The sequence below is a fragment of the Balaenoptera musculus genome, chromosome 8, assembly GCF_009873245.2.
Source record: "Balaenoptera musculus isolate JJ_BM4_2016_0621 chromosome 8, mBalMus1.pri.v3, whole genome shotgun sequence".
Classification (NCBI taxonomy): domain Eukaryota; kingdom Metazoa; phylum Chordata; class Mammalia; order Artiodactyla; family Balaenopteridae; genus Balaenoptera; species Balaenoptera musculus.
In genome coordinates, this window is record NC_045792.1 from 26,072,100 (window position 1) to 26,360,457 (window position 288,358).

Consider the following 288,358-nt stretch of genomic DNA (forward strand, 5'->3'; position numbering starts at 1 on the left):
GGACTAAGACAAGGATGTCCACTCTCGCCACTATTATTCAATATAGTTTTGGAAGTCCTAGCCATGGCAATCAGAGAAGAAAAAGAAATAAAATGAATACAAATTGGAAAAGAAGAAGTAAAACTGTCACTGTTTGCAGATGACATGATACTGTACATAGAGAATCCTAAAGATGCCACTAGAAAACTACTAGAGCTAATCAATGAATTTAGTACAGTTTTAGGAGACAAAATTAATGCACAGAAATCACTTGCATTCCTGTACACTAACAACAAAGGATCAGAAAGAGAAATTAAGGAAACAATCCCATTCACCATTGCAACAAAAAGAATAAAATACCTAGGAATAAACCTACCTAAGGAGATAAAAACCTGTACTCAGAAAACTATAAGACACTGATGAAAGAAATCAAAGAGGATCCAAACAGACGGAGAGATACATCATATTCTTGGATTGGAAGAATCAATACTGTGAAAATGACTACACTACCCAAAGCAATCCACAGATTCCAAGCAATTCCTATCAAATTACCAATGGCATTTTTTACAGAACTGGAACACAATATTTTAAAATTTGTAAGCAGAAAAAAAAAGACCCTGAATAACCAAAGCAATCTTGAGGGAAAAAAACAGAGCTGGAGGAATCAGACTCCCTGACTTCATACTATACTACAAAGCTACAGTAATCAATACAATATGATACTGGCACAAAAACAGAAATATATATCAAAGGAACAGGATAGAAAGCCCAGAGATAAACCCATACACCTATGGTCAACTAATCTATGACTAAGGAGGCAAAAATATACAATGGAGATAAGACAGCCCCTTTAATAAATGGTGCTGGGAAAACTGGACAGATACATGTAAAAGAATGAAATTAGAACACTCCCTAACACCACACACAAAAATAAACTCCAAGTGGATTAAAGACCTAAATGTAAGACCGGATACTATAAAATTCATAGAGGAAAATATAGGAAGAACATTCTTTGACATAAATCACAGAAAGACCTTTTTTGACCACCTCCTAGATTAATGGAAATAAAAACAAAAATAAACAAGTGGAACCTAATGAAACTTCAAAGCTTTTGCAAAGAAAACTATAAACAAGACTAAACGACAGCCCTCAGAATGGGAGAAAATATTTGCAAACGAATCAACAGAAAAAGAATCAATTTCCAAAATATATAAACAGCTCATGCAGCTCAATTTTAAAAAAAACAAACAACCCAGTCAATAAAAGGGCAGAAGACCTAAAAAGATATTTCTCCAAGAAGACATATGTATGCTCATGAAGCACATGAAAAGCTGCTCAACATCGCTAATTATTAGAGAAATGCAAATCAAAACTACAATGAGGTATCACCTCACACTGGTTAGAATGGACATTATCAGAAAATCTACAAACAACAAATGCTGGAGAGGGAGTGGAGAAAAGGGAACCCTCTTACACTGTTGGTGGGAATGTAAATTTATACAGCCACTATGGAGAACAGTATGGAGGTCCCTTACAAACCTAAAAATAGAATTACCATATCACCAAGCAATCCCACTACTGGACATATGCCCAGAGAAAATCATAATTCAAAAAGACATATGCACCCCAATGTTCATTGCAGCACTATTTACAATTGCCAGGTCATGGAAGCAACCTAAATGCCCATCGACAGACAAATGGATAAAGAAGATGTGGTACATATATACAATGTAATATTACTCAGCCATAAAAAGGAACGAAATTGGGTCATTTGTAGAGAGGTGGATGGAACTAGAGACTGTCATACAGAGTGAAGTAAGTCAGAAAGAGAAAAACAAATATCCTACATTAACGCATATATGTGGAATCTAGAAAAATGGTATAGATGAACCAGTTTACAAGACAGAAATAGAGACACAGATGTAGGAAACAAATGTATGGACACCAAGGGGGAAAGTGGGGGAGGGGGGAGTGGTGGTGGGATGAATTGGGAGATTGGGATTGACATATATACACTAATATGTATAAAACATATAACTAATAAGAACCTGCTGCATAAAAAAAAAAAAGACCCTATCTATGGGCTGTTACTTGCTCTTCTTGACTGGCTACCCAATCACACTTCTAAATAGTGAACCTTAGGGGTAGATATGACAGATTCGGGATGCTTGAGCCTGGGCCTCCTCAGAGAGACAACCAAGAGATTAGGATATAGTCCCATGTATGGCACATTCATTTTATCTTTTTGCCTGAGGATCAGTCACATTCTAGGAACTGATTCATGCCGCCCAATTTCACAAGACTCTGCCACGAGGGTCAATATAATTTGACAGAAAGCAAACTTTATTGGTGACTGGCATACCCATGTCTACTGTGCAGGACGTAGTCCTCCCTCCACCGTGTCACCTCACCTCCAGTTGTCAAATTACCTGGGAAACTGACTTGTCACCAGGAGATTCGTGGCAAGCATACTATCTCAAACAAAGGAACCTGGGTGATGTTCTGAGTCTTTAAATATTTATTTATTTATTTGGTTGCACCGGGTCTTAGTTGCAGTAGGCAGGCTCCTTAGTTGTGGCTCTCTGGCTTCTCAGTTGTGGCACGTGGGCTCCTTAGTTGTGGCATGCAAACTCTTACTTGAGGCATGCATGTGGGATCTAATTCCCTGGCCAAGGATCAAACCCAGGCCCCCTGGATTGGAAGTGCAGAGTCTTAACCACTGCGCCACCAGGGAAGTCCTAATGTTCTGAGTCTTAGCCCTAATCCACTAGGTGGTGCAGCTTTAATGTGACTTTAAACTCACATCTGCCAGATACAGTGTCTGTGCCTCTGACAACGACAGATTAGCAATCACAAATTTTTCTCATTTACTTTTTCAGTGTTCCTTAACAGTCTCCAAAGACTTATTACAACATACCCTCAAGATACACATGTTACTATTTCCAAAATGACAGCCTGTTTTTCATTAATTACATTCTAGATTGAAGCCTTCTTTTTTTTTAGGGGAGCACCTTAGGTCCCTGGCTGGGAGAAAAGAAGCTCCCTAATCTTATCAGGAACACTCATCCAAATCGTTTCCTCCTGAAAAGATTTCCACAGATGGGCAATCTCATTCATTTGTGATGCTTTATTAATTTTAGTTTCAAAAATTGCCATTTCCTTTGTCCCCAAATAGTTGGAATGGACATGATTCTGAATCTGCAACTCAGTTCAAGTGTCTCAAGTGCACATATTCTGCTGAACACTGAAGGTGGATGCAAAAATAGCAAGTCCTTGCCTTCAATAAATGTATACTCTGGAGGTACAAAACAGCTCCAAAACCGAAGATAATTATCCAAATACCATGTAACATGGCATGTTAAAGGAGTGATACAGAGAGGGACTACTTTGAGAGTTCAGGGGAAACAACTTTAAGGGTTTGGCATTGTTAGTCCCTATAGTGGGTTGAATAGTGCCACCCCCCAACCCCTGCCCAAGATATATCCAGGCCCTGACCTCTAGAACTTGTGAATGTGACCTTATTTGGGAAAAGAGTCTTTGCAGATATAATTAAGTTTAGGATCTTGACATGAGATCATCCTGGATTACCCAGGTGGTCCCTAAATCAAATGACAAGAGTCCTTATAAGAGACAAAGAAGTGAGAAGAGAAGAAGGCAAGATGAAGACAGAGGCAGAGATTGGAATGATGTAGCCACAAGCCAAGGACCACCTGGAGCTACCAGAAGCTGAAAAAGAAAAAGGAAAGATTCTCTCCTAGAACCTTTAGAGTGAGTGTGGCCCTTCCTACAACTTGATTTCGGACTTCTGGCCTCCAGAACCATGGGACAATAAATGTCTAGTATTTAAGCCACCAAGTTTGCAGTAATTTGTTACAGCAGCTAAGGAAACTAAAACTAATACAGTCTATTTGTCTGGAACACTCCATTCCCCTAGCTCTTTAGGTTTCGGCTTTAATATAACTTCCTCAGAGAAGCATTCTCTAATGCCTAGCCTCACCTCAAAGCTAATTTAGGTCTCTTTTTTATATTTTTATAGCCAGCCCTGTACTTTTCCTTCCTAGTACTTTTTATAAAACATACTTATCCAATTTATTGAGATATTTATGTTTGTTTCTGTCTAAAAATTCGCTATAATATTCCTCAAAAAGAACTGGGCCTTGTTCTGCTTTGTTTCCTTAAAGCCTGAACCATTGAGGAGATTATATGGAGACACAGAGCAAGAAGGGAAGCAGCAGCTAGGAGAGGAGTGATTCCTTAGTAATGGGGAGAGAGGCGTGGCACACACTCTACTATCTGCCAGCACCCAAGGAGGCAGTGAAACCTCTGAGGGAACTACTGGACCTCAGGCACTGGGGTTTCCATCTTCACAAAGATTCTCAGCCCTAAGCACAGTGTGTCAGACCTTAAGGGACCATGTGGGACAGTGGTTCATCAGCAAGATGCAGTGCAATCAGTTGGCCAACTACTAGGATGAACCTTCTTAATGTTCAATGCCTCAAGAGTAAATGTAACTTCTGGCAGAGTACAGAGGGAAGTATGAGGAGGGCAGGCAAGAATTTCCGTTGCTTCTGGCCAATGTATTCTAGTGCAAAATTGTTAAAATGGAATTTTCCTGTTTTAAATCAGTTATAGCTGATGTTACAAAGCTATGAACAAAAGATATTAAATACCCACAGATTCCAGAGAGAAGCACAAATGTTTGCAAAACTTATTAAGGTGACCTCTAAATCCAGTCCAGAAAAACTTACCCCACCACCCAGGAGGGGCCTTTAATAGAACTAGAGATTAATATGAAGATTTCTTTAGAAGGGAAGTAGCTTGATTGCTATGGTATAACACCACGTCCTTGGGAAGGGATAGAGGGCTTCAGGGAATCAATAAGAGGCTGACATGTTTCTTCTGGAGTTTGGAGGAAGTAGGGACATAAGCTATTCTAAATGTGAGAATCTGGCTGGAGCAGCCTATGGTGACAAAGCGAAGAACAAGGGCGGCTTCAGGAACGGCCTGTGCTTCCAGAATTCAGCAGTACCTCCCCAGATGTAGATCTTCCAGAAAACAGGTGGGTCTTGGTCATTTTGAAAAAAATCCCAGCCCAGAGGACCATCTTGGTGGCCTGAGTGACTCCCAAAAAGGATTCTGTGCGGGATAGACTACAGAAATTCAAAGGGGGCAGTACCTGTACTGGAGAACTATGGAAAAAAGAGCTCTTAGTAATGGGGTTCTCTGAAGATCCCCCAGACCTATCTTATCAGAAAAAGATCAGCTTTGGAACACCTGATACCCCCAGAGGGACCAATACCAGGTCACAAATAAGGGTTTTTTTGTTTGTTTTTTTTTTGTTTTGCTTTGCTATTTTTCTCTCTTTTCTCTCCTGCTCCAAATGTGGTGGAGCCAGAGGCAACTTAGCAAATCAAGCAGGGGGAGGACATAATTAAAGCATCACCACTATCTCCTTTCCACTGCAGGTTTACCAGTCTGGGCAGGCTTAGCTTGTGGTGGGGAGTGGGGAGAAACTATGAATTAGATGAGAGGCTGAAGGTTATAGATTACACTGGCCTGAACTTTTAATATCTGAAAAATGGAATTATTCATTAATACCTGAAAATAACTTCATAAAGCTATGGGGTTTACTCAAGACTCCATCCGGAAGTAAAGAAAGCTGCAATAAATCTTGGTTAAAGGCAGTAGTGTGAAAGAATAAAGCTGCTTTCTCCTTGTAACTTTCTCAGTTCAACTCAAACAAAAACCAGTATAGTTCCATGGGCTTCTCCCCCACAGTGATGTCAGGTCTGAGCCTTGCACAGCTGCAGTGGGACTCATGCTTGGGTTCAAAGGTTACCCTCACAGCCATAGCCCAAGGACAAGCTAGGCCCAGTAACAATGAGCACTGTGACAGGGTCAGAGTGACCCTAATTGCAGCACCAATAATTGGAGTCATTGTCTTTCTTCCTCAGAACTAACGCATTTTCTTCAGCCACTCCAAATTCTATAAGACCTTCTTACAGCCACCTCCTAAGACAAGATGACCAACTCCTTCTAAGCATACAGAACTGAAGGACACTCTCAATGTGGTCTAGTTGGCTTAAATTTGCATAAGTAAGTTGAGGCAGCCAACTGACACTTCCTGTTTCAAGTGACTTGTAGTCTCCACCCTGGGCATTTGAAGAAACTTTTTCAATAAGCACCCTGTATGATTTCTGCCTTAATAGGCTACCTATTATGGTTCCTTTAAGCAAAAGAAAAGAATATTGTTTTTAACTGAAGGATGACAGATTGAATAAATAAGAAGAGATAGCCTAATAAAGAAAAGAGATGGGATCTAGACAGGTTAGGGGAGGAGACGGAGAAGGAAAGGTATCACATCATAGCTTTCAACCCCAGCTCCATCTGCCTAACTTTAGTTCCCCAAAATTCATAATTTTTGAAACTGTTAACTTTTTCCTATACTGAAGTTAGATGGGCAGACAAACTTTATTGGCTGTAACCCAACTACAGCCACGTTTTCCCCCATGCCTTTGCTGAATGTGCTTAAGTGTCCTGGCTCTATTCTATTTCTGCACTAGAGGAAATATAATATTTCTGTGCTACAGGAATGTGTTGCTTCATTACAGCTTTCCCAGGTTCATTAAATAAAATTAGCTTTGAATGAAGTTACATTACAAAGCACTCACATTAAATATCAACTGCTAATGAGTATCCTTTTAAAACTGTCCCCTGAAAACAGAGCTTGTCACCCATTAGCAATTGTTTTTAAAATGAGCTAGGGAAGAGTGGCTTTCCACTGAGAATCAGAGTGGCTTCCCATGGAGATGGATGCCAAATGGCGCAACAAGTTTATTGAAGAGTCTCAATTGTTGGAATAAAAAAAAAAGAAAACTTTTTTCATAACAGGTAGCACCCAATGAAACTATGTCAAACCCATTTTTCCTCTTCACTAGGTTCCATAACATTTTAGTCACTTTTGGTTTTCAAAAATGTCTTAGTTGAGACATTTCAAAAATATCTAGGAATCATCCCTATTCATTTTTTCCTTTTAATCTTTTTACTGTGCAAATATGTAATATGTACACATCTTTTAATGTGGGAGAGATTAGCTTATTCTGCATACGTATTTGTGTACTTTTAAAACTGTAATGTTATATTATTATTAATAATAATATTATTATATTATTTCCGATGTCTTTAAAGACTACTTATAACTATTTTATGAATCATAATTTATTTACTCCCCTATTGCAGAATGAAGATTTTTGTGTTGTTATATTCATTCATTTTATATTTTAGGTTTCACATATAAATGATAACATACAGTATTTGTATTCGTTTTTCTCCATCTGACTTGTTTCACTAAGTATAATACCCTCCAGGTCATTCATGTTGTTGCAAATGGCAAAATTTCATTCCTCTTAATGGCTGAGTGGCATTCCATTGTATATGTTTATACCACATCTTCTTTATCCATTCATCTGTTGATGGACACTTAGGTTGCTTCCATATCTTGGCTACTGTAAATTATGCTGCTATGAACATTGGGATGCATATATCTTTTCGAATTAGTGTTTTCTTCGGACATATACCCAGGAATGGAATGGCTGAATCATGTGTAGTTCTATTTTTAGTTTTTTAAGGAACCTCCATACTGTTTTCCATAGTGGCTGCATCAATTTACATTCCTACCAACAGTGTACAAGGGTTCCCTTTTCTCCACGTCATCACCAACATTTGTTATTTGTGGTCTTTTTGCTCATAGCCATTCTGAAGGTGTGAGGTGATGTCCCATGGTGGTTTTGGTTTTGATTTGCATTTCCCTGATAATTGGTGATGTTGAGCATCTTTTCATATGCCTGTTGGCCATCTTCATTTCCTCTTTGGAAATATGTCTATTCAGTTGTTCTCTCCATTTTAAAATTGGCTTTTTTTTGATATTGAGTTGTATGAGTTGTTTATATTTTTTGGATATTACCCAAAATATCATTTGCAAATATGTTCTCCCATTCTGTAGGTGGTCATTTTGTCAGTGGTTTCCATTGTTGTGCCAAAGCTTTTAATTAGGTCCCATTTGTTTATTTTTGCTTCTCCTTTCCCTTAGGAGACAGATTAAAAGAAAATATTGCTACAATTTATGTCAAAGAGTGTTCTGCCTATGTCTTCTTCTAGTTATTTTATGGTTTTTGGTCTTTAATCCATTTTGAGTTTATTTATGGTGTAAGAAAATGTTCTAATTTCATTGCTCCTTTTCATATCTTGAATAGACTATATTGCAAATGTCTATAAATTAATCTCCCTTTTCTTATGTCAGGTCCTTCTAAGGCATCTTCTACATGAGTGCCAAAGTGGTCTTTCTAAATAACAAATCTGCTAATCTCTGTACCCTACCTTAAAATCTTTAATGATCCCCATTACCCACAGACAAAGTCCTAAATTGTGAGTATAGATGTCCCTTTATGCCCTGACTCCTTCCCACCTCACCAGTATCAGTTCTTGGATCTCCTCCATTCTCACCTTGGGTTACAGCCATTCTAAAATCTTTGTCTTCTCCATTTGCTATATGACAACTTGGCGAATTTGCACTAGGTTGTCTCTTTTTGGAGTGTTCTCCCTTATTTTAATCCCATTTACTCTTCTAGGCTCATTTCCCACTCTTCTTCCCTGTTACAGGGTTGCTGACCTTCCTCCTGCCCCCATCTACTGATTTTGGATGCCCACAGCAGTGAGCAGTAGCTTGCAGTGAGCAGCAGCTGGAAACGAGACCTTAGTTCCCTGACCAGGATTCGAACCTTGGTCACCTGGGTGAAAACCAGGAGTCCTAACTGCTAGACCATGAAGGCCAGCAGCTAGAGCCTAAATCCCCAGTCCTTGCCTGCCTTGACAAGAAAATTCTGATGAGGAGGTGGAAGGTAAAGAGAAAAGTAAAGCATTTATTGGAAAAGCAGAGTACATGGGAAAGACAAACAGGCAAACTCACCAAGAGTCATGAGAGCCATGCCTTTGGGAAGTTTAAATCATTTATAAGGGGGCAGTTTTCTGGGTCTTTGTCTTCTCTCTCACCAACTGTCTTGCTTTGCCGCCCTGGCTAATTTGTCTCAGGACCTTCCCTTAGGTGCGAATGCACCCCTCAGCCAAGATGGATTTCAGTGCACGGTTGTCTGGGGGAGGTGGGGAATGGCAAGACTTATTATGGCCTGGTGTCCCCTACCTTTTGACCCCCGAAGAGAATTTCTGCACATGTGTAGTGTCTCCCTTGCCCTAAGGAGGGGAAATATGTGACTTCTTGATCCTTTACTCAAACAGGGTTTAGCCCCTCTCTGTCCCTGCCAGGACTGTTATCTTAAGTGTCCTCAGGAGACAAAGTCTGGCTATTTACACCCTGTTTCTGTTGTTATTTCTATTCTGAAGAGCAAACAGGAGGCTGACTGGAAATGCCTAACCTGCAGTCCACCGATCTCCTGTCTCAGGAAATGCAAACAGGAGGCTAGTTTTAAGGGTCCGGCCCGAAGCCCACCTTTTTCCTGCCCCAAGAAATGTAAACAGGAGGCCAGTTGTGAATGCCTAACCTGGAGCCCACCTATCTCCTGCCTCACTACCTCAAGTTGTTTAATTTCCTTTACCATACCTGTGCAAACTTCTGTTCTAACACATCACCCTATATTGTAGTTGTTATCTGAGCTTTTCTGAGGATAGGAATCACGTCTTGCCTGTCATTGTAGTATAACCCTATCACAGCAAGGTTTCAGTAATTCCTGGATCTGGCCCACACATTTGCTTCAAATTCTCTAGCATTTACCTGATTTCTTTGTTTTTTTCAACCTATTGTTTCCCACCTAGATTCTCCCTCTCTGCTTAGCCTTCTTGGATCAACAATCCAATTGGATGGTCTACCCAGATTTGACAGAGGTTGACCCAAGGTGGCAGCCTGTGAATTTCTCTATTCAGCTCCATACTCTGAGAGACAGTAGTGTCACCTGGTCCCAGGTTCCTGGGTGGGCAGCCCAGACCCAGTACCCTGAGCACCCAGCTGTCAGGTGTAGGAGACAAAGAAGAGAGAGGGAGAGGCTGGGAAAACTGTATTGTTATTATCTGATTATCTCATCTTCTAATAGCAATGTTTTAGAAAATAACTATGTATTAAGATAGCAGGTACTCTGTTGACAGGCATCATTGTACTGCTGAAAGGATAGAAAGCCACTGAGTGAACTGGAATAGCTGTAGAGAAAGAATAGCAAGGTACAGTTTAAGGAAAAATAAAAAGTGAACAACATTGTTCTCATCCTGCATTCCTGTGTTGTCTATTGTGATGCAATTAGAGGAATGGGGATGTCTGAAGTCACATCAATCTGTCATCTATTATTCAGTTTTGCTAGATTGTTCCTGAAAGAGAAGCAGCTAATTAAAATGCCAGAGTATTTACTGCCTATTCTTAGCTTTGAAAGACAATGAATGCTGTTATAGCAATGTGTAGACTATTTTGTTTAATGTGAAAGTCAAAAGACCAAAGATTTAGACAGCTAATCAGGAAATGTAATGGAATAAATTATAAGAACACACTCATTGCATGCTTCCAGTCAACTTAAGGTTCAATAGAAACATACTAAAAATGGTGAAATAAAGTATATAAATTAACAATCTCTGGGCGGGGAACAGACGCCCTCAGGCGACCTACACGCAGAGGCGGGTCCAAATCCAAAGCTGAACCCCAGGAGCTGTGCGAACAAAGAAGAGAAAGGGAAATTTCTCCCAGCAGCCTCAGAAGCAGCGGATTAAAACTCCACAAACAACTTGATGTGCCTGCATCTGTTGAATACCTGAATAGACAATGAATCATCCCAAATTCAGGAGGTGGACTTTGGGAGCAGGATATATTAATTTTTCCCCTTTTCCTTTTTTTGTGAGTGTATATGTGTATGCTTCTGGGTGAGATTTTGTCTGTATAGCTTTGCTTTATAATAGCTTTATTTTACTTCACTATATTATAGCCTCTTTCTTTCTTTCTTTCTTTCTATTTTTTCTCCCTTTTACTCTGAGCCGTGTGGATGAAAGGCTCTTGGTGCTCCAGCCAGGCATCAGGGCCGTGCCTCTGAGGTGGGAGAGCCAACTTCAGGACACTGGTCCACAAGAGACCTCCCAGCTCCACGTAATACCAAACGGCAAAAATCTCTCAGAGATCTCCATCTCAACATCAAGACCCAGCTTCACTCAAAGACCAGCAAGCTACAGTGCTGGACACCCTATGCCAAACAACTAGCAAGACAGGAACACAGCCCCATCCATTAGCAGGGAGGCTGCCTAAAATCATAATAAGGCCACAGACACCCCAAAATACACCACCAGATGTGGATGTGCCCACCAGAAAGACAAGATCCAGCCTCATCCACCAGAACTCAGGCACTAGTTCCCTCCACTAGGAAGCCTACACAACACACTGAACCAACCTTAGCCACTGGGGACAGACACCAAAAACAACGGGAACTACGAACCTGCAGCCTGTGAAAAGGAGACCCCAAACACAGTAAGATAAGCAAAATGAGATGACAGAAAAACACACAGCAGGTGAAGGAGCAGGGTCAAAACACACCAGACCTAACAAATGAAGAGGAAATAGGTAGTCTACCTGAAAAAGAATTCAGAATAATGATAGTAAGGATGATCCAAAATCTTGGAAATAGAATAGACAAAATGCAAGAAACATTTAACAAGGACGTAGAAGAACTAAAGAGGAACCAAGCAACGATGAAAAACACAATAAATGAAATTAAACATACTCTAGATGGGATCAATAGCAGAATAACTGAGGCAGAAGAAAGGATAAGTGACCTGGAAGATAAAATGGTGGAAAAAACTACTGCAGAGCAGGATAAAGAAAAAAGAATGAAAAGAACTGAGGACAGTCTCAGAGACCTCTGGGACAACATTAAACGCACCAACATTCGAATTATAGGGGTCCCAGAAGAAGAAGAGAAAAAGAAAGGGACTGAGAAAATATTTGAAGAGATTATAGTTGAAAACTTCCCTAATATGGGAAAGGAAATAGTTAATCAAGTCCTGGAAGCACAGAGAGTCCCATACAGGATAAACCCAAGGAGAAACATGCCAAGACACATATTAGTCAAACTGTCAAAAATTAAATATAAAGAAAACATATTAAAAGCAGCAAGGGAAAAACAACAAATAACACACAAGGGAATCCCCATAAGGTTAACAGCTGATCTTGCAGCAGAAACTCTGCAAGCCAGAAGGGAGTGGCAGGATATACTTAAAGTCATGAAGGAGAAAAATGTACAACCAAGATTACTCTACCCAGCAAGGATCTCATTCAGATGTGATGGAGAAATTAAAACCTTTACAGACAAGCAAAAGCTGAGAGAGTTCAGCACCACCAAACCAGCTTTACAACAAAAGCTAAAGGAACTTCTCTAGGCAAGAAACAAAAGAGAAGGAAAACACCTACAATAACAAACCCAAAACATTTAAGAAAATGGGAATAGGAACATACATATCGATAATTACCTTGAATGAAAATGGATTAAATGCTCCCACCAAAAGACACAGACTGGCTGAATGGATACAAAAACAAGACCCATATATATGCTGTCTACAAGAGACCCACTTCAGACCTAGAGACACATACAGACTGAAAGTGAGGGGATGGAAAAAGATATTCCATGCAAATGGAAATCAAAAGAAAGCTGGAGTAGCAATTCTCATATCAGACAAAATAGACTTTAAAATAAAGACTATTACAAGAGACAAAGAAGGACACTATATAATGATCAAGGGATCGATCCAAGAGGAAGGTATAACAATTGTAAATATTTATGCACCCAACACAGGAGCACCTCAATACATAAGGCAAATACTAACAGCCATAAAAGGGGAAATCGACAGCAACACAATCATAGTAGGGGACTTTAACACCCCACTTTCACCAATGGACAGATCATCCAAAATGAAAATAAATAAGGCAACACAAGCTTTAAATGATACATTAAACAAGATGGACTTAATTGATATTTATAGGACATTCCACCCAAAAACAACAGAATACACATTTTTCTCAAGTGCTCATGGAACATTCTGCAGGATAGATCATATCTTGGGTCACAAATCAAGCCTTGGTAAATTTAAGAAAATTGAAATCGTATCAAGTATCTTTTCCGACCACAACGCTATGAGACTAGATATCAATTACAGGAAAAGATCTGTAAAAAATACAAACACATGGAGGCTACACAATACACTACTTAATAACGAAGTGATCACTGAAGAAATCAAAGGGGAAATCAAAAAATACCTAGAAACAAATGACAATGGAGATACGACGACCCAAAACCTATGGGATGCAGCAAAAGCAGTGCTAAGAGGGAAGTTTATAGCAATACAAGCCTACCTCAAGAAACAGGAAACATCTCGAATAAACAACCTAACTTTGCACCTAAAGCAATTAGAGAAAGAAGAGCAAAAAAACCCCAAAGCTAGCAGAAGAAAAGAAATCATAAAGATCAGGTCAGAAATAAATGAAAAAGAAATGAAGGAAACAATAGCAAAAATCAATGAAACTAAAAGCTGGTTCTTTGAGAAGATAAACAAAATTGATAAACCATTAGCCAGACTCATCAAGAGAAAAAGGGAGAAGACTCAAATCAATAGAATTAGAAATGGAAAAGGAGAAGTAACCACTGACACTGCAGAAATACAAAAGATCATGAGAGATTACTACAAGCAACTCTATGCCAATAAAATGGACAACCTGGAAGAAATGGACAGATTCTTAGAAAGGCACAAACTGCCGAGACTGAACCAGGAAGAAATAGAAAATATGAACAGACCAATCACAAGCACTGAAATTGAAACTGTGATTAAAAACCTTCAAACAAACAAAAGCCCAGGACCAGATGGCTTCACAGGTGAAGTCTATTAAACATTTAGAGAAGAGCTAACACCTATCCTTCTCAAACTCTTCCAAAATATTGCAGAGGGAGGAACACTCCCAAACTCATTCTATGAGGCCACCATCACCCTGATACCAAAACCAGACAAAGATGTCACAAAGAAAGAAAACTACAGGCCAATATCACTGATGAACATAGATGCAAAAATCCTCAACAAAATACTAGCAAACAGAATCCAACAGCACAATAAAAGGATCATACACCATGATCAAGTGGGGTTTACTCCAGGAATGCAAGGATTCTTCAATATATGCAAATCAATCAATGTGATACACCATATTAACAAATTGAAGGAGAAAAACCATATGATCATCTCAATAGATGCAGAGAAAGCTTTCGACAAAATTCAACACCCATTTATGATAAAAGTCCTGCAGAAAGTAGGCATAGAGGGAACTTTCCTCAACATAATAAAGGCCATATATGACAAACCCACAGCCAACATTGTCCTCAATGGTGAAAAACTGAAACCATTTCCACTAAGATCAGGAACAAGACAAGGTTGCCCACTCTCACCACTATTATTCAACATAGTTTTGGAAGTGTTAGCCACAGCAATCAGAGAAGACAAAGAAATAAAAGGAATCCAAATCGGAAAAGAAGAAGTAAAGCTGTCACTGTTTGCAGATGACATGATACTATACATAGAGAATCCTAAAGATGCTACAAGAAAACTACTAGAGCTAATCAATGAATTTGGTAAAGTAGCAGGATACAAAATTAATGCACAGAAATCTCTTGCATTCCTATACACTAATGATGAAAAATCTGAAAGTGAAATTAAGAAAACACTCCCGTTTACCATTGCAACAAAAAGAATAAAATATCTAGGAATAAACCTAGCTAAGGAGACAGAAGACCTGTATGCAGAAAATTATAAGACACTGATGAAGGAAATTAAAGATGACACAAATAGATGGAGAGATATACCATGTTCTTGGATTGGAAGAATCAACATTGTGAAAATGACTCTAATACCCAAAGCAATCTACAGATTCAATGCAATCCCTATCAAACTACCACTGGCACTTTTCACAGAACTAGAACAAAAAATTTCACAATTTGTATGGAAACACAAAAGACCCCGAATAGGCAAAGCAATCTTGAGAACGAAAAATGGAGCTGGGGGAATCAGGCTCCCTGACTTCAGACTATATTACAAAGCTACAGTAATCAAGACAGTTTGGTACTGGCACAAAAACAGAAATATAGATGAATGGAACAGGATAGAAAGCCCAGAGATAAAGCCATGCACATATGGTCACCTTATCTTTGATAAAGGAGGCAAGCATATACAGTGGAGAAAAGACAGCCTCTTCAATAAGTGGTGCTGGGAAAATTGGACAGATACATGTAAAAGTATGAAATTAGAACACTCCCTGACACCATGCACAAAAATATACTCAAAATGGATTAAAGACCTAAGTGTAAGGCCAGACACTATCAAACTCTTAGAGGAAAACATAGGAAGAACACTCTATGACATACATCACAGCAAGATTCTTTTGACCCAGCTCCCAGAGAAATGGAAATAAGAACACAAATAAACAAATGGGACCTAATGAAACTTAAAAGCTTTTGCACAGCAAAGGAAACCATAAACAAGACCAAAAGACAACCATCAGAATGGGAGAAAATATTTGCAAATGAAGCAACTGACAAAGGATTAATCTCCAAGATTTACAAGCAGCTCATGCAGCTCAATAACAATAAAACGAACAACCCAATCCAAAAATGGGCAGAAGACCTAAATAGACATTTCTCCAAAGAAGATATACAGATTGCCAACAGACACATGAAAGAATGCTCAACATCATTAATCATTAGAGAAATGCAAATCAAAACTACAATGAGATATCATCTCACACCGGTCAGAATGGCCATCATCAAAAAATCTAGAAACAATAAATGCTGGAGAGGGTGTGGGGAAAAGGGAACACTCTTGCACTGTTGGTGGGAATGTAAATTGATACAGCCACTATGGAGAACAGTATGGAGGTTCCTTAAAAAACTAAAAAGAGAACTACCATACGACCCAGCAATCCCACTACTGGGCATATACCCTGAGAAAAACATAGTTCAAATAGAGTCATGTACCAAAATGTTCATTGCAGCTCTATTTACAATAGCCAGGACATGGAAGCAACCTAAATGTCCATCGACAGATGAATGGATAAAGAAGATGTGGCACATATATACAATGGAATATTACTCAGCCATAAAAAGAAATGAAATGGAGGTATTTGTAATGAGGTGGATGGAGTTAGAGTCTGTCATACAGAGTGAAGTAAGTCAGAAAGAGAAAAACAAATACAGTATGCTAACACATATATACGGAATCTAAGGAAAAAAAAAAAAAAGGCCATGAAGAACCTAGTGGCAAGACGGGAATAAAGACACAGACCTACTAGAGAATGGACTTGAGGATATGGGGAGGGGGTGGGGTGAGATGTGACAGGGTGAGAGAGTGTCATGGACATATATACACTACCAAATGTAAAATAGATAGCTAGTGGGAAGCAGCCGCATAACACAGGGAGATCAGCTCGGTGCTTTGTGACCACCTAGAGGGGTGGGATGGGGAGGGTGGGAGGGAGGGAGATGCAAGAGGGAAGAGATATGGGAACATATTGTATATGTATAACTGATTCACTTTGTTATAAAGCAGAAGCTAACACACCATTGTAAGGCAATTATACTTCAATAAAGATGTTTAAAAAAAAAAAGACCCTTGACTTTAGGGGCTATAATAAATGTAATTACTTTCAAAAAAAAAAAAGAATTAACAATCTCAATGTGTGTCATTGTTAAGAAACAACATGGGAGATTCTCTAGACTTTTCCCTTAATAATACTATAGAATTAAGCATAAGTCAGGTTTGTCAAGAACTCAGAATTTATTAAAGGAACTTATTATAACATTTATACCTAGATTAGCGCCCTTGTCTGGATTACAGCTTTGAAGCCTGTTATAAAATGTTTGACTACTTACTAGCTGCCTGCATCATAGAAAAATGGTGATTATTTTCACTCTCAAATCAGAAGATCCTGAGATAATACACGTTCCCTTCAGATTCCAGTTTGAGACCTGTTAACAGGAGTCACTTTTCTGTCTTCCAGTATTAAACACTATACTTGTTTCTTCCAGCTGGGCCCACAGCTCCAATTCTATTTAGCAGTCTCTGGAGTCAGAAATATATGGATGTCTGCAGTGTTAGTCTTGCATGTTATCAGCATGTGATAACTGTGCAAAGTGTGAACTGCTCAGCTCCGGGGATGCCGTCTCTTAGGCTAGGATGTGTGTCCCCTGGAGATGGGCAATGTGCTAGCCTTGGCATGCTTTGAGCTGCATATCCTCTCCATGCCTCACTTCTTTCATGTGAAGAATAGGGACATTAAACAGAGGCATTTAGAGTATCTACCTAATTTGGTATTGTGAAAATTAAGTGAGATAATGTATGAAAAATGTTTAGTATAGGACATGGACACATACAGAGTGCTCACTAAATATTAACAACTATGATGATGACAATGTCTCATTTTTCAGTAGGATTAGTCTCAAACCTGGCTTTCTAAGAAAAAACACCATTGCAGCTTTTGTATGTCTGCCAGTCATCTTAGTATTTATGTACCTACAGATATTTAAACCAGTTGTGTTGGAAACTTCCTTTGTCATAAAGTCATGTTAATAAACCTTAATAGCAATGAGGAGCAATGAAATTAGAACATTTTCTCACACCATATACAAAAATAAACTCCTCATTGCTCCTGAGGCTGCTGGGAGAAATTTCCCTTTCTCTTCTTTGTTCGCACAGCTCCTGGGGTTTAGCTTTGGATTTGGACCCGCCTCTGCATGTAGGTCGCCTGAGGGCATCTGTTCTTCGCTCAGACAGGACGGGGTTAAAGGAGCAGCTGATTAGGGGGCTCTGGCTCACTAAGGCCAGGGGGAGGGAGGGGTACGGAATGTGGGGCGAGCCTGTGATGGCCGAGGCTGATGTGATGTTGCAACAGCCTGAGGCGCACCATGTGTTCTCCCGGGGAAGTTGTCCCTGGATCATGGACCCTAGCAGTGGCAGGCTGCACAAGCTCCTGGGAGGGGAGGTAAGGATAGTGACCTGTGCTTGCACACAGGCTTCTTGGTGGCTGCAACAGCAGCCTTTGCGTTTCATGCCCGTCTCTGCTGTCTGCCCTGATAGCCGTGGCTTGCGCCCATCTCTGGAGCTCATTTAGCGGTGCTCTGAATCCCCTCTCCTCGCACACCCCGAAACAATGGTCCCTTGCCTCTTTGGCAGATCCAGACTTTTCCCCGCACTCCCTCCCGGCTAGCTGTGGTGCACTAGCCCCCTTCAGGCTGTGTTCACGCAGCCAACCCCAGTCATCTCCCTGGGATCTGACCTCCAAAGACCGAGCCTCAGCTCCCAGCCCCCACCCGCCCGGGCAGTTGAGCAGACAAGCCTCTCGGGCTGGTGAGTGCTGGTTGGCACCGATTCTCTGTGCGGGAATCTCTCCGCTTTGCCCTCTGCACCGCTGTTGCTGCGCTCTCCTCTGTGGCTCCAAAGCTTTCCCCCTCCGCCTCCTGCAGTCTCCATCCACGAAGGGGCTTCCTAGTGTGTGGAAACTTTTCCTCCTTCACAGCTCCCTCCCAGAGGTGCAGGTCCCATCCCTATTCTTTTGTCTCTGTTTTTTCTTTTTTCTTTTGCCCTACCCAGGTACGTGGGGAGTTTCTTGCCTTTTGGGAAGTCTGAGGTCTTCTGCCAGCATTCAGTAGGTGTTCTGTAGGAGTTGTTCCACATGTAGATGTATTTCTGATGTATTTGTGGAGAGTAAGGTGATCTCCACGTCTTACTCCTCCGCCATCTTGAAGGTCTCTCCTGCGTATCTTTTCTGATATATTCACTAGTTTTTTTAGATTATACATATAAGTGACATCATACAGTATTTGTCTTTCTCTGACTTATTTCACTAAGCATAATACCCTCTAAGTCCATTCATGTTGTTGCAAATGGCAAAATTTCATTCTTTTTTAAAGGCTGAGTAGTATTCCATTGCATATATATGCATCTTTTTTACCCATTCATCTGTTGATGGACACTCAGGTTGCTTCCATATTTTGGCTACTGTAAATAATGCTGCTATGAATATTGGGGTGCATGTATCTTTTTAAATTAATGTTTTCATTTTCTTCAGATATATACCCAGGAATGGAAATGCTGGGTCATATGGTAGTTCTATTTTTAGTTTTTTGAGGATCCTCCATACTGTTTTCCATAGTGGCTGCACCAATTTACATTCCTACCAACAGTGTATAAAAGTACTCCTTTCTCCACATCCTTGCCAAAATTTGTTATTTATGTTCTTTTTGATGATAGCCATTCTGACAGGTGTTAGGTGATGTCATTGTGCTTTTGGTGTTGATTTGCATTTCTCTGATGATTAGGGATGCTGAGCATCTTTTCACATGTCTGTTGGCCATCTATGTGTCTTTGAGAAAATGTCTATTCAGGTCTTCTGCCCATTTTTAAATTGGATTGTTTTTTTAAATATTGAGTTATATGAGTTGTTTATATATTTTGGATATTAATCCTTTACCAGTCATATCATTTCCAGCAAAATTTCTTAAAGATCATGTTAATAGTCCTTGGACTATTTACGTGTCATCTAGCACCTAATGACATTGTCTGAATTTTATCAAATGTTTCTTGATGTAAGTGCTTCTTTTGAATTTCCTGTTAGTTCTGATATTTCCTCTTCAATTATTTGTGTCTCTAGACACGGAATTATTTTGCAGGGAAAAGTGATGTGTAACTTGCAAAAACTTCTAGAACACTTTAACCAGTAATACTATCTTAAGTTCTTTCTGATGATGCCAGTTGTAGAGTCCTAGATCAGGAGGAGGCAAAGCAAGCCTTAGAAAACTATCATCTTATCTTTTAAATAAGTGCCAGTAAAGTGAGCCTACTGTATTTCAGGTACTGGTCCTAGGAACTTACAAAAGGGAAGAAATATAAATAAATAAATCAAATAATATCTTACAGGTGCTACATCAGAATGTTGTGCCTTTTACAACTGGGACAGAAAGAGAAAGCGATCAATTCAACACGTGTCAGTAAAACTCTCCGTTAAGAAGGTTAATATCTGGGCTGAACAATGTCCTCAAAATTAGTAGATATCCCCCAAGTGTGTATGTTGTAGAAAGGGGGTGGGAAGTAGTCCAAGTGAAACATCATGAACGAAGATAAAGAGGCTAAACCAGTATGATATGTTAGGGGAATTAAGGTTGTTCACTATGATTTTCATTGACTAGGAGAAGAAGTGAGATGAGCATGAGAAGGAAGAAGTGACAATAGAAAGGTAGGATGGACTCATATTATGAAAAAAATTTCTCCCATGCTGTGGTGTTTGGATTTTATCCTTTAGGCAAAAAAGAACCACTGAAGAGGCATGACATGATTTTTTAAAGAAATAATTCTGATATTGAAAGAAAAAAGCAAAACTGAAAGGGAAACAATAGTTAGGCTAATACAGTAATTCAGAAGAGAGATGACAGAAGTCTGAAGTGATGCCATACCAAAGGGAATAAGGAGGATATTTGAGAGATGTTAAAAAAGTATATTGTTCAGGACACAATTGGTCATTGAATGTGGAAGGCACAAAAGATGACTCAAGTTTGGGGTGTGGCTTACTTGGTTATGGTTAGATTCATTCACTGAAACTGGATCTACTGGAGAAAGAAAAAATTTGGAAATGAGTAAAGTATGTTTTATTTTGGATATATTGATTCTGAAGTACCTTATGGGATATTTAGATAAATACCCCATAGATAAAGAACTCATTTAGATAAAGAACTCATTTCAGGGGTATACAAAGAAAAAGGAACCAGAAACTATATTAATAAAAAACAAAGAGGAATAAGAAAACGGAGACAGGGCCACCAATAAAGTAAAAAGAGTATCATGTAATGTTCAACAATGTTCAGTCCTATAGAGAATGTAACTAAGATAAAGACTGAAATAGTCTTTTTGGTTAATTTGCTTTGAATTGGGCAACTGGATCAACATTACTATTGTAGCTTCCAAAAATAAACAGCTTTGGAGGCCTCATTGAGGTGGATTTAAGAGTGAACAAGAAAGAAACTCTGGGTAATAAAGAAGAATGGCAGCTACCTACATCTTTGTCTCCCCATATCCACCAGAAACAATAAAGAACAACAAGAAGAACAAATAAATTTATACAAAAATCATACCCTCAACCTGAGGAAAAGATAGGATATATCCGAACCTCAAATTACAGTTAACCCTTGAGCAACATGGAGGTTAGGGGTATGCCAACCCTCCATACAGTTGAAAATGTAAGAATATAATTTAGAGTCGGCCCTCCATATCTGTGGTTCCTCCATATCTGTGGTTCCACATCTGCAGATTCAATCAACCAAGGATTCAACCAAACTCTACCAAAACAACAATCACAGAAAACTGTAACAAAACAGAGCAAACTGAATTAAAACACTCAAATAGCATTTGGGTGTATAAAAAGCAACCTGACTTGAAAACTCAAAAAAATTAAAGAAAAACACAGAAATAGGCAAAAATAACCTGGCATAATTGAGAGATGATTAAATTCAAGAAAGAAGTGGAAGATAAGGCAAAATCATATCATAAATGAAGATTAAATTACAAGGTGCCCATAGAGAACAGACTAAATGAAAATTTAAGAGGCAAAGAAGAAATGCAAAATAACAAGCAATATGAGAAAGGAAACAGGATTATTAGAAAGAGTGAAATGGTGGACAAAGGAGAAATAACACATGTATAATTGGAGTCTCTGAAGAAGAAAATAAAAACAATGTAACAGAATTAATACTTAAAACTATAATTATAAAAACTTAATCACAAATAAAAAAGACTGAATTTACATTTTGAAAGGGATCTCAAGGTAACTGGAAAAGTAAACCTAGAATGTCAACTCTGAGACATATCCTGGTAAAACTATTTAGACTTGAAATTTAAAAAGAAATCCTCAATGATTACAGGCTACATGACCAAATAAACTGTAAGGGCAAGAGAATTAGACTGGCATCAGTCTTCTCAAAATCATATACACACACACACACACACACACACACACACATATATATATGTATATGGCAAGGCAACAATGGAACAGAATTTTCAGAAAACTGAACAAGTGTGAATCAAGGATTTTATATTCAGCTAAGTCATCCTTCAAGTATCAGTACTATAGAAAAACATATTTAAACATAAGAACTTAGATAATTGTGTACCCATGAGCCACTAATGAGGAATCTAGTAATGAATGAGCTTCATTCATGCAAGAGATGACTTGAGAAAACTTCAGCCAATAAACAAATTAAAATGATGCTGAGCATTTATCATATTTAATAGAAGCTTTATGACAAATGAGTAATAGGGATGACAATGCAAAACCAATATATAAACATTTTATGTTGTGACCAGGTAGAAATAAGATAACTAAAAAATGGAACATAAAGAAGAAAGTAGAATAAGCTCATTGATTGCTGTATGCTATATAGGCAATAGGTGTGAATTAAGGGTTTTAAAAGCCTGATAAATCAGAAAGTAAACACTTAATGACAATGAGGATAAAGTATAAGTAAAGTGGTAACCACTAGAACAAAAATTCAAACCTTCCTAAATATCAACAAAGTTTTTAATAAAATAGCAAATAATGTACATTACATGGAGAAATAAACATAGCAAATGTAATAATTATAAAATTTTGTGAAAGACTTGAGACCAAACATTCAGTCATATTAATAAATATAAATGGGTTTGACACATCTATTAAAGGAAAAGTGCTTCCAATCTGGCTCTCAAAGCAAGAACCAACAGTATGACATATATAAGAAACAAAGTTACTTAAGAAGGCTAAAAATAATGGGATGGACAATGGAATGCTAGGTAAATGAAAACAATAAGAAAGTAAGGGTACCAGGCAAAGTATAATCCAGGCCAAAAAAGGAAAACTGTGACACAGAAAGCTCTCTTTTAATGCTAAGAGCCACAATTCACAATAAAGATAATAGTTATCTTGTGCCAAATAACACTGTAACCAGAAGATGCAGGAAGACAAAGATAGAATTGCACTAATAGTAGAAGACGTTAACAAACAAAACAAAGTACAAGACAAAATAAGTGTACAAAAAATGACTATGTATATAGAAGACCTAAACAACATAACATAGACTCTATGACTATAAATCAAACTTGACATGCTGACAGTAGACTGTAAAACATCTAAAGTACATATAAACTATTCATAAAAAGTAATCATATATGAGGCCACAAAGTTCCGTAAAGTAGAAATATTAACAAAAAGTATCTGATCACAATGTAGTACTAGAAATTATTAACAAATTCCAAAAGCAAAAATGATCTTCTATTGAAATTAATAAAACTTATTTTAAATAATCCTTGGGTCAAATGAGAAATACGAACTGAAAGTAAAATTTTCTAATAATGAAAACACTTTATATCAGAATCCATGACATGTAGTTAAAAGAGTAAGCAGAAAAATATTGATCAATAAAAGAATTAAGAATAAATGAATTAAATTCATAAATTAAGGAAAACCTCAATGAGTTTACTAAGTTTTCAGAATTTTCACTAATACCCCAAATTATGAAAAGAAACAAACTCAGTCATTACCCACATCTTTTCCCTCTTATTTGCCTCCCTTTTTTCATTGAGAAAATATTGGAAAAGGCTGGAGAGAAATGGGCTAACTTATGAAAAAGTGGACAATGGAGATGACTTTTTAAAGTGAATGTTCCAGTGCTAAACACTGAGTTGGGAAATAATTTAAAACCCACATATCTTTCCCAATGGGAATGGAAAGATTTCTACTAGGCAATATGAACTATGATACACAATATTTACTATCTCAGAGAGAGACTTACAGAGCTCAGCAATTCTAACAAAACATCTCAATCACACCTCCACTCTCCACCCTTCCCCACAATTCCCTCAGGCTATGAAAAAGTAGATAGAATAGGAACTATCCAGGCCTCAAACTACAGTGCTGACTGGAAAACAAATTGGTTCAAGTTAAAAAGTATGAAGAAAGCCAAGCAATTTTATTGCTGATAGAATGTACAACACAGACCTCCAAGCAATATGAAAAGAAACATTCTGGCAACTCTGTAAACATACCATGGAAAAAAAAAAGAAAAAGGAGTAAAGAATAAATGTATAAATGAATTGAAACAACACATGCAAACTACGAAAAGCATGACTAGAAGAAAACTCACACAAAAGAAATTTCCATAAAGTGCTTCTTGAGCAACTTGATGAAAATCTAAATGCAATAAACAAAAGCTCAAAAACAAGATGATTTAAAAAATAGAATTAGGAAGACTGCTTAGCTATAAAAAATGAGAAACCAAAAAAAAAAAAAAAAAAAGAATTAGGAAGACTGCTTAGCTATAAAAAATGAGGAACAAAAAAAAAAAAAAAAACATTGCTACAGAATCAATAAATAAATTAGGAACAATAGGTACACAGGACAGACAAGGCTAAAAAAATCAAACTAACTCTATGTCCATTTACTAAGGTGACAACAAATGTGAATTTGGATCAACTAAAAGGAATGCAGAGTACTGGAAATTGCAGTACTTGAGTATATATAAGAGAATTTTTTTCCTCATTAAAAAGTTGCTTTAAAATAGTTAGGTGTTTAAAGCAAAAATAACAATGTATTCTGTAGATTCTAATAGACACAGAAATAAAATGTAGAAAAAGAAAGGGCAAGGTGGGAAAAATGAAAAGAAGAAAGTTTTAAGGTTCTTAAAATGTGAAATGGCATATTTTTGGTGGACAAACTCTTAGGGTGGCCTCCATTATGTTCCAATCCTGGTGTTCACAACCTTGTGATTGCATCCCCTTGAGTGTGGGGATCCAGGAACTGTGACATGCCTCTAACCAATAGTATATGGCAACAGATGTATGTGATTTTGCATATTATGTAAGAGTTCAGATGCCATCTTTCTGGAATCTCCCTCTCTGTTGCTGGTTGTGAGGAAGCAATAGGCCATGTTAGAGAACCACATGTGCTAAGAAACTGCTGATGCCTAGAGGAGCAGAGAGCACCTTCTGGCCAACACCCATTAAACAACTGAAGTTTTCAGTTCTAGCTGCAAGGAACTGAATGCTGCAAAGAACCATGTGAGTGTGGAAGTGAATCTTTTCTGAGTTCAGTCTCCAGGTGAAAACTCTGTTCTAGCTGACACCTTGGCCTGGTGAGATCCTAAGCAGAGAGGCCCAGTCAAGCTGTGCCTGAACTCCTGACCCACAGAAGCTGAGATATTAAAGATTTGTTGCTTTAAGCTGCTAAAGTTGTGGTAATTTGCTATATGGCAATAAAAAACGGATATTATTGATATAATGTTTAGGTTTAAATCTATCATTTTGTTGTTTTCTCTTTATCCCATCTATACTTTGTTTCCCTGTTCTTCTTTTTCTGCCTTCATTTAGATTATTATTTTATGTTTCATTTTATCTTCTTTGTTGGGTTTTTGCTATAAATCTTTATTTGCTTGTTTTTTTTAATCTTAGGATCTGCTTTAGAGTTAATTACATATCTTTATCACAGCCTACATTCAAGTTCTGTTATACTGCTTCAAATATAGTACAATATCCTGTACTTTCACTTCTCCCCTTCCCACCCTTGTGCTATTATTGTCATTTATTTTGCTTTTACATATGTTATAAACCTCATACTGTTTTTGTTTATAAAAGTAAAATATCTTTTAAAGAAATCTAGAGAATAAGAAAAAAATCTTATATATTTATCCATGTAGCTGCTTTCTTTGCATGCCTTGTAATTTTTGACTGGAGGCCAGACACTTTGAATTTTATATTGTGACTATTGGATATATTTTTATTCCTATACATACTTTTAAGCTCTGTTCCAAGACGCAGTTACTTGGAAACAGTTTGAGCCTTTTGCCTCTTGCTTTTAAGATGTCTGTCAAAACTAGATCAGTGCTAAGTGTTGGAATAATTATTCTACACTGCAATTACCATCTGTGTACTCTATCCAATTCCTAGTCAATCTTGAAATTTTCCATTCTAGCTATCAAGAAAGGTTCCCCTTAATCATCTCGGGTAGGTCAATCTTTTCCTGGCCTTGGGTAGTTTCCTCACATGCATACAATTAGTCAGTCTACAGATACTAGAAGGGGACCCTCTGAAGATCTCTAGAATTCTCTCTCTGTGTAGCAATCTCTTCTCTAGTAACCAGTCCTGTTGTCTTAGTCTCCCCAGACTCATAGTTCTACTTCCTCAACTCAGTTAGTTCAACGGGCTCTGCCTGGATTCTCCCAACTTGTACCACAAGGTGGAAACCCTCACAGCAATAAGATAGGGTAATACAGGGTTTATCTCACTTTCCCTCCATCTCTTAGGGCTCATTATACTTTCTTGCCTGATATCCCATGTCTTAAAAACCATCCTTTCATATATGTTGTCTATTTTTCAGTTGTTTTGGACAGGAAGATAATGTGGTTACTTTGTCTTAGCTGGAAGTGTAAGTCTTGAGTTATTTCTTATGAAAAACAAAGGCTGACTGAGGGTTGAACCAACAGTGCAAAGGGCAGAGCAAAGAGCCCAATGGAATCATTCTCAAGAAGCAGGACTGGGGAAAGAAAAAAAAAGGAAGCAGGACTGGGGCCCTAATCAAGCAACTGGCAACATATGCTTGCCTTAATTTTAGAATTACTAGCGAACAGTGACTAAAATGTGCCTCAAGTTTTCCATCTTTTTCAATGAATGTTTCCACTGCAGTAACTATATACTTCTCTTACTACTGTATGTTTGATTGTGTGTGTGTGTGTAAGGGGTACAGATAATTTGTCTAAGTTCACAGGTCTTCAGATTGAAGCACCTGAGTAACCTCATCTCCATCTGGGCCTGATTTAGATGGGATCCTGAATTTTGAGCCTAAGTCTAATGCCCTACTGGAATGGGACTTTCTTGGGTGGATTTGAATATGTTTTTCACATAGGAGGAGTATAAGTTTGTGGCCAGAGGGTGGACTGTGGTAGACTAAAGATGACCACAAATTATTTGACACTACACCCACTGAGAGATAGGGTTATGACCCCTCTTCTTGAATGTAGGTGGGCTCTGTGACAACTTTATCATAAAAAGAACACAGCAAAAGTTAAGCTGCACCAGACTCTAGAAGACTGGCACTTTCCACCTGTTATCTCTTGGAACTGTCTTTTGGAATGCTTGCTCTGGAGGAATCCAGAAGCCATATAGCAGGTCCAACTACCCTGAAATTACCATAGGAGAAAAGAGTATTATCAGCCCATCCCCAGCTGTTCCATTCATTCCACTATAGGCACCACACATGTGAGTAAAGGAACCATTTCCACTATTCCAGCTTCAGCATACACTGTATGAAGAACAGAGTATCCAGACATATGACCCCAGTCATCTCCAGACATTTGAGCCACCCCAGCTGAGGTCCCGGACATCCTGAAGCAGAGGCAAATCATCCAGCTGAGCCCTGACCAAACGTCTCACCTATAAAACCATGAGATATAATGAAATGGGTATTATAAATAACTAGAACAGGAGGAAAATCAGGAGTTCAGTTTAGATATGCTTACTACCGATACAGTTACAGAACAGATGTCAAGTTGGTATTTGGATATGTGATTCTGGAATTCAGTGAAGATGTCCAAAGTGAATAAAAATTTAGAAAACATCCTCCTTGTTCTCTTCTATTTTCCTTTTTCCATAGTACTTATCACCTCTGACATTTCCTAGATAATTTATTTATTGTCTAATGTGTACTATCTGTCTTCTCTGATACAATGTAAACTCCTCAAACACAGGGATTTTTGTTTTCTTCACTAATGTAACCCCTGCACACAGACCAGTGACTGGCATATAGAAGACACTCAAATATTTGTTGAGTAAATGAACCAACTTAAAAATAGTATTTAAGACCATTTTATTGAGAAAATTACCTTGGGAGAGAGTGAATACAGTAGTTACAGTTTGAGAATAGGCATTTCAACGCTTAGAAGTTGACAAGAGGAGAAACCAGCAAAGGAAATTGAGAGGATGCAGCCAGTAAGGAAAGAGGATAAATAAGAGAGAGTGTTCTAGAAGCAAAGTAAAAATAGTGTTTCAAGAAGGGGAAGTGATCAAGTATGCCAATGAAGCTGATAGAGTAAGATGAGCACTGAGAATAAATTATTTGATTTGGCAATGTGGAAGGAACTGAGGACCTTACCATAAACAAAACTAAAACTAGTAGAATGGTGAGGATGAAGTCTAACTAATGAGAACAGGAAGAAGATGGAAGGAAAGGAAAGATTTTTTTTAATGAATTTTGGTCAACTGGAGAAGAGAAATGACTAGGGGTGGCAGTATGATGCCAGGGCTTGTTGTTGATATATTATTAAAGGTTTTGTATGCTAATTGAAATAATCTTATAGAGAGGAAAAAATCTAATAATTCAGAGGGTAGAGGCATTTGAGTAGGTGAAAAAGGATGAAATCTAGTAGTACATAAATGAGTTGACTAGCTCTAGATAAGGACAACAAAATAATTTACCTATAGTTATCAAGAGGAAAAGCAGAGTACATGGGTACAGATGCAGGTATATTAATTAGATGTGGTAGAAACTTCCTTCTATTTAGTTCTATTTTCTCAGTAAAACAGGAAGCAAGATTCATCAGCTAAGAATGAAAACAGAGGAGGTATAAACAGTCCTTTAGCACTGTACTTGAATACACTTGGCACATATCTTGCATTAGAACTTATATTCTGCTGCAAATATTTTTGAACATGTCTCTTGCACCACTAAACTATGAAATGATTTAAGGTATAGGAAGTATTTTTTACTTTTGTACTACCAGTATGCAACAAAATGCCCTGCAAACAAATGTTTGTTAACTCACTGACTGAATAAATGAATGTTAAAGATTCCTCTGAGACTTTGCCGCAAGGCCAAAAGAGTCTGAAAACAGCAATAAATAAAATACTATCAAGTATCAATGCGATAATAACTTAAATCCAATTTGCAAATATTGAGAATCTGAAACCATTAAACTTCCAACTTCTATTAAAATTTTAAAACTGCAGACAGAACATAAACATTTCTCTTTTTTCAAGATACTAAAGAAATGAGATGTCAATATTAAAAATAACTACATCGAGTTAGGAGTTACTGTAGAGTACATGTCACATTGATTCTAAGTATTCAACATTTCATGACAAAATGTCAAGGTTCCGCTCCAAAAAAATCAACATCTTTGAAAAAGGGTTACTACAAAAATATCTCCCATATAAAAAATAAAGTAAGAACACTCTTAGAGACCATGGCCATATTTTATATGTATAGGGTTTTTCTCTTCACACCAAGTGTAAGAATAAAGGAAAATGAAGAACCTTAGATCAAATGGGACAACGGAATGTGTTCCTGACACTAAAAATACTCACATTACTTAAGATTTTGTAATAATCAATACAACCCCAAAATGATGATTTGGCTAAAATTTTTAACTTTCATACAAACCCCAAACAACTGTAAACTGTAATTTTTGGAACAATTACTTTTAAAATCACCAAAATTCAAAGACACTATTTAAAAATGCAGAAATAAAAACAAATCATGAACATGTTATATACCTTATTTAATTCTTAATTACTTTTGGGACATTCTTTTCTCCTTTAATAAAAAGAATAGTAGTAATATATATGCTATTGGTAGAAAATTAAGAGCTTCTATAAAATGCTGTGAAAAGAAATTTCAATTATTACTAAATATGCCAACTCTTAGTTTAAAAAATGCAGAAGCTAGTCAGCAGACTTAAACTTGAAGCAGACCCGCTTCCCTCTGAAGCAATGATTTGCTATACTTCCTAGATAATCCTTCAGAAGAGTCTTTCTATATGTTAATATAAATAGTTCAGAATACCAAGACATAGGTACAGAACAGGACAAGCACAGGTTACACAACATAACTGGTCTTGCTCCACAGTTGCTACAATGAAGTCCACAGGAGCAGGTGGGGAAGGAAACCGACACAATCCAATGATGCAGTTGTCATAAAACCAGATCATGACTCTCTTCCTATTACCTGATGGTCAGTTGTTTAGTTAGATGCAATGGAAATAAAACTGAAAGAAATCTGAAGAGGACATAAAAAAATGAAAGGTATGTCTCAACATGTTTTACTTTTGGTGAAGTCAAATGGTTTCCACCACTGAGCAAACTGCAGTACTTTCTTCCTCTGATCCTCAAAGCTTTCTCGGATCCCTTTTCTCCAAAGTCTTGGTTCTACATCCAGCATCCCACCAATGATTTCCTTTCAAAGAATGAGAAAAATACAAACACGTGCATGTATAAATACTAAAAACAGGAATGAAACTATTTCTATTTATTCTGTTACTAAATATAACATTAAGTAGTTCTCCGTGAGGATGCTCAAATTTTACATAGGTATTAGTTTCAAGTTAAAAATAAACCTTCTTTTCATTTAGTTCTAACTGTGCAAACCCTGTGATTCTAGGGGTCCTAGCTGTGTCTCCTGTCAAACAATTTGTCTATTTTGTTGCTTGTCAGCACATCTATCAGACAGCAGCAAAGGGGAGGAAGAGAAAATGAAATTTAATTAATTTGGTCCTTATTAGCTGCTCTGGTAAAAGTTTGAAGAAAAAGTTGATCAACATGTAGCAATTATTAACTTGGTTGTTCAACTACAGTTGAATCTCAGGGTAATGTTCTCTCTACTACCCAGTATAGTTAAAAGCCAGTTTCTTCTACTATTAGCTGTAGTTCTTTTTTCAGGAAACAAAATCATATTTTAGTACTAATCTAAGCAAAACAAGAATTAAAAATTATAAATCACCCTCATTTAAAAAGTCACATTCCCAAGCCCTGAAAGGAATGGATTTCTGACTGTCTGCTTATTATTCTAGATCATTTCCTTCATGATCCTCTTCCTGTGCTATCAGTTACAGAAATTAATCAAAGTTATGATAGTGAGTATCCATGTACAGAAGATATGGGGGAGATTTATAATGCTTTGAGGAAGGGAAGTATGGTAATATAGGAAAATCTTGGGCTAAGGGTTGAGTTCTGCATATTCAGTCTAGGTCTACAGGATTGTGTGGTAAGACCTTGGACATAATCACTCTAAGACATAGGTTCTTCATCTTAACAAATATACTAAAGGGACCTACTATGTAAAAGCAAGTGCCAAATATTGTAGAGGATACAGAGATAACTAAAATACATTTCTCTGTCTTCAGAAAGCTCATAACAGAATGTGGAGCTGTGGTGGGAGGCACAATAATACTCCAACTATATAAAGGACTGTCTTATAAAGCAGAATAAGGCAAATGTCAAAGCAGACTACGTGGAAACTCAAAAAGAAAGAAGATTCTAATTGTTGGATAAATCAGGAAAAGCTTCGTGGAAAAGGAAACCTCTTTTCAGTGGGAAAGGGAAATAAAGGGGTTAAGAGAGACACAGTTTAAAAAGAGGGCACATTTAGATTTAATGCAAGAGTTTCTTGGCACCAGCCAATCACTAGCAATGTAGTTTAAGAAAGCCTAGCTTATAAATTGATCTAAAACTGTCTATAAAACATCAAGTTTTGTCTCATGTGTACCATATAAGGACTGATTCTTGTTCTGTTACTGAAGCAGATGTTAATGGAAAGAAACCAACCCTTCTTGCTCTCTAAACAACTGCAGGCTGAAGGGAGTTTTGGTCTCATAGGCTGTTTCTTGGAAAGCAAATTTTGGGGAAAACTGATCAATGATGTAATGCTAACTAAAGAAGCCTTCCTTTTAACATTAAGACAGTATCATAAAAACCACAGTACATGCATAATACTTGTGGGGGGACGATCTCCCAATTAAATTTATGCAAGTTAAAAAATTGATATTTTACTTCATTTTCACTAAAATTAAGTTTTCTTTTTTTGAAAGAAATAAATGCAGAGTCATAAAGCTTTGAGTTATAAAGCTCTATTGAATAACAACAGAATTTTTCAGAGCAATGAAAACAAATTTCTTTCTAGTTAACTCTGGGAAAAGATATTCTGAAAAATTCTCAGACAAGTTTCTGTAACGTATCTCAACAGTTCATTGATGAATGTGATTTTAGGCCTCTAGTTAACCTTTAAAGATAACAGCATAAGAATTTTTGAGTCCAAACCTCTTACATGTCACTATTCTTTGTAGAAAATGATCTTACACAGGAGCTGAAAGTGGGGAGGAAGAACAGGGAACCATGGACAGAGTTCATCTAGGCTCCTCTAATTTAGAGAGAAAGGCCTGAGTTATACTAGATTGAAAGGTCACTTCTAGAGCTGTTATTGCCCAGACTTCTTTTGATTGCTTCAATGGCTACACTAATTTCATTCTAGTCCCTGATACTAACTTACATACTTCCCAGATACTCAGTAGACCTTAAATTTAAGGACTATATCCCTAGAAGGCAATCTGTAGTAACGGAAAGAATCCACTAGCAAATGAAAGATCTACACTCTAGTATCTGTCCAGAAACTATCTGTGTGAAATGAGTGACACATTCTTCTTGGACTATATGGTGCTTAATTATAAATGAAGATGTGAGATCATTTGTTCTCTAGCTCAACCATGAGCTTATGCACCCCTTGTTTCTGTCACTTATTAGCACATGACTGTGGGGAAGTTACATAGCCTTTCTGTAGCTCAGTTTTATCATCTATAAAATGAAAGTATAAAAATATCTACATAATAGAGTTATTGTGAGCATTAAATGAGTGCTCAGAACAATACCAGGCTCATTGTAAATCCTCAGTGAGTGGGTTATCATCATTATCAATTATCATCACTCTCAGCACAAGCCTGGCTGACTCCACAGGAAAACATTATAGTCACCATTGACACTGTCAACAAATGTTTGGTTACAAAGTAATATTCCTGTTATAAATATTCTGGGATATATTTATTAACAATTTCTGGGTACTCCCTCTAAAACTTGGGTGGAACAGTAATAACCAACTTCACTATATATTGTGGCCAAAGTTTTGATTTCCCTTCAAAAGAAAAGTGTTACAAAGTTGCTAAACTCTGGTATTTTACTAAATATGTGAGCATACCTTTCCAAAGTAATAAGGGAATTTGCGTTGATCTTCAATGACATGGGCAAACCCTCCCTGGAGGCCAAAATTCACAGAAAAGTAAGGTAAGCCTCTGGGTACCTAAATAAACAGATAAATCACACATGAATACAGCATGAAATCAGAAAGTTATGCTTAATCCCTCTTCCTAATTAAGCATCCCTCAACTCAAGACAAACGTATACACTAAATTTCCAGTTCTATAGGTATTTAAGCAATAACCTAACTTCTTAAGTAAAACATTTCATTTGGTACCCTTTCAGCTAGATAGTGCTTTATAATATCCAGCAATTATAATCAGAACCAATTATTTTTCTGTCTTTTGGGGAAACAGGAAAGAAAAGGCATTTTTAAAATATATAACAACCGAGTAGTTTTCCTTAGACTATGCAAATAGAGATTAAGGATATGCTTCCTTATATTTTCCTCACAATGCAGAGGTATAACATCCGTGAGATTTTACTACTATTTATTGATCAAAGATAAATTAAACATGAACAATCAGTTTTTTATTAACTGGTGAGGTGGGTATAGAAAGTTTTAGTTTTACCAACCTTGTTTCAAAATATTTCCATGATTAACTATTATCTTTCCCTCTCTTCTTTCCCTCCCTCTTTCTATACACACTCACGCACACACACACACAAACACACACACACAAACACACACACGTGTGCATGCATGAAGTATTTTAAACTCTATCTTGATTGGAAAACGCCATAATTTCTAGCTTTAAAAGTTAAGTGGAGACAGCAACAGTCAGCTCTACCTACCACCAGAGTCTCCAATCAAGCCTCTTAGACAGCCTCAACCACTAGAGGGCAGACAGCAGAAGCAAGAAAAACTACAATTCTGCAGCCTGTGGAACAAAAACCACATTCACAGAAAGACAGACAAGATGAAAAGGCAGAGGGCTATATACCAGATGAAGGAACAAGATAAAACCCAAGAAAAACAACTAAATGAAGTGGAGATAGGCAACCTTCCAGTAAAAGAATTCAGAATAATGATAGTGAAGATGATCCAGGACCTCAGAATAAGAATGGAGGCAAAGATCGAGAAGATGCAAGAAATGTTTAACAAAACCCTAGAAGAATTAAAGAACAAACAAACAGAGATGAAAAATACAATAATTGAAATGAAAACTACACTACAAGGAATCAATAGCAGAATAACTGAGGCAGAAGAACGGATAAGTGACCTGGAAGACAGAACGGTGGAATTCACTGCTGCGGAACAGACTAAAGAAAAAAGAATGAAAAGAAATGAAGACAGCCTAAGAGACCTCTGGGACAACATTAAACGCAACAACATTCGCATTATAGGGGTCCCAGAAGGAGAAGAGAGAGAGAAAGGACCAGGGAAATATGTGAAGAGATTATAGTCCTAAACTTCCCTAACATGGGAAAGGAAATAGCCACCCAAGTCCAGGAAGCGCAGAGAGTCCCATACAGGAAAAACCCAAGGAGAAACACGCCGAGAAACATATTAATCAAATTGGCAAAAATTAAAGACAAAGAAAAATTACTGAAAGCAGCAAGGGAAAAATGACAAATAACATACAAGGGAACTCCTATAAGGCTAACAGCTGATTCCTCAGCAGAAACTCTGCAAGCCAGAAGGGAGTGACATGATATACTTAAAGTGATGAAAGGGAAGAACCCACAACCAAGATTACTCTACCCGGCAAGGATCTCATTTAGATGTGATGGAGAAACCAAAAGCTTTACAGACAAGCAAAAGCTAAGAGAGTTCAGCACTACCAAATCAGCTCTACAACATATGCTAAAGGAACTTCTCTAAGTGGGAAACACAAGAGAAGAAAAGGACCTACAAACACAAACCCAAAACAATTGAGAAAATGGTCATAGGAATATACATATCAATAATTACATTAAATGTGAATGAATTAAAGGCTCCAACAAAAAGACATAGACTGGCTGAATGGACACAAAAACAAGACCCATATATATGCTGTCTACAAGAGACCCACTTCAGACCTAGGGACACATACAGACTGAAAGTGAGGGGATGGAAAAAGATATTCCATGTAAATGGAAATCAAAAGAAACCCGGAGTAGTTATACTCATATCAGATAAAATAGGCTTTAAAATAAAGAATGTTACAAGAGACAAGGAAGGACACCACATAATGATCAAGGGATTAATCCAGGAAGATGATATAACAATTATAAATATATATGCACCCAACATAGGAGCACCTCAATACATAAGGCAACTGCTAACAGCTATAAAAGAGGAAATCGACAGTAACACAAAAATAGTGGGGGACTTTAACACCTCACTTACACCAATGGACAGATCATCCAAAATTAAAATAAATAAGGAAACAGAAGCTTTAAATGACACAACAGACCAGATAGATTTAATTGATATTTATAGGACATTCCATCCAAAAACAGCAGATTACACGTTTTTCTCAAGTGCATCTGGAACAATCTCCAAGATAGATTACATCTTGGGTCACAAATCAAGCCTCACTAAATTTAAGAAAATTGAAATCATATCAAGCATCTTTTCTGACCACAACGCTATGAGATTAGAAATGAATTACAGGGAAAAAAACGTAAAAAACAAAAATACATGGAGGCTAAACAATACGTTACTAAATAACCAAGAGATCACTGAAGAAATCAAAGAGGAAATCAAAAAATACCTAGAGACAAATGACAATGAAAACACGACGATCCAAAACATATGGGATGCAGCAAAAGCAGTTCTAAGAGGGAAGTTTATACCTATACAAGCCTACCTCAAGAAACAAGAAACATCTCAAGTAAACAATCTAACCTTACAACTAAAGGAACTAGAGAAAGAAGAACAAACAAAACCCAAAGTTAGCAGAAGGAAAGAAATCATAAAGATCAGAGCGGAAATAAATGAAATAGAAACAAAGAAAACAATAGCAAAGATCAATAAAACTAAAAGCTGGTTCTTTGAGAAGATAAACAAAATTGATAAGCCATTAGCCAGACTCATCAAGAAAAAGAGGGAGAGGACTCAAATCAATAAAATCAGAAATGAAAAAGGAGAAGTTACAACAGACACTGCAGAAATACAAAGCATCCCCAGACACTACTACAAGCAACTCTATGCCAATAAAATGGACAACCTGGAAGAAATGGACACATTCTTAGAAAGGTATAACCTACCAAGACTGAACCAGGAAGAAACAGAAAATATGAACAGACCAATCACAAGTAATGAAATTGAAACTGTGATTAAATATCTTCCAACAAACAAAAGTCCAGGACCAGATGGCTTCACAGGCGAATTCTATCAAACATTTAGAGAAGAGCTAACACCCATCCTTCTCAAACTCTTCCAAAATATTGCAGAGGAAGGAACACTCCCAAACTCATTCTATGAGGCCACCATCACCCTGATACCAAAACCAGACGATACTACAAAAAAAGAAAATTACAGACCAATACCACTGATGAATATAGATGCAAAAATCCTCAACAAAATACTAGCAAACAGAATCCAACAACACATTAAAAGGATCATACACCACTATCAAGTGGGATTTATCCCAGGGATGCAAGGATTCTTCAATATAGGCAAATCAATCAATGTGATACACCATATTAACATACTGAAGAATAAAAACCATATGATCATCTCAATAGATGCAGAAAAAGCTTTTGACAAAATTCAACACCCATTTCTGATAAAAACTCTCCAGAAAGTGGGCAAAGAGGGAACCTACCTCAACATAATAAAGGCCATATACAACAAACCCAGAGCAAACATCATTCTCAACGGTGAAAAACTGAAAGCATTTCCTCTAAGATCAGGAACGAGACAAGGATGTCCACTCTCACCACTATTATTCAACATAGTTTTGGAAGTCCTAGCCACAGCAATCAGAGAAGAAAAAGAAATAAAAGGAATACAAATTGGAAAAGAAGAAGTAAAACTGTCACTGTTTGCAGATGACATGATACTATACATAGAGAATCCTAAAAATGCCACCAGAAAACTACTAGAGCTAATCAATGAATCTGGTAAAGTTGCAGGATTCAAAATTAATGCACAGAAATCTCTTTCATTCCTATACACTAATGATGAAAAATCTGAAAGAGAAATTATGGAAACACTCCCATTTACCATTGCAACAAAAAGAATAAAATACCTAGGAATAAACCTTCCTAGGGAAACAAAAGACCTGTATGCAGAAAACTATAAGACACTGTTGAAAGATATTAAAGATGATACCAACAGATGGAGAGATATACCATGTTCTTGGATTGGAAGAATCAATATTGTGAAAATGACTATATTACCGAAAGCAATCTACAGATTCAATGCAATCCCTATCAAATTACCAATGGCATTTTTTACGGAACCCGAACAAATCATCTTAAAATTTGTATGGAGACACAAAAGACCCCGAATAGCCAAAGCAGTCTTGAGGGGAAAAAACGGAGCTGGAGGAATCAGACTCCCTGACTTCAGACTATACTACAAAGCTACAGTAATCAAGACAATATGGTACTGGCACAAAAACAGAAACATATATCAATGGAACAAGATAGAAAGCCCAGAGATAAACCCATGCACCTATGCTCAACTAATCTATGACAAAGGAGGTAAAGATATACAATGGCAAAAAGACAGTCTCTTCAATAAGTGGTGCTGGGAAAACTGGACAGCTACATGTAAAAGAATGAAATTAGAATACTCCCTAACACCATACACAAAGATAAACTCAAAATGGATTCGAGACCTAAATGTAAGACCGGACACTATAAAGATCTTAGAGGAAAACATAGGAAGAACACTCTTTGACATAAATCACAGCAAGATCTTTTTTGATCCACCTCCTAGAGTAATGGAAATAAAAACAAAAATAAACAAATGGGAACTAATGAAACTTCAAAGCTTTTGCACAGCACAGGAAACCATAAACAAGACGAAAAGACAGCCCTCAGAATGGGAGAAAATATTTGCAAACGAATCAACAGACAAAGGATTAATCTCCAAAATATATAAACAGCTCATTCAGCTCAATACTAAAGAAACAAACAACCCAATCCAAAAATGGGCACAAGACCTAAATAGACATTTCTTCAAAGAAGACATACAGATGACCAAGAAGCACATGAAAAGATGCTCAACATCACTAATTATTAGAGAAATGGAAATCAAAACTGCAATGAGGCTTCACCTCACACCAGTTAGAATGGGCATCATCAGAAAATCTACAAACAACAAATGCTGGAGAGGGTGTGGAGAAAAGGGAACCCTCTTGCACTGCTGGTGGGAATGTAAATTGATACAGCCACTATGGAGAACAATATGGAGGTTTCTTAAAAAACTAAAAATAGAATTACCATATGAGCCACTGCTGGGCATATACCCAGAGAAAACCGTAATTCAAAAAGACACATGCACCCCAATGTTCATTGCAGCACTATTTACAATAGCCAGGTCATGGAAGCAACCTAAATGCCCATCGACAGACCAATGGATAAAGAAGTTGTGGTACATATATACAATGGAATATTACTCAGCCATAAAAAGGAACGAAATTGAGTCATTTGTTGAGACGTGGATGGACCTAGAGACTGTCATACAGAGTGAATTAAGTCAGAGAAAAATAAATATCGTATATTAACGCATGTATGTGGAACCTAGAAAAATGGTACAGATGAACCAGTTTGCAGGGCAGAAGTTGAGACACAGAGGTAGAGAACAAACGTATGGACACCAAGGGGGGAAAACCGCGGTGGGGTGTGGATGGTGGTGTGCTGAATTGGGCGATTGGGATTGACATGTATACACTGATGTGTATTAAAATTGATGACTGATTAAAAAAAAAAAAAGTTAAGTAGATCTTGTGTCCTTCCAAGTTTTTCCTCCAAGGCCTTATTCTGTCACTAGAAAGTATTCAAACTGGTCAATTTAAAGTAATATCTCTCCCCTCTAATCCCCTTATACAGTCAGCATTTACTAATTTTGGCAGTGAATTACATATTTTTACTTAACTATATATACTTTGTATTATGTCCTCAGGAAGGCATGACTTGGAAAGAGATAGTATGGTATGGTGGAAGAAGAGTGGTCATCTTGAAATAGTATAAAGCAATTAAAATTGGGGCTTATAAAGAGTTGTTCAGGTTATAGGAAAAGCATAAGTAAAAAATAATCAGTTTACAAAATAGTACAATACGTAAAACACAGAGAAATGGGTTACTACTTTGTGCTTTTTAAAAATATTTTCACATTTTAAAATAAAATGTGAAAACATATGACAGAGACAATTAGGAAAAAAATAAAGAGACAGACAAGGCTCTAATCACAGCTCTGATATTTATAACTATGTAACTTCAGGCAAGTTATTTAACATCTGTGAGTCTCATGAGAAATATGAAGAGCTCAGAAGTTTGCTGTGAAGATCAAATAGAAAAATGCATATAAATGCTTGGCACAGAGAATATTATTCAAATATTACTTTCATTTCCATCTATGAATAGTGCTTTGTGCAAATCTGGTAGTCAAAGAAAAAGGAATGGAAGGCTCCATTAAAAATATATATATATATTTTTAACATCTTTATTGGAGTATAATTGCTTTACAATGTTGTGTTAGTTTCTGCTTTATAACAAAATGAATCAGTGATACATACACATATATCCCCATATCGCTTCCCTCTTGCATTTCCCTCCCTCCCACCCTCGCTATCCCACCCCTCTAGGTGGTCACAAAGCACCGAGCTGTTCTCCCTGTGCTATGCAGCTGCTTCCCACTAGCTATCAGTTTTACATTTGGTAGTGTATATATGTTCATGCCACTCTCTCACTTTGTCCCAGTTTACCCTTCCCTCTCCCCGTGTCCTCAAGTCCATTCTCTAGTAGGTCTGTGTCTTTATTCCCATCCTACACCTAGGTTCTTCATGATCATTTTTTTTAATTCCATACATATGTGTTAGCATACGGTATTTGTTTTTCTCTTTCTGACTTTCTTCACTCTGTATGACAGACTCTAGGTCCACCCACCTCACTACAAATAACTCAATTTCGTTTCTTTTTATGGCTGAGTAATATTCCATTGTATATATGTGCCACATCTTCTTTATCCATTCATCTGTCGATGGACACTTAGGCTGCTTCCATGTCCTGGTTACTGTAAATAGAGCTGCAATGAACATTGTGGTACATGACTCTTTTTGAATTATGGTTTTCTCAGGGTATATACCAAGTAGTGGGATTGCTGGGTCGTATGGTAGCTCTATTTTTAGTTTTTTAAGGAACCACCATACTGTTCTCCATAGTGGCTGTATCAATTTCCATTCCCACCAACAGTGCAAGAGGATTCCCTTTTCTCCACACCCTCTCCAGCATTTACTGTTTGTAGATTTTTTTGATGATGGCCATGATGAGGCCACACCTCATCATGGTGTGAGGTGAAACCTCATTGCAGCTTTGATTTGCATTTCTCTAATGATTAATGATGTTGAGCATTCTTTCATGTGTTTGTTGGCAATCTGGATATCTTCTTTGGAGAAATGTCTATTTAGGTCTTCTACCCATTTTTGGATTGGGTTGCTTGTTTTTTTGATATTGAGCTGCATGAGCTGCTTGTAAATTTTGGAGATTAATCCTTTGTCAGTTGCTTCATTTGCAAACATTTTCTCCCATTCTGAGAGTTGTATTTTCGTCTTGTTTATGGTTTCCTTTGCTGTGCAAAAGTTTTGAGTTTCATTAGGTCCCATTTGTTTTTCTTTTTATTTGCATTTCTCTAGGAGATGGGTCAAAAAGGATCTTGCTATGATTTATGTCATAGTGTTCTGCCTATGTTTGCCTCTAAGAGTTTTATAGTGTCTGGCCTTACATTTAGGTCTTTAATCCATTTTGAGTTTATTTTTGTGTATGGTGTTAGGGAGTGTTCTAATTTCATTCTTTTACATGTAGCTGTCCAGTTTTCCCAGCACCACTTATTGAAGAGACTGTCTTTTCTCCATTGTATATTCTTGCCTCCTTTATCAAAAATAAGGTGACCATATGTGCGTGGGTTTATCTCTGGGATTTCTATCCTGTTCCATTGATCTATATTTCTGTTTTTGTTCCAGTTCCATACTGCCTTGATTACTGTAGCTTTGTAGTATAGTCTGAAGTCAGGGAGTCTGATTCCTCCAGCTCCGTTTTGCTTTCTCAAGATTGCTTTGGATATTCAGGGTCTTTTGTGTTTCCATACAAATTGTGAAATTTTTTGTTCTAGTTCTGTGAAAAATGCCAGTGGTAGTTTGATAGGGATTGCACTGAATCTGCAGATTGCTTTGGGTAGTATAGTCATTTTCGCAATGTTGATTTTCCAATCCAAGAACATGGTATATCTCTCCATCTGTTTGTATCACGTTTAATTTCTTTCATCAGTGTCATAGTTTTTTGCATACAGGTCTTTTGTCTCCTTAGGTAGGTTTATTCCTAGGTATTTTATTCTTTTTGTTGCAATGGTAAATGGGAGTGTTTCCTTAATTTCTCTTTCAGATTTTTAATCATTAGTGTACAGGAATGCAAGGGATTTCTGTGCATTAGTTTTGTATCCTGCTACTTTACCAAATTCATTGGTTAGCTCTAGTAGTTCTCTGGTAGCATCTTTAGGATTCTCTATGTATAGTATCATGTCATTTGCAAACAGTGACAGCTTTACTTTCTTTTCTGATTTGGATTTCTTTTATTTCTTTTTCTTCTCTTATTGCTGTGGCTAAAACTTCCAAAACAATGTTGAATAATAGCGGTGAGGGTGGGCAACATTGCCTTGTTCCTGATCTTAGTGGAAATGATTTCAGTTTTTCACCATTGAGGACGATGTTGGCTGTGGGTTTGTCACATATGGCCTTTATTATCATTAAAATATTTTTGCTGTCTGAAGTAGATCAACATGTGTGAGACATGAATTTGAATGGCTAAAATCATGTTGTAGACTACATCAATTAAAGAACAGTACTTCGAGGAAGAGATAACTTCAGAAAGCAATTTATGACGACAGTGCCCATGCTTTTTGTTTGTATTATACTGTGTCTGGCAGAAAAAATGGCTTTCTAAATACGTCAATGCTCCTATCCCATATTTGCCATGAATATGTTACATTATATGGCAAAAAGGACTTTCCAGATACAATTAAGTTAGGGATCTTGAAATGGGGAGATTATCCTGGGTTATATAGCATATGATAGGAGGTCAGAATCAGAGAAAGACTGGAAGATTGTATATTGGTTGACTTTGAACACAAAGGAAAGGACCACAAGCCACGGAATGCAGGTGGTTTCTAGAAACTGAAAAAGGCAAGGGAATGGATTCTCCCTGTGAGCCTCCAAAAAAAAAAAAAAAAGTAGGCCTGCTAGCACCTTGATTTAGCCCAGTGAAACCCAGTTCATATTTGTGACTTCCAGAACTATGAGATAACAAATGTGCTGTTTTTACAGCACTAAGTTTGTGGTAATTTGTATATATCAATACATACCAAAGCTCAACAACATATGGTATAACTGCCAAGTTGGCAAAACGAACACATTATTTCTAAACAAAGAACAATTGTTGCCACAAGCAACTCTCCTCTCACTGCAGGCTGCAAAAGGTACAACCTAATGTCTTGCCTGAAGAGTTGTGAGTCAGTAGGCATTGCAAAGGATCCAGTATCAAAGTATATGTACATTTAGCACTTCCCTTTTCCTGCCTTGACCAGCCAGAGGGATAGAAGTTGGAACCTTGGTACCACCCATGAAGAGTACTGACGGAATTACAGCAAAAAATTTTATTGATGATAGGAAAACAGTAGTATTTGAGCTTTCCCCTTTAATATTCCAGATTTTAATCCTGACTTCCTATAATTGTCCTCATATTTGACGGTCTTAGGGTAAACCCTAATTTTCCTTGAGGTGGACTTTGCTTAGTTTTGAAAGTCAAACCCGAGACGTCTTAGATGTTTTTCAACTGCTATAGTTATCACAAAATTACATTTAAAAAATCATATTAAAGAGTTGAGGAAGAATTCATGTGAAATCTCAATAAAATTGTCTCGTGAAAAAAGTCCACCTTCTTGACAAGTTACTGAATATTATGCAACTCCTCTGCAATGAACATTCAGATCTGTTTTTCTTGTATATTTCCATGAACTTCACACTACACTGCAAAGAAATCAAAAGACCCAGAGAAAGTAAACAAAATAGACACAAAAAGAGAAGCTTATACTCACACAAATAAAAACATAAATCAACAGAGAATCAGAATGAATTACAAATATGTGAATATCTACTAACAGCCAAGAATCCACTATGGAAAAAAAACTCACCACAACCCCAACACACACATAAAATACTTTATGAAACTACTAAGGACATAGAGTTTTTAAAAAGAAGGATAATGAGGTTTCTTCAGAATAAAAATAATGTTAAAATAAATCAAGATTGTTCACTTCATGCTCAGAAACATAATTATCATTTAAAAAAGACACTGGAAAGTTTGTTAACCTTCTAAAAAGTGACCTGTTTTGAAATTATTCTTATACTCAAGTTCTCTTCACAACTCCATCCACATAATTATTAAATCCTAAGCTAAGAGTGACCTCAAGAGGTCATCTGGTTCATTCCCCACTACTCTCAAATAGTCTCAGATAACACGCTATGTGGTGATTTAGAAAAGAAAACACTTCAAAGTTGAATATACAACAACCATTCCAAGAATCTGTATGTTTCTTACTGTCTATATTTGTTATTTTAAAATATTAAAATCCTCTAGGTACTTATTTTAGGTATATATCCAGGTTTTAAAAAACAACCTTACAATAGGTACTAGATGGCTTACCAGTAAAAATACTGCATATATAGTGGTTATCATGGAGTTCATATATGTTGATGTATATCTCTATCTATCCTTTTAAACTGATAGTCATTTAAGTTCAAACACATTCTAAAAGATCTATATTTTTTTATTCCCCCTTCATGTTTTCTATTTTTGATGTCATATTTTACATCTTTATGCCTATCCCTCACCTGTTCATTGTAGTTATATTTAATTTTAAAATCTTTGTCTTTTAACCTTTCTAATTGTTCATTTAAGTGGTTGATCCACTGCCTTTACTTGCCTTTAACAGTGGGGTTTTTCCCTTCCTGTATTTTCTTATTTCTTGTTGTGGTCCTTTCTTTTTCACTTGAAGAAGACCCCTTAACATTTTTTGTAAGGTCACTTTAGTACTGATGAACTCTTTTAGTTTTTTAGTTTTTTCCTTTTAGCACTTTAAATATATCATGCCACTCCCTTTTGGCCTGCAAAGTTTCTGCTGAAAAACCAGCAGATAGCCTTATGGAAATTCCCTTGTCATAACTGTTTTTTCTTGTTGACTTTAAAATTCTCTCTTTACCTTTATTTTTTCCCATTTTAGTTACTATATGTTTTGGTGTGGTTCTCTTTGGGTTCACCTTCTTTGGGACACTCTGTGCTTCCTATACCTGGATATCTATTTCCTTCTTCAGATTCAGGAAGTTTTCAGCCAAAATTTCATCAAATACATTTTCTATCCCTTTCTCTCTTTCTCTTTCTGTAGGGACAATGCAAATTTAGAATGCCTGATGTTGTCCCAGAGGTCCCTTAAGCTAGGCTCATTTAAAATTTTTTTCTATTTTTCCTGTTCTGATTGGGTGATTTTCACTATTCTATATTCCAGGTTGCTTATGCATTCTTCTATATCACCTAATCTGTGGTTAATTCCTTCTAGTGTATTTTTCATTTCAGTTATTACATTCTTCAGCTCTGACTGGTACTTTTTTATATTTTCTAGTTCTTTGTTAAAATTCCCACTCTGTTCATTTATTTTTTTCCCCAAGTTGAGTTAGCATTCTTATTACTATTGCTCTGAACTCCTTATCAGGTAAATTATTTATCTCTGTTTCAGTAGGGTTTTATTCATTTTTATTTCTTGTTTATTCATTTGAAACATATTCCTCTGTCTGCATGACAGTAGGTGAAAGAGTTACCTATCCTGGTCTTGAAGATATGTCCTTGTGTGGGAGCATCCCAATGCAGTCTGTGTGTGCACAGTGGTTTCAGTGGGAGCTTGATCTGAAGTAAGCCCAGGGTGCTCTGACAGCCACTGCCTTGGTGGGAGGTAGTCAGAGCCATGTTTGAGCTGGGGCTTCTCCTATGCTCAATGGCAGTCACTGCCCTACTCGGGGTGGGATCCAGGCCCAAGGAGCTGAAGCAGGAGCCCTGAGGGACCTGCACTTCTCCCAGGTGTGATGGCAGTCTCCACCTTAATTGTGAGCATGGTCAGGGACTGAGGGCTTGGGGCTGCACTTTGAAGAGGTTCCACTTTTTCCTTGGTGCACGTACTTTGGTAAGAGGCTAGATCAGGGCTGGAGGAGTTGGAGCCACACTACTGAGCTGGTTCCACTCCTTCCCAAGTGTGCGCATGGACACACACACATGAAATGGCAGTCTCCACCCTGGAGCTGATTCCTCTCCCTCCCAAGTATGTTGCTCCCATCCTAGTCAGAGGCAGGGCCAGGGTCCAACCAAGCCCTGTTCCCTCCAAGTGTGTGCACTCTTGTTGGCAATTGCAGCCTTGACCTTAGCAGGGAGCAATAGCAGAGCAGTAGTGGCTAGAGTAGGAGTCTAGTGCAAAGTTGGGGGCACACTGGGGTGGTTCTGGCAAGCCGGCCAGAGCATCATGAAGTTTTCAATCTGCTGCCTCCACCCTGGGACTGTGAGCAAGCAAGTCTGTGTGCAAGCTCCTCAAGAGCAGAGTTTCCATTTATTACATCACTCAGGTAAGCCCCACTGGTTTTCTAACCCAGACAGGCTCATCTTCCTCTTGCTGGATCACAGGGCTAGAATGCCTAATGTGTGGATTGAATGCTCCGCTCCCCAAGGAAGATCCTGAACATGTGATATCTCTCTCCTCTCTAGGTCACTCTCTAGGGGTGTCAGTCCCAACTAGATCACTTCTCCTCCCCTCCTATCAGACTCTGTGTGGTTCTTTCTTTACAGTCTAGGTTGCAAAAGAGCTGTTCTGCTAGTCTTTAGGTCACCTTTAGTGAGACTTGCTTTGTATGTAGTTGTAGTCTTGATGTGTTTGTGAGGGAGGTGGGTTCAGCATCGTGCTACTCCACCATTTTGATTCCACCCCTCCCCTAAAATATTTTCAACTGCCATTAAAATCATGTTCTAAAAGAATACTCAATGGCATTGGAAATCATGATATGAGAAGTGAAACTTAGGCACAAAAGATGTATGTGCATTAGATACCTTTTTCTATAAGATCATGAATTGGACGTTTGTGGGGGCATTGTTTTGTTTTTTTAATATACTGTCTGTCCCAATTCACCAGAGCAAGGGAAAAGAAAAAGACTATAGGCAAATTGTAAAATTATTTGTCTAGTTCTGTGAAAAATGCCATTGGTATTTTGATAGGGATTGCACTGAATCTATAGATTGCCTTAGGTGGTAGAGTCATTTTAACAAAATTGATTCTCCCAGTCCAAGAACACGGTATATCTTTCCATCTTTTCGTTTTATCTTCAATTTCTTTCATCAGTGTCTTATAGATTTCAGAGTAGATCTCTTTTGCCACCTTAGTTAGATTTATTCCTAGGTATTTCATTCTTTTTGATGTGATGGTAAATGGGATTGTTGCCATAATTTCTCTTTCTGATACTTCGTTGTTAGTGTATAGAAATGCAACAGATTTCTGTATATTAATTTTGTATTCTGCAACTTTACTGAATTCATTGATGAGATCTAGTAGTTTTCTGGTGGTGTGTTTAGGATTTTTCTATGTATAGTATCATGTCATCTGCAAACAGTGACAGTTTTACTTCTTCCTTTCCAATTTGGACTCTTTTAATTTCTTTTTCTTCTCTGATTGTTATGGCTTGGATTTCCAAAACTATGTTGAATAAAAGTGGTGACTCTGGACATTCTTGTCTTATTCCTGATCTTAGAGGAAACGTTTTCAGCTTTTCCCCATTGAGTATGATGTCAGCTGTGGGTCTGCCATATATGGCCTTTATTATGTTGAGGTATGTTCCCTCTATGCCAGCTTTCTGGAGAGTTTTTATCATAAATGGATGTTGGATTTTATCAAAAGCCTTTTCTACATCATATGGTTTTTATTCTTCAATTTGTTAATGTGGTGTGTCACAGTGATTTGTGAATACTGAAAAATCCTTGCATCCCTGGGTTAAATCTCATGTGATCATGGTGAATGATCTTTTTAATGTATTGTTGGATTCATTTTGATACTATTTGTTGAGGATTTTTGCATCTATGTTCATCAGTGATAATGACCTGTAATTTTGGTTTTGGTATCAGGGTGATGTTGGCCTCATAGAATGAGTTTGGAAGCGTTCCTTCCTCTGCAATTTTTTGGAATAGTTTCAGAAGGATAAACGGTAGAATTCACCTGTGAAGCCATCTGGTTCTAGACTTTTGTTTGTTGGGAATTTTTAAATTACTGACTCAATTTCATTACTGGTAACTGGTCTGTTCATCTTTTCTATTTCTTCTTAGTTCAGTATTGGGAGACTGTACCTTTGAAACACTCCGAATAGCCAAAATGATCTTGAGAAAGAAAAACAAACCTGGAGGAATCATGCTCCCTGACTTCAGATTATACTACAAAGCTACAGTCACCAAAACAGTATGATACTGGTATAAAAACAGACACATAGATCAATGGAATAGAACAGACAGCCCAGAAATAAACCCACACACTTAATGGTGAATTAATCTATGACAAAGGGGGCAAGAATATACAATGAAGAAAAGACAGTCTTTTCAGTAAGTAGTGCTGGAAAACCTGGATAGCTACATGTAAAAGAATGAAATTAGAACATTCTCTAATACCATACAAAAATAAAACTCAAAATGGATTAAAACCTAAATTTAAGACTGGATACTATAAAACTCCTAGAGGAAAATACAGGCAGAACACTGATTGACATGAATCACAGGAATCTATTTGGATCAGTCTCCTAGAGTAAATGAAATAAAAGCAAAAATAAACAAATAGGACCTAAGTAAATTTAACAGCTTTTGCACAGCAAAGGAAATCATCAACAAAATGAAAAGACAAACTACTAAATGAGAGAAAATTTTTGCAAATGATATGACCAATAAGGGATTAATATCCAATGTATATAAACAGCTCATACAACTCAATATCAAAAAACCAAAATACCCGATTAAAAAAAGGACAGAAGAACTGAATAGATATTTTTCCAAAGAGGAAATGAAGATGGCCAACAGGCATATGAAAAGATGCTCAACATCGCTAATCATCAGGGAAATGCAAATCAAAACCAAAACCGCAATGACATATCACCTCACACCTTCAGAATGGCTATCGTTAAAAAGAAAACAAATAACAAATGCTGGCAAGGATGTGAAGAAAACGGAACCCTCCTACACTGTTGGTGGGAATGTAAAATGGTGCAGCCACTGAGGAAAACAGTATGGAGGTTTCTCAAAAAACTACAAATAGAACTACCATATGACCCAGCAATTCCTCTCCTGAGTATATATATCAGAGAAAAAAAAACCCACTCATTTGAAAAGATATACACACCCCAATGTTCATAGCGGCATTATTTACAATAGCCAAGATATGGAAGCAACCTAAGTGTCCATTAACAGATGAATGGATAAAGATGTGGTGTATATATGTATATATGGAATACTACTCAGCCATAAAAAAGAACAAAATTTTGCCATTTGCAGCAACATGGATGGACTTGGAAGGCATTATGCTAAGTGAAATAAGTCAGACAGAGAAAGAGAAATAGTGTATGATATCACTGATATGTGGAATCTAAAGAATACAACAAACTAGTGAATAGAAGAAAAAAAGAAGCAGACACACAGATACAGAGAACAAACTACTGGCTACCAGTACCAATGGTGGGGGGCAATACAGGGGTGGGGAAGTTGGAGGTACAAACTATTGAGTGTAAGATAGGCTCAAGGATGTTTTGTACAACACGGGGAATATAGCCAATATTTTGTAATAACTGCAAATGGAAGGTAACCTTTAAAAATTGTATTACATTTTATTTTTAATTTTTAAAAAGGCTACAGACAATGGTTTTACTTTTGAATTAAAACTACCCCCAATAATACAATGAGATTTCAACCTTTTGCCTGGGATGTAATAAATAAAATAGTGACTTCTATCAGTCACGTGTATCAGGTCTGGCTTTCCAAAAGAAGAAATGGGAGAGAAATATTCTAGTGACATCTGCTAGAAGAGGAGTCAGCAAAATTTTAAAAACTTAAAAAACAATTTTAAAAACCTATAATAAAAGTAATTTAAATAAAATAATTTGGGCTTCGCAGATCATAAAATTTCTATTGCAACTCTCAACTCTGTCCTTGTAGCATGAAAGCAGCCAAAAACAGTACCTCTGAAACTTAAAAGCTTTTGCACAGCAAAGGAAACCATAAACGAGATGAAAAGACGACCCTCAGAATGGGAGAAAATATTTGCAAATGAAGCAACTGACAAAGGACTAACCTCCAAAATTTACAAGCAGCTCATGCAGCTCAATATCAAAAAAACAAACAACCCAATTCAAAACTGCACAGAAGATCTAAATAGATATTTCTCCAAAGATATACAGATTGCCAACAAACAGATGAAAGAATGCTCAACATCACTAACATTAGAGAAATGCAAATCAAAACTAAAATGAGGTATCATCTCACACCAGTCAGAATGGCCATCATCAAAAAATCTACAAACAATAAACGCTGGAGAGGGTGTGGAGAAAAGGGAACCCTCTTGCACTGTTGGTGGGAATGTAAATTGATACAGCCACTATGGAGAATAGTATGGAGGTTCCTTAAAAAACTAAAAATAGAACTACCATTCGACCCAGCAATCCCACTACTGGGCATATACCCTGAGAGAGCCACAATTCAAACAGAGTCATGTACCACAATGTTCATTGCAGCTCTATTTACAATAGCCAGGACATGGAAGCAACCTAAATGTCCATCAACTGATGAATGGATAAAGAAGATGTGGCACATATATACAATGGAATATTACTCAGCCACAAAAAGAAACGAAATTGAGTTATTTGTAATGAGTTGGATGGACCTACAGTCTGTCATACAGAGTGAAATAAGTCAGAAAGAGAAAAACAAATACCGTATGCTAACACATAGGTATGGAATCTAAAAAAATGGTTATGAAGAACCTAGAGGCAGGACAGGAATAAAGACACAGACGTAGAGAATGGACTTGGGGACACGAGGGGGGGGAGGGTAAGCTGGGAAGAAGTGAGAAAGTGGCATGGACTTATATATACTACCAAATGTAAAATAGATAGCTAGTGGGAAGCAGCCGCGTAGCATAGGGAGATTAGCTCAGTGCTTTGTGACCACTTAGAGGGGCGGGATAGGGAGGTTGGGAGGGAGATGCAAGAGGGAGGAGATATGGGGATATATGTATATGTATAGCTGATTCACTTTGTTATAAAGCAGAAACTAACACACCACTGTAAAGCAATTATACTCCAATAAAGATGTTAAGAAAAAAAAAAGGGATTTAGCTGTATTACTATAAAACTTCATTTACACAAACAGACTGCAGGCTGGATTTAGCACACAGAGTGCAGTTCCCAACTCCTGCACTAGAATATAAGCTACATAAAGCCTTTGTTTTGTCCCATTATGTATAAAAAGGATCTAGAACAGTGCCTGGTAAATAGCAGGCACTCAATAAACATTCATATAATACTCTCTGAATAGAAAAAGGAATCCACAGTTCTATTATATATCTATTCCATTTAATGTGTATTTCTAGAAAAGAGGGAGGTCATTACAGAAGTACTCAACTTAAGGGTAACTTGTATCTAAAATTTGATCTGCAAATCAAGATTAAACTATGAAGTATGGTTAGTAAAGTCTCTAAAAGAATAATGTACCCATCATCTAACTCAACTACTGTTTTAAAGGACCGTAACAGTGAACCTTTGTATAAGTAAGAAAAAAAAAAAAAAAAAAAGGAGAGAGAGTTCCTTGTTCAAAATAGAGCCTTTAGGAAAATGTTTTTCTCATTATAATTTCAGTAACAGGAAGGCATCTCTCCTCACTTGTCCCAGAGGCTGAGAATCCCATTAAGAGGAACTTTCATGGCAGAGCCTTATGGTTATCATAAACAATCATAGGGACTACAGTGGCAGAGCGCCAAAAGATCAGGAATAAACATTCAAATAAGCAATTAAAGAAATAAGGATTTGCTAGACCAGGTAGGATGACAATAATTTCTTCCTTATTTATGGAATTATATTTACTTCACCTTTGATCACTCAGCCAAAGGGTCTCTTTCTCAAATAAGATATGGAAATTACAAAGATCCTAACCAGTAGGGTTATTTCTTATATTAAAAAAAATAATACTTACAGACTTTCTGATATCTTTTGAAGAGAGATCAATCAATTTCTTGTTCATAGACCATTCTTCATCAGTTTCCATTATGGCTTTCTAAGAAATAGCCATTTGTCAATTAAAAAATAATACACAAGTAAATACAAAGAGTTTAAAAGTAAAGTAATATGGTGAATTAATTATAGGGTATAATATACATGTTAGGTTATTATTTTGAATGAATTAAGCCTTTAATTTCTGTTATTTAAAATTGGAATTTCTTGATTTCATACAAGTCTTATCTTTAGCCAAAATAATACTATTTTACTCATTCTTAACTCTTGTACTAACTTTAGCTCACCTTTACATGACAAAAACAATCCTTAGTAAGACCAAGCAATTTAATATTGAATGTAATTTGTGAACATAAAGTTCACAAATTCCTTACTCCATTCATAGACATCTACTCAAATAAATTCATTTTGTTTTATTGTTCTTCTTCCGTATATACGAACAGTAATTTATGTGGCTTTCTGGCAACCAAATACTCGAACTATTTCTGGCCATAGAAAAAAGGAGTAAGAATGCATGGGAAAAAATACATAGACATGGAATTATAAGACTTTCTAAGCTAATCAATATGACCAGTATTTATGGTAAAGAAATATTTAATAGAAAGAAAAGCCATGGTGATAATTATAAAATAATCTCATTTTTATATATCATTATTAATGAAGCAAATTTTAAAGGTGAAATTAACATTCAAATAAGCATAGTTTAAATACATCAGGTATACTGCTGCTCCCTATTTAAAAGACATGGATTGCTTGTGTTGACATTATAATGTAGCACATTCAATATAAAATTGAAGCTAAATCAAATAAGTACATCTTTAATGATCATATAAAAGATACAATATAAAAGAGGAAAGTGGCATACCATTCGGCTAAGAGATGACATTTCTGTCACCCACCATGAGCAACAGTAGCTGCTCTATGTTGTGCCCTATGTACTTCAATACCTATAGTCACAATCTCCTAGGGCTCACTGAGGAAGTACAAGAGAAAAAAAAAAACTGAAGAAAAGCATAATAATCTCTTTCTCAATTGATTCTGTTTAATGCAGGACTGACATGGGTTTGGGAATTATCTGGCTTGTTTTCCTATACTTTAATAGCATGACTTCAAAGCAAATAATCAGATTGTTTTAAAAAATTTCTATAGGAAAAGTTGATTTTCACCACCTCATCAACCTTAACAGGTTTAATAATCCTTTCTTAAAATAATTGTTTTTATTGGGATTTACAGTCCATATTAATTAAAATTTACCGTCCTATATTGTCTAAATGTTGCATTTGCAAGTTTCTATACCACCTCACAAAACATTATCTTCTTCTTTAATTGTACTCGTTACTATTTCATATATGGTTCTACATTTACAAATTTATATTAGTCTATAAATTACACTGCACTCAGGTCAGTATCAAACAAACGCTATTTAGTTAAACCTGCTTGAATATTATAATGACACAATTGCTTAAGAACTCTAATCATTTATTACAATGTCCAAAGATGTATGTCAAGGTTAGATTTTAGTTTCTTTTTACAAAGAGAATGATGAGGTATTAAATACTAAAACTTGCAGCAATAACTTGTCTCTGCAATTGTTATTATTTTTTTTTTTTTAGCAATTGTAATTTGTACTGTTTGCATGTAACTATCTTTGGCTCTAAGGAATTTAAATTGTAAGTTTTCTAGAGTTATGACTACAATTTTGACTTGAAAGTACTTCAAGGTAGAACCTGATTTTTCATTTGAGAAATGAGAAATTAAAATAGAAATTATAAATTACCATTTGAAAGTATATTCATACTTACAAATAAGCATGCTTTTTAAAGGTCAAAGTCCCAAATTTCTTCTACAGAAATTTATATAGCAGAATTTTTTGTGCTTTACTTCATTTCTTTATATGATATAAAATTTGATAAGTACATAGGAGAAAAAATATCAGAATAAAGATAACTATTCATAAAACCATAATATAGCAAAAAATAAGTATGTCTGTAAAGACTATCCATAAATACCTTAAAATAGATGGGAGCCATATCACCCACTTCCTTTGGGAGAGGAATGCATTCATAAACCATATGATACTGTTTCTTCATGCTCATATTTGTTTCTAAAAAGATACAGTCCAATCCTTTATCTTCAAACATCTTTACCAATGATTTTCTAAACATCTGAAGAGAGGAAAATGGCTAGGTAAATAACGCACTGAGAGGAGATTCAAAATATAAGAACAATAAAAAGTATAATAAATTCTTTTAAAATAAAAATAAATAGTAAACAATGTTTGAACTCTACAATGTTACCTTATAGTTACTTTACTTGCTAAATCTACCACATAATTTCACATAGTTAAGCAACATTTTTTTTTAACTGAAACGCACTCTGCTCAGTATTATGTATATATTGGAAACAGTGCCAGTTAACTAAAATAAGAAAAGGAAGAGATAAAAATCAAACTTAGGTGGTAAAATATATAGAACTGACAGTAAAATCATAGGAAAACATCCAAAAACCAAAATAGGTACTCTGAGCAGGTAGGCATCCTTAAATTCAGTAACAGAAATGCAGAATTCACTTCCAATTGTTTTTCTATTCTCAAAGTAACTTCATTTGCTGGTTCCCTTCATATGTCTTCTGATCCTTCACTTGCAAATTTTCACTCAGCATAATTCCCTAGAGATTCAACCAGGCTGTTGTTGAGACCCTGCCTAGTTACTACCATGTGTAGACAGAAGTTCAGGTTTTCCATTCAAGCCTCTGTTGACACCCAAAAAGAAGAAAGGCTACAAATTACTGCTGGGCAGGGGCTGGGAGTTCTGGGTTCTGACCAGGTCTCCTCTGATCACTTATTATTGATCACTCATCACTATTCTATTTTCCACTCATTTTATAAAATAAGAGCAAGTAGGAAAAAAAATCGAATAATTATAATTTGAGGTAAACTAAAAAGGTACCTAGTAAGCAACAGATACAGGATTCACTCTACATTTCTAACCACAGCTATATATATAAGTTCAGCATTTTTTAAAATAAAGAAATAGTAAACAATGTTTAAATTCTACAATGTTACCTTACAGTTACTTTACTTTCTAAATCTACCACATAATTTCACATAGTTAAGCAACATATTTTTTTTTAACTGAAACTCACTCTGCTCAACATTATGTATATATTGGAAACAGTTCCAGTAAACTAAAATAAGAAAAGGAAGAGATAAAATCACATTTAGGTGGTAAAATTTAGGTTTAACTGTTGGATGACTGTTCTAGAGTCTATCTGGACAATAGCGAAGAAGACAGACTTAAGATGTCATGGATTATAAATGAAAACTCAAAAGTACAAAATTAGTAGTGATGCAAGAATAGTTCAATATTATAAAATATATAAACATCATACTTATAGCCTCAAGGAGGACACATACACACTTTTAAGTACTTCATATATATATATATATATAAAATACTTTCATTTAAAAATATGAGTTTAATGGTATAATTTGAGGTTATCAACTCCATTAAAGCAGGATTTCTGCAAGTTCAATACAACAAATACAGTATACATTGTTAAATAATATGCATTCTTTAAAATTTATATGAAAACTAAACAATGAAGGAAGTGTTTTAGTTCATTATCATAAGATACCAAAACTATTTTATGCTTCACAGAGATGTAGAGATCTCATGTTACGGGGGCAAAATAAAATTCCCGTACTACCAGTAGAAAACACTTCATCCTTCAGGTAATCACTATTTTCCATGTTTCTAAACTATGATTACTCACCTAATTGCAATTCCTCATTTAGTTAACACATCTGGACTTATATTCCTTACAATATATTTAAGTAATCTATACTAGAGTGTTATAATTCTTACACATTACAGATCACATTACAAAAAACTCAGATAAACACGAGTAAAGGAATTTAAAATAAATATTAAAGTATTTTCATTAAGGATACCAAAGCTATTTAGGGCTGATGATATAATATTAATACTATAATTTATTCAAATTTTCTAAATAGAACATGTCTAAAGATAAGATTATCCAAAGATAAATGTAATGCGACAGTACAGAACATATACATTTAATTCTACACCCTTCATGAAATGACCCCTCAAAAATGACATTAAGATAATTTTCAAAACAGCATAAAGCTATTAGAACAAAGAAAATGAGAGAAAATACGCTAAAAATCAGATCACCCCATAATATCTGACTTAAACACTAGAAAGCTGGTTCATATTTGGGTGATATAGGAGGAGGGGGTTTAGCAGGGATGGTAAAGAAGAAACCCAAGCTACACTGCAGAATCCTCAAAACGCTCAGGAATTGGCAGCACCAAGGAATTATGGAACTAGAGGTGAAGATGTAATGAAAAACAGATGGCACAGACCAAAGTCTTTTGAAAAAAATAACTAACACACCAGATCCCCTCCTCCACACCAGCAGAACACTATAGGATAACCTTCTGGAGAAGGCAAACAATAAAGTTGCTGGGCTAGGAAAACCAGACACAGTTGAGAGTATACAGTCTGCAAACAGGGGCATCATAAAAAATGTTACTTAGTGTTCTTAAATGTTTGACATTCTGCCACACCAGCCTTCTTTCCCAACTCAGCTCCCAGAACACTGAAAAGCAGACATAGATGCTCTAGGCAAGAGACTGAAAGAGTCTTTTCTGGAGAGTCTGACTAGCCCCAAGAAAAAGACCTAATTGTACTAACACTGGAAGTTTTCCACTGAAATGGCCCCACAGTGAAGCTCACTGTAGATAAGCATCAACGACCCCACCACCATACCGCTAATTTGAGATATTTAAAAAATGGACCTACAGTGTCTGACTATAACATATGTTCAAGCTCATTTGTCAAACTGATTAAGAATAAACTTAAAGGGGAACAAGTTTCACTATATATTTAATAAAACTAAAAATTCAGATATTATCATTAGAAATCTGTGATTATTCCCACATGCTCTGCTGAATATCTTTGTATATTCTATTAAATACAAGGTCTAAAATTAAATTTAAAAGAGGATGGTGATAAAAATCACTTGAAGAAAGTGGCCCCTGAATTTGCAAACATAATTTTTTGCTAAGTCAAGTCATTTTTAACATATATTCTCTAAAAGAGGTGAATGACCATAAGGGTATTAACCAGGGCATAATTAATTTGAGTTTTTGTATATATTTGAAAGTAAAAACAAAAATCGAAAAAAGTACATTTCTTTAAATAAGCTAGAATTCAGATATTTTTTTCATTCACTATCGTAGATTAATTTACACCTAACAACTTCTTTCTTTTATCACAAAAGAGAGCTATAATGCCATTATTTACATAAAACAATTTGGCTTTTCCTCCCTCACTCAATTTTCTATAATGCATCTGGCTTACAAAATCTGCTAAACCATAATGTAACCTATATTAGTATATACCACACCTTTGGGCAGAATTAATGAGTGATTTTATCTCCGCATTTCTCACAACACCTGCATTATCTTACACTTATGCACTCAGTATCTATTGAACTGAATAAATTTCTTCTTTTCCCAACTCAGTGTTTTTCATCAAGTAACTTAATTTCTTACAGAAACATATAACATACAGACTAGATTCCTGTATAACTTAAAATCTTTTTGGCACTTTATTTTTGCTCTAAGTTAAATCAGTTTTGCATGTATACATTTTTAAAAAGCATTCCAGAAAAGTCCCCAAATAATTCTGAAAACCAAATCTGCAACACTTTCCACTTTAAATTATTTACTGAACTGGCATCCACTATTAGAAAAAGAAAATTTTTTTTCACATCAAATACACTTATCCACACTCTTACCCTTGTTGGGCCATAGATGCATTAAAACAGTCTGCCCTTTAACTTTCACAGAATAAACTAAAAGATTTCAGGGAGTTAAGACGGAATTTCATGAAATACAGTCAAAATATTGCCTCTCTTGGTATCTTTATCAGCATGATACAAAGACTAGTATTAGTCTCTTTAGAAGTCTTAAAATTTTCGTGTTTTCTAACTAGGGGTTCCTATAACCCCTATTCACTTGTCAGTCATTAGAAAAACAGGACCTCCCTCCCTTCCGTTTGTCCTCTCTCTCTCTCTTTCTCCCTTCCTTCCTTCCTCCCTCCCTCCCTTCCTTCTGTCCTCTCTCTCTCTCTCTTTTTCTCCCTTCCTTCCTTCCTCCCTCCCTCTCTTTCTCTCTCTCTCTCTCTTCTGGTCATTATAAGGTCTTGCAATTCAGCAGCAATTTCACCCACGTTGTGCCTTTCAACTTCTTGAAGAATCAGACACAGACACACACACACACACACACACACACACAATCCCTGAATCCAAAAGGCTATAAGGGAAAAGTATGGAAATTAAGGCTGGTAACAAAATCATGACAAAAACATAGCAGCAGAAAAGGTCAATGTCATTATAGGAAAATATGACAATTGCTAAATGTAAACCACTAAATTCCAAAAATTATTTTTTATTATCTGAAAACATCTTTCCTTTGGGCTGTAATTTATTAGCTTACTGTGGTAAGAATGATTATTTCATGTTCCATGAAAGCAAATATTAGAAATCTTACATTGATATCTTTTAAAGTAAAAATAATTATTACTTGATCATAGTTTATTTAGTAGACAAAAGCTTTCAGTTGTATACCTGGAACTAATATATTATATGACAATTATACCTCAATAAAAATTTTTTATTTAAAGCTTTCAATAAAGTAAAAAGGTAGTGAGTGGTGAAAACATCATGACCCACAGATATACACAACTATGGAAATGTATACTTGTTTAAATTCAGAAAATAAAATCACTGAATGAAGGCATAAAACTTGTTAGAATTTATCACAATAGTATGTAAAAACTGCTCTTGATCATTACAATGATCATGAGCATTATCATGCTGACCTGAATTTCCTCCCAGATGTCTTCATCCAATAAGGTAGCTGCTCTATAGTGCTGCAAAGGGACTATCAAGCAGTGCCCTTCAGTAAGAGATCGTAAGTTGGGTAAACATAAATAAACCTATGGGAAAAAAGATGCAAAGGTGAAATGTTATTGCTATTTATTCTCAGTTCTGAAAGATGAGCCCCTCGTAGGTTAACATGGCTAACAGTTAATAAAATAAACCTGCTCATAAGTAATATATTATAGTTTAATATTTTAAAGACATTCACTATTTAAAATTTTAAAATCCATGAAGATATCTTTCAATAACCAGAAACTTATTGCCTAAGTCTCAGTTTTGACTGCTATACCTCAAAGATTAAGCTTACCAAAGGGTAGAATGAATGACACTTTATCCTTCACCTGAGAAAGCTATATGCCTTCAAAGCCCTTGAAACAGCACAAATTTTGCAAGAATAAAAGAAATACATGACCTGGTAATGATACGGAAGTTAAACTGATGCCTATTAATCAGGTCTTCCTTCTCTCATTGGCTGAGAAAAGAGAAATAACCTCTGTATGGCTTTACAGCACTGGATAAGTTCTATTTATTTACATACATGTATTACCTACAAGCTGGTACTATTTTTTCATTTTACACAAACTGTCTAAAAACAAAAAAGGTCAATTAGTATATATGTAGAGAGGAAAAGGTGTTCATAAGAACCATAAATATTCTTCAACAAGGCTTGATCCTATTTTCTATAATTTTTTGCTAGGTTTTAGCTAGAAAAATTTTATGTAAGAGAATTAATTAATGAATTAATAAATTTATTTATTAATTGCTTTACAAAATTATGCAGATTTTTAAAACTTCGCTGTAAGAGGAAAAACTTGGAGTGTATGTGGATATGGCTATCTACTTAAATTTACAGTTAAATCCCAAAAATATTCACAATTAAAAACAATATCAGGAATAAGCACTGAAGAGGTGGCTAAGACGTTGGACTAGGAAGACCCTGAGCTCACCTCCTCCCACAGGCACAACAAAATTACAACTAATTACAGAGCAGCTACCTGTAAGAACAACCTGAAGACCAGCAGAAAAGATACTCCACAACTAAAGACATAAAGAAGGAACCACAATGAGACAGGCAACAGGGCTGGAGATGCACTTTAGTCAGGACCTACACCCCCAGGTCAGCAACCCACAAACCAGAGGAATATTACAATTATAGAGGTCCTCCACAAGGAGCAAGGAGTCTGAACCCCACACTGGGCTCCCAGGCAGGGGACTTACACCATAAAGATGAGCTCCCAGAATGTCTGGCTTTGAAGGCCTGCAAGGTTTGCATATGGGAGAGATCCCAAGGGCAATAGGAAATAGGGACTCCATTCTTAAAGGTTGTCTGCAAAATCTCACATGCTCTGAGTCCTAGCACAGAGGCACTAGTTTGAAAGGAGCCTGTTTCAGACCCACTTGCTGCTCTTGGAGAGCCTCCGAGACAGGCAGGAAGCAATTGGGACTCCCCCTGGGGACAGAAAAGCTGGCAGCAGCCATTTTTGGCAGCTCATTCTACCTCAATAACACCAGCACTGGCAAGCACCATTTCAGAATCCTCCCTCTAGCTTATTAGTGCCAAGGACCAGGCCTGTCCTCCAGCAAGCTGGCATCAGCCCTGAGCCCTGCTGGGCATGCAATGAACCACTTGAGAAGCCTACCCCACCTACCAGCAGATGGCAGCAGCCCCACATCCCACAGGCTGAAACAGACAACCAAGAGAAAAGCCTACCCCGGCACTCCAGCAGGCCTGCAAGTCGTGCCAAGAGGCACCACAGCCAACTAAGCTGGGGTTCAGCCCCACATACCAGCTCCCCAATGGAAGTTGACCCTACTGCAACAGAAGGGTACATGCAGCCCATATAGGGGGCACCCCTAGGAATAGGGCTCTGGTGACCAAAGGGGTGCATGCTGCCAGGCCCCACAGGATGTCTCTTATATAAGGCTACTTCTGAAGATGGGGAGAAGTAACTGACATACTTAACACCGACTAAAAAAACACAGAATTAGGTAAAATGAGGAGATGAAGGAAATGTTCCAAGTGAAGGAACAAGACATAACCTCAGGAAAAAAAGAAAAGAAAAGCAACTAAACAAAGATAAGCAATTGACCCAATAAAGAGTTCAAGATAATGATCATAAATATGTTAACTGAACTTGGGAGAAGAAGGGATGAACACTGACAATTTCAAAAAAGAGTTAGAAAGTACAAAGAAGAACCAAAGAGAACTAAAGAATACAAGAACTAAAAGAAAAATATATACTACAACGAATCAATAGTAGATTGATTCAGAAGAACTGATACAGAGGAACTGATCAGAGATCTGGAAGATCTGGAAGACAGAGTAGTGGAAATCACTCAAGCTGAACAACAACAACAAAAAAAGGGTTTTAAAAATGAGGATAGATTGAGAAAGACCTCTGAGACAACATCAAGCATACTAATATTCACATTATAGGGGTCCCAGAAGGAGCAGAGAAAGAAAAAGGGGTAGAAAATGTATTCAACGAAATTATGGCTGAAAACTTCCCTAACCTTAAGAAGGAAACAGATATAGGTATAGGAAGCATGGAGACTTCCAAACAAGATGAACCCAATGTGTCTACACCATGACACATTATAATTAAAATTGCAAAAATTAAAGATGAAGAGAGAATCTTAAGAGCAGCAAAAGAAAAGCAACTAGTTACATATAAGGTAACTCCCATAAGGCTATCAGCTGACTTTTCAGCAGAAATTGCAGGCCAGAAGGGAATGGCATGATATCTTTAAAGTGATGAAAAGAAAAAACCTACAACCAACAATACTCTACTTGGCGATGTCATCATTCAGGTTTGAAGGAGAGTTAAAGCATTTTAAAGATAAGCAAAAGCTGAAAGAGTTCAGCACTACTAAACTGGCTTTACAAGAAATGATAAAAAGACTTCTCTAAGGAGAAAAGAAAAGGCCATAACTAGAAGTAAGAAAATTATGAAAAGAAAAGTCTCACTGGGAAAGGCAAACATACATTAAAGGTAGTAGATCAACCACTTACAAAGCTAGTAGGAAGGTTAAGAGATAAAAGTAAAAAAATTATCCATATCTGCAATAAGTAGTTAAGGGATACACAAAACAGAAAGATGTAAAATATGACAACAAAAACATTAAATGTTGGGGGGAGGGCAGTAAAATGTAGTGTGGTTAGAATGAGTATAAACTTAACAGATCGTTAATTTAAAATAAAGATTATATATATATGTATATATATGTAAATATATATGTTGTTACATATGAACATCATGGTCACTAAAAAATCAAAAACCAGTAATAGATACACAAAAAAGAAAAAGAAATCCAAATGTAACACTAAAGACAGTCATCAAATCAGGAGGAAAGAGAGCAAAAGGAGAAGAAAGGAATGAAGAAGAACTATAAAAACAACAGGAAAACAATTAACAAAATAGCAACAAAGACACAGAGCAACTAATTTGGTAAAAAAAACAAGAATGATACATATGCTGCCTCCAAGAGATTCACTTCAGATCTAAAGACATACACACCGAAAGTGAGGAAACAAAAAATTGTATTTGATGCAACACAATACACCACATAAAAAAAACTGAAGAGTATAAATCATATGATCATCTCCATAAATGCAGAAAAGGCTTTAGACAAAATTCAAGACCCATTTAAAACAAAAACTCAACAAAGTGGGTATACAGAGAACATACACCAATATAATACAGCCATACATGAAAAACTCACAGCCAACATTATACTCAACAGTGAAAAGCTGAAAGCATTTCCTCTAAGATCAGGAATAAAAAGGATGCCCACTCTCACCATCTGTGTTTAGCCACAGCAAACAGAGAAGAAAAAGACCAAAAAAAGACTGCAAATTAAAAAGAAGTAAAACTGTCACTGTTTGCAGATGACATGATACTATACATATCAAATCCTAAAGATGCTACAAAAAACTACTATAACAAATAAATGAATTCAGTAAAGTTGCAGGATAAAAGATTAATATACAGAAATCTATTGTTTTTCTATACATTAATAATAAATTATCAGAAAAAGCAAGAAATCAAATTCCATATAAGATTGCATCAAAAAGAAGAAAATACCTAGAAATAAACTTAATTATGTGAAAGACCTATACCCTGAAAACTATAAGACACTAATGAAGGGAACTGATGATACAAAGAAATGGAGAGATATACTGTGTTCATGGATTGGAAGAAATAACATGGTTAAAATGTCCATATTACTCAAAGCAATCTACAAGTTTAATGCAACCCATATTAAAATAACCATGATATTTTTCACAGAATAAAAGACCCTGAATAGCTAAAGCAATCTTGAGAAAAAAAGAACAAAACTGTAGGTATCATGCTCCCTGAGTTCAGTTGATACTACAAAGCTACAGTAAAATCACAACAGTATGGTACTGGCACAAAAACAGATACAGAGATCAATGAAGTAGAATAGAAAGCCCAGGAATAAACCCATGAACCTATGGTCGATTAATCTATGGCAAAGGAGGCAAGAATATACAAAGAAAAAGACAGTCTCCTCAATAAGGGGTGCTGGGAAAACTGAAGAGCTACATGTAAAAGAATGAAATTAGAACAGTTTCTCACACCATATGCAAAAATTAACTCATAAAACTCCTAGAAGAACACTATAGGCAGAACACTGTGACAAAAATTATGGTGGTATGTTTTCGGATCAGTCTCCTAAGGTAAAAGAAACAAAGGCAAAAATAAACAAATGGAACCTAATTAAACTTAAAAGCTTTTGCACAGCAAAAGACACCATCCACAAAATGAAAAGACAACCTACTGAATGGGAGAAAATATTTGCAAATCATATGACCAATAAGGGGTTAACATCCAAAATATATAAACAGCTCATAAAATTCAATATCAAAAAAACAAATAACCCAATTGAAAAATGGGCAGAAAACCAGAATAGACATTTTTCCAAGGAAGATATACAGATGGCTAATAGGCACATGAAAAGTTGCTCAACATTTCTAATCATCAGAGAAATGCAAATCAAAGCCATAAAGATACCACCTCACATCTGTGAGAATGGCTATCATCAAAAAGTCTATAAATAACAAATGTTGACAAGGATGTGGAGAAAAGGAAACCCTGTACACTGCTGTTGGGAATGTAAATTGGAAGTCACTACAGAAGACAGTATGGAGGTTCCTCAAAAAACTAAATATAGAACTATCATACAATCCAGCAGTTCCCCTCCCAGGTATATATCCGAAGAAAATGAAAACAATAATTGAAAAGACACATCACCCCAATGTTCACAGCAGTTATTATTTACAATAGCCATGATATGGACGCAACCTAAGTGTCCATCAACAGATGAACAGATAAAGAAGATGTAATATATATATATATATATATATATACATACATACACACACACACACACACACAATGGAATGTTACTCAGCCATAGTAAAAGAATGAATTCTGCCAATTGTAACAATGTGGATGGATCTAAGAGGTATAATGCTTAGTGAAATAAGTCAGACAAAGAAATACAAATACTGTATGTTGTCACTTATATGTGGAATCTAAAAAAAATAAAATAAGCAAATGAATAAAATAAAACAAATACAGAGAACAAGCTAGTGGTTACCAGTGGAGAGAGGGGTGGGGGAGGGGAAAATAGGGATAGGGGTTTAAGAGATACAAACTTCTATGTATAAAATAAATAAGCAACAAGGCTATATTGTACAGCACAGGGACATATAGCCATTATTTTGTAATAATTTTAAAAGGAGTATAATCTATATAAATACTGAATTACTATGTTATAAACCTGAAACTAACATAATATTGTAAATCAACTATATTTCAATTAAAAAATAACAAATAAATAAAATAAAAAGAAAAGGAAGCCAACTCTTGCCACTTGTATTTAGCCACAGCAATCAGACAAGTAAAAGAAATAAAAGGAATCTAAACTGGAAAGGAAGAATTAAAACTCACTGTTTGCAGATGACATGATACTATATATAGAAAGTCCTCAAGATGCTACCAAAAATACTATTAGAACTAATAAATGAATTCAGTAAAGTTGCAGGATACAAAATTAATACACAGAAATGTGGCATTTTTATACACTAATAACAATCAGAAAGAAAAAATTAAGAAAACAGTCTCATTCACAGTTGCATCAAAAAGAACAAAATACCTATAAATAAATCTTACCAAGGAGGTAAACAAGTTGTACTCTGAAAAATATAAGACATCGATGAAAGAAAATGAAGATGACAAAAATAAATGGAAAGAAATTCTGTGTTCATAGTCTGGAAGAAGTAATATCGTTTAAAATGACCATACTACCCAAGGCAACCTGGAGATTCAATGCAATCCCTATCAAAATACCAATGGCATATATCACAGAACTAGAACAAATAATTCTAAAATTTGTATAAAAATACAAAAGACCCTGAACAGACAAAACAATCTTGAGAAAGAAGAACAAAGTTGGAGGTATCACACTTCCTGATTTCCAATTATACTACAAAGCTACAGTAATCAAAACAGAATGGTACTGGCATTAAAAACAGAGACATAGATCAATGAAACAGAATAGAGAGCCCAGAAATAAACCCATGCTTACATGTTCAATTAATCTACAACAAAAGAAGCAAGAATATACAAAAGGGAAAAGATAGCCTCTTCAATAAATGGTGCTGGGAAAACTGGACAGGTACATGCAAAAGAATCAATCTAGACTACTTTCTCACACCATATTAAAAAAAATTCAAAATGGTTTAAAGATTGAAATACAAGACCTGAAACCAGAAAACTTCTAGAGAAAACTATAGGTAGTACACTCTTTGAAATTGATCTTAGTAACATTTTTTTGCATATGTCTCCTTAAGTAAGGGAAACAGAAGCAAAAATAAATAAATGGGATTACGTCAAACTAAAAAGCTTTTACGTAGTGAAAGAAATCATCAACAAAATGAAAAGGCAGCCTACTGAATGGGAGAAAATACTTGCAAATGATAGATAAGGGGTTAATATCCAAAATATACAAAAGAAGTCATATAAGTCAAGACCAAAAAAACAACTGATTAAAAAATGGGCAGAGGACCAAACAGAAATTTTTCCAAAGAAGATATACAGATGGCCAACAGACACATGAAAAGATGCTCAATATCACTAACAATGAAGGAGGTGCAAATCAAAACCACAATGAGATGCCACCTCATACCTGTCAGAATGGCTATCATCAAAAAAACAAATAACAAGTATTGGTGAGGATGTGGACAAGAGGTGACCCTGCTACACTGTTGGTGGGAATATAAATTGGTGCAGGCACTATGGAACACAGTGTGGAACTTCCTCAAAATATTAAAAATAAAACTGCCATATGGGGCTTCCCTGGTGGCGCAGTGGTTGAGAATCTGCCTGCCAATGCAGGGGACACGGGTTCGAGCCCTGGTCCGGGAGGATCCCACATGCCGTGGAGCAACTAGGCCCGTGAGCCACAATTACTGAGCCTGCGCGTCTGGAGCCTGTGCTCCGCAACAAGAGAGGCCGCGATAGTGAGAGGCCCACGCACCGCGATGAAGAGTGGCCCCCACTTGCCGCAACTAGAGAAAGCCCTCGCACAGAAACGAAGACCCAACACAGCCGTAAATATAAATACATAAATAAAAAAAATAAAAAAAAAAACTGCCATATGATCCAGCAATTTCACTTCTGAGTATTTACCTTAAAAAAACAAAACACTAATTCAAAAAGATATATGCATATCAATGTTCATTGCAGCATTATTCACAATAGCCAAGATACAGAAGAAACCTAAGTGTTCTTCAATAGACAAATGGATAAAGGAGATATGGTATATATGTATGTGTGTATATATATGTGTGTGTGTGTATATATACATATATATATGTACCATATATACAATGAAATATAACTCAGCCATAATGAAAACGAAATCTTGGCATTTGCAACACTATGGATTGAAATGCTAAGTGAAATAAGTTAGACAGAGAAAGATAAATACCATATCATCTCACATATACGTGAAATCAAAAAAACAAAACAAATGAACAAACATAATGAAACAAAAACAGACTCATAGATACAGAGAACAAATGGGTTGTTGGCAGAGGGGAGTGTTTGGGGATGGAGGTGTGAAATAGGTGAAGGGGATGAAAAGGTATTAAAACTCCAGTTACAAAATAAATAAGTCATGGGGGTGCAATATACAGCATAAGGAATATGGTCAGTAATATTGTAATAACTTTGTATGGGGACTGATGGTTACTAGACTTTTCATGGTGATCATTTCATAATGTATGCAAATGTCAAATCATTACGTAGTATACCTGAAATTAACATAATATTGTATATCAACTATATTAAGCAAAACAAACAAAAAACAGTACTGATTCATCAGATGTAACAATTTTACTATACTAATGTTAAGATGGAAATAATAGAGGAAACTGGGCACAGGGTATATGGAACTCTGTACTGCCTTATAATTTTTCTGTAAATATAAAACTGTTCTAAAAATCAAAGTACTTTTTTTTTTTTAAGTAAAGGAGAGTGTTAAGACAAGAAGGGGAGAAATAACTTCTATTTTTAAAAAAGAGGGAGGAGGCAGGGACAATTCATGATCAGAAACTTACATAACTGACTCTAATGAGTACTCACATAGCTTCATTAATACATTTGGATTTATGACATTAACTTTAAGTATTAGAAATTCAAGCTGAGTGAGAATTGCTGAACTGCTTTAGAATACTGTTAATTACTACTGCCTAATGCAAAGTAATTCCTTAGACACTCATAATCATATATAATTAACTTAGGTAACAACTAAAAGGAATAATTTCTTACTGTTTATTCAGATTAATAAAATAACCTATTAGCTATAATAGATGGGATAAGCAGTCAGATATTGTAGCAAACAGATGAAATTCCTTCAAACCAATATTTCAAACATTTCTATATTAAAATATTCACAGATGAAAGGCTGAAGCTAGATAGCAGTTTTTAAAACTAAGATAGCATAATAAAGCACAGACCAAGAAAGGAGATTCAAATGGTATTAAAATGAAACCAGAATGAAACAACTAGTCCAAGAGGAAAGAAACAGATCAGCCAATGCTCAGTAAGTTAAAGGCAAAAGAAGATTTAATACCTTTAGAAATCTCTAATTGGAAAATGTGGATTACCTCACAGCAGAAGAGGAGAATTGAGATGAACAGGAAAAGGAATGTATGAAATATAAATATATGAGTTGAAGAAATAGAAAATGTCTCTTTACTGGCCAACAGTTTCCTTTCACTAGTTAATTGAGAAATGCCTACTTTGGGACACCGCCTATAAAGCAGGAGGCTAACAAAAGGTTTGTACACTTCACACCTCTGGGCCTCCCCTGGACCTGGCCTGTCTGCAGTGCATTAGGGAAAATGAAGTCATTGAGAAAAACCCAAACTTCTTGTAAAGAATTATTGAAAACTTTGTGTTACTTTATGTTTAATTTATTCTTACATTTTTTAAAGGTAGGGACTAGACTAAAGGGGAATGAAATATTTATATATAATGTTATAATTAAGAAAATGCAAATGTTTATGTAACAATCTAGAAAAGAACATGGAAAAATTAATACAAGTAAGTGATTAAGGTGGGGTTTTTGATTGATTAAATTTTGAATGGAATTTTTTACTTTTACTTTTTGATAAAGTCTAGAGGAAAAGAAAGAAAAAGAAAAGGAAGGGTAAGGAAATAAAGAAACCAAAATCCAAACTGATAAATTGACTGTCTTAATGACCTAAAGATATTAAAGACTAGAATTGGAATGGAAAAGTCAATGCCAGTTCTTTGGCTACACAGGTGCTTGTGTGTGTGTGTAAGTATGTACATACAACAAACAAATTAATTAATATGTATATGTATATTCCCCAAACTATTAGTTCCTGAAACTAGCATTCATTAAACTTCCTCTCCTACCATTTTTTCACACTCACTCTACTCCAGCTACACTGATCTTTTTTCTGTTCCATAAATGCCTGCCTTATTTCCTCCTCAAGGCTTTTCACTCACTGATACCTCTTTCTGAAACATTATTCATTCATATCTTCATGTTGCTTGCTTCTTCTCATCTTTCATACCTTTACTAAAATACCTCCTCAGAGAAGCCTTCTAGACCACCTTCTCAAAAAATACTCTCCCATTATTTTATCACATTTCCTCTCTATATCTGCTTCATAACAACACTTTCTTAAATCAGGGCAATCATTACATTTTTTATTCTCTGCTCTATTTCACTAGAATACAAGCTCCACAAATATATCTGATTTTCTACTTTTCCCCAGTGACTACTTAGGTTCTGGCATACATCAGGTACACAATAATTATTTACTTAATATAAGAATTAAACTGCCAAATACTGAAATAAGTGACTATTATTAGTGACTATTAAATAAGTGATTATTAACATTTATTGAAAGAAGTGACTATAAACATACATGCTTGGTATATAATGGGATACATGTGTGGTATACAATGATGAGTAAAAGTTATCTATGCCCTCAGAGCACTTACAGACTACTGGGGGAGACACTCAACAAGTAAAACAAAATACAGTTGACCCTTGAACAACATGGGTTTGAACTGCATGGGTGTAATTATACATGGACCTTTTTCAATAAATACTGTGGTACTATATGATCCAGGGTTGGTTGAATCCACAGAGGTGGAATTGCAGATGGAGGGGTGACTATGGGACTTGAGCATCTGTGGATTTTGGTATAGAGAGACTGCTGGAACCAATCCCCCGTGGATACCAAGCAACAACTGTACAATAAACTTCTCCAAATTATGAGATATTCTATAAAGAAACAAAAAGGTTCTATGAGAAAGTAAGGGAAGAAGCAGAAGCTACTTTAGACTAAGTAGCTCTGAAGTGATTTTAATACTGAGAATCAAGTGCCAATCATGAAAATAAGATCACATAGATGGTAAATAGCAGAGCAAGAATCTGAATCCAGGTGGTCTGGTTCCAAAGTCTAGGGCCTGAGCACTACTCAATGTTGCCTCTCTATAGAGAAGAATTGCACAAAACGGGAGCTTCGTATCATTTAAATATTTATACTCGCTCTAAAGAAGATTCTAAGAATCATGGGAACTTAGAAAAGAAAATATTTGAAACAGAATGAGACAAGACAGATTTCTTAGAATCTTATAAGAATATGAAGAAAGAGGCAAATTTACATATACTACTGAATCGTTTCCTTAGGGCAATAAACGTTATATTTCTTACCTTAACACCTATTGCAACAATAAGGTGCTTGGGAAATTGAGAGCTGTCAAAACAATACAGACATTTTTCCATTAGTGCAGCAAGACTCCGGTGCTCAGCAATAGCTTTTTTCCTCTGATTCTCCTCCTCTTCACCAAAACATTCTCTCTCAGCTGCTCTGGAGACAAACATGTCATCCAGAGTGTAATAGTCTCCATCTGTTTTTCCCATAAACTGAAAAAACAAAATAATAGTAGTGGGGAGAAGGTAGTAGTTAATTCAGTTTATTGTACTGTGGCATACTGAAGTCATATCTGTAAGTCCTGTGATAAAATTCTTACATTAAAAGAAAAAAGAAAACATGATTAAAATTTAAGCTTGACCTGCAAGGATCAATTTATTATCATCATCACAGCTAAAGTTTACTGAGTATTTACTATGTGCAGTTCTATGCAATTTGATTGTTTTATACTCCTATGATGAGGGAACCATTATCATTTCTATTTAATAGATGAGGAACTTGAACCACAGAGAGGTTAAGAACAACCTTCACTTTAAAATTAGCATACACTCTATTAAACTTAACAGCCAATTTGCTAATATGTATATTGAGAGCATTGAGAGCAATGTTCCCCTTTCTCTTTTAAAAATAATTTTCTTTTTTATTTGTTTTTATTGAGGTAACAATGATTTATAAAACTATGTAAGTTTCATGTGTACAAAACCAAATTCTTTAATAAGTCTTTTCTAACACCCTCTTACTGAGATACTGAGCAATTCAACACAGTGTGCATTCTGCCTTGCTGCAGTAAGTAATAAACCCAACTTGTTTAATTTAACTCTGTGTGCCCCTGGTGGTCTTTGGCTAACAACCACTGACAGTATCAAGAAATACTGTTAATTTGGGTGTGTGTGATAATGGTGTTGTGATAATGCTAAAAACTTCTGTTAAAAGTTTATTTATTTATTTATCTTATTGAAGTGTGGTTGGTTTGCAATGTTGTGTTGGTTTTGGGTGTGCAGCAGGGTGATTCAGTTATATATATGTGTATATAAATATGTATGTGTATGTGTATGTGTGTGCGTGTGTTCTTTTTCAGATTCTTTTCCATTATAGGTTATTGCAGGATGTTGAGTGTAGTTCCCTGTGCTAATCAGTAGGTCCTTGGTTTGTCTGTTTTGTATATAGTAGTGTGTATCTGTTAAACCCAAACTCCTAATTTATTTAAATTAGGAATTAAAAGTTTATTTTTATTAAAAAAATAAATCCCAGAACCTCATCTATGAAAAAAAATAAAAATAAAAAAAATAAAATTAGCATACACTCCACATAGAACATAAAGCATTTTTCAACTGTATCTCAAGGCACCTTCTCTATACCTCCCCCAACATAAACTGTAGCCAGGGTGATGTTTTTAAAACAAAAATTTTATTTACTTTTTTTCTTTATGTCCCTACTTAAAATCCTCAAAGAGCTCTACATTGTGAACAGGATCAAGTTCAAACTGTTGTTTGGCCTACTAAGTCACAGACACAGAACGGTATAATGGTTAAGAGCTTGGGTTCTATAGTCAGAATAACCATGGTAAAATTCTATCTCCTGTCTGTATAATCTTGGGCAGTTATTTAATCTCCCTGCACTCTCTCTATGTTTTATTTCCTTATTTTACAATGGCTATAACAATATTATCCATCTAACAGGGTTATCTTTCTTAATCCTTACAACACATGCCTGGCACACAATAAGGACTCATAAATGTGAGTCACCTCAGTCACATGTGATCACATCCCTACTCAAACTCTACACTTTGCCACTCTATTTTAGTCCCCAAAAGTACTGTTACCTTCAGGCTTTGCACATATTGCTCTCCGACCAATTCTGCCCTCAATTTTGCCATTCCTACCCCTACTCATTTTTTAATCTGAGGTTTAGATTTAGTTGTCACCTGCATGAAACAACTTTTCTAGATTGTCCAAGCTCCTTCAGTACTATACTCACATCAGTTTCATGAGGAGCACACTGTATCAAAACAGCTCATTAACTTATGTTTTTCTTCCATTAGACTAAGTTCTACTTAGTCTACTAAATACCAAAAAGAAAATGACTTTTTGGATCTTACCAGATATTTAAATAGATATGAAGAAAGCCAGAGTGCCTGTACTCCTGTCAGAGAAAGTAGATTTCAAAGTAAAGAATATTATGAAGGATAAAGAAGGTCATTTCATAATAATAAAAGACTTATACCATCAAGAGGACAAAACAATCTTAAAGTTTATGCACCTAATAATAGTTTCAAAATATATGAAGCAAAAACTTGACAGAACTGTAGGAGAAATAGACAAACCCACAACTGTAGTCAGAAATTTAAATGCCACTCTCTCTATAATTGATAAAACAAATAGAAAATCAATAGGCACATAGAAGACTTGAACAAACTATCAACCAATTTGACATAACCAACATTGACAGAAATTGTATCCAACATCAGCAGAATAAACATTCTTCTCAAGTGCACAGAGAACATTTACCAAGACAGATGGCATTCTCAGACTTAAACTCTCAATAAATTTAAAAGGATTCAAGTAACATAGAGTATGTGCACTGAAAACAATGGGATTAGACTAGAAATTCCAACAGAAAGATATATGGAAAATAGTCAAGTATGCGAAAATTAAATAGTGTACTTCCAAATAACCCACGGATCATCAGAAAAATAAAAAATAAAATTAGAAAGTTTTTTGAACTACAATAAAACAAAAACAGGACATGTGAGAATTTGTGGTGTACTGTGAAACCAGTACCTAGAGGGACAATTACAGAACTAAGCACTTATATTAGAAAACAAGAGAGGCCTTAAATCAATGATGTCATCTTCCAACTTAACTAGAAAAAGAAGAGAAGTAAAACTAAATGTAAACAGAAGAAAATTTCTAAAATGTCATTATTGATAGACTCAGGTAAAAAGATTATTATCAGTAAGGTATTTCTCAGAGCACATTAGCTTCAGGAATTAATTTTATCTTCTACTTTTTCTCTTTATTAATCCTTGATTATCTCTCTATTCTTTCAGGTTTGTCTATTTATATGTAGTCTCCTGACTTACAAATTATTATTTTAACTTCAGACCTTTAACTCAACCATAATATATCAAATTTTGAAAAATGTCCAAACTGGTCACTAAAATTTTCATGAAAATAGTGACTAACTATATGCTAGATATTAATAGAAACTTTAAGTATCCTCTCAGCCAAATACCTCTACAACATAGGAATTGTCATTCTCACTTGACATTAAAAAACTGAGGCTAAGAGAGACTAAATAACTTAATCAAAATCACATAATTATTAAGAGACAGAGCCAGGAATCAAACACAGTTTGATTGTAAAGCTGAGAGTGCCCGGCATATAGTGAGCCTCTCTCACTTAAGAAACCCATCTTTAAAACATAGAAAGGGAATATTGTGAATATAGTCTATGAAGCAGAATAAAGAATTAGAAGAAACCTTAAATTTCATCCAGAATAAACATACCCAATCAAGTTAAGGTACTTACTAAAAGAGAATACAGATATCTGATGGGTATTTGTCTTTTCTAAAATACATTAGTGAGCAGAATATGTACTTCTACATGTAACTTTACTTTCATATGATATATTGTTAAAAATACTGTTATTAAAAATCAGTTCATAACTTGTCAGGGAATATATTCAATTCAAATAAAATCAGTTGAAGAAGATAGTATTTCTATTTTTTAAATCTATGTTCCATGAATGCTGCTGAACTCCTCTGATCTATTCATAGTTTTTGACTTAAATAGGGGACAGTCTTGCAAATTAAGTCTGAATGATTCTTCAACACAACTGAAATACGATACGCATCTATCCCAGAACAATAATTCCCTCCTCTTACATCCTCTAATTATTTGCATTTTCCCATTATCTTCTCTTTGGGGTTTGACACAAAATGTTTTTACCTTTATCAGTCACGTACACATCTATGACCTTACCCCCAACCAAAAATTTTTAATGGACAGACTGTTAACAGATAGCGGAGAATATAAGACCAAGAAGGGGAAAAGTGAAAATATTTGCTGGAGGAAAGGAGGTGAAGAAAACAAGAGGGGCATGAAAATATGCCTCTTTTTCATTTAGATAGAGTCCTAAAGAAAATTGATGAGATGGTACAAGATCAAGATAGTATGTCATAAATTTTAGAACTTTGAGAATCTCTTTTCTAAATAAATAGGAAAAATGTGATAAAATAGTTATAACATTAAAATGAATAAGATAAAAGAAAGAGGAGTAGATGTCAATACTACCCAAAGTGATCTACAATGCATGCAACATCTATCAAAATCTCAATGATGTTTTTTGCAGAAATAGAAAAATCCATCTTAAAATTCATATGGAATCTCAAGGGACTACAAATAAACAAACTATCTTTAAAAAGAACAAAGTTGGAGGTCTCACACGTCCTGATTTTAAAACGTACTACAAATCTACAGTAATCAAAATAATGTGATACTGGCATAAAGAAAGATATATAGACCAATGGAATAGAATGGAGATCCCAGAAATAAACAAACTCATATATGGTCAAATGATTTTCAGTAAGGGTGCCAAGACCACTGAATAGGGAAATGACAGTCTTTTAAACAAACGGTGTTGGGAAAACTGGATATTCACATGCAAAAAAAGATGAAGTTGGACCCTTACCTCACACCATATAAAAAAATTAACTCAAAATGCATCACAGACCTAACTTAAAAGCTAAAACTTTAAAACTCTTAGAAGAAATCATAGGGGAAAAGCTTCGTGACATTGAATTTGGCAATGATTTCTTGGCTATGACAACAAAAGCACAAGCAATAAAGAAAAAATAGATAAGTTGGATTTCATCAAACTTAAAACTTTTGTGAAGCAAAGGACACTCTCAACAGAGTGATAAGGCAGCCCACAGAATGGGAGAAAATATTTGTAAATCACTTATTTGATAAGGGACTTACAACCAGAATACATAAAGAACTCCTACAACTCAACAACAAAAAACAAGCAACCTGATTTTAAAATGGGCAAAGGATCTAAACAGACATTTCTCCAAGGAAGATATACAAATGGCCAATAAATACAGGGAAATGTAAATGAAAACTACAATGAAGTTACCACTTGATGCTCACTAGAATCAAATAGTCAGATAATAACAAGTGTTGTCAAGGATGTGGAGAAACTGATACCCTCAGACACTACTGGTGGGAGTGTAAAGTCATGGCGCTGCTTTGGAAAACAGTCTGGTAGTTCCTCAAACAATTCAATATAGATTAATTAATAAATAATTAAACATATGGGCTACCATACGACCTAACAATTCCACTTCCAGGTATATACCCAGGAGAAATGAAAACATATGCCTAACAAAAACTTGTATATGAATCTTTACAGCAGCATTATTCATAACAGTCAAAACTTGTACACAGTCCAAATGCCCATGAATTGATGAGCAGATCAACAAAACATATAAAATCTGTACAATAGAGTGAGTATATTTGGCTATAAAAAAGAAATGAAATACTGATACCCCCTACAATGCAGATGAACTCTGAAAACAAGCTAAGTGAAAGAAGTCAGTCACAAAAAATCACTATCATATACATGAAATGTCCAGATCAGCAAAATCTATACAGACAGAAAATAGACTCATGGCTGCTTAAGGCTGGGGATGGAGGAGGACTAAGAGGGTTAGGGGGTGACAGCTAAAGGTTACAGGGTTTATTCTTGAGGCGATAAAAATGTTGTAAAATTGACTGGTGGTGATAGTTACATATATTCGTGAAGATACTAAAAACCACTGAATTGTACACTTTAAATGGGTGAATTTGTATGGCATGTGAATCATATCTCAATAAACCTGTGTTTTAAAAAATTAACTGTACCCAAATAGAGGTCTGGCCTTTGTCTTCTGTCTCTGGAAGGTAATCTTTAAGCACTTGCAATGTCCTGCCTAAAAGAGTGGTTTTGTTTATCTGAGGGTCTTGGGCCACACGAGCCATCTATGTTAACAATGTGATTTATGCTGGGAACTTTGGGCCACACAGTATCAGCTCCACCTCAGGAAAGGCTGGAAACTGTCATCTTCACAGGCAATCAACTATGTCTATGTGACCAAATCCTAACAAAAACTGCACACCAATGCTTGGGGGAGCTTCCCTAGTTGGCAATACCCTGTGTATTTCACACATTATTGCTGGGAGAAGTTAGTGCTGTCCATGACTCACTGGGAAAGGGGACAAATGGAAGCTTCATGCTTGAAATTCTCCTGGATTCAGCTCCATGAGCCGCTTCCCTTGACTAATTTTCCATCTGTATTCTTTCACTGTAATAAACCTTAACTGTTCATTTAACAGCTTTTAGGGAATTCTGTGAGTCCTTGTAGTAAAGTATCAAAGCTGAAGGTGGGCTTGGGGATCCCTGAACTTGTAGCTGGTGTCAAAAGTGAGGATGGTCTTAGGGACTCTCACATTGAGGAGATATAATAAACACAGTGCACAAACACTGATCAGATCCTGAATCTCAAAAAAAAAAAAAAAGCTTTAAAAATTTAAATATAGGTTCATCTATATCAACATTTAAAAAAATAAATACATGGTTCTGCATGATACACAGGCACCACCCAAAGTGGACAGCTGCAGCACTACAGTCCCACTCTGGAATGGCCATAAAGGGAAATTATCTCAGTAAGAAGAACTTTGAGCAGTGAGTTCACTTTGCCTGGGAAGAGAGATGGCCATAGATACAGGTCTACACTGATTCAAGTACTATGGCAAATGGTTTGGCTGGATGGCCAGGGGACCTGGATAGAACACAAGTAGAGATTACCAACAAGGAAGTCTGGGGAAGAGGTATACGGACAGACCTCTCCAAATGAATACGGAGTACAAAGATATTTGTGACTCATGTGAAAATATTTATGTCACTAGCCACTCCTACCATTGTTCCAATGAGCTTGTGAACAAAGTGGCCATGCAGGTATGGAAACTATTCAAGGGCTCAGCAACATCAAAGCTGATCTGGCTATAGCCACTGCTGAATACCCAATCTGCCAACAGAGATCAACACTGAGCCTCTGATACGAGCACCAGTCCTTTGGGAGATAACACTGAGCCTCTGATACATACGAGCACCACTCCTTTGGGGGATCAGGCAGCTATCTGGTGGCAAGTTGGGTACATTGGACTGCTTCCATCATGGAAGGAGCAGCACTTTGTTCTTACTGGAATAGACACTTACTCTGGACATTGACTTGCCTCCACTGCATACAGTCATTCTGCCAAAACTACCATCTCTGGACTTGTATCATTGTGGTATCACACATATGCTTCTGACCAAGGAAATAATTTCACAGCAGATGAAATGTGTCTATGCCCATTGCAGTCACCATGCAACAATGATGACTACCAAGCAGCACTGCTCACTAATTCACCATGTTCCCCACCATCTGAAGTAGCTGGCTGGATAGAACAGTGAACTGGCCTTTTTAAGATTTAATTACAAGTGCTGGATAGGTGATGTCTTGTAAACTAAGGCTATGTCTCCCCGAATGAAGTAAGCGCTCTAAATCAGCACCCAAACTATGATGGTATCTTTCCCACAGCCAGAATTCACAGGTATGGGAATCTAGGGGGAAAAAAATAGGAGTGACCTATCTCACTACTGCCCCTTTTGATACACTAGCAAAATTTCTGCTTCCCAACTCTGTGATCTTAGGCTCTACTAGTCTAGAGGTCTTAGTTCTAAAGAGAGGAATACATCTATCAAGGGACACAATGATTCATTGAACTTGAAGTTCTGACAGCCACCTGGCCACTCTGGCTCCTCATTCCACTGAATCAAAAGGCAAAGAGGGGAGTTACTGTACTTTCTAGAGTGACTGATTCTGACTATAAAGGGAAAATTGTGCTGGTACAACATAATGGAGGTAAGAGGAAGTATAGCTTGAATATAGGTTACCTTTTAGGGCACCTCTTGGTATTCTCACGGCCTATGATTAAAGTCAATGATAAAATACAACTCAGTTAAGGCAGGACGGCTAATAAATGGCCCAGACCTTCTGAATGAAGGATTGGATCACCCCACAAGGCAAGGGGCCATAACCAGCTAAGATGTTGCTGAGGACAAAAGGAATACAGAATGGGTAGTAGAGGAAAGCAGGTATAAATACTAGATGAAACTCCATAACCAGTTTCAGAAATTAATATTGTAATAGTTATGATATCCTTTCAATATTTTGATATGAATTTATATGTGTGAATATACACCTAAATATTAACAAAAATTCTTTCTTTTCTTCCCCTTTCTCATCCCCTTACCATCTAACATAATAGTAGCTTTGCACTCTATTCCGGGGAAAGAGCCTGTTTTTGGTTGTATGTAGGACAGTTCTATCATTTGGACAGAAGCATGATCTTGTTTTCTTTATTTGGAGATTAAATATAGTTTAAAGAGAGGAGCCAAGGTAACATGCTTGTGGTCACTGGGTCAATTTGACTAGTCTGACAGACACTTACCAAAATTCCCTTTTCAGTGTATTTCTGGTTACGATGGGTAACAAGAGATTTTCATAGAAGACCTGAAGAGTAGAAATAAGGCAGCAGCCATTTTATAGCTTGCATACATTGTCACTTAACTGCTGGTTCACCTCCTTATACAAGGCAGCATCTGAGTCTGCAACTGCCCCACCTTTCCCACCATCCTCCTTCAGCTTCTCTGACTTCTAGGCCAGATGTGTGTATTTAGCTCCTAGCCTAATCTACAGAATATCCACACCACCAAGGTCAGAGGCAACATAAACTGACATGTATATCTGTCCATCCTCGAGAATTCCAGCTCATGCCTGTGGGTTCTAGCTTGTTCTTGCTCTTAAGTCTCCCCCGCTTTACATTCATTTTTCCTTCCCAAGAGCCTGCCCTCTGGACTTAAAGCTCCAAATTCAGATGCAACCACAACAGCCTTAAAAAGACTGCTTAACCAGCTTCCACAATGGCATAAGGTCAAATCCCTGTAAAGAAACCTATGTCTGTATGTCTTTTAATAGTTCTGTTTCTCTGATAAGTGACTGATAAAGATATAACCCTCTATACAATAACAAACTGCTTCTGTTCAGAGGCTCTGCTTGTATAACATTTTTTCAAGAACATTCCAAGAATAATATTATTCTAAATATCATTAACCATAATGTAAGTGAAATTCAGACATTTCAAATGCCAACTGTATAATATAATGGGAGAAAATTAATATAATAATAAAATAAAACCACTTCTGCTTCAGTCCACTTTCCTTAAAAACCAAATACAATTATACTATTTGAGTATAGTCTAATCTGAATGTAGTCAATCATCTCCCTTTTCTGGTCCTCTGCAATGCTTGCCATGGTATTATAGAAAAGTTATTATATTTTATAAATGGTTCCATTATAAGCTCATAAGCTGACTGCCACTTCAACATAATAAGAAAAACCTCCCATTTTCCACAGTGGCAATTTTAGATGATCACCATCAAACCCTGGACACTCCATCAACTCCTCTCTCACTTTCAGTAGATGACCTCAAAGAAAAAATTAAAATCAGACAAGAATTTCCTGATCCTCCTACCACTAAACCTAAAACCATCCACAAACACACAGCTTATACTTCTTCTCTCCTGAGATAATGGAAGGGTACATGTGTTCCTGTTTAAATCCTGTCATCCATGCAGTAGACCCTAACCCCTCTTCATATACTCTGGATAGGACTGACTCTCTGCAGTCTGCTCAGATGTGCCACTCATAACTTCTTCTCCTTTATCATTGGCCTTTTTTCCCTTGCCAACAACTCTTCCTAACTAGAATTTAAGTATTTAAGCATGCCAAACATTCTTCTATTTTAAACAGTTCCTTTGGAATACATACCACCTTTTATCACAGTAAAAGTTAAACCTCTTGAATGAATTGTCAAGGGAAAAGAAGAAGTCAGGATTTTATTAAACAGTGAAAATTGGGGGAGATGTCAAAATATGACTGGTGTTTAGAATACAACCATTACTGTAAACCAGTTGAATAAGTCTTCCTGAACAGCCGAATTTCCAAATAGTTAAGGGTTTACCATTTAAGAAAAGAAACATTAATTATTATAGTCATTTTGAATACAAATGTTCCCAGTGTTATAAACTGTCCTACCTTTTAAAACATAATTAACACAATTTAGTCTTATCCTGATAATAGGGTGATTAATGGGACAATTATTAAAATGTGTCATAATTCATTAATGGCCCTCTCAAGGGCTAGTGGGTTCTATGCTAGCTATGTCAACCAAGACGTTTATGATTTTTCAATTCTTTACCTGCATTTTTCCATCTCATTCTTTGCTCTGTATTAAGTCAGCTGTTGGTTCTCATTGTTATAAGCACTTCTTGTGGTACTCTTGTGTCCCCACTTCTAATTTGCTACTTTTATTATACTTCTGGTCTAAAATTCAATAGCCAAGTATATTAGAATTATATATAATATAAAAGTACAGCTTGGAGGCACCTTCTCCAGGTAATCAGTAAATAGTTGATAAATTTAGAGGAAAGACAAAAAAGCTACCCTACAGTCTATAAATACTAGATTAGCATCAAGAGAAAAGACTTAAAAAAAAAAAACCTTTTTAAAATGATGACAGTAGAAGGACCTTCAAGATGGCAGAGGAGTAAGACATGGAGATCACCTTCGTCCCCACAAATACATCAGAAATACATCTACATGTGGAACAACTCCTACAGAACACCTACTGAATGCTGGCAGAAGACCTCAGACTTCCCAAAAGGCAAGAAAATCCCCACGTACCTGAGCAGGGCAAAAGAAAAAAGAAAAAACAGAGACAAAAGAATAGGGATGGGACCTGCACCACTGGGAGGGAGCTGGGAAGGAGGAAAAGTTTCCTCATACTAGGAAACTAGGCAGAGACTTGGGTGGCAGAGGGGGAAGCTTCAGAGCCACGGAGGAGAGTGCAGCAACAAGGGTGCAGAGGGCAAAGCAGAGAGATTCCCGCACAGAGGATCAGTGATGACCAGCACTCACCAGCCTGAGAGGCTTGTCTGCTCACCCAGCAGGGCGGGTGGGTGCTGGGAGCTGAGGCTGGGGCTTCAGGGGTCAGATCCCAAGGAGAGGACTGGGGTTGGCTGCGTGAACACACAGCCTGAAGGGGTCTAGTGTGCCACAGCTAACCGGGAGAGAGTCCAGGAAAAAGTCTGGAACTGCCTAAGACTCAAGAGACCATTGTTTCGGGGTGCGCAAGGGGAGGAGATTCAGAGCACCATCAAAATGAGCTTCAGAGACAGGCGCAAGCTGTGCCTATCAGCGCAGACACCAGAGACAGGCATGAAACTCTAACGCTGCTGCTGCAGCCACCAAGAATCCTGTGTGCAAGCACAGGTCACTATCCACACCTCCCCTCCCAGGAGCCTGTGCAGCCCACCACTGCCAGGGTCCTGTGATCCAGAGACAACTTCCCCAGGAGAACACATGGCACGCCTCAGGCTGTTGCAACGTCACACCGACGTCTGCTGCCACAGGCTCGCCCTGCATTCCGTACCCCACCCACCCCCCAGCCTGAGTGAACCAGAGCCCCGTAATCAGCCACTCCTTTAACCCCCTCCAGTCTGGGTGAAAAAAAGATACCAGAGGGCGACCTACATGCAGAGGTGGGGCCAAAACCAAAGCTAAACCCCAGGAGCTTTGCGAACAAAGAAAAGAAAGGGAAATTTATCCATGCAGCCTCAGGAGCAGCGGACTAAATCTCCACAGTCAACTTGATGTACCCTGCATCTGTGAAATACCTGAAAAATGAATCATCCCAAAATTGAGGCAGTGGACTTTGAGAACAACTGTAGACTTGGGGTTTGTTGTATGCAACTGACTAGTTGCTGATTTTTATGTTTATCTTAGTTTAGTTTTTAGTGCTTATTATCATTGGTGGATTTGTTTATTGGTTTGGTTGCTCTCTTCTTTTCTTTATTACTTTTTAAAATTTTTTTACTTTAATAATATTTTTAAGATTTATTTTAATAACTTTATTTTATTTTATTTGTCTTTCTTTTTTTTCTCTCTTTTCTTCTGAGCTGTATGGCTGACAGTGTTTTGGCTCTCAGGCCGGGTATCAGGCCTGAGCCTCTGAGATGGCAGAGCCGAGTTTAGGACATTGGTCCACCAGACACCTCCTGGCCCCATGCAATATCAACCAGCGAGAGTTCTCCCAGAGATCTCCGTCTCAATGCTAAGACCCAGATCCACTCAAAGACCAGCAAGCTCCAGTGCTGGACACCCCATGCCAAACAACTAGCAAGACAGGAACACAACTCCATCCATTAGCACAGAGGCTGCCTAAAATCATAAGTTCATAGACACCCCAAAACACACTACCAGATGCAGTCCTGCCCACCAGAAAGACAAGACCCAGCCTCATCCACCAGACAACAGGCACCAGTCCCCACCAGCAGGAAGCCTATACAAGCCACTGAACCATCCTTACCCACTGGGGGCAGACACCAAAAACAACAGGAACTACTAACCTGCAGCCTGCAAAAAGGAGACCCCAAACACAGTAAGTTAAGCAAAATGAGAAGACAAAGAAATAAGCAGCAGATGAAGGAGCAAGGTAAAAACCCACCAGACCGAACAAATGAAGAGGAAATAGGCAGTCTACCTGAAAAAGAGTTCAGAATAATGATAGTAAAGATGATCCAAACTCTTGGAAATAGAATGAAGAAAACACAAGAAACGTTTAGCAAGGACCTAGAAGAACTAAAGGGCAAACAAACAATGATGAACAACACAATAAATGAAATTAAAAATTCTCTAGAAGGAATCAGTAGCAGAATAACTGAGGCAGAAGAACGGATAAGTGATCTGGAAGATAAAACAGTGGAAATAACTACCACAGAGCAGAATAAAGAAAAAAGAATGAAAAGAATTAATAACAGTCTCAGAGACCGCTGGGTCAACATTGAACGTACCAACATTCAAATTATAGGGGTCCCAGAAGAAGAAGAGAAACAGAAATGGACTGAGAAAATATTTGAAGAGATTATAGTTGAAAACTTACCTATTACGGGAAAGGAAATAGCCACCCAAGTCTAGGAAGCTCAGAGTGTCCAATACACGATAGGTCCAAGGAGAAACATGCCAAGACACATATCAATCAAACTATCAAAAATTAAATACAAAGAAAAAATATTAAAAGCAGCAAGGGAAAAGCAACAAATAACATACAAGGGAATCCCCATAAGGTTAACAGCTGATCTTTTAGCAGAAACTCTGCAAGCCAGAAGGGAGTGGCAGGACATAATTAAAGTGATGAAAGGTAAAAACCTACAACCAAGATTACTCTACCAAGCAAGGATCAGACTGAAATTTGATGGAGAAATTAAAACCTTTACAGACAAGCAAAAGCTAAGAGAATTCAACAACACCAAACCAGCTTTACAACAAATGCTAAAGGAACGTCTCTAGGCAGGAAACACAAGAGAAGGAAAAGACCTACAATAACAAACCCAAAACAATTAAGAAAATGGTAACAGGAACATACATATCAATAATACCTTAAATGTAAACAGATTAAATTCTCCAACCAAAAGACACAGACTGGCTGAATGGAGACAAAAACAAGACCCATATATATGATGTCTACAGGAGACCCACTTCAGACCTAGGGACACAAACATACTGAAACTGAGGGGATATAAAAAGATATTCCATGCAAATGGAAATCAAAATGTAGTTGGGGTAGCAATTTTCATATCAGACAAAATAGACTTTAAAATAAAGAGTACTACAAGAGATAAAGAAAGACACTACATAATGATCAAGGGATCAATCCAAGAAGAAGATATAACAATTCTAAATATTTATGCATCCAATATTCAAGCACCTCAGTACATAAGGCAAATGCTAACAGCCATAAAAGGGGAAATTGACAGTAACACAATCATAGTAGGGGACTTTAACACCCCACTTTCACTATGGACAGATCAAGCAAAATGAAAACTAATAAGGAAACACAAGCTTTAAATGACACTTTAAACAACATGGACTTAATTGATATACAGAGGAAATTCCATCCAAAAACAACAGAACACACTTTCTTCTCAAGTGTTCATGGCACATTCTCCAGGATAGATCATACCTTGGGTCACAAATCAAGCCTTGGTAAATTTAAGAAAACTGAAATCGTATCAAGTATCTTTTCTGACCACAACGCTATGAGATGAGATACCAATTACAGGCAAAAAACTGTAAAAAATACAAACACATGGAGGCTAAACAATACGTTACTAAATAACCAAAAGAATACTGAAGAAATCAAAGAGGAAATCAAAAAATAGCTAGAAACAAATGACAATGACAAACGACAACCCAAAACCTATGGGATGCAGTAACAGCAAATCTAAGAGGGAAGTTTATAGCAATGCAATCCTACCTCAAGAAACAAGAAAAATCTCAAACAAACAACCTAAAGCAATTAAAGAAAGAAGAATAAAATAACCCTCAAAGTTTGCAGAAAGAAAGAAATCATAAACATCAGATCAGAAATAAATGAAAATGAAGGAAATGATAGCAGAGATCAACAGAAATAAAAGCTAGTTCTTTGAGAAGATAAACAAAATTGATAAACCATTAGGCAGACTCATCAAGAAAAAAAGGGAGAAGACTCAAATCAACACAATTAGAAATGAAAAAGAAGTAACAACTGACACTGCAGAAATACAAAGGATCATGAGAGATTACTACAAGCAACTATATGTCAATAAAATGGACAACCTGGAAGAAATGGACAAATTCTTAGAAAAGCACAACCTGCTGAGACTGAACCAGGAAGAAATAGAAAATATAAACAAACCAATCACAAGCACTAAAATTGAAACTGTGATTAAAAATCTTCCAACAAACAAAAGCCCAGGGTCAGATGACTTCACAGGTGAATTCTATTAAACATTTACAGAAAAGCTAACACCTACCCTTCTCAAACTCTTACAAAATATAGCAGAAGAAGGAATAGTCCCAAACTCATTCTATGAGTTCTATGAGTCCACCAACACCCTGATACCAAAACCAGACAAAGATGTCACTAAGAAAGAAAACTACAGGCCAATATCACTGATGAACATAGATGCAAAAATCCTCAACAAAACAGTAGTAAACAGAATCCAACAGCACATTAAAAGGATCACACACCATGATCAAGTCAATGACCCTTTTAAGGGTCAAATATCACTAATAATTTTTTTCTAGTTTTATTGAGATGATAATTGACATCTAACACTGTAAATTTAAGGTGTACAATGTGGTGATTTGATACTTACAAATTGCAAAATGTATTTATCACAATAAAGTGAGTTAACACATCCGTCACCATAACATAATTACCGTTTTGTTATTGTTGTTAAAGTGAGAACATTAAAGCTCTACTCTCATAGCAACTTTCAAGAATACAGTACAGTATTGTTAACCAAAGACACCATGCTGTACATTAGATTCCCAGACCTTATTCATCTTATAACTGAAAGATTTTACCTTTGACCAACATTTTCCTCCACCCCTCATCCCTTGGCAACCACCATTCTACTTTTTATTTCTAGGAGTTTGATGTTTTTAGATTCCACACGCATGTGAGATCACACTAATTGTCTTTCTCTGTCTGACTTATTTCAGTTAGCATAATGCCTTCAAGGTTCACCCACACTGGTGCAAATGGCAGGATCTCCTCTTCTTTTTTCTTTTTTTAATGTCTAATATTCTTCTCTCTCTCTGTGTGTGTGTGTGTGTGTGTGTGTGTGTGTGTGTGTGTGTGTGTATATATCTCACATTTTCTTTATCCGTTCATCCATCAATGGACACTTAGCATGTTTCTATGTCATGGTTTTGGTGAATAATGCTGCAATGAACATGGGGGTGCAAGTGTCTTTAAGATAGTGACTTCATCTTCTTTGGCTATATACCCAGAAGTGGAATTGCTGAATCATATGGTAGTTCTATTTTTAATTTTTTGAGGACCATCCATACTATTTTCCACAATGGCTGTACCAATTTACATTCACACTAACAATGCACCAGTGTTCCTTTTTTTTTCTCCACATCCTCATCAGCATTTGTTGTTTCTTCACTTTTTGATAACATGATTCAAACAAGTGTAAGATATCTCATTGCAGTTTTGATTTGCATTTCACTGAAGATTAGTAACATTGAGCATCTTTACATGTATTTGTTGGACATCTGCATGTCCTCTTTAGAAAACTTTGCCTGTTAAAGTCTTCTGTCCATTTGAAATCAGATTTTTTTTTTGCTATTGAGTTATATATGAGTTATATTGAGGGTTTTTTTTTTTTTTTGCTATTGAGTATTTTGGACATTAACCCCTTATCAGAGAAATGGTTTGCAAATATTTTCTCCCATTCTGTAGGTTGCCTTTTCATATGCTTTTCAGTTTGATGTAGTCCCACTTGTCAATTTTTGGTTTTGTTCCTTGTGTTTTTGGTGTCATATCCAAAAAAAATCATTGCCCAGACCAATGTCATGGCATTTTTCCCCCTATGTTTTCTCCTAAGAATTTTACAGTTTTAGGTCTTACATTTAAGTCTTTAATCCATTTTAAGTTAATTTTTGTGAGAAGTGTAAGAAAGATGTTCAATTTCATTATTTTGCATGTGAATATACAGTTTTCCAAACACCCTTTATTGAAAAGATTATCCTTTCCCCATTAAGTATTCTTGGCTCCATTGTCAAATACTAGTTGACCATACATACATGCAGAGGTTTATTTCTAGGTGCTCAATTCTGTTCCAATGGTCTATGTGTCTGTTTTTATGCCAGTACCATATTGTTTTGATTACTACAGCTTTGTAATATAGTTTGAAATCAGGAAGTGTAATGCCTCTAAGCTTTCTTCTTTCTCAAGATTTCTTTGGCTATTTGGGATCTTTTGCAGTTCCATACAAACTTTAGAATTCTTTCTACTTTTTCTGTAAAAAATGACAATGGAATTTTGATAGAGACTGAACTGAATGTATAGATGGTTTTGGTTAGTATGGAAATGTTTATAGTATTAACTCTTCTGTCCATGTACACAGGATATCTTTTCATTTATTTCTGTCTTCAATTTCTTTCCTCAATGTCTTATAGCTTTCAGTATACAGATCTTTCACCTCCTTGATTAAATTTATTCCTAAGTATTTTATTGTTCTTCATGCTACTGTAATGGGATTGTTTTCTTTATTTCTTTTTCAGATAGGTCATTCATAGTGTATACAAATGTAATTGACTTTGGTGTGTTGATTTTGTATCCTGAGATTTTACTGGATCATTTATTAGTTCTAACAGTTTTTGGTAGATTCTTTAAGATTTTCTATATAGAAAATCATATCAGCAAAGAAAATTTTATTTCTTCCTTCTCAATGTGGATTCCTTTTATTTCTTTTTCTTGCCTAACTGTTCTGGCTAGCACATCCACTACTATCCTGAATAGGAGTGGTGAGAGTGGATACCCTTGTCTCATTTCTAATCTTAGAGTGAATGCTTCCAACTTTTCACTGTTAAGTATTTTGTTAGCTGTGGATTTCACATATATGATCTTTATTGTGTTGAAGTATGTTCTATCTATATCCAATTTCTTGAAAGTTTTTATCATGAAAGGATGTTGAATTTTTAAAATCTTTTTTTCTGATAGCTTGTTATTAGTGTACAGAAGTGCAACTAATTTTTGTATATTGATTTTGTATCCTGAAACTTTACTGAATTCATTGATTAGTTCTAATGGTTTTTTGATGGAATAAAAAAAATCAGTTTTCTATATATAATATCATGTCACTTGCAAACAGAGACAGTCTTACCTCTCCCTTTCCCTTTTGGTCCTTGGCTTTTCTTTGGTGGGAAGTTTCTGATTATTGAAAAAAAATTTCCTTACTTATTACTGATCTGTTCAGATTTTCTTTTTCTTCATGATTCAGACACGGTAGGTTGTATCTTTCTAGGAATTAATCCATAACACCTAAGTTGTCCAATTTGTTAGCATATAATTGTTCATAGTAGTCTCTTATGATCTTTGTATTTCTGTGGTATCAGTTGTAATATCTCCTCTTTCATTTATAATTTTATTTCAGTCCTCTCTTTTTTTCTTTGTAAGTCTAGCTAAAGGTTTGTCAATTTTATCTTTTCAAAAACCCAGCTCTTAGTTTTGTTGATCTTTTCTGTTGTGCTTATATTTCCTAGTTCATTTATTTCTGTTCTAATCTTTGTTATCTTCTTCCTTCTGCTAACTTTAGGCTTACCTTATTCTTTTTTTTTTTTTTTAGCTCCTTAAGGTATAAAGTTAGGTTGTTTATTTGTTACCTTGTTTTCTTCTAAATGTAGGTGTTTACCATTATAAACTTAGCGTCTTAGCACTGCTTTGTTGCATTCCATAAGTTTTGGTATGTTGTATTTCGATTTTCATTTTTTAATATATTTTTTATTTCCCTTTTGATTTCATCTTTGGCCTATTGTTTGTTCAGGAGTGTGTTATTTAATTAAGGCTTATTTTGTGACCTAACATATGATCTATCCTGGAGAATGTTCCATGTGAACTTGAGAAGAAATGTCCTTATATAATAATAAAGGAGTCAACTCATCAAGAGGAAATGCTAATTGTTAATATATGTGCACCCAACTTCCTAGTACCTAAATATTGGGTTGGCCAAAAAGTTCGTTTGGGTTTTTCTGTACCAGCTTACGGAAAAACCTGAACAAACTTTTTGGCCAACCCAATATATTAACCAAATACTAACAGATCTGGAAAGAGTGATAGATAACAACACAGTAATACTAGAAGACTTCAATATCCCGCTTTCATCAATGGTCAGATCATCTAAATAGAAAGGCAATAAAGAAACACTGGGCTAGAACTAAACTTCAGGCCAGATGGACCTAACAGATATGTACAGAGCATTTCACCCAACAGCAACACAGAATTCTTTTTCTTTGACTTTAGAGTTTTATTATATTGTTATCTTGGAGAAGACTGTTTCAGATTGAAATTTTGGGGTGACCTATTAGCTTCATGAACTTGGATGTTTAACTCTCTCCCTAAGTTTGGGAAGTTCTCAGCCATTATTTCTTTAATTAAGCTTTCTACCTCTTTCTCTCTCTCTTCTCCTTTGGGACTTCAATGATGCATAGATTGTTTTTGTTAGTGGTGTACCATAAGACCCACTGGCTTTCTTCATTCCTTTTCATTCTTTTTCTTTTTGCTTCTCTGACTGGATAATTTCAAATGATCTGTCTTCAAGCTCACTGATTCTTTCTTCCGCTTGGTCTAGTCGGTTGTTGAAGATCTCTATTGAATTATTTGGTTCAGTCACTGTATTCTTCAGCTGCAAAATTTGCTCGGTTCTTTTTTGTTTTCTATTTCTTAGTTGAACTTTCTATTTTGTTCTTGTATTGTTTTCCTGATATTGTTAAATTGCTTATCCAGTTCTCTTACAGCTCTCTGAGCATCTTTAGAGAAATTATTTTGAATTCTTTGCCAGATAATTCCTGTGTCTCCTTTTTGGGGAAGCCACTTACTGGAGATTTACTATATTCCTTTGGTGGAGTCTCTTTCACTGATTCTTCATGATCACTGTAGCCTTGTGCAGATATCTGAGCAACTGAAGAAGCAGGTACCTCTTCCAGACTTTATGGAATGACTTTACTAAGGGAAAATGTTCACCTGTGGGTGGGGTGAGGGCATGTGGTGGCACTGGGTTCAGGGGAGTACAGTGGCTTGTCAGCTCAAGTCACTGGGGTCTGAAGCATCAAAAACTGTGTGGTCCTTGGTAGGTACTGCAGGGGGTCCACAGATGCTGCAAGGGCTGTTGCGGTCTTCAGCAGCTAGGGACCAGGGCAAGTAGCAGTAGTGGCTGAAGCCAGAGGTGTAAACACACTCAGATGCAGGAGCCAGCTGCAGGTGCTTGTATAGTGAATGGCAGAGGCTGGTTGCAATCACACATGTAGTGGTGGGGGCCAGGGTAGGCAGCAAAGGCCAGAGTATACTATGCGTGTGCTGACAGCTGTAGGAGTCCCAACCATCAGCATTCACTACCATGGCTATTGGGTCTTGCCACAGGCACATGGAAGTAGATCCCAGTGATGGGGATCGGGGTGGAGGTGTGCTAGTGCACAGCTAGTGGGGCTAGCTGCAGGTGAGCACAGTGATACAGGCCAGTGACAGAAAAGAGAGACTGATCCAGGCCCAGAAGCACCTGCAGGGACCCTAGATGTTGGCATGCCCTTCTGTAGCTACACAGTCTCCCCCAGGGCATGCACATGGCAGTGGAGGCTGGGGAAAGGTGTCAGGTTGGCAGTGTGCAAGTACACATCTGGAAGGGCTAGCCCTGAGCACATACATGGTGGTGGGGGTCAGCCATAGGGGTCTAGGCTGGCATGTTGTACTCCTGCAGCTGCAGAGGCCTGGGCTGGCTGCAAGGGCAGTTCTCAGGCTCCAGGAGGTGGGTAGGGAACAGGAAGGGACTCGGTCAGCTAGCATCAGCAAATGAAAATACCTATGTGGTGAAAGCTGGTGAAATCTGCAAGTGTTTCACAGCAGCTGTGCTGGCCATTAGTTTCTTCAGTGGCAAATGTTTTGATTGTCTACAGAGTAGATCACTGGGAAACATGATCACTCCTGCCTAGTATACTCTGATTTTCTTCCTTGTTCCTAGCTTCTCTATATATCTCAGCTTTTCTGATCTCTAGGCAGGGTGAAACTGAAGTGGTACCTTCATGTGGTGCCACAAAACACTGGGGAGCTGGTCACTCACCCACTCTTCTTTTCCCTGCGAGGGGAACTCTTTTCACCTAGGGAAATCTCTCTTGGCATTGAGCAATACCAGCTTGGGCAATAGGATGATCCAGGCAAAGAGAAGCGGTCTTCCTTCCCTTTTTGTGCAGCCATTCCCAAGTTTTTTGTTCCACTACGTTGCTGAAGTTTCTTAAGTAGACTCTAGAGCTCTCCCAGACCTGTTTTTACTCATGGATAGCTACCTAACCATTGATCTTTCAGGGGTGACAGAGGGTGGGGTCTCTTACTCAGCCATTTTGGTGACATCCCACTGTATCTTTTATAATGTTCTAGCTTAGTAAACTTAAATTTTAAAAAGTTAAAGACTCAAGATGTTCCCAGAAACCGATCAAATATCTTCAATCACAATTACTGCCAAATCAATTAATAAGTAAAAAAAATCCTTTACAATAAAATATTAAAAGACCTCATAATATACAAATGAAACAAAAGAAAAAATACTATAAATTTGTATTCTTAAAGCAATAAACAATAGTGGTGAAATATGCAAAACACATAACAAGTCATGATTATTATCTCATAATTCAATAAAACTAAGCCTCTTGAAACATGGTATAAGGAAAATACACAAACACCCTGACATGTTTTATTTTAAATTTATAACCATAAACCTCAGATGGACCTTCGGCACTGCCTGAGAATCCTACTTTATTTCACTCACTGGTTTTCTCAAAAACCATTTCACACTTTCTTCTCAAACCTCTAACACCCCTTCTTCACCGTCACTCTCAGCTGATACCTGAGTCCTTTCACTAAACTAACAGAGGCAATAAGAGGAAAACTAGGTCATTTTTCTACTACCACATTTACAAACCTACCTGTATCTGTGCCTCTCCTACTGATGGACAGTAACCAGCTCCTTTCTAAACATACCTCTTCACTAACTATTCTCACATTCACTCTTGAACACATTATAATCAGGCTTTTCCTTGGGAGACCAAGGAAACCACACTTATGAAAGTCACCAGGGGAATTCCCTGGTGGTCCAGTGGTTAGGACTTGGGGCTTTCACTGCTGGGGATCAGGTTCAATCCCTGGTTGGGGAACAGATCTCACAAGCTGCATGGCACAGCCAAAAAAAAAAAAAAAAAAAGTCAATGGTCACTTTTCCATCTTTGAAGATCTTACTCTATCTCTCAGAAACAGTTCACACAGTTATTCACAACCTCCTTCTTGTCCTCTCTGGTTTCTGAAACACTACACCCTAAGTTTTCCTTCTGGCTTTTCCTCGCTGGCTGTACTTTCTCAATCTCATTTGTTGGATCTATTTTGTCCTCTTCCAGACAGTGCTCAGCTCAGTCTTCAGACTCTCCTCATTAATAATTTCTTAACTCCCATGGCTTTAAGTACATTTAAATGTTAACAGCATCTAAGTCTATATGGGAGAACCAACATATACCCAGAAATCCATGGGCAGTCACTCCACACCACCACGTGAATGGCTAATGGGCATACTTCACGTGTCCATAAACAGTATTCTTCATTTCCCACCTCCTGAAAAATTGTCCCCCTGCAAAGTTTTTCTACTTCAATAAATGGCACCAGCATTGCCCCAAATCTTAATACTTCTCACCAGTTTACCACCCTAACCCAAGGCACTATCTGAATTAATTAAATACTCTCCTAAATATTCTCCCTGCTTCCACTCTTGCCTATCTACATTACCTTCTCAAAAGAGCCACCAGAAAAGTCTTTTAAAACATAAACCAGCAGTTTCCAGACTGGCATTTCAGGGGCTGAGAAGTTGCCACCCTATCACATCAACAAGTACAAAGCTGAACAAACTGAAAAATCGACAACTCTTTTTAGATCCATCATGAAAGTGATTGCCCCCAAAATTGGAGAGACAGTCAGGTGGATACAAAGAATCATAATTTATCTGTGCAGAAACCAGTGGTTCTGTGAGAACTAGTGCCAGGGTAGGAAAACCTAAACTGTAATTGATAAGTTGCAGGAGGCTCAATGTGGACAAATTTAAGAGTTAAAAATCCTAGGGGAATCCAGTCATAATGGGGCCTCTCAAACTTTTGTGAATTTTACCTCTTGGAGCTCTACCAGGGACTCAGAGTAAAGATCAGGAAAAAAATCCCCTATGACTTTCAACAGGGGGAAGGGAAAAGGAAACATTTTGAAATATACCAGGGCATTCTGTTTTACTTAAAAAGGCCTGCCCCTTAGTAGAAACTATTGTGCCAGAGTTTAACCTGCTGGGGTTTTGTCAGAGCCTAACCTACCTGAAGGAAGGGAAACATCCAACTCCAGCCCCTTCTAGCCATTCTATCCCAACTAAGTGGAAAAAGAACTGAGAAGTACTAGTGAAATTCACAGTCCAGGGGCATAGGCTCACAAAGAACAGATGGATAATGTAAGCAGAGAGATGAAACTTCTAAGAAATGACGGAAAAGAAATGCTAGAGATCAAAATCACTATAACAGAAATGACAAATGCCTTTGATGGATTTATTAGTGACTGGACAAGGCTGAGGAAAAAATCTCTGAGCTTGAGGATATGACAACAGAAACTTCCACAACTGAAAAGCAGAGAGAACAAAGACCAAAAAACAAATAAAAAAACAAACAGAAGAGAATATACAAGAGCTATGAGACAACTACCAAACACAAATGAGGTCATGACACTGTCCTACTAAAAACTTTCAAATGGTTTCTCATCATTTAAAACAAAAACAAAAGCTCTACACCATGGCGTGAAAGACCCGACATGATCTGACCATTTCTTCTTCTGCATGTCTTTCCATTTCTCCCTCTATTCACAGTCACGTGTCATCTTGCTGTCTTTTAATGCTTGTCAAGTTTGTCTCTTCTTCAGATCCTCTGCATTTGTTGTTTCTTCTGCATGAATAGTCTTCTCCCAGATATTCACAGACCACTCCCTCACTTTGTTCAGAAGCCTGCTGAAACATCATCTCCAGAGAGAGGCCGTCCTTCAGCATACTACTGAATAACATCCTATTTTCTTCTATTTTGTTTTACTCCCTACAAAAACATTTTCTATTTTGTGATATAATATTAATGTTATGTAATTTTTATATCATGTATTTGTCCACTTTCTGTCTCATCCACTAGAAATATAAGCTCCTCAAGAGGGCGAACTTTATTACTTTGCTACACCCAGCACCTAAAATAGTATCTAGCATAAATTAGGTGCCCGATAAACAACTTTTTAATTGATATATTATTTATTTATTTTTATATTAATTAAAAAATTAATTAGTTTTTAATGAGGTTTTTAAATCTTGTGTATAAACATGAATGGATTATGATAAAATAATTAAAACTATATTTAATTCAGACTTCCAAATACAATGATCTGCCCCATTTCATTTTTTTTTAAACATCTTTATTGGAGTATAATTGCTTTACAATGGTGTGTTAGTTTCTGCTGTATAACGAAGTGAGTCAGCTAAACGTATACATATATCCCCATATCCCCTCCCTCTTGCGTCTCCCTCCCACCCTCCCTATCCCACCCCTCTAGGTGGTCACAAAGCACTGAGCAGATCTCCCTGTGCTATGCGGTTGCTTCCCACTAGCTACCTATTTTACATTTGGTAGTGTATATATGTCCATGCCACTCTCTCACTTTGTCCCAGCTTACACTTCCTCCTCCTCGTGTCCTCAAGTCCATTCTCTACATCTGCGTCTTTATTCCTATCCTGCCCCTGTTTTTCTTCAGAAACTTTTTTTTTTTTAGATTCCATAGATATGTGTTAGCATATGGTATTTGTTTTTCTCTTTCTGACTTACTTCACTCTGTAAGACAGTCTCTAGGTCCATCCACCTCACTACAAATAACTCAATTTCGTTTCTTTTTATGGCTGAGTAACATTCCATTGTATATATGTGCCACATCTTCTTTATCCATTAATCTGTCGATGGACACTTAGGTTGCTTCCATGTCCTGCCTATTTTAAATAGAGTTGCAATGAACATTGTGGTACGTGACTCTTTTTGAATTATGGTTTTCTCAGGGTATATGCCCAGTAGCGGGATTGCTGGGTCATATGGTAGGTCTATTTTTAGTTTTTTAAGGAACCTCCATACTGTTCTCCATAGTGGCTATATCAATTTAGATTCCCACCAACAGTGCAAGAGGGTTCCCTTTTCTCCACACCTTCTACTGCATTTACTGTTTGTAGATTTTTTGTTGATGGCTATTCTGACTGGTGTGAGGTGATACCTCATTGTACTTTTCATTTGCATTTCTCTAATGATTAGAGATGCTGAGCATCCTTGCATGTGTTTGTTGGCAATCTGTATATCTTCTTTTGGAGAAATGTCTATTTAGGTCTTCTGCCCATTTTTGGATTGGGTTGTTTGTTTTTTTGATATTGAGCTGCATGAGCTGCTTGCATATTTTGGAGATTAGTCCTTTGTCAGTTGCTTCATTTGCAAATATTTTCTCCCATTCTGAGGGTTGTCTTTTCGTCTTGTTTATGGTTTCCCTTGCTGTGCAAAAGCTTTTAAGTTTCATTAGGTCCCACTGCCCCATTTCTTTTTTTTTTTTTTTTAAATTAATTAATTTATTTATTTTTGGCTGTGTTGGGTCTTCGTTTCTGTGCGAGGGCTTTCTCCAGTTGCAGCAAGCGGGGGCCACTCTTCATCGCGGTGCGCGGGCCTCTCACTGTCGCGGCCTCTCTTGTTGCGGAGCACAGGCTCCAGACGCGCAGGCTCAGTAATTGTGGCTCACGGGCCTAGTTGCTCCGCGGCATGTGGGATCTTCCCAGACCAGGGCTCGAACCCGTGTGCCCTGCATTGGCAGGCAGATTCTCAACCACTGCGCCACCAGGGAAGCCCTGCCCCATTTCTGAGAAGGAAATTTTCATAAAAATATGTCCTTCTTTCTGCAGTGAATTTCCAGACCCTAGAATATTTCTAGTATTTCCCCCAAAATAAAGAGAAGTAAAATTATCCTAATGGGCTACAGTTAAGATCCCATACAATTTTTTAATCATTTCTGTTTAACCCAAGTTTGTTTTACTCTCTGTGATATACACATACACACACTTGACACCTTGGTTACCTGTATTCTAGTTTTCATTAAGTTAATTTTTTTCACCAGGTAATATATTCACATAGTTAAAAGAAAAAGTCTAATAAGGTATACAGTAAAAAGGCTCCCTCCTGTCCCTCAGATCCCTAGGTTCAAATTCCCATCACCAATGCTGTCATAAGCAAGGAAGGGTAATTTGTTCTGTCAACTGCCAGACAGTAAATATTTTCAGTTCTGTGGGCTGTACAGTCTCTGTCTCAACTATTCTCAGCTCAGCTGTTATAAAGCGAAAACAGCCTTAGACTACATGTAAACAAAGGTGCATAGCGGTATTCCAATAAAACTTTATTTGTAAATATAGGCAGTGAGCTGAATCTTTCCAGTGGGGTCAACCTCTAACTTTACATATGTCTCTTTGACAAAAAGTGTTAATGGTAATGTTTGAAGAGACTGCAATGGAAGGGTTTGCAAAAAAGAATGCTATTTTGAAATAAAAAAATTCATCCTACTACCCATGAAACATTGATATACATTTAAAAACATACAAAATTTTCATATAAACAGACTTAAGATTATTCCAAGATGCCTTCTTTATGATATATATTACTCCAAATATATATACCTTGTGGCATAATTATGAAGAACTAGTGTAACATCAAGATAAAACAGACTGGTCACCTAACTAGCAGCACACTGTCAACATTAAAGTCTGGCCCCAAACGTTCCCTTAAATGGTAGATCAAATATATAGTTAACATTTTCATGGAATACATTACAAAGTTAACCCAGAGTTCTTATTTTAAAATAAGAATTTTAAAGAATAAAAAAAAGTGAATACCAAAAGTATACTCCCCACTCAAATCAATTCTAAAATGCACATTTCCAATATGTCTTACAAAGGATTTAATTTAATAAAACAAATCACGATTATAAAGAACTAGCTGTCTCTGAAAATTAGATCATTGTAGACTGAGTAATCAGCTTCTCAAAATTCAAAGGTATCCTAGGAATATATCTTACCTTAGATGTCATTTTCATAAAATGTTTGTTTTGATTTTCTGCTGTTCCCATCTTTTCGTTCTTGACTAAATCATTTAGGCTTAGAATATCATCATCATGAAAGTATCTGACCCTTTCTTTTTCCTCATAGGTTGAAGCCTATGACAAAATGAACATTATTAGTTTAGTGAAAACATAAGTCTCTGAAGTATTTTAATGAATTATCTATAAATCTGATATTAAAAGTAAAAATCCCACTTTGTATCATAATCTTTCTTTCCAGTATATCCCTATTCTGTCTGCATCCACGTGGAAAAATTTCCATTAGAATAACACTCCCTACCTCTTCTGTCCCTTTACTTTTCCCTCTTCCCCAAGGATGGAAGTATGATAGTATCTGATTTCTGAGTTTTAAGGAAAGGACAGAATTGTTTTATGCCTTCTTCTCTCCTCTATGCTCTTCCCCTCCTTGTAGTAAAAATTCCCTACCACTGTGAAGGGAAGTCAGCAGTTACCCAGAGATCAAGTAAGCATATCAAGAACAAAAGTGAAGTATTAGCAAACCTACTTTAAACAGCTCTATCAGAAAAAAAGCTGATATTCTGATTCTCATCTAAATCAATTCTGGGTTTTCCTGTCAGTTGATTCCATACCTACACGTGGAAAAGAAAAGTGCTATGTACTGCCTACCAAATCAAATCTCTTCAACGCTGTTCTCACATTCCCTTATCCAAATAAAACCTGCTCTTCAATTTCTTTAGAACCATGTTCCCAATATTTTTTTCCCACATTACTACCCCTGTCTTCACAAGCTTAAATCTCACATTCCATGACTTCAATTACTCTCTGGATCCAAACCCCCTTCTGGTCCTCTTATCCTTTCACTATACTCAGAAAACAAATCTCAATCCTGAATGAATGTGTCTATCTTCTTTACTCTTATACCTAGACTACTCAGTAGTAAGCAATTCAAAAGAGTATTCTATGCCATCTGGCAATGCATCTATGAATCCCTAGCCAGTTCTGTCATTTCATACAATTCAAACCTTTACTATTCTTCTCCCACATCTCCCTTCCAAACCCCTAATACGTCCCATTTCTTTAGGAGAGGTATCCATCCCATTTTTATTTTCTGAACAAATCAATTACTAGTTCTAGCAGCACAGGCACTCAACAGGCAGATAATAAACATTTGATAGAATTCTAAATGAACAAATCTTCTGTGGACCCAATTACCACTTATAAGATCTTTCAAATTTAAAACAAAAAATCTAACTTGGGAAAACTGAATATGTTGTTTTTGCCATTTTAAGAGCCTCAAGGTAGTGCTAAAAATTAACTGCTGCAGCTAGAAGATGGAAAAGAAAATTAAGGTTTACAAAGGATCTAACACAGGTCTACAGCACCAAGGTTTTCCCTAAGAGTTATGATAAGTATGTAAAAAGAAGCTAGAAACAATGTCAAAGAAATATACACTAAAATTAAAACTGCCTTAAGGGCTTCCCTGGTGGCACAGTGGTTGAGAATCTGCCTGCTAATGCAGGGGACACGGGTTGGAGCCCTGGTCTGGGAAGATCCCACATGCCACGGAGCAACTAGGCCCGTGAGCCACAACTACTGAGCCTGCGCGTCTGGAGCCTGTGCTCCGCAACAAGAGAGGCTGCGATAGTGAGAGGCCCATGCACTGCGATGAAGAGTGGCCCCCACTTGCCACAACTAGAGAAAGCCCTCACACAGAAACGAAGACCCAACATAGCCAAAAATAAATAAATTAATTAATTAATTAAAAAAGGTAACTTACCATTAAAAAAAAAAACTGCCTTAAAAATTCAATGTTCACAATTATTTGAAAACTGTTGTTGAATTAGAATTCACTTTGTAAAAGGCAGAGGATTATAACTAAAATAAAAGTAAGAACATGATTTACTACCTTCTAATGTTTGCATTATTAAGCAACATTTCAGAAAATATTTTGAACTAGAGTTGACCCTTGAACAATGCAAAGGTTAGGGGCAGTGACCCCCATGGAGTTGAAAATCTGACTGTAACTTTAGAGTCGGTCCTCGATATCTATAGTTCCATATTCACAGATTCAAACCACCACAGACTGTGCAGTACTATAGTATGTAATTTATTGAAAAAGTTCTGTGTATAAGTAGACCTTTGCAGTTCAAACCCATGTCGTTAAAGGATCAACAACTAGTCTGATACAAAGGGAAAAAATGAATTCTGAATTAATAAACAAAAGACATATGTTAAACATACAATCAGTCTCTTCCTTCTTCCTCCTTTAGATTCCAGATGTTTTCGTGGTGTGTTCACAGGCCAGACTCTTCCAGAATGATCTGTTCTGACAAGGATCACTTCTTCCTGATCTTCATTCTGTGGAAAGATTTAGAGATAACAATTGTAACTATTGAGAAGAGTCTTGAAACATTATGTTTAATAGCCAAAAGAGCATAAAAATGATTCTAGTTTTCACATAATATTATGGATTACCTTAAGCCTCACGGACTTTCATTATCTACTATAATGTAAAGTGACCATAATCTTTTCATGGAAAAGGTGAGGAAAAATATCTAAGCTTATTTAATTTTTTAAAACAATTACAGAAGTAAACTTCAAATATAGTTTTCCTTTAGACAATATTAAAAGATGACAAAGCACCAATATTCAAACAGGCATTCTATGAGAATGCCCATCACCTATGGAGCAGATGTCATATTTAATGAATGTTTCTTCAATTTAAAGATCCTGGCTTGCCTGAAAGATGGCGGAGTAGAAGGATGTAGGCTCAACCCTTATTACAGAAACACCAAAATCACAAGTAACTGAACAACCATCAACAAAAACACTGCTGAAACCTACCAAAAAAAACAAAGAAGAAGCCACAAAGATATGGTAGGAGGTGCGTAATCGTGATAAAATCAAATCCCATAACTGCCGGGTGGGCAACCCACAAGCTGGAAAATAATTATACCACCAAATTTCTCCCACAGGAGTGAAAGTCCTTAGCCACACATCAGGCTTCCCAGCCTGCAGATCTGGCAACAGGAGGAGGAGCCCCCAGAGAATCTGGCTTTGAAGGCCAGAGGGGTTTGATCAGAGGAATTCCACAGTACTGGGGGAAATAGAAACTCCACTCTTAAAGGGCAGAGACAGGGTCTCATGTGCAATGTAAAAAAACAGCGAGCTCATAGAGACTGGGTCAGACTTACCTGTTAGTACTGGAGGGTCTCCTGCGAAGGCAGGGGACGGCTGTGGCACACTGTGGGGACAGAGACACTGACAGGGGTAGCTCTGGCAAGTACTCATTAGTGTGAGCCCCCATGGAGGCTGCCATGTCATCCCCCTCCCCCACAGACATAACCCCATCCAAAAGCCTGTATGATCCAGTGCTGGGACGCCTCAGGCCAAACAACCAGCTGGGCGGAAACACAGCCCCACCCATCAGAAGACAGGCTGCTTAAAGTCTTCCTGAGCATGACCCAGCACAGCAGATGGACAAGACCCAGCTCTACCCACCATCAGGTAGGAAAAAGGCACTCCTAGCAGGAGGTGTATATAAGCCTCTAAGACAAACTCATCCAGCAGAGGTCAGACAGCAGAAGCAAGAAGAATTACGGTGCTACAGCCTGTAGAATGGGAACCACAAACACAGAAAGTTAGACAAGATGAGACAACAGAAGAATATGTCGCAGATGAAGGAATAAGATAAAACCCCAGAAGAAAAACTAAGTGAAGGGAGACAGGCAATCTACTGGAAAAAGAATTCAGAGAAATGATACTGAGGATGCTCCAAGATCTCAGAAAACCAATGAAGGCACAGAGTGAGAAAATACAAGAAATTTTTTTAAAAGACCTGGAAAAACTAAAGAGCAAACAGAGATGAACAATATAATAACTGAAATGAAGAATACACTAGAAGGAATCAACAGCAGAATAAATGAGGCAGAAAAACAAGTGACCTGGAAGACAGAATGGTGGAAATCACTGCCAGGGAACAGAATAAAAAAAAAAAAAATTAAAAGAAATGATGACAGTCTGAGAGACCTCTAGGGTAACATTAGATGCAGCAATATTCTTATTATAGGGGTCCCAGAAGGAGAAAAGAGGGAGATAGGACCTGAGAAAATATTTGAAGATATGATAGATGAAAACTTCCCTAACATGGGAAAGGAAACAGTAACCCAAGTCCAGGAGATGCAGAGAGTCCCAGACAAGATAAAGCCAAGGAGGAACACATAATAATCACACTAACAAAAATTAAATACAAAGAAAAAAACATTAAAAGCAACAAGGGAAAAGCAATAATTAACATACAAAGGAATGCCCAAAAGGTTATCAGCTGGTTTCTCAGCAGAAACTGCAGGCCAGAGAGAACTGGCACTATATATTTAAAGTGATGAAAGAGAAGAACCTACAAACAAAAATACGCTACCCAGCAAGTCTCTCTTTCAGCTTCAGCAAAAAAATCAAAAGCATTACAGACAAGCAAAAGCTAAGAGAATTCAGCACCACCAGAATACCTTTGAACAAATGCTAAAGGAAATTCTCTAAGCAGAAAAGGTCACTAATAGAAACAAGAGAATTATGAATGAAAAAGCTCACCAGTAAAGGCAAACATAAAGTAAAGGTAGGAAATCATCTGCACACAAATATGATATCAAAACCAGTAACTGTGAGAAGAGGACAGCACAAATGGAGGATACTGTAAATGCATTTGAAATTAAAAGACCAGCAACATAAAACAATCTTGTTATATACAGACTGCTATATCAGATCCTCATGGTAACTGCAAAATGAAAATCTACAATAGATATACTCACAAAAAAGAAAAAGGAATCCAAAAACAACAATAAAGTTACTCAGTAAATGACAAGAGAAGAAAACAAAAGAGGAATGGTTAAAAAAAAAAAGACCGACAAAAACAAATCCAAATCAATTAAGAAAATGGCAATAGGAACACACATATCAATGATTACCTTAAATGTTAACGGATTAAATGCTCCAGCCAAAAAACACAGACTGGCTGAATGGATACAAAAACAAGACCCATATGCATGCTGCCTACAAGAGACCCACTTCAGATCTAGGGACATATACAGATTGAAACTAAGAGGATGGAAAAAGGTATTCCATGCAAATGGAAATCAAAATAAAGTTGGAGTAGCAATACTCATATCAGACAAAATAGATTAAAATAAAGACTGTTAAAGAAGACAAAAAACACTACATAATGATCAAGGGATCATTCCAGGAAGATATAACAACTGTAAGTATATATGCACCTAACACAGGAGCACCCCAATATATAAGGCAAATACTTGCAACCATAAAAGGAAAAACTGATATTAACTCAACAACAGTGGGGGACTGTAACACCCCACTTACATCAATGAACAGATCATCCAGACAGCAGACCAATAAAGAAACACAAGCCTTACATGACACATTAGACCAGATACACTTAATTGATATTTAGAGAGCATTCCATCCAAAAGCAGCAGAATACACTTTCTTCTCAAGAGCACATGAAGCATTCTCCAGGATTGACAATATGCTAGGTCACAAAGTGAGCCTTGGTAAATTTATGAAACCTGAAATCATATCAAGCATCTTTTCTGACTACAATGCTATGAGATTAGAAATCAACTACAAGAAAAAAACTGTAAAAAGCACAAACACATGGAGGCTAAACAATATGCTATTAAACAACCAATGGACCACTGAAGAAACCAAAGAGGAAATCAAAAAATACCTAGAGATAAATGAAAATGATTGCACGACGATCCAAAATCTATGGGATTCAGCAAAACCAGTTCTAACAGGGAGGTTTATAGCAAAACAATGTTACCTCAGGAAACAAGAAAACTCACAAATAAACAACCTAACCTTATACCTAAAGCAACTAGAGAAAGAAGAACAAACAAAACACAAAGTTAGTAGAAAAAAAGAAACTGTAAAGATCAGAGCAGAAATAAATGAAATAGAAATGAAGAAAACAATAGAAAATATCAATGAAACTAAAAGCTGGTTCTCTGAAAGGATAAACAAAATTGATAAACCTTTAGTCAGACTCATCAAGAAAAAAAGGAAGAGGGCTCAAATCAATAAAATTAGAAATGAAAAAGGAGAAGTTACAACAGAACACAGAAATACAAAGTGTCATAAGAGACTACCTCAAGCAACTATCTGCCAATAAAATGGACAACCTAGAAGAAATAGACAAATTCTTAGAAAGTTACAATCTCCCAAGACTGAACCAGGAAGAAACAGGAAATATGAACAGACAAATCACAAGTACTGAAATTTAAATTATGATGAAAAAATCTTCCAAAGAAGTCCAGGACCACTTCACAGGAGAATTCTATCAAATATTTAGAGAAGAGTTAACATCTATCCTTCTCAAACTATTCCAAAAAATTGCACAAGAAATAGTCCCAAACTAATTCTATGAGACCACCATAACCCTGATACCAAAATGAGACCAAGACACCACAAATAAGAAAATTGCAGGCCAATATCGCTGATGAACAAAGGCACAAAAATCCTCAAAGTAATAGCAAACCGAATCCAATAATGCAGTAAAAGGATCATATACCATGATCAGTGTTGCAAGAATTTTTCAATATTTGCAAATCAAAGTGTGATACATCACATTGGCAAATTAAATAAAAAACGTATGATCATCTCAATAGATGCATGAAAAGGTTTTGGCAAAATTCAACACCCATTTATGATAACAATTCTCTAGCAAGTGGTTACAGAGGTAACATACCTCAACATAATAAAAGCAATTTATGACAAACCTACAGCCAACATCATACTGAAGAGTGAAAAGCTGAAAGCATTTCCTCTAAGATCAGGAACAAGACAAGGATGTCCACTTTCACCCCTTTTATTCAACATAGCTTTGGAAATCCTAGCCATGGCATTCTGAGAAGAAAAAGAAATAAAGGGAATATAAATTGGAAAAGATGAAGTAAAACTGTCACTGTTTGCAGATGACATGATACTATAGATAGAAAATCCAACAGATAATACCGGAAAACTACTAGAGCTCATCAATGAATTCAGTAAAGTTGCTGGATAAAAAAATAATACACAGAAATTTTTGTATCTCTATACACTAACAATGAAAGATCAGAAAAACAAATTAAAGAATCAATGTCATTTACCATCATATCAAAAAGAATAAAATACCTAAAAATAAACCTATCTAATGAGAAAAAAGACCAGTACTTTGAAAACTATAAGACAATGATGAAAGAAAATTGAAGATGACACAAACAGATGGAAAGATATACCATGTTCCTGGATTGTAAGAATCAATACTGTCAAAATGACAATACTACCCAAGGCCATCTACAGATTGAATGCAATTCCTATCAAATTACCAATGGCTTTTTTTTAGAACTAAAACAAAACAAATTTTAATTTGGATAGAGACAAAAATGACCCCGAATAGCCAAAGCAATCTTAGGAAGGAAAAACAGAGCTGGCGGAATCAAGCTCCCTGACTTCAGACTACACTATAAAGCTACAGTCATCAAAACAATATGGTAATGCCACAAAAAACAGAAATATAGATCAACGGAAGAGGATAGAAAGCCCAGAATAAACCCACATACCTATGGTCAATTAATCTGACAAAGGAGGCACAACTATACAATGAAGGAAAGACAATCTCTTCAATAAATGTTGCTGAAAAAACTGGACAGCTACTATTGAAAAAAAAAATCAAAATGCTTTAAAGACATACATATAAAACCAGATACTATAAAACTCTTAGAGGAAAACACAGGCAGAACATTCTTTGACATAAATCAAGGTACTATCTTTTCGAGGCTGTTTCCTAGAACAATGGAAATACAAACAAAAATAAACAAATGAGATCAAATTAAACTTAAAAGCTTTTAAACAGCAGCAAAGGAAACCATAAACAAAACGAAAAGAAAACCCACAAAATGGGAGAAAATATTTGCAATCAGTGAGACCAACAAGGGAATAGTCTCCAAAATTTACAAACAGCCATGCGGTTCAATATCAAAAAAACAAACAACCCAATCAAAAAATGGACAGGAGACCTAAATAGACATTGCTCCAAAAAAGACATACAGATGGCTGAGAGGCACATGAAAAGATGCTCAACATCACTAATTATTAGAGAAATGCAAATCAAAATTACAATGAGAAATAACCTCATATCAGTCAGAATGGCCATCATCAAAAAATCTACAAACACGAAACGCTGGAGAGGATGTGAAGAAAAGGGAACCCTCCTACACTGTTGGTGGGAATGTAAATTGGTGCAGCCACTATGGAAAACAGTAGGCAGGTTCCTTAAATAACTAAAAATAGAACTACCATATGACCCAGCAATCCCACTCCTGGGCATATACCCAAAGAAAACCATAATTCAAAAAGATACATGCACCCCAATGTTCATTGCAGCACTATTTATGGTAGCCAACACATAGAAGCAACCTGAATGTCCATCAACAGAGGAACGGATAAAGAAGATGTGGTACATATATATATTGGAATATTACTCAACCATTAAAAAGAATGAAATAATGCCATTTGCAGCAACATGGATGGTCCTGGAGACTACCATACTTAAGTGAAGTAATTGAGACAGAGAAAGACAAATATCATATGATATCATTTATATGTGGAATCTATAATAAAAAATGATACAAATGAACTTACTTACAAAACAGAAACAGACTCACAGACTTAGAGAACAAACTTAGCTTACCAGAGGCGATGGGCAGGGATAGATTGGGAGTTTGTGATTGACATGTACACAATACTATATTGACATGTACACACTACTATATTTAAAACAGATAACCACCAAGAACCTACTGTATAGCATTTGGGACTCTTCTAAATATAATGTAATAACCTAACAGGGAAATTAATTTGAAAAGAAAAGATACATGTATATGTATAACTGAATCACTTTGCTGTACACATGAAACTAACTCAACAGTTTTAATTAACTATGCTGCAATAAAAATTAAAAATAAAAGAAAATAAAGAATGCCAATTCTGACTTAGCAGGAAGGGGCTGAGATTCCACATTCCATCCCCTTCATACCTTTAGTGATATATACTGATATATAAAATTGTATATGGTTAAAGTGTAAAAAAAATAAAGATCCTACTAAACTTGAAAGCAATTAGATGGCAAAATGAACTTGTTAAATTAGCTACTACAATGATATTCCACACAACTTCCATTTGTTCCATTAAGAGCCCTCAAATGCTTTTCACTTCTCTGACTCTTCAGAAGAAGTTATATCCCACTTACTTTCAATACATAATCTTTTTCCTATGAACTTTTAGTCAAATAGACAACTGGTACTGTATAGAAAACAGAAAACTGTATTCTATAATGAAAACAGAATTTTATTGAAAACATTTTAATAAAGAATCACATAAAGAATATTAGATAACTACTTCATTAAAAATCGATCTGAAACAAGACCAAGCAAATTATTCACATTTCAGGTTACTTCTCCAATGAGAATTAATAATTTAAAATGCATTTCAATTCCACTTAATAGAGGTTTAGTTCCTCTGTTGAAATGAAATTTAAAAAATACATACAAATTACTGAACTTACATTCACACACAATACTAAGTGAATATTATCAGTACTTTTCTTTTTCAATTAATCAATTAGCATTAATTAATAAAGTCATATTTTAAAGGGTATCTACTTATTCTCTTATATTGCAGATGAAGGAGCAAGATAAAAACCTACAAGAACAACTAAATTAAAAGGAGGTAAGCAATCTACCTGAAACACATTTTTGAGTAATGATACTAAAGATGACCCAAGATCTCAGAAAAAGAATAGAGACATGGATTGAGAAGATACAAGAAAAGTTTAACAAAAACCTACAAGAAATAAAGAACAAACAGATGAAAAAGACAATAACTGAAATGAAAAATACATTTGAAGGAATCAAAAGCCAAATAAATGAGGCAAAAGAAAGGATAAGTGACCTGGAAGACAAAATGGTGGAAATCACTGCCTTAGAAGAGAATAAAAAAAAAAAATGAAATGAGGTCAGTCTCAGAGACTTCTGCGAAAACATTAAATGCAACAACATTCGAATTATAAGGATTCCAAAAGAATAAGAAAAACAGAAAGGGCCTGAGAAAATATTTGAAGAGATCATAGTCAAAAACTTCCCTCCATGGGAAAGGAAATACTCATCCAAGTCCAGGAAACGCAGAGTCCCATACAGGATAAACCAAAGGAGGAACAGGCTGAGACACATATTAACCAAACTAACAAAAATTAAATACAAAGAAAAAATATTAAAAGCAGCAATGAAAAAGCAACAAATAACATACAGGGGAATTGCCCATAAGGTTATCAGCTGGTTTTTCAGCAGAAACTCTGCAGGACACGAGGGAGTAGCAGGATATATTGAAAATGATGAAAGGGAACAACAAAGACTACTCTACACAGCAAGGATCTCATTCAGATTTGATGGAGAAATCAAAAGCTTTACAGACAAGCAAAAACTAAGAGAATTCAGCACCACCAAAGCAGCTTTACAACACATGTTAAAGGAACAACAAATGCTATTCTAGGCAAGAAACAAAAGGGAAGAGAACAAAAGAGGAAGGGAAAAAAAGATCTACAAAAACAAACCCAAAACAATTAACAAAATGGTAATAATAACATAAATATTGATAATTAACTTAAATGTAAATGTAAATGCTCCAACTAAAAGACACAGACTGGTTGAATGGATACAAAAACATGACCCTTATATATGCTGTCTACAAGAGACCCACTTCAGCCCTAGGGACAGATTCAGAGTGAAAGTGAGGGGATGAAAAAAGATATTCCATGCAAATGGAAATCAAAAGAAAGCTGGAGTAGCAATACTCATATCAGACAAAACAGACTTCAAAATAAAGACTGTTACAAGAGACAAGGAAGGAAACTACATAATGATCAAGGGATCAATCCAAGAAGAATATATAACAACTGTAAACTTTTATGCACCCAACACAGGAGAACCTCAATACATAAGCAAAATGTTAATGACCATAAAAGGGGAAATCAACAGTAACAACAATAATAGTGGGGGCCTCTAATGCTCCACTGACACCAATGGACAGAACATCCAGACAGAAAACTAATAAGGAAACACAACCCTTAAATGACACATTTGACCAGATAAACTTAATTGATACTTATAGGACATTCCATTCGAAAGCAGCAGAATACACTTTCTTCTCAAGTGCACGTGGAACATAATCCAGAATAGATCACATCTTGGGTCACAAATCAAGCCATGGTAAATTTAAGAAAATTGGAATCATATCAAGCACGTTTTCCTCCCATAACACTAAGAGATAAGAAATCAATTACATGAAAAAACTATAAAAAGCACAAACACATGGAGGCTAAACAGTATGCTACTAAATAACCAATAAATCACTGAAGAAATCAAAGAGGAAATCAAAAAATACCTAGAAACATATGACAATGAAAACACAATGACCCAAAACCTATGGGATACAGCAAAAGCAGTTGTTAACAGGGAAGCTTATAGCAATACAATCTTACCTCAAGAAACAAGAAAAATCACAAATAAACAACTGAACCTTATATCCAAAGCAACTAGAGAAAGAAACACAAACAAAACACGAAGTTAGTAGAAGGAAAGAAGCTATAAAATCAGAGCAGAAATAAATGAAATAGAAATGAAGAAAACAATACCAAAGATCAATAAAACTAAAAGCTGGTTCTTTGAGAAGATAAAAAAAATTGATAAACCTTTAGGCAGTCTCTTCAATAAAGAACAGGAGAGGACTCAAATCAATAAAATTAGAAATGAAAAAGGAGAAGTAACAACTGACACCACAGAAATACAAAGGATGGTAAGAGACTACAAGAAGCAACTATACACCAATAAAATAAAATGGACAACCTGGAATAAATGGACAAATTCTTAGAAAGCACAACTTTACAGACTAAACCAGGAGGAAATAGAAAATATAAACAGACCAATGACAAGTGATAGGATTGAAACTGTGATTAAAAATCATCCAACAAAGGTCCAGGACCGAATGGCTTCACAGGAGAATTCTACCAAATATTTGGAGAAGAGCTGACACCTATCCTTCTCAAACTCTTCCAAAAAACTGCAGAGGAAGGAACACTCCAAAACTCATTCTAAGAGGCTACCATCACCCTGATACCAAAATCAGACAAAGATATCACAAAATAAGCAAATTAAAGACCAATATCACTGATGAATATAGACACAAAAAACTACCAAAGAGAATCCAACAACACATTAAAAGGATCATACACAAATCAAGTAGGATTTGTCCCAAGGATGCAAGGATTCTTCAGTATATGCAAATCAATCAATGTGATACAACACCATATTAACAAATTGAAGAATAAAAGCCATGTTATTATCTCAATAGATGCAGGAATAGCTTTTGAGAAAATTCAACATCCATTTATAAAAACTATCCAGAAAGTGGGCATAGAGGGAACCTACCTCAACATAATAAAGGCCATATACAACAAACCCACAGCAAACATCATTCTCAATGATGAAAAACTAAAAGCATTTCCTCTAAGATTACGAAAAAGACAAGGATGTCAACTCTTGCCACTTTTGTTCAACATAGTTTTGGAAGTACTAGCCATGGCAATCAGAGAAGTTAAAGAAATAAACGGAATCCAAATTGGAAAAGAAGAAGTAAAACTGTCACTGTTTGCAGATGACGTGGTACTCTACATACAAAATCCTAAAGATGCTACCAGAAAACTACTGGAGCTCATCAATGAATTTGGTAAAGTTGCAGAATACAAACTCTTGCATTCCTATACGCTAACAATGAAAGATCAAAAAGAGAAATTAAAGAAACAATCCCATATCCCACTGCATCAAAATGAATAAAATACCTAGGAATAAACCTACCTAAGGAGGCAAAAGACCTGTACTCAGAAAACTATAAGATACTGATGAAAGAAATCAAAGATGACACAAACAGATGGAGAGATATACGATGTTCTTGGATTGGAAGAATCAATATTGTCAAAATGACTGTACGGCCCAAAGTAATCTACACGTTCAATGCAATCCCTATCAAATTACCAACAGCATTTTTCACAGAATTAGAACAAAAAATTTTACAATTTGTATGGAAACACAAAAGGCCCCAAATAGCCAAAGCAATCTTGACAAAGACAAATGGAGCTGGAGGAATCAGGCTCCCTGACTTCAGACTATTATACAAAGGCACATTAATCAAGACAGTATAGCACTGGCACAAAAACAGAAATACCGTTCAGTGGAACAGGATAGAAAGCCCAGAGATAAACCCACGCACCTATGGACACCTAAACTATGACAAAGGAGGCAACAATACACAATGGAAAAAAGACAGTCTCTTCAATAAGTGGTGCTGGGAAAACTGGACAACTACATGTAAAAGAATGAAATTACAACATTCTCTACCACCATACACAAGAATAAACTCAAAATGGATTAAAGACATAAATGTAATAAGGCCAGACACTACAAAACTCTTTGAGGAAAACATAGGAAAAACACTCTTTGACATAAATCGCAGCAATATTTTTTTTGATCCACCTCCTAGACTAATGCAATAAAAACTAAATTAAACAAATGGGATCTAATTAAACTTGAAAGCCTTTGCACAGCAAAAGAAACCATAAACAAGACGAAAAGATAACCCTCAGAATGGGACAAAATATTTGCAAACAACGATTAATCTCCAAAATATACAAATAGCTCATGCAGCTCAATATCAGAAAAACAAATAACCCAATCAAAAAATGGGCAGAATATCTAAATAGACATTTCCCCAAAGAAGACATACAGATGGTCAAAAAGCACATGAAAACATGCTCAACATCACTATTATTCGAGAAATGCAAATCAAAACTCCAATGAGGTATCACCTCACACTGGTCAGATGGCCATCATCAAAAAATCTACAAACAATAAATGCTGCAGAGTCTGTGGAGAAAAGGGAATCCTCCTACACTGTTGGTGAGAATGTAAACTGGTGCAGCCACTATGGAAAACAGTATGGAGGTTCCTTAAAAAACTAAAAATAGAACTACCATATGACCCAGCAATCCCACTCCTGGGCATATACCCAAAGAAAACCATAATTCAAAAAGATACATGCACCCCAATGTTCACTGCAGCAGCATTTACAGTTGCCAGACATGGAAGCAACCTAAATGTCCATCAACAGAGGAATGGATAAAGAACATGTGGGTACATATATACAATGGAGTATTATTCAGCAATAAAAACAACAAAATAATGCCATTTGCAGCAAAATGGATGGACCTAGAGTTTGTCACACTGAGTGAAGTCAGACACAACCATACAATATCACTTATTTGTGAAATCTAAAAAAAAAAAAAAAGGTACAAATGAACTTATTTACAAAACAGAAGTAGAGTCAGTATGTAGAAAACAAACCTATGATTACCAAAGGGGAAAGGTGGGGAGGGAGGAATAAATTAGCAGATTGGAATTAACATATACACAGTATTATATATAAAATAGATAACTCATAAGAACCTGCTGTATAGCACAGGGAACTCTATTCAATACTGTGTAATGGCCAATAGAGGAAAGGAATCTAAAAAAAAAAAAAAAAGTGGATATATGTGTATGTATAACTGAATCACTTTGCTGTACACCTGAAACTAACACAACATTGTAAATCGATATACTCCAATAAAAATTAAAAGAAAAATAAAATAGTCTGGCATACACATAGTCTGACAATTACCGCATTACATAATAGTGAACTCACAATAAGAATCAGATTGACAGTGTTAAAAGTCAATAATCAATAATAGTGAAAATGCTATTTGAAATACTTTAAATCACCAGTCAAGTACCTAGCTTTATGTACAAAATGCCATTAACTAATTAACTATTAATGTTTCTCTATGGCCTTCTAAGGCCCTCAGTTAATTCCTCAATTTCTTTCCAGAGAATGACTATGCAACTCTCCCCACTCAAGTGCCCAGGGAGTATAATAATGTACTTCCCTTCTTTGCCAGCAATGCAAACAAAACTTAAAAGATACTGCATCATTACAGAGAGGCTATTTAATTGTTTACTGCAAATGAGCTGAATTTCCTGCACTATTAAAAAGAAAAAAAGTATAGGGCTGAATTCCATTAGGTTTAATGACCCATGATGTAACTCCATTGAAGGATTATTAACAAGGTAGAAATTACAGAAGGGCAGATCAGGATCTAATACATTAAAGAATTAGGACTAGATTTGTCCTGATATAGAACTGCAATCTTCCAAAACTCAATGGCTCTCATCACTCAGAGTCCATGCACAAGTTAGATGGAAATACTATATAGCTGAGTTATTGTTTAAATAAGGAATCTACAGCACTGGAAAGGCCAGTCTAGAGGATTTCAAAGTTCATGGGCCATTTTTAAGATTTACAATAGAAAACTATGGGGAGGGCTCCAATCAAGATGGTGGAATAAAGGACATGGAGCTCATCTACTCCCACTAATAAATCAAAAATACATCCACATGTGGAACAATTCACACAGTGTACCTGCTGAAAGCTGGCAGAAGATCTCAGACATCCAAAATTGCAAGAAAGATTATCACATAACTGAGTAGGATGAAAGAAATAAGAAAAGGAATCTGGACGGGACCTGTGCCCCGGGAGGGAGCTATGAAACAGGAAAGGTTTCTGCACCCTGGAAAGCCCCTTCACAGGTAGGGCGATCAGCCAGGACAGAAAGGGAGCTTCAGAGGCTCGGAGGAGAGTGAAGCAGCTGGTCTGTGGAAGGCAGAACAGAGAGAGATGAACCAGCACAGATGGTCCATGCCACCTCACTGCATTGCCCAGCCTGAGACACGCCTTTGCTAGTGCATGCAGGGGCAGGGTGCTGAAACTCAGGCTTCAGAGGACACACCAGGGGAGAGGACTAAGGTTGGCTGAACAAAGACAGCCTAAAGGGACTGAAGCATGGTATGGGCTTCAACTGGGGGGTTATATGTGGAAGAAGCCTGGGCCCACCATAGAAGCGAAGTGCCACTGTTAATGGATTTGTGAAGAGAGGGGCAGGGCCCACCATAGAAGCCTCTTTCTTGGCATATTCAAAGCAGTCCTGGCACCTCCACTAGAAGCTCTGGGAATGCACAAGCTCCAGCAGGTTGCCCACATGCAGAGGCAGGGCTGAAATCAGAGCTCATACCCAGGGGCCACACAATCTAGGAAACAGGGCTGAAAGCTGAGCCCTCTCCTCGCTGCTGTGTGATCTGCAGATTTACAATGCAGCCACTGGGCCCTTTGCAAACTCAGTGCCTGCCAGACATCCGAGTGGACGATGGGTGTTCATGTCTGGTGTTAGCATCTGTGGGTTTTGCAGGTGAATGCACAAGGAGGCAGGACTGGAGTCTGGGCTGCTTCCATAGCTCCCATAGCAGGTCCAGGTGCACCGCTACTGCAGTTCTAGTACCTGACTTCAGCAGATCTGTGCCTACGGACCTGTGCTGTTGGCTTTGTGAACACAGCACCTGAGGGACACCAGTGCTGATTGCATGCATTCCTACAGCTGAGGCAGGGCCAAGGGCAGTGCCAACAACAGTGTGCTTTGTGAGCCCGCACAATGGGCCACAGGTGACACCACAGAACCCACTCCTGAGTGGACAGCTCCGGTGAAGGAATACTCAGTGGCTACTTTCCCAGAAGGAATGCTACAGTCCTGCCTACCTCACAGTGCACTTAAGAAATGGACCTGGGGGCTTCTACTCTAACATTTGGAGAGCAAAGACCCTGCTCCTGACAGGGCTGTGACAACCACAGAGGAAAGAGGAGGACCTGAAAATATCTACTGCAGGCTCTCTCTGATCACCACAACAGCAGTCACACCTGCTAACAAGGGGCTAATGGCCAGCACACACTGAGGAAATAAGTGACAAGCATCCATACTAAAAACAGACCTTGCACCAAAAATATTAAACTCACACAGACTACACAGGAATGCTACCACATAAAAATAGTCCTCAAAGACCACACTACATAACTGTTTCTCCTAAACTCATAGAGTAAGAGAAATATAAGTAAAATGAAGAAGCAGAAGAACCAATCCCGATTAAAAGATCAAGAGAATTCCCCTGAAAGAACAAACAATGAAACATACCACTCAAATATAATAGACTCTGAGTTCAAAAAGGAGATAATAAAAATACTGAAGGAATTAAGAAAAGCCATCAATAGAAATGCAGGTTACTGTAAAAAGGAACTAGGAACTATAAAGAGGAACCAAAAAAAATTAGAAAATTCATTTGCCAAGATGAAAGCTGAACTAAAGGCAATAAACAGCAAATTGAATGATGCAGAAGAATGAATAAGGGATCTGGAAGATGGAATAATGGAAATCACCCAATCAGAACAGCAAATAGAAAGACACTGAAAAAAAAAAAAAATGAAAGCAATATATGAGACCTATGGGATAATATAAAGTGTTCCTATCTTCACACAATAGGGATCCCAGAAGGAGAAGAAAGAGAAAAGAGGATCAAAAATGCATCTGAAGAAATTATGGCTGAAAACATCCCAAACCTAAATAAGGAAACAGATATCCAGGTAGAGAAGCACAGAGGGTCCCAAATAAGAGGAACCCAAACAGATCTACAACAAGACATATTTTATAATTAAAATGGCAAAAGATAAAGATAAAGAGAGAATTCTAAAAGTAGCAAGAGAAAAACAAAGAGTTAATTACAAGGGAACCCCCCTAAGGCTATCAGCTGATTTCTCTACAGAAATGTTGCAGGCCAGAAGGGAGTGGCAAGATATATTCAAAGTCCTGAAACGGAAACACCTGCAACTTAGGATACTCTACCCAGCAAGATTATCATTTAGAATAGAAGGAGAGATAAAGAATTTCTCAGGGACTTCCCTGGTGGCGCAGTGGTTAAGACTCTGTGCTCCCAACGCAGGGGGCCTGGGTTTGATCTCTGGCCAGGGAACTAGATCCCACATGCATGCCACAACCAAGAGTTTGCATGCCACAACTAAGGAGCCTGCATGCCACAGAGACAGCAAGCCGCAACTAAGGAGCCCGTGAGCTACAACTAAGGAGCCTGCCTGCCGCAACTAAAGGAGCCCACATGCTGCAACTAAGGAGCCAGTGAGCCACAACTAAGCAGCCCACAAGCCGCAACTAAGGAGCCCACCTGCCACAACTAAGACCCAGCACAACAAAATAAAAAAAAAAAAAAAATTTCTCAGGCAAGCAAAAACGGAAAGAATAGCAATACTAAACCTATTCTAAAAATAAGAAACACTGAAAGGTCTTCTCTAACTACAAAAAAGCTAGAATCTACAGGAAAGAGAAAAATGATAATTAGAAAGTAAATCACTTAAATAAGCCAGTACACAGATTTTTTAAAAAATCAAAAATTTTGTAAAAGCAGTTAACTACAATGAACAGCAAAAGGATAATCGTTAAGATGTAAAAGAGGACATTAAAATCATAAACTGTGGAAGAGGAGAGTAAGAAAATATAGTTTTTTGGGTTTTTTTTAAGAACGTGTTTCAGCCTATATGACTACCAGTCTAAAGCAAGTAGATATAGAAATTGGTTAACATACTTGAAAAACAGGGCAGCCACAAATCAAAAACATAATAGATTCAGCAAAACCGAAAAGAAGAGAACTTAAGTACAATATAAAAGGAAACCACTAAATCACAGAAAAAAACCAAAAAGATAAAGAAAAGGACAAAGAAGAAATATAAAATCAACAGGAGAACAAGGTTGAAAAGAGCAATAAATACATACCTATAAATAATTATCTAAAATGTCCATGGACTAAATGCTCCAATCAAAAGACACAGAATGGCTGACTGGGTAATGAAACAAGAGCCTACAATAAACTGCCTACAAGAAACCAACTTTAGGGCAAAGGACACACATAGACTGAATGTGATAGGATGGAGACAGATATTTCATGCAAACATAATGGCAGGAAACCGGAGGTAGCAATAATTTTTTCAGACAAAATCAACTTTAAAACAATGGCCATAAAGAGACATAAAGAAAGACACTACATAATGATAAAAGGATCAGTACAAGAAGAGGACATTACACTCGTTAATATATATGCACTCAATACAAGAGAACCCGAAGACATAAATACTAACAGACATAAAGGGAGAAACAGACAGGAATACAAAAATAGCATTAGAATTTAATATCCAACTCATATCACTGGACAGATCTTCCAGATAGAAATTCAATAAGGCAACAGAGATCCTAAATGATACAACAGAACAGCTAAACCTAATTTATATTTTCAGGACATTATATCCAAAAAACAAAAAAATTCTTTTCAACTGTGCATGGACCATTCTCTAGAATTGACGATCAACTAGGTCACAAAAGAAGCCTCAACAAATTAAAGAGGACAGAAATTACTTCAAGCACCTTTTCTGACAACAATGGCATGAAACTTGAAATCAAACACAGAATGAGAAATGGGAAAAAAAGAATTACATGGAGACTAAACAACATACTACTTAAAAACCAATGGGTCAATGACGAAATCAAGAGGAAATTAAAAAACACCTTAAGATAAATGACAATAAAAACACAACCACAGAAAATCAATGGGATGCAGCAAAAGCATTTCTTAGAGAGAAGTTCATAGCAATAAAGGCCTTCCTCAAAAAACAAGAAAAATCTTAAATAAACAACCTAACTTATCACCTAGTAGAATCAGACAACAAACAAACAATACCCAAAGTCAGCAGAAGGAAGGAAATAATAAAGGTCAGAGAGGAAATAAATAAAATAGAGATTTTTTTAAAAAGTAGAAAAAAATCAATAAAACCAAGAGCTGCTTCTTTGAAAGGATAAACAAAATCAACAAATCTCTGGCCAGCATCTTTAAGAAAAGAGAGAGGACACAAAAAAGCAAATAATAAATAAATAAAAGAGGAGAAATAACAACTGATATCGCAGAAATACAAAAAAAAAGTAAGGAAATACTATGAACAATTATATGCCAACAAATTGGACAACCTAGAGGAAATGGACAAGTTTCTAGAAACAAGGGGCCCAACAAAAATGAATCAAGAAGAAATAGATAATTTGAACAGACTGATGGAATTCTACCAGATATACAAATAAGAATTTATATACTGATTCTTCTCATATTCTTCCAAAAGACTGAAGGGAAGAAACACTCCCAAAGTCATTCTATGAAGCCACGATCACCCTAATAACCAAAATCAGACAAAGACACTACCAAAAAAGAAAATTACAGGCCAATATCTTTGATGAATACAGATGCAAAAATTCTCAACAAAATACTAGCAAACCAAATCCAACAACACATAAAAAAGATCATACACCACAACCAAGCTGGATTCACCCCAGGGTAACAAGAATGGTTCAACATACACAAATCAATCAATGTGACAGACCACCACAACAAAAAAAGACAAGAACCACATAATCATCTTAATAGATGCAAAAGAAGCATCTGATAAAATTCAACATCCATTCATGACAAAAACTCTTACAAAAGTGGGAATAGAGGGAACATATCTCAACATAATAAAAGCTATTTATGAAAAACTCACCAGCAATAATACTCAAAGGTGAAAAGATGAAAGCGCTGCCACTAAAATCTGGAACAACACAAGGATGCCCACTCTCACCACTTCTATACAACATAGTATTGGAAGTCCTAGCCACAGCTATCACACAAGAAAAAGAAATGAAAGGCATACAAATTGGAAGGGAAGAGGTAAAACTGTCACTATATGAAGAAGGTACTATATATAGAAAACTCAAAAGACTACACACAAAAACTGCTAGAAATGATAAATGAATTCAACAAGGTAGCAGGATACAAAATTAATATGCAGAAATCTGTTGTATTTCATTACACTAACAATAAAATAAAGGGAAATTTTAAAAAATTTCCTCAGGCTTCCCTGGTGGCACAGTGGTTGAGAATCTGCCTGCCAATGCAGGGGACACGGGTTCGAGCCCTGGTCTGGGAAGATCCCACATGCCGCGGAGCAACTGGGCCCGTGAGCCACAATTACTAAGCCTGCGCGTCTGGAGCCCGTGCTCCGCAATAAGAGATGCCGCGATAGTGAGAAGCCCGCGCACTGCGATGAAGAGTGGCCCCCGCTTGCCACAACTAGAGAAAGCCCTCGCACAGAAACGAAGACCCAACACAGTCATAAATAAATAAAATTAAAAAAAAAAATTTCCTCTTAAAAATCACATAAAAAAAAAAAAGACTTAGGAATAAACCTGATCAAGGATATGAAAAGATTTATATGCTAAGAACTTTAAAAAATTACTAAAGGAAATTGAAGATGATTCAAAGAAGTGGAAAGACATCCCATACTCTTGGATTGGAAGAATTAATACTGGTAAAATGGCCACACTAAATAAAGCAGTCTACATATTTAATGTGATCCCTATCAAATTACACATGAAAGTTCTCAGAGAACAAGAACAAATAATCCTAAAATTGATATGGAAACATAAAAGCCCCAAAACTGTCAAAGTATTCCTGAGGAGAAAGAACAAAACAAGATGCATAACCCTCCCAGACTTCAGAAAATACTACAAAGCTACAGTAATCAAAACAGCATTGTATGGGCACAAAAACAGACATACGGAACAATGGAACAGAATAGAGAGCCCAGAAATAAACCCATACACCTATGGCCAATGAATCTTCAAAAAAGTAGGCAAGAATATACAGTGGAGAAAAGACAGTCTCTTCATCAAGTAGCATTGGGAAAGCAGGACAGCTGCATGTAAATCAACAAAGGTAGACCACACCCTCACACTATACACAAAAATAAACTCAAAATGGCTCAAAGACTTAAATACATGACATGACAGCATAAAACTCCTAGAAGAAAACATAGGCAAAACATTCTCTGACATATATCATACAAATGTTTTCTTAGGTCACTCTCCCAAGGCAACAGAAATAAAAGCAAAAATAAACAAATGGGACCTAATCATACTTACAAGTTTTTGCGCAGCAAAGGAAACCATAAACAAAATAAAAAGGCAACCTACAGAATGGGAGAAAATAAGTGCAAGTGATGCAACAGACAAGGGCTTAATTTCCAAAATACAGAAATAGCAAATAAAACTCAATAACAAAAAAACAAAAAACCCAATCAAAAAGTGGACAGAAGACCTAAATAGACATTTCTCCAAAGAAGATATACACCCCATCAAGCCTCTTATATAGCCTCATCCACCAGAGGGCAGGCAGCAGAAGCAAGAAGAACTACAATCCTGCAGCCTGTGGAACAAAAACCACATTCACAGAAAGATAGACAAGATGAAAAGGCAGAGGGCTATATACCAGATGAAGGAACAAGATAAAACCCAAGAAAAACAACTAAATGAAGTGGAGATAGGCAACATTCCAGAAAAAGAATTCAGAATAATGAGAGTGAAGATGATCCAGGACCTCGGAAAAACAATGCAGGCAAAGATTGAGAAGATGCAAGAAATGTTTAACAAAGACCTAGAAGAATTAAAGCACAAACAAACAGAGATGAACAATACAATAACTGAAATGAAAACTACACTAGAAGGAATCAACAGCAGAATAACTGAGGCAGAAGAAAGGGTAAGTGACCTGGAAGACAGAATGGTGGAATTCACTGCTGTGGAACAGAATAAAAAAAAAAAAGAATGAAAAGAAATGAAGACAGCCTAAGAGACCTCTGGGACAACATTAAACACAACAACATTCACATTATAAGGGTCCCAGAAGGAGAAGAGAGAGAGAAAGGACCAGAGAAAATATTTCAAGAGATCATAGTTGAAAACTTCCCTAACATGGGAAAGGAAATAGACACCCAAGTCCAGGAGGCAAAGCGAGTCCCATACAGGATAAACCCAAGGAAAAACACGCTGAGACACATAGTAATCAAACTGGCAAAAATTAAAGACAAAGAAAAATTATTGAAAGCAGCAAGGGAAAAACTACAAATCAGATACAAGGGAACTCCCATAACGTTAACAGCTGATTTCTCAGCAGAAACTTTACAAGCCAGAAGGGAGTGGCATGATATACTTAAAGTGATGAAAGGGAAGAACCTAAAACTAAGATTACTCTACCCAGCAAGGATCTCATTCAGATTAGATGGAGAAATCAAAAGCTTTACAGACAAGCAAAAGCTACGAGAATTCAGCACCACCAAACCAGCTCTACAACAAATGCTAAAGGAACTTCTCTAAGTGGGAAACACAAGAGAAGAAAAGGACCTATAAAAACAAACCCAAAACAATTAAGAAAACGGTCAAAGGAACATACATATCAATAATTACCTTAAACATGAATGGATTAAATGCTCCAACCAAAAGACACAGGCTTGCTGAATGGATACAAAAACAAGACCCATATATATGATGTCTACAAGAGACGCACTTCAGACCTAGGGACACGTACAGACTGAAAGTGAGGGGATAGAAAAAGATATCCCATGCAAATGGAAATCAAAAGAAATCTGCAGTACATTTACTCGTATCAGATAAAATAGACTTTAAAATAAAGAATGTTACAAGAGAGAAGGAAGGACACCACATAATGATCAAGGGATTAATCCAAGAAGAAGATATAACAATTATAAACATATATGTACCCAACATAGGAGCATCTCAATACATAAGACAACTGCTAACAGCTATAAAAGAGGAAATCGACAGTAACACAAAAATAGTGGGGGACTTTAACAACTCACTTACACCAATGGACAGATCATCCAAAATTAAAATAAATAAGGAAACAGAAGCTTTAAATGACACAATAGACCAGATAGATTTAATTTATATTTATAGGACATTCCATCCAAAAACAGCAGATTACACTTTCTTCTCAAGTGCGCACAGAACATCCTCCAGGATAGATCACATCTTGGGTCACAAATCAAGCCTCAGTAAATTTAAAAAAATTGAAATCCTATCAAGCATCTTTTCTGACCACAACACTATGAGATTAGAAATGAATTACAGGGAAAAAAACGTAAAAAACACAAACATGGAGGCTAAACAATACGTAACTAAATAACCAAGAGATCACTGAAGAAAGCAAAGAGGAAATCAAAAAATACCTAGAGACAAATGACAATGAAAACACGATGATCCAAAACCTATGGGATGCAGCAAAAGCAGTTCTAAGAGGGAAGTTTATACCTATACAAGCCTACCTCAAGAAACAAGAAAAATCTCAAGTAAACAATCTAACCTTACAACTAAAGGAACTAGAGAAAGAAGAACAAACAAAACCCAAAGTTAGCAGAAGGAAAGAAATCATAAAGATCAGAGCGGAAATAAATGAAATAGAAACAAAGAAAACAATAGCAAAAGTCAATAAAACTAAAAGCTGGTTCTTTGAGAAGACACACAAAATTGATAAACCATTAGCCAGCCTCATCAAGAAAAAGAGGGAGAGGACTCAAATCAATTAAATTAGAAATGAAAAAGGAGAAGTTACAAAAGACACCGCAGAAATACAAAGCATCCAAAGAGACTACTACCAGAAACTCTATGCCAATAAAATGGACAACCTGGAAGAAATGGACAAATTCTTAGAAAGGTATAAACGTTAAAGACTGAACCAGGAAAAAATAGAACATATGAACAGACCAATCACAAGTAATGAAATTGAAACTGTGATTAAAAATCTTCCAACAAACAAAAGTCCAGAACCAGATGGCTTCACAGGTGAATTCTATCAAACATTTAGAGAAGAGCTAACACCTATCCTTCTCAAACTCTTCCAAAAAATTGCAGAGGAAGGAACACTCCCAAACTCATTCTATGAGGCCACCATCACCCTGATACCAAAACCAGACAAACACACTACAAAAAAAGAAAATTACAGACCTATATCACTGATGAATATAGATGCAAAAATCCTCAACAAAATACTAGCAAACAGAATCCAACAACACATTAAAAGGATCATACACCACAATCAAGTGGGATTTATCCCATGGAAGCAAGGATTCTTCAATATACGCAAATCAATCAATGTGATGCACCATATTAACAAATTGAGGAATAAAAACCATATGGTCATCTCAATAGATGCAGAAAAAGCTTTTGACAAAATTCAACACCCATTTATGATAAAAGCTCTCCAAAAAGTGGGCATAGAGGGAACCTACCTCAACATAATAAAGGCCATATACGACAAACCCACAGCAAACATCATTCTCAATGGTGAAAAACTGAAAGCATTTCCTCTAAGATCCGGAACGAGACAAGGATGTCCACTCTCACTACTATTATTCAACATAGTTTTGGAAATCCTAGCCACGGCAATCAAACAAGAAAAAGAAATAAAAGAAATACAAATTGGAAAAGAAGAAGTAAAACTGTCACTGTTTGCAGATGACATGATACTATACATAGAAAATCCTAAAAATGCCACTAGAAAACTACTAGAGCTAATCAATGAATTTGGTAAAGTTGCAGGATACAAAATTAATGCACAGAAATCTCTTGCATTCCTATACACTAATGATGAAAAATCTGAAAGAGAAATTATGGAAACACTCCCATTTACCACTGCAACAAGAAGAATAAAATACCTAGGAATAAACCTTCCTAGGGAGACAAAAGACCTGTATGCAGAAAACTATAAGACACTGTTGAAAGATATTAAAGATGATACCAACAGATGGAGAGATATACCATGTTCTTGGATTGGAAGAATCAATATTGTGAAAATGACTATACTACCCAAAGGAATCTACAGATTCAAGGCAATCCCTATCAAATTACCAATGGCATTTTTTACGGAACTAGAACAAATCATCTTAAAACTTGTATGGAGACACAAAAGACCCCGAATAGCCAAAGCAGTCTTGAGGGAAAAAAATGGAGCTGGAGGAATCAGACTCCCTGACTTCAGACTATACTACAAAGCTACAGTAATCAAGACAATATAGTACTGGCACAAAAACAGAAACGTAGATCAATGGAACAAGATAGAAAGCCCAGAGATAACCCCACGCACCTATGGTCAACTAATCTATGACAAAGGAGGCAAGAATATACAATGGAGAAAAGACAGTCTCTTCAATAAGTGGTGCTGGGAAAACTGGACAGCTACATGTAAAAGAATGAAATTAGAACACTCCTTAACACCATACACAAATATAAACTCAAAATGGATTCGAGACCTAAATTTAAGACCAGACACTATAAAACTCTTAGAGGAAAACAGCAAGAACACTCTTTGACATAAATCACAGGAAGATCTTTTCTGATCCAACTCCTAGATTAATGGAAATAAAAACAAAAATAAACAAATGGGAACTAATGAAACTTAAAAGCTTTTGCACAGCAAAGGAAGCCATAAAGAAGATGAAAAGACAACCCTCAGAATGGGAGAAAATATTTGCAAACGAATCAACGGACAAAGGATTAATCTCCAAAATATATAAACAGCTCATGCAACTCAATATTAAAGAAACAAACAACCCAATGCAAAAATGGGCAGAAGACCTAAATAGACATTTCTCCAAAGAAGAGATACAGATGGCCAAGAAGCACATGAAAAGCTGTTCAACATCACTAATTATCAGAGAAATGCCAATCAAAACTACAGTGAGGTATCACTTCACACCAGTTAGAATGGGCATCATCAGAAAATCTACAAACAACAAATGCTGCAGAGGGTGTGGAGAAAAGGGAACCCTCTTTCACTGTTGGTGGGAATGTAAACTGATACAGCCACTATGGATAACAGTATGGAGGTTCCTTAAAAAACTATAAATAGAATTACCATATGATCCAGCAATCCCACTATTGGGCATATACCCCGAGAAAACCGTAATTCAAAAAGACACATGCACCCCAATGTTCATTGCAGCACTATTTACAATAGCCGGGTCATGGAAGCAACCTATATGCCCAATGACAGACAAATGGATAAAGAAGTTGTGGTACATATATACAATGGAATATTACTCAGCCATAAAAAGGAACGAAATTGAGTTATTTGTTGAGACATGGATGGATCTAGAGACTGTCATACAGAGTGAAGTAAGTCAGAAAGAGAAAAACAATTATCGTATATTAACACATGTACGTGCAACCTAGAAAAATGGTACAGATGAACCGGTTTGCAGGTCAGAAGTTGAGACACAGATGTAGAGATCAAACGTATGGACACCAAGGGGGCAAAACCGCGGTGGGGTGGGGATGGTGGTGTGCTGAATTGGGCGGTGGGGATTGACATGTATATACTGATGTGTATAAAACTGATGACTAATTAGAACCTGCAGTATAAACAAACAAACAAACAAAAAACAACTAATACTAAACTTTCTTTGGGTTATTTGTATGGAAATATGTTAACATGTTTCAGACATTACATGAAATTTCTAAAAATCTTATATATTCTGGTATAATGTTATAAGTCATAATTCTAGTTGTTACTTTAAAATGTATATCTCAGAAATAAGAAAAAAAAAGAAGACATACAGATGGCCAATAGGCACAGGAAAAGATACTCAATGTTGCTAATTATTAGAGAAATGCAAATCAAGAGTACAATGAGGTACCACCTCACACCAGTCAGAATGGTCATCACTGAAAAATCTACAAATAAAAAATGCTGGACAGGGTGTGGAGAAATGGGAACCCTCCTACACTGTTAATGAGAATGTAAATTGGTGCAGCCACTACGGAAAACAGTATGGAGGTTCCTCACAAAACTGAAAATAGAGTTGCCATATGATCCAGCAATCCCAGTCCTGGGCATGTATCTGGACAAAACTGTAATTTGAAATGATACATGCACCCCTATGTTCATAGCAGCACTATTTACAATAGCCAAGACACGGAAGCAACCTAACTGGTTCATTGAGAGATGAATGGATAAAGAAGATGTAGTATATTTATACAATGGAATACTACTTAGCCATAAGAGAATGAAATAAAGCCATTTGCAGCAACATGGATGCACCCAGAGATTATCATACTAAGTGAAGCAAGTCAAAATGAGAATGACAAACATCATATATCACTTATATGTGGAATCTAAAATATGACACAAATGAACTTATTTATGAAACAGAAAGAGACTCATAGACATGGAGAACAGACTTGTCATTGCCAAGGGGGAGGGGGTATTGGGGAGGGATAGATGGGGAATTTGAGATTAGCAGATCCAAACTATTATATATAGAATGGATAAACAACAAGGTCCTACTTACTGTACAGCACCGGGACCTATATTCAATATCCTATAATAAACCATAAAGGAAAATAATATGAAAAAGAAAACTATGGGGAACAAAATAAATCAGGGACATTCATAAAAGAAATATTTCAATTATTTTCTGATTGCTTACAATATGCCAATCATTACCCTAGACACTATATATATGAACTGAAATAGCCCTTGTCCTAAACACTAAAAAGTTCAACTTCTAAAGGGTGAGAGAAATAAGCAAACCAACAATTACAAGTGCTGATGGTTTTTCACTAAATCCAAAAAGATATTCATAGATCACTGAATCAGGAGATTTACCCTATTCACACAATCTAACATTTCTAACAAATAAGCTAAGAAATGAAAGAACAATGTTTAATGCTCTATGAATGGGATTTTCTTTTCTCTGAAAGGGCAAAATTTCTATCAGAAGTATTTCAGGATTTTCCTCTAAAATATCAGCACATTTCTTTGTTGTAGTAAACAATTTTGTACTTTCATTTTTTAACAAACTACTTTGAAAGGTAGATAAACCAAGGCGCTGACCCTGATAGAATAAATGACTTTAATGGCATTCTTTGAATTCTCTGAAAGAGAATTCTTTCAGAATTGTTGGCAAAGGTTTGTTTTACATATATGCCTAGTAAAGCTTTAACTAAATGTGCAAGTGCCCTATCTCTGCAGAGAAGAATGAAATTTTCTTTTCTGGTCAAAGAATCCTCAGGATATAAGAACTTACTGTATAGCACAGGGAACTCTACTCAGTATTCTGTAATGGCCTATATGGGAAAAGAATCTAAAAAAAAAAAAAAGAGTGGATATATGTATATGTATAACTGATTCACATTGCTGTACGCCTGAAACTAACACAACATTGTAAATCAACTCTACTCCAAATAAATAAATAAATAAATAAATAATACTTGTAACCAAAAAAATAAATAAAAAGCGATAACCTACCGGTATAGTTTCAGAAATTGCAGAAAGATACCCTTCCCTGGCCACCCTGTATAGCTGTCTATCCCACGTTACATCCACACACCACCATCCCCAAAAGAAAAACACTGCTGATACCTGAAATTCCTATAATTATCACTCCATTCGTTTGTATGAATTTAATAGGTGCTTTTTCACAGTTAAACTGTGAACATCCTAAGGGTGGGGGAATTGGAGGAAGGTGGTCAAAATGTACAAACCTCCAGTTACAAGAAAAATAAGTACTAGACATGTAATGCACAACATGATGACTATAGTTAACACGCTGTATGATATATGGGAAAACTGTTATGAAAGTAGATCCTAAGAGTTCTCATCACACTGATTTTTTCTTTTCTTTTTATTATATCTATATGAGATGATGGATGTTAACTAAACCTGTTGTGATAACCATTTCACAACATATGTAAATCAAATCACCATGCTGTACACTGTAAGCAGTGATGTATGTCAATTATTTCTCAATAAAACTAGGAAAAAATGTTAAAAAAAAAAGAATCCATAGAATAAAAACCTTTATATTTGAAGCTTCAAAGGGTTATACAGTTTCCAAAAGAGACTCACAAATAGAAATTCTACTTTGAATACAACTTTGAATTCTACTTCCCTGAGTTATGAGATACAATGCTCAAAAGCTAGGAGGAGCTGAAAGACATAAAGAAATCAGTAATGTTATAGAGATATATGCACAAGGGATGAGATATAGTCTGTCAATACTCTACGATATCCTTAGAACAGTAGAAGAAATGTTATTTAATAGAAGATCTGCTTCAATTTTTTCAGATGAACTTTCAATTTCAAGAATCCCCTGAAATTCAGCCACAGTTTTAGAACCCTCTCATATAAAGTGACAAGTATCAAAAAAGAGAGAAGTATAACAAGAATACAAATATATATAATTTGAAAAGACAAATTCCGTAGAGAATATTTTAAAAGTCTTTAAGTTTCAAGAGAGTAAAAGGTTATAACTGTTCAAAAGGATGAGAAAAAAAGACTTCATAATGGAGTAAAGACAAAATGAAAAGTGGATAGCCTCAAGAGGGTGATATCCAGCACAGATAATTAATAGCATATGTAAATGTCAAAGAAACATGTAGGTTACGTATAAAAAAGCTTTGGAGGTAAGGCTGGGAAATGGGGTTATACTTTGAAAGGATATACTGCAGGAAGATCTAGTACTTAATATAGTTAGCACTAAGAAACCACATAAAATTTCAGAATACAAAAGTATTATGACCACAAAGACACTTGAAAAAATAAATCTGGCAAAAGTGTACACAGTATAACTAGTTTTAGCTATACTCTTTTAGTCCCTACTTTTTAATCCTACTTATAGTTTCCCATTCTCAATTCCTTAATCTGTACAAGAAACTCCAAGTTATCCACTTTTTAAAAACATGACTAGCACAACTTAGTAAAAACAGCCTATTTCAAAAACATATTCTCTGTACTATTATCTAAGTCATTAATAATTGAAGCTTGAAAAAATTCTATGAAACCTGACTTCATAGATTCTCACCTCCTCTCACACTACCATTAAATTATATAAATTAATCTTTGAGAACAGTCCTTTAAAATCAGTTATAAACCACTCTATAAACCTCTCAACACTGTAATGCAACCAAACCAATCCTTTGCCTTTTTCTATCTCCATTTACTCCTGTGGAGATTTCATGCAGTATCGTGAATTTAAACACCATTTATATGTTAATAATGCCCCAATTTCTATTTCCAGTTCAGGTTTCTCTCAACTCCCAACTATATCCATCTGCCTACTTGATAGCTCTACTTGTTTCACATCTAAAAGACATACAAGCTCAATATACCCAAAACAGAACTTCCAATCTTAGCTCCAAACCTACTCTTTCTCCCACATCTCAAATAATGGCCATTCTATTCTTCTAGCTGCTCAGGTAAATATCTCTGGAGTCTACTTTTCCTCTTCTCTTTAATCCATATTCCCCTCCCATCTAAACCATCATAAAAATCCTGTCTGCTCTCCTTCAAAATATACACAGAAAACATTTGTGCATATAAAAAATTTAATCACTTCTAACCATCTCTTCAGCTACTATCTTGGTCAAGTCCACTATCGTTTCTTGTATGTATTACGGCAAAAGCTTAACTAGACCCTGTGTCTGACCTTATTCTCCTCCAATCTACTCTTAACAAAGAAGCCAGGATGGTCCTGTCAAAATACATTTTCTGCTCAAAAATCTTAAATAGCTTTACCTCTCACCCAGAATAAAAACCTATTGGGTTGGTCAAAAAGTTCATTCAGATTTTTCCATAAGATGGTACGAAAACCCAAACAAACTTCTTGGCCAACCCAATACTTCCTTACTATGACTTTCAAGCTTAACATGATCTGGCCTCCCACAATCTCTCTAATCTGGATCTTCTACTTTCCTCTCTTTCATTCATTCCACTCCAACAACACTGGTCTCCTTGCTGTTCTTCCTACACATTGGACACATGTCCAATCTTTGGAACTTTAAATTCTCTGTTCCTTATGTCCACAGTGCTCTTCACTCAGATCCACAAAGATCACTGTTTAACTTCAAGTCCTTGTATCAATGTCACTTTTTCAATGAGAATTAGCCTGTGCATCCCAAGACATACACATACACATAAACACACAGCATACCTGGCATTCAAGATCCCTACTACCCTGCCTAAAATATATAACTTTTTAAAAATTTTTATTATTTATTATCTCTTTCTTACTACCCAAATAAAACTCCATGCAGACAGGTGTTTTCATCTGTTTTACTGACCAACAGATAGGTGAATGAATCCTAGAACAAAATATTTTACATGAAATGGATACCAAATTCAAGTCTCTCATTCTGGAGTAGGAGATAATGACCTTGACTTGTGCAAGGTCAGTCAGTAAATGGCAGAGCCCAGAAAAAAACCAGGTCTCCTTGGCCCTAGGCCTAGCTGTAGGCCTAGGCTTTTTTCCACCAGGACACAATGGTGGAACATAAGAGAATACATATGCAAATAAATTTTAAAAACAAGCAAACAAGCATAAATACATACAAGCACACCGACACAGATATAGACACATTTAACATTAAAATATTACCACTGTCAAGTAGAAGTATTATACATGGTAACTGGCTACCTATAAACAAACTTTTATTACTTACCTCTACCCCAGATTTTTTTGATGATATCTGCATTATGTTGTCTTCGAATTTATTTGCCTTGTCAAGTTGGGCTTTAAGTTGTTCAGCTAATTCCTTCAAATAGAAAGACAAGAAAAATAGGTGTGATAACATAGCTTCTTCATTTGTAGAGTATTTCAAATTCACGTAACAATAGGGAAAACAGCATAGCAAACATCCAAGTAGCTCTCACCTAAATCTAGTTACCAACTCACAGCCTAGTATATTACTTTTTTTTTTTTTTTTTTTTTTAATTTTATTTATTTATTTATTATTTATTTTTGGCTGTGTTGGGTCTTCATTTCTGTGCGAGGGCTTTCTCCAGTTGCGGTGAGCGGGGGCCACTCTTCATCGCGGTGCGCGGGCCTCTCACTATCGCGGCCTCTCTTGTTGCGGAGCACAGGCTCCAGATGCGCAGGCTCAGCAATTGTGGCTCACGGGCCCAGTTGCTCCGCGGCATGTGGGATCTTCCCAGACCAGGGCTCGAACCCGTGTCCCCTGCATTGGCAGGCGGATTCCCAACCACTGCGCCACCAGGGAAGCCCTAGTATATTACTTTTTAATGAACTCATCTGGGTAACAAATTCTCAAATACCTGTAGAAATTGTTTATGCTTTGAAGGTTAATAATTACAAGGACATATATTTTAGGGAAGATAGGGAAATGAAAGAAATACATAACCTTAAGAATGGCATTTTTATAATTCCTTAGATATTATAAACTTCCAATACTCAAAATTTCAGTTATTTGTAAAAAGAAAGCCATCACAAGATTTAAAATATTACCTTCTTTATTGTTAAGTAATTTAGATAAAAATTCTGTATGTATTTCATTTTTACTCTAGGAAATCTATAAAAATTTATATTAAAAAACTGACATATAAAGCAATAAATCACAATGAAATAAATTAAATAAACAGAATTACATGACAAGCAAAGACAGTATTCTCCACTGCAGTGGTTCCATGAACACAGAACATTTCTTTTAACATATGTTAACCTCTTAACTTGGTGACCTCTCTTTCACTATTTTAACTAATTTCATTGTGCTTTCAAAACTCATATGTTATTTTCTTGCTGTTGTTGTTGGTGGTGGTCTGTCTTGCTTACTAATTTCTGGGTTGAGCTTAAGCTCAGTGTTACCAAGAACCAGATTCAAAGAGAGAGAGCAGTAAATGCAAGATATGACTTTTATTACAGATATAAACTAATAAAAACAGAAGTTATCATGTTTGGCTACTTTTTGTTCTACTAAAGAGTGTCATACTGATGGTACACCAAAACAGAACACTACTCAAGATCACTTATATTTGGATCTGAGATGCATACATACATATGACCATGAGGGAATCAATTTTGTCAAGACATGGAAAGCTGCCTGACTTTGTTATTCTGCCATGTGCAATGTAACAGTATTTGTATAATATAAATGTGACAATATAATAGATAGATGCCACTCTTACCAAATAATTCTGATTTCTATTCAATTGTGAGTTAAGTAAGTTTCAAATCACAACATTATTATGGGAATAAAGTGAGCTAATCTACACAAAGCATTTAACACATTGTCAGGCACAAATATGTTGCCTTAAGATTTGAAAAAATGAGTTAACCATCCTTTTTATTAGCTCATTTTTAAAGTTCCTAAGTAAGGGAATTTAAGAAAGTAATACACATTCTTAACAAAATATGACTAAAAAAGGGAAAGACAGTGACATCTTTATCTCCCTCAAATACGGTCAATAAGTTGTAAATACAATAATAAAGCAAATATCCAAGTTAAAAAGAAAATTAAAAAGCATTTAGTTCCCTAGAATCTTAAATTTCAGAAATTTGACAAATTACATAATTTACTTAGAAGTAGACAGTACTGTTCTTAGAAGTGTTCAAGAATTTCTTCAAAGAATCAATAAGCAGCAGTTATTTTCAAAGAGTGCTACATCCACATAGCTAAGGAACTTCCAAAATTACTTGTAAGAAGTTAAATATTTAGCAATTATTCTCCAAAAGAACAACATATAAGTCTTACCATATTTCCCATCATCTCTGCCTTGATAATCCTGGCTCCCAACTTGTTCTTCTCATCAACACTCAAGATGTGGATAGAGTCATCCACTGGACTACTCCTGTTTGAACAGGACAGATTAAGAGCATATGAAATACAGGTACATATTAATAACAAGTAAGTTGTTGCAAGTAACATCACCAATATTCAAATGTTACTTTAATTGACCTTAACAAAGCATTCAGCACAAATAGATCATGATTCTAGTACATTAAATAAATAAATAACCCTCAATGCTCCACCATAAATCAGTACTTAAAGATTCTATGTTACAATGCCATGATGGCCTATGGCAGTTATAATATCTGACCAAATATCCAGTAGCAATGAGAAAAATAATATAAGTCAGCTATTCTTCATTACTTAATATTCCCATACTCATTCTAAAAAAGAAACAAACAAAAATTAAAACACTAGAATCAGGCCATAACTCTACACAGCTAGGGAAACTCTTCTCATTCAATGTGATAAATTACTGATAATCTAAGAAACTATAATCAGTAAATTACATTTAACTGCATTTAAAGAATAAAAACAGTGACCATGTGCTCTTGCAAAGTCAACCCAGAATTAGACAACATAAACTAATTTACAACTATATCATGTGTGAAACCTATACTATGGAAGCCTCACAGAAGAAAAGAGAAATTTCCAGCCAAGGTCAGATTCCTGGCATATACAAAGTGGTCCCAACTTACTGCCTTAAGAAAGATTTGAGACTACAGTGCTGGGAGGGTGAACCCAGGCAGAGCATGAAGGACTCCTTAATGAGAGAGACATAGCTAAGAGTCCAAGGCAGCTAGAGAGGGGAGAGCTACACAGTGAAAGAATCCCAGAGAAGTGCAGAGAGTTCCCGTTGAGTATTCAGCAAGACACTACCTGGAGTCAGGGAAAGAACGATCCCAAAGAGTTAAAGGAAGAGTATTCAGCACTCCTGGAAATAGTGCCCGGTCCTACAAGTCAGACTAGGAAAATTCATAATTCTGAAAGCACTGGGTAGAATATTAAGGGTCTTGCTTCATTAGTGGGAAATAAGTCCTAGACTAAATGCTGCTCTCAGCCCACCTAACAAATATAAAAAGCAGAAGTCAAAAGGACCAAACAGTCTCCAATTAAGTTAACTGTGTCCCAAAATAAAGCTCAAGAATACTTACAGGAATGCAAAAATACCCAGCACTCAACAAAGTAAAATTCATAATATCTAGTATCCAATTAAAGATTATCAGACATGCAAAGATGTAGAAAAGTAAAACCCATAATGAGGATAGAAAGTTATCAATCAAACCCAGAACTGACACAGATGTAAGAAACAGCAGACAAGGGCATTAAAAGTTATTATTATAAATTTATTCTATATGTTCAAAAAGTTAGAGACAACTAAGATAAAAAATAGATAAGAATTTAGTTTCTACAAGGGAAATTACAATGTCTGAGATAAAAAAATACACTGAAAAGGATTAATGTAAGATTAGACTGCAAAAGAAAAATCAGTTAACTTGAAGCATTAGAAACTATGCAAAATGAAACACACAGAGAAAAAGAATTTTAAAAACAGAAAAGAACAACCAAGAGCTATGGGACAACCTTAAATACCCTACTATTCATGCCACTGGAGTCCCTGAAAGAAATGGGAGACAGAAGAAGCAAAGGCGAAAATTTACCAAATATGTTGAAAACTAAAAAACTTTCATATCCAAGAAGCTCACAGAATCCCAAGTACAAGAACAAGACAAACAAAAATATGACCTGAAAAAAAACCACAGCAAGGCACATCATAATAAAATTGCTCAAAACTAGTGATAAAGAGAACATTTCAGAGCAGCCATAGGAGGAAAAAAAAAGACAGTAATGCACATAGAAACAAAGGAAAGTATGACAACAGATTTCTCACCAGAAAAAATGTAAGCAAGAAGAGAGTAGCAATATCTTTAAAGTACTTTAAAATGCCAACCTAGAATTCTATATCAAGTGAAAATATCTTTTAAAAAAAAGTGAAATGAAGAGTTTTACAGACATAAAAAGCTGAAAGAATATTAAAGAAAAGCCTTCAGGCAGAAGAAAAATTATACCAGACTGAAATATGGATAAACCCAAAGGAAGGAAGAGCAACAGAAATGACGACTACAAGGGTAAATATTTAACACTTGCTTCTTATTACTTAAATCTCTTTAAGATAACTATTTAAACAAAAATAACAACAGTGGTTTATAACCAGTATAAGTAAACTGTATGACAACACTAACAAAAAGGACAGGATGGGGAGAAACGTAAATAAACTATTGTAAAGTTCTTATACAGGAGTGGCATAATATCACTTGAAGGTAGATAAATTAAAGATGTATGCTGTCAAAGCTAAAGAAATCATTAAAATAACGAAAAGTATACAACTAAAGAAATGAAATGGAATCATAAAAATACTCAATCCAAAAGAAGTCAGATAAAGAAGAAAAAGAGAATAGGACTTCCCTGGTGGTCCAGTGGTTAAGACTCCACGCTCCCAATGAAGGGGGCCAGGGATCAATGCCTAGTCAGGGAATTAGATCCTGCATGCTGCAACTAAAAGCCCGCATGCCACAACTAAAAGATCCTGCACGCCACAACTGAAGATCCCACGTGAGGCAACGAAGACCCAGCGCAAAGGAAGGAAGGAAGGGAAGGAAGGGAAGGAGGGACAGAGGAAGGAAGGAAGGAAGGAAATATTTTTTAAAAAGAAGAAGGGGGGCTTCCCTGGTGGCACAGTGGTTGACAGTCCGCCTGCCGGTGCGGGGGACACGGGTTCGAGCCCTGGTCTGGGAAGATCCCACATGCCGCGGAGCAACTAGGCCCGTGAGCCACAATTACTGAGCCTGCGCATCTGGAGCCTGTGCTCCACAACAAGAGAGGCCGCGATAGTGAGAGGCCCGTGCACCACGATGAAGAGTGGCCCCCACTTGCCGCAACTAGAGAAAGCCCTCGCGCAGAAACGAGGACCCAACACAGCCATAAATAAATAAACAAATAAAATTTTTAAAAAAATTTTTAAAAAAGAATAAAAAACAGATAAGACAAAGAGAAACCAAACAGGAAAATTACAGATTTGAACCTAATTATATCACAATATACATAAATGGTCTAAACACCTGAATTTAAAAGGCAGAAATCATCAGATGGATATAAAAGCAAAACTCAACTACAAGAAATGCACTATAAAGACATAAATGTTAAATATAACATGATGGAAGAAGATGTAACATGTTTTAACACTAATCAAAAGAAAGCTGAAGAGGTTTACTAAATATCAAATTAGATTACAGAGCAAAAAATATTGCCAGGGACCAAGAAAGTAATTTCATATGAAAAAGAAGTCAATCCATCAAGAGTACAGAAGAATCTGTAAATATTTATGCACCTAATAACACAGCAACAAAATACATAAAGCAAAAACTGACAGAATTCCAGAGAAGTAGACAAATCTACAATTATAGTTGCTGATTTCAAGAACCCACTCTCAATACTTGATAGAATAAGTAAAGACAAAATCAGCAAGGATATGGAAGACCTGAATAACACTAGCAATTAATATGACCTAATCAACATTCACAGAATACTCCACCCAACAACAGAATACACATTCTTTCCAAGTGCATATAAAACATTTACCAAATAGACGATATCCTGAGCCATAAAACAAGTTTCAGTAAATATAAAGGGATTCAAGCCATACAAAGTAAGTTCTCTGACCACAGTGAAATTAAATGAGAAATTACCAAAGACATCTGCAAAAATCCTGAATTATTTGGAAACTAACTAAAACTAATTTAGCACACATGTAAATAACCCATGTGTCAAGAACAGGATCAAAGAGAAATTTAAAAGTATTTTCAACTGAATAAAAATATAAACACAACATATCAGAATTTGTGGGATGCTGCTAAAGCATTACTTACAAAGAAATTTATAACACTAAATATTTGTATTAGAAAAGAAGATCTCGAGATAGCCTCAACCACCAGAGGGCAGACAGCAGAAGCAAGAAAAACTACAATCCTGCAGCCCGTGGACCAAAAACCACAGTTACAGAAAGATAGAGAAGATGAAAAGGCAGAGGGCTATGTACCAGATGAAGGAACGAGAAAAAACCCCAGAAAAACAACTAAATGAAGTGGAGATAGGCAACCTTCCAGAAAAAGAATTCAGAATAATGATAGTGAAGATGATCCAGGACCTCGGAATAAGAATGGAGGCAAAGATTGAGAAGATGCAAGAAATAATTAACAAAGACCTAGAAGAATTAAAGAACAAACAAACAGAGATGACCAATACAATAACTGAAATAAAAACTACTCTAGAAGGAATCAATAGCAGAATAACTGAGGCAGAAGAACGGATAAGTGACCTGGAAGACAGAATGGTGGAATTCACTGCTGCAGAACAGAATAAAAAAAAAAGAATGAAAAGAAATGAAGACAGCCTAAGAGACCTCTGGGACAACATTAAGCGCAACAACATTCGCATTATAGGGGTCCCAGAAGGTGAAGAGAGAGAGAAAGGACCAGAGAAAATATTTGAAGAGATTATAGTCGAAAACTTCCCTAACATGGGAAAGGAAATAGCCACCCAAGTCCAGGAAGTGAAGAGAGTCCCATACAGGATAAACCCAAGGAGAAACACGCCGAGACACATAGTAATCAAAGTGGCAAAAATTAAAGACAAAGAAAAATTATTGAAAGCAGCAAGGGAAAAACGACAAATAACATACAAGGGAACTCCCATAAGGTTAACAGCTGATTTCTCAGCAGAAACTCTGCAAGCCAGAAGGGAGTGGCATGATATACTTAAAGTGATGAAAGGGAAGAACCTACAACCAAGATTACTCTACCCGGCAAGGATCTCATTTAGATTTGATGGAGAAATCAAAAGCTTTACAGACAAGCAAAAGCTAAGAGAATTCAGCACCACCAAAGCAGCTCTACAACAAATGCTAAAGGAACTTCTCTAAGTGGGAAACACAAGAGAAGAAAAGGACCTACAAAAACAAACCCAAAACAATTAAGAAAAGGGTCATAGGAACATACATATTGATAATTACCTTAAACATGAATGGATTAAATGCCCCAACCAAAAGACATAGACTGGCTGAATGGATACAAAAACAAGACCCATATATATGCTGTCTACAAGAGACGCACTTTAGACCTAGGGACACATACAGACTGAAAGTGAGGGGATGGAAAAAGTTATTCCATGCAAATGGAAATCTAAAGAAAGCTGGAGTAGCTATACTCATATCAGATAAAATAGACTTTAAAATAAAGAATGTTACAAGAGACAAGGAAGGACATACATAATGATCCAGGGATCAATCCAAGAAGATATAACAATTATAAATATATATGCACCCAACATAGGAGCACCTCAATACATAAGGCAACTGCTAACAGCTATAAAAGAGGAAATTGACAGTAACACAATCATAGTGGGGGACTTTAACACCTCACTTACACCAATGGACAGATCATCCAAAATTAAAATAAATAAGGAAACAGAAGCTTTAAATGACACAATAGACCAGATAGATTTAACTGATATATATAGGACATTCCATCCAAAAACAGCAGATTACACGTTCTTCTCAAGTGTGCACGGAACATTCTCCAGGATAGATCACATCTTGGGTCACAAATCAAGCCTCACTAAATTTAAGAAAATTGAAATCATATCAAGCATCTTTTCTGACCACAACGCTATGAGATTAGAAATCAATTACAGGGAAAAAAACGTAAAAAAGACAAACACATGGAGGCTAAACAATACGTTACTAAATAACCAAGAGATCACTGAAGAAATCAAAGAGGAAATCAAAAAATACACAGAGACAAATGACAATGAAAACACGACGACCCAAAACCTATGGGATGCAGCAAAAGCAGTTCTAAGAGGGAAGTTTAGAGCTATACAAGCCTACCTAAAGAAACAAGAAAAATCTCAAGCAAACAATCTAACCTTACACCTAAAGAAACTAGAGAAAGAAGAACAAACAAAACCCAAAGCTAGCAGAAGGAAAGAAATCATAAAGATCAGAGCAGAAATAAATGAAATAGAAACAAAGAAAACAATAGCAAAGATCAATAAAGTTGGTTCTTTGAGAAGATAAACAAAATTGATAAACCATTAGCCAGACTCATCAAGAAAAAGAGGGAGAGGACTCAAATCAATAAAATCAGAAATGAAAAAGGAGAAGTTACAACAGACACCGCAGAAATACAAAGCATCCTAAGAGACGACTACAAGCAACTTTATGCCAATAAAATGGACAACCTGGAAGAAATGGACAAATTCTTAGAAAGGTATAACCTTCCAAGACTGAACCAGGAAGAAACAGAAAATATGAACAGACCAATCACAAGTAATGAAATTGAAACTGTGATTAAATATCTTCCAACAAACAAAAGTCCAGGACCAGATGGCTTCACCGGTGAATTCTATCAAACATTTAGAGAAGAGCTAACACCCATCCTTCTCAAACTCTTCCAAAAAATTGCAGAGGAAGGAACACTCCCAAACTCATTCTATGAGGCCACCATCACCCTGATACCAAAACCAGACAAAGACACTACAAAAAAAGAAAATTACAGACCAATATCACTGATGAATATAGATGCAAAAATCCTCAACAAAATACTAGCAAACAGAATCCAACAACACATTAAAAGGATCATACATAGTATGAGTGTGTTTCATGTTTGGTAATTGCAATCATTGTTGCTTTTGTTCTGGTCATCCATGTACAATGCTTGGTGTCAGTCTATTTATGTCTTGTAAAAATAAAATACAGTGTGTGTGTGTGTGAATAAAAAAAAAAATAAAATAAAATAAAAAAATAAAATAAAAAAAAATAAAAAAAAATAAAAAAAAAAAGGATCATACACCACGACCAAGTGGGATTTATCCCAGTGACGCAAGGATTCTTCAATATACGCAAATCAATCAATGTGATACACCATATTAACAAATTGAAGAATAAAAACCATATGATCATCTCAATAGATGCAGAAAAAGCTTTTGACAAAATTCAACACCCATTTCTGATAAAAACTCTCCAGAAAGTGGGCATAGAGGGAACCTACCTCAACATAATAAAGGCCATATATGACAAACCCACAGCAAACATCATTCTCAATGGTGAAAAACTGAAAGCATTTCCTCTAAGATCAGGAACGAGACAAGGATGTCCACTCTCACCACTATTATTCAACATAGTTTCGGAAGTCCTAGCCACAGCAATCAGAGAAGAAAAAGAAATAAAAGGAATACAAATTGGAAAAGAAGAAGTAAAACTGTCACTGTTTGCAGATGACATGATACTATACATAGAGAATCCTAAAACTGCCACCAGAAAACTGCTAGAGCTAATCAATGAATATGGTAAAGTTGCAGGATACAAAATTAATGCACAGAAATCTCTTGCATTCCTATACACTGATGATGAAAAATCTGAAAGAGAAATTAAGGAAACACTCCCATTTACCATTGCAACAAAAAGAATAAAATACCTAGGAATAAACCTACCTAGGGAGACAACAGACCTGTATGCAGAAAACTGTAAGACACTGATGAAAGAAATTAAAGATGATACCAACAGATGGAGAGATATACCATGTTCTTGGATTGGAAGAGTCAACATTGTGAAAATGAGTATACTACCCAAAGCAATCTACAGATTCAATGCAATCCCTATCAAATTACCAATGGCATTTTTTACGGAGCTAGAACAAATCATCTTAAAATTTGTATGGAGACACAAAAGACCCCGAATAGCCAAAGCCGTCTTGAGGGAAAAAAAGGGAGCTGGAGGAATCAGACTCCCTGACTTCAGACTATACTACAAAGCTACAGTAATCAAGACAATATGGTACTGGCACAAAAACAGAAACATAGATCAATGGAACAAGATAGAAAGCCCAGAGATTAACCCACGCACCTATGGTCAACTAATCTATGACAAAGGAGGCAAAGATATACAATGGAGAAAAGACAGTCTCTTCAATAAGTGGTGCTGGGAAAACTGGACAGCTACATGTAAAAGAATGAAATTAGAATATTCCCTAACACCATACACAAAAATAAACTCAAAATGGATTAGAGACCTAAATATAAGACTGGACACTATAAAACTCTTAGAGGAAAACATAGGAAGAACACTCTTTGACATAAATCACAGCAAGATCTTTTTTGATCCACCTCCTAGAGTAATGGAAATAAAAACAAAAATAAACAAGTGGGACCTAATGAAACTTCAAAGCTTTTGCACAGCAAAGGAAACCATAAACAAGACGAAAAGACAACCCTCAGAATGGGAGAAAATATTTGCAAACGAATCAACGGACAAAGGATTAATCTCCAAAATATATAAACAGCTCATTCAGCTCAATATTAAAGAAACAAACACCCCAATCCAAAAATGGGCAGAAGACCTAAATAGACGTTTCTCCAAAGAAGACATACAGACGGCCATGAAGCACATGAAAAGATGCTCAACATCACTAATTATTAGAGAAATGCAAATCAAAACTACAATGAGGTATCACCTCACTCCTGTTAGAATGGGCATCATCAGAAAATCTACAAACAACAAATACTGGAGAGGGTGTGGAGAAAAGGGAAACCTCTTGCACTGTTGGTGGGAATGTAAATTGATACAGCCACTATGGAGAACAATATGGAGGTTCCTTAAAAAACTAAAAATAGAATTACCATATGACCCAGCAATCCCACTACTGGGCATATACCCAGAGAAAACCGTAATTCAAAAAGACACATGCACCCGAATGTTCATTGCAGCACTATTTACAATAGCCAGGTCATGGAAGCAACCTAAATGCCCATCAACAGACGAATGGATAAAGAAGTTGTGGTACATATATACAATGGAATATTACTCAGCCATAAAAAGGAACGAAATTGAGTCATTTGTTGAGACGTGGATGGATCTAGAGACTGTCATACAGAGTGAAGTAAGTCAGAAAGAGAAAAACAAATATCGTATATTAATGCATGTATGTGGAACCTAGAAAAATAGTACATATGAGCCAGTTTGCAGGGCAGAAGTTGAGACACAGATGTAGAGAATGGACATATGGACACCAAGGGGGGAAAACTGCGGTGGGGTGGGGTTGGTGGTGTGCTGAATTGGGCGATTGGGATTGACATGTATACACTGATGTGTATAAAATTGATGCCTAATAAGAACCTGCAGTATAAAAAAACAAACAAAACAACTAATACTAAACTTTCATTGGGTTATTTGTATGGAAATATGTTAATATAAATGTTTCAGACATTACATGAAATTTCTAAAAATCTTATATTTGTATGTGTATGGAAATATGTATGGAAATATGTTAATATAAATGTTTCAGACATTACATGAAATTTCTAAAAATCTTACATGTTCTGGTATAATGTTATAAGTAATAATCCTAGTTATTACTTTAAAATGTATATCTCAGAAATAAAAAAAAAAAAAGAAAAGAAGATCTCAAATCAATGATATCAGCTTACAACTGAAGAAAGCAGAAAAAGAACAAATTAAATCTAAAGTAAGCAGAATATAAGAAGTAATAAAAATCAAAGTGGAAATAAATAAAAAACAGAAACAGTAAAGAAATTCAATGAAACTAAAAACTGGTTAAGACAATCAGTAAAATTGATAAACTTCTAGGCTGAATGATCAGGAAAAAAAAAAGATACAAATTACCAATAAAGAAATGATAGAAGCAAAACGAACACACATTCTAAGCACTTTACGAAAAGCTATCTGGAAGGCAAATAAGCACCTGAAGAGATGTTCAACATCAACAGTCATTAGGGGAACACAAAACCATGAGATACTGCTACACATCCTCTACAACAGTGAAAATTAAAAAGACTGACTATTCCAAGTTCCTGCAAGAAGGTAGAGGAACTGGAAGTCTAACACTGCTGGTGGTAGTGTAAAATGATACAACCACTTGGTAAAACACTTTGGCAGTTTCTTAAAATTTAAATATATAGTTATCATATGATCTAGCCATTCTTCTCCTAGGTATTTACTCAAGAGAAAAGAAAGTGTACGTTCATACTAAGACTTGTACATGAATGTTCAAAGAAGCTTTATTTATAGCAGCCAAAAACTAAAAACATTCTAAATGTCCACCAGCAGGTGAATGGAAAAACAAATTGTGGTACAATATATCTGCTAATGGCATGCTATCCATCAACAAAAAGGAACAAACTATCGTTATATGCAACAACATGGATGAAATTCAAAATAATCATGCAGAATGAAAGAAGCCAGCCAGAGCAAAAAAAAAAAGTGTATAAGGTATGAGGTATGATCTCATTTATATAAAACTCTAGAAAATACAAACCAGTCTATAATTAAAAAAAAAAAAAGATGAGTAGTTGTCTAGGGGGGTTGCTAGGGTGTGTGGAGAGGCAGGAGGGATGATTATGAAAGGGCACCAGGAAACTTTTGGGGGTGATGGTTTTATTAGAATATACACATTTCAAAAACTTATCAAATTGTACACTTTATATACATATGCAATTTGTACATATGCAGTTTTATATAGATTATACTTCAATAAATTGTTATTTTTAAAAACCCTCAAAGGGAGTGATAAAAAAATTTAAAGCAGAAAAAAATCAGTCATAATCACAAATATCTATGATATTACTAGTTTTCTTCCATATCTAGATTTTATCATACTCTACTGAAATGAACCTGAGTTTTCAACATATATTCTGAGCAAGTAATAGCAAAACACACAAAGAGCTCAAAATCAAAACTTTAACCATATGTGGAAATTATATTTAAATACTGAATTCCTTTTGGGCAAAAAAAAAGAAATCTGTTAGAGGGTTTTTTTTTTTTAAAGACATTAATCTCTGTAGGAAATCCAAAAAAAACCCATTTCTACTCATATTGGTGAAAGGAAAGGCAATACTATGGTGCTTAGACTAAGAAATGTAAAATATTTCAGGTAAAGCACCATTAGAAAAAACATATTTTTATTCCCTGTCAAGTTCCTTCAGTCTACATTTTTAAAACCAATGCAGTGGGGACCCTGCAGTCGTGTAAGCAGGAGAACGTTACTCGTTTTTACATGCTTTAATAAAAGATATTGCTTGTATCATTAGTTGTACGTTTTTTGTATGGAAAATATTTTTCAGTAACTTTTTTCAAATTAAATTCTGAGGTATACATCATTTTTCTTGTATTGTAAATGTAATTTATTTGAATTTCAGGCAACCCAATAATATTTCCACAAAAATGTCAATAAACATGAGATGAATACCAGAAGGAATTTGTTAAAGTCATATGATTTAAGTTCCAAGGAATATCTCTGATACAAAAACAACCTCTCTTGTTACTTCATTCTTTGTCACACAAGACCAGATAATTTTTTTCAAATTTGAATGAGTAAAAGAAACAGTCTATTTCTCTCACTTTCAGTTTCTAAGGATGACTTAAAGGAAACATGTGCACATGGAATAATTTTAAGGTGATTTTATTCCAAAGGTTCATTAATATATTTTTGTAAAAAATAAAATAAAAATTTTTTTTCTTAATAAATTTTTTAATAATTTTTTTATTTTTCACTATAAAAAATTAATAAATCTATTTTTAAAAAAGAAAAAAAAATTTTTTTCCTGAATACATTTATTCTTCATAATTTTTTTCTTATTTTTTATTATAATAGCTTTATTTTATTTTCTTTTATCCTCTTTCTTTCTTTCTTTCTATTTTTTTCTCCCTTTTATTCTGAGCCATGTGGATGAAAGGCTCTTGGTGCTCCAGCCAGACATCAGGGCTGTGCCTCTGAGGTGGGAGAGCCAACTTCAGGTCACTGGTCCACAAGAGACCTCCCAGCTCCACGTAATACCAAACGGCGAAAATCTCTCAGAGATCTCCATCTCAACATCAAGACCCAGCTTCACTCAATGACCAGCAAGCTACAGTGCTGGACACCCTATGCCAAACAACTAGCAAGACAGGAACACAGCCCCATCCATTAGCAGAGAGGCTGCCTAAAATCATAATAAGGCCACAGACACCCCAAAACACACCACCAGACGTGGACGTGCCCACCAGAAAGACAAGATCCAGCCTCATCCACCAGAACACAGGCACTTGTCCCCTCCACCAGGAAGCCTACACAACCCACTGAACCAACCTTAGCCACTGGGGACAGACACCAAAAACAACGGGAACTACGAACCTGCAGCCTGTGAAAAGGAGACCCCAAACACAGTAAGATAAGCAAAATGAGAAGACAAAAAAACACACAGCAGGTGAACGAGCAGGGTCAAAACACACCAGACCTAACAAATGAAGAGGAAATAGTCAGTCTACCTGAAAAAGAATTCAGAATCATGAGAGTAAAGATGATCCAAAATCTTGGAAATACAATAGACAAAATGCAAGAAACATTTAACAAGGATGTACAAGAACTAAAGAGGAACCAATCACCGATGAAAAACACAATAAATGAAATTAAAAATACTCTAGACGGGATCAATAGCAGAATAACTGAGGCAGAAGAACGGATAAGTGACCTGGAAGACAGAATGGTGGAATTCACTGCTGCGGAACAGAATAAAGGAAAAAGAATGAAAAGAACTGAGGACAGTCTCAGAGACCTCTGGGACAACATTAAACGCACCAACATTCGAATTATAGGGGTCCCAGAAGAAGAAAAGAAAAAGAAAGGGACTGAGAAAATATTTGAAGAGATTATAGTTGAAAACTTCCCTAATATGGGAAAGGAAATAATTAATCAAGTCCTGGAAGCACAGAGAGTCCCATACAAGATAAATCCAAGGAGAAACACGCCAAGACACATATTAATAAAACTATCAAAAATTAAATATAAAGAAAACATATTAAAAGCAGCAAGGGAAAAACAATAAATAACACACAAAGGAATCCCCATAAGGTTAACAGCTGATCTTTCAGCAGAAACTCTGCAAGCCAGAAGGGAGTGGCAGGATAAACTTAAAGTGATGAAGGAGAAAAACCTACAACCAAGGTTACTCTACCCAGCAAGGATCTCATTCAGATGTGATGGAGAAATTAAAACCTTTACAGACAAGCAAAAGCTGAGAGAGTTCAGCACCACCAAACCAGCTTTACAACAAATGCTAAAGGAACTTCTCTAGGCAGGAAACACAAGAGAAGGAAAACACCTACAATAACAAACACAAAATATTTAACAAAAAGGGAATAGGAACATACATATCGATAATTACCTTAAATGCAAATGGATTAAATGCTCCCACCAAAAGACACAGACTGGCTGAATGGATACAAAAGCAAGACTCATACATATGCTGTCTACAAGAGACCCACTACAGACCCAGAGACACATACAGACTGAAAGTGAGGGGATGGAAAAAGATCTTCCATGCAAATGGAAATCAAAAGAAAGCTGGAGTAGCAATTCTCATATCAGACAAAATAGACTTTAAAATAAAGACTATTACAAGAGACAAAGAAGGACACTATATAATGATCAAGGGATCGATCCAAGAGGAAGGTATAACAATTGTAAATATTTATGCACCCAACATAGGAGCACCTCAATATATAAGGCAAATATTAACAGCCATAAAAGGGGAAATCGACAGTAACACAATCATAGTACGGGACTTTAACACCCCACTTTCACCAATGGACAGATCATCCAAAATGAAAATAAATAAGGCAACACAAGCTTTAAATGATACATTAAACAAGATGGAATTAATTGATATTTATAGGACATTCCACCCAAAGACAACAGAATACACATTTTTCTCAAGTGCTCATGGAACATTCTCCAGGATAGATCATATCTTGGGTCACAAATCAAGCCTTGGTAAATTTAAGAAAATTGAAATCATATCAAGCATCTTTTTTGACCACAGTGCTATGAGACTAGATATCAATTACAGGAAAACATCTGTAAAAAATACAAACACATGGAGGCTACACAATACACTACTTGATAACGAAGTGATCACTGAAGAAATCTAAGGGGAAATCAAAAAATACCTAGAAACAAATGACAATGGAGATAAGACGACCCAAAACCTATGGGATGCAGCAAAAGCAGTGCTAAGAGGGAAGTTTATAGCAATACAAGCCTACCTCAAGAAACAGGAAACATCTCGAATAAACAACCTAACCTTGCACCTAAAGCAATTAGAGAAAGAAGAGCAAAAAAACCCCAAAGCTAGCAGAAGGAAAGAAATCATAAAGATCAGATCAGAAATAAATGAAAAAGAAATGAAGGAAACAATAGCAAAAATCAATGAAACTAAAAGCTGGTTCTTCGAGAAGTTAAACAAAATTGATAAACCATTAGCCAGACTCATCAAGAGAAAAAGGAAGAAGACTCAAATCAATAGAATTAGAAATGAAAAAGGAGAAGTAACCACTGACACTGCAGAAATACAAACGATCATGAGAGATTACTACAAGCAATTCTATGCCAATAAAATGGACAACCTGGGAGAAATGGACAGATTCTTAGAAATGCACAACCTACCGAGACTGAACCAGGAAGAAATAGAAAATATGAACAGACCAATCACAAGCACTGAAATTGAAACTGTGATTAAAAATCTTCCAACAAACAAAAGCCCAGGACCAGATGGCTTCACAGGCGCATTCTATCAAACATTTAGAGAAGAGCTAACACCTGTCCTTCTCAAACTCTTCCAAAATATTGCAGAGGGAGGAACACTCCCAAACTCATTCTTCGAGGCCACCATCACCCTGATACCAAAACCAAACAAAGATGTCACAAAGAAGGAAAACTACAGGGCAATATCACTGATGAACACAGATGCAAAAATCCTCAACAAAATACTAGCAAACAGAATCCAACAGCACATTAAAGGGATTATACACCATGATCAAGTGGGGTTTATTCCAGGAATGCAAGGATTCTTCAATATATGCAAATCAATCAACGTGATACCTCATATTAACAAATTGAAGGAGAAAAACCATATGATCATCTCAATAGATGCAGAGAAAGCTTTCAACAAAACTCAATACCCATTTATGATAAAAGCCCTGCAGAAAGTAGGCATAGAGGGAACTTTCCTCAACATAATAAAGGCCATATATGACAAACCCACAGCCAACATTGTCCTCAATGGTGAAAAACTGAAACCATTTCCACTAAGATCAGGAACAAGACAAGGTTGCCCACTCTCACCACTATTATTCAACATAGTTTTGGAAGTGTTAGCCACAGCAATCAGAGAAGAAAAAGAAATAAAAGGAATCCAAATCGGAAAAGAAGAAGTAAAGCTGTCACTGTTTGCAGATGACATGATACTATACATAGAGAATCCTAAAACTGCCACCAGAAAACTACTAGAGCTAATCAATGAATTTGGTAAAGTAGCAGGATACAAAATTAATGCACAGAAATCTCTTGCATTCCTATATACTAATGATGAAAAATCTGAAAGTGAAATTAAGAAAACACTCCCGTTTACCATTGCAACAAAAAGAATAAAATATCTAGGAATAAACCTACCTAAGGAGACAAAAGACCTGTATGCAGAAAATTATAGGACACTGATGAAAGAAATTAAAGATGATACAAATAGATGGAGAGATATACCATGTTCTTGGATTGGAAGAATCAACATTGTGAAAATGACTCTACTACCCAAAGCAATCTACAGATTCAATGCAATCCCTATCAAACTACCACTGGCATTTTTCACAGAACTAGAACAAAAAATTTCACAATTTGTATGGAGACACAAAAGACCCCGAATAGCCAAAGCAATCTTGAGAACGAAAAATGGAGCTGGAGGAATCAGGCTCCCTGACTTCAGACTATATTACAAAGCTACAGTAATCAAGACAGTTTGGTACTGGCACAAAAATAGAAATATAGATCAATAGAACAGGATAGAAAGCCCAGAGATAAACCCACACACATATGGTCACCTTATCTTTGATAAAGGAGGCAAGCATTTACAGTGGAGAAAAGACAGCCTCTTCAATAAGTGGTGCTGGGAAAATTGGACAGGTACATGTAAAAGTATGAAATTAGAACACTCCCTGACACCATACACAAAAATAAACTCAAAATGGATTAAAGACCTAAGTGTAAAGCCAGACACTATCAAACTCTTAGAGGAAAACATAGGCAGAACACTCTATGACATACATCACAGCAAGATTCTTTTTGACCCAGCTCCTAGAGAAATGGAAATAAAAACAAAAATACACAAATGGGACCTAATGAAACTTAAAAGCTTTTGCACAGCAAAGGAAACTATAAACAAGACGAAAAGACAACCCTCAGAATGGGAGAAATTATTTGCAAATGAAGCAACTGACAAAGGATTAATCTCTAAGATTTACAAGCAGCTCATGCAGCTCAATAACAAAAAAACAAACAACCCAATCCAAAAATGGGCAGAAGACCTAAATAGACATTTCTCTAAAGAAGATATACAGATGGCCAACAGACACATGAAAGAATGCTCAACATCCTTAACCATTAGAGAAATGCAAATCAAAACTACAATGAGGTATCATCTCACACCCATCAGAATGGCCATCATCAAAAAATCTAGAAACAATAAATGCTGGAGAGGGTGTGGAGAAAAGGGAACACTCTTGCACTGTTGGTGGGAATGTAAATTGATACAGCCACTATGGAGAACAGTATGGAGGTTCCTTAAAAAACTAAAAAGAGAACTACCATACGACCCAGCAATCCCACTACTGGGCATATACCCTGAGAAAACCATAATTCAAAAAGAGTCATGTACCAAAATGTTCATTGCAGCTCTATTTACAATAGCCAGGACATGGAAGCAACCTAAGTGTCCATCATCGGATGAATGGATAAAGAAGATGTGGCACATATATACAATGGAATATTACTCAGCCATAAAAAGAAATGAAATGGAGGTATTTGTAATGAGGTGTATGGAATTAGAGTTTGTCATACAGAGTGAAGTAAGTCAGAAAGAGAAAAACAAATACAGTATGCTAACACATATATATGGAATCTAAGGAAAGAAAAAAAAAAAGGTCATGAAGAACCTAGTGGCAAGATGGGAATAAAGACACAGACCTACTGAAGAATGGACTTGAGGATGGGGGAGGGGGAGGGGCGAGATGTGACAGGGTGAGAGAGTGGCATGGACATATATACACTACCAAATGTAAAATAGATAGCTAGTGGGAAGCAGCCACATAGCACAGGGAGATCAGCTCGGTGCTTTGTGACCGCCTGGGGTGTTGGGATGGGGAGGGTGGGAGGGAGGGAGATGCGGGAGGGAGGAGATATGGGAACGTGTGTATATGTGTAGCTGATTCACTTTGTTATAAAGCAGAAACTAACACACCATTGTGAAGCAATTATACTTCAATAAAGATGTTTAAAAAAAAAAAAAGATGGTATGCTGACGTCCAACCAAAGCTCACAAGTTTCAAGAAGATAACTGTAATCTCAAGAGACCTTTAAAGAGGCAATTTTCATGGTCATGAAATTTATACTCCACACATGTTTTTTTGTTTTGTTTTGACCGAGCTTGGGGGGGGGTGTATTTTCTAATAGGAATTGTTTATTAGTATATGGAACGTAGATCAGGATAAATGAGATGATACAGAAGAATTGTGAACATCTCTGATATTTTCAGTATTAACAGATACGTCAACACACTTAATATTGATAGAACAGTAATAGGTATCAAATAAAGACATTAAAATTAAAGTTCTTGGGCATCAATGACTGAAGAACACATTATTGTTAATACCATAGCAAAGACACTGCTCTGCAACAAACAGCACAGACTCTTCCATTTATAATGGAAGACTCTAAGCATTTATAATGACGAGCAGATGCTCTGAAAGAAACATCACCATGACATCTGCAATTATCCTATAAGAATAAAAATGTACAAGCTCTTCTCATTTTCCCGGATTACTGCTATATTTCAAAAGCCCTCTTCACAATTATTTTCTAAAAAGCAAATCCAATTTTCCCACTAAAACAGACTCTCTTTACAACACACACGCAACACAGACACACACACACAACACAACTCTGGCTGAAAACTTTTGAGGAAAAAATAATTTAAAAAGCTCCAGCTCAATGACATTTCAGAAACCTTGAGTATATTGCAATTATTCTTTGCCTGCTGACAGTATTCAAAGATCTTGTCCCTTTAATTCTTCTTTTCTTACCACTTGTTCTCAAACTTTCTTCCCTAAGGATCTCATTACTAAACTCAAACCCTTCAGAACCTGGTATCCTTCTCTTGTCCTCCTAGGCTATCATAGCAAACTCTGCCAAGGTTTTTAACCTTTTTAACCTTATATAATATTTTATATTATATAAAATGAGTTAGTTCCTGATATCAACTTAGATAAAATCTAAATTAAGGACATCACATTAGTTTTTGTTCATATTACATACTCTCCTAGGTTTCAAACTCTTGAATATATATAGCTAATATATTTTCCAATAAAGCAAAATTATATACAAACACATTTTGTTTCTAAGAATAAAAAGCTTAAAATTCTTAATCACATGGGCCACTATTAGAGGATGTCTTCCAGCTACTTAAGGGCCTAAAAAGCACAAAGGAAAAGAATGATAAATCAGATCACAATAAGAATGAATGAAAAAATAGATGAAAAAAGAAAAGTAAAAACACACAAAGAGGAAATCTAAAGATGATGAAAAATTATATATATCACATGACAACTATAGAAGTGCTCACAAAAAAAAAAAAAACCTCAAGAACTAGGTAAAATATATGACTGGTTAATAAAATAAAACTAAAATTAATAACATTTATAAAAATATGCCAAACTTCACCCATACTTACATAAATGCAAACCAAAGAAAACTTCTGTTCCTCAACTATATATCTATGGCAAAGATTAAAAACCTCAATAATACTATCAGCAAGGAAAAGTCATTCTCATACGTGACTGGTAAGAGTGTAAATTGGTTAGTAAAACAAAATATATAAATATAATTCCACTCCTTGGAATTTATTTTATAGCTATATTTAAGTAGTATGCAAAAATACACATACAAAACTATTCACTGCAGTATTATTTAGAGCAACAAACTAGAAATTACCTTAAAGTCCATCAATAGGAAACTGATGAGAAATACTAGCTTATCTCTAAGCTTTACAACATAATATCAGAGACTTCAAAATGAAAAAAAGCACATACATATGGGCTAGTGTGAAAAGGTCTTTAAGATAATACTGATTGGAAAAAATAAGATTCAGAATAGTACAGTTATCTGTTGGTATATTCCAGGACCCAATGCAGATACCAAAATCTACAGATGTTCAAGTCCCTTATATAAAATGGCAGTCAGCCCTTCAGTATCCATGGGATCCCCATCCTTAGATTCAACCAACCAGGAATTGAAAATATTTAGAAAAAAACTTTAAGAAAGTTCCAAAAAACAAAACTTAAATTTGCCGAGAGTTGGCAACTATTTACATAGCATTTACACTGTATATACAACTATTTACATTGTACTGGGTATTATAAGTAATCTACAGATGATTTAAAGTATATGAGAGAGGGGACTTCCCTGGCGGTCCAGTGGTTAGGACCTCGCCTTCCAATGCAGGGGGTTTGGGTTCAATCCCTGGTCAGGGAGCTAAGATCCCACAGGCCTCGCAGCCAAAAAACCAAAAATATAAAACAGAAGCAATATTGTAACAAATTCAATAAAGACTTTAAAAATGGTCCAAATCAAAAAAATAGAAAGAAAGAAAGAAAGAAGGGAGGGAGGGAGGGAGGAAAGAAGGAAAGGAAGGAAAGAAGGAAGGAAGGAAGGAAGGAAGGAAGGAAGGAAGGAAGGAAGGAAGGAAGGAAGGAAGGAAGGAAGGAAGGAAGAATATGGGAGAATGTGCGTAGGTTATACATAAAAATACTACTACACCTTTTTATATAACGTACTTGAGCATCCCCAGATGTGGGTATCTGCTGGGGTCCTGGAACCAATCCCCTGGTGGATACCCAGAGATGATTATAATTATGTTATCTCTTGTAAAAAGGTCACAGACTCAAGAAATGGCCAAGTGCTATGTACAGTTGCCAAATAAAACACATGACACCCAGTTAAATTTGAATTTCAGGTAAAAAATAATTTTTTTTTTTTAGTTTAAGTATGTCCAAACATTTTTATTTGCTAAATCTGGCAACCCCAGTTACATCGCACTGTGCAAGTCACCATCTCAGTTGCCTCAGTCTCTGCATCTGGAAAATGCCCAGGTCAGTCTATAATTTCTTCTAGATCTAAAATCAGTTCTATGATTTTTTTTCTAGTTCTAAAATTCATTGGTTCTAAAGCTCCCTAAAATTCTGGTATTTTATAAAGAATTCAACGTATACCCAGGATAATGTTCAGACAAATTAACAGCTTCTAACAATCCTTCACTGAATCTTTCCATTCCCTGAAAACAGGCATTCTTCAAGGTCCCACTCTTGGTTTCTCACTTTATACCACTCTACATGCTCAGGAATTCTTTTTTGTTTTACATATATGTGGAATATTCCTAGACTGTCCTTTCCCTCTCCAGCCAATCATGGAATTCATGGAAAGCCTCAAAACGTCTGTAACATCAAAATTAACACAGCTAACAAAGAATACTGTCTTCAGACCAAAACATAAAGCTTTTAATGAGTTCCTGTATTACAGTATATCTATCAGAAGTTTACAACATATAAACATGAAGCAATTATAGAACCAGAAGGAATACTAACAATGTAAGCTTGCTTACATATTCTGCTTAGCTGCAGTCACAGAAGTAAACACCTACAGATCACCCAAATGTTAAGCCAACCCTAATGATATCAGGAAATAAGAGCCTCATCCCACTAGCAACTGGTGACTGGAAATAGTCTACCTTCCACAGTACCTGGAGTGAAGCCTGGACAATTATATATGTATACAGCCTTAGACATTCTCTAATCCCTACCATGTTTATCCAGTCAATACAACTGGATTTCTCCTTTCGTTTCCTGGGAACAAAGCCCTGACGTGAACCAGAGCCCATGTGACTGGGCTTCCCATCATTCAGTCCAGATTTTGCCAGCTTCCCTGTCTCCCTCCTACTGAAAGCTACACACTGTGCTCTATAATCCACAGCTTCAGATGGAGTCACTAACAAAAGTGATTTACCAGACTCATGACCCCAAAACACAATGCTTATACCTACTACTGCCACCAATGAATTCTATTATTTCCTAAAACCTCTTCCTTCAGTGTCCCATTCATTTGGTGGTATTTTAAAACGTATTTTAATGATCATTCAAGTATAAGTTAGTTATTATCCTTTGGATACTCATTTTCTATTTATGGCTATTTCAAATAGTGCCAGCCCTATGGCTAAACCAAGTTTTCCTAGGTTTGATCCCATTCAACCTGGGTTTCCTGATCGACTGACTCAGCCCTATATATAAGTGCTACAGGTACAAGAATAATAAAACCAATAAGTGCTGCCTATTTTCCTAATCATTATGGGTACAACCACTATCCTATCTATATTTTGCTTTCAGAAGTCTAACATTAGGGGACTTCCCTGGTGGTCCAGTGGGTAAGACTCTGTGCTCCCACTGCAGGGGGTCTGGGTGCGATCCCTGGTCAGGGAACTAGATCCTGCATGCATGCCGCAACTAAGGAGCCCTTATGCCGCAACTAAAGATCCCGCATGTCACAACTAAGAGCCAGCGCAGCCTAAATAATTTTTTTTTAAAAGATGTGTGTATTACAAAAAAAAAACTCTAACATTAGCTTTAAAACCTGTCAACTATCAAAGTGGATTTCTTTATCTGCAAAACCACCACCAAAATTCATGCTTCCCTCTGCAGGATCTTTCACATAGCTTTTTCACTTTATATTTGGGCTATGGCAGCATATTTTCCTTCAGTCTCCCAGACCTCCAGTAGGCATGCAATATTTACAATTATGATTATACTTTAAAATGCAGCAATTTCCTTTGGAAGTAATATGGCAGTACTAACAAAATCTACCAAAATATTTCTTGTAGCATATCCATTTAAAAGAATTACTAAACTCATTTAGTTTTTTAGATTGCAAAAAAGCAATAAATTTTGAGGAAATATATAGCTACTGAATTCATCTTCCAGCTCTTTTTGTTAAATATGTTGTGAAATGAAATACAATCCACAAAATGGAACTACTGAATTGTTAAAAGTGCATATCCTATCTCTTCCATCGAATTTAAGAAATAGAAAATCATAACTCATATCTAATTAGTAACTGATGCTCTAAAAATACAGTTCAGTTCCCTGAATCCTCTGGACCTTAATATTCATTTATCAGTTTAAAAAACAAATGAAAAAATACCCAGCAAGCGAAGACTTTGTATCCTGTAGGTGTTCTTTTTTCAGAGAGTTCTCTCTCAAGCTTTCACCCTGTGATTTTTCTCTCACGTCTTCTGAAACTTGTCCACGGTCAACACTGTGACTGGTTTCTAATGGTTTTCGATTTGAATGTTTCCTGTCTCCTTCTCTCCCATCAGATCGACTCCACCATGATAAACTTTCTTCACTGTTCTCTGTGGATTTTCGAAAACCACAATGTACAGAACCCTGAGAGACCAGTGCTGAAGATGAACTAGATGGTTCAAAATTTCTGTTCTTGCTATGAAATGACAGTTCATCAGAGGGTCTTAAGAATTTAGGTCTCAAATTTATATGAGAAGAAAACTCTTGATTTTGTTTTGGACTGGATTCTTTTCTACATGCTTCTAAAGACCCAGATCTACTATCTTTTTCATCACCACTAAACTTATCTTTATTGATATTCTTTGCAATATCTGTCGTATTATATCTTTCTCTTGAACTTTTATTATATTTTACCAAGTCTGATTTTCTACTTTCCTGACTACTTTGTGCTCTATCTGAGTATGCTGGTTTCCTCCACCGTTCTCGTCTACAGTCTTCTTTCATAAATGCAGTTTTCTCAGCTTCTTTTAATTTCAACTGGAAGATTTCCATTGACTAGAAAGAAGGAAAAATTAAGATATTTAAAAATAAAAATGGCTCAATGACTTGTACCCCACATGCCACTGTGTCACGATACATTGTCATGTAGCACAACGAAAGAAAAACTCAACAAAGGGTAATAAAAGATGCATACAATCATCCTACGTGACATGGCCTGAAATATGTCCCCCCCACATTTATATGTTGAACCCCTAACCCCTAGTACCACCAAATATGACCACATTTGTAGACAGGATCTTTAAAGAGGTGATTAAGTTAAAATGAGGTCATTGGGTTAGGCCCTAATCCAGTGTGACTGATGTCCTTGTAAGAAGAAGAAATTTGGACACACAAAGAGACATGAGGAATGTGCACACACAGATAAAAGATCATGTGAGGACAGAGCAAGAAGGCAGTCATTTATGAATCAAGAAGAGAAGCCTCAGAAGAAACCAAACCCTCTAACATCTTGATCTTGGACTTCCATTCTCCTGAGCTGTAAGAAAATAAATTTCTGTTGTTTAAGCCACCCAGCCTGTGGAGCTGTGTTATGGCAGCCCTAGCAAGGAAACACACTACCATAAAATGAATACTTAAAAAAAAATATGAATAACCAATGAAAAATTACCAAATAATGAAAAAATCCTGGGAGCTCAAAAGGAGCCCTTTGACCAAATGACCAGCACTAAAACAAAATTTAATTCAGAAAACAATAAAAACGTAATTTTTTAAAAAATAATTCCTACGGTCAGTGAGAGTCAAGATGTTACTACAATGCTAAAACAAAATAGATTCTCATAAAAAAAGAGCAGTTCAAGAATAATAAAGACTTATAATTAAACTATGTTCAAAAATATGCATGTAGTGAGTAGAAGAATAGAAAGTGTTGAATCCAAATTTGTGAATTCAACACTAGCCTGGGAATTCGCTATACTTAGGGAAAAATGGTAAATTGATGTAAGTTATAGAGAAAAGACACATGGACAATTAATTCTACAGAATCTAATATGCATATACTAGTACTTGCAAAAAGAAAAAGGAAAGATAATAGGAGCATTAACAAAAAAAAGAGAGAGAAAATTTCCTCATCTAAGTTTCTAGATCCAAAGGGCTCACCGAACAGCCTTAGGGGAGGGGAGAAAGTGAAGCATACAAAGACTGATACATAAAAGATCCTAATTCCTGAGTCTCAAAATTCATTCAGAAAAAAAATTCTTCACAAAGATTGGATCAGGGGAGAAGGGAGTGTGAGCATGTAAACAAATGCGAGTTAGGTAAATAACACATTGCCTACAAAGGAAAGAAAGTCAGACTGTTATCAACTATTCGCTTACAATACTAAATGATAGAAGATAGTGGAATAAAGATCAAATTTTTATAAAAAATTATAAGGCAATAATTCTATATACAGAATTCAACTCAGTCAAATTATCTTTCCTTGACATGGACAAAAGAAAGTCATTTTCCAAAATGAAAGGAATCAAAAAGTAAATCACTTACTAATTCTGGGGGGGAAATTACTCAGGATCATTAAGCCAAACCATAAATGAATTAGGGCAAAGATCTCTGAAAAAAGGAGTGCATGCTATAAACCAAATGGCAAATGCAATGGTTAAGTCTAAGTAACTGTTCTTGTAGTAGTGAAGAATATAACTGTCAAGAATAACATCCATATTTTTTAAATTTATAGTAAAGTGTAATTAAAATTTCAAATTATTTCAATAAAATATGAGAGTTGAGATGGAAAGTTATCATCTTAGTCTAGGCAGAGATAATCCATTATATTTCATTTTTTCAAAATTCAGGTTTAACATGTTTCTTAAATTTAATGACAACATCAATAGAGTGAAACTGATGGCAGTGGGGGGGAATATTTTCATAATTTAAGCATTGCCTCATAGGCAAATTTTTTTTTTTCTTGGTGATACAAAAATTGATGATATATCTACAATTAGTGGCTTCTTAGATTAAATCAAATATGGTAATAATAAAAACAAAAACAGCAGTTACCACAATTTATCCAATGCTTATTTTACTACATCTTTTGTATCATTTAAGTGGGCTCTACAAACAATGCCTAGGTTCAAATTTACTCATGAGCTACATAATCTTGGTTATTTAAACTCTGTCTGCCTCAGTTTCCTCATTTACCAAACAAGAATAATAGTACAATTATGGGTATTAAATAAGTTTAATTATACATGAAATATTTTAACAGTGCCTGGAAGATGAAAAGCATTCAAATTATTATTAATGTTCACAACAATTCTATGATACTGATACTAACAGCCGTGTTTTTAAAATGAAAAATAAAAATGAAGCTAAGGTCACATAGCAAGAGTAACAAACACTGTATTGAAATTCAGGACTATTTGACTACAAAGCCAATGTTTTTAACTACTATGTCAAAATGCCTCACTCTGTGATTCTTAACTGTTCTAGAGCATTAAGAAATTACATAAAGGACTTTCCTGATGGTCCAGTGGTTAAGACTTCACCTTCCAATGCAAGGGGTGAGGGCTCAATCCCTGGTTGGGGAGCTAGGATCCCACATGCCTCAGGCCAAAAAACCAAAACATAAAACAGAAGCAATACTGTAACAAATTCAATAAAGACTTTAAAAATGTTCCACATCAAAAAAAAATCTAAAAAACAAAGGTTTAAAAAAAAAATTATATAAAAGTTCACAATTCAAAACATAAACTCATAATAACCCCTAAAAAAACATAAAAAGAAAACTAAAGGCCATGTTATGTATAAATAAAGATATATTTTCAAAATAAAATATTAACAAATTTAATGTAGTGGTATATTAAAGGAAATGCCATAATCAAATAGGAGTCAAAGAATGCAAGAATGGTCCAATGTTACGAAATGTATTCAGGCAATTCATCTCATTAACGGAAGAAAAAAAAAATCACAGTATCTCAAAGGATACCAAAAAAGTTATTTCATAAAAATTAGATACCCATTCCTAATTTAAAAGCAAAAGCAAATTAACAAAAAAACTTTTGCATAAACTTTGAATGCAAAGATACTTTCTAAAGAAGACAATCTTCATCTTAAATGCAAGAAGTTATCACTTAAACACAGAAAGAAAAGTGTTATTAATCAAAGTTCTGAAATTCTACTTCAAGAATATAAGAAAGTTTAAATATTGTAATACTGAGTAGCAAAAGCAAAAGTAATCACCATTTACATATAACTATTTTCCCATATAACCCAATTAAAAAAAAAAACCCACTATAGATTTAATGACAAGAGTTTAAATAAATGGGCAGACTAGCACCAGGCAACTCAGAAAACATAAGAGAACAAAGATTCAGCATACAACTGAAAAAAATAAAAATATCTTAAGGATACATGCATAACAACTGAATGGAGAAATGTATTGAAGAGCATAAATAAAAACTTGAATTGACTGTGGTGACCTCAATGGGAAAGAAATCCGAAAAAGAGGGGTTATATTTACAGGTATAGCTGATTCACTTTGCTGTACAGTAGAAACTAATGCAACATTGTAAAACAACTCTACTCCAATAAAAATACTTTAAAATTTTGAATTGAGAAATAACCAGTATTTTAGGATGAGATTACTCAACATTACAAAGATATTAATTGTCCGTGATTTATCTACACACTTAATTAAATTTAAATCAAAATTCCAAAATGAGTTGTAAATTTATAATGTATTTTGGAAAACTGTTTCTTTTGAGCTTGAACTTAACAAAATTGATTCTAAATTTAACAACAAATAAAAGCACACATAAGAATATAAAGTTACTTTTTAGTGACTAATAAAAGAAGACTTACCCTGTCACATAGTGTTCACTAATTATTTGCTATCTGAATGAGTTACTGAAAACCACAGTAATTAAAATAGTATGATACTAATTCCAGGAAACAAAAAAATCAATAAAATAATTTCAGAGTAAAGAAATAGACTGATTTTATAAAAAATGATGTAATATATAATAAATGTGTCATTTCTAATTAATGGGAAAAAAATAATTCATTCAATATATTATAAATGACTAAAGACTTAAAGAAAGTTAAATGCTTATTTTAAACTATACACAAATATGTATTTCAAAAATATCAAAGCTATCCATAAAAATAAAACTGAACAAGTTCTCAAAAGAAATATAGGAGTGCATTTTTATGATCTTGGGGGTGGAGAAGGCCTGTCAATGAATTATACCAAGAATATTAAGTTATAAAAGAAAAACCTGATAGGTTTTGTTAGGTAAAAATATTTAAAATATATTCATAGCAAATATAAACAAAGTAAAAAAATAAACATGAAACTAACAGGAAGAAATTTGAACAGACTTATTAAACGGTCTTAAATAAATATACCAGAGGAGGGGGGCAAGATGGCGGAAGAGTAAGACGCAGAGATCATCTTCCTTCCCACAGATACATTAGAATTACATCTACACGTGGAACTGCTCCTATAGAACACCCACTGAACGCTGGCAGAAGACGTCAGACCTCCCAAAAGGCAAGAAACTCCCCACGTACTTGGGTAGGGCAAAAGAAAAAAGAAAATTCAGAGACAAAAGAATAGGGACAGGACCTGCACCAGTGGGAGGGAGCTGTGAAGGAGGAAAGGTTTCCACACTCTAGGAAGCCCCTTCACGGGCGGAGACTGTGGGTGGCAGAGGGGGAAGCTTCGGAGCCACGGAGGAGAGCGCAGCCACAGGGGTGTGGAGGGCAAAGCGGACAGATTCCCACATGGAGGATTGGTGCCGAGCAGCACTCACCAGCCCGAGAGGCTTGTCTGCTCACCCGCTGGGGCGGGCGGGGCTGGGAGCTGAGGCTAGGGCTTCAGTCAGATTGCAGGGAGAAGACTGGGGTTGGCGGCGTGAACACAGCCTGAAGGGGTTAGCGCACCACACCTAGCCGGGAGGGAGTCCAGGAAAAAGTCTGCAGCTGCCGAAGAGGCAAGAGACTTTTTCTTGCCACTTTGTTTTACGGCGCGCAAGGAGAGGGGATTCAGAGTGCCCCCTAAACGAACTCCAGAGATGGGCGCGAGCCGCGGCTATCAACGCGGACCCCAGAGACGGGCATGAGACGCTAAGGCTGCTGCTACCGCCACCAAAAAGCCTGTGCGCGAGCACAGGTCACTCTCCACACCGCCCCTCCCGGGAGCCGGTGCAGCCCGCCACGGCCAGGTTCCCGTGATCCGTGATCCGGGGACAACTTCCCCGGGAGAACGCACGGCACGCCTCGGGCTGGTGCAACGTCAGGCTGGCCTCTGCCGCCGCAGGCTCGCCCCGCATCCATACCCTTCCTTCCCCCCCGCCTGCGTGAGCCAGAGCCCACAAAGCAGCTGCTCCTTTAACCCCATTCTGTCTGGGCAGGGAACAGACGCCCTCAGATTACCTACACGCAGAGGCGGGTCCAAATCCAAAGCTGAACCCCGGGGCCTGTGCGAACAAAGAAGAGGAAGGGAAATCTCTCCCAGCAGCCTCAGAAGCAGCAGATTAAAGCTCCACAAACAACTTGATGTGCCTGCATCTGTTGAATACCTGAATAGACAATGAATCATCCCAAACTCAAGAGGTGGATTTTGGGAGCAGGATATATTAATTTTTCCCCTTTTCCTTTTTTTGTGAGTGTGTATGTGTATGCTTCTGGGTGAGATTTTGTCTGTATAGCTTTGCTTTCACCATTTGTCCTAGGGTTCGGTCCGTCCGTTTTTTTTGGTTTTTTTGTTTTTTTAACTTAAAAATTTTTGTTTCTTAATAAATGTTTTCTTAATTTTTTCCTTATTTATTATTTTTAAAAATTAAAAAAATTTTTTCTCTTAATAAGTTTTTTCATATTTTATATTTTAAAAAAATTAAATTTTTTCTTAATAAATTTTTTTCTTAATTTTTTTCTTATTTTTTATTATACAAAATTAATAAACTTATTTTTAAAAATTAGGGCTTCCCTGGTGGCGCAGTGGTTGAGAATCTGCCTGCCAATGCAGTGGACACGGGTTCGAGCCCTGGTCTGGGAAGATCCCACATGCCGCGGAGCAACTGGGCCCGTGAGCCACAACTACTGAGCCTGCGCGTCTGGAGCCTGTGGTCCGCAACAAGAGAGGCCGCAATAGTGAGAGGCCCACGCACCGCGATGAAGAGTGGCCCCCACTTGCCGCAGCTAGAGAAAGCCCTCGCACAGAAACGAAGACCCAACACAGTCATAAATAAATAAATAAATAAATAAATAAAAATTAAAAAAAAATTTTTTTCCCAATAAATTTTTTCTTACTAATTTTTTTTCTTATTTTTATTATAATAGCTTTATTTTATTTTATTTTATTTCATTTTATTCTCTTTCTTTCTTTCTATTTTTTCTCCCTTTTATTCTGAGCCATGTGGACAAAAGGCTCTTGGTGCTCCAGCCAGGCATCAGGGCTGTGCCTCTGAGGTGGGAGAGCCAACTTCAGGACACTGGTCAACAAGAGACATCCCAGCTCCACGTAATATCAAACGGAGAAAATCTCTCAGAGATCTCCATCTCAACATCAAGACCCAGCTTCACTCAACGACCAGCAAGATACAGTGCTGGAAACCCTATGCCAAACAACTAGCAAGACAGGAACACAGGCCCATCCATTAGCAGAGAGGCTGCCTAAAATCATAATAAGGCCACAGACACCCCAAAACACACCACCAGACGTGGACGTGCCCGCCAAAAAGACAAGATCCAGCCTCATCCACCAGAACACAGGCACTAGTCCCCTCCACCAGGAAGCCTACACAACCCACTGAACCAATCTTATCCACGGGGGACAGATACTAAAAACAACGGGAACTACGAACCTGAAGCCTGTGAAAAGGAGACCCAACACAGTAAGATAAGCAAAATGAGAAGACAGAAAAACACACAGCAGATGAAGTAGCAAGGTAAAAACACACCAGAACTAACAAATGAAGAGGAAATAGGTAGCCTACATGAAAAAGAATTCAGTATCATGATAGTAAACATGATCCAAAATCTGGAAATAGAATACACAAAATGCAAGAAACATTTCACAAAGACGTAGAAGAACTGAAGAGGAACCAAGCAATGATGAAAAACACAATAAATGAAATTAAAAATACTCTAGATGGGATCAATAGCAGAATAACTGAGGCAGAAGAACGGATAAGTGACCTGGAAGACAGAATGGTGGAATTCACTGCTGCGGAACAGAATAAAGGAAAAAGAATGAAAAGAACTGAGGACAGTCTCAGAGACCTCTGGGACAACATTAAACGCACCAACATTCGAATTATAGGGGTCCCAGAAGAAGAGAAAAAGAAAAGGACTGAGAAAATATTTGAAGAGATTATCATTGAAAATGTCCCTAACATGGGAAAGGAAATAGTTAATCAAGTCCTGGAAGTACAGAGAGTCCCATACAGGATAAATCCAAGGAGAAACACGCCAAGACACATATTAATATAAATATCAAAAAGGAAATATAAAGAAAACATATTAAAAGCAGCAAGGGAAAAACAATAAATAACACACAAGGGAATCCCCATAAGGTTAACAGCTGATCCTTCAGCAGAAACTCTGCAAGCCAGAAGGGAGTGGCAGGATATACTTAAAGTGATGAAGGAGAAAAACCTACAACCAAGGTTACTCTACCCAGCAAGGATCTCATTCAGATGTGATGGAGAAATTAAAACCTTTACAGACAAGCAAAAGCTGAGAGAGTTCAGCACCACCAAACCAGCTTTACAACAAATGCTAAAGGAACTTCTCTAGGCAGGAAACACAAGAGAAGGAAAACACCTACAATAACAAACCCAAAACATTTAAGAAAATGGGAATAGGAACATACATCGATAATTATCTTAAATGTAAATGGATTAAATGCTCCCACCAGAAGACACAGACTGTCTGAACCGATACAAAAACAAGACCCATATATATGCTGTCTACAAGAGACCCACCTCAGACATAGAGACACATACAGACTGAAAGTGAGGGATGGAAAAAGATATTCCATGCAAATGGAAATCAAAAGAAAGCTGGAGGAGCAATTCTCCTATCAGACAAAACAGACTTTAAAATAAAGACTATTACAAGAGACAAAGAAGGACACTATATAATGATCAAGGGATCGATCCAAGAGGAAGGTATAACAATTGTAAATATTTATGCACCCAACATAGGAGCACCTCAATAAAACTAAAAGCTGGTTCTTTGAGAAGATAAACAAAATTGATAAAACATTAGCCAGACTCATCAAGAGAAAAAGGGAGAAGACTCAAATCAATAGAATTAGAAATGAAAAAGGAGAAGTAACCACTGACACTGCAGAAATACAAACGATCATGAGAGATTACTACAAGCAACTCTATGCCAATAAAATGGACAACCTGGAAGAAATGGACAGATTCTTAGAAATGCACAACCTGCCGAGATTGAACCAGGAAGAAACAGAAAATATGAACAGACCAATCACAAGCACTGCAGTTGAAACTGTGATTAAAAATCTTCCAACAAACAAAAGCCCAGGACCAGATGGCTTCACAGGTGAATTCGATCAAACATTTAGAGAACAGCTAACACCTATCCTTCTCAAACTCTTCCAAAATATTGCAGAGGGAGGAACACTCCCCAACTCATTCTACAAGGCCACCATCACCCTGATACCAAAACCAAACAAAGATGTCACAAAAGAAAGAAAACTACAGGCCAATATCACTGATGAACATAGATGCAAAAATCCTCAACAAAATACTAACAAACAGAATCCAACAGCACATTAAAAGGATCATTCACCATGATAAAGTGGGGTTTATTCCAAGAATGCAAGGATTCTTCAATATACGCAAATCAATCAACGTGATACATCATATTATCAAACTGAAGGAGAAAAACCATATGATCATCTCAATAGATGCAGAGAAAGCTTTCGACAAAATTCAACACCCATTTATGATAAAAGCCCTGCAGAAAGTAGGCATAGAGGGAACTTTCCTCAACATAATAAAGGCCATATATGACAAACCCACAGCCAACATTGTCCTTAATGGTGAAAAACTGAAACCATTTCCACTAAGATCAGGAACAAGACAAGGTTGCCCACTCTCACCACTACTATTCAACATAGTTTTGGAAGTGTTAGCCACAGCAATCAGAGAAGAAAAAGAAATAAAAGGAATCCAAATCGGAAAAGAAGAAGTAAAGCTGTCACTGTTTGCAGATGACATGATACTATACATAGAGAATCCTAAAGATGCTACCAGAAAACTACTAGAGCTAATCAATGAATTTGGTAAAGAAGCAGGATAGAAAATTAATGCACAGAAATCTCTTGCATTCCTATACAATAATGATGAAAAATCTGAAAGTGAAATTAAGCAAACACTCCCGTTTACCATTGTAACAAAAAGAATAAAATATCTAGGAATAAACCTACCTAAGGAGACAAAAGACCAGTATGCAGAAAATTATAAGACACTGATGAAAGAAATTAAAGATGATACAAATAGATGGAGAGATATACCATGCTCTTGGATTGGAAGAATCAACATTGTGAGAATGATTCTACTACGCAAAGCAATCTACAGATTCAATGCAATCCCTCTCGCACTACCACTGGCATTTTTCACAGAACTAGAACAAAAAATTTCACAATTTGTATTGAAACAGCCCAAGCAATCTTAAGAACAAAAAATGGAGCTGGAGGAATCAGGCTCCCTGACTTCAGACTATACTACAAAGCTACAGTAATCAAGACAGTTTGGTACTGGCACAAACACAGAAATATAGATCAATGGAACAGGATAGAAAGCCCAGAGATAAACCCACGCACATATGGTCACCTTATCTTTGATAAAGGAGGCAAGCATTTACAGTGGAGAAAAGACAGCCTCTTCAATAAGTGGTGCTGGGAAAATTGGACAGGTGCATATAAAAGTATGAAATTAGAACACTCCCTGACACCATACACAAAGATAAACTCAAAATGGATTAAAGACCTAAGTGTAAGGCCAGACACTATCAAACTCTTAGAGGAAAACATAGGCAGAACACTCTATGACATAAATCACAGCAAGATCCTTTTTGACCCAGCTCCTAGAGAAATGGAAATAAAAACACAAATAAACAAATGGGACCTAATGAAACTTAAAAGCTTTTGCACAGCAAAGGAAACCATAAACAAGACCAAAAGACAACCCTCAGAATGGGAGAAAATATTTGCAAATGAAGCAACTTACAAAGGATTAATCTCCAAGATTTACAAAGCAGCTCCTGCAGCTCAATAACAAAGAAACAAACAACCCAATCCAAAAATGGGCAGAAGACCTAAATAGACATTTCTCCAAAGAAGATATACAGATTGCCAACAGACACATGAACGAATGCTCAACATCATTAATCGTTAGAGAATTGTAAATCAAAACTACAATGAGATATCATCTCACACCAGTCAGAATGGCCATCATCAAAAAATCTAGAAATAATAAATGCTGGAGAGGGTGTGGAGAAAAGGGAACCCTCTTGCACTGTTGGTTGGAATGTAAATTGATACAGCCACTATGGAGAACAGTATGGAGGTTCCTTAAAAAACTAAAAAGAGAACTACCATACGACCCAGCAATCCCACTACTGGGCATATACCCTGAGAAAACCATAATTCAAAAAGAGTCATGTACCAAAATGTTCATTGCAGCTCTATTTACAATAGCCAGGACATGGAAGCAACCTAAGTGTCCATCATCGGATGAATGGATAAAGAAGATGTGGCACATATATACAATGGAATATTACTCAGCCATAAAAAGAAATGAAATGGAGGTATTTGTAATGAGGTGGATGGAGTTAGAGTCTGTCATACAGAGTGAAGTAAGTCAGAAAGAGAAAAACAAATACGGTATGCTAACACATATATATGGAATCTAAGGAAAAAAAAAAAAAAAAAAAGGCCATGAAGAACCTAGTGGCAAGACGGGAATAAAGACCCAGACGTAGTAGAGAATGGACTTGAGGATACGGGGAGGGGGAAGGGTAAGCTGGGACAACGTGAGAGAATGGCATGGACATATATACACTACCAAACATAAAATAGATAGCTAGTGGGAAGCAGCCACATAGCACAGGGAGATCAGCTTGGTGGTTTGTGACCACCTAGAGAGGTGGGATAGGGAGAGTGGGAGGGAGCGAGACACAAGGGAAGAGATATGGGGACACAAGTATATGTATAACAGATTCACTTTGTTATAAAGCAGAAACTAACACACCATTGTAAAGCAATTAAACTCCAATAAAGATGTTTAAAAAAAAATAAAAAACAAAAAATAAAAATAAAATGAGATAAAATATTAAAAAATTTTAAAAAAAATAAATAAATACACCAAAATGGATAAATACTATCAATAATCAATCAAATGGCCAAAACAATATGAAAAAATATCCCACTTTGCTAGTAAACAAATGTATAAAAATAAAAGCAAAGAAAAAGTCTGCTTACCAATCACAGTAGCACTGACTATAAAGAATGATAGTACTAGTATTGAAAATCATGTAATAAAAGTCATTTTACTGAGAGTATAATTTCTTCAATATTTCTATACAGAAATTTTGCAATACATATCTCACTTTAAGTGTCTATATCCTCTAAATTGACAATTTCCCTTTTAGTAATTCATGTAAGAAAATAACAAGGTAAGTAAGCAAAATGCATCGGAAAAGATGATCAGCACAGTGTTGTTTCACAGGGGAGAAACTAAAAATATATAAATGTCCCTCCACTGAAATTAAATAAATAACAGTTAAATCATATAAATATATATGTAAATATTAAGAGGTCATTAAAATATACACATTTACTGGCATCCAACTATGTCTGTTTGTGTAAGTGACAGAAGCAGGATGTATTCTATGAGCCTACTTTTATAAAACTGTTTATTTTAAAAGTATATAATAACTAGAAAAAAATCTAAAAAAAAAATCAAAATATTAACAAAGATTCTCTTAAAACAAAGGATAATTTTTCTCTCTCACTTTTTTTTTGTTTGCCTATTCCTTCCTAAACCTTCTTTCTTCTGAAATTAAAAAAGAAAAACAGGACATCAATAGCTACTGAAACAGAAAGATTATTCACCCATGGTAAATGGGGGAGCTGCTTCTAAAATATAGTGCTGCATGATTCCATTGTTTTATACATACACATACACACACACACACACACACACACACACTTGGTAATCATGTCATGATGTATGTAAGTGAAATCATTATGCTGCACATCTTAAGCTTATATAGTGCTGTATGCCAAGTATATTTCAATAAAACTGGAAGAAAAAATAAATATCACTTTTTAAAAGCAAAAAAAAAAAGTACACATGCACACTCTCTAAACGACAACAGAAAAACTGTTACAATCTGAAACTCTGGAATACAACAAAAGCTCTGAAATAAACTAAAATCTCTGAAATATACAAAATTTTTAACAGTGGTTATGTCCAGAGGTATACTATGGAGGCTTTCTTATATTATTTAAATTTCCTCACAAGAAGAAAATGTTGCTTTTACATTAAACACATGCATACTTAAATTTTACATACTTTAATTTTATATTCATTGAGTTTTATATTCAAATATGCTACATAGGTTTACATAAAAATGAAAAGCAAAAAATGGCTATAGCAATATACACATTTGAAATTTAGTATCAAGTCAATTCAAAAGTGTTTCCTGGCACAAAACACTGACAAAGTTAATTTCTCATATAACTCTGAAAATAATATGTATCTCCTTAATACTCACCCCATATCTTTCAGCTACAATGTCTTCAAAATTTCTATTTTGTTTCTCAGCTTGTTCCTTCATTCTTTGGTAAGACTTCCTTAGCCAGCTTAAACCACCATCTTCTACTACTGAAATTAAATTCCAATATTAAATGTCAGTTATACTTTTCACATGGTTATGCAGAATACTTATTGGTACTACAATGATTTCTAACTATAAAATTATATATTATTCCTTGAATATATAAAAATCATAAATACATTTAAAATTCAACATATACTTGAGTGCCTATATATGCAAGGTACAGTTCTACAATTACAAGAAAGGAAAAAATAAAACTACCCTCAAAAACACTGCCACCTAAGAGAATGAGAATAAAAGGACATAAATAATTATAACAAAAATAATATTTGATAAATATTATAAAGAGCTATAAAGTTATACAAAAATGAAAATAAAGGAAGAATTGCCTCTAAATGTGAGGTCAGGGAAAATTTCACAAACCAGGCTGAAAAAATGAGTTGGATTTCTATAATCAAAGGTAAGAGTAGGAAGGGCATTCCTAAAAATAAATAAGGAATAAAGGTATACACATGGGGTGGAAAAGCTATTTCAGATACAACACAAAGAACAAATAAGGAGCTGAGAGCAGTCAAGAGGGTGGAATAGGAGGACCTGGGGTTCACTTCTCCCCATAAGTACATCAAGAATATATCTACAAGTGGAACAATTCGCATAGAGCACCTGCTGAACACTAGCAGAGGGTCCTGGACACCTAAAAGGACAAGAGAAGATCCCTGCGTAACCAGGTAGGATGAAGGAGAGAAAGGGAAGAAAAGGACAAGAGGAAACGGGATGGGATCCACACTCCTGGATCCTGGGGAGGAGCTGAAGGAGAGGAGAGATTACCACACCCATGGAGGCCCCCTTACCAGTGGCAAAATATGCTGAAATAGAGGGGTGGATTCAGGGGCTATTGGAAGAAAGTGCAGTGGCTGATCTGTGGCAGTCAGGAGAGAACGAGACTTCCATGGACAGTCTGTATCACAGCCCTGCGCACCTCAGCCTGAGACAGGTGTCCACTAATGTGGGCAGGGGCTGGGTGCTGATGCGAGATGTTAGGAGAGCAGACCCAGGGAGAGGACTGCTGTTAGCTGTGTGGTACAGCCTGAAGGGACGAGAGTGAGGAGCTCAGCTGCACAGAGACAGCCTGTGGGGACAGGATTGAGGAGCTCTGCAGCTGGGAATGCTCCTGGAAGAAGTAGGACTACCTTAGAAGCAAGGCGCCATTGTTGAGTGGCACACAATGGGCGGGTCCACCATCACAGCCTCTCTCCCCACACGCCAGCCCCGGCCTCCATGGCCACTGGGAGGGATTCCCAACAGAGTGCCCATGCCCCAGTCATTGCAACCTTGTCCCCCTCACACCTGAGCGAGTGCGCATGCCCCAGTCGTAGGCACCTTATTCCCTCCTGCCTGAGCAAGCATGCATGCCCCAATCGATCACCACCTCTGGCCAATCCCACCTAAGCGAGTAAGAATCTCCCACTCAGTTGCTGCCTTCGCCCCCTCTCACCTGGGTGGAGAGCAGATGCTTGAGGTTGGCCCACACACCGAGATGGGACCGAAACCAAAGCTGAGCCCCCATGGCTGTACGACTAAGGAAGAGGAATTAAAATCTCTCCGTACAGCTGCACAAGCCGCAGATTTAACCCCCACGATCAGCCTGGTATATCCAACACCTGCAGAACAACTGAATAGATGAGTGCTCCCAGAACTGAGATGGGTCTAGCTTTGGCAGCTGTGGACTTTGGGGACATGTGCACATGGGAGTTGGGGCAGGTCAGAGTCTGTGTTGCAACCACACTGCCCACAGCAGGTCCACAGACTTACCTGAAAGGTCTTTGAGGGCCTCCTGGGGAGGTGGTGGAGGTTGGCTATGGCTCACCGTGGGGGCAAAGACACTGATAGCAGAGCCCCTAGGGAATTATTTTGTTCTGTTTTGTTTTGTTGTTTTAATTAATTTTATTCATTTAAAATTTTAAATGTATTTTTTATTGGTCTATTGGGGTTTTTTGTTTGTTTTGTCTTTTTTGTTTCTTTTTGTCTTTTTTTTTCTTTTTTGTTTTGGAGTTTTTTTTCTCTTTTTCTGTTTGTTTCCTTTTGTTTTCTTGTCATTTTGTGTGTTTATTTTTTGTCATCTTTGCTTTTTGTATTGTTTTTGTAAGTTATGTTTCTACTGTTTGTTTTCATTTTGAGGTATTTTTGTTTGGTTGGTGGTTGTCTACTTTGTTTTCTTTGTGGGGTTTTTTTTGGATCTTTTTGGTTTTGTTTGCTTCCTTTTGGTTTTCTGTTTCTCTTGGTTTTTGTCTCTTTTCTGTTTTTTTTCTTGTTTTTCTGTTTGTTTGTTGTTGGCCTCACCATGTGGCTTGCAAGTTCTTCCTTGGTTCCCCAGCTGGGGGTTGAACCTGAGCCCCGCGGTGGAAGCACAAAGTCCTGGCCACTGGACCTCCAGAGAATTCCTGGACCCAGGGAATATTAATCAGAGTGAGCTCTCCCAGAGGTCCTCATCTCAGCAACAAGACCTGGCTCCCCCCAACAGCCTGCAAGCTCCAGTGCTGGATGTCTCAGGCCAAACAACCAGCAAGACAGGTACACAACCCCAACCATCAGCAGACAGGCTGCCAAAAGTCATCCTATGCTCGAGACACCCCAAAATACAGCTCTCGCCACGGTCCTGCCTACCCAGCTCCAACCACCGGAGCACAGGCACCAGTCCCTCCAACCAGGAAGCCTACACAAGCCCCTGGACCAACATCACCCACAACAGGGCAGACACCAGAAGCAAGAGGAACTACAACCCTGCAGCCTGCGGAAAAGTGAGGACGAACATAGTAAGTTACACAAAATAAAAGAACAGAGGAATATGCTGCAGACAAAGGCGTAAGATAGAAACATAAAAGATCAAGTAAATGAAAAGGAACTAGGCAATCTACCCAAAAAGAATTCAGAGTAATGATAGTAAAGATGACGCAAGATATCAGAAACAGAACGGAGGCACGGATCGAAAATATACAAGAAATGATTAACAAAAACCTAGAGGAACCTAAGAACAAACAGTGATGAACAATACAATAATGAAATGAAAACTACTCTAGAAGGAATCAGTAGCAGAATAATTGAAGCAGAAGAATGGTAAGTGAGCTGTAAGACAGAATGGGGGAAATCACTGCAGTGGAACAGAATAAAGAAAAGAAAGAAAAGAAATTAGGACAGTCTCAGAGACCTCTGGGACAACATTAAAGGAACCAATATTCGAATTATAGGGGTCCCAGAAAAAGAAGAGAAAGAGAAAGAGTCTGCGAAAATATTTGAAGGGATTATAGTTGAAAAGTTCCCTAACATGGGAAAGGAAATAGTTGCCCAAGTCTAGGAAGCACAGAGAGTCCCATACAGGATAAACCCAAGGAGAAACATGTTGAGACACATATGAATCAAACAAACAAAAATTAAATACAAAGAAAAAATATTAAAAGCAACAAGGGAAAAGCAACAAATAACATACAAGGGAATCCCCATAAGGTTATCAGCTGATATCTCAGCAGAAACTCTGCAAGCCAGAATGGAGTGGCAGGATAAATTTAAAGTACTAAAAGGGAAAAACCTACAACCAAGATTAATCTGCCCAGCAAGGCTGCCATTCAGAATCAACTGAGAAATCAAAAGCATTACCGACAAACAAAAGCTAAGAGGAAATTCAGCACCACCAAACTACCTTTACAACAAATGCTAAATGAACTTCTCTAGGCAAGAAACAGAGAAGAAAAAGACCTACAAAAACAAACTGAAAACAATTAAAAAAATAACAATAGCAACATACATATCAATAATTACCTTAAATGCAAATAGATCAAATTCTCTAGCCAAAGGTACAGACTGGCTGAATGGATACAAAAACAAGACATGTATATATATACTGTCTACAAGAGACCCACTTCAGCTCTAGGGACACATACAGACAGAAAGTGAGGGAATGGAAAAAATATATTCCATGCAAATGGAAATCAAGAGAAGGCTGGAGTAGCAATTCTCATCTCACACAAAATAGACTTTAAAATACAGACTGTTACAAGAGACAAGGAAGAACACTACATAATGATCAAAGAATCAGTCCATGAAGAAGACATAACAATTGTAAATATATGCACCCTACATAGGAGCACCTCAACATAAGGCAAATGCTAACAGCCAAAAAAGGGGAAATTGACAGTAACACAATAATCGTGGAGGATATCAAGATCCCACTTAAACCAACGGATACATCATCCAGACAGAAAGTTAAGGAAAACACAAGCCTTAAATGACACATTAGACCAAATACACTTAATTGATATTTATAGGACATTATATCCAAAAGCAGCAGAAAACACTTTCTTCTCAAGTGCACATGGAACATTCTCCAGAATAGGTCACATCTTGGGTCAAAAATCAAGCCTTGAAAAAGTTAAGAAAATTGAAATCATATCAAGCATCTTTTCTGACCACAACACTATGAGGTTAGAAATCAATTACAGGGAAAAAAAACTGTAAAAAACACAAACAAATGGAAGCTAAACAATATGTTATTAAATAATCAATGGATCACTGAAGAAATCAAAGAGGAAATCAAAAAATACCTAGAGACAAACGACTCCAAATACATGACACTGCAAAATGTATGGGACACAGCAAAAGTAGTTCTAAAAGGAAAGTTTATAGCAATACAAGCTTACCTCAAAAAACAAGAAAAATCTCAAGTAAACAACCTATCCTTACATCTAAAGCAACTAGAAAAAGAAAAACAAACAAAACCCAAAGTTAGTAGAAGGAAAGAAATCATAAACATCAGAGCAGAATAAATGAAATAGACATGAAGAAAACAATAGCAAAGATCAATAAAACTAAAAGCTGGTTCTTTGAGAAGATAAACAAAATTGATAAACCTTCAGCCAGACTCATCAAGAAAAAAAGGGAGAGGATTCAAAGCAATAAAATTACAAATAAAAAAACAAACGTTACAATGGACACCACAGAAACAGAAAGGATCATAAGAAATTAGTACAGGCAACTCTATACCAATAAAATGAACAACGTAGAAGAAATGGACAAATTCGTAGAAAGAAAGAAACTTACAAGACTGAACCAGGAAGACACAGAAAATATGAACAAACCAATCAGAAGCACTGAAATTGAAACTGTGATTACAAATCTTCCAACAAACAAAAGTCCAGGACCAGATGGTTTCACAGGCAAATTCTATCCAACATTTAGAGAAGAGATAACACCTACCATTCTGAAACTCTTCCCAAAAACTGCAGAGAAAGGAGCACTCCCAAACTCATTCTATGAGGCTACCATCACCCTGATACCAAAACCAGACAAAGATACCACAAAAAAAGAAAATTTATAGGTCAATATCACTAATGAATATAGACACAAAAATCCTCAACAAACTACTAGCAAACCGAATCCAACAGCACATTAAAAGGATAATACACTCTGATCAAGTGGGATTTATCCTAGGGTTGCAAGGATTCTTCAATATACACAAATCAAACAACGTGATACACCACATTAACAAACTGAAGAATAAAATCCATATGATCATCTCAATAGACGCAGAAAAAACTATAACAAAGTTCAACACCCATTTACGACAAAAAAAAAACCTCCAGAAAGTGGCCTAAGAGGGAACCTACCTCAACATAAAAGAGTCCATATACAATAAAACCTACAGCTAACAATTAGTCAATGGTGAAAAGCTGAAAGCATTTCCTGTAAGATCAAGAACAAAGCAAGGATGACCACTCTCGCCACTACTACTCAACATAGTTTTGCAAGTCCTAGCCACAGCAATCAGAGAAGAAAAAGAAATAAAAGGAATCCAAATTGGAAAAGAAGAAGTAAAACTGCCACTGTTTGCAAATGACATGACACTATGCATAGAAAATCCTAAAGATGCTATGAGAAAACTACTAGTACTCATAAATGAATTTGGTACAGATGCTGTATACAAAATTAATACACAGAAATCTCTTGCATTCTTACACACTAACAACAAAAAATCAGAAAGAGAACTTAAGGAAACAATCCCATTTACCACTGCATCAAAACGAATAAAATACCTAGGAATACACCTACCTAAGGAAACAAAAGACCAGTACTCAGAAAACTATAAAATACTGATGAAAAAAGTAAAAGATGACACAAACAGATGGAGAGATACGTTATTGGACCGGAAGAATCAACACTGTGAAAATGACTATACTACTCAAAGCAATCTACAGATTCAATGCAATCCCTATCAAACTACCACTGGCATTTTTCACAGAGCTAGAACAAAAAATTTCACAATTTGTATGGAGACACAAAAGACCCCAAATAGCCACAGCAATCTTGAGAACGAAAAATGGAGCTGGAGGAATCAGGCTCCCTGACTTCAGACTATATTACAAAGCTACAGTAATCAAGACAGTGTGGTACTGGCACAAAAACAAAAATATAGATCAATGGAACAGGATAGAAAGCCCAGAGATATACCCATGCACGCATGGTCACCTTATCTTTGATAAAGGAGGCAAGCATATACAGTGGAGAAAAGACAGCCTCTTCAATAAGTGGTGTTGGGAAAACTGGACAGGTACATGTAAAAGTATGAAATTAGAACACTCCCTGACACCATACACAAAAATAAACTCAAAATGGATTAAAGACCTAAATGTAAGGCCAGACACTATCAAACTCTTAGAGGAAAACATAGGAAGAACACTCTATGACATAAATCACAGCAAGATCCTTTTAGACCCAGCTCCTACAGAAATGGAAATAAAAACACAAATAAACAAATGGGACCTAATGAAACTTAAAAGCTTTCGCACAGCAAAGGAAACCATAAACAAGACGAAAAGACAACCCTCAGAATGGGAGAAAATATTTGCAAATGAAGCAACTGACAAAGGATTAATCTCCAAAATTTACAAGCAGCTCATGCAGCTCAATAACAAAAAAACAAACAACCCAATCCAAAAATGGGCAGAAGACCTAAATAGACATTTCTCCAAAGAAGATATACAGATTGCCAACAGACACATGAACGAATGCTCAACATCATTAATCGTTAGAGAATTGTAAATCAAAACTACAATGAGATATCATCTCACACCTGTCAGAATGGCCATCATCAAAAAATCTAGAAACAATAAATGCTGGAGAGGGTGTGGAGAAAAGGGAACCCTCTTGCACTGTTGGTGGGAATGTAAATTGATACAGCCACTATGGAGAACAGTATGGAGGTTCCTTAAAAAACTAAAAAGAGAACTACCATACGACCCAGCAATCCCACTACTGGGCATATACCCTGAGAAAACCATAATTCAAAAAGAGTCATGTACCAAAATGTTCATTGCAGCTCTATTTACAATAGCCAGGACATGGAAGCAACCTAAGTGTCCATCATCGGATGAATGGATAAAGAAGATGTGGCACATATATACAATGGAATATTACTCAGCCATAAAAAGAAATGAAATGGAGGTATTTGTAGTGAGGTGGATGGACTTAGAGTGTGTCATACAGAGTGAAGTAAGTCAGAAAGAGAAAATCAAATACAGTATGCTAACACATATATATGGAATCTACGGGGAAAAAAAAAAGGTCATGAAGAACCTAGTGGTAAGACGGGAATAAAGACACAGACCTACTAGAGAATGGACTTGAGGATATGGGGAGGGGGAAGGGTAAGCTGTGACAAAGTGAGAGAGTGGCATGGACATATATACACTACCAAACATAAAATAGATAGCTAGTGGGAAGCAACCGCATAGCACAGGGAGATCAGCTCAGTGCTTTGTGACCACCTAGAGGGGTGGGACAGGGAGGTTGGGAGGGAGGGAGATGCAAGAGGGAAGAGATATGGGAACATATGTATATGTATAACTGATTCACTTTGTTATAAAGCAGAAACTAACACACCATTGTAAAGCAATTATACTCCAATAAAGATGTTAAAAAAAAAACAATATGCCAATGAAAAATAAAATAAAATAAAAGTAAAAAAAAATAGCAATAAACTAAATATCAGGAGACCTAGATTTTAGTGTTGCTGTTGTTATTAAATAGTTGTAAGACCTCAAGCAAGTCATTAACTCCTTTAAATTTTGCTTCTTTGTCTGCAAAATAAGGCAGTTGATTTAAACCACCTTTGAAACAACTTCTCAAAAGATTCTGTAAGAGAAAGCCAAAAAATAAAGAGGGAAAAAAATCTATATGGATGAACAAAAATAGAGTTTTTAAGCAAGAATATCTACTAACTACATGGTAACAGAGTCTTCTAATGAAAACCTAGAGTAACTAACCCTAGACTAAAATCAGAAGACCTGGGTTCTAGTACTACTCACATGACTATAGGCAAATAACTTGACCAATTTCAGCCTTAGTTTTCTGAACATTAGGTATTAGCTTCGTATTCAATTGGTACATCTAGTTTGCTACCCTCACATGGCTGCTATTGAAAATAAACTGATACAAAAACGTGTTATTTTGTAAACTTAAAAATTGTACAAATATTTCCATTACTAAAATGTGATTTAAGATAATTTTGTATGGACGCTGAAAATTTATTTATTTTTCTACTTAATTTTCTCTAAGGAAAAAAATATCAAGAGTAACCAATTAGTTATTGTGTATATGGCACCTCAATCATTACCAAAAAATCTGTTGATAAAATCTTCCCAAAACATTTCATAATAAGGACAAATATTTGACAACGTCATTATTAAGTATTTACTATATTCCAGATTCTGTGATAAATCCTCACAATAACCATGTAAGACAGGTAATGCCATTATTCCCTACTACAATGTTTAAACTGGGCTCAGAGAGGTCAGGAAACAGTCCCCAAATCACAGAACTAATGAGTGGAAATGCCAAAATTCTAATCCCAAGAAGTCAAACTCCAAAGTCTAAGTCCTTAAATATAAACACTATAGCACCTCTACATACCTCTTAATACTACTGTTATAACACTTTTAGGTGCCTCACAGTTTCAACTCTACCACTAGTCTAAAGAGAATGACTACACTATCTGCATATGCAGAAAAACCTACAAATCATTTCTTAAAGCTTAATTTCAACTCTGGGATCTGAACCTCTGACAGACATTCAGAGCTTTCTGTCATTCTTTCTCCTTCTAATTAAATATGAGAAAGGGAAATGGTGAAAGCATTATATGAAAGGGAAGGGAGAAAGGCTCTCTAAAACCTTTATGTAAGGTCATTTTTCTCCTAGTGCCTTTGATTCTACTGGTTCAGCGAGCTGAAAGATACTACCTAGGTAGAACTTTGGGTCTTCTCCAATCAGTGAAGTTAAGAACCTGCTGACTACATATACTCAAAGACAGGATTTGCTAATTCTAAGTCTTCCCCATAGATGAACTTACTAACTGTCCTCTGACAACAAGGATGGTAAAAGCTGGATCAGCCCTACATAATAATGGTTCACTGAGAAAACTTATGATTCCCAAACTCTTACATTTCTAAACATCAGTATTCCAGAGAGACCCTTATATGAGTACAGTTATTATTATATAGCCCAGCAGAGACATTTCTTTATTGCCCAAGCTGAAAGGCAATAAAGAAAATGTTATAATTACTGATAACTTCAGTAAAACTAATAAATATAAATTAAAAAGGAACCTATAAGGTGGCTCCAGGGACATCTCTCATAAAATACAAAAGAATATAAAAAATGGACAAAATAAAAATAAATTATGTATAAAAAGCAGGAAAACATTCTGCTGAGAAATGACTAAGATGAAAAGATAATTTATAATACTACTATGTGTATACTGGGTTAATTGTAACTAATCAAACTTTTCATTGAGTTGTCAATGTAACACTTAATTGGCATATAAGTATTTTTTTTAATTATGGTGAAAGGTATGAATACGTGACACAAGTATTTTGTCTCCATCTGCTGGAAAGTAACAGCACTATCCTAACATCAATAAAATTTGTAAATGCTGGCAAAGTAAGAATTTCTGAAGATATGAAATCACATCTTTAATATTTATACATCATTTTCATGAAACTTCAGAGCTTTAATACTTTTTACATTTTGTTATAGCATGTAACAAACCAAAGAATAATTATATCCTTACAGAACCATGCTTTTCATTAATCCATTCAAAATATAAACTCAAATATAAAAACATTACCAAGTATAAAAATATTTAACCAATTTGCTAACATATTATAGTTAAAATAATCTTCCCAAGTACTAGTAATTTAAATGAGGCCTTAAAAGACTGCAAATGTTTTATCATTGCTTTCCTATATGTAAACTGAACCTTTAGTAACAATCCATAGATGCTCATAATATAAAACCATACAAATTTCACATCAGATAATCAATATACATCATTGTTTTGCAAATACATAAACAGACACAGATATTTGCAGAATTGATCAAATTACAGCATCAAGCAGAAATACTTAAATAATAACTAGTGATAAAATTTAGATTTAATACATCTCAAAATCTGATTTGGATTATTATTCATTTTTGGAATTCATAATACATCTTGCCAATCTACTAGCAGACTCAGTTCATTCCCTTAGGAATACCAAGTTATAAGAAATGCCTGTGTGGCTACAATCAAAATATGAAGATACCTTTAGTAACTGATGACACATTACAGTCTTCTGGTGGAAGACCTGTCCCACCATCCTTCCAGTATGGATTCAATTCTCTTTCCAGCAGTCTGAACTGGAACAAAACATTTTCAGAGGTCACAATTTTAAAATAACCCCACCATAAAATATATTAATAAATTCAAAATCTGAGACTCAGTTAACAATTGTAACCTTAGGGAAATACTTTAAAAACTCTTAAGACACGCTCTTTTCCAACTTGCAGGAAATAATGTCTAAATTAACATTCATTCAATGCTTTTATTGAATGCCTACCATGAATCAGAACTGTGCTAGATGCAGAAGATGTAATAGTCAATATGCCTAACACAGTCCTTGCTAGCTTATGAGATAGTGAGGAATACAGACAATATACAAGTAACTGACAAGTGCTTTGAAGAAAGAAGTACGGAGTGTTAAAGCCATACACAATTCAAACTCCTCTCATGCTGACAAATCAAAGACTTCCTAAAGGAAGTAATATGAGTACTATTAGACCTATGAGCAAGAATTAGCCAGTTTCTTCTGTGGGAAAAGAGAGAATTAAGAGGTTCCAAGTATAGGAATAAAAGCATGTTCATAAAACCCAAGAGGAAAGAAAAAGCACTGCACCTTTAGGGAACAAAGTAATTCAGACTGGCTAAAACTTGAGAAGCATGAATGAATAGCAATAAGAGATTAGGTTGTAGAATAATCAGGGACTAGGCCACAGGAACCACTTTAAACTGCTATTGGAGCTTTCTGCTGGGGCAATGGTGAGTCAAAAACATGATCAGCTTTGTGTTACACAAAGAGCAAACTGGTTTCAGAGTGGAGAGAAGACTGGAGAAAAGCAACCTTATAGGTAGAAAACCAGTAAGAAGACTGTGGCAGTAATCAGGAAAAAGATGACAGTAGCCTAGTCACAATGCAAGTGTCTACTGTGTTCCAAGCACTATGCCAGGTACTGGGGCTATAATTAATAAGCCAGGCATAGTCCTCACCATCAAAGAAATTATGGCCTTGAGAAAGGAGAAAGACAAGCAATATTAACATAGAAGAGTGCTATGAAAGTAAAGACTGATACAGAAACATATACTAGGGGTATCCAATTTGACTTAGGGGGTCAGAAAATGCTTCTTGGAACTAATAATGGCAATTATTAGAAATAATAATGGCAATTAGATAGAGAAGAATGGAAAGAGTTAAACGTTAGCTTCCAGAACCAACCTTTGAAAACAAAAATGTTGGATAAAAAATTTTTAAAAAGCATTTAAAATGTATTCATGAGTTGACAAAAAAGTACAGAATCTCCAAAGAACAAAATTTAAGTTAGGAATTTCCTGGCGGGCCAGTGGTTAAGACGCCGTGCTTCCACTGCAGGGGGCGCAGGTCCGATCCCTGGTCTGGGAACTAAGATCCCACATGTCACATGGTGTGGCCAAAAAATAGAAAAAAACAAAAAACAAACAAAACAATTTTTAAGTTAAAGGTTAACTTAGAGGGATAAGCGAAGTAGTAAGGATTTGACTTCTTATAATGTACACACAAAAAGACTGCCACCTCCCTTTTTAGCCTACTGTAAAATCTCACAGTATCTACCATTTCTTCCAGTGGTCTTATTTGGACACTCAAAAGAGATACACATCAGATACTCAACAGGATAACAAAGACTAAAATTACAAACTGAGGAGGACAATTGACAACTGGTAAGACGAATTATGAGACACTATCTGAAAGTACACAAAAGACACAAGACTGAGTATATAAAGAACTACCATCAGTAAGAAAAAGATAAACAACAAAAAACATAAACAAGCAGTTCATACTATAAGAAATCTAAATGATAAAAAAAAAGAAAAGATCTCTCCTAGTAATCAGAGGAATGCATTTTAATACATGAAATACCATTTCTCACACATTAATCAGCATGACATAATTTTAAAGTTTGACAATACAGATACTAAGTATGGTTAAGAAACATACATTGTTGGGGCACAATAAATTGATATAATCTCTTTGCAAGTGTTTGTAAAAGAAAGTAGATGCATACTTAATAACTTAGCAATTCCACTTCTAAATATGCACTATGGAGAAATTTAGCACTGCTTGTAATAGTTTGTAAGAGTGAAAAACAAAATATCCATTCCAAGAGGAATGGATATTTACAGAATGGCAGAGTTAGATTATGAAAGACTATACAGTGATTGAAAGGAATAAAATAGAAATAAAATATATCAACATGAATCAATCTCTAAAACATGCTCAGACCTTCTAGTCAAGAGATTTATTAAAGTTCAATTCATGTTGCCATGTTTGTCTCTGCTCAGGACAAACCGAAAAGATATACAAAATATAAAACACTGCTAAGTTCAAAACAAGATAAACCTCTCTCTGTGGACCAGAAACAGAAGAGAAATGCAAAGCAGTAAGCATAACTGAAGCCACATGACTACTGGGCTCTATGTGCAAGCAGAAAATGTTAGTCCTTAGTTCAATTTCTAAAAGATAATAGATACTAAAGGTGCTCCAGCATATACAGGGGAATGGAAACAAAGCCAAGGACTGGAGTGGGGAGATGTCCTGCTTATGAAAAAAGGTTGAAAAATTGGTATGCATCTCTATATGCTATAGACTGGTTTTATAGATATGTGCCATAGATCTGTAGCTTACAGCACAATGTGGGCACAAGAAGCCAAGAAGACACAAAGACTTGAGCACTGGCTTTCAAGCTTTTCTGTGACTTTGACCCATAGAGAGATTTTCTGTGTGTATGTGTATCCAAAACAAAGGTTTTAGGAAACAAAACGTATATTTGTTACATGTAATACATGCTGATAGTTTATATTTTTAAATGATGACTGCAATAAATTTGACTCACAATATGAAAAACATTAGCATAAAGCACAAAAGAAATGATATCCTCAATATAAAGAAGACATATGAAATCAACATGCTTCACACTGAAACTTTAGTTAAGGACCATCATTTTAGTCTTCTTCCTATGATCTTCATTTATTTTCACTCCCATTATAAGAATTATCATTTGATTCTAAGGCAAGGGCCGTATTTTCCTCAAAATAAACCAAATATTTATGTGTTAAGAATATGATGATGTAGGAAGGAGAGATCAAGATGGTGGAGTAGGAGGATGTGGAGCTCACTTCCCTCCAAGAACACAGCAAAAATACATCTACATGTGGAACAATTCTCACTGAAAACCAACAGGAGACTGGTAGAAAGACTCATACAACAAAGGCTGTAAGAAAAATCTGCACAGATTCAGGTAGGAAGAGAAGAGAAGCAGTCAAGTCAGGAATTGTGACCCTGGGAGGGCACACAGAAAAGGAAGGAGATTACATGGACTCAGAGATCCTCCCTGGGGGGTGAGCAATTCAAGCCACACATTGGGTTCCCTAGCCCTGGGGTCCAACGCCAAGAAGACAAGTCCCCTTAGCTGATTTGAAAACCAGTGGGACTAACAAGGGGACTGTAAGAAACCTAGACTCTCCTCATGAAGAGCACACACAAATTTGATTACTCTCGAAACAAGGCAGCAGAAGCAGACTTAAACTGCCCCAGGACTCTGGCCAGTTTCCTGCAACACCCCCAGCCCATGCTCCAACCTAAGCCAAGTGCCTGCTACAGAACCACTTGCTCCATGGTACAGTTCCACACTGGGGCAAGGGATGCTGCACCCAAGAAGAGTACACAGTTGTGAGAAATGAACCCTGCTCAAATCTGGAACTGCATCTGAATGGAGTGACAGCAACCACTGAAGGTGCTTGGTGAGGCAGTGCATCAGGAGCAGTCTGTAACTGTGACTGGGCTGGGACCACCACAGCCCACTCCCTGACCAAAGCCAAGTGCCCATTCCAGCCCCTCTTGCTATGTCATGCAGCTCCAAACTGGGGCAAGGGCTGCAGGACTGAGGGGAGTATGCTGTTTTGATGGACAGATCTAACCTGACCCAGAATGGCATCTGACGGGGGTCGGGGGAGGCAGCAGTCACTGCAGCTGATTATGGAAGCAGCTCATTGGGTGAGGTCCAAAACTCAGACTGGGGTCCAGACCACCACAGCCCACACCTGACCTTTGCCGAGCACCCACTCTGGCCCCTCTTGCTCCAATACTGGTCCCCTCTGGGGCAAAGTACTGGTGCTAGGAACGAAAAGAGTACACACTTAAAGGGAATGGAGCCAGCTCACTCCCAAATCACAGGGCTTCTGCTCCAGGAACTTGGGGCCCTACCCCACCTCCAGTAAGGTGGTGTTGGTCACTGAGCAGAGAAGAACCCCAGGCTCACACCGGGCTCTGACTCTAGTCCCTCCATCTCAGTCTCACCTCCTACAAAGGTGACAGCTGCCAGCACACCCTGTGGAAAGATGTGACTCATGCTCAGGTCAGATCCAGTTCTCCCATCAAAGCCACTGGACACATGGAGACTGCATAGAAATGCTCCCACACAAGGACACTCCTTCAAGATCAGAGTAGGTAAATGTTTCACCTAATATCACAGACACAGAGAAAGTTAAGCAAAATGAAAAGAAAGAAGACTGTTTCAACTGAAAGAACAAGAGAAAAACCCTAAAGAAAACAACTAACAAAACAGCAATGAACAACTTAATATACAAAGAGTTCAAAGCATTAGTAATAGGAATACTGACTAAATTAGAAGAAAGAATAGAAGAACAGAGTGAGAATTTTAAAAAAGAACTAAAAAACATTTTTAAAAGACAGAACTGAAGAACACACTAACTGAAATGCAAAACAAATTAAAAGGAATCAACAGCAGACAAAGTAATACAGAAGAAGATGAAATAAAAATTAACTCAATCTGAACAGAAAAAGAAAAATGAGGTTTAAAAATAATGAGAACACTTAAGGGATCTCTAAGACAACAACCAGCATACCACCATTCACACTATAGGGGTCCTAGAAGGAGAAGAGAGAGAGAGGCAGGGCAAAAATGTGTTTGATGAAATTATGGACTGCCAGAACCTGAAGAAGGAAACAGAAATCCAGGTACAGGAAGCACAGAGGGTACTAACCCAACCCTAAAAAAATGTTAAAGCATTTTCTCTAAGTGGAAAAGAAAAAGCTACAACAAGTAAGAATCTATAGGAAAGGGAAAATCCCACTAGTAAAGGCAAATATATAGTAAAGCCTATGGCTCAATCACTTAAATAGGCTCTTACTAAGATTAAGACAAAAAACTGTGAAATCAACTATAACTACAATGAACAGTTAAGGAAAAACGTGAATATGTAAAATATATCATTAAAAACACAAAATGTGGTGAAGGGGATTAGAAAAATGTAAATCGTTTAGAATGTATTTGAACTTAAATGACTACCAGTTTAAAACACGTAAATATAGTTATAGGTCAACATATATGAACCATAAGGTAACTGCAAATCTAAAACCTGTAATACATACAAAGAAATCTAAAGAAAAAGGAACACAGGCATACCACTAAAGAAAATCATCAAACCCCAAGGGAAGGAACTAAAAGAAGAAAAGAACAAAGACAAACTGAAAAAACAACCAGTAAACAAGTAACAAAATGGGAATAAGGACACACCTATCAATAATCACTTCAAATGTAAATGGACTAAATGATCCAATCAAAAGACACAGAGCAGCTGATTGGATAAAAAGAAAAACAAGACCCATCTAAATGCTTCTTATAAGAAACTCACTTCAAACATAAAGACAAACACAGAAACTGAAAGTGATGGGATAGAAAAAAATAATTCATGCAAATGGAAATGACAAGAAAGCAGGGGTAGAGGTACTCATTTCAGACAAATTTTTAAAATAAAGTCAATAAAAAAAGATAAAGAAGGGCATTATTAAAGAAAAGGATTTCAATGCAAGAAGAGGAGGTAACACTCATTAACATGTATGCACCTAATATAGGAGCACCTAAATATATATATACAGCAAATATTAACAGACATAAAGGGAGAAATTGACAATAACAAATAATAGCAGAGGATTTTATCACCCCACTTACATCAATGAACAAATCATCCAGACAGGAAAACAATAAGAAAACAGTAATCTTAAATGATACTTTGGACCAGATGGACTTAGTAGATATCTACAGGACACTCCAACCAAAAACAGTAGAATACACATTCTTTTCAAGTGCATGTGGAACATTTTCCAGAATAGATCACATAGGAGGCCAAAAAACAAGTCTCAACTAATTTAAGAAGATAGAAATTATATCAAGCAGTTTTTCCAACCACAAGGCATAAAACTAGAAATCAGTAACAGGAAGAAAAATGGAAAAAACACAAAATGTGGAGACTCAACAATATGCTACTAAAAGAAAAACCAATGGGTCAATGAAATCAAAGAGGAAATCAAACAAAACCTCTAGACAAATGAAAATAAAAACACAACTTTCTAAAATCTGTGCTACACAGCAAAAGTAGTTCTAAAGGTAAGTTTACAGCAGTAAAAGGCCAACCTCAAGAAACAAGAAAAATCTCATAAACAACCTAACCTACCATCTAACGGAATTAGAAAAAGAAGAACAAACAAAAGCAGAAAGAAGAAAGCAATTAAGATCAGAGGGGAAATAAATAAAACAAAGAACAAAAAAGAAAAAAAAATAGAAAAGACCAATGAAACCAAGAGTTGATTTTTTGAAAAGATAAACAAAACTGATAAGCCTTTAGGCAGATTCATCAAGAAAAAAAGAGGACCCAAATAAACAAAATAAGAACTGAAAGAGGAAATATAACAACTGCTATCACAGAGATACAAAAATATCATAACAGAATACTATGAACAGTTAAAATGCCAACAAATTGGACAACCTAGAAGAAATCAACAAACTTCTGGAAACATAAAAACTTACAAGACTGAATCAGGACAAAATAGACCATATGAACAGAAAGATCACTAGTAGTAAAATTGAATTTGTACTTTAAAAAACTCTCAACAAACAAAAATTCAGGAACAAATCCATTCCTGGGAGAAGTCTACCAAACATATATAAAAGAACTAATATCTATACCTTCTCAAACACCTCCAAAAAACTGAGGAAGAGGGAACATTCCCAAATTAATTCTATGAGGCCATTGCTAATTACCCCGATACTAAAATAAGACAAAGACACTACCAAAAAAAAAAAAAATTACAGGTGAATATCTCCGATGAATAAAGATCCAAATATCCTCAAGAAAATATTAGCAAACCAAATTCAACAATATATAAAAAGGATCATACATAATGATCAAGTGAGATTTATTCCAGGGATGCAGGGATGGTTCAATATTTGCAAACCAATCAATAATGATACACCACATTAACAAAAGGAGGGAAAAAATCACATGATCATCTCAACAGACACACAAAAAGCATTTGACAAAATTCAACGTCCTTTGGTGACAAAAACTCTCATCAAAGTTGGTATAGAGGGAAAATATCTCAACATAATAAAGACCATTTGTGACAAATCCACAGCTAACCTCATACTTGATGATGAAAAGCTGAAAGCTTTTCCTCTAAAATCAGGAACAAAGGGGTTCCAAGACAGCAGAGGAGTAGGAGGATGTGGAGTTCCTCTCTCTCCATGGATGCATCAGGAATACATTTACAGATGCAACAATTCTCACAGAACACCAGCTATACACTAGCAGAAGACCTTGGACACCAGAAAGGACTATAAAGATCCCTGCATAACTGGGTAGGAAGAAAGAAAGGAGAAGGAGGAGGAGAGGAAGTGGGACAGCACCTGCATGCCAGTGGTGGGAGCTGAAGCAGGGGAGAAATTCCCTCATCCGGGGAAGCCCCCTCACCAATGAGGAAATCAGTTGGGAGAGAAGGGAAGCATTTGAGGCTGTCAGTGGAGGATGAAGCGACCGACCTGTGGCAGATGGGACAGAGTGAAAACTACAAAGACAGACCGTACCATGGCCCTAAGTGCCCCAGACTGGGATATGTGTCCAACAGTGCACATGGGGGCTGGGAGTTGGAGCATGGGGATTGGAGAGCAAACCCGGGGCAAGAACTGCTGTTGGCTGTGGGGAGATGGCCTGAGGGAACAGGAGGGAGGAAATGGCAACACAGAATGCCTATGGAGGAAAACCGGAATGCCATGGAAGCAAGGCGCTACTGCTGAGTCACAGGCAGGGGGTGGAGCAACCACTGTAGCCAGTCTCTCTCCACATGCCAGCGCCTAGCACCAGGCAATACAAAAGGCCCTGCCACGGCTGGCCCTCATGCGCCTGTCGCTGGGCACTACAAAAAACCCAGACAGGGCTAGCCCTTGCGCACCTGCCGCCAGGCGCTAAAAAAAGACTGGCCAGGGCTGGCCCTCACACGCATGCCACTGGGCACTAGAAAAAGGTTCCCACTAGGACCATATCTCTTGCGCCCATGGCTGCCAGCTTCCCCACGCACCTGGCGCCGCTGGGGCTTCCACTATCCAAGTAGCCGCGCCACCTCTGCACCCTGTCCTCACCAGGACAGACCCAACTGCTCCAGGGAAGCCTCGGGAGCAGACTCCTGTGGGTGGCCCACACACATAGATGGGGGTAAAAACACAGCTGAGCCCCAGGGGTGGGGCAACTAAAAAAGAGGAACGAAAATCTTTCCATCAGTTGCACAAGCGGCAAATTAAATCCCCGTAATCAGCTAAGTAGACCCTGTGCCTATGGAATATCTGAAAGGACAATGAGTATTCCCACAAATGAAAATGGTCTAGCACTGGCAGCTGTGGACTTTGGGGACAAGCACACACACGAGTGGGGCCAGATCAGAGTCTCAGCTGTCCCCACAGGGCCCACAGCAGGTCCAGAGACCAGCATAGAGGTATTGGACAGTCTCCTGAGGAGGCAGAGGTGGGCTGCAGCTCACGGCAAGGACAATAACAGCTGAGACCCCAGGAAAACATTATTATTACTATTAATTTTACTCAGTTTTGATTCATTCTGTTGTTAAATCTGTTGTTTTGGGTTTTTTTTTTCTTTTTCTTTGTTGTTGTTGCTGTTGGTTTTTTGGGTTTTTTTAAATTTTTACTTTTATTTAGTCTTGAGTTTTTTTTAACATACTTTCGATCTTTTTATGTTTCTATTTTTACTTTGCTTTTCTGTTGTTCTGTGCTTTTTCATTGGTTTTTAATATATTTTAAAAATTTTTTTGTATTTCCATTTTCCCTTTGCTATCCTGTCCTCTGGGTTTTGTACCCATTTCTTTTTTGTTTTTGAATCATTTTTGTCTGTTTTGTTTTCTTTGTTTTATTCTTCAGTTGGCACTCTGCTTTGATTTTTTTTGTTTTGTGTTTTTGTTAGTTTTGTTTTTAATTGTTCAATTTCGTTTTGGGATTCTTTGGCTGTTCTCTTGATTTTTGTTTTCTTTGGTTGTGTTTTTGTTTCTTCTGTGTGTGTTTGTGTGTGTGTGTGTTTCTTTGTTTTTGCTCATTTGATTTTGCTTTTACCATTTGGGGTTTTGTTTGTCTCTTTTTTTTCTTTAATCCGTGACAAGCTGCTTGTAGGATCTTGGCTCCCCGACCAAAAGTTGGGCCTGAGCCTCTGGGGGAGGAGAACAGAGTCCAGGATACTGGACTGCCGGAGAATTCCCAGTCCCAGAAAATATTAATCAGCAAAAGCTCTCACGGAGGTCTCTATCTGAATCCAAGACCCAGATCCACCCAACTGCCTGCAGCCCCCAGCGCTAGTTGCCTCACACCAAACAACAAGCAAAACAGGAACACATACTCACCCATCAGCAGACAGGCTGCCTAAAGTCATACTAAGCTCACAGACACCCCAAACACACCACATGACATGGCCCTTCCCAATAGATGGAAAGTACTCAACTCCACCCACCAGAATGCAGGCACCAGCCCTCCCACCAGGAAGCCTACACAAGCCACTGGACAAACCTCACCCACTGGGGGCAGAGACCAGAAGAAAGAGGAACTACGACCCTGCAGCCTGGGGAAAGGAGACCTCAAACACAGTAAGTTAAACAAAATAAGAAAACAGAGAAATATCTTGCAGATGAAGGAGCAAGGTAAAAACCCACAAGACCAAATAAATGAAGAGGAAATAGGCAATCTATCTGAAAAGAATTCAGAGTAATGATAGTAAAGCTGATCCAAAATCTCGGAAATAGAAAGGATCGAGAAGATGCAAGAAATGTTTAACAAGGACCTAGAAGAACTAAAAAACAAACAATCAGTGATGAACAACACAATAACTGAAATTAAAAATACACTAGAAGGAATCAATAGCAGAATAACTGAGGCAGAAGAATGGATAAGTGAGCTGAAAGACAGAATGGTGGAAATACAGCAAAAACTAACACACCATTGCAAAGCAATTATACTCCAATAAACATGCTAAAAACAAAAAAAAAATGGCGGAAATAACTGCCGCAAAGCAGAATAAAGAAAGAACAATGAAAAGAACGGAGGACAGTCTCAGAGACCACTGGGACAACACTTAGCACACCAGCACTCGAATTATAGGGGTCCCAGAATTAGAAGAGAAAGAGAAATGGTCTGAGAAAATATTTGAAGACATTATAGACAAAAACCTAACATGGGAAAGCAAACAGTCAATCAACTCCAGGAAACGCAAAGTCCCATACAAGATAAATCCAAGGAGAAACATGCCGAGTCACATATTAATCAAACTAACAAAAATTAACACAACGAAAAAATATTAAAAGCAGCAAGGGAAAAGGAACAAAAAATATACAAGGGAATTCCCATAAGGTTAACAGCTAATCTTTCAGCATAAACTCTGCAGGCCAGAAGGGAGAGGCAAGATATATTTAAATTGATGAAAGGGAAAAACAGACAACCAGTATTACTCTATCCAGTAAGGATCTAATTCAGATGCAACGGAGAAATCAAAATCCTTACAGACAAGCAAAAGTTAAGAGAATTCAGCACCACCAAACAAGCTTTATGACAAATGCTAAAGGAACTGCTCTAGGCAGGAAACACAAGAGAAGGAAAATATCTACAAAAACAAAGCCAAAACAATTAAAAATATGGTAATAAGAACATACATATTACTTTAAATGTAAATGGATTAAATCCACCAACCAAAAGACACTGACTGCCTGAATGGATACAAAAACAAGACCCTTATACATGTTGTCTACAAGAGACCCACTTCAGACATAAGGACACGTGCAGACTGAAAGTGAGGGGATAGAAAAAGATATTCCATGCAAATGGAAATCAAAAGAAAGCTGGAGTACCAATACTCATATCAAATAAAATAGACTTTAAAATAAAACTATTACAAGAGGTAAAGAAGGACACTACATAGTGATTCAGTGATCAAACCAAGAGGAAGACATAACAATTCTAACTATTTATGCACCCAACATAGAAGCACCTCAATATGTAATGCAAAGGCTAACAGCCATAAAACGGGAAATCAACAGTAACACAATAATAGTGGGGGACTTTACACTTACACCAATGGACAAATCATCCAGAAAGAAAATTAACAAGGACACACAAGCCTTAAATGACACATTAGACCAGATGGACTTAGTTGATATCTGCAGAACATTCGATCCAAAAGCAGAATAACGTTATTCTTAAGTGCACACGGAACATTCTCCAGGATATATCACATCTTGGGTCACATATCAAGCCTCAATAAATTTTAGAAAATTGAAATCATATCAAGCATCTTTTTGGACAACAATATGAGACTAGCTATCAATTACAGGGAAAAAAACTGTAAAAAACACAAACACACGGAAACTATACAATGTGCTACTAAATAACCAAGAGATCACTGAAAAAAATCAGAGGAAATCAAAAAATACCTTGAATCAAATGACAATGAAAGCACAAGGACATAAAATCTATGGGGTGCAGCAAAAGCAGCTCTAAGAGGGAAGTTTATAGCAATACAATCCTACCTCAAGAAACAAGAAAAATCTCAAATAAACAAACTAATCTTACACATAAATCAACTAGAAAAAGAAGAACAAGCAAAGCCCTAGGTTAATAGAAGGAAAGAAATCATAAAAAGCAGAGCAGAAATAAATGAAATAGAACAATGAAAACAACAGCAAAAATCAATGAAACTAAAAGCTGGTTCTTTGAGAAGATAAACAAAATTGATAAACCATTAGCCAAACTCATCAAGAAAAAAAGAGACAGGACTCAAATCAATAAAATTAGAAACGAAAAAGAGGTTACAACTATCACCACAGAAATACAAAATATTGTTAAGAGACTACTACAAGCAACTATATGCCAAAAAATGGACAACCTGGAAATAACAGACAAATTCTTAGAAAGGTACACCCTTCCAAAACTGAACCAGGAAGAAACAGAAAATATAAACAGACCAATCACAAGTACTGAAATTGAAACTGTGATTTAAAAACTCCCAAAAAACAAAAGATCAGGGCCAAATGGCTGCACAGGCGAATTCTAACAAAGATTTAGAGAAGAGCTAACACCTATCCTTTTGAAACTCTTCCAAAAAATTGCAGAGGGAAGAACACTCCCAAACTCATTCTACGAGGCCACCATCACCCTGATACCAAAACCAGACAAAGATATCACACAAAAAAGAAAATTACCGTTCAATACCACTGATGAACATAGATGTAAAAATCCTCAAAAAACTACTAGCAAACAGAATCCAGGAAGACATTAAAAGGATCATACACCATGATCAAGTGAGATTTATCCCAGGGATGCAAGGATTCTTCAATATACGCAAATCAATCACTGTGATACACCATGTTAACAAACTGAAGGATAAAAACCATATGATAATCTCAACAGATGCAGAAAAAACTTTAGACAAAATTCAACACGCATTTATGATAAAAACTCTCCAGAAAGTGGGATTAGAGAGAACCTACCTCAACATAATGAAGGCCATATATGACAAACCCACAGCAAACATTATTCTCAATGGTGAAAAACTGAAAGCATTTCCTCTAACATCAGTAACAAGAGTGCCCACTCTGACCACTATTATTCAACATAGTTTTGGAATTCCTAGCCACAGCAATCAGAGAAGAAAAAGAAATAAAAGGAATACAAACTGGAAATGAAGAAGTACAACTGTCATTGTTTGCAGATGACAGGATACTATACTTGGAAAATCCTAAAGATACCACCAGAAAACTGCTAGAGTTAATCAATGAAATTAGTAAAGGCAAAGAACACAAAATTAATATAGAAATCTCTTGCATTACTATATACTAACACTGAAAAATCAGAAAGAGAAATTAAGGAAAAAATCCCATTTACCACTGCAACAAAAAGAATAAAATACCTAGGAATAAACCTACCTGAGGTGGCAAAAGACCTGTATGCAGTAAAATATAGGACACTGATGAAAGAAATCAGAAATGACACAAACAAATGGAGAGATCCATGTTCTTGGACTGGAAGAGTCAACACTGTGAAAATAACTATACTACCCAGAGCAATCTACAGATTCAATGCAATTCCTATCAAATTACCAATGGCATTTTGAACAGAATTAGAGGAAAAATTTTACAATTTGTATGGAAACACAAAAGACCCCAAATAGCCAAAACAATCTTCAGAAAGAAAATGGAGCTGGAGGAATCAGGATCCCTGACTTCAGACTATACTACAAAGCTACAGTAATTAAGACAGTATGGTACTAGCACAAAAACAGAAATATAGATCAATGGAACAGAAAAGAAAGCCCAGAGATAAATCCACACACTTACGGCCACCTGATCTTTGACAAAGGAGACAAGAATATACAATGGAGAAAAGACAGTCTCTTCAATAAATGGTGCAGGGGAAACTGGACAGCAACATGTAAAAGAATGAAATTAGAACACTCCCTAACACCATACACAAAAATAAACTCAAAATGGATTAAAGACCTAAATGTAAGGCTAGACACTATAAAACTCTTAGAAGAAAACATAGGAAGAACACTTTTTGACATAAATCACAACAAGATCCTTTTTGACTCATCTCCTAGAGTAATGAAAATAAAAACAAAAATAAATAAATGGGACCTCATGAAACTTAAAAGCTTCTGCACAGCACGTGAAGCCATAAACAAGACGAAAAGACAACCCTCAGAATGGAGAAAATATTTGCAAACGAAGCAAGTGACAAAGGACTAATCTCCACAATATGCACACAGCTCATACGGCTAAATATCAAAAAAACAACCCAGTCCAAAACTGGGTCAAAGACCTAAATAGACATTTCTCCAAAGAAGACATACAGCTGGCCAACAAACACATGAAAAGATGCTCAACATCACTAATTATTAGAAAAATGCAAATCAAAACTACTATGAGGTATCACCTCACACCAGTCAGAATGGCCATTATCAAGAAATCTACAAACAATAAATGCTGGAGAGGGTGTGGAGAAAAGAGAACCCTCTTGCACTGTTGGTGAGAACATAAATTGATACAGCCACTTTGGAGAACAGTATGGAGGTTCCTTAAAAAACTAAAAATAAAACTACCATATGACCTGGCAATCCAACTACTGGACATATACCCTGAGAAAACCATAATTCAAAAGATATATGAACCACAATGTTCACTGCAGCACTATTAACAATAGCCAGGACATGGAAGCAACTTAAATGTCCATCGACAGATGAATGGATAAAGAAGATGTGGTGCATATATACTATGGAATATTACTCAGCCATAAAAAGGAACAAAATTGGGTCATTTTTATTAATGAGGATGATCCTAGAGTCTGTCATACAGAGTGAAGTAAGTCAGAAAAAGAAAAACAAATACTGTACATTAAGGCATATATATGGAATCTAGAAAAATGGTACTAAAGAACCTATTTCCAGGGCAGGAAAAGAAACATAGATGTAGAGAATGGACTTCTGGACATGTGGGGGAAGGGGAGAGTGGGACGAATTGAGAGTGGCACTGACCTATATACACTACCATGTGTAAAATAAATAGCTAGTGGGAAGCTGCTGTATAGCACAGGGAGCTCAGCTCGGTGCTCTGTGACGAACTAGATGAGTGGGATGGGGCGGGGGTTGGAAGGAGGCTCAAGAGGGAGGGAATGTATGTATACATATAGCTGATTCACTTTGTTCTGCAGCAGAAACTAACACAACATTGCAAAGCAATTATACTCCAATAAAAAAATTTTTCATTAAATCAAGTATAAAAAAATAAAATAGGGCTTCCCTGGTGGCACAGTGGTTGAGAATCTGCCTGCCAATGCAGGGGACACGGGTTCAAGCCCTGGTCTGGGAAGATCCCACATGCCGCGGAGCAACTGGGCCCGTCAGCCACAACTACTGAGCCTGCGCGTCTGCAGCCTGTGCTCCACAACAAGAGAGGCCACGATAGTGAGAGGCCCACACACTGCGATGAAGAGTGGCCCCCACTTGCCGCAACTAGAGAAAGCCCTCGCACAGAAACGAAGACCCAACACAGCTAAAAATAAATAAATAAATAAATAAATAAATAAATAAATAAATTTTTTAAAAACTTTAAAAAAAAAAGAATCCTGTTTTAAAAAAATAAATAATAAAATAAAATAAAATCAGGAACAAGACAATGTTGCCCACTCTCTCCACTTTCATTCAACACAGTATTGGAAGACCTACCCACATCAATCAGACAAGATTAAGAAATAAAAGGTGTCAAAATTGGAAAGGAAGAAGTAAAACTGACACTATTTGCCCATGACATGATACTATATATAGAAAAGCCTAAAGTCTTCACCAGAAAACTATTAAAACTAAGAAATAAGTTTTATAAAAGTTCAGAATACAGATTAGCATACCGAAATCTGTTGCTTTTCTATATACTAATGATGAATTATCAGAAAGAGAAGTCAAGAAAAAAAATCCCATTTACAATTGAATCAAAAAAGAATAAAATACCTCGGAATAAACTTAACCAAGGAGGTAAAGGACCTATACTCTGAAAATATAGGACAAAGATGAAGGAAATTAAAGATGATAAAAGAAATAGAAAGATATACCATGTTCACAAATTATTAGAATGCTATTATAATATCCATACTACCCAAAGCAATCCCTATCAAAATACCCAAGACATTTTTCAAAGATTTAGAATAAATAATCCTAAAATTTATATGGAACAACAAAAGACCCCAAATAGCCAAGACAATCTTGAGAAAAAAGAAAAAAGCTGGAGGTAAAACACTCCCTCACTTTAGACATTACTACAAAGCTATAGTAATCCAAACAGTATGGTACTGGCACAAAAACACACACATAGATCAATAGAACAGAATAGGCAGCTAAGAAATGAACGCACACACCAGTGGTTCAATTGATCTATGACAAAGGAGACAAGAATATACAACAGAGAAAAACAGTCTCTGCAGTAAGTGGTGCTAGGACAATGTACAACTATAGGTAAAAGAATGAAATTAGAACATTCTCTAATACCATATACAAAGAATAAACTCAAAATGGATTGACGACCTAAATGTAAGAACAGAAACCAGAAATCTCGAAGAAAACACAGGCAAAACACTCTTTCCAATAAATTGTAGCAGTATTTTTCTGGATCTATCACCTCAGGTAAAGGAAAAAAACCCAGAATAAACAAATGGAACCTAATTAAACTTAAAAGCTTTGACACTGCAAAGGAAACCATCAACAAAAGGAAAGACAACCTACTGAATGGGAGAAAATATTTGCAAATGATATTTCTGATAAGGGGTTAATATTCAAAATATATAAACAGCTCAAAGAACTCACTATCAAAAAAACAACCCAATTAAAAAAATGAGCAGAGACCTGAATAGACATTTTTCCAAAGAAAACATACATATGGCCAACAGGCACATAAAAAGATTCTCAACATCACTAATCATCAAGGAATTGCAAATCAAAACCACAATGAGGTACCACCTCACACCTGTCAGAATGGCCATCATCAAAAAGACCACAAATAACATGTTGGTGACATGGAGAAAAGAGAATCCTAGTACATTTCTAGTAGGAATGTAAATTGGTACAGCCACTATGGAAAACAATAAGAACTTTCCTCAAAAAACTAAAAATAGAACTACCATATGATCCAAAAATTCCACTCCTGAGGTACATATTCAAAGAAAATGAAAAGACTAATTCAAAAAGATATATGCACCCAATGTTCATAGCAGAATTATTCACAACAGCCAAGATATGGAAGCAACCTAAGTATCCACCAATAGATGAATGAATAAACAAGTTGTGATACACACACACACACACACACACACACACACACACAGAGGACTATTTCTCAACGATAAAAATAAATGAAATTCTGCCATTTGCAACAATATGGACGGACCTACAGGATTTTATGCTTAGTGAAATAAGCCAAATACTGTAGTTATTACTTATATGTGGAATAAAATGAATATATAAGAAAACAGACTCACAGATAGAACTAGTGGTCACCAGTGAGGAAAGGTAAGGTCAAGGGGATCAATAGAGGTAGGGGATTAAGATGTACAAACTACTATGTATAAAGTAAATAAAAATAAAAACTGTAACCATCATTTGAAGAAAGAAAATATGTGGATGTTTGAAAACTGGCTTGTCTCACTCATTAATCTAGATGATTTACTTCTGTACACAATAATCTGAATTCTTACCTAAGCAAAAACCAAAAATTACTACAGGTTATCATACATCAGGACTAAATCCAGGCATTTACAGAGCAAAATAAATTCATGGGTAAAAGAATAATACTGTACAATTTCAAATATACAAAAAAAAAAGAAGCACCTACAGTTTCCCAAGAAGTTTATAATCTCATAAGGGAAACAGGATAAGACTATTAAATTACAGTGCTTTATAGAAAACTACAAGTACTATATAGTAAAGGAACAAATAAAGTGCTATAGGAACATAAAGGAAGCAGAGATTTATTTCAATCAAGCAAAATAATAAGAATTTCATCATATATATCAAGTTAGGCCTTGAAGGATAAACAGGATGCAGTCATACAGGAATAGAGGGCATGTACTTAGAAAAATCCAGATGAACAAAAATTCAGAGACAGGAATTTGCAGAGAAATACAACAGAAATTAATTAAACTATTTTGGTTGAGATGCAGATCACCCAAAGGAAAGAGTCCAATCTAATATGTTTGGACTCTATTTGCAGGCAGCATTTTGTGGTCTTTAAAAAAGAGTAATAAATATAGCACCTTTCTTTTCAATCTAGGCTCTGAGCAAGTTAAGAAACATAAAAAAAGCATAAGAAATAAAAGACAAAAATTACCTTTATTGCTAATGAAGGCTAAATTGGAATTTTTCTTTCCGTGAACACCAAATGCATCTGTTAACTGAACCCCACAATGAGGCAGATTTTCCCAGGTGTAGAATGCACTGAACCAACCCCCCACTTCATATCATTCCCCACACAATCTCTGCAAGCAGTCTGTTCCATAAGCAGGAAAGGCAGGGTTAAGTCAAGTATGCCCAGTTTATCCTTTGCAAATTTTCTAATAGAAAATGTACTTCATATCCTCAAGGACAGAATGAGAAAGAAGGGTGGCATGAAACACCACTAGCAGAGCTTCATCCACGGAAAAGGAAATACTACAAACAGCAAAGACACATTCCCCTTAACTTCAATCACTGAAGATTTCTAAACAGAATAATACCATGACAAAAGCTGTACTTTGAAAAAGTTAGTCTGACATCAGTCGTAGGATGCTGAAAAACAAAAACGTTATTGCAACTGCCCAGGCAAGAGTAAATTAGGGCCTGAACCATAATAATATTTAATGTTAACCAGTTCTTAGTTCCAGGGGCTGTCTTCAGTTCACTTCATATATTAACTCAGCTCCAGTAAAGATGATATAAATGAGACAAAGAGGTGAAGACATACAACTAACAAATGGCATTTAAACTAGGAGTAGCAGCAGGAATGGAAAAGATGATATAGGTGCAAAAAAAAAGACAAAAACTACATAAGCAAATGAGCAAATCAACAGACACTGACTTACTTGAATCAGAGAAGTTTATATAAGAATTTGTAAGAAAATATTATATTAATTAGAAAAGCTGTAATTCAATGCTGGAAAGTTGGTAAGATAAGCATGACAAAGTACTATAGCTTCTTAGGAAAGGAAAGGTGGTTTTCTGTAACAGTATTTCTAAGAAAAACTAATCACTATCTCAATGTATTAAAGATACTCAAGAGTTTACTACATTCTGTTGTTTGATACAGAGAACAGACGAATCTGTGCAAAACCTAAGATCATAAGCCAGGGATACCCGAACATACCAGACCATTCATGCCCACAAACAGCAGAGCATGATTTCAGAAGCAAGCATGTAATCACAATGGGTAAAATCAACTTTCTGACTTCATGCAGCTCCTCCTTCTTGCTCTACTACCCACTGGTTACACCCCTTTGGTACTTTCCCCCTAACTTCCTCAGGTCTAACTCAGAGACAAAACAGAACTTAGTAAAGATATTCCAAAAACCTCCGGCCCCAAAGTTCCAAATGGGCAGCTACTTAACTATAAAGTCAATACAGTTTACCACACCAACATTTTCAGAATTAAAATCAAACTGGGGAAGAAACAAAAACACAAAACATTGATCATAGGACTTCATGATCACTCTTTCATATTTTTCATTTATTTGTGCCTCTGTGTTGCATTCAAATTCTTGAATTTGATAGTCTAAATTCTTAAAGACTATCTTCTTGTTCACTAATTCTGTCTTCAGCTGTATTGTTGTTTCACCATTTTACAAGTTTCTAATTTCAACTCTAATATTTTTCATTTCTAATATTGGCTCTTTCTCAAATCCACCTTCTTATTAATCTTTCAACCGTTATTCACATTTTTGATACCTACTATTACTATATAAGCTATTAAATATTCCAAAAGATAAAGGTTTTATGAGTCTGATTCTGTTGTTTATTGTTTCAGATGACTCTCATTCATGGACTATCATTACATTTTCATGTATAGTATGATTTTAGATTATGACCTTAAATGCCATAGAACTTGCTTCTGGGAGACCTGTGAGGCCTAAATTGACAGTGTCATCCTTTAGAAAGGACTGGTAGTTATTTCTGCCAATCATTTCAAGGCACTACCAACTCAAGAATGCTTTAAATTCTCACCTTGAAGATTTTCAGGTGTAAACCAAATTCTGTACTCAACCATATATGCCCTAGATTTATAAATATAATATAAATTTAAACTCATTTCCTACAAAAAAAATTTAAAAGAATATATCACATTTCATAGTTGTTCCCACTGATTTATTAAATACCACAAAAAATAATATCTTACAAGTAAAACTGCATTTACATAAATGTGTATCAGTTAAAGGCAAATCAAAAAGTTAAAGCATTTTAAATGTTCTTACCTGTTCAAGTGCTTGGGTTTTCTCTTGCTCTATTTTCCTTATAGTTTCCTTTTCAGCTTTGAGTGATAATGATGACACAGTTTTAACAGACATAAAATCAACAGTCATCCATTCATCCCTCTGTTAAGAAAAAGAAGTCACTTCAATCTAAATTGATTAGAACAACACTAAACACTTAGCAATAAATTAGAGATTCTGGAGGCACTCAAACCTGGATTAAATCCCACATGGCTGTATAACTTAAAGAAAGTTTCTTAGTCTCTCTAAGCCTTCTTCTCTCCCCTGTAAAAATGGGTTAAAATACCTACCTTTCAGGAATGTTTTAAGGAGTTAACAAGAAAACTGACTTAAGGCATCTAGCCCAATGCCAGATATACAACAGGCACTCAAACATAGTTCTTTTCACCTTTCTTTCCTCACTGTTGCTAACAGTGTAAATATAGCACTCTTCCTCAGGCATATGAACTATAACCCAAAATTTGTGAACTATTCAACTATAAGCATTGCTAAGAAAATTATGGCATGAAATGAAGGGAAAGAAAAACTGTGACTGAACTCTACTCGCTGTAGAAAAGTCAGATAGATGTAACAATACAAGACTTCAAGTACATAAGGGGAAAAGTGCCACTTCCTTATCAACAACCAGAAGTAGGAAACCCTCTGAGGGACTAAAATAGGGATAAATGCTAACTTTCCCACAGGAGAAGAAGGGGAGCCCAAAGGATCAGCAAACAGCATTATTGCTAAAATTACTCATAAAAGTATACTGTTTACAAAGTCTAGTTTTTCTTCTGAATAAATTACAATCATCTTTCATTTTACCATTCATCTACTCTTGTAAGTTGACGCTTCTTTGTTTAAAATCAGGCAGCTTACCTGAATAACTTGGTTGTCTTCTTTTTCTGACTTTTCATCTTTCACCTTCCAGGCCTTTTCCTTGCCAGTAGTATGGGAGGGAACAGCCTCAACCCACTCATCTTCAGAGCTCTAAGAATATTTAGCATATAATTAGAATTCTCAAATTTACATACTTCCACATAAAAACTCTGTGTGGTTCCACTCTTCCTCCTTTTCTCAACCCTTAAGTATCAACTTTGTTTGGGTTTCCAGTCTTTGCCAATTATACTTTTTAATCTCTAGACATTCCCCTTGGGACATTAAATCCTCTCTCATGACTTAAACTACCACAATTATACTGATATCTTTCTAATTTATCCACCCAAAGTTTCCGTGATTTAAACAACTGCCTACAATATTTAAATGCCATGCTGAACACAGTAAGAACAAAAAGTGAACCCAGCATCTACTTCCACAATACTTGATCCTTCTTCTATATATTTGAATTGAGCTACCTGGCATCACAAACCACCCACTTACTCGAGTCAGAAATCTCAGGATCATCTTACCCCTCCCATCTAAACCTACGACTGTCATTTCCAAAAGATTTCTCAACTACAGTGAACACCAAATGATTATCATGGGAGTTCACCTCCATCCCTGGCCACAGCTGACTGTTTCAGAGGTAGGCACCTGAACCAATTAATTTCAATCATAGTCACTCTCCAGGAATTTGAAATCAAGGCTAAATGGTTTACTCTATAACAAAGGAGAACTTGAAAGGCATTGGCAGAGACCATTTCTGTCATGAGGCACAGAATTCAGGAAAAATTTATCTATATAAAGAAAAGCAAAAATAGAACTTAGAGGGGAAAAAAAGGAAGATGGTAAGAAGATTCATAAAAGCATTCATGACTCTAGTTCGAGCTATTCCTAAACCCCAGGTGCATTCCTTTATGTCCTATCAGACTTTTGTGTTCTAATAATAAATCACTCCCTTTTTTGGTGCGGGGGGGGGGGGGGGGGGGGGGGGGGGGTGGTTAAACCAATTTAAGTTTCGTTTCTGCTACCTACAACCAAGAGTCACAACTAATATATATTCAGATCTGTTTATCTCTCACTTAGACAACTGGAAAAACCAAATTAGTCTCCAAAACCCCAGTCTTTCCTGCTCACTTTCATTCTCCAACCCCCACCCTAAATACCTTTAGAGTATTATAAAAGGCATATCCGACCACAGTACTCCTCTTCTTTGACTCCCTGTCATAAAGACTACTGTTATGCCTTTTTTTTCCTACCAATAGAACCCAATTTTATTTGGAGATGTAATGTGCCTCCCTTGCTGGAGAGTGAAACCTTAATCAAGTCTCCAATAAGGTGGAAATGAAAGTACTATGTAGGACTTTCTGGAAGTTACAAAAAAGAGAGCATCCTCATTCCTGTTATCTAGACTAAGAGGTACTTTTTAAAGACAATGGAGGAACAAAACTAGAAGATTTGGTCCCAGAGGACCACACTAAATTGCCTACTTGATTTCTTCCATATGAAAGAAAACTTAGAGATTGGTTCAAGATGGCAGAGTAGAAGGACGTGCGCTCACTCCCTCCTGCGAGAGCACCGGAATCACAACAGCTCAACAATCACTGACAGAACACTGGAACTCACCAAAAAAGATACCCCACATCCAAAGACAAAGAAGAAGGTGCAATGACATGGTAAGAGGGGCACGATCACAATAAAATCAAACCCCATAACCGCTAGGTGGGTGACTCAAAACTGGAGAACAATTATACCACAGAAGTCCACCGACTGGAGTGAAGGTCCTGAGCCCCACGTCAGGCTTCCCAACCCGGGGGTACGGCAACAGGAGGAATTCCCAGAGAATCAGACTTTGAAGGCTAGCGGGATTTGATTGCAGGACTTCAACAGGACTGAGGGAAATAGAGATTCCACTCTTGGAGGGCACACACAAAGTACTGTGTGCATAATGACCCATGGGGAAGGAGCATCGGTCTAGACTGAACTAGACCTACCCGCTAGTGTTGGAGGGTCTCCTGCAGAGGCAGGGGGCAGCTGTGGCTCACTGCAGGAACAAGGACACTGGCAGTAGAAGTTCTGGGAAGTACTCCTTGGCATGAGCCCTCCCAGATTCCAACATTAGCCCCACCAAAGAGCCTGTACTGCAGGGTTGGGTCACCTCAGGCCAAACAACCAACGGGGAGGGAACTCAGCCCCACCCATCAGCAGAAAAGAGGATTAAAGTTTTACTGAGCTCTGCCTACCAGAGCAACACCCAGATCTACCCACCACCAGTCCCTCCCATCAGGAAACGCACAAGCCTCTTAGACTCACCCACCAGAGGGCAGACCGCAGAAGAAGAACCACAATCCTGCAGCCTGTGGAATGAAAACCACATTCACAGAAAGATGGACAAAATAAAAAGGCAGAGGACTATGTACCAAATGAAGGAACAAGATAAAACCCCAGAAAAACAACTAAATGAAGTGGAGATAGGCAACCTTCCAGAAAAAGAATTCACAATAATGATAGTGAAGATGATCCAGGACCTCAGAAAAAGAATGGAGGCAAAGATCGAGAAGATGCAAAAAATGTTTAACAAAGACCTAGAAGAATTAAAGAAAAAACATCTAGAAGAATTAAAAAACAAACACAGATATGAACAATACAATGACTGAAATGAAAAATACACTAGAAGGAATCAACAGCAGAATAACTGAGGCAGAAGAACAGAAAAGTGACCTGGAAGACAGAATGGTGGAATTCACTGCCGCAGAACAAAATAAAGAAAAAAGAATGAAAAGAAATGAAGAGAGCCTAAGAGACCTCTGGGACAACATTAAACAAACCAACATTCGCATTATAGGGGTCCCAGAAGGAGAGGAGAGAAAGGACCCGAGAAAATATTTGAAGAGATTATAGTCGAAAACTTCCCTAACACAGGAAAGAAAATAGCCACCCAAGTCCAGGAAGCGCAGAAAGTCCTAGGCAGGAGAAACCCAAGGAGAAACTCGCCGAGACACATGGTAATCAAACTGACAAAACTTAAAGACAAAGTAAACTTATTAAAAGCAAGAAGACAAAAATGACAAACAACATACAAGGGAACTCCCATAAGGTTAACAGCTGATTTCTCAACAGAAACTACAAGGCAGAGGGGAGTGGCACGATATATTTAAAGTGATGAAAGGGAACAACCTACAAGCAACATTACCCAGCAACGATCTCATTCATATTCGACAGAGAAATCAAAAGCTTTACAGACAAGCAAAAGCTAACAGAATTCAGCACCACCAAACTAGCTCTACAACAAATGCTAAAGGAACTTCTCTAAGGGGGAAACACAACAGAAGAAAAGGACCTACAAAAACAAACCGAAAACAATTAAGAAAATGGTCATAGGAACATACATATCGATAATTACCTTAAACATGAATGAATTAAATGCTCCGGCCAAAAGACACAGGCTCACTGAATGGATACAAAAACAAGACCCATACATATGCTGTCTACAAGAGACCCACTTCAGAACTAGAGACACATACAGACTGAAAGTGAGGGGATGGAAAAAGATATTCCATGCAAATGAAAATCAAAAGAAAACTGGAGTAGCAATACTCAAATCAGATAAACTAGACTTTAAAATAAAAAATGTTACAAGAGACAAGGAAGGACACTACAAAATGATCAAGGGATCAATCCAAGAAGATATAACAATTATAAACATATATGCACCCACCATAAGAGTACCTCAATACATACGGCAAATGCTAACAGCTATAAAAGAGGAAATCGACAGTAACATAATAATAGTGGGGGATTTTAACACCTCACTTACACCAATGGACAGAACACCCAGACAGAGTATTAATAAGGAAATACAAACTTTAAATGGCAAAATAGACCAGTTCGATTTAATTAATATTTATAGGACATTCCATCCGAAAAAAGATTACACTTTCTTCTCAACTGCACATGGAACATTCCCGAGGATAGATCACATCTCGGGTCACAAATCAAGCCTCAGTAAATTTAAGAAAATTGAAACCATATCAAGCATCTTTTCCAACCACAATGCTATGAGATTAGAAATAAATTACAGGGAAAAAAACATAAAAAACACAAACACGTGCAGGCTAAACAATACATTATTAAATAACGAAGAGATCACTGAAGAAATCAAAGAGGAAATCAAAAAATACCTAGAGACAAATGACAATGAAAACACGACGATCCAAAACCTATGGGATGCAGCAAAAGCAGTTCTAAGAGGGAAGTTTATACCTATACAAGCCTACCTCAAGAAACAAGAAAAATCTCAAATAAACAATCTAACCTTACACCTAAAGGAACTAGAGAAAGAAGAACAAACAAAACCCAAAGTTAGCAGAAGGAGAGAAGTCATAAAGATCAGAGCCAAGATAAAAGAAATAAAAACAAAGAAAACAATAGCAAAGATCAATAAAACTAAAAGCTGGTTCTTTGAGAAGATAAACAAAATTGATCAACCGTTAGCCAGACTCATCAAGAAAAAGAGGGAGAGGACTCAAATCAATAATATTAGAAATGAAAAAGGAGAAGTTACAACAGACACCGCAGAAATACTAAGCATGCTAAGAGACTACTACAAGCAACCCTATGCCAATAAAACGGACAACCTGGAAGAAACGGACAAATTCTTAGAGAGGTATAACCTTCCAAGACTGAACCAGGAAGAAACAGAAAATATGAACAATCACAAGTAATGAAATTGAAACTGTGATTAAAAATCTTCCAACACACAGAAGTCCAGGACCAGATGGCTTCACAGGTGAATTCTATCAAACATTTAGAGACGAGCTAACACCCATCCTTCTCAAACTCTTCCAAAAAATTGCAGAGGAACGAACACTCCCAAACTCACTCTACGAGACCACCATCACCCTGATACCAAAACTAAAGATACTACAAAAAAAGAAAATTACAGACCAATATCACTGATGCAAATGCAAAAACGCTTAAAAAAATGCTAGCAAATAGAATCCAACAACACATTAAAAGGATCATACACCATGATTAATTGGGATTTATCACAGGGATGCAAAGATTCTTCAATATATGCAAATCAATCATTGTGATACACCATACTAACAAATTGAAGAATAAAAACCCTATGATCATCTCAATAGATGCAGAAAAAGCTTTTGACAAAACTCAACACCCATTTATGATAAAAACTCTCCAAAAAGTGGGCATAGAGGAAAACTACCTCAACATAATAAAGGCCATATATGACAAACCCACAGCAAACGTCATTCTCAATGGTGAAAAACTGAAAGCATTTCCTCTAAGATCAGGACCAAGACAAGGATGTCCACTCTCGCCACACTTATTCAACATAGTTTTGGAAGTCCTAGCCACGGCAATCAGAGAAGAAAAAGAAATAAAAGGAATACAAAGTGGAAAAGAAGAAGTAAAACTGTCACTGTTTACAGATGACATGATACTATACATAGAAAATCCTAAAGATGCCACCAGAAAACTACTAGAACTCATCAATAAATTTGGTAAAGTTGCAGGATACAAAATTAATGCACAGAAATCTCTTGCATTCCTATACACTAATAACGAAAGATCAGAAAGAGAAATTGAGGAAGCAATCCCATTCACCACTGCAACAAAAAGAATAAAATACCTAGGAATAAACCTACTTAAGGAGGTAAGAGACCTGTCCTCAGAAAACTATAAGACACTGATGAAAGAAATCAAAGATGACACAGACAGAGAGATATACCATGTTCTTGGACTGGAAAAATCAATACTGTGAAAATGACTATACTACCCAAAGCAATCCAGATTCCGTGCAATCCTATCAAATTACCAATGGCATTTTTTACAGAACTAGAACAAAAAAAATCTTAAAATTTGTATGGAGACACAAAAGACCCCAAATAGCAAAAGCAATCTCGAGGTAAAAAAAGGGAGCTGGAGGAATCAGACTCCCTGACTTCAGACTACACTACAAAGCTACAGTAATCAAGACAATATGGTACTGGCACAAAAACAGAAATTTAGATCAATGGAACAAGATAGAAAGCCCAGAGATAAACCCATGCACCTATGGTCAACTAACCTATGACAAAAGAGGCAAAGATATACAATGGAGAAAAGACAGTCTCTTCAATAAGTGGTGCTGGGAAAACTGGACAGCTACATGTAAAAGAACGAAATTAGAACACTCCCTAACACCATACACAAAAATAAACTCCAAATGGATTAAAGACCTAAATGTAAGACTGGATACTATAAAACTCTTACAGGAAAACATAAGAAGAACACTCTTTGACATAAATCACAGCAAGATCTTTTCTAACCCACCTCCTAGAATAATGAAAATAAAAACAAAAATAAACAAATGGGACCTAATTAAACTTACAATCTTTTGCACAGCTAAGGAAACCATAAACCAGAGGAAAAGGCAACAATCAGAATGGGAGAAGTATTTGCAAATGAAGCAACTGACAAAGGATTAATCTCCAAAATATGAAAACAACTCATGCAGCTCAATACTAAAAAAACAAGCCAATCAAAAAATGCGCAGAAGACCTAAATAGACATTTTTCCAAAGACATACAGATGGCCAAGAGGCACATGAAAATCTGCTCAACATCACTAATTATTAGAGAAATGCAAATTAAAACTACAATGAGGTATCATCTCACACCAGTTAGAATAGGCATCATCAGAAAATCTACAAACAACAAATGCTGGAGAGGGTGTGGAGAAAAGGGAATGCTCTTGCACTGTTGGTGGGAAGGTAAAATGATACAGCCACTATGGAGAACAGTATGGAGGTTCCTTAAAAAACTAAAAATAGAATTACCATATGACCCAGCAATCCCACTACTGGGCATATACCCGGAGAAAACCATAATTCAAAAAGACACATGCACCCCAATGTTCACTGCAGCACTATTTACAATAGCCAGGTTATGGAAGCAACCTAAATGCCCATCGACAGACGAACAGATAGAGAAGATGTGGTACATATCTACAATGGAATGGAATATTACTCAGCCATAAAAAGGAATGAAATTGGGTCATCTGTAGAGACATGGATGGACCTAGAGACTGTCATACAAAGTGAAGTAAGTCAGAAAGAGAAAAACAAATATTCTATATTTATGCATATATTTAGAACCTATAGAAATGGTACAGATGAACAGGTTTCCAAGGCAGAAATAAAGACACAGATGTAGAGAACAAATGTATGGATACCAAATGGGGGGGCATGGGGGATAAATTGGGAGATTGGGATTGACATATATACACTAATATGTATAAAATAGATAACTAATAAGAACCTGCTGTATAAAAAAATAAAAATAAAATTCAGAAAAAGAAAAAAGAAAAGTTAACTATTTTAATATTCTATGTATTTTATATTAACCAATGGCTATTCTGGGGTTCTCTAATAACACAAATGAACCTAATTTGATGATATACTCCCTACTGAATAATTCAAACTTCTTGGTTTACAAAGTCCTATCAACTCTTACAATTTCATCTCCATTCACTCTCCTCTTGTTTTATAATCTAATATTAAGTTGCTTATAGCTGTATTTACCTACGTATATACATAAACACACACACACACACACACAGACACTTTTATATCATGTTATCTCCTACTTCCACGCCTTGCTCTCACAATTCCTTGTGCACACACACCTCTATATGCCAGGGTGATTCTTACTCATCCTTTAAGTCTCAACTCAAGCATCATTTCCTCAAAACCTGCATATGAAATCCTCCTTCCCTTAATACCTTGAAGTGCCTTGGCATCATGAGATTACATACTGGAAGTATGTGTCTGTTTAACTATAAAATGAGTTCCCCAAAAGTCTGAACTCTATATATTTGTATTCCCCATGTATATAAAAATGTCTGGCAAAGAGTTGGCATTCAATAAATGTGCATTAAAATTAACTCAATCCACCCTTGCAAAAGCCCAAGTCAGAAACTTTAAGCAGCAGCCTGCATTAAATACTAGGTAATGAATGAAAGAAGCATATGTGATACAGCTGGTACTCATTATTCATTTACTCAACGTCAACTGGACCATTCTGTACAACTCTCCTGCCTCCATTCCCTTTCTATTAATTTTGTTGCTAATTTTCACTATTATTCACTCACCTCACCACTTCAGCATGACTTATGTTCCCCTCTCCCCATACTATGACCTAAGTTCTCCTGCTGTTTCAATCCTCCATCCTACCTTGAAGAACTCATAAACCATCAACGTGCCTCTTGACCTAAGACAGCTCCCAGGACTCTTCTTCTCATGTGAAGCCATCATAATTAACCACACTCCTAATCCCATCTAACAGTCAAAACCTAAATACAGAACCAAGACAGAAAAGTGCCACCAATAAAAACATATGTAAATGTACATATTTTATATATATATATGAAATATTACATACGTATATATAAAATACATATACTTATATTTGCATAATACACATAAAACGTATACACTTTATATTTAAAATATAAAGTACCTACATAAATACATATATTTCTCAAAGATACTTGAAGACTTCTGCACTGGCCATGAAAAAATAAATGCTACATCAGACTAGAAAAATATACAGAAATGGAAATAAAATAAAAAATATAAGAAACAACTGTTTTTAGACATTGAATCTCAGTTGTGCAGGACTATGATCCCTGAGAAAAGGCAAACAAATGAGGTGAGCGCTACAATTACACTCTACTGCTTTTTGCCTAGTGGCACTTTCTAGACCATGGCACAAGGCAGGGTAACTCAAGCCCAATATGACAATCTCACTGAGACAGGAAAACAGAATTTTTACTTTGTGATGGCTGAGATACAGCATCCATGAAAAGGGAGCTACACAGAGAAAGAACTCCAGAAAACTATACAAGAGACCCCTGTAGTCTTTAACTGAATACCAAACTGAACATTCTTAGGATGCAAGTCCACAAGGATAGACAAAGAATAATTACCATGGAAGGAACAATTATTAGGTGCTATGAGCGGAGAAATCCCCAGAGCTCACAAAGGGCTAGAAGACATTCTAGTTCCCACCAACCAGAATAGAGAAATCTCCTTGAATGCCGAGGGCAATCAGCAGAGAAACCACAAAGGGCACGCCTTAGCATATCTTAGTAGTAATGGCTACTCTAGATGCACACAAACATAACTTAAACACCAGCCTTTGAAAAGTATTAAGCTAATACACAAGTAACCTACTCCCCACCAAAAGAAAACTCAAGATCCTTTAAAGGAAGACAACAAATCCAGTAGTCACAATATAACTTTCACAAGGTTCAGCATCTAATTAGAAATTACTAGACATTCAAAGCAGGAAAATGTGACCCAAAGACAAGAAAAGAAATCAGTTAATCAAAACAGAACAAGAAATAAAGAGATAATGACATAGCAAACTAGGATTTTGACACCGCTATTATAAATATGCCCAAGGAAAGGAAAGCATGAACAAATAGGAGTCACAATGAAGATATAAAAAAGACCCAAATGAAATGTCTAATGATGAAAAATAACTGAAATGAAAACTTTAATGACTGGGGATAACAGCCAACTAGATGCTACAAAAGAAAAGCATTTGAACCTAAAATGCATTTGAACCTAAAATGCATTTGAACCTAAAATGCAGCAGTAAAATCTATCCAAACTAAAGAACAGAAAAGGCTAGAACAAAAGTAAATAAAGGCTCAGTGACTTGTGGGACAGAATTAAAGATACTAGCAGAATAAGAGGGGACACAAAAAACATTTCACGAAATAATGGCCAGAAAGTTTCAAATTTGATGGCAACTATGAACTCATAAATCAGAAAAGCACAATGAACCCAAGGCAGGATAAAGACAAAGAAAACAATATCAAACATATCATAATTGATTTGCTAAAAAAAGTGGTAAAGAAAAAATTTTAAAAGCATTCAGAGCAGAAGGAAATATCATATATAGAGAGAAAGGGATAAACATGACTGCAAATTTCTCTCATTAGGAACAATGTAGGGCAAAAGACAATGGAATGACATCTTAAAGTACAGGGAAAGAACTATAAACTTAAAATTACCTGTCTAGGAAAAAAACTTTAAAAATGAAGACTAAACAAAACAAATTTTCAGACAAACAATAACTTAGAGAAATGTCACAAAATAAGCCCCAGTAAAATTAAGAAAACTGCAACCATATCAAGCATCTTTGCCAATGCTGTGAGACTAGAAACCAAGTACAAGAAAAAAACTGCAAAAATACACAAACATATGGAGGCTAAAGAATTTGCTACTAAAAACCCAATGGATCACTGAAGAAATCAAAGAGGAAATAATACATAGAGACAAATAACACTGAAAACATGATGATCCAAAACATGTGGGATGAGAAAAAGCAGTTAACAGGGAACTTTACAGTGATACAAGCTTATGTCAGGAAGCAAGAAAAAACTCAAATAAAGAACCTAACTTACCCCTGAAGAAACAAGCAAAAGAAGAAACAAAACTCAAAGTTAGTAGAAGGAAAGAAACCATCAAAATCAGAGCAGAAATAAATGAAACAGAGACTAAAAGAACAACAGAAAAGATCAATGAAACTAAAAGCTTGTTCTCTGAAAAGATAAACAAAACCAATAAACCTTTAGCCAGATTCATCAGAGAAAAAGAGAAATGGTCCAATGAGAAATGAAAAAGTATAAGTCACAACACCACAGAAATACAAAAGATCAAAAGAGACTACTAAGAACATACTATATGCCAATAAAATGAAAAACCTAGAAGAAATAGACAAATTCTTGGAAAGATACAATCTCCCAAGATTGAACCAAGAAGAAAGAGAAAAGTATGAATACATCAATTATCAGTAATGAAACTGAATCAGTAATTAAAAAAAAAAAAACTCCAAACAGACAAAAGTCCAGGACCAGATGGCTTCACAAGTGAATTCTATCAAACGTTTAGAGAAGAGTTAACAGCTATCCTTCTCAAACTATTCCAAAAAAATTGCAGAGGAAGGAACATTTCCAAACTCATTCTCTGAGGCCAGAACCACCCTGATACTAAAACCAGACAAACATACCGAGAAAAAAAAATTACCGGCCAATATCACTGCTGAAGATAGATGCAAAAATCCTCAACAGGATATAAGCAAATTGAATCCAACAATACATTAAAAGGATCATTCACCTTTGTCAAGTAGGATTTATCCCAGGGATGCCAGGATTTTTCATTACTCACAAATCAATCAATGTGATACACCACATTAACAAATTGAAGAATTAAAACCATATAACCATCTCAATAGATGCAGAAAAACCTTACATTAAAGTTCAACATCCATTTATGATAAAAACTCTCCAGAAAGTGGGCATAATAAAGGCCATACATGACAAATCCACAGCTAACATCATGCTCAATTTCCTCTAAGATCAGGAACAAAACAAGGATGTCCACTCTTGCCACTTTTATTCAACATAGTTTTAGAAGTCCTAGCCACAATTGGACAAGAAAAAGAAATAAAAGGAGTCCTAATTGGAACAGAAAAAGTAAAACTGTCATTATCTAGAAATGACATGACACTATACATAGAAAATCCTAAAAGCACTACCAGAAAACTACTAGAGCTTATCTATGAATTCAGTAAAGTTGCAGGATACAATATTAATATACAGAAATTTGTTGCATCTCTATACACTAACAGTGAACTATCAGAAAGAGAATGTAAGAAACAATCCCATTTACCACCACATCAAAAAGAATAAAATATCTAGGAATAAGCCTACCTAACAAGGTAAAAGACCTGTACTCGGAAAAATATAAGACACTGATGAAAGAAACTGAAGAAGACACAAACAGAAAGATATACCTGTGTTCTTGGATTGAAAGAATTAACATTGTTTTAATGACCATACTACCCAAGGCAATCTACAGATTCACTGCAATCCCTATCAAATTACCAATGGCGTTTTTCACAGAACTAGAACAAATAATTTTAAAACTTGTATGGAAACACAAAAGGCACTGAATAGCTAAAGCTATCTTGAAAAAGAAGAACAGAGCTGGAGGAATCATGCTCCCATACTTCAGATTATACTACAAAGCTACAGTAAGTAATCAAAACAGTATGGTACTGGCACCAAAAAAAAAAGATACATAGGTCAATGGAACAGGATAGAGAGCCCAGAAATAAACCCACACACCTATGGTCAATTAATCTAAGACAAAGGAGGCAAAAATATACAATGGAGAAAAGACAGTCCCTTCAATAAGTGGTGCTAGGAAAACTGGACAGCTACATGTAAAAGAATGAAATTAGAACATCCTCTAACACCATATACAAAAATAAACTCAAAATGGATTAAAGACCTAAATGTAAGACCTATACTATAAAACTCCTAAAAGAAAACATAGGCAGAACACTCTCTGACATATATCACAGCAATATATTTTTGGATCCGTCTCTTAAAGCAAAGGAAACAGAAGCAAAAGTAAATAAATGGGACCTAATTAAACTTAAAATCTTTGGCACAGCAAAGGAAACAACTGACAAAACGAAAAGACAACCTACTGAATGGGAGAAAATATTTGCAAATGATATGACTGATAAGGGGTTAATACCCCACATATATAAACAGCTCATACAACTCATAATCAAGAAAACAAATAACCCATTTAAAAAATAGGCAGAAGAACTGAACAGACATTTTTCCAAAGAGGAAATGAAGATGGCTGATGGGCGAAAAGACACTCAACATCGTTAATCGTCAGGGAAATGCAAATCAAAACCACAATGAGATATCACCTCACACCTGTCAGAATGGCTATCATCAAAAAGAATGCAAATGACAAATGACAAGGATGTGAAGAAAGGGAACCATGCTACACTGTTGGTGAGAATGTAAACTGGTGCAGCCACTGTGGAAAACAGTATGGAGGTTTCTCAAAAAACTAAAAATACAACCACCATATGATCTAGCAATTCCACTCCCAAGTATATACTCCCAAAAAACAAAAACACTAATTCAAAAAGATACATGAACCCTAATGTTCAGGGCAGCATTATTTACAATCGCCAAGGTATGGAAGCAACCTAAATGTCCACCAACAGATGAATGGATAAAGATATGGCATATATATACAATAGAACAGAATACTACTCAGCCATAAAAAAAAAATGAAGTTTTGCCATTTGCAGCAACATGGACAGACCTGGAGGGCATTATGCTAAGTGAAGTAGTAAGTGAGACAAAGAAAAACAAATACTACAAAGTATCACTTATATGTGGTATCTATAAATAAAACAAACTAGTGAATAAAACAAAAAGGAAGCAGACTCACAGATATAGAGGGTAAACTAGTGGTTACCAGTGGGGAGAGAGAAGGGGAAAGGGGCAATATAGGCACAGGGGATTAAAATTAAAGGTTATTATGGGATTATATTAAATCATGTCTGTGAAACTTTTGAAAAGTATAAGGCACTACAGAATTTTTAAAATCTTTCATTAAACTAAAAAAAAAATAGAATGAATCAATGAATGAATAAACAAATAAGAACACTAAAATAAAACCAATTAATCCAAATGAAGCTAGGAAAAAGAAGAGAAAAAATAATAAAAAATAAATGGGACAAATAGAAAACGGAAAGCAAGATGGCAGACAAACTCAAACATACCTGTAATTACATTAAACATAAATAATCTAAACCAGCACTATCTAATAGGATCTTTCTATACCTACACCGCCCAATATGGTAGCCACTAACCTAGCCATATGTGTCTACAAACACTTTAAAAATTTGGCTAGTGAGACTGAAGAAGTGAACTTTCAACCTGATATAACTTCAGTAAATTTTAACCAAAAATGTTAAAGTCAATATGGCTGTCATATTATATAGTGGAGAAAATCCTCTAATTTAAAAGGAAGAAACTGATAAGCTAGATAAAAAAGCAAGCCCCAAACACAGACTGTCCACAAGAAATACACTTTCAATATAAAATAAACAGATACTTTAAAACCAAAAGAATAAAAAAAAATACACCATGAAAACAAAAAGTCAGAAAACTGAAAAGGCTTTATTACTATGAGACAAAAGTAGACCTTAAAGAAGAATATTACCAGAGATAAAGAGGAACATTTCATGATATAATCATCAATTCATCAAGGAGATACAAAAATCCTAAATGTGTATGTATCTAACAAGACTTCAAAATACATGTGGCAAAAACTGACAAAACTGAAAGAAAAAGACAAATCCACAACACAGAGATTTTACTGCTGCTCTCTCAGTAACTGACAGAAGAGGAAAATAGAAAATCAGTAAGAATACAGATGACTTAACACTATAAATAAGCTTTCCCATGTTGACATTCATAGAACACTACAACTAACAACAGCTGAATATACATTCATTTCAATTATATAAGGAATTTTCACCAAGATAGAGCATAGGCTAGGCCATAAAATTAGTCTCTATGATTTTTTTTTAAACTAAATTATACAGAGTATGTTTTATGACAACAACAGAATTAAATTTGAAGTCAAAAACAAAACTAGTTAAATCCACAAATACCTGGAAAATTTTAAACCCATATATAGTCTGTAAGTTTAAAAAAAGTAACAAAATCAATTAGAAAATATTTTGAAAAGATGACAATGAAAACATAACACATCAAAATTAGTTAGATGGAGATACAACAGTACTAGGAGAAAAAATTGTAGATTAAATACTCATTAGAAAATAAGAAATATTTAGAATCAAAGACCTACACACCCGCTTCAGGAAGCTAGAAAAAGAAGAGCAAATTAAATACAAAATAGATAATAGGAAAGAAACAGTAAAACGACAGTGGAAATCAATAAAATAGAAAATACACAACTAGAAAATTAATGAAACTAAAAGGCAATTCTTTGAAAAGATTAATAAAATTGATAAACCTAAAACTATTCTAACCAAGGAAACAAAGAGAAAATAGAAATAGCCAAAATCAGGAATGAAAGAAGGGACATAACTACAGACTCGACAGACATTAAAAGGACAATAAAGGAATATTATAATACTATGACAATAAATTCAACAATTTAGATGAAATAAACAAATTCCTTGCAAACCTTAATTCCAAAACTAACTCAGGAATAAACAGAAAACATTTAAAACAGATATTAAAGAAATTAAATTTGTGCTTTAAGCATCCCACAAAGAAAACTCCAGGCCCAAACAGTTTGACTAGTGAGTTTTAACAATCCATTAAGGAAGAAATCACACCAATCCTGCACAAACTCTTCTACAAATGGAAGAACAGGGAATATTTCCTAATTCATACGTGAGGCCAGCATTACCCTTACAACAAAACCCAATACCCCTCATAAACACAGATGCAAAAATTCTCAACTAATTGTGAGCAAATTACATCAGAAAAAATATATATAAAATAAAATGCACTTGTAAGTATATATAAATAAAATATTTTATAATTAAATAAACAAAAATAACCAAATAGAGTGTATCCCAGAAATTCAGGTTGCTGTAACATTCAAAAATCAACCAATGTAATTCTCCATATTAACGGAATAAAAGAGAAAAATCATATAATTACATAAATAGATGCAGAAAAAGTATCTGACAAAATCCAATGCTTATTCAAGACACCAACTCTCAGAAAAAAATAAAAATAGAGGAGAATTTACTCAGTCTAAAAGGGCATACATGAAAAGCCCACAGCTAACATCATGCTTAAAGGTGAAAGATAAATGCTTTCCACTTAAGATAAAGAACAGGTAAGGATGTCCACTCTCACCACTTCTATTCAACACTATATTGAAGTCCTAGCTAGTGAAATAAAATAACAAAAAATTAACAAATGGGATAAAACGCCTAGAGATCGGAAAGAAAAAAGTGTCTTTATTCACACATAACATAATCATGTACTGAGAAATCAACCAAAAAAAGCTAACGCTAGTACTTGTGAATTTAGCAAGGTGACAAGATACAGGTAAATATACAAAAATCCACTGTAAATGTATATGCTAGCTGCAAACACACAAAAATTAAAATTTATTTTTTTAATTCCATTTCCAACAGCACCCCAAGAAAATAAAATATAAAAAATATAACAAAAGATGATAGTAAGACCTCTACACTGAAAATTCCAGAACACTGTGAGAGAAATTAAAGAAGACTTAAAGAGATGGAGAGATATACCACATGCATGATGGGTTGGAAGACTCTCTATTTTAAGATATTAATTCCCCCAAAATTGATCTATTGATGCAAAACAATTCCAATCAAAATATCAGTAGATATTTTTGTTGAAAGTGATAGGCTGATTCTAAATTTTATTTTAAAAATGCAAAGAACTTAGAGTAGCAAACAATTTTCAAAAAGGACAAAATCATAGAACTTACACTACCTTATTCCAAGACTGACCCTAAAATTGCAGTAATTACAACAGTTTATTTACTGGTCAAGGAGAGACATGCAAGCCAAGGGAACAGAACAGAGTCTAGAAATTAACCCACAAATATATATGCTCAATTGTATTTAAAACAAAGGAGCCTAAGTAATTCAACAGAGAAAGGTTAGCCTTCTCAACAAATTATGCTGGAACAAGTGGAAATCCACATGGAAAAACTGAACTTTGACACTTACTACATACCATAAGCAAAAATTAACTCAAAGTGAATCGCTGATAAACAAAAAAGCCAAAGCTACAAAACTTCTTGAAAAAAACACAGGAGAAAATCTTCACAACCTTGAGATGTGCAAAAATTAGGACACCAAAAGCAGTAACTAAGAAAAATTAATGATAAAAGAAAATAATTAATAAATTGGACTTCATAAAAGAAAACAGAATGGCCAATAAAGACTTCAAGTAATGCTCTACATCACTGGTGTTCAGGGAAATATCACATGAAATATTACTACACAAAGTAGGATGGCCAAAAAAGTACAAAGCCTGAAAATTCCAAGTGCTTGCAAAGATGTAGAATAACTGGAATTCTCAAATACTGCTGGTAGGAGTGTAAAATGGTCCAAACACTTTGGAAAACGATGGCATTTTTCCAAGAGAAAAACATGTCCACCAAATGACTTGTACACAAACATTCACAGTAGCTTTATTCATACTAGCGCAAACTAAAAAACCACCCAAATGACTTTGAACAGATAAGACAGATAAGCAAATTATGGTACATTCATACACTGGAATATAGCAATAAAGAGAAAGGAAATACTGCTACATGCAATTACGTGACTTGCAAAAACATTACGTAAAGCCAAAGAAGCCCGACACAAAAAGGATCATATTACAGTTGACCCTTGAACAATGTGGGGGTTAGGGGTGCTGATCCTCTGTGCAGTGGAAAATCCACATGTAACTTTACAGTTGGCCATCCATATCTATGGTTCCACATCCACAGATCCAACCAACCAACCATAGATTGTGTAGAACTAGTACATATTTCTCGAAAAAGATCCATGTACAAATGGACCTGTGCAGTCCAAACCCGTGTTGTTCAAGGGTCAACCATATATGAATATTCATATGAAATTCTAGAACAGCGAAAATTAATCTATAGTGTGCTAAAGCAGATCTATGGCTGTCCAATCCCAGAGTGCAGGCAGAGGGAGGGTGAGGAGGAATTGATTGCAAAGAGCCACGAAGAACTTTATGGGGAATGGAAATGCTATCTTAACTGACAGAGTTAAAAAGGGATATTCATTAAATAGTACAATTAATATAGGATTATTTTATTATATGTAAATTATACCTCAGTAAAGCTCATTTTAAAAGTTAAAAGAAAAAAAAATAGAGACCTTGACAGTCAAGATATGCTTTCCAGCCTCACATGGATCCTCAATGGTTCCCAGCAATTCATTTCCTTCTTTTATTACCTAAGCAAAGTTGTTTCAAATCTATACTATTTCCTCAATCCCTCCATCCTACTTCTACTCCCAAGTTGTCATCTCAGATGATGATTTTACCTTCTACTTCACAAAGGAAACAGAGAACATCAAGCAGAAACACCATCAATAATCTGCTCTCCTTCTTATTTATCTGCTACCTCCTCCTTATTTATCTGTATTTGTATACATCTTTACTACTTCCCTTCTAGCTCAGAAGAAAAGGTGATCCTACTTCCCAACTAAGCTTACCCCCTCCCCTGGAAGCTTGCTCACCCAAACCTAGCATTCTCCTCAGTAATATTTATCCCTCTCTTCCTAAAAACATTTTCTCAAAAAGACCTCCCAACCAACCTGATTCCCCTAGCTATCATTCTGTCTTTCCTACCCTTCACTGTCAGTATAAGTTTCTCTGCTCTTCTTCAGTCAACCTCAATGTGATGTGGGCACTGAGCATTCATTCAAACTACTCTCTCTAAGGTATATGTTATACAACTTAATAGGTATGTATAAATGTACATGCTATATGTTGCAACAAAAAGACTTACGTATGTTGCAGAGAAGAACAGCAATAGCAACAAGAACAACAAAGAACAGGACAGTGTGTCTCTAATAAAGGGAAGCAAGTGCCCTTAATCAAATAACATAAATGTTTAGTTGTCCTGGCAGATATATCCCCATGGGATGAGGATTCTTAAGCTGTGATCCTTATGTAAACTCCTGGGAGTTTTACAAACTCCCCTGAAATAAACAATTTTGTATATAAATTTCTTTTTGAAGAAAAGATCACTTTTATCAGATTCTCAATGGGGTCAGCAACTCAATCCCACAATTGTGGAAAAAGTGCCTCTATCTTCTTTTCACATTAAGATTTTCTAACTCCCTTTACGCTGAGTTGTATTCCAAAAAAATTTTTTTTCTATATAATATTCCTACCATTACAAAATATGCTGGAGAGTCAATAAAACTATCCAGGTGTATTTCTCACTATGAATTAAGATACTGCATTCTCAAATAAGATAGGCTTTCATGAGCCAATTATCATCTCAGGGTATACTGCCAAAAATTTAATTTCTGAAACTACAAGAAGGCCAGATTGTCAAACATGATGATTCAACTGAGAGTATAACCCTCTGAAGATCATACCTATGAGTCCAATTATCCCTAAACATCTCTAGCTCATCACTCACTAAGCACAACATACCTTTCTCTTCCTGAAAATAAGCATGAGGGTTTGGCCTGCTTTCCTATCCTCTGTGAGTCCTCTCATCCCAGACCTGGCTAGAGACACAGCAGACCCAGCATTCTATTCCTTTTTGTCCCAAAGATAAATATATAAATACAACCTATTTTAAAGACTTAAATGTTAATTTCTATGAAAAGCAAACAGAGGTAACAGACTCTGAAATATCTTGGCACTCTTTTCCCTTATTTTACAGTACTACTTTTTCCTGCTTCTCCTTCTAATTTTCCAACTACTTCTACTTAATATCCTTTACTTTCTGTCTGGCTCCTCAGTATTGGTATTCTTCTTTCTTTTCAATTACCCTAGGCAATTCATACATTCTAATGGCTTCAATGAGCAATGATTCTCAAAATGTATCTCCATCCTCTTACCTTTATCTATAACCTAAGATCTGTATTTCTACCATTTCTTAGATATCTCCAAATAGATGTCTCCCAGGCATTTTCATATCCTAACTAATAATATTATCTAAGTTCTCATATATATTTTAGGTTCCCATATGTTGTTCCTGTAAATAAAATTTTCTCAAGTAGCTGCTTTGGTTAGTTTTAGTACATACTTACTGATGAACTGTCAGTTGACTCATTGTTTTTTTCACACTTTTGTTTCTTGCTCTTTTTTTTCTTCTCTTTTTTTACTTTTCTTGAATGCTTGTCTTTTTTCTTCTTTTTCTTCACACAGTGTTCCTAAAAATAATCATGTTAAAGAGGTAAGAATTTAGTTTAGCTTACTTTAAAAGGAAGTATTTTGAGGGAAAGAAAGCTCTATATTCTAAAAACCTTTAAATCTTTCATGAAAGGAGACAAGGAATATGACTAAATAAATAATTTCTTCTAAGAAACTTTGCCATACTTCTATAATATACGCATTACTAATAAATCATATAGCTAAAATTTCTTAGAAAAATATAAGGGAATTTTTATTTGTAGATACACTGACAGACAAATATAATCAAATAAACACATACATGCACAGACATACGTGTGTGTGTATCTCCTTCAATGGGCCCAAAAGAATTTATAGAAGATTACTAGCCACATAACATATAACAAGATAGCATAAACTGTGGGAAGAGAAAACAAGGATTGAGACAACCCTCCTAAAAAAAAAGAAAAAGAAACAAAAGCATGACATTAAGCTTAAAACACATAACTTTTTAGATCCATAAACTTGCCACAAGTGGGCTAGAAATTTGAAGCTAAGCTTTCTACCAGCCAACTCAACTAACAAAATCTTTCCAATGTCATAATGTCCAAAATATTAAAATATATTACTTTGGCCAGAGAGAGAAAATATTCAGTAATGCCAACTATGTGATATTCATTCTGTAACTTGCAAAAATAGTCTATAAAGTTACTCCTCCAATATTAACTTGAATAAGTACAAAAAGAAAAAAAAAAGACAGATAAGCTTACATCAGGTAAGCCTGTTAGTATTCACCTGTGAGATCTGTTCAACTCGCTTATTCACATCAGGTAGCATCCATGTTTCCTTCTCCCGAAGTCGTTTAAGTTCTTTATGCCTTTCTTCCTTTTCAAAATTGGCTTTAGCCTAAAACAGTGAAAAAAGAAAAATTAACAATTGATCCACTTGCCTTTCACAAAAAAGCAAAACAAAAACTTCTCCCACTTTCATATAAGGCTTACCAGGAATTTGCTTCCACCAAAGTGTAAGAAAGACTTAAACAAACAAACTCTCCTTCCACATTACCAATTGCATTACCAATTACCAGTCTCTAGTGAAATGAGCCACCAATCAAAGACAGAATCCAAGGACCTACTGTAGACCCTTCCCTCTCCCTAAGCTCCCTACCTCAAATATGACTTGAATCTCTTTTCCCTTCACTATCCCACTGATACTGCCTGATACTTTTGTTACTGTTTGGGGACTGACCTCCACACCTTCAGTCTGCAGTCCCCATACCCCTCTACCCACACCCCCAAAATGCTTCAGGAAGAATCACCTTTCTAAAAACAAATGATTATATTGCTAATTTTTATTCATCTTTCAACAACAGTCAAATAAAGTAAGATCTTTCTAGGAAGTTGTTCCTGCCTTTTCATTCTCCCCCCAAATTTCAAAGCTGGGGTTGGTCCTTCTCAAACCTCCGTACGTAGCTCTACTATACAATTTATCACAAACCCTACTCTCTCCAAAAACTGCCTGAAATATCAGAGACAAGGATGAAGGATATTTATTATACACATATATTACATATGCTGAAATCAGGGAACAATACCAACCTTTCACCTAAGACTTATTGCCCTCTCTTCCCCTGTAAATCTGGCTGTAGTCGTTACACCTTCTCCTTCCTGTCTGCTATATCGGCTCTTTCTCATCTGCATTTAAACTCGTTTTAAACTGTCCCAGCTTAAAACAAAAACCATCACTTGTTTCATCTTACATTGCTCTCCAACATACAACTTTTCCCCTTCATTGCCACACTTCTTACATCTTGTCAGATAATTCAATAGTACAGTTTACTTCCTGCATTCTTTATGTTACCTCTACCCCATCTCAATCTTAATGAGAAATAGAATGCTTCTCAACCTTTTTCGAAGGGCTGAATTCTCTGGGTCTCTTGTCTCAATCCTTATTTGCATCAGTAAGGGTTTACAATAAGCCAATAACTGATATAAATAGTTTAAAAGGAGAATGAAATGGTCTACTCTGACAAGGCTTACATGTGTTCCTGAGAACGGAAAATTTCATTTCAGATATAGCAAGAGCGAGAACTGAGGCTATAAAAAACGCATAGAGAGTCGTTGTAAGTGGCAGAGTTCTTCGAAAGTGCGCAGCTCAGGTGATCAGGTGATAGAAATGTCAAGAATGGATGATTTAAAAGATAAGGAAATTCAGAGGAAATAAACAAGTCTTACTGAAAAGAATATGAGCAACTGGAGCCTGCCAGAGCATCTAGGAGGCAGAAGATACCCAAGAATTTGCGGGCATTCCAAAGGGAGGCATCTACCCCCACACAACCAGGTAAGGTGAGATACTAAGGCTGCGGGGAGGCAGGAGAACCAGAGGCCTGGCTCCCTGAAAGCCTCCACTCTCTCAATTCTAGATGGTTCCCGAAACCCCCAAACTGAGGTACCTGTCGCAACACCTCGGTCCTGGCAATCCGGGTCTGTTCTTTACGCTCGTCGACGCTCCTCGCACTTTCAAAGCCACCACCGGCAGCCGCCATAGTGGTTGTCGTAAAGTTGGGAAGCCGTCACAAAAATCTCAGTTTACGACTGTCGTAATTTACTAAACAAACCGGGACTTCCGACTAGGAGGAGGAGGGGCGCTGTCCACCAACAGAGCATGCGCAGATTTGACTGTCGCTTGCTATTCGGGTGAATTGTCTAACCCGTGGTTTTACAGGAAGCAGGAAGATTTAGCTGGGGAGTTGCCCTCTTTCGTATATTGAGATTGCGCTGAGCAGGACTGGTGTCAGTGTACATGTGTTACGCGTTTTGCAAGGTTCTGACGGCATTTTCAGCTATCTCCTCTTAAAATCCCCGCAGTAAGTTAGACGCTCAGGGAGGTTAAATCCGCACCTCTCCAAGATTTCCACCAAAGCGCCCTTCCCGCCAAAGAGGTTTCCCCGTGCCGGAGGAATGGAACGAAGGAAGGCTGGCCAGAAAGGCAATGCAAGGTAGCAGGAGGGCAAAATTGCTTTGAAGAGTCAGTATTTTGCTTCGGTGGACTTTTTTTAAGTACAGTATAGGAAAAAGTCATGTGAATTTTGCATTGCACTTCATAATTTATACGTGCTTATTTAAAGTGTAACGTTTTTTCTGACTGACATATTATTTGTTCATACTTACTCAAGCATTTTTCATTACAGTGTGCAATTACCTATTTATTTGTGTGATTTGTTCTTGTTTTATGTTTGTGTCTGTGCTACAATAAAAATAGGAGTGAGGGGTTTTCTTCCCTCTCCTGAGAACAAGGAAAATAAAGGGAACAGTGAACAGACTAGAGAAGAAACATAACCTGGCCTGAAAGAGTTAATCACCCCTTATTTTATTTTAACTGTTACTAATCTGTAGTGTGTAACTAGATTTGTACTTCACAAAGCTAACCTATCACTCCCTAACTTTGTGTAAATTACATCCTCCTCCTGGTGTTTACCTCTTCTGTGCTCCCTTGTAACAAATCACCCCCTGTAGCTTTTGCGCTTCAGAAAGAAGGTCGCCGGCCTATAAACCAGAGACAAAAGGACCCAATTACCAGGCTGCCTAATGCCAGCTATGACTGTTTTGAAAAAATGCAAGGAGAAAAAGAATGCAAGGGGGGCACAGTTCTTGAGGAGCTAACCTGCCATGTCTTCCCTTCTGCCTGGCAGAGGAATAAAGCCATCTCTCTTATACTCCAAAATCTCTGTCTCTGTATTCTGTTCAGCATCTGTGCACAGAGAGCCAAGGTTTTTTGGCAACATCTCCCAAACATAAAACTTTAAGTTCCATGAAGAATAAGATATTCTAAAGTATTAATCAAGTGCTTTGAGACTATAAAACACCGAGCTTATATATAATCACAAAGATAAAGAAGAAAGTTGGAGAATAATAACAAACTAGATACTTTAAAAACATTAAAAATAGTTAACATAAACCAGATTGAAGTATGTCGACTAAAAATTATTCACAGCCTAAAAGTTGAGAGTTATGTTTTATTCGGCGGGAATTTTTAGGACTTAAAGCCTAGGAGGCAGCATCTCAAGTAACCCGGAGAGAACTGCTCCGAGGAGGCGAAGGGGGAGCCCGGATATATAGGAGTTTTGCAACAAGGGGCAGGTAGTCTGAAAGTCAAAAGATTATTAATTAAAGAAAACCGCATATGTCAAGTTAAGGAATTTAATGCTTTTCTATACATGGGAAGATGCAAGAGTCTGGGCTCACTGAAATCGTTCCTTTGATATGCACCTCAGCTATCTGGGGCCCATATCTTGTGTTTTCATATCCTGTTTCCTCAGGGCTCTCTGTGGGGAGTGGCTATAGTTTGATGGCTGCTAGATAGCAGGTATTCTTTTCCTTCCTGAGTTCCCTCAGGATTCAGCAGCTCACCATAGGCTGTGGCTGTAATCACTGATGACTGTGACATCCTTTTTTACTGATATGGCAGGCAATATTCCATTTATCAGGTAAATATGCTTCGTTTTCAGGTTTCATAAAACTGAATTTGTGTTTCCAAGAAGCTTTCCCAGGAGTTTCTATTTCACCTATCTGTGAAAATCTTAACTTCAAACATGTGGTGTTTACTTGTTTGATATTCAAAATAGATGTATTCATTGTATTTTTGTTACAGAAAAGTGAATTTTAATTTATGAATTGACCTTGAAATATTTAACCCACTGTGACTTTGAGACAGGCTAGGACCTGGGACACTTTGCTGCAGTGTTTGCGCCTGGACAAACGTCTCCTCCAGCAACAGAATACAAAGAAACTACATGGGACTGAAAATAACTGTGTGCATGCACAGTTGGGGCAAATTATGGACAACGAGATACAAAAAGACTAAAAACCCAACTGCCACTTCTGAAGAGCCAGGAACAAAAACAGGAGGCAAAAGTAGAGTACCAGTAGCAAAAAGTAGGGTACCAGTAGCAAAAGCAGGGTAATGAGCATGACCCCTGCACACAACACCACCAAAAGGGTGGGCAAACCACCTAAGCCACCCCTTGGGCCCGACCCCTGGACCCACCCCTACCCTCACCCCATAGATGGAAACAGCTCGCCCCCGACTCAGCAAGCAAACATGGGAACCTGTTACTTCTTTTTGCCCCCTCCTGCTGCAGGAGCCCCAATAAAGCCTTGCCTGAATTTGTCTGGCCTTTTATCAATTTCTATTAATTAAAGAAGGCCAAGAACCCTGGTCAGTAACAGACTTTGTGGCACCCAGTGTGGGGCAGTTGTCCCCTTCCTGGGAGAGAATCTGGGCACCTCTGGGGCCACTGAATGCAGCTTTCCCGTGGGTGTCAAGCGGCCACCTGAACCTCTTGTTTGGGTGTCACCAAGTTTGGTAAGTCTGCCTTCCTGGCCCCTGAAGACCTCAGTACCCTGATTCAGGCAGTGCTTTCCCTCTCCCTTTTATCCCTTTCCCTCTCCTGGTATCTCTCTACTTCTCCTTTCTCTGTCCTCTCCTACTTCTCTGTCCTATCAATCCAAGAGAGTGGACGTCAGGCAGCTACAGCATCATTCCTCTTGGAAATGAGACAGGCTGGGACCTGGGACCTGGGACACTTTGCTGCAGTGCTTGCACCTGGACAAACACCTCCTCAAGCAACAAAATAAACAAAAGGGTGGGCAAACCACCCAAGCCACCTCTCCAGCCCAACCCCTGGACCCACCCCTACCCTCACCCCACATGAGGAACCAGCTTGCCTCCCTCCTCAGTGAGCAAGCAAGAGAAACTGTTACTTGTTTTTTGCCCCCTCATGCTGGAGCAGGAGCCCCCAAAAATCCTTGTCTGAATTTCTTGTCTAGCCTCATCAATATCTATTGATTAAGGAAGGCCAAGAACCCTCGTTGGTAACAACTTGACTGATTTTTGTCATAATTAACCCAAATATCACTCCACTCTTTCAGATTCTCTTGGGATTCAGAAAAGCATCTGTTTACCCCTTGCATCAGTTGTGGGGTCAAAAAATTGGTGATAATAGCAGAAAAATGCAAAATTATATAACAAGAAACTTTTAAATGCTATTTAAGGCACAGAAGAGACTAGAACAAATGAAGAGGCATACCATGTACTTGAAGAAGCCTCAACATCATAAATCAATTGTCCATAAATTACTTTGTGAATACAATAACCAATAAAATTACCAACAAAAAATGCTGGCATCAGGGAGGGGAACTAGACAGGTTGATAAAGAAAAATAAGGTAAAGCAAGTTGTTTTTACTAGTTTGCATTTGGCCACATCAATAGAAATCCATGGTTTAATCAAACAAAGGGTAATGTAATAAGGAGCCTAAAGGTAGCTGGTCCAGGAACCATGTTGTTTCTCCTTTTCTGATTTGTAACACTTAGTCTGTAACTTATGTCTTTATAGTCACAAGGAGTGTGTTCCATTCTTTCACATCTGTACATTGCATCTATTAAAACATAGGAATAAGGGGGAAGAATAAAGGGTAAGAACTGTATGACACCTAAGCCTACCCCATTTTTATTAGAAAAATTATGACTTTCCTAAAGCCTAGTCCATTTTCTTCTGTTTAAATCTTATGAACCAGAAGTAGGTTACATGACCACAACTAACCGTGGAAGAGTCAAGATTCCAGAACAGTTTTGTTATAGAATGACACTCAGATTTGTCTGAGGTTTCTTTGTGGTTAGACTTAGGTTAGGCATCTTGGACAGAACTATCACAGAAGTATGACTGTGTTCTCATTGTATCCTATCAGGTAACACACAATTTCCATTTGTTCTATTACTAGTGATGTTAACCCTGATCATTTAAATAAAGTGACTTCTGCCAAACTTCTCTACTATAAAGTTACTCCTTTTCCCTTTGTAATTAATAAGTATTTTTCAGACAGTTCTTTGAAACTACATGATCAGGTCACCCCAAATGGCTGTTTTCTTGCTCTCTGTACGTCCCCTGTTCAACCAGTCCCTGCCTCACCTACACCCTACTCACCCTACTTCCCTCTTAATCTTAGATCCTAATCATTAAATGCCTACATACTTACCCGCACCCTAGCTAGTGATTATTCTAATCTTTAGATCAGAACTATTTCCACTATGATAGTTTATCAAAGGGGTGGTGAGGGGTGTGCTCCTCTTCTGGTTTCCCTGGTAATCAATGAGCCAAGCTGAGGTCAATTCCCCCTATAACTGATAACTCCTTCTTCCCCAGGTAGCAAAGTTTGCTGCCATATACTGTCTGCCATCTGCCATCCAAGACGCTTTTGCTTTTGTAAGATCCTCTATCCGTTAAACCATTGATGTCTTTGTCACTGACTTCAGGCTCTTTCTTTGGTCTTGAGGCTGGGCAATTACAAGACTTGCAGGCCTGCAGGGGGCAGCCCAATAGAAACTATGCTAATTTATTATCAAACTTCCAAATTATGCATTTTTATTAGTATAGACTCATGATTTCTATCTCTATTCAGTAGATTCATATTTTTATTCAGTGGGATAATAATACATTATTATCAGAATTTATTTTGATGCCCCAGTTTGGCCAGTGAGAGCCCCAAGCTGGTTTTTGTGACCTTTCCACATACCTCCATTTTCTTTGAGTGTTTCCTTACTTTCTAGTATAAGAAGATGACCTAGGCTCATCATGTCCTTTCTCTGCCTACGCCTTGAAATCAGCCAATTCTCCAAGAATCCCTTGTATATTTTAAAGTGATATTTAGATACTATCAAATTTTTAAAATCCAGATTTAGGTAAGGAAAGACTTTATTCACAAAGACTACTACAATGTAGGAAGGGGGGCCATAGCAGCAGTAAGAACATTCTGAAACTACAATCTATAAGGGTCTTGAAGATCAGGCAGAAAGGGTTTTTCTTTCATAAAGAGGAATCAAGAAGGTTAGAATGAACTGGGTTTAGGGGAGTGGAGTGAGCAGGTGGCACAACAGACAGTTGATAAGAGAATGTTTTTCCCTGAGGTCCACCTATACTCATGGGGTCTTTAAGGCTCCCTAGCAACCCCTAAGGGGTTGTTCCATGTTCCAGTGCTTGCTGAAGGGTGGCTAAAAATCCAGGAGCCTGTGGAGAAGGGAGAAGCCTAACTGAAATTTAGTCAAGTCAATTTAGTGGATATTTTGTCCAGATGATAAGTGGGAACAAACAGTTCAGCTAATTATTTTTGTTTTTCAAAGAATCTTTGTTGGGCCTTGTCATGGTAAACAAGGAGGCAATCAGCAAGTTTTATCTAAGTCATATGGGGAGAGGTGATTCTTTACAGCAAGCCATTTCCCAGAGCACAAAAGGACAGGGAAATTCCTACCCTTGACTGTTAAAAACAACAGACATTGTTTTCAGGGGCACAAGGATCAAGTAAAGTTCAAAATTTTCAAAGCCAAGATCTAGACACTAGGTATGCTCATTAACATTGGGGTGTTGCAGCTCGCAGGTTCTCTCAATAGAGGGAGACAGATATATCAATACAAAGATACAGATACACATAAATGCCTATATTTCTCTATCTATATCTATTGAAAACATGAGTTCATACAGATACCTCCAATTCCAAATTAACACCACACAGTTCATTCTAGTTTTCTTCATTTCCATATTCATAACTCCATTCTCCAACAGAGATAAACCTAATTCCCATTATCCTTACTATATTAACTTATTTGATCAATTATCCAGCATGTAACCAATATCTGTGGCTGTAACCACCTCCCTGCCTCACTCCACTGAAGGCCTGACATCCAGTGCTGGGTTACGCATTCTGGTTCTAACACCCTAAACCAGGCCACCTTCCCACATAGATAGACTCCTCACCCTGTTTGGGTCCATGTTCCAGGTGCCTCTTGTGCCACATGAGCACGCTTCTCAACCCATCTGGGCTCCACCCCATTCACCCAGACAGATGCATACCTTGTTTAGCCTGCCAAGTGACTTTGGGACTAAACTCATCAGAAAGGGAATAAAAAGGAAAGGAATGGGAAGAGGAAGATGACCTAATTCTCTTTTAATCTTTAAAAATTCTCACTCAACCCACCTTTTATTTTCATACTGTTTATTATTTAGAGAAACTGGGCACTTTTTCTTTTTTTTCTTTTTTCTTTTTATTGAAGTATAGTTTATTTACAATGTTATGCCAATCTCTGCTGTACAGCAAAGTGACTCAGTTATACACATATATACATTATTTTTTTAAATTCTTTTCCATTATGGTTTATCACAGAATATTGAATATAGTTCCCTGTGCTATACATTAGGACCTTGTTGTTTATCCATTCTAAATGTAATAGTTTGCATCTACCAATCCCAAACTCCCAGTCCATCCCTCTCCCTCCCCCCTCCCCTTTGGCAACCACAAGTCTGTTCTCTATGTCTATGATTCTGTTTCTCTTTTGTAGACAAGTTCATTTGTGCTGTTTTAGATTCCACATATAAGTGATATCATATGGTATTTGTCTTTCTCTTTGGGACTTACTTTACTTAGTATGATAATCTCTAGTTTCATCCATGTTGCTGCAAATAGCATTATTTTGTTCCTTTTTATAGCTGAGTAGTATTCCATTGTATATGTGTAACATATCTTCTTTATCCATTCATCTGTCAATGGGCATTTAGTTTGTTTCCATGTTTTGGCTATTGTGAACGGTGCTGATATGAACATAGGGGTGGATGTATCTTTTTGAATTACAGTTTTGTCCAGTTTTATTCCCAGGAGTGGGATTGCTGGATCATATGTTAATTCTATTTTTAGTTTTCTGGGGAAGCTTCATACTGTTTTCCACAGTGGCTGCACTGATTTACATTCCCACTAACAGTGTAAAAGGGTTCCCTTTTCTCCACATCCTTGCCAACATTTGTTATTTGTAGATTTTTTTAATGATAGCCATTCTGACCAGTGTGAGGTGGTACCTCATTGTAGTTTTGATTTGTATTGCTCTAATAATTAGTGATGTTGAGCATCTTTTCATGTGCCTACTGGTCATCTGTATGTCTTTGGAGAAATGTCCACTAAGGTCTTCTGCCCATTTTTCGACTGCATTGTTTGTTTTTTTGTTGCTGAGTTGTATGAGTTGTTTGTATATTTTGGAGATTAAGCCCTTGTCTGTCACATCATTTGCGAATATAGTCTCCCATTCCATAGGTTGTCTTTTCATTTTTTTGTGGTTTCCTTTGCTGTGCAAAAGCTTGTAAGCTTAATTAGGTCACATTTGTTTGGTTTTTTTTTTTCATTTCTATTGCCTTGGGAGATTGACCTAAGAAAACGTTGGTACAATTTATGTCAGAGAATGTTTTGCCTATGCTCTCCTCTAGGAGTTTTATGGTGTCATGTCTTATGTTTAAGTCTTCAAGCCATTTTGCGTTTATTTTTGTGCATGGTGTGAGGGTGTGTTCTAACTTCATTGGCTTACATGCAGCTGTCCAACTTTCCCAGCACGACTTGCTGAAGAGACTCTCTTTTTCCCATTTTATATCGTTGCCTCCTTTGTCAAAGATTAATTGACCATAAGAGTGTGGGTTTATTTCTGGGCTCTCTATTCTGTTCCATTGATCCATATGCCTTTTTTGAACCAATACTACACTGTCATGATTACTGTAGCTTTGTAGTATTGTCTAAAGTCTGGGAGAGTTATGCCTCCTGCTTTTTTTGTTTTTCCTCAGGATTGTTCTAGCAATTCTGGGTCTTTTATGGTTCCATATAATTTTTGGATTATTTGTTCTAGTTCTGTGAAAAATGTCACGGGTAATTTGATAGGAATCACATTAAATCTGTAGATTGATTTGGGTAGTATTGCCATTTTAATAATATTAATTCTTCCAATCCAAGAGCATGGAATATCTTTCTATTTCTTTGAGTCCTCTTTTATTTCCTTTACTAATGTTTTATAGTTCTCAGTGTATAAGTCTTTCACCTCCTTGGTCAGGTTTATTCCTAGGTTTTCTTTCTTTTTTTTTTTTTTTTTGGTGCGATCTTAAAAGGTATTGATTTTTACATTCCCGTTCTGATATTTCATTGTTAATGTAAATGAATGCAACCAATTTCTGAATGTTAATCTTGTATCCTGCTACTTTGCTGAATTCATTTATTAAATCTAGTAGTTTTTGTGTGGACTCCTTAGGGTTTTCTATATATAGTATCATGTCACCTGCATATAATGATAATTTTACCTCTTCCCTTCCAATTTGGATAACTTTTATTTCTTTTTCTTGTCTGACTGATGTAGATAGGACTTCCAATACTATGTTGAAGAGAAGTGGTGAGAGTGGGCATTCTTGTCTTGTTCCAAATTTTATTGGAAAGGCTTTCAGATTTTTACCATTGAGTATTACACTGGCTGTGAGTTTGTCATAAATGGCTTCTTTTATGTTGAGATATGTTCCCTCCATTCCCACTTTGGTAAGAGTTTTTATTGTGACTGGATGTTGAATTTTGTCAAATGTTTTTTCTGCGTTTATTGAGATGATCGTGTGGTTTTTGTCTTTTCTTTTGTTAATGTGGTGTATTACATTGATTGAGTTTTGTATGTTGAACCATCCTTGTGAAACTGGGTTGAATCCTACTTGGTCATGGTGTATGATCTTTTTTATGTGTCGTTGGATTCGGTTTGCTAGTATTTTGTTGAGAATTTTTGCATCTATATTCATCAAATATATTGGCCTGTAATTTTCTTTTTTGTTAATGTCTTTGTCTGGTTTTGGTATCAGGGTGAATGTGGCTTCATAGAATGACTATGGGAGTCTTCCCTCCTCTTCAATCTTTTGGAAGAGTTTGAGAAGAATCGCTATAAGTTCTTCTTTGTATGTTTGGTAGAATTCGCCTGTGAAGCCATCTGGTCATGGACTTTTGTTTGGAGGAAGTTTTTTTTTTTTTAATAGATTCTATTTCACTTCTAGTGATCAGTCTGTTCAAATTACCTATTTCTTCTTGATTCAATTTTGGTGGGCTGTATGTTTCTAGAAAGTTGTCCATCTCTTCTAGGTTGTCAAATTTGTTGGCATATAATTGTTCATAGTATTCTCCTATGGTTCTTTTTGTATTTCTGCAGTATCAGTTGAGATTTCTCCTTTTTCATTTCTTATTTTGTTTATTTGGATTCTCTCTCTTTTCTTCTTGGTGAGCCTGGACAGAGGTTTATCAATTTTGTTTACCCTTTCAAAGAATCAGCTCTTGGCTTTGTTGATTTTTTTCTATTGTTTTTTAAATTTCTATTTTATTTATTTCCTCTCTGATCTTTATTATGTCCTTCCTTCTGCTGACTTCAGGTTTTGTTTGTTCTTTTTCTAATTGTTTAGGTGGTAGGTTAGGTTGTTTAGTTGAAATTTTTCTTGTTTTTTGATGAAAGCCTGTATTGCTATGAACTTCCCTCTAAAAACTGCTTTTGTTGTGTTCCATAGATTTTGTATGGTTGCGTTTTCATTGTCATTTGTCTCAAGGTATTTTTAAATTTCCGTTTTGATTTCCACATTGACCCATTGGTTTTTCTGTAGCATGTTATTTAGTCTCCATGTAATCGTTTTTTTCTCATTTCTTTTCCTGTGGTTGATTTCTAGGTTCATGCCATTGTGGTCAGAGAAGATGCTTGAAATAATTTCTATACTCTTAAATTTGTTGAGGTTAGTTTTGTGCCCTAGGATGTGGTCAGTCCTAGAGAATGTTCCATGTACACTTGAAAAGAATGTATATTATGGCGTGTTTTTTTTTTGGATGTAGTGTCCTGAAAGTATCAATTAAGTCTAACTGTTCTATTGTATCATTTAGAACCTCTGTTGCCTTATTGACTCTCTGTCTGGAAGATCTGTCCATTCATGTGAGTGGGGTGTTAAAGTCTCCTACTATTATTGTATTCCTATTGATTTCTCCCTTTTGTCTGTTAGTATTTGTTTTTATGTATTTGGGTGCTCCTATATTAGGTGCACATATGTTGATGAGTGTAAAATCCTCTTCTTGTATTGATCCTTTTATCATTATATAGTGTCCTTCTTTATCTTTCTTTATAGACTTTGCTTTAAAGTCTATTTTGTCTGATGTGAGTATTGCAACTCCCACTTTCTTGTCATTTCTGTTTGCATGAAATATCTTTTTCCATCCCCTCACTTTCAATCTATGTGTGTCCTTTGCCTTAAGGTGGGTCTCTTGTAGGCAGCATATTGTAGGCTCTTGTTTTTTTTTATCCAGTCTGCCACTCTATGTCTTTTGATTGGAGCATTAAGTCCATTGACATTTAAGGTAATTATTGACTCATATGTATTTATTGTCATTTCAAACTGTGTTTCCCAGTTGATTCTTTTTTTCTTCTTAGTTCCTTTCTTTTTCTTTCTGTTTTTCTTTTTGTGGTTTAATGATTTCCTGTTAAAAAGAAGAATGTTCTCTTCTTTTAGGTTTTTGTGAATCTACTGTATGCTTTCGATTTATGGTTGCCCTGTTTTTCAAGTATGTTAACCTCTTCCTATATCTGCTTGCTTTAGACTGATAGTCATATAATCTCAAACATATTCTTAAAAAAAAGAGAAAGAATATGCATTTTCTTACTCGCCTTCCCCACATTTTATGATTTTGATGTCCCTTTTTACATCTTCATATTTATCCTTTTGCTGTTGCTTGTGTTTATCATTGCTTTCACAAATAGTTTTTTTTTCATTTTTGATCTGTATACTGGCTAATTTAAGTGATTTGCTTTCCAATTGTTATTTCCTCCTTCCTATTTTTTCTTGCTTCTTTTCTATTTAGAAATGACTTTTCAATATTTCTTTTAGGATAGATGTAATATTGCTGTATTCTTTTAGTTTTTCTTGTCTGAGAAATTCTTTATTTCTCCTCCTATTCTAAATGATAATCTTCTGGATAGAGTATTCTAGGTTGCAGATTTTTCTCTTTCAAGACTTTGAATACATTTTGCCACTCCCTTCTGGCCTGCAGTGTTTTGGTAGAGAAATTAGCTGGTAGCCTTATGGGGGTTCCCTTGTAAAGAACTCTTTGTTTTTCTCTTGCTGCCTTTAGAACCCTCTCTTTATCAACTTTTGCCACTTTTATTATAATATGTCTTGGTGTATATTCTCTTTGGGTTCATCTTGTTTGGGACTCTCTGTGCTTCCTGTATCTGAATATCTGTTTCCTTCTTTAGGTTTAGGGAAATTTTCAGCCATAATTTCTTCAAATACATTTTCAATCCCCTTTTCTCTTTCTTCTCCTTCAGCAAACCCTATTATGAGTAGATTGGCTCATTTTATATTATCCCATAGGTCTTATATTGCTTTCATTTTTTAATTTTGCTTTCTGTCTGCTTTTCTGATTGCTTTCATTGCTTTCATTTTTTTATTTTGCTTTCTGTCTGCTTATATTGCTTTCATTTTTTTATTTTGCTTTCTGTCTGCTTTTCTGATTGGGTAATTTCCATTATTCTACCTTCCAGATTACTTATTCTTTCTCCTTCATTATTCATTCTGCTATTCATTGCCTTTAACTCAGCTTTTGTCTTGACAAATGAATTTTCTAATTTTTCTTGGCTCCTCCTTATAGTTTCTAGTTCCTTTTTACAGTAATCTGCATTTCTGTTCACAGATTTTCTTAATTCCTTCAGTATTTTCATTACCTCCTTTTTGAACTCAATGTCTGTTAAACTGAAGAGGTCTGTTTCATTTTTTGTTCCTTCAGGGGAATTTTCTTGATCTTTTAACTGAGTGTGGTTCCTCTGCTTCTTTGTTTTGCTTATATTTCCCTTAGTCTGGTGTTTAGGAGAAACAGTTATCTATTATAGTTTTGGAGAGCTATTTATAAGCAGGAGCATCCCTGTGTAGCTTGTGTGGGTTTAATATATTTTTGGTGTAAGGGCTGTTTTTGGTTTGGATGTTTGCTGTCTCTTTCCTCAGTGTGTGCTGGCTCTTGTCCCCTTGATAGGGGCTGTGCAGGTGTGCAGGTGCACAGGTGCATGACTCATGCAGGGTCCTAGGCATCCAGGGACAGAGGTTAGCTCCAGGTCACAGGTCCCTCCACAGCAGCAGCAGCAGGTCATGCCCCCCTGGGGAAGTTGGCCCCAGATCACAGTACCCTAGGTGGCAGCAGCAGCGGTGGCCAGTTTTGTGCCCCAGGGGAGATGGGGCAGTGGTTGGCACTGGGTTGTAGGGCCCTCAGTAGCAGCAATGGTCCATGCACGCTCCTGGGGATGTTAGCCCCTGATCACGGGACCCTAAGCAGTGGTGGGCTGCACAGACTCCAGGTAAGGTGGGGGCAATGACATACACCCACAGGATCCTCAGTGGTGGCAGCAGCTGCAGAGGTCCACACCCGCCTTTGGAGTCCAAGATGGCAGCCGTGGCTTGTGCCTGCCCCTGGAGCTCATGTAGGTGGTGCCCTGTTACCTGTGAGCACAGGGAGAAACAAGATCCTATGACATGGGCCCTTTTTATTTTAAAATACCGCACATTCTGTGTTTAGCTTATTGCATATTATTTTAAAATTTATTTTAAGATGATTCCTTAAACTAGTGGTTAGATTTAGAGATTTGATTAGATTCAAGATCAAGTTTGTTTTTTTACAAAAATACTTGTCTCTACTTCCTATAGTATCACATCTTGAAGCACATTATAGTTGTTTCACTTTTCATAGAGGTAAGATTGATAAGTGGACTCAAGTATTGTCACCATGAATTCATCCATTACCAGGGTCCCCGTCTATTTAACAGTTTTAGTATCTGCTGATGATCATTGTCAAGACTTATTATTTTACTAGTGCTTATAAAAAGGTGATGTCAAATATTATTATTCCTGTACAATCAGTAGATGAAGTTCTTTTATAAAGAAATTTCCCTCATGACAAAGATGGCAGAGTAGGAAGACCTTGAGCTTATGTCCTCCCACAGGCAAAACAGAGTTACAATTATTTACAGAGCAACTATTGATGAGAAAGACCAAATTTGGCAAAAACTATCTTCTACTACTTAAGATACAAAGAAGGAACAACAATGAGATGGGTAGGAGGGCTGAAGTGCAGTATAGTCAAGACTCATATCTGTGGGTGGCTGGCATATTAATGGAAAGATAAATACAATTGCAGAGATTTTCTCCAAAGAATGAGGGCTCTGAGTCCCACACTGGACTACCCAGCTGTGGGTACTGCACCAGTAAGATGAGCTCCCAGAACATTTAGCTTTGAAGGCCAGTGGAGCTTCCTTTCCAGAGAAGCAGAGGGGTGGGGGAAATAGAGACTCTACTCTTAAAGGGTGCACACAAAATCTCACATGCTCCAGGACCCAGGGCAGAAGGAGTAATTTGAAAGGAGCCTGGGACAGATCCACCTGCTGGTCTCAGAGAGCCTCCCAGAGAGACAGTAGGCAACTGGAGTTCACCGTGGAGACAAAGACACTGGTGGCAACCATTTTGGGAAGCTCGTTCTACCACGTGGACACTGGTGCTTGCAGGTGCCATTTTGGAAACTTTCTTCTAGCTTATTAGTGTCAGTACCCAGCCCTGCCCACCAGCCTGTTGGCACCAGTACTGAGATGCCTCAAGTCAAGCCAAGCAGCTAGCTGGGCAGGGAAATAACCCCACCCATCACCAGGCCAACTGCCTTAAAACACACACACATCATAGCTGCCCCAGGATATATCCCTGTCCACCAGAATGCCCAGGACCCAACCCTGCACACCAATGCCCAGACAATAAACCTGGGACCCACAGAGCACTGCATCCAGAGGCCGCCAGACCAGCTTGGCCCACCAGAAGGTCAACACCAGTTCCAGGAACCCCAAGATCCACAGCCAGAGACTGTGACACTTGGTTCCACCCAACAGTGGGCCAGCACTAACCCCAGGAGCAGCATAACACACCAGTAAGCAGGCATCATCACCAGGACCCCACAGGCTCTAGCCCCACCTACAAACAAGATGACACCAGCTCCAGGACTACCAGGCCCTGGAGACAAACACCCCAGGACCCAGCCTCACTCACTATTGGGCAGACACCAACCCAAGTACCACAGTAGCACCACTACCTACCATATCAAGACACATCTCACCAACCAGCAGGCCAGCACAAGCGACTGAACACCCAGGGCCATGGTCTCACTCACCAACATACCAGTACCAGCTACTGACCACCAGGTCCTGCAGATAGAAACTCTAAGACCCAGTACCACCCACCTGTGGACTGGCACTAGCCTCAGGGCCCAGCCTCACTCACCACTGGGTGACACCAGCCCCAAGACAAACACAACCCTGCAGCCTGCAGTGCCAGGACCCAGCTCACCAAACCAGTAGGCCAGCACCAGTCTCTATGTTCTCTGGGCCCCAGCTACACTCACCAGAAGGTTGAAGCCAGATTTGGGACATCCTAAGACCCCAACCAGCTGTGTAGGGAACCAGTCCAGCCCATCAGCAGGTAGACAATAGATTCAGAACCCAAGCCCATGAACCTCCCACCCAGAACTAGGTTCTGCCCAACAGTGGCCCAGCAGTAGCACCAGGAGCCCCCTGCACTCTGCAGCCATCAACCTCATGACCCAGCCCCACCCATGAGCATCTGAAAGCCTCCACACAACGCAGGTCCTAACAACCAACTGAATGAGGGCCAGTCACATCTACGAGACCACCCACAGTAGTCATCCCACCACAACTGAAGAACCTATACAGCCCACATAGGAGGTACCCCTAAAGTATATAGCTTTAGTGACCAGAAAAGAGTGTGCTGCTGGTATGTATAGGGTGTCTCCTACAAAAGGTCAATTCTCGAATGTTGAGAAATAAAACCATCATCAAATACATAAAAATGAAGAAAACAAATTAGGAAAAATAAGGTGACAGAAAATTATGTTCCAAATGAAGAAACAAGATAAAATCCCAGAAGAATAACTAAGTGAAGTGAAGATAAGAAATCTACTCAATAAAGAATTCAAGGGATTGATCATAAAGATGTTCAAAGAACTCAGGAGTAGATTAGGTGAGCAGAGTGAAAAGTTGTAAGTTTTTTAAAAGATTTAGAAAATACAAAGAAAAAGTAAACAGATGAATAATACAATAACTGAAATGAAAAATATACTAGGAAGGCTCAACAGTAGATTAAATGATCAGAGGAACAGATCAGCAAGCTAGAAGACAGAGTAGTGGAAATCAGTGAAGATAAATAGAAAAAGGAAAAAGAATAAAAAGAAATGAGGATGATCTAAGAGACTTCTGAGACAACATCAAGAGTACTAACATTTGCATTACATGGATCCCAGAATGAGAAGAAAGAGAGAAAGTGGTGGAGAACATGTTTGAAGACATAAGAGCTGAAAAATTCCTTAACCTGGGAAAGAAAACAAACATCCAGGTCCAGGAATCACAGAGAATCACAGACATGATCACACCAAGACACATTGTAATTAAATGGGAAAAATTAAAGATAAAAAGAGAATATTAAAAACAACAAAGGAAAAGCAACAAGTTACATACAAGAGAATTCCCATAAGGCTTTTCAGCAAAAATCATAAAAGCCAGAAGGAAGTAGCACTATATATGTAAAGTGATGAAAGGGAAAAACCTACAGCCAAGATTCTCTACCTGGCAAGGCTTTCACATTTGACTGAAAGATCAAAAGTTTTACAGACAAGCAAAAGGAAAAGAGTTCAACACCACAAAACAAGCTTTGCAAGAAATGTTAAAGAGACTTCTCTAAGTGAAAAAGAAAGAGCCACAACTAGAAACATGAAAATTATGAAAGGAAAAATCTCATAGATAAAGGCAGACATACAGTAAAGGTAGTAAATCAACCACGTGTAAACCTAGTAGGAAGGTTAAAAGACAAAAGGAGTAAAACCATCTATATCCACAGTATTTAAGGGATACACAAAACAAACACATGTAAAATATAATGTCAAAAACAATAATTGGAAGAGGAAGGGAGTAGACATGCAGAGGTTTTTAAATGCATGTGAAATTGGACTTCCCTGGTGGCACAGTTAAGAATCCACTGCCAATGCAGAAGACATGGGTTCAAGCCCTGGTCTGGGAAGATCCCACATGCCACAGAGCAACTAAGCCCATGTGCCACAACTACTGAGCCTGTGCTCTTAGCCTGTGAGCCACAACTACTGGGCCTGCATGCCACAACTACTGAAGCCCAAGCGCATAGAGCCTATGCTCCACAACAAGAGGAGCAATTGCAGTGAGAAGCCCATGCATTGCAACAATGAGTAGCTCCTGCTCGCAACCAAGCCCGTGCACTACAACTACTGAGTCTGCGCTCTAGAGCCCAGGAGCCACAATTACTGAGTCTGCATGTCACAATTACTGAAGCCCGTGCACCTAGAGCCAATGCTCTGCAACTAGAGAAGCCACCACAATGAGATGCTTACACACCGCAACAAAGAGTAGCCCCTGCTAGCGGCAACTAGAGAAAGCCCAAGCACAGCAATGAAGACCGAACGCAGCCAAAATTTTAAAAAAGATAAATAAGTAAATAAATAAATAAATTTATAAAATGCATGTGAAATTAAGATAAGCAAATTAAAGTAATCATGTTTAGATATAGATTGCTATATATAAACCTCATGGTAGCCACAAACCAAAAATCTATACTAGATACACACAAAAAAGAGAAAAGAATACAAACATAACACTAAAGATAGTCATCAAATGACATGGGAAGAGAAACAAAAAAAGAAAAAGAAAAAAAACCCCACAAAAACAACCCAGATACAATGAACAAAATGGCAATATATACGTACCTTTCAATAATTACTTCAAATGTAAATGGAAGTGCTCAAATCAAAAGACATAGAGAAGCTGAATAAATACAAAAACAAGACCCATATATATGATTCCTACAAGAAACTCACTTCAGATCTAAAGACACACACAAATTGAAAGTGAAGGGATGGAGAAAGGTATTCCATGCAAATGGAAATCAAAAGAAAGCCAGGGTAGCAATTCTTATATCAGAAAAAAATACACTTTCTAACAAAGAACTTTGTAAAAAGAAAGAAAGAAGGTCATTACATAATGATCAAGGGATCAGTCCAAGAAGAAGGTATAACTATTGTAAATATGTATGCAACCAACATAGGAGCACCTAAATACATAAAGCAAATCTTAACGGACATAATGGGAGAAATTGATGGTAAGGCAATAATTGTAGGGTATTCTCACTTGCCACTTACATTAATGGACAGATCATCCAGACAGAAAATGAATCAATGAGGATACACTGCCTTAAATGACAGATTAAACCAAATGGACTTCATATATATATATATATATATATTCTGTCCAAAAGCTGCAGAATAAACATTTTTTCAAGTGCACATGGAACATTCTCCAGGATAGATCACATGCTAGGCCACAAAACAAGCCTTGGTAAATTTAGGAAGACTGGAATCATATAAAGTATCTTTTCTGACAACAACTCTATGAGACTAGAAATCAACCAAGAGAAAAAAACTGCAAAAAACACAGACATGTGGAGGTTAAACAATATGCTACTAAACAACAAACATGTCACTGAAGAAATCAAAAAGGAGATATAAAATAACTAAAGATGAATAAAAACAAAAACACAACAATACAAAACATATGGGAGAGGGGCGCCCTTAAGATGGTGGAGGAGTAAGACGTGGAGATCACTTTCCTCCAAACAAATACATGAAAACTACATCTATATATGGAATAAATCCTATGGAACACCTATTGAACGCTGGCAGAAGACCTCAGACTTCCCAAAATGGTCTTGATGCTCTGGCTGGGTGTCAGGCCTGAGCCACTGAGGTGGGACAGCCAAGTTCATGACATTGGTCCACCAGACCTCCTGGCCCCACATAATATCAAATGGTGAAAGCTCTCCCAGAGACCTCCATCTGAACACTAAAACCCAACTCCACTCTACGACCAGCAAGCTACAGTGCTGGACACCCTATGCCAAACAACTAGCAAGACAGGAACACAAACCCACCCAATAACGGAGAGGCTGCCTAAAATGATAAGTTCACAGACACTCCCAAACACACCACCAGATTCGGTCTTGCCTACCAGAAACACAAAATCCAGTCCCATCCACCAGAACAGAGGCATCAGTCCCCTCCACCAGCAAACCCACACAACCCACTGAACCAACATTAACCACTGGGAGCAGGCACCCAAAACAACGGGAATTATGAACCTGCAGCCGGTGAAATGGAGACCCCAAACATAGTAAGTTAAGCAAAACGAGAAGACAGAGAAATACACAGTAGATGAAAGAGCAAGGTAAAAACCCACCAGATCAAACAAATGAAGAGGAAACAGGCAGTCTACATGAAAAACAATTTAGAGTAATGACAGTAAGGATGATCCAAAATCTTGGAAATAGAATGGAGAAAATACAAGAAACATTCAACAAGGACCTAGCAGAACTAAAGAGCAAACAAACAATGATGAACAACACAATAAATGAAATTAAAAATTCTCTGGAAGGAATCAATAGCAGAATAACTGAGGCAGAAAAACGGATAAGTGGCCTGGAAGATAAAACAGTAGAAATACCTACCGGAGAGCAGAAAAAAAAAAAAAAAAAGAATGAAAACATTTGAGGACAGTCTCAGAGATTTCTGGGACAACATTAAACACACCAACATTCAAATTATAGGGGTCCCAGAAGAAGAAGAGAAAAAGAAAGGGACTGAGAAAGTATTTGCAGAGATTATACTTGCAAACATCCCTAATATGGGAAAGGAAATAGTCAAGTCCAGGAAGCTCAGAGAGTCCCATACAGGATAAATCGAAGGCGAAACATGCTGAGAAACATATTAAGCAAACTATCAAAAATTAAATACAAAGAAAAAATATTAAAAGCAACAAGGGAAAAATAACAAATAGCATACAAAAGAATCCCCATAAGGTTAACAGCTGACCTTTCAACAGAAACTCTTCAAGCCAGAAGGGAGTGGCAAGACATATTTAAAATGATGAAAGGGAAAAACCTACAACCAAGATTACTCTACCCAACAAGGATGTCATTCAGGTTCGATGAAGAAATTAAAACGTTTACAGATAAGCAAAACTAAGAGAATTCAGCACCACCAAACGAGCTCTACAACAAATGCTAAAGAAACTTGTCTAGTCAGGAAACATAAGAGAAGGAAAAGACTTAAAATAAAATCCCAAATCAATTAAGAAAATGGTAATAGGAACATACATAACAATAACTACCTTAAATGTAAATGTATTAAATGCTCCAACCAAAAGACATAGACTGGCTGAATGGATACAAAAACAAGACCCATACATATGCTGTCTACAATAGACCCACTTCAGACCTAGGGACACACACAGACTGAAAGTGAGGGGATGGAAAAAGATATTCCATGGAAATGGGAATCTAAAGAAAGCTGGAGTAGCAATTCTTATATAAGACAAAATCGACTTTAAAATAAAGAATTTTATAAGAGACAAAGAAGGACACTACATAATGATCAAGGAATCAATCCAAGAAGAAGATATGACAATTGTAAATACTAATGCACCAAACATAGGAGCACCTCTATACATGAGGCAAATTCTAACAGCCATAAAAGGCGAAATCGACAGCAACACAATCATAGTAGGGGACTTTAACACCCCACTTTCACCAATGGACACATCATCCAAAATGAAAATAAATAAGGAAACACAAGCTTTAAATGATACATTAAACAAGATGGAATTAATTGATATTTATTGGACATTCCATACAAAAACAGGAGATTACACTCTTCTCAAGTGCTCATGGAACATTCTCCAGGATAGATCATACCTTGGGTCACAAATCAAGACTTGGTAAATTTAAGAAAATTGAAATCATATCAAATATCTTTTCTGACCACAACACTATGAGACTAGATATCAATTACATGAACAGACCAATCACAAGCTCTGAAATTGAAACTGTTATAAAAGTCTTCCAAGAAACAAAAGCCCAGGACCAGATGGCTTCACAGGCGAATTCTATCAAACATTTAGAGAAGATCTAACACCTAGCCTTTTAAAACTCTTCCAAAATATAGCAGAGGGAGGAACACTCCTAAACTCGTTCTACGAGACCACCATCACCCTGATACCAAAACCAGCCAAAGATGCCACAAAAAAAGAAAACTACAGGCCAATATCACTGATGAAAATAGATGCAAAAATCCTCAACAAAATACTAGCAAACAGAATCCAACAGCACATTAAAAGGATCACACACCATGATCAAGTGGGGATTAGCCCAGGAATGCAAGGATTCTTCAATATATGCAAATCAATCAATGTGACACATCACATTAAAATTGAAGGGGAGAAACCATATGATCATTTCAATAGATGCAGAAAAAGCTTTTGACAAAATTCAACACCCATTTATATTAAAAACCCTCCAGAAATTAGTCATAGAGGGAACTTACCTCAACATAATAAAGGCCATATATGACAAACCCACAGCCAACATCGTTCTCAATGGTGCAAAACTGAAACCATTTCCACTAAGATCAGAAACAACACAAGGTTGCCCACTCTCACCACTATTATTCAACATAGTTTTGGAAGTTTTAGCCACAGCTATCAGAGAAGAAAAAGAAATAAAAGGAATTCAGATCAGAAAAGAAGAAGTAAAGCTGTCACTGTTTGCAGATGACATGATACTATACATAGAGAATCCTAAAGATGCTACCAGAAAACTCCTAGAGCTAATCAATGAATTTGGTAAAGTAGCAGGATACAAAATTAATGCACAGAAATCTCTGGCATTCCTATACACTAATGATGAAAAATCTGAAAGAGAAATTAAGGAAACACTCCCATTTATCACTGCAACAAAAAGAATAAAATATCTAGGAATAAACCTACCTAAGGAGACAAAAGACCTGTATGCAGAAAACTATAAGACACTGATGAAAGAAATTAAAGATGTTACAAGCAGGTGGAGAGATATACCATGTTCTTGGATTGGAAGAATCAACATTGTCAAAATGACTATACTACCCAAAGCAATCTACAGGTTCAATGCAATCCCTATCAAACCACCAATGGCATTTTTCAGAGAACTAGAACAAAATATTTCACAATTTGTATGGAAACACAAAAGACCCTGAATAGCCAAAGCAATCTTGAGAAAGGAAAACGGAGTTGGAGGAATCAGGGTCCCTGACTTCAGACTAAACTACAAAGCTACAGTAATCAAGACAGTATGGTACTGGCACAAAAAGAGAAATATAGATGAATGGAATGGGATAGAAAGCCCAGAAGTAAACCCATCCACATATGGTCACCTTATCTTTCATAAAGGAGGCAAGAATATACAATGGAGAAAAGACAGCCTCTTCAGTAAGTGGTTTTCAGAAAACTGGACAGCTACATGTGAAAGAATGAAATTAGAACACTCCTTAACACCATACATAAAAGTAAACACAAAATGGATTAAAGACCTAAATGTAAGGCCAGATACTATAAAACTCTTAGAGGAAATCATAGGCAGAACACTCTATGGCATAAATCACAGCAAGATCCTTTTTGACCCCTCTCCTAGAGAAATGGAAATAAAAACAAAACTAAACAAATGGGACCTAATGAAACTTAAAAGCTTTTGCATAGCAAAGGAACCCATAAACAGGAAAAGAAGAGGACCCTCAAAACAGGGGAAAATATTTGCAAATGAAGCAACTGACAAAGGATTAATCTCCAAAATTTACAAGCAGCTCATGCAGCTCAATATCAAAACAACAAGCAACCCAATCTAAAAATGGGCAGAAGACCTAAATAGACATTTCTTCAAAGAAGATATACAGATTTCCAACAAACACATGAAAGGATACTCACACCACTAATCATTAGAGAAATGCAAATCAAAACCACAATGAGGTATCACCTCACACTGGTCAGAATGGCCATCAACAAAATATCTACAAACAATAAATGCTGGAGAGGGTGTGGAGAAAAGGGAACCCTTTTGCACTGTTGGTGGGAATGTAAATTGATACAGCCACTATGGAGAACAGTATGGAGGGTCCTCAAAAAAGTAAAAATAGAACTACCATACGACCCAGCAATCCCACTACTGGGTATTTACCCTGATAAACCATAATTCAAAAAGAGTCATGTACCACAATGTTCATTGCAGCTCTATTTACAATAGGCAGGACGTGGAAGCAACCTAAGTGTCCATTGACAGGTCAATGGATAAAGAAGATGTGGCACATATATACAATGGAATATTTCTCAGTCATAAAAGAAACGAAATTGAGTTATTTGTAGTGAGGTGGATAGACATAGAGACTGTCATACAGAGTGAAGTAAGTCAGAAAGAGAAAAACAAATACCATATGCTAACACATGTATATGGAATGTAAAAAGAAATGGTTCTGAAGAACCTAGGGGCAGGACAGGAATAAAGACACAGACGTAGGGAATGGACTTGAGAACATGTGGTGGGGTGGGGGGAAGGGTAAGCTGGGATGAAGTGAGAGAGTGACATGGACATATATACACTATGAAATGTAAAATAGATAGCTAGTGGGAAGCAGCTGCATAGCACAGGGAGATCAGCTCGGTGCTTTGTGTCCACCTAGGGGGTGGAATAGGGAGGTTGGGAGGGAGACGGAAGAGGGAGGAGATATGGGGATGTATGTGTATGTATAGCTGATTCACTTTGTTATACAGCAGAACCTAACACACCATTGTAAAGCAATTATACTCCAATAAAGATGTTAAAAATAAATCATATGGAATGCAGCAAAAGGGGTTCTAAGAGGGAAGTTTGTAGTGATACAAGCTTGTCTCAAGAAGCAAGAAAAATCACAAATAAAAAATCTAACTTTATAAGTAAAGGAACTAGAAAAAGGAAAACAAACAGCACCCTAAGTTAGTAGAAAGAAAGAAATCATAAATATTTGACCAGAAATAAAAGAAATAGAGACTAAAAAATCAATAGAAAAGATTAATACAATTAAGAGCTCTTTTTTGAACAGAGAAACAAAATTGATAAGCTTTTATCCAGACTCATTAAGAAAAGAAGTGAAATGGCCTGAATCAATAAAATGTAAATGAAAAACAAGTTACAACCAACAGCACAGAAATACAAAGGAGCATACGAGACCACTACAAACAACTATCCAATAAAAGGGACAAACTAGAAGAAATGGACAGTTTCTTAGAAAGGTACAACCTTCCAAGATTGAACCAGGAAGAAATAGAAAATGTGAAAAAACCAATTACCAGTAATGAAATAGAATCAGTGATTTAAACAAAACAAAACAAACAAACAAACAAAACTCCTAACAAACAAAAGCCCTGCACCAGATGGCTTCACAGGTGAATTCTACAAAACATTTAGAGAAGAGTTGACACCTATCCTGCTTAAACAGTTCCAGAAAAATTACAGAGGGAAGAATGCTTGAGAACCCATTCTACAAGGCCAGCATCACCCTGATACCAAAACCAGACAAAGATACCACAAAAAAGAAAATTACATGCCAGTATCATTGATGAACATAAATGCAAACATTCTCAACAAAATATTAGCAAACCAAGTCCAAAAAATATGCTCCAAGGACCATACACCATGCCCAAATGGGACTTATCTCAAGGACGCAAGAATTGCTCCATATCAGCAAGTCAATCAATGTGATATACTATATTAACAGATTGAAGAATGAAAAAACATATGATCTCGATAAATGAAGAAAAAGCTTTGACACAATTAAAAATCCATTTATGATAAAAAACTCTCCAGAAAGCAGTTATAGAGGGAACAAACCTTAACACAGTAAAGGTCCTATATGACAAGCCCACAGTTAACATCACAGCCAAGGGTGAAAAGCTGAAAACATTTCCTCTAAGATCTGGTACAAGACAAGGATGCCCACTCTTGCCACTTTTATTCAATATAATATTGGTAGTTCTAGCCACAACAGACAAGAAAATGATATAAAAAGCATTCAAATCAGAAATGAAAGAACAGCAGTCACTATTTGCAGATGACATGATATTATATACAGAAAATTCTAAAGACACCACTAAAAAACTAGTAGACCTCATCAATGAATTTGGTAAATTTTCAGGATTCATAATTAATATATAAAAATTGGTTGCATTTCTATACATTAACAATGAACCATCAGAAAGAGAAATTAAGGAAACAAATCCCATTTACAATCACATCATAAAGAATAAAATACCAAATATTTTAACCTACCTAAGGAGGTAAAAAAAAAAAAAAACCTACACTTGAACAGTTATAAGACCTTGATGAAGGAAATTAAAGATGAAACAAACAGAAAGATATACCATATTCATGGATTGCAAGAATTAAGATTGTTAAAATGACCATACTATGCAAGGAAATCTACAAATTCAATGCAATCCATAAGAAAATCCTAATGTCATTTTTCACAGAACTAGAACAAATAATTCTAAAAGTGTAGGAAACAACAAAAGACCATGAATAGCCAGAATAATTTTGAGAAGGAAAAACAGACCTAGAATATCACACTCCCTGACATCAAACTATACCACAAAACTATAGTAATCAAAACAGTATGGTATTGGCACAAAAATAGAAATATAGATTAATGGAACAGAATAGAAAGCACAGATTAAAACCCACACACTTACTGTCAATTATTCTATGAAAAAGGGGCAAGAATACACAATGGAGAAAAGACAGGCTCTTCAATGAGTGGTGGTGGGAAAACTGGACACCCATGTGTAAAAGAATGAAATTAAAACATTTAATCAAAACATATACAAAAATACACTCAAAATGGATTAAAGACCTAAATGTAAGACTGCAAACCACAAAACTCCTAGGGGAAAATATAGGCAGAACACTCTTTGAAATAAATCACAGCAATGATCATTTGGTCTCCTAAGTCAAAGGAAATAAAACCAAAAATGAACAAATGGGACCTAAATACACTTTGTGAAACTACACGTTCTAAAGTTTACTCTAAAGCTATGTTAAGCTCTCTGCTCTATAGGCCAGTAAGAGTGAAAGACTTTCAGACTGCATAGAAAGCCTTGTTTCCCATATAGGAAATGAATGGGTCTTTTACAAGCTAAATGAAAAAAATGATTTATGCCCAGTGTTCTTTCAAGTATATGGAGCTTAAGCAAAATGACCAAAGCCGGTAAGTTATTATTCCATACATTGCAAAACTAGTGTTACTAAAGGCTACTTTGTCTTTCTTCAATACACGTTTATAACTCAGAATAAAAGCAAAGCCTTGGGAGGAGCTTCAAGATGGCGGAAGAGTAAGACATGGAGATCACCTTCCTCTCCACAAATACATCAGAAATACATCTACATGTGGAACAGTTCCTACAGGACACCTACTGAACGCTGGGAGGAGACCTCAGACCTCCCAAAAGGCAAGAAACTCCCCACGTACCTGGGTAGGGCAAAAGAAAAACGAAAAAACAGAGACAAAAGAATAGGGACGGGCCCTGCACCAGTGGGAGGGAGCTGTGAAGGAGGAAAGGTTTCCACACACTAGGAAGCCCCTTCATGGGCGGAGACTGCGGGTGGTGGAGGGGGGGAGCTTCAGAGCCATGATGGAGAGTGCAGCAACAGGGGTGTGGAGGGCAAAGCGGAGAGATTCCGGCAGAGAGGAACAGTGCCGACCAGCACTCACCAGCCCGAGAGGCTTGTTTGCTCACCCACCGGGGCGGGCGGGGGCTGGGAGCTGAGGCTCAGGCTTTGGTTGGATCCCAGGGAGAGGAATGGGGTTGGCAGCTTGAACACAGCCTGAAGGGACTAGTGCACCACAGCTAGCCGGGAGAGAGTCCGGGAAAATGCCTGGACCTGCTGAAGAGGCAAGAGACTTTTTCTTCCCTCTTTGTTTCCTGGTGCGCAAGGAGAGGGGATTAAGAGCGACACTTAAAGGAGCTCCAGAGATGAGCGCGAGCTGCGGCTATCAGCACAGACCCCAGAGACGGGCATGAGACACTAAGGCTGCTGCTGCAGCCACCAAGAAGCCTGTGTGCAAGCACAGGTCACTCTCCACACCTCCTCTTCCGGGAGCCTGTGCAGTCTGCCACAGCCAGGGTCCCAGGATCCAGGGACAACTTCCCCGGAAGAACACACGGCACGCCTCAGGCTGGTGCAACGTCACACCGGCCTCTGCTGCCACAGGATCACCCCGCATCCGTACCCCTCCCTCCCCGCGGCCTGAGTGAGCCAGAGCCCCCGAATCAGCTGCTCCTTTAACCCCGTCCTGTCTGAGCGAAGAACAGATGCCCTCAGGTGACCTACATGCGGAGGCGGGTCCAAATCCAAAGCTGAACCCCAGAAGCTGTATGAACAAAGAAGAGAAAGGGAAATTTCTCCCAGCAGCCTCAGGAGCAGCAGATTAAATCTCCACAATCAACTTGATATACCCTGCATCTGTGGAATACCTGAATAAACAACGAATCATCCTAAATTGAGGAGGTGGACTTTGGGAGCAAAGATATATATATTTTTCTCTTTCTGTGAGTGTGTATGTGTATGCTTCTGTGTGTGATTTTGTCTGTATAGTTTGCTTTTACCGTTTGTCCTAGGGTTCTGTCCATCTGGGTTTTTTGTTTTGTTTTTGTTTTTTTACTTAAAAATTTTTTTTTCTTAATAATTATTTTTTATTTTAATAACTTTATTTTATTTTACTTTATTTTTTATTTTATTTTATCTTCTTTCTTTCTTTCTTTCTTTCTTTCTTTCTTTCTTTCTTTCTTTCTTTCTTTCTTTCTTTCTTTATAGTTTTTCTCCCTTATATTCTGAGCCGTGTGGACGAAAGTCTCCTGGTGCTCCAGCCAGGCATCAGGGCTGTGCCTCTGAGGTGGGAGAACCAACTTCAGGACGGGTCCACAAGAGACCTCTCAGCTCCACATAATATCAAACAGTGAAAATCTCCCAGAGATCTCCATCTCAACACCAAGAGGCAGCTTCATTCAATGACCAGCAAGCTACAGTGCTGGACACCCTGTGCCAAACAACTAGCAAGACAGGAACACAACCCCATCCATTAGCAGAGAGGCTGCCTAAAATCATAATAAGGCCACAGACACCCCAAAACACACCACCAGACGTGGACCTGTCCACCAGAAAGACAAGATCCAGCCTCATCCACCAGAACACAGGCACTAGTCCCCTCCACCAGGAAGTCTACACAACCCACTGAACCAACCTTAGCCACTGGGGACAGACACAAAAAACAACGAGAACTACGAACCTGCAGCCTGGGAAAAGGACACCCCAAACACAGTAAGTTAAGCAAAATGAGAAGACAGAAAAACACACAGCAGATGAAGGAGCAAGCTAAAAACCCACCAGACCTAACAAATGAAGAGGAAATAGCAAGTCTACCAGAATAATGATAGTAAAGATGATACAAAATCTTGGAAATAGAATGGAGAAAATACAAGAAACGTTTAACAAGGACCTAGAAGAACTAAAGAGCAAACAAACAACGATGAACAACACAATAAATGGAATTAAAAATTCTCTAGAAGGGATCAATAGCAGAATAACTGAGGCAGAAGAACAGATACGTGACCTGGAAGATAAAATACTGAAAATAACTACTGAAGAGCAGAATAAAGAAAAAAGAATGAAAAGAACTGAGGACAGTCTCAGAGACCTCTGGGACAACTTTAAATGCACAAACATTCGAATTATAGGGGTCCCAGAAGAAGAAGAGAAAAAGAAAGGGACTGAGAAAATATTTGAAGAGATTATAGTTGAAAATTTCCCTAATATGGGAAAGGAAATAGTTAATCAAGTCCTGGAAGCACAGAGAGTCCCATACATGATAAATCCAAGGAGAAACACGCCAAGACACATATTAATCAAACTATCAAAAATTAAATACAAAGAAAACATATTAAAAGCAGCAAGGGAAAAACAACAAATAACACACAAGGGAATCCCCATAAGGTTAACAGCTGATCTTTCAGCAGAAACTCTGCAAGCCAGAAGGGAGTGTCAGGACATATTTAAAGTGATGAAGGAGAAAAGCCTACAACTAAGATTACTCTACCCAGCAAGGATCTCAATCAGATTTGATGGAGAAATTAAAAGCTTTACAGACAAGCAAAACTAAGAGAATTCAGCACCACCAAACCAGCTTTACAACAAATGCTAAAGGAACTTCTCTAGGCAGGAAAAACAAGAGAAGGAAAAGACCTACAATAACAAACGCAAAACAATTAAGAAAATGGGAATAGGAACATACATATCGAAAATTACCTTAAATGTAAGTGGATTAAATGCTCCCACCAAAAGACAGAGACTGGCTGAATGGATACAAAAACAAGACCCGTATATATGCTGTCTACAAGAGACCCACTTCAGACCTAGGGACACACACAGACTGAAATTGAGGGGATGGAAAAAAAATTCCATGCAAATGGAAATCAAAAGAAAGGTGAAGTAGCAATTCTCATATTGGACAAAATAGACTTTAAAATAAAGACTATTACAAGAGACAAAGAAGGACACTACATAATGATCAAAAGATGGATCCAAGAAGAAGATATAACAATTGTAAATATTTATGCACCCAACATTGGAGCACCTCAATACATAAGGCAAATACTAACAGCCATAAAAGGGGAAATCGAGAGTAACACAATCATAGTAGGGGACTTTAACACCCCACTCTCACCAACGGACAGATCTTCCAAAATGAAAATAAATAAGGAAACACAAGCTTTAAATGATACATTAAACAAGATGGACTTAATTAATATTTATAGGACATTCCATCCAAAATCAACAGAATACACATTCTTCTCAAGTGCTCATGGAACATTCTCCAGGATAGATCATATCTTGGGTCACAAATCAAGCCTTGGTAAAGTTAAGAAAATTGAAATCATATCAAGTATCTTTTCCGACAACAATGTTATGAGACTAGACATCAATTACACGAAAAAATCTGTAAAAAATACAAGCACATGGAGGCTAAACAATACACTACTTAATAACCAAGAGATCCCTGAAGAAATCAAAGGGGAAATCAAAAAATACCTAGAAACAAATGACAATGAAAACAAGATGACCCAAGACCTAAGGGATGCAGCAAAAGCAGTTCTAAGAGAGAAGTTTATAGCAATACAATCCTACCTCAAGAAACAAGAAACATCTCAAATAAGTAACCTAACCTGACTCCTAAAGCAATTAGAGAAAGAAGAACAAAAAACCCCAAAGTTAGCAGAAGGAAAGAAATCATAAAGATCAGTTCAGAAATAAATGAAAAAGAAATCAAGGAAACGATAGCAAAGATCAATGAAAATAAAAGCTGGTTCTTTGAGAAAATAAACAAAATTGATAAACCATTAGCCGGGCTTATCAAGAAAAAAGGGGAGAAGACTCAAATCAATAGAATGAGAAATGAAAAAGGAGAAGTAAGAACTGACACTGCAGAAATACAAAGGATCGTGACAGATTGCTACAAACAACTCTATGCCAATAAAATGGACAACCTGGAAGAAATGGACAAATTCTTAGAAAAGCACAACCTGCCGAGACTGAACCAGGAAGGAATAGAAAATATGAACAGCCAATCACAAGCACTGAAATTGAAACTGTGATTAAAAATCTTCCAACAAACAAAAGCCCAGGACCAGATGGCTTCATAGGTGAATTCTACCAAACATTTAGAGAAGAGATAACACCTATCCTTCTCAAACTCTTCCAAAATATTGCAGAGGGAGGAACACTCCCCAATTCATTCTATGAGGCCACCATCACCCTGATACCAAAACCAGACAAAGATGTCCCAAAGAAAGAAAACTACAGGTGAATATCACTGATGAACATAGATGCAAAAATCTTCAACAAAATACTAGCAAACAGAATCCAACAGCACGTTAAAAGGATCATACACCATGATCAAGTGGGGTTTATTCCAGGAATGCAAGGATTCTTCAATATATGCAAATCAATCAACGTGATACACCATATTAACAAATTGAAGGAGAAAAACCATATGATCATTTCAATAGATGCAGAGAAAGCTTTCGACAAAATTCAACACCCATTTATGATAAAAGCCCTGAAGAAAGTAGGTGTAGAGGGAACTTTCCTCAACATAATAAAGGCCATATATGACAAACCCACAGCCAACATCGTCCTCAATGGTGAAAAACTGAAACCATTTCCACTAAGATCAGGAACAAGACAAGGTTGCCCACTCTCACCACTATTATTCAACATAGTTTTGGAAGTTTTAGCGAAAGCAATCAGGAAAGAAAAAGAAATAAAAGGAATCCAAATCGGAAAAGAAGAAGTAAAGCTGTCACTGTTTGCAGATGACATGATACTATACATAGAGAATCCTAAAGATGCTACCAGAAAACTACTAGAGCTAATCAATGAATTTGGTAAAGTAGCAGGATACAAAATTAATGCACAGAAATCTCTTGCATTTCTATACACTAATGACGAAAAATCTGAAAGTGAAATTAAGAAAACACTCCCATTTACCATTGCAACAAAAAGAATTAAATATCTAGGAATAAACCTACCTAAGGAGAAAAGAGACCTGTATGCAGAAAATTATGTCACTGATGAAAGAAATTAAAGATGACACAAATAGATGGAGAGATATACCATGTTCTTGGATTGGAAGAATCAACATTGTCAAAATGACTCTACTACCCATAGCAATCTACAGATTCAATGCAAGCCCTATCAAACTACCCCTGGCATTTTTCACAGAACTAGAACAAAAAATTTCACAATTTGTATGGAGACACAAAAGACCCCGAATAGCGAAAGCAATCTTGAGAACGAAAAATAGAGCTGGAGGAATCAGGCTCCCTGACTTCAGACTATACTACAAAGCTACAGTAATCAAGACAGTATGGTACTGGCACAAAAACAGAAATATAGATCAATAGAACAGGATAGAAAGCCCAGAGATATACCCATGCACGTATGGTCACCTTATCTTTGGTAAAGGAAGCAAGCATATAGAGTGGAGAAAAGACAGCCTCTTCAATAAGTGGTGCTGCGAAAACTGGACAGTTACATGTAAAAGTATGAAATTAGAACACTCCCTAACACCATACACAAAAACAAACTTAAAGTGGATTAAAGATCTAAATGTAAGGCCAGACACTATCAAACTCTTAGAGGAAAACATAGGCAGAACACTCTGTGACATAAATCACAGCAAGATGCTTTTTGACCCAGCTCCTAGAGAAATGGAAATATAAACAAAAATAAACAAATGGGACCTAATGAAACTTAAAAGCTTTTGCACAGCAAAGGAAACCATAAACAAGACAAAAAGACAACCCTCAGAATGGGAGAAATTATTTGCAAATGAAGCAACTGACAAAGGATTAATCTCCAAAATTTACAAGCAGCTCATTCAGCTCAATAACAAAAAAACAAACAACCCAATCCAAAAATGGGTAGAAGACCTAAATAGACATTTCTCCAAAGAAGATATACAGATTGCCAACAAACACATGAAAGAATGCTCAACATCATTAATCATTAAAGAAATGCAAATCAAAACTACAATGAGATATCATCTCACACCGGTGAGAATGGCCATCATCAAAAAATCTAGAAACAATAAATGCTGGAGAGGGTGTGGAGAAAAGTGAACACTCTTGCACTGTTGGTGGGAATGTAAATTGATACAGCCACTATGGAGAACAGTATGGAGGTTCCTTAAGAAACTAAAAATAGAACTACCATACGACCCAGCAATCCCCCTACTGGGCATATACCCTGAGAAAACCATAATTCAAAAAGAGTCATGTACCAAAATGTTCATTGCAGCTCTATTTACAATAGCCAGGACGTGGAAGCAACTGAAGTGTCCATCATCAGATGATTGGATAAAGAAGATGTGGCACATATATACAATGGAATATTACTCAGCCATAAAAAGAAACGAAATTGAGTTATTTGTAGTGAGGTGGATGGACCTAGAGTGTGTCATACAGAGTGAAGTAAGTCAGAAAGAGAAAAACAAATACAGTATGCTAACACATATATATGGAATGTAAGCGGAAAAAAAAAAGGTCATGAAGAACCTAGTTGCAAGATGGGATTATAGATACAGACCTACTAGAGAATGGACTTGAGGATATGGGGAGGGGGAAGGGTAAGCTGTGACAAAGTGAGAGAGTGGCATAGACATATATACACTACCAAACGTAAAATAGATAGCTAGTGGGAAGCAACTGCATAGCACAGGGAGATCAGCTCTGTGCTTTGTGACCACCTAGAGGGGTGGGATAGGGAGGGTGGGAGGGAGGGAGACACAAGAAGGAAGATATATGGGAACATATGTATATGTATAACTGATTCACTTTGTTATAAAGCAGAAACTAACACACCATTGTAAAGCAATTATACTCCAATAAAGATTTTTTTAAATAAACAAAAAACAACAAAAAATAAAATAAAAATAGAAAAATTAAAAAATATTAAAAAATAAAAACAGAAATATAAGTAAAACAATAAAACAAAACACACACACACACACACACACACAAAATTCCCTGCGTCCTCCACTATCAGTGTCCTTGCCCCCATGGTGAGCCACGGACAACCCCCACCTCCCCAGGAGGCCCTTCAAGACCTCTAGGTAGGTCTCTGGACCTGCTGTGTCAGCCCCACTTCTGCGTGTGTTCCTCCCACCAGCGTCTGCTCCTGAATCTTCCCTGAACCACACATGCCTGCAGAGGCCAGCAAGGGTGCAGGTGTTGATGGGTGTGGCTGTCAGGGCCTGCGCAGCTGGAGGAGGCTTTGGAGGGCTGGTGCTTGGGCCAACTGGGACGCACATGGCCAGAGGGGGCTTTGCCAGGGGTGGTGCTCAGACCCGTCAGGGTCCACAGGGCTGGAGGGGGCTTTGGTTTGCATGGTGCTAGGGCCCACTGGGGCCTGCACAATTCGGGGAGGCTTTGGCTTGAGGGGCAGGTGAGCCTACTCGGGCATGCACCCCAGCTACTTCTCATGGAGGCGGGGGACAACGGGTGGGGAAGGGCATTGCAATGGCAGCCCCACCCCTTGCATACCTTGCTTCTATTGTGGCCCAGGCTTCCTCCGCAAACATCCTGACTGTGAAGCTCCCATTCCCTCAGGCTGTCTCCTCATCATCAACATCCGACCCCTCCTGGGTTCACTCTCCAAACCCCACCTCCCAGCACCCAGCCCTCCTTGGCACCAAGAGACACGACTCAGGTTGGGGTGTACAGCACGGACCTTGTGCATAGGTCTTACTCTGCCCTGCCTTCCAAAGACTGGCTGCTGCATTCCCCTTCGATCTCCCAGTCCCCCAAGGGTCCCTCTCTGTCCCAGCTGATTCCCTGGCCATAGGGGGCTTTCCTGAGTGTGGGAACCCCTCCTCTCCTTCAGCTCCCTCCCAGGGGTGCTGGTCCCGTCCCACTTCCTCTTTCCTTTTTTTTTTTCTTTCATCCTACCCAGTTGCCTGGGGATTTTTCTCGTCCTTTTAGATGCCTGAGGTCCTCTGCTAGTGTTCAGTAGGTGCTCTGTGAGAACTGTTCCATTTGTAGATGTATTCTTGATCTACCTGTGAATATAGGCGAACTCCATGTACTCCTATTCTGCCATCTTGACTCCTCAATCTAGCATTTATGTTTCTTATGTCAAGTCTCACTTAAAACTAAGTGGCCTCAAAGGGATTGGGAGGAAAAGCCTTTCAGACAGCACAGTTATGAATGAGACTCATATAAGAAAAGTCAGCCAGTTGTTTCTTATCATAAGAAGAAAGTACTGAGCAGTGTTCTTTCATTGAGTGTAAAATACACTCGAAGTATAGATGCATGAAATATACTGGTTGAGAGATCTGTTGTACTGCTTTTTCTATAGGTACCTGACAAAGCTGCACAAAGCTCTGTGCTGTCAAAACAAACAGGAGTGAAGACCTTTCACACCAAAGGAAAACACTTGTTTCCTATGTAGAAAATGGATGCGTCACTGACACGCTAGGTGAACTAAGTTTTATGCAGATTGTTCTTGTAGGGTATGGAACTTGGACCCAGGATTTGGAGTAGCTGGTGAAATGTTTGCGAGACCTGCAAAACTACTTTTCCCATGTGTCCTTGAAAGCTGCAGTGGAGCTGGCCAAATAAGCAGTGGGGAGGTGGGGGTGTGTGGGGGCGGGGAGGCTTTCAGACTCTACAGAGAGGAGTCAGTAAATATTTCTCACAAGCTAGATGAAAGAACTTTTATGCACAGGGGATGGAACTCCACCCAGGTGGCTAAAGCAGGTAGCATTTGATTTCATAGACTTGTAACTTGTGATCCTAAAGGCTACAATGTGTCTTCCTCTAAAGGCAAGTAAGAGCACGGCTCCTTTAACCTACGTTCCCCATAGTAACCAGAAGAACTTATTAGAAAGATACTAGCACAAAGTTTTTTTGTTTTTGTTTTTGTCTTTTTTAAATAGATCTTTATTGGAATATAATTGCTTCACAATACTGTGTTAGTTTCTGTTGTACACCAAAGTGAATCAGCCATATGCATAACTATGTCCCCATATCCCCTCCCTCTTGAGCCTCCCTCCCATCCTCCCTATCCCACCCCTCTAGGTCATTGCAAAGCACCAAGTTGATCTCCCTGTGCTATGCTGCTGCTTCCCACTAGTCATCCATTTTACGTTCGGTAGTGTATATATGTCAGTGCTACTCTCACTTCGCCCCAGCTTCCCCCTCCCACCCCATGTCCTCATGTCCATTCTCTATGTCTACATCTTTACTCCTGCCCTGCAACTAGGTTCATCAATACCATTTTTTTTTAGACTCCATATATATGCATTAGCATATGGTATTTGTTTTTCTCTTTCTGACTTACTTCACTCTGTTTTTCTAACAGATTTTCTAACAGTTTTCTACTCCTGTTGAAGGAAGTTATACCCTGTGCATTATGTATGTGTGCAGGGATTGCTTCCATAACGTTGTATATGTAGAATTTATCATTCTTAAGTGACGTTGAGCTCCCCTCAGTGTGTCCAATACAATTGAAAAGAAAAGCCTTTCACGGAGCATAGGTAAATGTGATTTTTCATATAAGGAGAAGGAACCCAATTGTTTCTTACCATAAAGACAAAACTCTTGTGCTTTCATGGAGGGTACAATATAGGTGAAGTGGGACACATGTAGTATATTCCTGAAGAGATCTGTATTGCTGCTTTGGGTAGGGGTTCTTTGAATGCTGTGCCAAGCTCTGTGCTCTAAAAAGGAATAGGAGTCCAAGCCTGGCAGACTGCAGGAAAAGACTTCTTTCCCACAGAGAAAATGTACGTGTTCCTTATGAGCTAGATGAGTGAAGTTTTACAGACCATGGTTCCTTGACCAAATGGACCTTATAGCTGGGACCTGGAGCAGTGGGTGAAATGACTGAGAGACTTGCAAACCTACCTTTCTAAACTTCCACTGGAAGCTGCATGGAGCTCTGTGTTCAATGGCCTAGTAGGAATGCTAACCTCTTAGATGACAGGGAAAGGCTTGTTTCCCTCTTTTCATAAGGGTATGTTATGGTATGTCTCATGAGCTAGAGTGAAAGAACTTTTACAAACACTGTTCTTTGAGAGTTCAGAACTTAACCCAAGCGGCTGAGGAAGGTAGTGTTTCAGTTCACAGATGAGTAATACGAATGTTCCTCTAGGCTACCTGATGTCTTCCCTCAAAAAGGTGCCTCACTGAGCCTACAGGTATGGGCCTGTTCAACCCGCATGCAAGGAAGGGTTTCCCATATTAACCGGAAGATCTTCTTACCAAACTCCCAGCACCACGTTTTTCTAAAAATGTTTTTTTTGTGAAGGGATGTGATTGATCGCTTGTGTGGAATATACATAGCGATGTGTTCCAAAAACTTGTAACTCTGGTCTCTGTCATTCTCATGTGATGTTGAGCTCAACTAAAAGTGCACTCAATGCAATTGGAAGGAAAGCGCCTCTCAGACAGCATACAGGCTTCTCATAGAAGGATATTGGAGCCAATCCTACCTGGAACTAATGTTCTTGCCTTGCATGGAAGCGATATGCGTGATGTGAGATCTGTTGCAGTATCTCGTTGCAGAGCGCTGTGAAACGGCTTTTGTTAGAGGTACTTGAAACCTGCACAAAGCCCTGTGCTTAAAGGGAAATAGGAGGCAAGGCCTTTCTCAGTGCAGGAAAAGACTTGTTCCCCTTCAAGAAAATGGGTGCGTTTCTTACACGCTAGATGGACGAATTTTTGAGCAGGTTGCTTCTTCAGAGTATGGATTCAGACTGGCCAGTGAAATGTTTGGGAGAGCTGCATACCTCATCTGCCTTCTCTCACGTTTCCCTTGAAAGCTGCGTGGAGCTCTGTGTCCATTGGCCAAATAAGTGTGATGGCCTTTTAGACAGACTTGGAAAGGCTTATTTCCCAGATAGTAAATGTATGTGTTTCTCACACGCTAGCTGAAAGAAGTATTATGCACAGGGCTGGCTTGGCGCATGGAGCTTTGGGGGCAAAGCTTTTCAGGGGCAACCGGAAGCAAGACCTTCCCCACTGCTGGATAAGACTTCTTGTTTCCCGTAGAAAAAATGGATGCGTTTCTTATAAGTTAGATGAACGAAGTTGTATATATACAGATTGTCCTTTCCATGTGTGGAACCTGTGCTCAGGATTTGCAGGAGCTAGTGGAAAGTCCAGAGGCCTGCAAAACACCTTTTCCAACATTTCATCGAAAGCTGCGTGAAGTTTCGTGTCCAACGGCCAAGTAAGGATGAATGCCTCTTAGACTGCATGGAAAGGCTTGGTTCCCATGCAGTAAATTATGTGTTTCTCACAACCTGGATGAAAGAAAGAACTTTTATGCACAGTGTTCTTTCAGTGGATGGAACTTAACCCAGGTGGCAAAAGAAAGTAGTGCTTCCTTTCAAAGACACGTAACACCGGTGTTTCTGTAGGCTATCTTGAGTCGTTTCTCAAAACAGGAACCTAAATGAAAATATAAGCAAAGACCTCTTCACTCCGCATACAACGTAGTCTCCCATAGTCCCCAGAAGCTTTTTTTTTTTTTTAACGAAGCAAACAGCAGAATTTTTTTGTGGATGTGACCGTGTTCTTTCTCAAGGGAAATCATTTTTTTCTGTGTTTAATATATACGTTTGTTTCAAAAACTTGTAAATCTAGTCTTTGTGTCTCTTACATCATGTCATACTTAAGCTACCCGGTCTCAACAGGATTCAAAGGAAAAGCCTTTCAGACGGCATAGTAATGCACGAGTCTCGTGTAGGAAATGTCGTCTACTCGATGGGTGGATGCATGAAGTATACTGGTTAAGAGATCCATCATACTGCCTTTGCTATAGGTACCCTAGAAAGCTGCACAAATCTCTGTGCTCTCAAAACAAATGGGAGTGAAGGGGCGGGGAGGCTTTCAGACTCTATGGAGAGGCTTGTTTCCCATTTAGTAAATATATGTGTTTCTCACAAGCTAGATGAAAGAACTTTTATGCTCAGTGTTTTTTTAGTGGCTACAACTCAACCCAGTAGTTTGAAGCAGGTACTGTTTTATTTCTTAAACTTGTAACTCTCGTAATTCTACAGGCTACATTGAGTCTTCTCAAACAAGTAACTCACTGAGAATGCAAACAAGACTTCATCCCACATAAAAGGGAAGCTATGCCCAAAATAACCAGAAGAACTTCTTACCAAGCAGCTAGCACAAAGTTTTTTTTTCTAACAGTATTATTTTTCTCATCGGATGATTTACCTTATGTGTTATATATGAAATAATTTCCTCCATAAAAATGAAAAGCCATTCACACTGCAGGAAAAGACATCTATCCCATATAGATACTGTATGTTATTCTGCCAGGCTAGATGAACAAAGTTTTACACAGATTGTTCTTTCCATCTGCCAAACTTGTTCCTGGGATATGGAGTAGCTACTGAAATGCATGAGAGACCTGTGAAACATATACTGAGTAAAGTTCCTTAAAAGCTGCCTGAAGACGGCAGTCAAATGCCCAAAACGTGTGATAGCCTCTCAGGCTGCATGGATATGGCTTATTTCCCAACAGTAAATGTATGTGTTCCTTGCAAGCCAGATGGAAGACGTATTATGCATAGCGTTCTTTTGGGGTGTGGAAGTTAATGAAAGTGGCTAAAGCAGGTAGTGTTTTTTTCAACTGACTCAGATCACCCATGTTCCTAGAGGGAACCTTATGGCTTTCTTCAAAAGAAGTTTCTAACTGAGCACATAAGCAAAGACCTCTTCAACCCACGTCCAAAGAAGAGTTTGCCATATTAACCCAACAGCCTCTTTTACCAAGCTACCCACACAAAGGTCTTGGAACAGTGCTCCTTTAGTGAAAAAACTATTGACAACTAGTGTGCAATATATGACATGATGTTTTCAATGTATTTGTAGTCTAGCGTTGGTTATTCTGGTGACATGGAGCTAGACTACGTGTGCCCACATTTGACCAGAAGCGGAAAAGGTTCAGAGGGCATACTAAACCACTTTCTCATAAGCAATGTTGTAACCACTTGTTTCTTATGCTAAGAAAGAGCTACTGTGCACTCTGTTTTTCACTGAGTGGAAGATAAATTTGAAATCTGGTGTTTCAGTGATCCATAAAACTGCTCTTTCTAGCATTCATGGAAAGCTGTGCAAAGCTCTGCGTTCAAAAAGCCAATAGGAATCCAGGCCTAAATTTTACACTAGGGGAATACACTTGTTTCCCTGACCGAAAACACATGGGTACCTCCTTCAATGCTAGATAAATGATTTTTGACACAGATTGGCCTTTAGATTTATGGAACAGGTTCCTAGATTTGCAGAAGCTAGATTACTTGCATGAGAGACCTGCAAAGCTACACTTGGCACAGTTGCATTGCAAGCTGCGTGAAGCTCTGTCTTCAAAGCCCACATAAGGGAGCAAGACTTTTACATGGCATAGAATAGCTTGTTTGCCAGTTAGTAAAACTGCTTGTGTTTCTCACATGCTGGATGAAAGAGAACTTTTGTGCCCAGTGTTTTTTCATTGTATGGAACTTAAGCTCAGTGGCAGAATCAGGCAGTATTTCAAGTCACAGACCTGAAACATCAGTCTTTCTCTAGGCTACCTTAAGATTTTGCTCACAACTGGTACCAACCTGGGTATATAAGCAAGGACTCCTTCACTTGCATACAGGGAAGTGTTGACCATACTAACAAAGAAGACCTTTATACTGAGCTACCTGCACAAACTTTTTCTAACAGTACTCATTCCGTGAAGTGTAATGTATGCAGTGAGGCTTCCAAAATCTTGTAACATCTGGCATTTCTCATTCCTAGGTGATGTGGTGACAATGTGTGCTCCATGCAATTAGAAGGGAACTCATTTTAGGGGATGTACTTAAACAAGATTCTCATACAGGGAATGTAGCCACTGGTTCCTGGCCTTGTGGTAGAACTACTGAGCACTATGTTTTGCATTGATTGGAAGTTATATTTGACATGCGATATATGTATATTTCTCTTTCTCTGTCTGGCTTACTTCACTTAGTATGACTATCTCTAGGTCTATCGATGTTACTGCAAATGACATTATTTCATTCCTTTATATGGCTGAGTAACAGTCTGTTGTATATGTATATGCATATGTATTCTACATGTCATTTATCCATTCATCTGTTGATGGACATTTAAGTTCCTTCCATGTCTTGACTATTGTAAATAGTGATGCAATGAAATTTGGGGTGCATGTATCTCTTCGAATTATGGTTTTCTCAATATATGCCCAGGAATTGGATTGCTGGATCATATGGTACCTCTCTTTTTAGTTTTATAAGGAACCTCTATACTGTTCTCCATAGGGCCTGTACCAATTTACAGTCCCAGCAACAGTGTAGGAGGGTTCTCTTTTCTCCACACCCTCTCCAGCATTTATTATTTGTAGACTGTTTCATGAAGGCCATTCTGACTGGTTGTGAGGTGATACATCATTATTGTTTTCATTTGCATTTCCCTAATAATTAGCAATGTTGAGCACCTTTTCATGTGCCTGTTGGCCCTCTGTATGTCTTCTTTGGAGAACTATCTATTTAGATTTTACCCATTTCTTGATTGGGTTTTTTGTTTTTTCCAGTATTGAGCTCTATGAGCTGTTTATATATCTTGGAGATTAGTCCTTTGTCTGTGGCGTTGTTTGCAAATATAGTTTGCATTCTATAGTTTGCCTTTTAGTTGTTTTTTTTTTTTAACATCTTTATTGGAGTATAATTGCTTTACAGTGTTGTGTTAGTTTCTGCTGTATAACAAAGTGAATCAGCTATCATAAATAACTCAATTTCGTTTCTTTTTCTGGCTGAGTAATGTTCCATTGTATATATGTATATATGTGCCACATCTTTATCCATTCATCTGTAGATGGACATTTAGGTTTCTTCCATCCCCTGGCTATTGTAAATAGTGCAGCAGTGAACATTGTGGTACATGTATCTTTTTGAATTATGGTTTTCTCAGGGTATATGCCCAGTAGTGGGTTTGCTGGGTCATAAGGTAGTTCTATTTTTTAGCTTTCTAAGGAACCTCCATACTGTTCTCCACAGTGTCTGTATCAATTTACATTCCCACCAGCAGTGCAAGAGGGTTCCCTTTTCTCCACACCCTGTCCAACATTTATTGTTTGTAGATTTTCTAATGATGCCCATTCTAACTGGTGTGAGGTGATACCTCATTGTAGTTTTGATTTGCATTTCTCTAATAATTAATGATGTTGAGCAGCTTATCATGTGTTTTTTGGCCATCTGTTTGTCTTCTTTGCAGAAATGTCTATTTAGGTCTTCTGCCCATTTTTGGATTGGGTTGTTTGTTTTTTAGTTATTCAGCTGCATGAGCTGCTTGTATATTTTGGAGATTAATCCTTTGTCCATTGCTTTGTTTGCAAATATTTTCTCCCATTCTGAGGGTTGTCTTTTCATTTGTATAGGGTTTCCTTTGCTGTGCAAAAGCTTTTAAGTTTAGTTAGGTCCCATTTCTTTGTGTTTTTATTTCCATTACTCTAAAAGATGAATCCAAAAAGATATTGCTGCGATTTATGTCAATGTGTGCCCTGCCTATGTTTTCCTGTAGAATTTTTACATTATCCAGTCTTACACTTTTTGTGTATGGTGTTAGAGAATGTTCTAATTTCATTCCTTTATATGTATCTGTCCAGTTTTCCCAGCACCACTTATTGAAGAGACTGTCTTTTCCCATTGTATATTCTTGCCTCCTTTGTCATAGATTAATTGACCATAGGTACATGTGTTATTTCAGGGCTTTTTATCTTGTTCCATTTCTGTTTTTGTTCCAGTACCATACTGTTTTGATTACTGTAGCTTTTTTGTGTAGTCTGAAGTCAGAGATCCTGATTCTTCCAGCTCTGTTTTTCTTTCTCAAGATTGCTTTGGCTATTCAGGGTCTTTTGTGTTTCTACACAAATTAAAAATTTTTTGTTCTAGTTGTGTGGAAAATGACCCTGGTAATTTGACAATTATTGCATTGAATCTGTAGATTGACATTTGAATATATCCATTCTTCCAATCAAAAGCACTGTACATCTTTCCATCTGTGTCATCTTCAATTTCTTTCATCAGTGTCTAATAGTTTTTGGAGTCCAGGTCTTTTCCTTCCTTAGGTAGGTTTATTCTTAGGAATTTTATACTTTTTGATGAGATTATAAATGGGATTGTTTCCTTAACTTCTCATTCTGATCCTTCCTTGTTAATGTATAAAAATGCAACAGATTTCTGTGTATTAATTTTCTATCCTGCAACTTTACTGAATTCATTGATGAGCTCTAGTAGTTTTCTGCTAGCATCTTTAGGATTTTCTATGAATAGTATCATGTCATCTGCAAACAGTGACAGCTTTACTTCTATGTCAATTTTGATTCCTTTTATTTCTTTTTCTTCTCTGATTTCTGTGGCTAGGACTTCCAAAACTATGTTGAATAAAAGTAGTGAAAATGGACATCCTTGTCTTTTTTCCTTATCTTAGAGGAAATGTTTTCAGCTTTCACAGTTGTATATGAGTTTGTGAGTTTGTCATATACGGCCTGTGAGTTTGTCATATATGGCCTTTATTATGTTGAGGTAGGTTCCCTCTATGCCCACTTTCTGGAGAGTTTTTATCATAAATGGATGTTGAATTTTATCAAAAATTCTGCATCTTTTGAGATAATCATATGGTTTTTATTCTTCAATTTATTAATGTGATGTATAACACTGATTGATTTGCAGATATGGAAAAATCTTTGCATCCACAGAATAAATCCCACTTGGTTATGGTGTATGATCCTTTTAATGTATTGTTGGATTTGTTTTGCTATTATTTTGTTGAGGATTTTTTCATCTAATTTCATCACTGATACTGGCCTGTAATTTTCTTTTTTTGTAGTATCTTTTTCTGGTTTTGGTTTCAGGCTGATAGTGGCCTCAGAAAATGAGTTTGAAAGTTCCCCTGCAATTTTTTTGGAATTATTTCAGAAGGATAAGTGTTAACTCTTCCATAATGTTTGATAGAATTCACCGTGAAGCCATCTGGTCCTGGACATTTTTTTGTTGGGAATTTTTTAAACACAGTTTCAATTTCAGTACTTGTAATCAGTCTGTTCATATTTCCTATTTCTTCCTGGTTCAGTCTTGGGAGATTGTACCTTTCTAAGAATTTGTCCATTTCTTTGAGGTTGTCCATTTTATTGGCATAAAGCTGCTTTTAGAAGTCTCTCATGGTCCTTTATATTTCTGTGATGTCGGTTGTAACTTCTCCTTTTGATTTCTGATTTTATTGATTTGGGCCCTCTCCCATTTTTTTCTTGATGAGTCTGGCTAAAAGTTTATCAATGTTGTTTTTCTTTTCAAGGAAACAGCTTTTAGTTTCATTGATATTTTCTATTGTTGTTATCACCTCTATTTCATTTATTTCTGCTCTGATTTTTAGATTTTTTTCTTCTACTAACTTTGGGTGTTATTTGTTCTTCTTTCTCTAGTTGCTTTAGGTGTAAGATTAGGTTGTTTATTTGGGACTTTTCTTGTTTCCTAAGGTAAGTCTTTTGTGTTGGGTGCATATATATTTACAACTGTTATATCTTCTTTTGGATTGATCCTTTGATCATTATGTAGTGTCTTTCTTTGACTCTTGCCACAGTCTTTATTTTATGTCTATGTTGTCTAAGTATTGCTACTTTGCTTTCTTTCAGTTTCCCTTTGTGTGGAATAATTTTTTCCAAGTCCCTCACTTTCAGTGTGTATGTGTCTCTAGGTCTGAAGTGAGTCTTGTAGACTCACTACAAGTTGAAAACTCACTCTGAGTTGTCTTGTAGACAACATATATATGGGTCTTGTTTTTTTTAATTTATTCTGCCAGTCTATGTCTTTTGTTTGCAGCATTTAATCTGTCTACATTTAAGGTAATTATCTATATGTATGTCCTTATTGCCATTTTGTTAATTGTTTTGGATTCATCCTTGTAGGTCTTTTTTCTTCCTTTCTTATTTTAGTTCTCTTCTCCTGTGATTTGATGACTCTTTAGTGTTGTGTTTGGGTTCCTTTTTCTTTTTTGTGTGTATATCTATTATAGATTTTTCATTTGTGGTGACCATGAGGTTTTGATATAGCAGTCTATATATATACACAGTTGTTTTAATTTGCTGGTCTCTTAATTTCAAATGAATTTCAAATATCCTGCACATGTACTCTCCTCCTCTCATGTTTAGTAGTTTTGATATTACATTTGTGTGTAGATGATCTCCTATTTTTACGGTATGTTTGCCTTTACTGGTGAGCTTACCCATTTCCGAATTTTCTTGTTTCTAATTGTGACCTTTTGTTTTCCACTTAGAGAAGTTCATTTAGCATTTGTTGTAAAGCTGGTTTGATGGTGTTGAATTCTTTTAGCTTTTGCTTGTCTGTAAAGCTTTTGATTTCTCCATCAAATATACATGAGAGCCTTGCTGGGTAGAGTATTCTTGGTTGTAGATTTTTCCCTTTAAATATATCGAGCCACTCCCTTCTGTCCTGTAGATTTTCTACTGAAAAATCAGCTGATTGTCTTATGGGGATTTCCTTGTATGTTATTTGTTTCTTTTCCCTTGTTGCTTCTAATATTTTCTCTTTGTCTTTAATTTTTGTCAGATTACTGTCTTGGCGTGTTCCTCCTTGGGTTTTCCTGTATGAGACTTTCTGTGCTTCCAGGAGTTGGGTGACTGTTTCCTTTCTCATGTTAGAGAAGGTTTCAGCTATTACCTCTTCAAATATTTTCTTAAGCCCTTTCTCTCCCTCTTATTCTTCTGGCAAATATTGTGTTTGACATTGTCCTAGAGGTCTTTTAAGGCATCCTCATTTCTTTTTATCCTTTTTTCTTTGTTCTGCAGCAAAGATTTCCACCACTCTGTCTTCCAGATCACTGATTTGTTCTTCTGCCTCATTTATTCTGCTATTGATTCCTTCCAGTGTGTTTTTCATTTCAGCTCTTGTATTCTTCAACTCTGGGTTTTCTTTACATTTTCTAACTCTTTACTATGAACTTCTTGTAACTTTTCATTCTGTGCATCCATTCTTTTCCCAGGTTCTTGGATCATCTTTGTGATCATTACTCTGAACTCTTTCTTAGGTAGATTGGTTATCTCCACTTCACTTATTTGTTCTTCTGGGGTTTTATCTTGTTTTTTCATCTGAAATATATACCTTTGCCATCTCCTTTTGTTTAAATTTCTATTTGTATTTTTATGTGTGTAGTAGCTTAACTATCTTTCTTGACCTTGGAGAAGTGTCTCTCTGTAGGGGATATCCTAAGTGTCCCAGCAGTACACTTCCCTCTTGTCACCCAAGGTCCCAGAGTATGTTCTGACCTGTGTTTGTGGACTTATTTGTGCAGGTTGCAGGATCTCAGTTTCCTTGCTTCTGTTGTCTGCTCCCTGGTAGATGAGGCTGGTCTAGAGTTTTGTGCAGGCTTCTTGGTGGGAGGGGCTTGTGACTGCCCACTGGTGGGTGGAAGAGGGTCTTGGCCCTCTGGTGGGCAGGGTTGTGTCAAGAGGTGTGTCTAGAGGTGGTTGTGTGTTCAACAAGATTTTAGGCAGCCTTTCTACTGATGGGTGGGGCTGTGTTCCCTCCCTGTTGGCTGCTTGGCCTGAGGTGTCCTAGCACTGGGGCTTACAGGCTGTTGCGTGGGGCCACGTCTCTGTGCCAAGGACCTAAAATGTCTGCCTCCAGTCAGGGTTTATGTAGGTCCCCACTTTGTACACTGCCAGATTTTATGACCCTGGAGGGAGCCACAGCTCCTCCCCACCTCCCAGAAGATTCTCCAAGACCAGCAGGTAGGTCTGGCCCAGGCTCTTATGGTGTCACTACTTTTGCCCTGGGACCTGGTGTGTGAGGGACCTTGTGTTCACCCTCCAAGAGTGGAGTCTCTTTTTCCCCCAGTCCTGTGGAACTCCTGCAATCAAGCTCCACAGGCTTTCAAAGCCAAATACTCTGGGGGCTTCTCCTCCTGATGTTGGACCTCTAGGCTGGGGAGCCTGGTGTGGACCTCAGAGCTCTCACTCCTGTGGGAGAACTCCTGTGATATAATTATTTTCCAATTAGTAGGTTGCCCACCCAGGGTGTGTGGGATTTGATTATCTTGCAAGTGCACCCCTCTTACCATCTTGTGGGTTCTTCTTTATATCTTTAGATGAAGAATATCTTTTTTTTTGGTAGATTCCAGTCTTTTTTATCGATGGTTTTTCAGCAGTTAGTTGTGATTTTGCTGTGCTTGTGAAAGGAAGTGTGCTCAAGGTCCTCCTACTCTGCCATCTTGTCTAGGAACCTAATTTTTTATTTTTAAATATAGATATATTTCCAACTCTGTTCCCTGAAAAAGCCTGGAAACTCTGACAACCAAACTCTGTGTCCCTTTAATGCCCAGTCTGTAGTTTCTAAATTCCATTTTCTACTAAAAGGAACCAGAGCTTCTTGTAACGACTGACTGTTAGATTAGACTATAAGATGAACAAGAGGCGCTTGAAGTATCCTGTTTACCAAAAAGCAGGGTTAAAGAAACTAGTGAGATGTGGGTGCCTCTGAGATGTTCTGTATCTTGATCTGTGTGTTGATTATATGAGAATGTTAAGTTTGTGAAAATTCATTGTGATTCACTTTTCTTTTGTGTATGTATATAAAGGAGCCAATCTGAAGAGGTTCCCAAGGAACAAAGAAGGTTTTATTTGAGAATCCATTAAAAAAAAAGTCACTACAACTAATCAAAAACGTAAAAAAATTTTTTACATCTTTATTGGAGTATAATTGCTTTACAATGTTGTGTTAGTTTCTGCTGTACAACAAAGTGAATCAGCTATACGTATACATATATCCCCATATCCCTTCCTTCTTGAGCCTCCCTCCCACCCTCCCTATCCCACCCCTCTAAGTTGTCACAAAACACAGAGCTGATCTCCCTGTGCTATGCAGCTGCTTCCCACTAGCTATCTATTTTACATTTGGTAGTGTACATATGTCAATGCTACTCTCTCACTTCATCCCAGCCTCCTCTTCCCCCCCAAGAAATATTTTTAAAATCCATGAATTTACAATAATCTTCAGGAAAAAAGGAATACTCCCATTCAGATATTCGAAATCTTCATATAACAGGAAGGGATGTGTCCAAACTGAGAAGACCAAACTCACCGGACCTTGGGAGTCAAAGTCTTCCAGGTCAGCATTAAGGTAAAAGCTGTTTGAAGCAGTTTATCCTCAGGTGCCAGCAGCTTTTTTTCTGGGAACTTGGTCTGTCTATTAAGCTTGCTGGGGTAATTTGGTAAATTATAGGAGTGACTCCTTGATTTCCTTCTCTTGCTCTTTTGCAGGGAGGAGCAAAAGCTGGAAGGTGAGCAGAGGTGTTGCTGATCTTGCTGCAGCAGTGTCAGGAGGTGGGAGACAGTCCCGGTGGATGGACAGGCAAGCAGGCTGGCCAGGGAGCAAAGGCGTGGGGGCCCCTGGGTGGAGAAGCTGTCTCTGGCACTGACAGCGGCGGTTAGCCAATTGTTTCTTAACCTAAGGAAGAACTACTGTGCACTGTTTTTCATTGAGTGGAGAAGATATATTTTCAGTGTGTTGCATTTAGCACATTGTTTAACAGATCTGTAACACTGCTCTTTCTAACGTTAATATAAAGCGGTTCAAAGCTCTGTGTTCTAAATGCAAATAGGAGTCAAGGCCTTTAACATTATAGGAAAAAACTGGTTTCCTAGAAGAAAATGTATGTGTTTCTTCCAAACTAGGTGAAGGAAATTTTGTAGACATTGATCTTTCCATGTATATAATTTGGTGTACCTAGGACTTTGAGTAGCTAGTGAAAAGTTTGAAAGACATGCAAAACTACCTTTGCCTGCATTTCATTTAAAGGTACATGAAGTCTGTGTTCAAAGGCCAAATAAGAGTGATAGACTTTTAGTCTGCATGGAAAGGATTATTCCCCAATAGAAAACGTATGTGTATCTTGCAATCTAGGTGAAGGACTATTTCACAGACTTATAACACCAGTGTTTCTTTACTTTTTCCTCAAAAGAGGACCCTAACTGAGCAAATAAGAAAAGGCCTCTTCAACCCACATAGAAGGAAGAGTTTACCATACTAAAAATAAGAGCTTTTTACCAAACTAATACCACAAAGTTTTTGGAACAGTGCTCATTCTGGGAAAAGAAATTATAACTAGTGTGTATATATAGCATGATGTGGTCCATAACCTTGTAAATCTAGCATTTCTCATTCTTATGTGATGTTGAGCTACTAAGTGGGTTCAATGTGATTGGAAGGGAAAGCATTTCAGAGGGCATGCTTAAGGTACTTATATAAGGAAGGTAGCCAATTGTTTCTTAACCTAAGGAATAGCTACTGTGCACTATGTTTTTCATTGAGTGGGGAAGATATATTTCAGTGTGATGCATTTAGTAACTTGTTTAAGAAATCTGTAATACTGTTCTTTCTAGCATTAATGTAAAACTGTGCAAATCTCTGTGTTCTAAAGGAAAATAGGAGTCAAAGCCTTTAAGACTATAGGAAAAAACTAGTTTTCCCAGAAGAAAAGGTATGTGCTCCTTCTAAGCTAGGTGAATGAAGTTTTATACACATGGTTCTTTCTGTGTATGAAACTTGCCTTGGACTTGGTGTAACTAGTGAAATGTTTGAGATATCTGCAAAACTACCCTTTCCTATATTTCACTGAAAGGTGTCAGAAGTTCTGCATTCAAAGGCCAGAAAAGAGTGATAGCCTTTTAGAAGGCATGAAAGGGATTATTTCCCAACAGTAAATGGATGTGTTCCTTGCAAGCTAGATGAAAGAACTTTTATGCACAGTGTTCTTTCAGTGTATGGAACCTCTCCCAAGTGGCTAAAGCAGGTAGTGCTTCAGTTCACAGACTTGTAACCTGAGTGTTTCAATCGACTACCTTAAGTCTTTCTTCAAAGCAGGTACCTAATTGAGAATAATAGCCAAGGCTTCTTCAACCCGCATACAAGGAAGAGTTTACCACAGTAACAAGAGACCCTTTTCCAAGCTACGTGCACAAAGTTTTTCGAACAGTGCTCATTCTGTGAAGGGAAATATTAACTTGTGTGTAATATATGTAGTGATGTGTTTCATTAAACTTGTAAATCTAGCATTTGTCATTCTTATGTGATATTAAGCTAACTTATGTCTGCTCAAAGCTATTGGAAGCATAAACATTTCAAAAGGCATACTTAAACAAGATTTTCATATAAGGAAGGTAGCCAATTGTTTCTTAACCTAAGGAAAAACTAATGTGCACCATGTTTTTCATTGAGTGGACGATATATTTGACATGTGGTGTATGTCGTATTATGTTTAACGTATCTGTAATGCTGCCCTTCCCAGAGGTACTTTAAAGCTGCGCAAAGCTCTGTCTTCTAAAGTTGAATTAGATAGAAGACTTTTCACACTGTAGGCAAAGTCCTGCTTCCTTATAGAAAATGCATGTGTTTCTGTCAAGTTAGGTGAATGAAATTTTATACACGTTGTTCTTTCAGTGTATGGACTTGTATCCAGGACTTAGAGTAGCTAGTGAAATGATTTAGAGATCCACAAAACTACCCCTTCTAACATTTCACTGAAAGCTGAGTGAAGCTCTATGTTCAATGTCTAAATAATTCATAGCCTTTTATTTAATAGACTGCATGTAAAGCTTATTTCCCAATAGTAAATGTATGTGTTTCTGACAAACTTAATGAAAGAACTTTTTTTGCACAGTGTTATTTCAGTGTATGGAACTTAACCCAAGTGGCTAAAGCAGTTATTGTTTCCTTTCACAAACTTGTAAAAATAGTGTTGCTATAGGATCCCTTGAGTCTTTCCTCAAAACAGGTACCTAAGTGAGAATATATCCAGGCCTCTTCAATCTACATGCAAGAAGTCATTTCCCCATATTAACCAGAAGACATATTTACCAAGCTTTCAGAGCAAAGATTTTATAACAGTGTTTTCTGTGAATGGAAGTTATAACTTGTATGTAATATATGTAGAGATTTGTTCCAGAAACTTATAAATCTAGCATTTGTAATGCTTAATTGATGTTTGGCTAAACTAAATGTGCTCAATGGAATTGGAATGGAAAGTCTTTAGATGGCATAGGTAAACATGATTCTCATATAAGGAATGTAGCCAATTATTTCTTAACCTAAGGAAGAACTACTGTGCACTATATGTTTCATTGAATGTAAGATATATTTGAAGTGTGCTGCATTTAGTATATTGTTTAAGTGATCTGTAATACTGCTCTTTCTAGAGGTGCTGTTAAGCTCTTTATCCTAAAGGTAAGAGTCAAGGCTTTACAGACAAATACCATATGATATCACTTATATGTGGAATCTAAAATATGATACAAATGAACCTATCTATTAAACAGAAATAGAATCAGGGACATAGAGAATAGGCTGGTGGTTGCCAAGGGAGTGGGTGGTGGGAGAGGGTTGGATTGGGAGTTTGGGATTAGCAGATGTAAACTGGTATATATAGAATGGATAAACAACAAGGTCCTACTGTATAGCACAGGGAACTATATTCAATATCTTGTAATAAACCATAATGGAAAAGAATATGAAAAAGAATGTATATATACAATATATATGTACAACTGAGTCACTTTGCTGTACAGCAATAAGTAACACAACATTGTAATTCAACTATACTTCAATTAAAGAAAAAAAAAAGAGTCAAGGTCTTTCACTCTGCAGGAAAAGACTTGTTTCTCAGATAGAAAATGTGCACGTATTTCTTCCAAGCTAGATGAACCAGGTTTTACACAGACTGTTCTTTCACTGCAGGGAATTTGTACCCAGGATTTGGAGTAGCTAGTGAAACATTTGAGAGACCTGCAAACCTACACTTGGAAAGATGCATTGAAACCTGTATGAGGCTCTGTGTTCAAAGGCCAAATAAGAGTGAAAGCCTTACAGACTACATGGAAAGACTTACTTCCCATTTATTAAATGTATGTGTTTCTTATGACCTAGGCGAAAGAACTTTTATGCACAGCATTCTTTCAGTGTATGGAACCTAACCCAAGTGGTTAAAGCAGGTAGTGTTTCATTTCAGAGACTTGTAATACTAGTGTTTCTATAGGCCACCTTAAGTCTTTCCTTAAAATAAGTACCTAACTGAGGATATAAGCAAAGGCCTCTTCAACCTGCCTATAAGGAAGAGTTTACCATAGTAACCAAAAGACCTTTTTAACAAACTACCAGCACAAAGTTTTGCTAACAGTGCTCATTCTGTGAAGGGAAATTATAACTTGTGTGTAATATATGTAGTGATATGTTCCATAAACTTGTAAATACAGCATTTGTCATTTTTATGTGACATTGAGACTACATGTGCTCAATACAATTGGAAGGAAAAACATTTCAGAGGGCATACTTAAACAAGATTCTCATATAAGGAATGTAGCCAATTGTTTCTTAACATAAGGAGGAACTAATGTACACTACGTTTTTCATTGAGTGGAAGATATGGTTGGAGTGTGATGTATGTAGTATATTGTTTAAGGGATCTGTAGTTCTGCCTTTTCTTGAGGTACTTTAAAACTTCACAAAGCTCTGTCTTCTAAAGTTGAATAAGAATTAAGGCCTTTCACACTGTAGGAAAAGTCTTGTTTCCCATTAGAAAAAGTATGTGTTTCTTTTAAGCTAGGTCAATGAAGTTTTATGCAGAATGTTCTTTTCAGTGTATGGAACTTGTACTCAGGATTTGGAGTAACTAGTGAAATGTTTCGGAGACATCTGCAAACCTACACTTTCTAATATATCAATACCCTGGAAAAACAATAACAAATAAGATATTATAAACAAATATACGCTAATAAATATAGGTGAAAAGAAAGTAGTCCTGGAAATGTATAAAATACAAAATTGGTGCAAGAAAGAGAACTCAATAGAGTAGTGTGTTAAAGGAATTGAAATGGTGATCAAGACTATTCTAGCCCCAACCCACTCTATCTTGGCTTTACAGGAGAATTCTACCAAATTTCCAAGGAATAATTTTTTACTGTCTTTTATAAATTATTTTTGAAATGTAGGAAAAGTCCCTGGCTCTTAGGCTAGTTTAATCTTGATTCTAATGTCAGATAAGAATACTTCAAGAAAAGAAAATTATAGATTTATTTCATTTATATATGCACATGAAGTTATTGCTAAATAATATGTTAGCTTAGTTAAATCTAAAAGTGCCTTCCAAAAATAATAATACTTATCTGCACAGGGTTTATCCAAGTAATATAAGAATGGTTCACATATAAAATGTTAAATTCCTCATGTCAATAGACTAAATGAGAAAAAATCATAATTATCTCAATTTATGCCCAAAAGACTGATCAGATTTAACATGTGCTTATAAGTTTATTTTTTTAAAAAAACAAGCTATTCTACTCTAACAACTAGGGAGCAAACCCTGCCCCTGACAGGGCAGTGACAACCACAGAGCAAAGAGGAGGCCCTGCGCAACATCCAGTTCAGGCTCTGGTCACCACAACACCAGTCACCCCTCCTATCAAGGGGATAATGGCCAGCATACACTGAGGAAAGAAGTGGCAGACATCCATACTGAAAACAGCCCTCACACCAAAAATATTAAACCCACACAGGCTACACAAGGACACTCCCACATAAAAATAGCCCTCTAAGACCACAGTAGATAACAGTTTCTCTTAAACTCATAGAGCAAGAGAAATATAAGTAAAATGAAGATGCAGAGGAACCACTCCCAATTAAAAGATCAAGAGAATTCCTCTGAAAGAGCAAATAAGGAAACAGACCTCTTCAGTCTAATGGACACCAAGTTCAAAAAGGAGATAATGAAAATGCTGAAGGAATTAAGAAAGGCTATCCACAGAAATGCAGATTACTGTAAAAAGGAACTAGAAACTATAAGGAGGAACCAATAAAACTAGAAAATTCATTTGCAGAGACAAAAGCTGAACTAAAATCAATGAATAGCAGAACAAATAATGTAGAAAAAAAAATAAGTGATGTGGAAGATAGAATAATGTATATAACCCAATCAGAACAGCAGACAGAAAGCCAAATGAAAAAAAAAAAAAGAAGAAAGCAATATAAGAGACCTATGGGATACTATAAAGAGTGCTAATCTTATGTATAATAAGGATTCCAGAAGGAGAAGAAAGAAAAAAAGGTATTGAAAATGTATTTGAAGAAGTTATGGCTGAAAACTTCCCAAACCTAAAAAAGGAATCAGATATCCAGGTACAGGAAGCACAGAGGGTGCCAAACAAGATAAACCCAAACAGACCTACACCAAGACATATTATAATAAAAATGGCTAAAGTTAAAGAGAGAATTCTAAAGGCAGCAAGACAACAACAAAGAGTTAATTACAAGGGAACCCACATAAGCCTATCAGCTGATTTCTCTACAGAAACATTGCAGAAGGGAATGGTAAGATATATTCAAAGTCCTGAAAGGGAAAAATCTGCAACCTAGGATACTCTACCTAGCAAGATTATCATTTAGAATAAAAGGAGGGATAAAGATTTTTTCAGACAAGCAAAAACTAAAAGAATACAGCAATACTAAACCTATCCTAATTGAAATATTGAAAGGTCTTCTCTAAATAGAAAAGAAGTAAGAATCTATAGGAAAAAGAAAATCAGAATTGGAAAGTAAATCACTTACGTAAGCCAGTACTCAGATTTTTTTAAAAATCAAAAAATTTCTGTGAAAGCAATGATAACCACAATGAACAGAAAAATGATGAATGTGAAGATGTAAAAGAGAGCATCAAAATCATAAAATGTGGGGAAGAGAGTAAAAAAATGTAGATTATTTTTTCTAGAATGTGTTTGATCCTATATGACTACCAGTCTAAGGCAAATAGTTATAGGAAGGGGTTAATATACCTGAAAAATAGGGTAACCACAAATCAAAAATATACAGTAGATTCACAAACCAAAAAGAAAAGAACATACACATAATACAAAAGAAAATCATGAAACCACAAAAGGAAAAAAAAAGAATAAGAAAGGCACTAAGAAGAAATATAAAATCAATAGGAAAACAAAGTTTAAAATGGCAATAAATACGTAACAAATAATAATTACCTTAAATGTCAGTGGACTAAATGCTCCAATGAAAAGACACAGAGTCTTGGCTTCCCTGGTGGCGCAGTGGTTGAGAATCTGCCTGCTAATGCAGGGGACACGGTTTTGAGCCCTGGTCTGGGAGGATCCCACATGACGTGGAGCAACTGGGCCCGTGAGCCACAGCTACTGAGCCTGCGCGTCTGGAGCCTGTGCTCCGCAACAAGAGAGGCTGCGATAGTGAGAGGTCCGTGCACCACAATGAAGAGCGGCCCCCGCTTGCCACAACTAGAGAAAGCCCTCACACAGAAACAAAGACCCAACACAGCCAAAAAAATAAAAATAAATTAAAAAAAAATGTTAAAAAAAAATAGACACAGAGTCTTTAGATTAGTCTTTAGTCGTTAGAGACACAGATTGGATTAAAAAAACAAAAGCCTACAAGATATGTTGCCTACAAGAGACCTACTTTAGGGCAAAGGACACACATAGATTGAAAATGAGGGGTGGAAAAAGATATTTCACACAAACGGAAATGACAAGAAAGTGGGGCTTGCAATACTCATATCAGACAAAATAGACTTTAAAACTAAGACTATAAAGAAAGATAAAGGACACTATATAATGATAAAAGGATCAATACAAGGAGAGGATCTTACACTCGTCAACGTATATGTACCCAATACAAGAACATCCAAATACATAAAAAAAATACTAACAGACATAAAGGGAGAAATTTGCAGGATAACAATAATATTAGGAAAATATAACACCCCATTCACATCAATGGACAGAAGTTTGAGACAGAATATCAATAAGGCAACAGAGATGCTAAATGATACAATAGGACAGTTAGACTTAATTGATATTTTCAGGACACTGCATCCACAAAAAGCAGAATAAACATTCTTTTCAAGTGTACAGGGAACATTCTCTAAGACTGATCACATACTAGGGCACAAAACAAACCTCAACAAATTTCAGAGTACAGAAATTATTTCAAGCATCTTTTCTGACCAAAACAGCATGAAACTAGAAATTAACCTCAGAAAAAGAAACAAGAAAAAGCAGTGACATAGAGACTAAACAACATGCTACTAAAAAACCAATGGGTCAAGGGTAGGGGCAAGATGGCGGAAGAGTAAGACATGGAGATCACCTTCCTTCCCACAGATACAGTAGAAATACATCTACACGTGGAACTGCTCCTAGAGAACACCCACTGAACGCTGGCAGAAGACCTCAGACCTCCCAAAGGCAAGAAACTCCCCACATACTTGGGTAGGGCAAAAGAAAAAAGAAATAACAGAGACAAAAGAATAGGGAAGGGACCTGCACCAGTGGGAGGGAGGTGTGAAGGAGGAAAGGTTTCCACAAACTAGGAAGCCCCTTCGTGGGCAGAGACTGCGGGTGGTGGAGGGGGGAAGCTTTGGAGCCACGGAGGAGAGTGCAGCAACAGGGGTGCGGAGGGCAAAGCAGAGAGATTCCCACACGGAGGATCGGTGCTAAGTAGAACTCACCAGCCAGAGAGGCTTGTCTGCTCAGCCACTGGGGCGGGCGGGGGCTGGGAGCTGAGGCTCAGGCTTTGGTGCTAGCTGGGAGGGAGTCCGGGGAAAAAGTCTGCAGCTGCCGAAGAGGCAAGAGACTTTTTCTTGCCTCTTTGTTTCGCGGCGCGCAAGGAGAGGGGATTCAGAGCGCCACCTAAAAGAACTCCAGAGACGGGCGCGAGCCGCGGCTATCAGCGCGGACCCCAGAGGCGGGTGCGAGCCGTGGCTAACAGCGCGGACCCCAGAGACAGGCGCTAGCCGTGTTTATCAGCACGGACCCCAGAGACGGGCAGGAGACGCTAAGGCTGCTGCTGCCGCCACCAAGAAGCCTGTGTGAGAGCACAGGTCACTCTCCACACCGCCCCTCCCGGGAGCCGGTGCAGCTCGCCACTGCCAGGCTCCCGTGATCCGGGGACAACTTCCTTGGGAGAACGCACGGCGCGCCTCAGGCTGCTGCAAGGTCACACCGGCCTCTGCCGCCACAGGCTCATCCCGCATCCGTACCCCTCCCTCCCCCCGGCCTGAGTGAGCCAGAGCCCCCGACGCAGCTGCTTCTTTAACCCCGTTCTGTCTGGGCAGGGAACGGATGCCCTCAGGCGACCTACATGCAGAGGCGGGTCCAAATCCAAAGCTGAACCCCGGGAGCTGTACGAACAAGAAGAGAAAGGGAAATCTCTCCCAGCAGCCTCAGAAGCAGCGGATTAAAGCTCCACAAACAATTTGATGGGCCTGCATCTGTTGAATACCTGATTGACAACGAATCATCCCAAATTCAAGAGGTGGACTTTGGGAGAAGGATATATTAATTTTTCCCCTTTTCCTTATTTTGTGAGTGTATATGTGTAAGATTCTGGGTGAGATTTTGTCTGTATAGCTTTGCTTTCACCATTAGTCCTAGGGTTAGGTCTGTCCATTTTTTTTTTTTTTTACTTAAAAAAATTTTTTTCCCTAATAAATGTTTTCTTAATAATTTTTTCCTTATTTTCTAGTTTTAGAAATTAAAAAAATTGTTTAATAAGTTTTTTCATATTTTTTATTTTAAAAAACTAAAAAATTTTTTTCTTAATAAATTTTTTTGTTAATAATTTTTTTCTTATTTTTTATTACAAAAATTAATAAATATATTTTTAAAAACTAAAAAAATTTTTTTTGAATTTATTTACTCTTAATAATTTTTTTCTTATTTTTTATTATAATAGCTTTATTTTATTTTATTTTATCCTCTTTCTTTCTTTCTTTCTTTCTATTTTTTTCTCCCTTTTATTCTGAGCCATGTGGATGAAAGGCTCTTGGTGCTCCAGCCAGGCATCAGGGCTGTGCCTCTGAGGTGGGAGAGCCAACTTCAGGACACTGGTCCACAAGAGACCTCCCAGCTCCACATAATACCAAATGGCAAAAATCTCTCAGAGATCTCCATCTCAATATCAAGATCCAGCCTCACTCAACGACCAACAAGCTACAGTGCTGGACACCCTATACCAAACAACTAGCAAGACAGGAACACAGCCCCATCCATTAGCAGAGAGGCTGCCTAAAATCATAATAAGGCCACAGACACCCCAAAACACACCACCATATTTGGACGTGCCCACTAGAAAAACAAGATCCAACCTCATCCACCAGAATACAGGCACTAGTCCCCTCCACCAGGAAGCCTACACAACCCACTGAACCAACCTTAGCCACTGGGGACAGATACCAAAAACAACGGGAACTACGAACCTGCAGCCTGTGAAAAGGAGACCCCAAACACAATAAGATAAGCAAAATGAGAAGACAACAAAACACACAGCAGGTGAAGGAGCAGGGTCAAAACACACCAGACCTAACAAATGAAGAGGAAATAGGCAGTCTACCTGAAAAAGAATTCAGAATCATGAGAGTAAAGATGATCCACAGTCTGGAAATAGAATAGAGAAAATGCCAGAAACATTTAACAAGGACCTAGAAGAACTAAAGAGGAACCAAGCAACGATGAAAAACACGATAAATGAAATTAAAAATACTCTAGACGGGATCAACAGCAGAATAACTGAGGCAGAAGAACGGATAAGTGACCTGGAAGATAAAATAGTGGAAATAACTACTGCAGAGCAGAATAAAGAAAAAGAATGAAAAGAACTGAGGACAGTCTCAGAGACCTCTGGGACAACATTAAATGCACCAACATTCGAATTATAGGGGTCCCAGAAGAAGAAGAGAAAAAGAAAGGGACTGAGAAAATATTTGAAGAGATTATAGTTGAAAACTTCCCTAATATGGGAAAGGAAATAGTTAATCAAGTCCTGGAAGCACAGAGAGTCCCATACAGGATAAATCCAAGGAGAAACACACCAAGACACATATTAATCAAACTATCAAAAATTAAATACAAAGAAAACATATTAAAAGCAGCAAGGGAAAAACAACAAATAACACACAAGGGAATCCCCATAAGGTTAACAGCTGATCTTTCAGCAGAAACTCTGCAAGCCAGAAGGGAGTGGCAGGATATACTTAAAGTCATGAAGGAGAAAAACCTACAACCAAGGTTACTCTACCCAGCAAGGATCTCATTCAGATTTGATGGAGAAAATTAAAACCTTTACAGACAAGCAAAAGCTGAAAGAGTTCAGCACCACCAAACCAGCTTTACAACAAATGCTAAAGTAACTTCTCTAGGCAAGAAACACAAGAGAAGGAAAACACCTACAATAACAAACCCAAAACATTTAAGAAAATGGGAATAGGAACATACATATCGAAAATTACCTTAAATGTAAATGGATTAAGTGCTCCCACCAAAAGACACAGACTGGCTGAATGAACACAAAAACAAGACCCATATATATGCTGTCTACAAGAGACCCACTTCAGACCTAGAGACACATACAGACTGAAAGTGAAGGGATGGAAAAAGATCTTCCATGCAAATGGAAATCAAAAGAAAGCTGGAGTAGCAATTCTCATATCAGACAAAACAGACTTTAAAATAAAGACTATTACAAGAGACAAAGAAGGACACTATATAATGATCAAGGGATCGATCCAAGAGGAAGGTATAACAATTGTAAATATTTATGCACCCAACATAGGAGCATCTCAATACATAAGGCAAATACTAACAGCCATAAAAGGCGAAATCGACAGTAACACAATCATAGTAGGGGACTTTAACACCCCACTTTCACCAATGGAAAGATCATCCAAAATGAAGATAAATAAGGAAACACAAGCTTTAACTGATACATTAAACAAGATGGACATAATTGATATTTATAGGACATTCCACCCAAAAACAACAGAATACACATTTTTCTCAAGTGCTCATGGAACATTCTCCAGGATAGGTCATATCTTGGGTCACAAATCAAGCCTTGGTAAATTTAAGAAAATTGAAATTGTATCAAGTATCTTTTCTGACCACAACGCTATGAGACTAGATATCAATTACAGGAAAAAATCTGTAAAAAATACAAACACATGGAGGCTACACAATACACTACTTAATAACGAAGTGATCACTGAAGAAATCAAAGGGGAAATCAAAAAATACCTAGAAACAAATGACAATGGAGACACGACGACCCAAAACCTATGGGATGCAGCAAAAGCAGTGCTAAGAGGGAAGTTTATAGCAATACAAGCCTACCTCAAGAAACAGGAAACATCTCGAATAAACAACCTAACCTTGCACCTAAAGCAATTAGAGAAAGAAGAGCAAAAAAACCCCAAAGCTAGCAGAAGGAAAGAAATCATAACGATCAGATCAGAAATAAATGAAAAATAAATGAAGGAAACAATAGCAAAAATCAATGAAACTAAAAGCTGGTTCTTCAAGAAGTTAAACAAAATTGATAAACCATTAGCCAGACTCATCAAGAGAAAAAGGAAGAAGACTCGAATCAATAGAATTAGAAATGAAAGAGGAGAAGTAACCACTGACACTGCAGAAATACAAAAGATCATGAGAGATTACTACAAGCAACTCTATGCCAATAAAATGGACCACGTGGAAAAAATGGACAGATTCTTAGAAATGCACAACCTACCGAGACTGAACCAGGAGGAAATAGAAAATATGAACAGACCAATCACAAGCACTGAAATTGAAACTGTGATTAAAAATCTTCCAACAAACAAAAGCCCAGGACCAGATGGCTTCACAGGCGAATTCTATCAAACATTTAGAGAAGAGCTAACACCTATCCTTCTCAAACTCTTCCAAAATATTGCAGAGGGAGGAACACTCCCCAAATCATTCTATGAGGCCACCATCACCCTGATACCAAAACCAGACAAAGATGTCACAAAGAAAGAAAACTACAGGGAAATAACACTGATGAACATAGATGCAAAAATCCTCAACAAAATACTAGCAAACAAAATCAAACAGCACATTAAAAGGATTATACACCATGATCAAGTGGGGTTTATTCCAGGAATGCAAGGATTCTTCAATATACGCAAATCAATCAACGTGATACATCATATTAACAAATTAAAGGAGAAAAACCATATGATCATATCAATAGATGCAGAGAAAGCTTTTGACAAAATTCAACACCCATTTATGATAAAAGCCCTGGAGAAAGTAGGCATAGAGGGAACTTTCCTCAACATAATAAAGGCCATATATGACAAACGCACAGCCAACATTGTCCTCAATGGTGAAAAACTGAAAACATTTCCACTAAGATCAGGAACAAGACAAGGTTTCCCACTCTCACCACTATTATTCTACATAGTTCTGGAAGTCCTAGCCACAGCAATCAGAGAAGAAAAAGAAATAAAAGGAATCCAAATCAGAAAAGAAGAAGTAAAGCTGTCACTGTTTGCAGATGACATGATACTATACATAGAGAATCCTAAAACTGCCACCAGAGAACTGCTAGAGCTAATCAATGAATTTGGTAAAGTAGCAGGATACAAAATTAATGCACAGAAATCTCTTGCATTCCTATATACTAATGATGAAAAATCTGAAAGTGAAATTAAGAAAACACTCCCGTTTACCATTGCAACAAAAAGAATAAAATATCTAGGATTAAACCTACCTGAGGAGACAAAAGACCTGTATGCAGAAAATTATAGGACACTGATGAAAGAAATTAAAGATTATACAAATAGATGGAGAGATATACCATGTTCTTGGATTGGAAGAATCAACATTGTGAAAATGACTCTAATACCCAAAGCAATCTACAGATTCAATGAAATCCTTATCAAACTACCACTGGCATTTTTCACAGAACTACAACAAAAAATTTCACAATTTGTATGGAGACACAAAAGACCCGGAATAGCCAAAGCAATCTTGAGAACGAAAAATGGAGCTGGAGGAATCAGGCTCCCTGACTTCAGACTATATTACAAAGCTACAGTAATCAAGACAGTTTGGTACTGGCACAAAGACAGAAATATAGATCAATGGAACAGGATAGAAAGCCCAGAGATAAACCCACGCACATATCATCACCTTATCTTTGATAAAGGAGGCAAGCAAATACAGTCGAGAAAAGACAGTCTCTTCAATAAGTGGTGCTGGGAAAATTGGACAGGTACATGTAAAAGTTTGAAATTAGAACACTCTCTGACACCATACACAAAAATAAACTCAAAATGGATTAAAGACCTATGTGTATGGCCGGACACTATCAAACTCTTAGAGGAAAACATAGGCAGAACACTCTATGACATAAATTACAGCAAGATCCTTTTTGACCCAGCTCCTAGAGAAATGGAAATAAAAACACAAATAAACAAATGGGACCTAATGAAACTTCAAAGCTTTTCACAGCAAAGGAAACCATAAACAAGACCAAAAGACAACCATCAGAATGGGAGAAAATATTTGCAAATGAAACAACTGACAAAGGATTAATCTCCAAGATTTACAAGCAGCCCATGCAGCTCAATAACAAAAAAACAAACAACCCAATCCAAAAATGGGCAGAAGACCTAAATAGACATTTCCCCAAAGAAGATATACAGATGGCCAACAGACACATGAAAGAATGCTCAACATCCTTAATCATTAGAGAATTGCAAATCAAAACTACAATGAGATATCATCTCACACCGGTCAGAATGTCCATCATCAAAAAATCTACAAACAATAAATGCTGGAGAGGGTGTGGAGAAACGGGAACACTCTTGCACTGTTGGTGGGAATGTAAATTGATACAGCCACTATGGAGAACAGAGTGGAGGGTCTTTAAAAAACTAAAAAGAGAACTACCATACGACCCAGCAATCCCACTACTGGGCATATACCCTGAGAAAACCATAATTCAAAAAGAGTCATGTACCTAAATATTCATTGCAGCTCTATTTACAATAGCCAGGACATGGAAGAAAGCAATGTGTCCATCATCGGATGAATGGATAAAGAAGATGTGGCACATATATACAATGGAATATTACTCAGCCATAAAAAGAAATGAAATGGAGGTATTTGTAATGAGGTGGATGGAGTTACAATCTGTCATACAGAGTGAAGTAAGTCAGAAAGAGAAAAACAAATACTGTATGCTAACACATATATATGGAATCTAAGGAGAAAAAAAAAAAAAAGGTCATGAAGAACCTAGTGGCAAGACGGGAGTAAAGACACAGACCTACTAGAGAATGGACTTGAGGATATGGGGAGGGGGTGGAGTGAGATGTGACAAGGTGAGAGAGTGTCATGGACATATATACACTACGAAATGTAAAATAGATAGCTAGTGGGAAGCAGCTGCATAGCACAGGGAGATCAGCTCGGTGTTTTGTGACCACCTAGAGGGGTGGGATAGGGAGGTTGGGAGGGAGGGAGATGCAAGAGGGAAGAGCTATGGGAACATATGTATATGTATAACTGATTCACTTTGTTTTAAAGCAGAAAGTAACATACCATTGTAAAGCAATTATACTTCAATAAGTATAATTGAAACAAACAATTGTTTGTTAAAAACAAACAAACAAACAAACCAATGGGTCAATGATGAAATCAAAGAAGAAATTTAAAAATACCTTGAGGCAAATGATGATGAAAACACAACCATACAAAATCTATGGGATGCAGCAAAAGCAGTTCTTAGAGGGAAGTTCATAGAGATTCAGGCCTTCTTTAAGAAACAAATAAACAGGAGGATTAACCAAGATGGCGGAGTAGAAGGACGTGCTCTCACTCCCTCTTGCGAGAGCACCAGAATCACAACTGGCTGCTGGACAATCTTTGACAGGAAGACCCTGGACTTCACCAAGGAGGATACCCCACGTCCAAGGACAGAGGAGAAGCCGCAGTGAGATGGTAGGACGGGTGCAATCAGAGTAAAATCTAATCCCATAACTGCTGGGTGGGTGACTCACAGACTGGCGAACACTTATACCACAGAAGTCCACCCACTGGAGTGAAGGTTCTGAGCCCCACATCAGGCTTCCCAACCTGGGGGTCCGGCAATGGGAGGAGGAATTCCTAGAGAATCAGACTTTGAAGCCTAGTGGGAATTGATTGCAGGACTTCAACAGGACTGGGGGAAACAGAGACCCCACTCTTGGAGGGCACACACAAAGTACTGTGTGCATCGGGACCCAGGGGAAGGAGCAGTGACCCTGGGGAAGACTGAACCAGACCTACCTGCTGGTGTTGGGGGGTCTCCTGCAGAGGCGGGGGGTGGCTCTGTTTCACTGTGGGGACAAGGACTCTGGCAGTGGAGGTTCTGGGAAGTGCTCCTTGGCCTGAGCCCTCCCAGAGTCTGCCATTAACCCCACCAAAGAGCCCAGGTAGGCTCCAGTGTTGGGTTGCCTCAGGCAAAACAACCAACAGGGAGGGAACCCAGCCCCACCCATCAACAGTCAAGTGGATTAAAGTTTTACTGAGCTCTGACCGCCACAGCAACAGTCAGCTCTACCCACCACCAGAGCCTCCCATCAAGCCTCTTAGATAGCCTCAACCACCAGAGGGCAGACAGCAGAAGCAAGAAAAACTACAATCCTGCAGCCCGTGGACCAAAAACCACAGTTACAGAAAGATAGACAAGATGAAAAGGCAGAGGGCTATGTACCAGATGAAGGAACAAGAAAAAACCCCAGAAAAACAACTAAATGAAGTGGAGATAGGCAACCTTCCAGAAAAAGAATTCAGAATAATAATAGTGAAGATGATCCAGGACCTCGGAATAAGAATGGAGGCAAAGATTGAGAAGATGCAAGAAATGATTAACAAAGACCTAGAAGAATTAAAGAACAAACAAACAGAGATGACCAATACAATAACTGAAATAAAAACTACTCTAGAAGGAATCAATAGCAGAATAACTGAGGCAGAAGAACGGATAAGTGACCTGGAAGACAGAATGGTGGAATTCACTGCTGCAGAACAGACTAAAGAAAAAAGAATGAAAAGAAATGAAGACAGCCTAAGAGACCTCTGGGACAACATTAAACGCAACAACATTCGCATTATAGGGGTCCCAGAAGGTGAAGAGAGAGAGAAAGGACCAGAGAAAATATTTGAAGAGATTATAGTCGAAAACTTCCCTAACATGGGAAAGGAAATAGCCACCCAAGTCCAGGAAGTGAAGAGAGTTCCATACAGGATAAACCCAAGGAGAAACACGCCGAGACACATAGTAATCAAAGTGGCAAAAATTAAAGACAAAGAAAAATTATTGAAAGCAGCAAGGGAAAAACGACAAATAACATACAAGGGAACTCCCATAAGGTTAACAGCTGATTTCTCAGCAGAAACTCTGCAAGCCAGAAGGGAGTGGCATGATATACTTAAAGTGATGAAAGGGAAGAACCTACAACCAAGATTACTCTACCCGGCAAGGATCTCATTTAGATTTGATGGAGAAATCAAAAGCTTTACAGACAAGCAAAAGCTAAGAGAATTCAGCACCACCAAAGCAGCTCTACAACAAATGCTAAAGGAACTTCTCTAAGTGGGAAACACAAGAGAAGAAAAGGACCTACAAAAACAAACCCAAAACAATTAAGAAAAGGGTCATAGGAACATACATATCGATAATTACCTTAAACATGAATGGATTAAATGCCCCAACCAAAAGACATAGACTGGCTGAATGGATACAAAAACAAGACCCATACATATGCTGTCTACAAGAGACCGACTTTAGACCTAGGGACACATACAGACTGAAAGTGAGGGGATGGAAAAAGTTATTCCATGCAAATGGAAATCAAAAGAAAGCTGGAGTAGCTATACTCATATCAGATAAAATAGACTTTAAAATAAAGAATGTTACAAGAGACAAGGAAGGACACTACATTATGATCCAGGGATCAATCCAAGAAGAAGATATAACAATTATAAATATATATGCACCCAACATAGGAGCACCTCAATACATAAGGCAACTGCTAACAGCTATAAAAGAGGAAATTGACAGTAACACCATCATAGTGGGGGACTTTAACACCTCACTTACACCAATGGACAGATCATCCAAAATGAAAATAAATAAGGAAACAGAAGCTTTAAATGACACAATAGACCAGATAGATTTAATTGATATATATAGGACATTCCATCCAAAAACAGCAGATTACACGTTCTTCTCAAGTGTGCACGGAACATTCTCTAGGATAGATCACATCTTGGGTCACAAATCAAGCCTCAGTAAATTTAAGAAAATTGAAATCATATCAAGCATCTTTTCTGACCACAACGCTATGAGATTAGAAATCAATTACAGGGAAAAAAACGTAAAAAAGACAAACACATGGAGGCTAAACAATACGTTACTAAATAACCAAGAGATCACTGAAGAAATCAAAGAGGAAATAAAAAAATACCTAGAGACAAATGACAATGAAAACATGATGACCCAAAACCTATGGGATACAGCGAAAGCAGTTCTAAGAGGGAAGTTTATAGCTATACAAGCCTACCTAAAGAAACAAGAAAAATCTCAAGTAAACAATCTAACCTTACACCTAAAGAAACTAGAGAAAGAAGAACAAACAAAGCCCAAAGTTAGCCGAAGGAAAGAAATCATAAAGATCAGAGCAGAAATAAATGAAATAGAAACAAAGAAAACAATAGCAAAGATCAATAAAACTAAAAGCTGGTTCTTTGAGAAGATAAACAAAATTGATAAGCCATTAGCCAGACTCATCAAGAAAAAGAGGGAGAGGACTCAAATCAATAAAATCAGAAATGAAAAAGGAGAAGTTACAACAGACACCGCAGAAATACAAAGCATCCTAAGAGACTACTACAAGCAACTTTATGCCAATAAAATGGACAACCTGGAAGAAATGGACAAATTTTTAGAAAGGTATAACCTTCCAAGACTGAACTAGGAAGAAACAGAAAATATGAACAGACCAGTCACAAGTAATGAAATTGAAACTGTGATTAAAAATTTTCCAACAAACAAATGTCCAGGACCATATCGCTTCAGAGGTGAATTCTATCAAACATTTAGAGAAGAGCTAACACCTATCCTTCTCAAACTCTTCCAAAAAATTGCAGAGGAAGGAACACTCCCAAACTCATTCTATGAGGCCACCATCACCCTGATACCAAAACCAGACAAACAAACTACAAAAAAAGAAAATTACAGACCAATATCACTGATGAATATAAATGCAAAAATCCTCAACAAAATACTAGCAAACAGAATCCAACAACACATTAAAAGGATCATACACCACGATCAAGTGGGATTTATCCCAGGGATGCAAGGATTCTTCAATATACGCAAATCAATCAATGTGATACACCATATTAACAAATTGAAGAATAAAAACCATATCATCATCTCAATAGATGCAGAAAAAGCTTTTGACAAAATTCAACACCCATTTCTGATAAAAACTCTCCAGAAAGTGGGCATAGAGGGAACCTACCTCAACATAATAAAGGCCATATATGACAAACCCACAGCAAACATCATTCTCAATGGTGAAAAACTGAAAGCATTTCCTCTAAGATCAGGAACGAGACAAGGATGTCCACTCTCACCACTATTATTCAACATAGTTCTGGAAGTCCTAGCCACGGCAATCAGAGAAGAAAAAGAAATAAAAGGAAAAGAAATTGGAAAAGAAGAAGTAAAACTGTCACTGTTTGCGGATGACATGATACTATACATAGAGAATCCTAAAACTGCCACCAGAAAACTGCTAGAGCTAATTAATGAATATGGTAAAGTTGCAGGATACAAAATTAATGCACAGAAATCTCTTGCATTCCTATACACTAATGATGAAAAATCTGAAAGAGAAATTATGGAAACACTCCCATTTACCATTGCAAAAAAAAGAATAAAATACCTAGGAATAAACCTACCTAGGGAGACAAAAGACCTGTATGCAGAAAACTGTAAGACACTGATGAAAGAAATTAAAGATGATACCAACAGATGGAGAGATATACCATGTTCTTGGATTGGAAGAATCAACATTGTGAAAATGAGTATACTACCCAAAGCAATCTACAGATTCAATGTAATCCCTATCAAATTACCAATGGCATTTTTTACGGAGCTAGAACAAATCATCTTAAAATTTGTATGGAGACACAAAAGACCCCGAATAGCCAAAGCAGTCTT

At 36.9% G+C, this 288,358-nt stretch overlaps 1 protein-coding gene across 1 annotated transcript; it reads right to left on the reverse strand.

Moving 5' to 3' along the window:
- Window positions 1-25,472: 25,472 nt before the first annotated feature.
- On the reverse strand, window positions 25,473-221,327 carry CWF19L2 (CWF19 like cell cycle control factor 2). Its single transcript, XM_036861742.1, has 18 exons — window positions 221,229-221,327; window positions 219,572-219,682; window positions 218,695-218,817; window positions 198,983-199,093; window positions 198,107-198,226; window positions 177,745-177,838; window positions 167,054-167,163; window positions 153,645-154,300; window positions 131,212-131,308; window positions 129,166-129,258; window positions 98,958-99,074; window positions 96,714-96,851; window positions 69,828-70,040; window positions 58,478-58,594; window positions 53,576-53,731; window positions 51,529-51,609; window positions 33,077-33,178; window positions 25,473-30,289 (listed from the first exon to the last, which is right to left on the reverse strand). Exons 1-18 carry the CDS (start codon window positions 221,319-221,321, stop codon window positions 30,146-30,148), a joined length of 2,676 nt encoding a protein of 891 aa, XP_036717637.1. The 5' UTR covers window positions 221,322-221,327; the 3' UTR covers window positions 25,473-30,145.
- Between the last annotated feature and the right edge of the window lie 67,031 nt (window positions 221,328-288,358).

What these genes read in the sequence shown, in the direction of transcription:
- CWF19L2 (XM_036861742.1), bottom strand. Translation starts at nt 221,321, where the DNA reads ATGGCGGCTGCCGGTGGTGGCTTTGAAAGTGCGAGGAGCGTCGACGAG. An exon ending in GGACCGAGGTGTTGCGACAG is followed by an intron (nt 219,683 to 221,228) that starts GTACCTCAGTTT and finishes TCACTGTTTTAG; the next exon opens with GCTAAAGCCAATTTTGAAAA. An exon ending in GAGTTGAACAGATCTCACAG is followed by an intron (nt 218,818 to 219,571) that starts GTGAATACTAAC and finishes GATTATTTTTAG; the next exon opens with GAACACTGTGTGAAGAAAAA.